The sequence below is a fragment of the Notamacropus eugenii genome, chromosome 5 (genome assembly GCF_028372415.1).
Source record: "Notamacropus eugenii isolate mMacEug1 chromosome 5, mMacEug1.pri_v2, whole genome shotgun sequence".
Taxonomy (NCBI): Eukaryota; Metazoa; Chordata; class Mammalia; order Diprotodontia; family Macropodidae; genus Notamacropus; species Notamacropus eugenii.
In genome coordinates, this window is record NC_092876.1 from 78,770,037 (window position 1) to 79,058,394 (window position 288,358).

Sequence of the window (288,358 nt, forward strand, 5' to 3'; positions counted from 1 at the left end):
AGTAACCAAATTCTTAAGGGTGAAGCTAATTGAAATGAACAAAGAATGAGCTAGTAATTCCCTGATTTTAGTTGACCCAAATGTTCTTCCATCTGAGCACAATAAATCCAAAAGGAAGATAAACAAGAAAGATATTACAAACTTGAACAACATTGGATAAAATGAATTTTATCGATTTTTGGAGATTCGAAGATTTAAAATCTTAAAGAATATATGTATATTTATTAGATTCCCATTGAATCTATGCAAAAATTGGTTTTGTGCTAGGGGAACAAAAAATCTATGAATAAATATGTAAAGGCAAAAATTCTAAACACATTCTTTACAGATCATAATGTAGCTAAGTTATAATCAGTAGAAGAAATATGAACAAAAGAAAATGACCTCAATGGAGACTAAAGTAAACATTTCAATGAGTGGGTCAAATATCATTTTTTTAAAATTTCAAATTAAAGGGAATCACAATGAGACAACATGACAAAATTTGCCAGATATTAAAGGAATCTAAAAAGGAAAAGGTATAACTGAATACTTATATTTTAAAAAGAAAGAAAAAAGAAAGGACTAATAAAATTGAGTATGCAATTAAAAAAACCCAGAAAACCAAAAAATTAATACTCTCAAAACAAATACAATAGATTTTGAAAATTTGAAAAAAAACCCCAATGATCTGTTTTTTGAAAAGACAAACAAAATTAGCCTTTTAGGCTTAAACCAATAACTTATTTGTTAAAGAATATAATCTATGTCCCAGAATATGAGCTCTGGCTTTATTCAGACCAAGCTTCATCTTGGGGATTGAGCAGAATTTATACAAACCTCCAGTTTTATATTACTACTGTAGCTCAGCTCCCACCCATGCCAGATGGGATAGGGACAGCCCTGTAGGGCAAGCTGCATATACAAAGGAAGGCATGACTCCTATTTGGCAGAGAAGATGTTGAGTATAATGCTGCATGTGTATGTAAGAGACTTACTGGATTGGTTTGAGACAGACTTTGGAGCCACACATGGAGAGAAAATGTTCTGAGAGACAGTGGTGAAAAAGATTTGGAATGGTAGGTATTCATCAGAAGCTCACCCTATCATGTCCCTGGACTTGCTTGAGATTCTAGAGAATGTTAAGAAACAGCATCCTCTGGTTGAGATTGTCCCTTCTCTCCTGAGTGAGCTATTATCTCAGTCCCAGCTGTGAAGCACTTAATTTACTTCAGTGTATCTATTGTTATATGTGAATCTGCATAACTTCTACAAATTCTATTTGCTGTTTGACTTGGATAGATGAGTTTACTACATAAAGGGCTGATTGTGATGGACTTTTGTGCTACTAGCATTTGGTGAGAAGGGACCAAGCTGGAAGGTGTAAGCTTGGAGATACCTTTCCCCTCTTGAGATCAAACATGCATCTTTTGTTCTGAACCTAATCTATCCCTAGACTAGAGATTTTAAGGGGTAGCAAATAGATAAATTGAAGTCTAAAGCCCCTGTTAGGTGATGGAGGAGAGATTGCCCACCCCTGGCTATCCTAGATCTTTCTTATCCTTCCATTCTCAGCTAGTATGATGGCATTGAAGGGATGACCCTTTTCAAATTCCTTGATGGGTGGGTGAAACCTTATATCACATCTATCTATGGGTTGTTTGAAATTGAAGATAAACTGAGGGACAAAGTTCTTTCTGAGCATGATCAATTTATTAGTTAGGCTAACAGTAACCAACAGGATACCTAGGTGGCACAGTATATAGAATGCCAGGGCTGGCGTCACAGAGATTCATCTTTGTGAGTTCAAATCTAGCCTCAGACACTTAATAACTGTGTGAAGTTGGGCAAGTTACTCAACTCTTTTGCCTCAGTTTCCTCATCTGTAAAATGAGCTGGAGAAGGAAATGGCAAACCATTCCAGTATCTCTGCCAAGAAAATTCCAAATGGGATGGCTGAAATGATTGAACAGCAACAAAGCAGTAGCCAATAAATTGGATCAATGATCTCTTGAGTAAGGGCAGACAGGGTCTGCCCTTGAGAACTTGAAATGTACCAAAGGTTTTTCGCCCATAAATATCCTTCAGGGCATCATAAAAACCCTTTGGATTGTTACTGTCAGCATAAAACTGAATCTCATTTGCCTTGTTACTGAGCTGAGAATCCTGCATCTTCTCTAAGCTTTGTTTGCATTTTATTTTGATGGAGTTAAATTCTGCCTTCTTAGAGATGGACAAACTATCCTGCTCATAAATCCTGTGGAATTCTCATTTTTGTTCATTTTCACCAGTCTAGTCTTGATGTTTGCAAGTGTTCTGGCCCAGATGAGCAAATGTAGTGCTGTAAACCAAGTTTCTGAAAGCTGCCCACCACTTTTCGGCTCCACTGTTGCTAACTGATGGAGCCACACTGATCAGTGATAAGGACATGATCCTGGAGAGATGGGCTGAACACTTTCATAGTGTTCTTTAACAGACTGTCATCAACTAATCCTGAGGCCACTGACCTCAACTTCAGGTTGAAGTCAATCCCTCTTTAGCCAAACTCCTCAACTAAAGAAGAGGTTTGAATGTCATTAAGTTCCTCTTATCTGGCAAATCTCCCAGTATGTAATTCTGTCCAAGGAGAGGGGAGGTCTACTGGTCATATAGAAGCTGACTGAAATCCTCCAGGTTGTATGGGAAGAAGAGGTTATCCCCCAGGAGTTCAAGGATGCTTCCATTATCTGTCACTATAAAGGAAAAGGAAACAGGCTGTCCTGTTGCAATCACAAGGTAGAGATGTATGTGTTTGGGGAGGGGAGTCTCTCTTAGTCATTGCTGGGAAAACTTCTTGCCAGGGTCCTTGTTATTTTTCTGATCCTTCATCTGGAAGATGGTCATCTACCTGAGAGCCAGTATGGCTTCAAAAAAGGGTCGAAGAATAGTTGACATAATGCTTGCTGTCTGACAACTCCAGAAGAAATGCCAGGAGCAGAAGAGAGCTCTGAACACAGGATTTTTTGACCTGACCAAGTCCTTTGATATTGCCAAGAAGATCACGGCATAATTTGATTGCCTGGAGAAGTTCATCAGTATTGTACACCAGTTTCATGATGGCAGGTTTGCACAGGTTCTGGATAAAAGAGGAAACTCACACACTTTCCCAGACACCAATGGAGCAAAGCAGGGCTATGTGCTTGCTCCCATGCTTTTTAGCATGATGTTTTCTGTGATGTTGTGAGACACTTTCAACAAGGACGAAAACGGCATTAAGGTTAGCTATTGAATGGATGGTAAATGATTTAATTTGAAAAGGCTACAAGCCAAGATAAAGTGGAAGGAGAGATGGTGCATGTAATTTGAATCACAAGCCACAGTTTCCCAAGCAATAGGAGGAGTCTTCAGGGATGGAAGCTGGTAAGTAATTTATGAGATCTGACCTTTAGGTTAACCAAATTTCTCTGGAGAGCTGGTGATGGATAGGATTACAAAGTTGGAGGTAATAACAAGACAAAAACTTAACTTTTAGGAAGGGATATAGATAGTGCATGAAGTTTACAAGGGGTTGTGTTTGTCCTTTGTTCTCAAAGAGGACGATGACATTAAGATGATGACGTGACTTGCAATTGACTTGGATTTGAGTGAGTGAGGGCTGTGCAAGGTCACCACTCTCACTTTCTCCTCTAGAGCTGTTTGGGTCCAGTGGCCTGATATTCATCAGAATGACTGGAGATAGCCCAGGATGCAATGTGGGACCTGGTCATTTTAGGCTAAGGAGTTATCACATTCTCACTTTCAGTGAGATACCCCCATTCAATGAATAGGCTTCTTTAAGTAGCTACTCAAGGGATGACCCCTTTTAATAAAATTTTAAAAAATCAAATTGGGAGGGGAGGACCCTCAGGGTTCCTAGGTAAAAGAGAAACAGTTACTATTTAGTTTTTACATTCACTCTGTGCTAGGTGGGCAAGGACCTGTTGTCCAATCTATGAGCTCTAAAGTGCATTGGGCTTAAGACTTGGTTTTTGAGCAAGAAATCTAGCCTATAAACCCAAAGGAAGAAAGGGGAAGGAGCTAGGAAGGGAATATTAAATCTAACTTGATTAAGTTTTAGCAAAATAGAATTAAAATGGGGGTGGGGCCAAGATGGCAGTGTAGAAGGTTGGACCTGCTCTAGCTCTACACCCATAGGCCATAAAATACCTGTAAAAAATGACTCCAAACAAATTCTAGAGCAGCAGAAGCCACAAAACGACAGAGTGAAAGAGATTTCCAGCACAAGACAGCCTGGAAAGCCAACAGGAAAGGTCTATTGCACTGGGCTCAGAGTGGAGCGCAGCCCAGCTTGGTCGCACTGCACATATGGACAGGACTTGAGCAGACTTCAGGGTGTGAAATCACAGGTGGCAGCTGTGGTTCCCAGATTTCTCAACTCATAAACGCCAAAGACAGATTCAAAGGTCAGTGACAAAGCTCTTTCACTTGGTGAGAAGGGAGCAGGGTCTGGTCCTAGCCCCAGCCCCAGGGCAACAGTTGCCACTGTGGTAGCAGCATCCACTTTTGGAACCCTCAGTCTAAAGTCTCTGGGGGGATAGAGCAGTGGATCTGGGTCTCAATTCTAAGTGGCAGTCCTGGGCTGAGGAGGAACACTGGTGTGGTGGAGTCAGTTGAAGTCCTGGAGAGAGAGAATCCTACTCGCAGATTCTGAACAGAAAAGCTTGTGGTTGCTCCCGGATCAGAGCACAAGCCAGGAGAGGAATAAACTCCTCTCCTTTGATTGTGCCACCTTGGAGGAACTGAGAACTTACAGGTCCCTAGAGTATACCCTTCTCTTGACAAAGGACTCAAAAGTCAAGTAACTAGCTGGAGAAATGCCAAAAAATGGGGGAAAAAATAAGACTATAGAAGGTTACTTTCTTGGTGAACAGGTATTTTCTTCCATCCTTTCTGATGAAGAAGAACAAAGCATACCATCAGAGGAAGACATCAAAGCCAGGCTTCTACATCCAAAACCTCCAATAAAAATATGCAGTGGTCTCAGGCCATAAAAGAGCTCAAAAATGATTTTGAAAATCAAGTAAGAGAGGTGGAGGAAAAATTGGGAAGAGAAATGAGATTGATGCAAGAAAATCATGAAAAACAAGTGAACAGCTTGCTAAAGGAGACCCAAAAAAATGCTGAAGGAAATAAAACTCTTAAAAATAGACTAACCCAAATGGAAAAAGAGGTCCAAAAAGCCAATGAGGAGAAGAATGCTTTAAAAAGCAGAATTAGCCAAATGGAAAAGGAAGTTCAAAAGCTCACTGAAGAAAATAGTTCTTTAAAAATTAAAATGGAGCAAATAGATGCTAATGATTTTATGAGAAGCCAAGAAATTACAAAACAAAACCAAAAGAATGAAAAAATAGCAGACAATGTGAAATATCTCATTGGATAAACAACTGACCTGGAAAATAGATCCAGGAGAGACAATTTTAAAATTATGGGACTACCTGAAAGCCATGATCAAAAAAAGAGCCTAGACATCATCTTGCATGAAATTATCAAGGAAAACTGCCCTGATAGTCTAGAACTGGAGGGTAAAATAAATACGGAAAAAATCCACCAATCACCTCATGAAAGAGATCCAAAAAGAAAAACTTCTAGAATATTGTAGAAAAATCCCAGAGTTCCCAGGTCAAGGAGAAAATATTGCAAGCAGCCAGAAAGAAACAATTTGAGTATTGTGGAAATACAATCAGGATAACACAAGATCTAGCAACTTTGACATTAAGGGATCAAAAGGCTTGGAATATGATATTCCAGAAGTCAAAGCAACTAGGATTAAAACAAAGAATCACCTACCCAGCAAAACTGAGTATAATACTTCAGGGGAAAAAAAAAAACAGTCATTCAATGAAATAGAGGACTTTCAAGCATTCTTGATGAAAAGACCAGAGCAGAATAGAAAATTTGACTTTCAAACACATGAATCAAGAGAAGTATGAAAAGGTAAACAGGAAAGAGAAGTCATAAGGGTTTACTAAAGTTGAACTGTTTACATTCCTACATGGAAAGATCATATTTATAACTCTTGAGACTTATCTCAGTATTGGGTAGTTGGAGGGATTTTATATATATATATATAAAAACATATATATATATATATATATATGTATATTTAACTCACCTTGTGCCCTCTGTCTATATATATATATATATATATATATATATATATATATATATATATATATATAGACAGAGGGCATAGGGTGGGTTGAATAGGAAAGGATGATAGCTAAAGAAATAAAATTAAGGGATGAGAGAGGAATATATTGGGAGGAGAAATGGAGAAATGGAATGGGGCAAATTATCTCTCATAAAAGAGGCAAGAAGAAGTCTTTTCAATTGAAGGGAAAAGGGGAGGTGAGAGGGGAAAAGCTGAAGCTTACTCTCATCACATTTGGCTTAAGGGGGGAATAACATGGACACTCAATTTGGTATGAAAATCTATGTTACACTACAAGAAAGTAGGAGAGAAGGAGATAAGTGGGGTGTGGGAGGGATGATAGGAGGGAGGGCAAATGGGAGGAGGGAGTAATTAGAAGTAAACACTTTGGGGAAGGACAAGGTCAAAAGAGAGAACAGAATAAGTGGGGGGCAGGATAGGATGGACAGAAATATAGTTGGTTTTTCATAACGTGACTATTGTAGAAGTCTTTTGAGTAACTATGCATGTATAGCATATATTGAATTTCTTGCCTCCTCAGTGGGGATGGATGGGGAGGGATTGGAATTCAAAGTTTTAGGAATGAATGCTGAGAATTGTTTTTACATGCAACTGGGAAATAAGAAATACAGGTAATGGGGTATAGAAATCTATCTTGCCCTACAAGAAAAAAGAGAAGATGGGGATAAGGGAAGGGAGGGGTGTGATAGAAGAGAGGGCAGTTCAGGGGAATGGGTAATCAGAATGCATGGTGTCTTGGGGTGGAAGGGGAGAGATGGGGAGAAAATTTGGAACTCAAAATATTGTGCAAATGAATGTTGAAAACTAAAAATAAATAAATAAATTTAAAAGAAGAAAGAAAAGGAAAATTAAAAAAAAATTTCACCCTACTAAAAAAAAAAAAAAAGCTGAGACTTGATCCTCAAATACTTTGACCATGCATTCAGCCTTGCCAAAGATTATGGGAAGACAGAAGCAAACCATCTCAAGAGTACTGGCTCTTTCAACTTGGAAGAGGATCCTGAAAAGCTTTATTTTGATGGATTCATCAGTGGCTGAAGAATGGAAGGATCAGATGAGGGAGAAGGTTAGCAAGAGGATAGACGTATTTTCATTGTGAAGAGTGGACTTCTTCCCAAAGAACTTCTGCTCTCAAAACCCACCGAACTCCTGACCTTTCTGAGAGCATGCTAGAAAGATTGTGCTATCCGTGATGACAGGTCTCAGAAACTATCTGAATGGAAGGTTGCTCAGTATTTTTCTTTCATTGAACTATAGTGAAGGCATGGAAGCATGGAAAAACACAAATATGTATAGACTGTTTGTACTTGGAACAAAAGAACTAAGGTTCAAGATGCCCTGTATTATTTGCTAGGCAACCAGGGGTCCTCAGTGTTGGGTTACCCAGTGGATATTACCAGATTTCTATGGCACATGAGAGAAAGCAGCTTTCATCTGTCTGCTCCACTGGATTTTACCAACATGTGTATGCCCTAAGCCATCTTGGAAATACTGTTTTCCAACAGCTAATGAGAAAAGCAACTGGGGACTTGAAATTCATGGAGATAATGGTGTACTTAGATGACCTCATTTTCTTTGGAAAGATACAGGAAGAGCAGAAGGAAAGACAGAAGGAAGTATTGAATTGGCTAAAGGAAGCTGGTCTGAAGCTGTCACCTGACAAGGAGTAGTTTTGCTGAGCTTCTAATCAAGTATATGGGTCCGAGTGTCTCAGCAAGGAGCGAGTACTGACCCAGAGAAAACAGAAGCATTCATAGAGTAACAGAATTTGTGGGGTAGAAGGGAACTCAGCAGTCAACTAGTCCAGCCCATATTTGAAAAGAAATTTGCCCCCCTCCATAACACACCTGACAAGTGACCATGGAGACTCTCCTTAGAGACCTTCCTATTCCAGAATTTGTGCCCCTCCTAATGCAGCCCCAAATTGCATTAACTTTTTTTTGGTTAGCACATGACACTGCTGCTGACTCCTACCGAGCTTATAATCCACTAAAACCTTACATCTTTTCCAGAGCTGTTATCTGCAGCTCCCTTATCTTATACTTTATTTCTTCTTATATTTATTTCTTATTCCAATGCAAGACTTGACATTCATCCCTATAAAATTTCATCTAGTTTCAGCCTAACGCTCTAGCCCAGGAGTGTCAAATTCAAATAGAAACAGATCCTTGCTAGCCTTATACTGGAAACCACAAATTAACATTTTCCATAATGTATTGTATTATTTATTTTGTTAAACAATTTCCAATTACATTTTCTCCTGATGATGCTAGAGAGTCCAATAGCCTCTAGTTTGACATTTCTGTTCTACTCTGACAAGATCCTTTTGGATACTGACTTGGTCCCTCACTGCATCAGCTAACCCTCCTAGCTTTGTGTAACTGCAGTCCCAAAACCTACTGTAAGCATTCTTTCCTTACTGCTATCTTCATGTGATGAGGGGCTCACATGTGGTGAGGACTGTCCTCCGAACATATAGCATGGAGCTATAGTTATGTGACTCAAAGAGGTGATAGAATAGACATCTCTATCCAGAACAGTAGGCTGGAAGTCTTTCCACCCTTCTCCAAGACAGACTTTAATTCCTGTTAGGAGGGGAAGGAAGAAATGAAGGGTAGAGGCTTGACCAATCTGGAAGCACTTATTAAGCACCTACTATGTTCCAGGCCCTGTGCTAAGCACTGGGGATACAAAGACAAAAAACAGTCCCTGCCCTCAAGCAGCTCACAATAAGCCATATCTTAGCACTGATTGACAGATATGTCCAGACTTTTTTTAAAAATTAAATTATTTTATTTGTTTTCAGTGTTCGACAATCACTTCCACATATCTTAGCTTATTTTCCCCTCCTTCCCCACTTCCTCCCTGAGATGGCGTACGATATTATATAGGTTCTACACATACATTCCTATTAAATACATATTGCATAGAAGAATTAAAATGTACGGGGAAAACCATAAAACAAAACACAACACAAAAGAAAATGGTCTCTTTCTATCTGTGATCCAATTCCATAGTTCTTTCTCTGGATGTGGAAGGCATTTTGCCTCGAGTCCATTGGAAATTTTTTAAGTCCATGCATTTCAATGAAGTTTTAAGTTTACCAGAAAAATTCCTCGCACACTGTGGTTGCTGCTGTGTACAGAGTTCTCCTGGTTCTGCTCCTTTCACTCAGTATCAGGTCATGTAAATCTTTTCAGGCTTCTCTGAAGTCTTCCTGTTCATTGTTTCTCATAGTACAACAGTATTCCATTACATTCATATACCACAACTTGTCACGTGATGGGCATCCCCTTGATTTCCAGTTTTTGACCACCATAAAGAGAGCTGTTATAAATATTTTTGTACATGTGGGACCCTTTCCCATTTCTATGATCTCTTTGGGACAGAGTCCCAGAAGCGATATTGCTGGGTCAAAGGGTATGCAAATTTTTGTAGCCCTTTGGAAATAGTTCCAAATTGCTCTCCAGAATGGTTGGATCAGCTCACAGCTCCATCAATAATGAATTAAGTGTTCTAACTCTCCCACATCTTCTCCAACATTTATCATCTTCCTGTTTTGTCATGTTAGCCAATCTGATAGGTATGATGTAGTACCTCAGAGTTGTTTTGATTTGCATCTCTCTAATCAATAGTTATTTAGAGCATTTTTTCATATGATTATAGATAGCTTTAATTTCTTCCTCTGAAAATTCCCTGTTCGTATCCTTTGAACATTTATCAATTGGCAAATAACTTGTATTCTTTTACATTTGACTCAGTTCTCTCTATATTTTAGAAATGAGGCCTTTATCATAGACACTAATTGCAAAAATTCTTTCCCAGTTTTCTGCTTCCCTCTTAATCATGGTTGCATTGGGTTTGTTTGTGCAAAACTTTTCAATTTAATGTAATCAAAATTATCCATTTTGCACTTCATAGTGTTCTCTATCTCTTGTTGGGTAATAAATTTCTCCATTCTCCATAAATTTGACAAACAGACTATTCCTTGGTCCCCTAATTTGTTTATAATATCAATCTTTATACCTAGATCATGTATCCATTTGGACTTTATTCTTGTGTACAGTGACAGGCATTGGTCTATGCCCAGTTTCCACCACACTTCTATCCAGTTTCCACCACACTTCTATCCAGTTTTCCCAGCAATCTCTGTCAGTGAGTTCTTATCCCAGAAGCTGGGGTCCTTGGGTTTATCAAACAGTAGATTGCCATATTCATTAACTACTGTGTCTTGAATACCTAACCTATTCCACTTGTCTAACCCTCTGTTTTTTAGCCAATACCAAATGGTCTTGATGATTGCTGCTTTATAATACAATTTGAGATCTGGTAGGGCTAGGCCACCTTCCCTAGCATTTCTTTTCATTAGTTCCCTTGATATTCTGGACCTTTTGTTCTTCCAGATGAATTTTGATATTATTTTTTCTAGCTCTAGAAAATAATTATTTGGTAGTTTGATTGGTATGGCACCGAATAAGTAAATTAATTTAGGTAGAATTGTCATTCTTATTATATTACGTTAGCCTACCCACGAGCAACTGATGCTTTTCCACTTACTTAGATCTGACTTTATTTATGCAAAAAGTGTTTTGTAATTGTGTTCATATAGTCCCTGGGTTTGTTTTGCCAGGTAGACTCCCAGATATTTTATATAATCCACCATAGCTTTAAATGGGATTTCTCTTTCTATCTCTTGCTGTTGGGCTTTGTCAGTAATATATATAAATGTAGATGATTTATCTGGGTTTATTTTGTATCCTGCAACTTTGCCAAAGTTGTTTATTATTTCAAGTAGTTTTTTACTTGATTCTCTGGAATTCTTTAAGTATATCATCATATCATCTGCAAAAAATGATAACTTAGTTTCTTCTTTTCCTAATTCCTTCACTTTCTTTTTCTTTTCTTATTGTTACAGCTAGCATTTCTAATACCATATTGAATAACAGTGATGATAATGGACATCCTTGTTTTACCCCTGATCTTATTAAAAATGCATCTAGCTTGTCCCCATTGCATATAATGCTTGCTGATGGTTTTAGGTAGATACTGCTTATTATTTTATAGAAAGTTCCATTTATTCTTATGCTTTCCAGTGTTTTCAATAGGAATGGGTGTTCTGTTTTGTCAAAATCTTTTTCTGCATCTATTGAGATAATCACGTGGTTTCTGTTAGTTTTGTTGTTGATATGATCAATAATGCTAATTGTTTTTCTAATATTGAACCAGTCCTGCACTCCTGGTATAAATCCTACCAGATCATAATGTATTATTCTTGTGATAAGTTGCTGTATTCTTTTTGTTAATATCTTATTTAAAATTTTTGCATCTATATTCATTAGAGAAATTAGTCTACAATTTTCTTTCTCTGTTTTGGCTTTTCCTGATTTAGGTATCAGAACCATATTTGTATCATAAGAAGAATTTGGTAGGACTCCTTCCTCAGCAATTTTCCCAAATAATCTATATAGTATTAGAATCAACTGTTCTTTAAATATTTGATAAAATTCACTTGTAAATTCATCTAACCCTGGAGACAGACCTTTTCTTAATCTGCTCCAGAAAGGCAGCAGAGGCAGGAGAGGGGTGGAGATCCTTTTCCAGATGGGATCTTGACAGGATCACTGGGGTGGTTACTTGAATGCACCACACAGTGAGAAAATTATACATTACACTCCTTTGCAGGTTAAGTAATTATAAAATGATATTATCTTCCTGGTGGTTTAAGGAAGGCAAGACAGAAGCTAGGGAAGGCTGCTAATGACCTTTTAGCCCTCAAGGGTTATTTGGGATACTCACCAAGCCTACCCACAGATCACACTATTGTCAAATTCTTCAAATAAATTGGATCTATCCACTCCATTCTGGGCCATTGCAGCAATTCAGGCTCAAGGGTTAAAATACAATAAGATACCAATGAACCAAAAAATTCAATAAAAACAATTTAATGGACATTAAAAGAATAAAGTTTCTAAGTTTAAAAAGGATACCAAATCAAACATTACTCCCCACACACACTAAAGCAGTCCCCATGGTAACTGACCATAATAGGTCAGGAAAGTCTCATAGTAGAGCCCAGTGAAAGCTCTACTAAATCACTGATTCCATCTGGCTCTCCATTGGGCCTTTATGCCTCAGGCGGCATGAATGTCAAATGGTCTCTCTGCTCCCTTACATAACCACCTAGCCTACATGCCTCTGGAGCCCCTGTATGCTATGTGGGGCATTGATTGAGGCTCCTGAGAAAGAAGTATAAGGGAGATCAAAGGGAGGAAGAGGAGGCTTCCACGGGGGTCAGTCACAGTAGCCATGTGCTAGTGCTGGCTGCTTCTCCTTGGTGATGGCCTTAACAATAGCATGATGAGAATGGCAGCAACAACAGTGGAGACCCAAAGAGGTATCACCTTTACACACACTCTCACACCCTAAACACATGCCTAGGGAACTCACCCATATTGATGTGTAGACTCATTTTAGTGTGGCAGTTGAAGTAGCATAGAATATAACAGCTCACAATTCCCAGAGCTGAGGACTACCAACAGAGCAGGCCTTGGAGTCAGGAAGATTGGATTCAAGTCCTCCTCCTGACACATACTGGCTATTTGACCCCTAAATGCACTACTACTACTACTACTACTACTACTACTACTACTACTACCATTACTACTACTATTACTATTACTAGTACTACTACTACTACTACTACTACCATTACTACTACTATTACTATTACTAGTACTACTAGTACTACTACTACTACTACTACTATGACTACTACTACTACTATTACTACTAGCTGGGCTTTATGAAGCCTTTGTAAGGTTTACAAAGTCCTTCCCATATGTCATCTCTTTTCATCTTCACAACAACCCTGTGAAGTAGGTTCTATTATTACCCCCATTTCAAAGAGGAGGAAACTGAAGTTAATGACCTGCTTAGGTCTTCTTGACCAGCTCCATCTCCCTTGAATTGTGCTATTGAGATGCCTGGACAATTTTCTTAAGTTGTTATTCATCCGTTGCTTTCAAAGAGGTCCAATGACATTCATGGGTGATGTCTTGACTTGCTCTTAAATTGGATTTAAGTGAGGCAGAGCTGCACAAAATCATCAGCCTTGCTCTCTCCTGAAGAGTCACTGGACTTCAGTGGCAAGATGAAGGTCAAGATAATCACTGAGGGCCCCTGGTGCAGGGGGTGATGGCCTTTCTAAATTAGGCTCTTTCTCAGTTCACAATATGTCTGTGGCCATACTCATTCAATAACTAAGGTCTAGGTAAAAATTGAGACAAAAGAAGGCTCAATTTACCACCCCAAAGATATTAATCTGAGCTCAGTTCAATTACTTTCTTAAGACTAAAGTTGCTGAGGAATTGCCTATTTTCCTTGGTGGAGGAAATTACCTCAACCACAAATTTGCTACACCAGCAGAATCGCAGTTCTAGACCAAACTCCACACACCAAGTAGGAAATTAGCCCCACATTCCATCTCCTTTCCCACATCCCTCTCTTCTCTCATCCAGAATGGCTCTTGCCCTTTTTTTCTCTAACTTCTATTTCCAGGGTTGGGCCTCAGTAGGTGCTTGAATGATGCTTTGAACACCATTATCTGGGGAGCCTCTTAACTTCTGTGGGTGCTGTTGCTGCCTTATATATGCTCCAACTCCTCCTATACCCCCCGTTCATGGGATTCTTCTCTCCCACTCCTAGGAAAGAGAGACAATCTAGTGGATAAACAGGTGGCCATAAAGACAGATTAGGGATATGAAGCATTTTATTTGTACTCCATATGCCACTCAAGATGTTGGATGGAGGTCTTTCTGGGGAGGGGTAGATTCCACATCCTGGCTTCATGTTTCAGATGTAGAGGAAAACCCAGATGTGGCCAGGGGGCTCTGACAATTCGAGCAGCTACAATGGGGTCTCGTGCAATTCTTCTTACCACCTTTGTAGGTTATGATCAAATCCTCCAGATCCTTCACTTTGCACTCCACCATCTGAAGCTTTTTGAGGATTTTCTCTTGCAGGCTCAGGGTGACCAACATGTTATTGTTACCTTGACCATTGTTACCAAAACAATGGTTTGTTGCTCCAATGTTGTTGGACAATATATCTTGAAAAAGATCTGTGCCCTTCTTGTAAAGCAGAAGGAACAAATTAATAAAGATGATGATTTTCTAAAGAAAAAAAACGCATAAGTTGGTTACATTTATGTACATGAAAACAAATTATTAGTCAACTAATTCTAGTGAGGCTTGACCTTGACCTAGCAGTCATTTAACCTCTGTTGACCTTAACTTTCTCATCTAAAAAATGGGGGTAAGAGTCCTAGTGCTACTTACTTGTTGTAAAGAAAGTGTTTTGTAAATCCTAGTGTTATGTAAATAGTTATTAATTGGGCAAAACTCTTATTCAGACTTACTAGGGAAGGAGGGTCCTAGCTGAGTGTTGTTGTTGTTTTTTTTTCTGAGTACATGAGAAATCTTTTTGTTTCAACCCAAGGCATTATGTTTCCATTGGAAATGCATTAGAGCGTAGCTAGGTGGTGCAGTGGATAGAGCACCAGTGCAGGAGTCAGGAGGACCTGAGTTCAAATCTCATCTCAGACACTTGACACTCACTAGCTGTGTGACCTTGGGCAAGTCACTTAACCCCAATTGCCTCATCCTGGGTCATCTCCAGTAATCCTGATGAATATCTGGTCACTGGATTCAGATGGCTCTGGAGGAGAAGTGAGGCTGGTGACCTGCACAGCTCTCCCTCACTCAAAACAAAGTCAAGTGCAAGTCATGTCATCATTTCTCTGATGGCATGGTCTTCTTTGGCAATGAAGGATGAACACACACAGAGAGCACTTCCTACCCTATTCAGCAAATGGTAGAGTAGAAATAACAATGAATTTGGAGATCTGAGGACTTCATCTCTTCAAGCCTGTTTCCCTGTCCATAAAATAGATTATAATATTTTATGTCACCTACTTCACAGGGATATCATGAACAAAGTGCTGGCTAAAGAAATCCCCAGTAGCTCCCTATTGGGTCTAGGAAAAAACTATACACCTATGTTGGCTCTAAAAACTTCTCACAATCACTGTAGCCAGATCTTCCCTGGCTCACTGCTCACTATTCCCTCCTGTGGTCTAGCTGAACTGGCCTTGTTTCTGTTCCTTAAATTCCAACCCCTCTGCAGTGGCACTGGCTGTGTCCATCATGCCTGGGAAGCTCTTCCCCCTCACCACCCTATGCTTACTCACAATAATAAGAACCGCCATTCATATACTGCTTTTGAGGTTTTCAAAGTGTTTTGCAGACATTCATTTGGTTCTCCCGACAACCCTATTCAGTTCTTCCTCTTTTGCAGAGGAGGAAACATTCAGAGATCACACAGAGTTAAATGCCTAAGGGAATATTGGAACCCATATTCCTAACTCTGGGTCCAACCTTTTATGTTCTATGCCACACTGCAGGACCAAAAGAGACCTTAAACACAGACTGTGAGAGCCAGAAGGAACTAAAGCCTGATTCTTGATCAAATTGGGGAAGAGAGCTTCCTGATTTAAGTCAGCTAGAGAGTGCAGTGGATAGAGCACTGGGCCTGGAGTCAGAAAGACCCAAGTTCAAATCCCATCTTGGATACTTGTTGACTAGGAAAACCTCCCCAGGTCACTTAACTGCTCTGTGCAGCAGTTTTTTCAGCTGCAAAGTGGCTATAATAATAGCACCTACTTACCAGGCTTTAGCTATGAGGATCAAATGAGATTATACTTGTAAGATGCTTAGCACATAGTAGGCACTTAATAAGGGTGTGTTTGTTTCTATCCTTCCTGACTCAGTCTAGGGCTCTGTCAGCCACTAGTAACACCACAGCTGCCCCTTAGAATCCCTCGCTTCCTTCATGTACCCTCTTGCCCACAGATCCTCCCTAATTCCCACAGGGATTGCAGCAGTGCTTGGGTTGAAAAGAAATGGAAGCCACCTCTAGGCACATGAAATATCACTCCATTTTTCATTGGGGACTAAGAAGCTGATCCTACAGTCGTGATTTACTTAAAGAACTCTTGGAAGCAATCCTGAAGTATAGGAGACTAAGCAGTATGTGGGCTCCAACTGTCTCAGAAGGCAGCCTTTTAAACCAATACATGAGATCAGGTTTTTTTTTTTCTTCTTTGTCTTTAATTTAGTCAGAGGGGCACAGATTTGGAATTAGAAATGACAGAGGTCATCTAGGCCAGTGGTATCAAACTGAAGTAGAAACAGATCCCTGCCAGATTGCATGCTGACTTAGAAAATCACAAATTAACATTATCTAGATGGTATTATACTTTTTGTGGGGGAGAGAGGCATCCAGGTGGCACAGTGGATAAAAAGCCAGGCTGGGAGTCAGGAAGACTCTTTTCTTGAGTTCAAATCTGGCCTCAGACACTTATTAGCTGTATGACTCTGGGCAAGTCACTTCACCCTGTTTGCCTCAGTTTCCTCATCTGTAAAATGAGCTAAATGGTAAATGGTAAACCACTCTAGTATCTTTGCTAAGAAAACCCCAAATGGGGTCATGAAGAGCTGGACACAACTGAAATGACTAAAAAACAAATTGTACTTTTACTCATTTTGTTAAACATTTCCTAATTACATTTTAATCTAGTTCAAACTTCACTGGGGAATTTTAGGGCCTTAAGAGGCCCAGGACTGGAGTCTGATACCACTGACTGATGTCTAACACCCTTTATTTTTTTTTTTAAATGAGGGTATTGAAGCCCAGATTAAGCCCAGGGTTAAGTGACTGGCTCACAGACACCACACAGTTATCATCTACTAGTCAAATATGGTGGGAAAAATGCCCCTTAACTTGGGGACACTTAGGGTGTGACTGTCCTCAGAAGGTAAAAAAAGAACCCAAACTCCTTTCCAAGTCAGCTAAGAGCAGAGCCCACAGGCCAAACCCTCATAATATAAACCTTTCCAAGATGGCACAGGAGGCTTCTCAGGAAAGCCTGTTGTGAACATTTTAGGATTACAACATCAGAGAAGTTATCCAGCCCAGAGGTTCCCCAATTGTCTCTAGAAGCAGATTAAAATATATCTGGGAAATGTTTAACAAGAGTAAAAATATAATATAGGTATCGATATATGGTCTCCCTAAGTCAATATATGTCCCACATTCATTTTTCTTTGAGTTTGACACTATTGCTGTAGCCCACACCTTCATTTTACAAATATGGAAAGAGACCTAGAGAAGCTATGGCCATGTGCCTAGTATTTGTTAAGAGTTCTAAAAATACACGGGCTGCTCAGCCCAACCTTGTGGTACCACAGAATGTCTTTCATTTAACAGATGGGGATACAGAGGCCTAGAGAGAAAGAAATGACTTGGCCATCAGCATAGTGAGAGATAGAGCCTTCACTAGAACCTTGACCTCTGGAGATAGCTAGGATTTTTCACCACACAGTGAATGCTGCCGCTTCTACTCTCAGGCATTCTTCACCTCTTTTTTTTTTTTGTCAGAGATCCCTGTGTCACTCTGGTGAAGCTGATGGACTCCTTAGGATCATATTTTTAAGTGGATAAAACACATAGGATCTCAAGGGAAACCAATTCTATTGAAATACAATGATCTGAAAAATATTGTTTGATGTAGCTCCAATATTTCAATTCTATTGAAATACAATATTTGAATATGGATCTGAATTTTAAAAGTTCACAGAGCCCCCAGGTTAAGATCCCCTGCCTATGCTCAGTCTACCAAATAAATCATTGCCTCAAACCCTTCTTCTTCCACAGGTAAGCTCCAGTCATTACCCCACTCACCCACTTATGTCTCCCACTGACTCCAGGACAGCTCTATTTGGATGAACTGAAAGCTTGGTGGTTCAGAAGACAGTGCACTAGACCTGTAGCCAAGAAGATCTAAGCTCAATCTAACCCTCTGGCAGTTACTAGCTCTGTGACACTAGGAAAGTCACTTAACCCTTCTATACCTTAATTTTTTCATCTGTAAAGAGGGATAATAATAGCATCTACTTCCCAGGGTTGTTGTGAGGATAAAATGAGATATATATAAGGCACTTTCCAAATCTTAAAGCATTATATTTGGTGTTCAGTTGTTTCATTCGTATCTGATTTTTTGTAACCCCAAAGATACTAGAGTGGTTTACTATTTCCTTTTCCAGCTCATCTTGACAAATGAAGAAACTGAGGCAAACAGGGTTAAGTAACTTGCCCAGAGTCATACAGCTAGAAAGTGTCTGAGGCCAGATTTTAACTCAGGAAAAGGAGTCTTTATCAATTCCAAATCTAGTACTCTATCGACTGTACCACTTAGCTACCCACCAGCATTATATGTACATATAAAAATGCTAGCTATTTTATGTGTATATATACATATATATTATATATACACATTTTATATGCACACATATATACACAAACACATGCTAATATAAACATGTATATATGTATGTATATTAAATATATAAATTAAATGTCAAATGTTATATATACACATATAGAACTGTATATAAATATTAGCTTGTTATTACTGATACCACCTATAATTCCCAACTAATGGGAACCCTGCCACTCTTTCTTTTGGGGTTCTCTCTTACAGAAAACTTTTATGAAACAAAACTAATGGTTAGAATCCCAAAGAACCTTCATACCCTTATCCAGGAATGTGAGATGAGAATTTGTTACCCTGCCCAGATTATGGTTCCTTTTGGACCTCACATTTTAGGGCTGATTTGGAGAACATCCAAAGGAGGGTAACCAGGATAATGAGATTAGAGACAGGCCACATGATAATGGATTATTAGCTCAGAGAAGTATATGATGAGCTGTCATGGGCAAGGGGGTTTGTTCAATTTGACATCACAGGCCAGAACTGGAAGCAAAGTTACTGAGAATCAGATTTTTCATTCAAAAGTTTCCTAACCTTCAAGCATTGTTCTAAAGTGGAGTAAGACCTAGATTGTGAAGGGCCTTACATGTCAGACTAAGGGATTTATATTTTATGGTACAATCTAGGCAATGGAGAGCCACTAAAGAGGAGTTTCATGACAGCTGTGTTAAAGCAAGGAGACCAATTAGATTACTGATGTAGTTCCAGGTGAAAAGTGACAAGGGCCTGATGTGGGACATATCTGACCTACGTGAATAGAGGGGAATCAGGAGGTGCACAAGATGATGAAGGGTTACTGATGACCTGGCTACTGTTAGGATGTCTAAGCTGAGGGCGAGGGAAGAGAGGAGGATGTCTCTTGGTTAGCTAGGTAATAGGGAATGACATGGCTGTTGGTGTCTTTGACAGAAATAGGAAAATTTGGAGGGGGGGTGTGAGGAGAGGAAGCTAATGAGTTCTATTTTAGACATACTGAATTTGAGGTTCCACAAAGAAGGAATCCTGGGGGGAAGGGGAAATAGGGTCAAGTGAGTGGGCTGTGAGCACAAAGACCCTTTTCTTGCCTGGGATTGTTTCTATACACAGTACTATCTTTTCTCTAGGAGGCCAGGCCTAAGACTAAAATATTTAGAAAGAAATGATTCTTCCTATTTGGCAAATGAAAAAAAACTGAAGGCCAAAGAGAAGTCTCTCCCAAGGTCATACACATATTAAGCCACAGAGGTAGTACTTAAATTGGGTCTTCTAATGCCAAGGCTGGAGTTGTTTCCTTTGTACAAAGACTTCCTGGTTTACTTAGATCTTGCTTCTACCACTTGTCTTCTCTTTCTGGTGATAGTACACAATCTTTCCAGTCATTCAGGATCAAAACCTTGGAATAATCTGACTGTCCCTCAACCTCCCAAGATCCAACCTGTTACCAAATCCTTATAGATTCTCCTATTTTGACATCCTTTCTTTTCTTATACTTCCATAGCCACTATCACTATCCTAGTTTAAGGTGCTTATCACCTCTCATTTGTACTATTATCTATGTCCTAGTTGGTTTCCAAAATGATGATAGCTAACATTTATATAGCACTTACTACGTTCTGGGCAGAGTGCTAAGCTTTTCACAATCATCCCACATTTGACTCTTAAAACAATACTGAAAGATAGGTGCTATTATTAGCCCCATTTTATAGATAAGAAAACAGGTTATGGGACTTGCTCAGGGTCACACAGCCAGTAAGGGGCTGAGGTTGGATTTGAACTCAGGTGTTCCTGACTCCAGCTCTGGTGCTCTATCCACTGTACCACATAGCTACCCTGTTACTTTTCCCAACGTTTTTCATCCATTCTAAATTAATGCCCTGCTTCCAAAAAATCTAATGAGCATGTCTGATTGTCACTCTGTAGACAAAGAGCCTTAAGTGGCTATGTTTTGTTAAAGGATAAAATACTACTTTTTAAAGGTACTCCACCATGTGGCCCCAGCCTACTTTTCCTCATCTTATTTAATATTATTCCTTCTTTTCTGAACACTCCACATTCTAACCAAATGACACCAAGTCCATTCATTTTGGCTACTTCATATGGTGACAATACATTCCTATATCCTTCCCTTCTGCCATGTCTAGCTCACTTAACACTCCATATGTAGGAGTCACAAATCTCTATGCTTCCCCTTCATCCTTCTCCCCCTTCTCAAATTTCCCTAAGAAACACGTGGTCTGAATCGTAATTAGCCCCTACTGTATTTTAAGACTTACATATGTGTCATGAACATCCCCTGGGGAACTTTTTTTTTTTTTTTTTGTATCTCTAACCCGCAGAAGAGGAGCGTTACCTGAACTCACAATAGGCATCTTAAGTCTGATGAATTTGAATTTTGCTCTAAGACCCAAAGGGTTAAAGGCTCCAGGGTGTGATGACATTTGGGTTCTAAACATTACACCAACTCTTAAGTTCAGATTAACTTCCATTTTAAAAAAAATCTGAACTTTATATTGAGGATTCTTTGAAATGCTGGTTTAGCTTCAACTATTCCAAGTTCCCCCTACACTCTTGTCCTAGGACCCTCATGTAGGAGGACCCTTGGACCATCTTGTATTTGGGTGATTCATCTCAACTCATCAGTTCACCTCAATTCAGAGACATGCACAATATATTGGAGATGAAATTACGTTAAACTGTAGCCTCCCTCATTTTAGAAGTAGAGAAAGGGGCAGGAGAGGGAGGTGAGCAAAGTCAACAGACAATACTCTTAATTGCTTGATCTGGAGGAAGTACAATATAGAGTACTAAGTGTAATCCCAATATGAGAAAAATCATGGTATCCAGTATTGAAAGGGATTTCAGAGGATTTTGAATACTCTCATGTGAAGCATGAATCCTCTTTTATAACCATCAGTGGTCTCACAGGCTCCTCTTGAAACCTTTCAAGGCAGGAGAGCTCACAACCACTACATAGGAAGCTCCTCCTCATAATCAGTCTAGAATATCTTTTCCTGTAATTTCTGCTCACATAGCCCCTACTTCTGTCCTTTTAAAGGGGAGCCTAGTTCAACAATTTTAGCCCCCCTTCCCAATAAATCCTTAATATATCTGAAGACAGTTGTCATGTCCCATCCTAAGAATTCTTTTCAACCAGACTAAACCTTCATTTCTTTCTACTGATTACCAGTGAGTCCCCTTCTCCATCCTGGTCATAAGACTTGGTGAGAAGACAAACTCATGCTACACGATTCTCTTACCATAAAACATTTTCGGAAATTTCAATTATTTAAGGTTCATGTCAGTTTCAGTGGCCAGAGCTCATATCTGAAAATACCAACCCAACTTAAACTCTTCAGATTGTTAATGGTAATTACATCTCTTGTGCAACTGCTTAAATTCCTCAGTAACATAAAAGAGTATAACCTTAATTGACTGAAAAGTTCGTTTCCAAAAGGCATATGTTCCTACTAGCAGGGAAAAAGCAAGGATAATCCAAAAGATGTTATGCCAGGTTGGAGCAAAGTATTCTGAAAGCCAAGAATCTGAATTCAAAGTGAGAATATTTTCTTGCAGCCAATTCCAAAGTGGGGCGGAAGAGAAGGATCCTGAAGTCTGGGCGAAGGGAGATGTTTTACCCATACTGCAACTTTTGGAACTACATGTGCAACATGCTGGAAGAACCTTCAGTCAGAGGCCTTAGGAGTCCATGTTTGTATTAGGAGCCACAGGAGTGTGCCTGTTAAATACAGGCTGACCTTCAGCTTGTGATGAATTGTCATTATGATGTCATTATCTCACAAGCCATCTGAAAGGATGACCAAGTCAGGATACTATTTGTCCTTCCCCTTTCCCTTCTCCAAATCACCCTATTGCTGTTCCTCATACTAGTTAACATTTCTACAGCACTTTTAAGGTTTGAAAAGTTGTGTAGTGGAAAACCTATCCAAGGACCTGGGTTCAAAATATGGCTCAGCTACCTACTTAACTACAGAATCTCAGGCAAGTTATTTAACCTCTCTGGGGCCCTTTCCTGTATTTACAAAACCATAGGATCAAATTAAATAATCGCTGTCATTTCCATATGGTATCTTCCAACTCTAAATCTATAGTCTTAAATTTATTTTTATTATGGCAACCCTGTAAGGTAGTGCATATTATGGCTGATTCTATTCTAGAGAAGGGGCTGCTAATTGTCACAGTGGATAGGGTGCTGGACCCAAAGACTTATCTTCCCAAGTACAAATTTGGCCTCAGACATTTATTGGCTGCATGATCCTGGGCAAGCAGCTTAACCATTTGCCTCAGTTTCCTCATCAATAAAGTGAGCTAGAGAAGTAAATGGTAAACCACTCCAGCATCTTTGCCAAGAGAACCCTGAATGGGATCACAAAGTCAGATGTGACTGAAAAATGACTATTCTACAGATGAAGAATCTGAGACTTTAAGAAGTTGAACCATATATTCAAGTCACAGCAAACTGAGATTGCCAATCAGGTTTCCTGATTTTCAGTTCAGTACTGTCATTCTCACCATCTGACCAAGAGGAGTAACCATGGAGTGAGGGGCTTCTGTTGGGTTCAGTGAGACAGCATGGCATATAGGGATGGACTGAGAATAAAGAGATATATACAAGTTGGGCCCTCAAAATTTACTACATCACCATTTTTAATACATCTCAATCTTTATACTCAGTCCTCTGTCAGTTGCTATGAAAAGAAGTCTGAAACATAATCTTTGCTCATTCAGACAACTCGACTAAAATGCATGGGGTAACAGGAAAATATGCAAGTTATGTGCTGTATTATGTTGGTGCAGACTGAGTTCAGAGATGAAGGTCGATCAGGGATGGAATAATCAAGGTAAATTCCATGTAGGCTGGATAGGGTTTCAATAGGAAGAATAGGGTTGGGAGGTCACTCAGACTAAGACAAAGCGAGGGATGAAGAACTGGGACAGGTCATTGACAGATGGTGAGGTAGATAGATGCTCTGACTAGAAAACGCATATTTGACTAAGATGGGGCCAGACTAAAAGCCTAGCAGAATTTGGAATCCATGAGGTAAAAAGTTTTTAGCTTTAGGGTATGTGTGTAACATGGTAACACTGTTGGGCGTTGTATTATATACATATAATGAATTGGAATAGGGAGAATCTAACATCAGGATGATTTTTGCCTCAAAAAAAAAAAAAAAAAAGAGCCTGCATTGGGTTAGTGTGGAAATGCTTAGGAAAAATGGTGGGTTTTTTTTTTTTTGGAAGGAAGAAAAACTCACAGGTCACTTCGTAAGCTAAATGTGGCTCCTTTCAACGTGAATGCTAGTGAAAAGTGGGAAGTTGATGTTTGAGACAAAATTAGAAGCCAGATGATTATCCTATAGGATATTATAGACCTGAAGTTATAGGCAAAGTACAGGAATGGAACAAGGGAACACTGTCAGTTAAGTGAAGTCATGCATGGGTAAGCTTTACAGGAGAGAACCTGATAACAGGACAAACATTTAATAACTCCTTGCCTATTTAAGCAAAATGGCCTGTTGAAGTTTAGATTAAGTATAATCATGCATCCTGTTAAGGGATGCAAAGTATTAACACTCTCCCCAAACAGGGATCAGTAGTTGAGTACATCATTTTTTATTTTAAAATGACTTTTAAGTATCAAAGCAAAACTGAAATTGAAGCCACGATTCACAAGTTTATTGGCACTCAGGTGTAAGCAGCATTTCTGATTCTAAACAAATAGCCTAAATAGCAACAACTGAGAACCATCAAATGAGATGCAGGATTTGTCTGTGATGAACAATTCATAACATGAATCATCAGAAGTTACTAACAGCTCTTGCTATGTGATCTATCTCTAACAATCTCAACTATTCTCTTGTACCTGGAACTTTACCTTGGCTTCCCAGACACTGTTCTCCTACTTCTCAGACCATTGCTCCTCAATTTCTTTTGCTGGCTCATCCTCTGCCTCCCCATAAAGTGTAGGTGCCCTCCAAGACTCTCTCTGTGCCTTCTTGCCCCTCTACATTTTTAGTGAACTCATTAGCTACCACAGATTCAGTTAACTCTATGAAGATGACCTTCAAATCTTTATGCTTACTACTCCAGTTCCATTCCCACATCACATTCTTTTGAATGTCCTGGAATAAATAAGCATTAAGCACTTATGTACCAAGTACTCTACCTAGTGCTTGAAATACAAAGACCAAAGTTAAACCACAGTCCCTGCCCTCAAGCTCACATTCCACCAGGGGAGAAGACACGTGTATGTAGGTAGGTGGGTGTGTGTGTATGTATAAAACAAACACTAACTGGTTTTGGGAGGGAATATACTAGCAGCTAGGAAGATCAGCAAAGGATTTATGTAGCTGTGAACTAAGGAAAATTCTAAGGGACAGAAGTGAGAAATGTGAAACTCAATTTGTTCAAAATGTAATTTCTATGTTCCAATAAATCCATCCCTACTTCAAACTTCTCTATTTCTGTAGAGGACACCATCATCCTTTTAGTCAATCCCAATCTGGGCATTTATCTTTGACTCCTGTTTTACTTCCCCAAATCCAATCAGTTGCCAAATCTTGTTTTGTCTTACATCTAATGTCCCTTTCTTTCCACTCATACCTTAGTTTAGGTATGTTATCACCTATTGCTTTAACTATTGATAGTTACATTGTTTCCTCTACTTCTTCCTTTTCCCACATACTCTCTACACCAGAGATATCAAACTTGAGCAAGAAACACCTGACAGTCACACCAGACTGAAATGTAATGGGAAATCTTCTAACAAAATAAAAAACAAAACAATGTTAATGTTTATCTAATATACAGCAACTAGTGTAGCTACAAAGTTGACCACTCTGCTCTATACAACTTACACCTTGAGCTACTTCTAAAACAGATGTGACAGCATATCACTCTTCAACTATAGTCTTTTTTGCCTTCCTATTGCCACAAGGGTGGAATACAAAATCTTTAGCCAGGTATTTAAAGTCCTGAACAATAAGGCTCCTACTTACTCTTTCTGCTGTTCTGATTTCATTAGCAGCTTACGGTCCTTGACATTCTACCTCCCACCTTTATATATTTGCATAGTCCAACCCCTAACCTCCCCCCAGCCCCAAATGCTGGACATTCTCTCCCTCCACTTCCATCTTTAAGAATCTCACCTTTCGGAATACCCGCTTCGTGTGACTCTGTTAAGTCCTTTCTCAATTCTGGTAGCTGGCCATAACCTCTTTCCTTCTTGCAAACATGGATGTTTTTAGTTTACACATATTTTCATTTACTTTTAAATATGACCTATTCCCAAAGTAATATTTTAGATTGTTTAGGAGATGACCATTTCATTCCTTTATAGCTTCACTACCTAGCACAGTGCCCACCTCCCCATCCTCCTGCCAGCCCCAGTGTAAGCACTACGCATTAATCAAAATTAATATAGCACAATCTTGCTGTACCTTGTATTCATAGAATGCCAGATTAGGTAGAAACCTCAGAGCTCATTTAGTTCAACACTTTCATTTTACAGACAAAGAAGGTAAGTTCAGAAAAGACAAATGGACTTGCTTAAAAGGTCAAGTCATGAACTAGTTATAACATGAGACTGGACTGGACTAGTTTCTAGACTCCCAGTGAAAAGGAACTAAAGATGAAATAGCTCTTAATTATCCTCATATGAGACTATCTTGAGAGGGTGAGTGATTATTACTCCCATTATAAAATCAGTCACAGACTTTTAACTTACCAAAAAAGTTATCAAAATGTCTGTGTGGAAAAGTTTGGGAAACTAAAGAATAAAGAGCCAGTTACCATTAGTAAGCACTTAGTTTGAATCACAGAAATCCTAGGTTGGAAGTCACACCAGAGGCCATATAGACCAATTTGTACCTATGGATAAGAATTACCTTTACAATATTCTAGTGAGCAGTCAGTGGGATGGTTTGGGATTAGGCTGACTGGGGATTCGAGTAACTAAGAAACTGCAGGGTGAGAGTAAGAACAGGAATATGCCTTTTGGAAAGATTAAATACAGTAACATAGAGGACACAAAGAAAGCTGGTGTTATTGTATGCAGAATGGTGAAACAAGGGTGGAGGTGAGTATCTCTCAGAGCATTAAACCCTAGAAACTTAGATGGGAAATATGATTTTTCTCATGGGTAACAGAAAATAAAAAGAGCCTGGAAATCTTAGTTCAATGATCTCTAATAGCATGTGCAGACCCCCTCAACAAAAGTATTCTCTCTACTTCCTTCTGTTAAGTCTCTCTTTGGTTGTCACTGCTAAAACTTCACAAAAGGTGTGATTTCTAAGTCACACCTGGCTGGAAGATACTTCCTTTTGTTGAAGTTACACAAGGAATTTCAGTGGACTATGTGGCAGTTCTAGAATTCATGGCTGCCTTAAGTACTGGCCCCTCCCTTTCATTTCTACATTTTAAAACAATTATTCTTCTTTAGAGAAGTCTAAATCTGGCTGTTTCAGTCAGTCATAACAGGAAAGAAACACAAGAACACATGTCCATTCCATCCTGAGTGGCATAAAACTTTTGCCAATTAAACCAGAAATGGGTGAAAAATTGTAATTTATTGAAACTCAACTCAAAAAATATAAGATGCTGTAGTGTACAATATATTACACAAAGCACCCTCAGGTGCACATTCAAGTCAAGTAAGAACTCTGCCTGTCTCCCTCCCCCCAGCCCTCCCACCCTGGGGCCTCAGTATCTGTTCCATATACAATCATGCACACTTAATTTGAAAAAGGAAGCCCCAGTATATTTGATGTATTAATTAGCACCAAACAGAGCACAGTTCCATTTTCTTAATAAAACAAAACAAAACAAACCAACCAATAAACAAACCAACTGGGGAGCTAATGAACGCTGCCAATACTGTTGACAAAGATATTATACATTCATGAAAATGCACAGCCTACCCTACCCTAAACAATGGTGTGGCTGCTGCTCAGCCTTTGTTCGAGTTGGCAATTGTCCCCATGCTGCAGTACTGGAGCCAGTCTGTTCTCTAAAACAAAATTGCTACTTAGGAACTCCCTACTACACAAAGCTCATCTGTTTTTTTTGTTGGAAACAAGTCTAAAAGAGATGTGGAAAATTTAGATCTTTCCAGGACGACCACTGGCCGCAGATAATGAAGCTGTTTTAAGGCAAGCTCTCCACAGTCTGTTAGTGCCTTATCTAATATGACCCTCAGATTTTCGAGGGAAGGAACAGTTGATGACTCTGCTACAATGATAGGCTGGATTGTGGTCAGGTTGTCATGAACTGCAGAATCACTGGAAGGAAGAGGTATATCAACTTTAGGGCTGCTTTCATTCACTAAGCCATCAACAGTCACATTCCCTGCTAAGTCATCACTGGGCTGTGGAACATCATTTGCTGTTAAGTGCTCAGCTGGCTCCCAATCATCAAAATCATCCTCTTTTTCCTTACTTTCCTGAATGAATTTTAAAAATGAAGATTCAAACCCCATGGGTTTATAAGTCTTCAAATCAAATGATCTGGCCTGTGAATGTTTCCGAAATGTGTCTTTTGGGACGTGAATTGGTGTTTTTACCACATTACTTTCCAGTCTAGAGCTATGGTGCCCAGCTTCTGGTACCCTTTTTCTTGATAAAGGCAACTGGAAATTTGTTAAATAGGGCCTGCTCTCAGTTCCATCAGTGTTCTTAGGTGCAGACTTTTCAGTTTTATAGGGAGGGGGCTCAGTGACATGACACTCTTCCAAGCTAGTGGTTTCTGAACTATGATTACATTTGGAAGTTTCTCTATACAGGAAGGTATCTGGATTAAATACCGAATTGCTTTCTACACACCCATCCTGAATCCCGTTTCCTTTATTTTCTGGATGAGGGGAACTGTTGCTTTTCTGGAGAGATGCTTCATTTTCACCTGGGGGATGGGTACGCACTGTGCTACCTGGTTCACAGTTTCTGGTTTCTTCCTTCTTTATACAAGGCTCTATCTCAGAGGCTGGCTCTTCTTTAATTTTGGTACCATACTTAACACAAACTACTAGGATTTCCATCTGCTGTTCTAAATAAGCACTGCTCATCTGGTGGGTACGTTTGTAATGTCTTAATATACTACTTTCCAATTTGACAACAGATGCACAGCCTTGAATCATGCAAGGATACTGAGTGTGTTCAGATTGCTCTGCACACATATTCAGGGCTTCCTCTTTTGTTTTAAAAATGATTGGAAGCTTTTTCTCTTTAATGAGGCTACCACATTTTCTAGTTTTAGCATTCAATGCCTTCTTATTATTCTGACTTGTTTCACTGTGGGCCCGGGTGGTTCCAAAACCTTTCTCACCTTCACCTCTCAGTACATTCTCATTTTCCACTTTTGGATTTCCAAAAAGATCATCATAATAATCCTTGTGTCGGTAATACACGTGTTGAGAGTAGTTACTTCGATGTGTGAAGATACGATCACAGCCATTAAGGTCACAATGAATTTCAAAGTCTGAGTTCATCTCTCCTTCAATACCATGCTGTTCCATCAAATGGTGCTTCAACTTGTTAAGAGTGTAGAAGACAGCTGGGCACTGTGATTGGCTACAGGGAAACCTGGCAGCAGAGTCAGTCTCAGAAAGGGTTTTCTGATCTTCAACGGGGTCTAAGTTATGGGAATCACTACAGTGTTTGGCCAGTGCTTTGGAGCATAGGAAGCGCTTATTACACTCTTTATATTTGCAAGCAAATATCTTTTTACATTTGACCAGTTCTCTTTTTGTTCGTGCTTTGTCTTTTTCTAAACACAACTGCTCTCTGTTATACTGATGCACTGTTCGATAGTGGCGAATCAACCCCTTTAGATTTGTGAATGAAGAATTGCAACTTTTATGAATACAGTGGAATGGTTTGTGGTATTTGTTCAAAATATAGCACAGATTTCCTTTGGCAACAGTTCTTCTACTTCCTCTTCCCTCTCTTGCTTCTAGTTCTTCCCTGTGGCTATCTATTGGGGATGAAATGCTGGATGATTTTCCTGTCACATTACTATCGATTTCTTCGCAAGAGGATTCCAAATCAGTTTCTGAACTACACTCTTCCTTTTTAGGATGTCGGATTTGCTTCTCAGAATTATTCGTCTGTTCATCTCCGAGTTCTGTACTGCCACAAAAAGTAGAAGTACTACTACCCATGACATTACCTTTCAAGCGGTCCCCTGTGCAGGGGCTTACATGATCACATTTTCCATTATCAAATAATTTATGAGTGACTTTTTCATTGCTAATCTGATGTTTATTTTTATAATGAATTCTAAGGTGGGTTTTTCTGGTGAATGACCTTTGGCAAATATGACACTGGAAAGGGGAGTAACGATGCTGAAACATGGATAGCTGCAGAACCTTGTCTCTGGAATAATTATGTTTTTTGACATAATGCATCAACAAAGCCTCTCTGGTCACAAATTCATATTTGCAGCCTTGAAGTTCACAGAAAAACGGCTTGGCTGCCAACTGTGCAAGATATTGACTTGACAAATTTTCTTCTTGATTTTGAAAGTGAAGGTCTGAGATAGGGCTTGATGAAACTGACTGAAGGGACTTAGCACCATTGGATGGATACACTGGCAGTGACCCTGAGAAGGATGTTATTGAGTTTTTCAAGCTTAAGTGTTTCAAGCGTAACAGAAGCTCCAACATGGCATCCTCAGAACACGACACTCTGGAAGCACAAATGGAGGCTTCTGAAGAATGGTGACAACTTCGAAGATCACTTTTACATTTAGTGTGAATATTGTGATCTAGACCTTCATCTGGGGAGTCACTGTTTGTATCTGAACCTGGCTTAGGCTCAGCACTAAAGTTCTCATTTGTTTGACTGTGTTCGTTGTCCAGAATTTGAAAGATCTCTTTATCTTTTATTCCCAATGTTTTTTTATGCTTGAAATGGTATGGATGAACCTTTCGGAGATGCTTCTGTATGCCTCTAGCATTTTTGTATGTGGAACCACAGCCTTCAAAACCACAGGTAAACTTTTTCCCATCAAAACAGAGTGCCATATTGGAACATTTCTCTTTTAAATTGGAAGGGACAAAGACTTTATCATGAGAGGATATTAAAATATCAGGCATAGTCTCAGGGGAGTCCAGTGTATCAATCAGTTCTTCATTCATTGAGGCAGATGAGCTGTGACTTAACTGATCGCTAGAGTTGCTGTCACTGTTGTCTTTTAGGTTATCAGAACCTGTTTCCTCAATATCTGGAGCTAACTGAGAACTAGTTGACTCCACAGAGAAAATCAGATCCTCAGGCAAATGTGATTTCTCAGTTGGATCAAGTAGATGAGGCTGGTCTTGACAACTGTTCTTTTCATTTGCTGCAGATTCAAGCTTTACTGTTGTCTTAACATCTCCATTTGAAATATCACCATTATGCATGGAAAGGTGATTCTGAAACTCAGTTTTAGAATAATAGAACTTTTTGCAACCAAGGAAGTTGCATGTATATGATGCATCCCGGAAATGCTGTGCTTCATGGTGATAAAGCTGTCCTAGGTCACTGAAAACAATGCTGCAGCCATTTAATTCACATTTGTATCGAAGATCCTCATGTTTTTGTTTGTGGTTAAGTAGCTCATTCACTGACCCAAATGTTGCATAACAGTCTATAGAGACACACATGTAAGGCTGAGGCCCACAGTGAACTCGTTCATGCTCCCGCAGATGAAAAGCTGTCATGAAATGTCGCCGACAATAAGAACATTTTTCTCTCCTGTTCTTCATGTCCAAGTAATGCTTTGCGTTTTCATCATTGTTTTGGTGTTCGGCTTTGAGGTGCACACTTAGGTACTTAAATTGCTTAAATACTCTGGAGCAGTCTGTCCCAGGGCAAGGGTATAAATCTCTATCTTGCAGGTGGCAATCCTCTAGTTTGCTGAATGTAACATACTCATGAGAATCTCCCTGTTCGTTGGATGCCTGATTTTGATCTGATGTTGCAGAAGGACTTGGGCCACTACCCTTTTGAGAGCGTTCTCTCTTCATCAATAATTTCTTTCTCGGTCTGTCTCTTCTGCTTGGTGGCATTTTCACATGTTCCATTACATGAGGTACAAAAAATTCTTTTTTCTTGAATTTTTTTATACAGACAGGGCAAGTATAAATTCCATCTTCCATATGCATCTTAGAATGATGGAGTATCCTTGCTTCTATACATTCTCTCTTGCAGAGCACACAAAAGAACTTATACTGAAGCCACCTCTGGTACCTTTCAGAAGAACCAATCGGCTTTTTGTCTCTTTTCTCCTTCTGTTGATCTGTTGAATCTCTTCTTTTGGAATGTTTATCATCTTTATTCTCTTCATAGTCACTGAGAAATGACTCTAAAACATCTGTCTCATTAATTGACATCTCATAGCCACTGAGGTCATCATCAGAATCAGAAGCTTCTTGGCCTAGGAGTTGGTGACAATGTCGTTTTAAGGTTTTCCAATCCCAAAATTCAGGATCAAAAGGCCAATGGGCTTTTAAAGCCAACAAAAGCTCACATCGGAGAGAGTTGGGAACTGGAGCATTTTCCTCATCAAACTTTTGATCTGGTTGCAGGTATAATTCTTCTAACATATTAAAACCAGCCCAGCTGGGCTCCAATAAGAATTCAGTAAGCTGACAGGCTCTTCTAACTTCAAGATCTTCTGGTAAAAGACAACCAATTGTCTTACACACGGATGTTTTCATTTCATCATCTTCACTTGATCGGATCTGAAGGGCTCTCACACATAGTAAAATGGACACTGCCACACCAGCATCTTCTGCCTAAGAGAAGAGGAGAAAAAAAAATGCTAATTTGATTTTGTCCTGAAACAGAGAAGAAAATTATATAAAAACATCCTCAACCAGGTCTCCAGCCCTGTACCATTCTCTGTCCCTGGGTATTTGGCCCTTCCAATAAGGGGTAGATGATTGAAAACAGAGCTGATTACCTCTGTGTAAAAATCTGCAATAATGTTACAATTCCTGAACAGTCCAAAACTTTATGATGGATTTTTTCTTCCTTTTGAAATCTAACTTTATTTCACTTGAATCTCAGTTATGTGAGATTTCTGCAACTGTGAAATTAATGACTTTAGGGACAGACTCTTCACTTTTCTTTTCTTGCTAATAATAACTCAAAAATACGTATCACTTTTGAAAAACTCATCTAAATCTGTTTTGGGCATAATCTTACTAAAAAACCTAGGATATAGCCTTGGATGTGAGGGCTTGTCAGACCCTTTTCAAGGCTGCTTTTGGTGTCCACTTTGCACTCAATTCTCACCTGCAGCTCTAAAAAACTGTAGCATGTACACTGCTCACACACCCTAATAAAATCATCTTGGCAGATGGGCTAAACCAGGTTGAGGGTAACCAATGGGCCACAACTTGTTGGTGAATTAGGGGAGGTGTCTACCTTAAGTATGTGAAGCCTTTCCCTGGTGGAATGGGTAGATGAGGACAATCTGTTTCACCAGCCATGAAGGTGGTTGAAGCAAATGCTGTGGAGTGCTTAGAGCTTGGCCAGATATCAAAGATGCCAAGGTAATTCACTTCATCCTGGGCCACTGCCAATCATCCTGACTTTTGCCTTGCCACTGGATGCTGATCACTCAGGAAAAAGAGACTAAGGCTGATGACTTTGTGTAATTCTGTCCCACTTAAATCTAACTCATGCACAAAACACCATCTTGTGATGTCACTGATCTTTTTTGAAAATGAAGGACATACAATAAAAACTAAAAAACCTAAGAGACAAATGCTTGAAATACTTCCTAAGACAACTATACAACTTGTTTGGAAAGATGCTCCAGTCTCTTGATCTTAGTAGGAAAATGGTCCTAGTCTTTAACCTGCATCCCTCCTGCTGTACATTCACGCTAGTTCTCACTTGACCTCATATAAAAAATAGTCAGAAAAATCACCACAATCAAGATTTCCTAAGCACCTCCTATGGGAGATACCAAATAGTAAAAAACTTAGTCTCTAGCCTGAAACTTATCTCCTGGTACACATACACATAAACATACACTGATACTTATCAGTGCTGTGGTCAACAGAAGGTTCAAGTGGTTATAGTTTGGACTTCAAAGAAGTGATGAGACAAACTGGACCCAGAAGGATGTAGCTTAGATAAAAACAGGGAAGAGTAAAAGGGAGAGTATGATTTTCTAGGCAGGGGCAACTGTACGAGCAGGTATGAAAGATGAAAAGTCACCTAACAGGCCAATTTAAGGTAATGTACAGTGATTAATATGGTGTGTTCATTAAAAAAAAAAAAATCTGGTTCCAAATTTTTATTCAAACTATTAGTATTAAGAACATGAATACATTGGGAGCACTTTAGGGAGGATACATTTTTGTATAATTCACACATCTGTGCCTATACGCCCACTGGGCAATGAAGGAAATTGAGGCACTACTAATTAAGTGACCTGGCACAGATATATTATATAAAAAGTTATATGATGTATTACCCATCTGATGATCTTTCTTAGAATCACAGACAGCTGGAAGGGACACTGGAGGTCATCTAGTCCAACCCCCTCACTTTATAGAGGAGGAAACTGAGGTCCAGAGAGGTTATGTGACTTGCCCAAGGTCACACAGGTAGTAGTAGTAGTAGTGGTAGTAGTAGTAGTAAGTAGCAGTCGGGCAGGATTCAAACTCAGGTCCTCTGACTCCAAATCCAGTGTTCCTTATACTATACCACCTTCCTGATTCTCCACCTCTGTTCCAGGAACAAGAATAGGTAATTATGTCTTCATTCAGAGACCCCAACCTCCTTACTGGCTGTTTCTAACATCCATTATATCGCCTCAAACTTTTTAGGGTGATTCACTCAATCCCACCCAGTCTTTGACCATAATAAAGAGTTTTACGCCAGCTTATCATTACACTCTAACATATCTTATGTATTTTATCTTCTTTGACTACTCTTAGCCCAGCTCTCCTTATTGCAGAAAAAGAGTCTACAATCATACAAGCAGATTTTTTCAGAACTCCTTTAGGCATTACATCTTTAAGCCTCAATATCCTCACTGGTAAAATGGGGATATTAAATACCTAAAGCACTCACCTCAACGGGTCAAATGAAAGATATATATATATAAAAAAGTAAAAATTTTAAATGGTTCCTTAAATGTCAGTTGTTATCCTGGAAAGTAATTTTTCTGGAATTGGAGACCTGCTCTCATGTAAAGAGGCTCAATGCTCTCTTACAATGTTTTTATTTAACCAAAGGTTCAATTCCCTGTTAATCACTTCCAGCCTTTTTGCTGGAAAAGGGGGAAGGGAAATATTTATTTCAAAGAACAATGATAGGAATGGTTACTGAAAGGGAAGACTACAAAGGAAAAAATAGCAGAAAACTCTAGGTTGCACATATCTGGATACTTGCGTTAGAGAGCTCAGTCATTAAATATGACTTTAGGCAAGCCCTTTTTCTTCTCAGGGCTTCAGTTTCCCATCTATATAATGAAAGGGTTGAACTGGCTAGATGGGCAAGTCACCTAACCTCTTAAGCATCAGTTTCCTCAGCTATAAAATAGGGATACTAACAGCATCTAATTCCTGGGGTTGCTATGTGGATAAGACAAGATAGTATACAGTATTCAGCCTAATTCCTGGGTGGTTAGGGACTTAATTGATATTACAATTCTCAGAAGGTGGTGGTTCATCATGTATAATCCTGAAATACTAAGGTATTAGAGTTGGGAATGTGATGGTTTCATGTACGATCATCGTTAGACTGGCTTTTGAATACAAATATGATGCTCAAGAGAATATGGGACCCATGTGGGAAAGGCATTATCCTTCAACAATGCCTTACATGAAGTGTGTTTTTATGCCTAGCTCCAGCATTCATTAGTTGTGCAACCTTGGGCAAGTCATCTTATTTCTCTGAGCTTCATTATCTTGAGTAGCTTAAAGCACTTACTTCTGTTTGTACCACTCTAATCAGGCAGAAGAGATGTTGCTGTGTTTTGGCGATAACACCAAACTGTCGACATCGCTCCAAAAAGATATCTAAAGAAGGATCAATTCTTCTTTGCAACTTACTCCAAAAAAGAGTCAACTCCCTAAGAAAAAACAGAAGATAGTTGGTAGCTATTTAAATACAATGAGATGTGTTTGAAGTTTTACTTCATCTTTACTTCATCTGTAAGCAAGATCACCAAATGGGAAGGAAAATCTGCAACATTACGTTTACTAAGACTTCATTGTGTTAGGAAACTCTCCATCAGCTTGTCTCAATTATTATCCTTTTTCTGTTCCTTTCTGAATTTAAAGCAAACTAAATTCCCCCACCCACAGACCATTTAGGCACATGCTGCTTTTGCAACAAACTAGGTTTCCCAAAGTGTAGAAACTATATTCTAGATTCACTTCATTTAGAATTCTAATCACAAGCATATATTTGCCAAATATTGTGAGTGTACTTTGGGCTGCTTGATTTCCAAGTGAAGCTCCTTCTAATTCTAGGATTCTGTATTGGACTGTATTGTAGAGCTGCCGAATCAATCCTCAGAGAATTAAGGTGAAATCTATGATCTGAGTCACTGAAAAGTATTTAAATCCTAAAAGTATATTATAAATTCAGTTTTGGGAGGTAATTCACCAAAAAGGCACTGAATTATGTTTTCAGAATCATACTTATTTCATACAGTGATCATCTCATTTCCCTTTTCTGGCTCCCTGGAAAGGATTTTTAAACATTACCTCAAGGAACTTGTTTACTGCAAACACAGTGCACAGCACATGGTAGATGCTAAATCAATTATTTGATTGATTTGGCAACCCAAATAATGTAAGAAATTAAAAATATTTGATATGATGTATTCATATTCTATTCTCCCTGTCCTACTTCTCCTATTTGCTTCCCACATTCTTCAATCATAGTTATAAAATTTATCTACTGCTATTCCTACTGAATTTATGCTGCAGATCTCCTAGGAAAGTATCCCTTTTTTTAGTTACCTGATCCTTTCCTCCTCCTCCGGCACGTTAACATGACATAATAACAACTAGGGACAGAAATATGACTATGAACTAAAACACTCTACTGGCTCATGAGAAAGTAATAATTACAATTAACACGGCTCAGAAGAGCCATGTTGTGAATACCATAAAATGCTTTGGGTTGTCCATTTGTTATGACTGGCTCAGAAGAAATGTGGATATTACACACTTATAGAACAACTGTCTTAGTCCTATGAATATCCTCAAATTCAATAATTAGCTAATATAGAATTAAAAAGTATTTATTAAGTGTTTACTCTGTGCTAAACATTATGTCAAGTTCTGGAACTATAAAAAGAAATGTGAGACAGTGCCTGCTTCTCAAGATCACATGCTGCATATCTATGCAAAATTGTAAAGGTCATCTTAGGTCTTTGCATTCTCTTATAAATACTTCGTATATCTGGATGCTTTATGGCTTAACAGAACACACGGTCCGGACCCACTGTTCAGGAACAAGGGAATCCTAGAATCAGAAGGGCTATGGATGGCCCTTAAATTCATCTAGTTCAATCCTCTTGTTCATTCCAAATGGATCTCAAAGTACATTTAATCTTTTTTTTTTTTTGGTCTGGAATTTTTTTCCCTAACTCATTTATTTATTTTTAGTTTTCGACATTCATTTTCACAAGATTTTGAGTTCCAAATTTTCTCCCCATCTCTCTGCTCCACCCACCCCAAGACAGTTCGCATTCCCCCCAATCTGCCCTCCCTTCTATCATACCCCTCCCTTCTCTTATCCCCATCCCCTCTATTTTCTTGGAGGGCAAAATAGATTTCTATACTCTATTGCCTGTATATCTTATTTCTCAGTTGCATGTGAAAACAATCTTTAACATTTGGTTTTAAAACTTTCAGTTCCAACTTCTCTCCCTCCCTCCCTCCCCACCCATTCCTACTGAGAAGGCAAACAATTTGACAAATGTTACACATGTGTAGTTATGCAAAAGACTTCCATAAAAGTCATGTTATGAAAGACTAACTATATTTACCTCCATCCTATTCTGCCCTCCATTTACTCTATTCTTTTGACCCAATCCTTCCTCAAAAGTATTTACTTATAATTATGCCCTCCTCCCAACTGCCCTCCTTCTATCATCCCCTCCATACTCCACTCATCCCTTTTGCCCTTACTTTCTCCCCTACTTTCCTGCAGTGTAAGACAGATTTTCATAACAAATTGACTATGCATGTTATTCCCTCCTTAAGCCAAATATGATGAGTAAGCTTCACTTTTTCTCTCTCACCTCCTTTCTCTTCCCTTACATTGAAAAAGTTTTTTCTTGCCTCTTTTATGTGAGAGATAATTGCCCCATCCTATTTTTCCTTTCTCCTCTCAATATATTCCTCTCACCCCCCTTAATTTTATTTTTTTAGATATCATCCCTTCCTATTTAACTCACCCTGTGTCCTCTGTCTATATGTATAAAATCCCTGAGAAAAATCTCAAGAGTTATATTATCTTTCCATGTAGGAATGTAAACACTTCAACTTTAGTAAGTCCTTTATTTCTCTTTCCCGTTTACCTTTTCATACTTCTCTTGATTCTTGTGTTTGTAAATCAGTTTTTCTATTCAGTTCTGATCTTTTCATCAAGAATACTTGAAAGTCCTCTATTTCATTTTTTTCCCCCCTAAAGTACTATACTCAGTTTTGCTGGGTAGCTGATTCTTGGTTTTAATCCTAGTTCCTTTGATTTCTGGAATATCATATTCCAAGTCCTTTGATCCTTTAATGTAGAAGCTGCTAGAGCTTGTGTTATCCTGATTGTATTTTCACAATACTCAAATTGTTTCTTTCTGGTTGCTTGTAATATTTTCTCCTTGACCTGGGAGCTCTGGAATTTGGCTACAAAATTCCTAGGAGTTTTCCTTTTGGGATCTCTTTCAGGGGTCCGAGCAGTGGGTCCTTTCAATGTTTATTTTACCCTCTGGTTCTAGAATATCAGGGCACTTTTCCTTCATAATTTCTTGAAAGATAAAGTCTAGCCTCTTTTTTTGATCAAGACTTTAAGGTAGTCCCATAATTTTAAAACTGTCTCTCCTGGACCTATTTTCCAGTTTAGTTGTTTTTCCAATGAGATATTTCACATTGTCTGCTATTTTTTCATTCCTTGGTTTTGTTTTATAATTTCTTGATTTTTCATAAAGTCATTAGCTTCCATCTGCTCCATTCTAATCTTTAAGGAATTATTTTCTTCAGTGAACTTTTGGACCTCCCTTTTCCATCTGGCCAATTCTGCTCTTTAGGGTATTCTTTTCTTCATTGGCTCTTTGGATCTCCTTTGTCATTTGGGTTAGTTTTTTATGATGTCATTTTATTCAGCAATGGGTCTCCTTTAGCAAGTAGTTGACTTGTTTTTTTGTAATTTTCTTGCATCACTCTCATTTCTCTTCCCAATTTTTGCTCTACTTCTCATACCTGATTTTCAAAATCCTTTTTGAGCTCTTCTATAGCCTGAGACCAATTTATATTTTTCTTGGAGAACTTGGGTGGAGGAAATTTGACTTTGTTGTCTTCTGTTTGCATGTTTTGGTCTTCCTTATCACTAAAGATTCTATATAGTCTGATTCTTTTTTCAGTTTTTTTGCTCATTTCCCCAGCCATTTACTTGACTTTTGAGCTCTTTGTCAAGGTAGATCTCTGCTTCTAGTGTGGGTGAGGGGGGGGTTGTACTGTCAGTTGCTCGATTCCCCCACAATCTGTGGGCCTAGAGCTCCAGAAACAGTTGCTGTCTCTGCCCCTGCTACTGCTGTGGGTTCCTCTGCTCCCTTCCCCCTCTGCCACCCTGGAGCTGAACCACTCCACTCTCCCACACTAGTCCCACAGGCTCTTTTCACTGATCTTCCAATTTGTCTGCGGGGTTTTGGGGTCCTGAAGTCTGGAAACTCCCACAGGTGTGAGAGATTCAGTCTCCCCAAGGCCTGCTCACGTCCTGTCTGTGTCAGTATGGCACATGCTGGACTGTACCTTGCCCTGTGTGTGGCGTGACAGACGCTTCCCGGCAATTTTCCAGGCTGTTTTGGGCTGCAGATTTGTTTCACTCTGTCATTCAGTGGGTTCTGCAGCTACAGAATTTGTTCAGAGCCATTTTTTTTCTTACATGTATTTGGCTGGCCTTGGGGGCAATGCTGTAGAAAATGCATGCTGTTACTCCACCATCTTCAGTACATTTAATCTTAACAAGTTATGTAGGGCACTGAGTTATAAGAGTATGTATATATCATATAAGGTTTACAAAATTTTACCCAGGATAATAATGAAAAATAACAATGCCAGACCCAGGAGTACATAAGATTGTTTATAGGCAAAGATTTGTAGGACTCAGTCCACAGGGTGTCTCAATTCCTTCTACATGAAGTTCTAATTCTTCTTTATGATAATCCTTTGAGAGAACAGCTAACCTGCTTAAGTGAAATAAAGTAGAGAAATAAAGTGCTTATAATATAGCAGAGTTAAATGAATTAACAGGAATAAAAATAACGAATGAGGGTCCCTGATGAGTAGAGATAAGGGGATGTTTTAAAAGTCAGGTAGGGACAGAGGAAAAAAATATAGAAGATGGAGGGTAATAAGGGGTGGGCAGAAAAATGAGCAAATAGAGAAGGAAGAATATTTAGTTATCTCTGCCATGAGAAGGGCCAACTTGTGATAAGAGTATCTTTTATAGTTATGGAGAAGGTTTTTAAGTTAACTGGAGTCATTGATCTCAAGGGTGTATTTATGTAAAGTATACAGGCCTATTAATGAAAAGGAAAACTGCATAAGGCTATATCTTAAGGAATGAATCTGTTTACTTCTATTTAACCTAGAGGAATGAGAGCCACACAAGTAGTCCCTATCATTCAAGATTGTATTTCCCTATCATCCCATATCAACCTCAAGGGTTATGAGGAAATGGGACAAAGGATATGATCCATGCCTGCAAATGGAACTTACCCAAAAGTCATTCCTACTCATGTGCCCAATAGCAATTTGCTAACTAACTAGGGGGGAAGTTCTATCTTGTTCTGCTTGGAAAGTGATTATAAGGTCCTATATCTGAGAACGTCCTTCTCCTGAAGCCTGGGAAAGGTAGCTGAGCACCATCCTCTCCAACAACAAAGTAATCATTCAGCTATCACAGAACAACTCTAGTGATGGGAACCTCACAAAGCATTTCCATTCAATTTTGGAAGTTTTCTTACATTAAACTACAATTTGTCTCCCCATAATTTTAGCACATTGCCAGCCAAGTTAAAGTAAGCTTAATTCCTTTTTCACATGCCAGCCCTTCCATTATATGACAACAGCAATGATATTCTCTACGTCTTCTTCCCTCTCCCCAACCCAAGTAATATTCTCCTAGCTAAATATCCTAAGCCTCATCAAGCAGTCTGCATATGGCACGGCTTGGAGTCCTTTAACCATCTTAGTTGCCCTCTATGGGACTCAATGAAATTTTTAAGGGTCTCCTCTAAAATACAAAAATATGTCTTATATTAAGGTAGAGGACAGCAAGATGATCCTCTCTCTTGTTCTGAGCACTGTAACTTTAAGTTTCAATTTTAAACAATAAGACCAATGATCTCACTGATGTAAGCACTCTCACCATTGGTAAAGATTGCACCTCATCCACATCTTTTCATCATGTATAATTCTTGCCTGCGTCATTCTACAAAATCTTCTTTGAAGATCTATCCATACACTAGAGGCCTTCCTCTAGTCCTTTTAATACTTTGTGAATACTTTGTGAAATACTTTTGAGGTGTCCATCAGTTACTCTTGATACATTATTGGCCCACCTCCTCTTCCAATATCCTATGTCTTAAATGATATCCTTTACAAAAAGAATAGTTGGCACCGTGCAGCTTTTATGGTATGCAACAACTGGGACCAATGAAAGCACCAAACACTTCCGAAAGCAACTTAGCCCAATCAATCTTATTTAATTCTAGGTACAACTCATTATTGGGCAGCTAGGTGGTGCAGTGGATAGAGTGTCAGACCTGGAGTTAAAAGACTCTCATCTTCCCGAGTTCAAATCTGGTCTCAGACACTTACTAGCTGGGTGACCCTGCGCGAGTCATTGAACCTTGTTTCCCTCAGTTTCCTCATTTGTAAAAGGAGTTGGAAAAGGAAATGGCGAATCACTCCAGTATCTTTGCAAAGAAAACCCCAAATGAGGTCATAGATTGAAAACAATGAATTATTAAACTTTATTAAACTGGCTTGTATTAGTAATTTGTTAAGAGTTTAACCTCCCTGCTCCCATGAGCCTAAGACCTTTGCTTTGCAAGATTTCCCCTTTTTTGTGTGAGTCGAAGCTCCAATTCCTCATTGGGACTCATGGAAAAAAAATCACACTTTCCACATGATGCTAAACTCATGATGTTGTTAAAAGCCTATTGATCAATAATCTTTTGTAATGCCTATGGATATCAGTGAAAAAAAGTGTTTACCAACAGGGCTATTGTTGGTAACTATGGATATGTTTTGTAGGACTACATGTGTATAACCTATAACAAATTGCTTGCCTTCTCAATTGGGGGGTGGGGGGTGGGTATGCATGGGGAGGGAGAGAATTTGGAACTCAAAGTTTTAAAAACAAATGTTAAAAATTGTTTTTACATGTAATTGTGGAAAAATAAAATACTAAATTAAAAAAAGAAAAAGAATGTTTACTGCTCAAAGCAGTAAACTTTTCCAGCTCCCCATTCCAAGAATAGGTTTCTTATTTCTAACTCATTTCCAACCATGATTTCCCTATTTTTGCTCTTGTTCAAGACACGCCAGGGTGTGTTGTTAGTCCACCTTGAGGAAAACTGATAGACCTTATAATGGTTAAGCACTCTCAGTACTGAACAACCAGGAATCAGTTAACACCCATGTTACTCAAAATTTTGCAATTCTGACTCTAACAAAGATCTGCAAACTTTCCACAGGGTCCTTGTTTACTAAAGAGCCTCGGGCCCCATTTACTGGCAACTGCTAGCCTTGATAATAAATGGAATATGCTTGGAACTTTATTGCCTCAGTTTATCTTTATCACAAATTTTAATTGTGACACAGGACATCCTCATTAAAACTAGTGAAAAGCTTTGACAAACATATCAAGGCATCACTTTGTTACTACTTAGAGGTCCATCAACTATAGTTAATTTTGTGGTTATAACTATCAAAGAACTGGTTTAAAAGATGCTTGGAAAGACTCTTGTCAGAGAAGCACCTTTAGTGCTGTGCTACTTTTGGGCCTTCCAAAGAGTAGGACTGGGGTCAGATTAAGAAGTATAGACTAGCACCTACTCTAGAACTTAAGAATCTCCAAAGAGTTGTCCTGGAGCACTTTCTAGGTGCTAGATCCAAGTGTTCTTGCCTCTAAGGTCAGTGCTTAACCAACTATATAGTACATTATTTCTCACACCTACTTTACTCTAAAAGCATATATACCAAGTCAAAAGTTTTTTGAAATCAATAACCACAAAGGTATTGTGTGTTCTCTTTGTCTTTTAGCCACACTGTGGTCTGCTGAACAAAATCTTTTAGGAAGGACCTATTTTCTTCTCACATTTTCACTATGGATGTCTTTACTTCATGCACAGACCATTTTCAAAGATGTACAGATGTGAAAAAGTGGACAAATGGGCCAGATGTACTGTTGCTTTTTACTGCCTCAAGATACTAGATTTCTGTTAATAGCCTAGTATTACACTGTCACCACATCACTGACTCAGACTGAGCTTTGCAGTTAAAGTGGAATGCACAGGTCTCTCAAATGACTTGTTCTCTAAGAACAACTAGGTGGTGGTGGGCCTGGAGTCAGGAAGACCTGAGTTCAAATTTGACCTCAGACATATACTAGTTGTATGACCCTGGGGCAAGACACACTTAACCCTGTTTGCCTGTTTCCTCAACTGTAAAATGAGCTGGAGAAGGAAATGGCAAACCAGTGTAGCATCTTTGCCAAGAAAATGGGATCCCAAAGAGTTGCACATGACTGAACAATAACCACTACTCTGTCTCCTCCAGTGCAGCTGGATTTAAAAAAAAAACCAAAAAACACAAATGCAAGCCTTTACATGTATCCCTACTACATCTCATCTTGGGAGATTCAACATTGTTGTTGTTGGCCTTTCATTGTCAAAGACCAATGACATCACAAGGGTGACATCTTAACTAGTGCATGAACTGGATTTAAGTGACGTACGTAGAGCTGCATGACATGTTATAAACCGTTAAGATCTTTTTCAATCCTGATTCACTCACCTAACAAATCAGCTCTCTCTCAGGTGAGTATAGAAATTTGTCAAGATCAAAACCAATTCCCAATATAGGTATCCCAAACTTGTGAAAAAGTTATGTTCCAAAAGTTCATCTGTAAACTGGTTATTAGGAATGCAGAACTCATTTTTCAACAGAATGATGTAAAAAAAGGTTCATAAGGTAGGCTCAATTACCCAGTACAAATAGAGTGCTGTGACCTCACAAGCATTTATTTGTAATGTTATTTGAAAATCAGGAAATTTAGAACAAATTTTCCCTTCAAGTACGTCTCTGGGAGTGACAAGGAGGGATTTTCCCAACAGTTGTAACAGGTCTTTGTATTTAAGGGTTACATATATAAGCAAAAGAGAGGAGATATGAAATGATATGATAAAATTATTCCCCAAAGGAACTTAGCAAATGTGATGTTAGTAGGGTAAACATTTCCAATTGTCTGAAAATGTAAGGAATGGTAGTTTTAAAAATGTGATCATGTGGCAAGGAAGCTCACTGGTGGTGTTAAAATGAGGCAAATGCATGCTGAGTAAGGAAGTGAACAGAGAGGACATACTGAAATCATAATCATGTCCCAAGGGGGTTGACTACTAAATGGGTCCCATGTGACATAGGAGCACTAGATAAGACTAAAGAAGTGAAGTCATAAAGGTAACAGGACTTCTCTAAAGATCCTATTGTTTTTCACCTCTAAGAAGAAACTTCTCCCTCTTTCCCCACATCTTTGGGCAAAAGACACTTAGGCTAAACTTTTGCAGAATCCTAGAATTTTAAATGGGGAGTGAGGTTAAAAATCCAACCTCCTCATTTTACGGAGAAGAAAACCAAAATGTTAAAGACTGTATATGCACATTCTTTATCCAGGATGAAAAAATTATGCAATGCCCTGGCATCCACCAGATATCCTTCCCATTCCACATTATGAGACCTTGAATGATAACTTGCTCCTATAAATGTAGAAAATAAACTAAGTAGAGTAGAGAGGCCTGCAATTTATGAAGGAACCAATTGCAAGAGAATTGTGAATAAACAGGCTTTAAAACTGACAGAGATATGGAAATGTTTGGAAGGCCAAATAACTAGATAGGAACAGACATGTGAAAACAAAGAACAGTTTACCCACTGCTGCCATGGGAAAGAAAAGGCACCAATATTTATACATATTGCAACATGGAAAATATAAAACAAAAGTGCAGAAGATGATGTGTTTGGCTCAGGTGGGGCTTGGAGGTACTTGCTCTCTCTCTTCCCCTCTGAAAGCTGACTTGGGAATGGGGAAAGGAAAAGAATGACGGAGGGCGCTTACATTTTGGGTTGGGGACTAGATTCTTTTCAAGACTCCTGGGCGCTCTCTCTCTCTAACTAGCATTTTCAGTGCTCCTTTCGAAAGCGATCCCAGAAAACCCTGGGAGTGCTGTTAGCACCGCTCTGCCTTAATTTCTTAGGAGGATCTTCCAGTCTGTATATATATCTTCTCTTTCTCCTAAGCTTTAGTTCTGCTCACTTCCTTTTCAAACATATGTCTTCTTTGGCAGACTGTGATATGAGTTAGTTATTTTAATGCTTCAATGGATCTAAAGTAAACTGATAGGAATTTTCCCTTCCAATACTGCAGACTGAAATCTATCCAAACTTTCACATCTAATTTGTCTTTTGTCTATGTCATCTCATAAATCCTTTATAAAGATCCATCCTTCCTCTAGGTCTTTTAATATTTTGTTTGTTCAGTTGTAGCACTTGGGCTGTCCACTTGTTATCTCTTGCTTTTGTTACATGACTAGCCAATCTTCCTCTGTGATCAGTCTTTTCTTGGATAAATCTTTGGCCTACTTCATATATTCAAGTCTTCATTGATAATGTGATATAGCTTACTCACATAGGTCTTTCAACGAGGGTTACTCAAAATTTCGATTTTTTAGAGACTGTCATATTTCATAATTTACAGTTGTACTACCAGAATAATACTGGTGTTAAAAAGAAAGGTTTTTGAGTTACTATTACTATTATTAGTTACTTAAATTTAAGTTCTCCAAAGTGGCTGATTATGTCAATTCCCATTTCTGAAAAACATCTTGCACATTTGTTTTTGAGACAAAACTTCCTAAAGTAATCCATGTATGTTTTAATAGAACTTACCTAATAAATGTCATGTCTTTTTCTCAAGGTAAGTCTAATGGAGGTATATTGGGTATAGTTTGACAAAATATATTATTGTGTTAGAATGTGAACTCCTTGAGCTTATGGATTATTTCATTCTTTGTATTTCTAACCTAAGTATTTACCACGGTGTATGTTATGTAGTATTGCTTGGTACATGCTTACTGACTGACTACTTAAAAAGACTAAACCTTTATTAAGTGTTTATGAATGCCAGGCACTATACTAACTATAAAACTATTTTTAAAAAGGAAGAGAAATCTTGTTCTCAACAAGACAGAAAACTTGGGAGGCACTGATCACTCAAGAATTTTAGGTAGATTGATATAGGATGCAAAATCTATCACAGCAAAAGCTGATGTCATGGAATATTAGGCATTCCTGCAGTACAGAGTACCCCATGGGGTCTAGGAGACTATCACATGTATTCAGAGTTTCAGGTTTATTGCTGAAGAGCTAAGGATTTTTTCAAAGGCTGTTAAGGCTATCACTCCATTCCCTAACATGGCTACAGCTACAACTGGATATACATAAAAATGTGCAATCTTCAGGACCTTTCCTCATTTTATCTTCTCACCATGATTTTGTGCTTTCTTTGTCCTTATTCCGGCATACTCCTGTGCTAGAGAAGGCAAAGAATAGAGCTAACTTGTAGAGATACATCCCTTAAGAATGTCTCTATCTCAAGAGAATTTATGGACCGGCAAATTTGTATCTGTTGACTGATTTAATGGTTCATTACCACAGGGAATAAATTTCAAGGCTTAAAGTGGTCCTTCCTTAAGAGAACAATTCTGGACACTGAACATTTCAAGAAGATTCAAAGGGTATTCATTCCGTGAAACTGTGTGGAGAATATGCTGAGACAAAAGTATCACGTAAGAAGTTCTCCCCACCACAAGAGCCAATCACGGATGATTTTAAGAATGACTTTAGATAAAATCAATGAGCTGGCCCCCAAGTTCTAAAACACAAATTACTGAGCCAAGTAAAACTCTCTACTATTCCTATTTGGCAGGGCATCCACATGATACAGAAACTTAAATAGAAGTTGAGAATGTATTTGAAAAATTCTATGATAAATGTGTTATCTTTGATTAGCTTATGAGTGTAGTAGCTACTGCTCAAAAGTTCTTACGTGTATCTTTTTTTTTTCAAACTTTTAATACTATCTACATATTTCCCTCCAATATCTTCAAATCTTTGTCTTCAGAGGGTGATTTTGCTAACCACAAATTATCAACAGAAAGAGAAGACATCCAGAATCAAATCTGATGATTAAAGTTCAAGCCAAGAAATTTCATTTTGGGTTTCCTGCAAAATATGATCACAAAGTACTGAGTTTGGTTTGTAGTCAAGCAACTCTCCAGTTGACTACTTAAGGAGGGGAGCAAAGAACAAGTAAGTACTTAGATGACTAGGTAAAGATCTAATAAACACCACAAAAATGTTAATGTTTTCCAGTTATACCTTTCAGGTTTAAAAATACCAATGCATTTGTGATCATGAATATCATATAAACCTCAACCCTCTGTTCAGTAAAGGAACATGCTCTGAATCAAAGCCTCTGATATTTTCACATGGAAAGAAATTCAATGCTTCACAGGAAAAACTGGATATCTAAGTGTCTCCCCAACATTACATAATCCTAAAATCTTATTTCAAACAGATCTGGGATTCAGTTTCTGCTTGATGAATAGTTTTTCACATGTCCTACTCTGGCTTGAACACTCCACACCCACCTTGTCTTTGTTTGAAAGCTACAAAAGGTCAACACTTAAAAGAGTTTTTCAAATCCTGAAAACTATTTCCTAGCTCAGATTGCTATTATAAAGAATCACTTATAATCTCAAATTGGGACTCTGTTTCACAAGTTCTATTCCTCTTTAGGAGCATCAAGAAAAAGGAATAAAACATTTAGAGTCTAATACCTTCCTTGTCCCCTATCAGAACTGTTCAGGAAGCAACTTACAGAAATCTCTGTTAATTCTCCACTTTTGCAGCAAAGCAGAATTGATTCTAGTTGTAGAAATGTCCCTGCAGGAATCGCTCAATGGTAGTATAGGTAAAAAGCCAGATAAATTTAATTAAAATGTTTTCTATGGAGTCCAGTAAAGTATAAAGGTTAATATTAAAGTAATGAATGAAGACTGAAAATTTGATAACAACAAACAACATCTATTAATTTACTTGCAATTTATTGACTTTAATTAGTTCTTTCAGTTGAGACTATGACTGAAAGATTATGGTCAGCCTCCTTAGCTTTCCAGGCTCATTTCATATTATTCTGACCCACACACTTTTTTGCATTCTAGTCAGCTTGGATGATGACTATCACTACAACACACCCTATGCTTTCCTATTACTCTGTCTTTTCTTTATGTTGTTCACCACCCTGGGAATACCATTTCTCTCATTCTGTGACTGCTTTCTACTCATCCTTTAAAGCCTAATGCACAGATCAGCTCCTGACAGGAACTTTTCCTAACACCCACCTCTACTCTTCTTCCCTAGACCTGTCAATGGGCATTTAAGAAAGCATCTTTCTGGTGCATTTATTATATATCATTGTGCAGTTTTCTGTTTATGTATCTTATATCTCCCTACTAAACTATTAACTTCAAGAGGGCAAGAATCAGGTTTTATCTCAAATTGGTATATTCCTTACATCAAAATAGAACCTACTCAGTCAGCATTTAATAAATGTTGAACTTATTTAGTTTAATTATCATATACATGAAAAAGAAAACCTGCTAGCCCACAAATAATGCTACCTCCTCTTAAATAAGCACTTTGGCTAGTCAACTGAAGGGGAAAGGAATAAGCATTTATATAAGTGCCTATCCCAGCCACTGTGCTAAGCTAAACATTATTTTACTTGATCCAAGAAGAGCTGACTTATCTGAAGTCACACAAGTAGGAACTATCTGATGTCAGATCTGAACTTGGGTGTTACTGACTCTAGTACCACTGTACTACCTAGCTGCCTCATTTACTTCAAAGGGACCCTCAGAGCTCGTGAGTATCCCTCTTACTGATCTTTAAGGTCCTTCTCCTGCCCAGTATGCCTAGCAGACCTCTGTCTGTTCAATCAGAAAAGATTAACATTCAACCAGCTGACCTTTCTGTCTGTTCTATTTCCTTCTGATAAGAATCTATAGACTCAGAACTTCCGGATTGAGATCCATCAGAGATCATCCAGGACAAACTTCTTAGTACAAAGAAAACTTTCCCCAAGACTGCTGTAATCCTAGTGCCTTTCTCTCTGTGATTTATCTCCTATTTCTCCTACACATAGTTTGGTCTGGATATGTTGTTTGAACGTTGTTTGGGAGCAGGGGTTCTCTTGCTGGGCATAAAGTACAGAGTGTGTGTGTCTATATATATATATATATACATATATATATATATATATATATACACATATATGTGGGAGGAGAGGGCGCGCAGCAGCACACTTACTAAATGTTTATTGATGGAGGAGGAAGAAAGAGATCTGTGCTCAAGGACATGACAAATACATGATAGTCAGCCCTTGAATTCAGTTCCTAGGACTTATGGAGCACATTCTGTCTTTCACAGTTCAACTTCCCTTCCTCTCTGCTGCCCACCACCTCCATTTCCTTTCTACTTCCCCCTTTCTTCTAAAAATCAAATCTTCCATCCCCTGCAGAACCTAATTCTCGCATAGTTGCATAGCAGCTCTCCTTGACAGATCCAAAAGACTTTCCGTCCAATCTAATGGCCAACCTGTCTGGTTTTTCTTCCCCTTAATTGATCTGTGGCACAGGATGACACCACTTAAAACCAGCTCTTTACTGGAACTAGCCCCTCTTTACTTTACATCCTTATCCTTTCAGCTCCCCAAAAGTATCCCTTTGTGTCCTTTACAAGTGTTTCCTTCTTCCACTGCCCCTGGGCATTCTCAGTCTCACTTCATGGCCCTTTGTCCTGTCTTGCCAGATACTTGCCCTCTGTATGGGTTCCATTCTCAAAATTTCATCCACTGTACTGACCATCTACAGATATCATTCTGTCCTCTCACTCCAGTGCTAATTTTTGAGATCCAAGTATCTATATGCTGGAGATTTCCATTTTGATGTTCTAGTTCAAGGTGTTAAAAATCTCTATCACCTTCCCCAAAGGACCTTTCTGATGACCCTATGTGAATGATACCATTTTCTCAGCCACTCAAGCTCAAAAATTGGCATCAACTTTGTTTCTTCTATATCTTATTTTAGTCATTTTATTTATTTAATCATTTATTCTGCTGGTTGTTCGTTCACAATGTCTCTCAAATCCCTATTTTCCTCTTTATCACTACTGTTTCTCCTTTATGTCTGGATCACTGCAACACCCTCTTACAGAATCTCCTTGCTTCTAGTCTCTGTCCTCTTTCAATCCTCCACAAAACCTACAGATTAATCATCTGAAAACATCATTTCTTTCCCTGCTCAAACCCCTTGATTGGCTCTGTACTGCTACTACAGAATGAAACCTAAACTCCTTTGCTGGGCCTGACATACTAGGCTATAAATAATCTGAGCCCTCCCCTACTTTACTTTCCACTACATGCTTCTAAACTGCCAACATCAACTCTCCAATCTATCAAGTATGTTTGGATAACTTATGATATGCTCAGGACAGTGCCCTGTAAAAACTTAGAAGAGATTGTCCCTTCCCTCAAGGCGTATATATTGTGAACAGGGAGACCAGTATCACATGCAAAGCAACAGCAAATTATTCAAGCCAGTATATAATGCTGTACTTATTTGTGAAGTATAATTTATAAGAGCTATAAAGACACTAAGATAAATGAGAGCTAGAAATGAAGGGAAATTCCGTTCATGATCCTCCAATACTATGTTTGTTTCTAACTTTAAGCCCCAAACCTAGTTTACTCCTGCTATCTGCCTCCTTTACTTTTCACTGGTTGCTGAAGGGAGCTGGAGGAAATCACTCAATTGTGCTGAGTGGGCTCACTGCAGATTTATGCAGTCTAATGTCACTTCAGCCCTCACTACAGGAGGGAATACATTTTCCTCTATTCAATTCTCTCTTCCACGCCCAAAGAAGCTATTCTGGACCTTCTCTTTTGAGGATTCCACCACCACAGAAACTCTCAGTTAAGGCCTTGGCCTCCTACTTCACCAAATAGCTGCCCTTCTCCCCTCCTCCTTTCCTCTGGTGTTAGACCAACAGGTAGGTGTTCTCTTTACCAAGGACAACCCCTTGACATATAAACTTGATCTTATTTTTTCCAGACTTATCCAGTAAACTGTCCCTACTATCTTGTCCACTCTCTATCTACTGGTTCCTTCCATGTTGCTAATAAACATGTACACATTTTCTCCCATCCTTAAAAAAAACTTATCTGAATCTAACATCCCTACTAGACACTAACCTATATCCCTTTTCCCCTCAAGGCTAAAACCCCTATATTTGGTGTCTCTACTTCTCATTCTCTGACTTCATCATTCAACTGGAACTGTCCTCTCCAAAGTTATCAATAATCTCTTCATTGTCAAACTTAAGGGCCTTTTCTCAGCCCTTGTATTTCTTGACCTCTGTGTATGTGACATTGTTGACCACCTACTCCCCCCTCTTACAGTGCCTGGCCCATAGTTAAGTATTTCCTATCTATTCAGATTTTATTGATGGTGTCTCCTGGATCTTATCCTGTCAGTCCAACTGCTCCTTCCCAAGTCTTCTTGGCTGGTTTCCTATCCAGATCAGTGGAAGTCCCTTAAAGCTTTCCACGGTCTCTTTTATTTTTGTTTACTCAGTGATCTTGTCAATTCCTATCGATACAGTTATCATGATGATTCCCAGAGATGGTCATCCAGCCTTAGTGCATCTCCTGAGTTACAGGCAACCCTGTCCAACAGCTTCTTGGATAGTTAAAACTAGGTTTCCTGTAGGCAACTCAAACTTCAAAGTTCCCAAAAGAGCACCCCCCTGCCCCAAAAAACGGCCAAAAAAACCAAAACAAAACAACAACAAAAAAATCACTGCCCCCTCCTCCAAACATCTTTATCACTGTCAAAGGCATCACTAACCCTTCCTAGTCATGCAAGTGAAATCCTCAGTCATCCCCGACTCCTCCAATTCAGTGTGACAACTTGTCTTTTCTAACTTTATAACATCACACATTTACATCCCCTTCTTTCCACTCATGATGCCATAACTTTTAGTTTGTACCCTCACCACCTCTCACCTGCACTTCTTCAGCAGTCTTTTTACTTGCCTCTGCTTGATTTGTCAGATTCTTTATAATCTGGCACCTTCTCAGACTTTACTCCCCTCTAAATGCAATCTAAAATGTAGTGACACTGGCCTGCTTCCAGCTCTTCAAACACAGCATTCTACCTTCTGTTTCCATGCTTTTGCACTGGCTGATGCCTGTATCTGGGATCTTGCGAGTCTTCACATCTCCATTTCTTGGTTCCACCAGCTTCATTCTAGACTCAAATCAAAGCCCACCTTCTGTTAAGTGTTTTCTAATCCCCTCAGCTGCTGGTGCTTTCCCTTGTCAGAGTACTGTTATCTCTTCTGTGTGTCTTGTCTGGACCTAGTTATTTACACATGGTTTCCCACATTAGAACATGAGCTCTTTGAGGGCAGGTTCTGTTTTTGACCACTCTGTATCCCCAGCACTTAGCACAATGAAAGGCACATATTAAGAGCTTAATAAATGCTGGTTGACTGATTAGACTCTTCTCTGTGGCCTGAATGGCTTTGGCCTCCCAACTTACCCAATTCAAATACAACCTACTGACCCAGTTAAAAGTTCTCCCTGAAGGCCTCTTCTGGCCACAGGAGCTCGTGATGACTCACCTTTTGTACATATCTGCACACTCTCTTGCCATTCTTGTTCCCTGTGCTATTCAGCAATCCCTGACTCACAGGTTGTTTTCATTGCTATCTAAATTTCACATGCACATGTCTTACCTCTTCCAACCAGATTATAAGCCCTGGATAAGATGAAACAAGCCTTACCTTTTTTTTTTTTTGTGCCTACACACACAACTAAGGTCTACTGTAGAGATTGGGCAATAAAAATCAAAGCTGATTAAGAGTTTTTGACAAGTAGGATGGTTGAATGCTGGACTTGGAATCAGAAAAGATCTGAATTCAACACCTGTGTCAGATACTTACTTTCCTTATCCCTCTAAATGCTAGAATCTTCCCTCCATTGATGGTCTCCAGTTTATTCTGTCTCTCTCTCGTTTGTTCATAGTTGTATGTATGTTATGCTCAACACTGGACTGCAAGTTCCTCAAAAGCAGGGACTGTCTTCTACCTTTCTTGTATCTTCCTGGCACATGGCCAGCAGTTAAAATGACAGGGTTAGACACGGTCTCAAAGGTCTCTTCCAGCTCTAAATCCATGATTCTAAAATCTACAAATGTCCAATCAACATGCACAAAGCATGAAAGAACATCCTACAGAGTTGCTTTTTTCCTTTTCCACAGTGCCCGGGACTTTAATGACTGACTTGGCTGTATAAACAAGTATCACCACAGGACTTCATTCAAGGGGTCAACTAAGCAGAAGCAACCTCCAACCTGACCTGCCATTTATAGCTCCAATTTATACAACTCTACAGTTGAGTCACACTGTACTACAGCCACATCCTATCCTCACTTCCCTCTGGGCATTCTTGCAGCCACTCTTTATGCCTGAATATATATTTTCCTCACCTTTAGCTTTTGAAATAGTTGTCTTTCACAACCGTCCAGTTGGAATGCCACTTCCTCCAAGAAGTCCTCCTCGATCCACTTCCAAGGTCTACCACCCCACTTCCCCCAGGCTTTGAGGTTTCTCTCCCTTCTCAATTCCTTCTAAATGGATGGATTTATCCCAGTTCTGATAATATTCAATTCAATCAACATTTTTAAAAATGCTTCTATTATGTGCTAGGCTCTATGCTAAGCACCAGTGGATACACGGACCAAGGAACAAACAAAAATAGTCCCTGTCTAAGAGGAGGTTAAAATCTAGGGGTTAGGGGAGAGCACAGAAGAAGAGAGATACATGTATACAAATACTTCTCTATGAAGTTATGTAAAGTGATTTAGAGAGTGAACAAAACCCTAAATCCATAGGAGCAAAATCCTAAGTTCATGCAAACCTTATACCAAATAGGAGGCTGAGGGGAGGAATTCAAGCATTATACTTACTTGTACACATATTGCACCAGTCAGCAGAATGTTAAACACTTTAAGGGCAGGGATTTTATTAGTTTTTGGTTTTGCATTTCTAGAACTTACCCTAGGGCCTTGCCTGCTATAGATACTGAGAAAATATTTCAATTGAGAACAATCTGACTCAATGTTAACATATCTCTCCCAGGTGAAAAGAAACCCAGAGTTAGTGTTAGGAGCTCTCAATAAACCAAATAGAAAAACTCACTTCATACTTTACATACCCCCTAATTCTCACTTTTACCTGGGTCCTTGAACATACGAATCCAACAGTGCTTGCCATTCAATCAGCAACCTCTGTAATGTTATTTACTATCACCCCAAGTTCCCTAGAGTTTGAATTGTAATTTAACATAATGTTCAGCTTTTGTGACCCATTAATATTATTCTACGTATTATCAAGTAAAGGGAATAAAAACTAAAGATACTCACCAAGAGTAACACACACTTGCAGTTTGCAGCTGCTGGGTCAGGTAAGTCGTACAGAGAATAAAGGCTGTGTGATCCTGACCCTCAGACTCCAGATTACATATGATGTCTAGCACTTCCTTGCAGTCCAATTTTGCAATCTATCAAAAATGAGATGGCTGAGTCAAAAAGAAAATGGTGACTTTCCTGAACAAGTTTGGCACAAAGTGAAGCTTCTTTATAACATTTACAACAAGTCCCAAATCTTTAGCTGGTTAGCAGGGCAAAATCCAACATAAGCTAATCCTTTGAGGCTTTTGGGCATGAACATGTTAGACAAGAAGGCTCCATGGGGCAGGCAGGGCACAGTTGAGACACTACAATCAAGTTCCCCTTCACCACTTCCTCCCCTTTCCCACTGACATAAAAGACTGTAAAAATAAATAAATAAATAAATAAATAAATAAATAAATTAAGTGGGGAGGGAGGGGGGAAGGGTGTTTTTAGGTTGTTTGTTTGGTTTTGGATTTTGAAACCAGACCTGTGATTTCACTGGTACAGAGAACTCCTGGTGAGAAAAATCTCTCCAACAATGCAGAGTGATTTGTCTTGTAACTGATAGCCTTAGCAAGTTGCCTGGAGTACTAACAGGTTAAGGGACTTGCCTGGGGCCACAGCCAATATGTGATCAGAGGCAGAACTTGAATCCAGGTCTTTCTGACTTCAAGGATGGCTTTCTATTCACTACACATCATAGCTGCCTCTCCAGGTAAATTGATATTAATATAGCTCTTGGATTCTTGGAACAAATCATATTATGTTTGAAGATGTATGTTTCTCATCTGAAGTTCCTTCTTTGCACTTTATTCAAAAGGTTACTGTGGTTACAAACATATGAACAAAACACCTGGTCTACTGCTATTACTGCTGGCAGCTGAGCTAGTCTGGGACCATTTAGAGGCTGTTGCTTGGAGTACAAATAACAATCAGGAAATACCTCATTTACTTGGCATCACTAGGGAATGCAGTGTTCTGGGTAAGTCAAGTTTTCAGGTTATTAAATCTTAATCTCTTTAAATACTAAACCTTTTACATTTTTAACTGTTTGTAATGAAAATCTTTCTAAAATATGTCACATCTTTCCCTAATAAAGAAAATGGTGAATGTAATTGAACTTTTCTAAATAAGTGGTGCCAACCCTTAGTAACGACACATTTTTCCTAAAATATAGCCTCATTACTATGTCTAAACTATTAATTATGCAATATAAAACTGGTGATATTGATGCTTCCATTTCTAATATAAAGCACCCTGAAGATTTCCTTGAGCTCACTTCACTTACTCATTCTTTCTCATGGCCAGGGGTGGGGTGTTATACTGTGTAATAAGAAAAGGGCCTGACTCTTTGGTAGTGAGAGATGATTTAGACAGGCAGCATAAGGTAATGTGCTATAATGGATAGAGTTTAGAGTCAGAAAAAGCTGGATTCTAGTCCCAGCTCTGACAAATACTGAGTCTAAACCAGAGGACAGTAACTAATTCCTATCCTCCATCTGACTCTTCAAGACTTTATTGGCAAGGCACAGGCAAAGGGATTTTCTTCCCCGGGGAGTTCCCTGCACAAACAAAATCACAGGCAGTATGGCATAGTGGAAAACAGCACTGGTTCTAGAGTCAGAGGACTCAGATTTGTACCCCACCTCTGCTCCTGCCTACCTATGTGATATTGGGCAATTCACTGAACCTCTCTGGGCCGCAGAGTCCTCATCTGTAAAATGAGGAGTTTGATCCTTTTCACTGTGGATCTGTAATCTATCATGTGGGTCCAAATGCCAGTTCTGTGACCTTGGGCCATCACTGACCTTGCTGGACTCTACAGGAGCTGGCCTTACTTACCTCACAAAGCTACAGGGAACTTATAGTAAGTCCCTTAATAAATACTGAATTGACTGATGAAATGGTTGATATGGTAGTATTTGGTAAACTTGAGAGGGTTATATCAATATGTCATGCTCCTAGATGTGAGCCATTTCCTCAGGCTCTGGGATTGCCATTACACTCACTCCTTCTCCACTGGTGGGACAGTCTAGTGACTACCTTCTGTCCGGCCCTCACTGGGACCCCTTAGATTTTCCACACTGCCTACTCCACAAGACTACCATGTCTGCTTCTCTTATCCTTTGTTTTTTTCTATTCTCCACTCATTTTGGTTTTTTTTTAAAAAATCTGCTCAAAGGTTATTAGTTTCTCTTAACTACAATGTAAAGTCACTAATGGTGTTGGAAAGAATCTAGGTAAGTGGCTTGGAGAGTTAAACCAAGTATGATTTCTTATCTTTTTAATTTCTGGTTTTTTCTTTTAAAAAACCCCACAACATAACTACTTCTATCCTTAAGTAACTTTTCACCTCATCTAAGGGTCCAGGTTGGAAGGTCAAGGGTAGGTAGGGTAGGATAGGGTAGGAGCTCTGACTCCAAGTGCCCATCCACACTGAGGAGGCCCAGCCTTGATTCTGCTGTCCTCATGGCCAGAGCCCAGGAGATCATGCCATGAGTCACTTGGCAAGTTCCTGAGTGTTCTGGGGATTCATGAATGGATGACTTAACTTCCCCTTACTGGCCAGGTTTTGGAAGCTCAGGATGTTAGAGGATCTCTAGAAAATCCCACAGGAGCTGCTCCTGGAAGTGGGTCCCAGACGCCTTCTGTAGTAGACATGGGCTCTTGCTACAAATAAAGAGCTACAAGGGATTGTTGCCACGTGTATGTTCTCGCTTCTTAGTGGCAGTTTCTACGCAGTCTCTGTCATGTAGCGGGCAGCAATGAATGATGTGGGGAAAACTTGATTGCACTGTTTAAAACTACTCCCACGAGGCTGAGAGACCAAATCTACTTGATGCTTAACTCAGGACACCCAGGTTATGCTGACCTCCAAAACCTTCGAAGGGATCCAAAGACAGATGCAAGGAATCTCCAATTTCCTGAGATGCAGATTTTAAATCAATCTAAGTGTCTTATCTGTAAACTGCCTCCACGCTGGACAATCGGATAGCTGTTTCCTTGGCTCCTCTGTTTGAATTCCACATAATGTGTAATTTCATAGAGATTCAGGAGGAGTAGGTCATGCCCTTTTCAGCTTTCCCTTCTGTGGGATCACTTAAACTTCTTTCTAAATTTTTTTTTTCAGTTCTGGGTTTATTCTCAACCAATAATAATTGATCACGAGTGACTTGGCTGAGAGGAATTAAGTCATTTTAAAAACTATAGTTCCATCCCCGCTCTCTGGTTAAAACAAGAAAAAAAAAGCAATGTTGTCTGGTCAAAAACAGATCCTTAATTTGAAAGGTACTTACTTTTCAAAAGTTAAATCAAATTGGTCCTGGATTTAAGTGAGAAAGTGCATGGAGCATTGTGATAACTTTCTGTTGGGCTCAGAAGTCTTACTGAAGATTTTTGGTAGTAAAAAATACAAGCACAGGATGATAAAGGTTGGGGGATGGGGGGGGACAGTGTTACAATATTTTATATTTTGAATGGTGTCTTTTACTTCCCAAAGTACAAATACAAATATTAAATCACTTCATCTTTGCAATAAACTTGCAGGGCAGCACTGTGTAGTGGACTGGTTTTGGAACCAGGAAAAGCCAGCTTCAAGTCCCACCTGATACATTCTAGCTGTGCGATCTTGGTCAAGTCCTGTAATCTCTCAGGGTCCCAGGCAACTTTCTAAAACTTAGATGTAGAGAAGCTGCTAAACTGTACTGTAAGAGTAAACTATCCTTACCTAGGAGCACCCTACATCAATAAAATTATGAATCTGGAGCAAAATATTTAAGACAAAAACTTGTAAGATGGATACCTTCCAGTTTAAAAACACTGTCTGATGAAAACACTAATAAAGCTAAAACAATCAAACTGGGTGGCACCTCAAAGGGAAAGAGCCTTTCTCAAGATCTACTGACCCAATCTGTAAAATTACCTCCATATCACAGATGAGAGAATTCGCACAGTGGGGTGGTTATTTAACTTGCCCAAAGTCACAGTGCTAGTCAGTGGCAGACCCAGGTCTTCTGACTTCTAACCAGTGCTCACTCTATATGACCTTTAAAATATGTTGCTATAATCAGCAAGATTTTAACTTAAGCAGAGAACCAAATTTAATTAACCACGTGAAGAAGTTTAAATTTATAAAGCTAACCATGAGGCAGGAGTTCAAAAATCTTTTTCAATCAAGGGCAACACATAGAAGCAGTATTTGAGTTTTGAAACCCAAAGACACAACGAATACTCAATTTAGCTGCCAGAGACAGAATATGCTACACCATGAAGATGTCATTTTAGTGAAATTCTGGCACAATCAAGTCCTATAGATCAAATCAATGGCTGGATAGACTAGGAAAATTAAAAGCAGCGCCCACCAAATACTGGCCAAAGAATGAAATGTAGACTACCATGCTAGGACAAACAGCTGTTCCACAGCAAACCCAGCCAACAATTCATGCAGGGAGAAAGCCAGAGTTCAGAAAGCTGACAGTACAACACCTCAAAGATGGTTTACTACAACATTATCAAAATGTTAGAGAACACCAAGAAAAAGAGTTGTGGATTGAAATCTGAATTAGCCCACCATATGCTGCCAAATGGTTACAAGGAACCATAACTTTCAGTGAAAGAACATCTGACAGACTAATTTCAATATTACAAATTTCACAATATGAAGGTGGGAATTTGGTCATAATGAATTAAAGACATTGCTGAGAAATGGTGTTGGTTGGGCCTGTTTTTATGCAGGGTATAACTGCATCCTATTGGTCCGAATATAGGCTGCCCCAATCCACACGCCATGGCCCTAAAATGAAATCTTTCATAAAGAAGAAAATGTGTTAGTAAAATTACTTTCCCACTACTACTCCATTTTGGAGAATAGTACTAAGATCCCAAAACTTCATCACATATTTTTGTGGCTGAGGAGGAGAACACCACAGACAGGTTGTCCTTATTTGCCCTTATCCTACTCCCAGGGCAGCCTCTTGGCCAGTTTCAAAGCTTAGAAACACCATTCCTCTATGGGATCCGTTCCCTGGTCTCCTTGACTCTCCTGTCATACTGACCTCCACACTAACACACATCAGCAACAGCTCTGGGGTCATCCATCTGCCACATTATACTGAAGGCCAGGCCAGTGGACAAAGTATATTCTGGTAGGAGAAAGGGAACACACTGCTGAGATCCCCTGTCACTGCCCAAATGGTAATCTACAGCCTCAGGAATGTACATGAGAAGGGTTGAGAATTCATGAGATCACAGACCATAGGTCATAGAGCCTGGGGTCAAACTGAGCTCTAAATATAGGGTCAATGAAGTTTACTCCAGCTGACATCTGTATAGTGCTTTTAAGGATTGCAATGCACTTCACATACATTAAGTCATCTGATGCAGTGTGTAAGCGGGAGGGAGCTGCCTCCCTTACCTTGCAGTGTCAGCAGCAGGGGCGTCTGGCACAGGCTCCTTCAGCAGGTGTGCGGGCCGGTGGGGAAGCTGTTGCTACTGCTTCTGCTGCTGCTGCTAGGGAGACCAGCGAGGCTTAAGCTGTGCCTATGGTACTAAGAGTGCAATTCTAGGGCTGCACTCACGTTTAATACAATCAGATCTGGGGAAAAAGCATGGCCTACATTCAGACCAATACGATAATAAGAACCACCACTTTACTTTTCTGTAACACCTTACACTCTTCAAAGTGCTGTCATAAACATTATTTCATTTGGGTCTTGCAACCTTGTAAGATAATTATCACCATTCTGCTGTTAAAGAAACTAAGGATCAAGTTGGATTCTAAGGAAAACTCAACTGCCTCCTGACTTACAATAATAATGATAGTTAATAACTCACATTACATAGCCCTTTAAAAGTTGACAAAGTGCTTTCCTTTCAGCAATCCTGTGTAATAGATAATGGAACCACTATCATTCTCATTTTACTGATGGGAAAACTCAGACTCAAGAGTTTAAATGGTTTAACCGTGGCCTGCTAGTTAGAAAATGGCATCCAAACGCACCTGTTCTGATTCAATTGCAGGTTTGTTTTTTTTTAGTACACTATACTGCCACTGACTTAATCACAAAAGAGATTAAAAGTAGTTATTTTGCCAAGTGATTTTCACAAGGGAACAGTTTACATCTTAAATGGGTGCATTACAAGGCTTTCTACGTAAACAGCAGGAACATTTCAGCAGATATATCCAAACAGGATGTGAAATATAAAATTGATTTAAGAATACATTTATAGTAAAGCCTAGCTAATTCATACTTGGGGGAAGGGGTGTCTAAATTATTAATTTGCTCCTAATAAATTGTTTTATTACTTCTGATTACTGTATATCTAACAGCCAGACTGGCCACTTGTGTACAGAATTTTTTTTTTCAGTCAAAAATCATGAAAACAGTGTATTCAACTATAAGTAGATCTACATCAGTAAGGGGAAAACACACATCAACAAAATCATCAATCACAAATCCTTTTAAGTTCTAAAATATATCTATCTACACTGGAAACATTTAGTTATGTATTAATAATTAAAATGTGCTAAAAATGAATAATAAAATAGATTCTTAATTGCATTTGTGTGGATTGGCTGGAGCCAACAATGAAAATTGCACAGCATCCATGATTTCTCATCCTGTGTGATTATTTCTTATGTCCTTTCATAAATCTTCCCACAGAGGAACTATACTATGTGTTGAAGGTTTCTCTCTTATAATGTTTTCTGGACACCAGTCCAACGATGGCTTGTCCATCTGTTCTCCCTTAGTCTTGGTCATGCAGAAAAAATGGGGATAAATAACAAAAACTATGTCAAACAGGGATAACAATCAAATGAGGTGACATGTTAAAGCACTTTGAAAAGTGTAAGGTTAACTCTAAAAATTCATGGTGGCACTTTTTATTATTTGCACTCCATAATTCAGATTTCAGTCCACTACTCCCATTCTGTAACAGGCCTAGAATATACCTACTTTGTGCACCTTAAAATGGTATGGAGATGTGAAATGCTGTTACTTTCACCAGTCCAAACTTGTCTACTCTTCCAGGTCCAGACTAAGTTCCTCCCTCTTTTTTGAAGGTCAGTCCCAGGTAGAAAAATGATCTCCTTCTCTAAACTCATAGGAACTGTCTGTAGTGCTACAGTATCTCTGGCAATTTCTGGCAATTAATTTTATTAGTAAGGGCTCTTGAAATGTTGACTTGTCTCACCACACACACGAGTATGTGTGCACATATATACTGTATATGTACATGTGTGTATATATGTACACACATACATATACATGAGAAGATGTAGCTTTCTACATACTGATGCCAGACCTAATCTTGTTTTACGAACTTTTCAAAACAACTGGCCCAGTCAGTGTTAATCTTTTTAGGTTAATAATGCTGAAAATATAATACTTTAAAACTCACTGACTACTTTCTCTCAATCAGCCAGTAAATTCATGCAAATAAATATTTGCCAGACTAAAGATGACAATAAAACAAAAAAAAATTTAAATATTTATAGCACTGTAATCTACATTCTTGTACTATCAATCCTACTGAAAGTCAAGTGCATGATTTTAAGGATGTGGGTAAACCATTTTAATATATGGTTTGTTAAATATATTAGATTTTTCCATGGTTGCTATTGTGTAAAATCACAATTATACTGAAGTCTTCCATTCTCAGATGGCTCTGCATTCGTCAGTCTTCTTAAATATATTTTTATATCCTGTACCAGCTACGGTTAACTGACACAACAGGACACCAAAGAAGTCCAGAAAAATGCCTTGATCAGCACACATATGACTCACTTGCCAATGGAAAGAAATGCCTGCCAAAGGCAATATTGGGTTAAAACTTGTTTGTGAAAATCTTAGCAAAAGAACTGGATTCCCTATGGATAGTAAGGCCCTCTAGATGCTCCTGTTTGTGGATTACATTGCACTGACTGCATCAAACCCCACAACACTGCTGAGACTCCTAACAGAGAGTTGTACTCACTAAAAGAAGTTTGGCCTGTGGATTCCCACAGGAAAGATGGCCAAGTGGATGAAGAATGTTATTGCCCAGATTCCAATGGGCATTTGGATGGACCCTCTATAGAGTTTTCCAAAAGTTTATGTATCTGGGACAGACAGTAAAGATGAATGAGTTTGGTCCAGAGTTTAACAGGAGGAAAAGAAGATAGGGCTGGACTGCTTTTGAGAATGCAAAGTTCTTTTACTGACCCTGGATTCCAAAGAAAATGGAGGCCCATTTAAAAAATATTACCATCTGCCAGTGTTTCTATATGGCAGAAAGATATGGAATTCAACTGCCTCCAAAGAACTAAAAATGTGTATGACACAGAAGGCAACAGAAAGATGAAGGGTCAGTGTGAGCAGGAGACATCATATGAAACAATGAGGAACTCCAAAGAGCAAGAATAAAAGATGTTAGTTATCAGGGAATGGTACGACAGGAAAAGAAGATGGGTTGATTACATGGCAAGAACCAGAGATGGCAAGGTAATTTTGAAGATGAGAAGGCACAGCATTCCAGTCATGGTGGGGAGGGAAGGGGAGAAGGAAGGCTGTTAAAAAGTAGAGATACAGTAAATGAAATTTCTTGTTAAGGAAACAGTAAGGTCACTTTGGTTGGAATGAGTTAAAAAAACAACAAACTATCAAGCTAAAAAAAAAGACTGAAGCCAAATGGTGAAGGGCTTAAAATGTCAAACAAAAGGAGTGTGTCTTTTATCCTAAGGCAATAGGGAACCACTGAAGCTTTCTGAGCAAGGGACTAACATGGTATGACCTATACTTTCAAAACAGCAATTTGACAGCAGTTTAAAAGGTTGACCAATGAAAGGGAAACCGATTAGAGTTATTGTAATTGTGGAGGTGAAAAGTTGATGAGGACTTCAACAAAAGCTGTGTCAATACAGAGAAGTGATCAGAATAGAGAGAGGTTATAAAGGTATTAAAAAGCAAGATTGGGCAACTGACTGGATATGTGGGTTGAGGGAGAGTGAGGAGCTGAGGACAGTGCATCTGTTTTAGACATGGAACGCTGGAAAAATAGTAGTGGCCCTCAAAAGAAATAAAGTTTTACAAAGTATTGGATTTGGGGAAAAGATAATGCATGACATATTTTAAACCCATGGAAGTTGCTGAGGTCGCTAAGTGAAAAAGTATAAAGAAGAGAAGAGGGCTCAGGACAGAGCTTTGGGACACAACTGTATTTAAGAGGCCTTGGCAAGGAGACTGAGAGAAACAGTCAGTCAGACAGGTCGGAAGAGAACCAGGAGATAGTGATGGAAAGAAAACTCAGAGAAGGCAGCACAAAGGAAGAGAGGAGAGGGGACAATATCAAACGCAGAGACATGAACAAAGAAGAACATTGAGAAAATATCATCAGATCCTGGATCTCCACTCCTACTTCTTCCCTCTTCTCTCCCCTCTTCCCCCCAAAAAACCCTTTCCCATTTGTACTTGAATAGTTTATATTTTTCAAAGTGCTTTTATATTATTTATTTCCTGTCTATTTGGGGGATAGGGGGAAGAAAGTAATCCCCATAAGATTGGGGAATTAATAGTCCCTGAAGCACTACTATTTTTTTGGTAACATAATTGTGAGAGTGGACTGAATTCAGAATTAGAAAGAGAAAGATAAATAATTGTACAAAAGGAAAAATGATGAATAAGTAATATGGATAGCTTAAGTTCATGATACCTGACCCCAGGCTTTATGCTAACACTAGCAAAGTATCTTCGAATACTATGCAGCATAGTGCTAGATTTGGAAGTCAGGAAGACTTAGGTTCTAATTCTACCTCTCACACTAGGCCTGTGACTATAGGTAAATGATTTAAATTTTATGAGCCTCAGTTTCCTCATCTGTAAAATGAGGATGATAAAAGCTGTAAATACCCATCTCACAGGGTAGTACATGAAGCTCAAATTATATTTAACAAGCCTCAAAACCCTGCTATAAATGCTAGTCATTTTGTTTTCCTCCTTCAAGACCCAGATCACTGGTTAGTTTCCTAAAACATCACTTTTCTTATGTTACTCACTTGATCAAAAACCTGTAAAAATTTTTACCTACCAAATTTTAACTGTGGATTTGGCCCTCTGCCAGGGGTTACAGGGGGCCAGAATGGGAGAAACCTTAAAGGAGGACAACCTTTATTAAAATGAAATTGTCTCAAGTGGATAAAGATGCATAGTAGAGTAACAAATTTATTTTCAAATTATTTTGGGCTTACTATTTGTCTATTAAAATCAGTAAGCATTATGGCCAGTGTTGATTAATGGCACAATTTCAACCCCCAAAACCCTGCCACTTCCATCAGAAGAAGAAAAAAGAGGAGACAGCAAGGTTCATATTGCTATAGACTAGCAGAATCACAAATTTGGCATGGCAAACGACTAACCCTTTCTTAAAAAGTGATACTCTTCAGAGAGGTTTAAAATGAAAAGTTCTTTTTTGGGAAGGAGGCACACAATTATGAAGAAGAGTACGCAAGAAGAGGATTAAAGGCAAATCTGACTCCAATTCACCTGGCAGACAAAATGCTCTAAATGTTTGGGTTGTAGGGACCCACAGTGAGTAGACTGCTAAGCCCAGAAGAGATACTGTGTTTTAAGAAGAGAATTTTGAAAAAGTAAGTTAACCATCAATGAATAGCTTTCATTCCAAAAAGATAAAGAACTAGGAGATTCAAACCCAGATTTCTGGACTCCAAGTCCAATGCTCTTTCCACAACATGCATTTGTGGAGAAGGTATTGTTACAACAACTAGAATATGTGGCCTTTGGTGTACCTTTCTTTCTGTTTCCAAATTGAATAAATGCCCACTGGTTCCTGCAGAGAAGTGTATTTCTGTTTATCATTTATACCTGGAGACTGTGACTCTCACTGAAAGGGGCCAAGACTAAGACTAGGTACTATTTGTCTATTTCTTTTTTGATCCAGAATATATCTCTCCCTTTGGTAGCTAGTAACTAGTCACCCAATGCAATGGTAGTAAAATCTTGCAATTAAATTTTCTCCACTTTTCGGATCCATTTTATTTTTAAAAGAAAAAAAATTCTCTACCCCCACAGAAAACATTCCCAAATATTTTATGTCATTTTCAAAATAAAATAAAAATTTTCAAAAGAAAGTTAAAGTAAAAAAATTTTTTAAAAGTAAAAAAAGTAAAAATACACTAACTATATCCTAACATCAAAGGTTCTATGCTAATAAATGTTTATCCCTAAGGCTTATTCTCAGACCACCATTTACTTCCCCCCAAATAAGCAATGTTATCTCATTTTTGCTAAGTACAAAGGAGACCTGTGCTTTGCTCCAGATGAAACTTCACTCTTCCTAGGTCAGCTTCCTACTAGTACAGTGTAAGAGAAAGATTGGGTTTAGAGTCAGGTGACCTAGGTTTGAGGATTGGCTCTGTGTCATTTACGTACGTTGGTAAATGACTTAACTTCCCTAAACCTTAATTTCCTAGTCTGTAAAATGGGAGTAATTCTTGCAGGTTCCTCCTTCACAGTGGTGTGAGGAAAGGTCTTTGTGACTAGTAAAAGCACTGCAGAACCGAAGCTGTTGTTATTCTCAGACTGCAAGGACCCACCCTTATCAGAGCAGGCTTCAGTGTTTTGGCTTCCAGCTGACTCAGTCAATTAATCTTAATTGTGTGTCTCCAGCTCAATCAACTCCCAGCAGAGGTTTCCTGTTCCATTACTGGGATACCCATAGGTGCCAAAACACACCACTTTATTCCCAGCAGCTTGCTTAACTTAACTCATCTATTGACCTCAGCTGCGGTTGCTAGTGAACACTCTCCTTAGTTGCGTCGCTCTTTTACTGTTACAGAATCACTAACTTGAAACTTCAATTAGTCTAAACCTGGTGACTCTTAATATTTCACTAAAAACTTTCCTGCTGCCTTTAAAAACTAATTTGTTATTGGCCTAATGAGCTGGAAAAAAAAAAGTTGGAGAATATTTGCTTAACAATTAGCATAAGAAATGCTACTGGAGTGATCAAGAGGGATCCAAGCAGACCAAAAAAGCTATGTGGTACTGTGGGAAAGCCCCTTACTGGAAATCAAGAGTCCTGACCCCCTCAGGGCATAACACTCCCTGCTTGGGGGTGGGAGGGACGGACTACGGATGAGGAACACTGCCAATAACATCACAGTGTGAATATGATGGCCAGTTCTGCTTAACTGCAATTTTTCCTCTTTTTTTTTTTTTTTGTCACAGAGATTAGCTTGCTGGACCGGTATGGGAATATCAATGGAAATGAAGATGATGTCAAAAAAAAGATACCGATAAAAATTAAAATAAAAGAAATTCTCAAAATTGTCCTTTTCTCTCCTCTCCATTTTAATTACCACTTCCCTAGTGCAGAGCCTCATCACAGAGGGATACATAGAGGCAAAAGCCCCTAAAACTCCAGGGTATTTCCTCTACTCCCCTAACCTATCCTACACATGCTGCCAAACTCAAAGCAATTCTACCTGAAAGATATCTGATTCTTAAAAGCCTTTCTGGGCTCCCCAATCAGTCTTCATCCTCCCTTTGAAGACCTCCACAGTTTGGATCCAACTTTAGTTCACACTGGCCCCCTAACAGACTCAGCGAGGACATGCCAACTTCATCATACCCTGCACATGTCAAAGTAATCTCCACTTTGCTTCTCTTCCCCCAGGTAGCAGTACACACCCCAGGTCTCTCAAATAACCATGTTTCCATGGGTTCTTTCAATGTCCAATTTCTGCTTTTTGATCAAAATTTTCAGCTCCTATTGTATACTCACCAATTCCAGGCATCATAGAGGCAAGTTGCATAAATGTACAACATTCTTCTCAAGTACATCCCTATTTAAACAAGTCTTAGTCATAGTAACACTACATCTCAGAGTTAGAAACAACCTTACTTATTGGTCATTCTAATCCGAACAATGCCTAAAAAGGAATCTCATCTTCAAACAGAGAATCTCCAAATAGTCATCCAACTTCTGACTGAGTATCTATTGTGAGGGGAAACCCACTTTCTGAGGATGCTCATTCCATTTTGGAACAGCTGTGTCAGGAAGTTTATCTTTTAAACTGAACCTAAATTTGTCTCTTTGCAACTTTCACCAGTGGGGCCAAGGTCTGCCCTCTGAGGCCAAGCAGAAGAACTCTAATGCTAGTGTTTTGTACAGAACAGGCACTTAACAAATGCTTATTGCACTGAAATATTTTAAGACTGCTCATTCAAACAGTTATTTATATAATAAAATCACAAGAACTTTTTAATATGAAACTTTGTCCTCACTTGATCATACTGTACTAGTACAATTCATTTTCTGAATCCAAGTACAGCCCCTAACATTTACCCTTACCAAACTTCAACTCATTATATTTGGTCCGTTGTTCTACCTGAGGTAACTAAATTTAGGGAACTTCTATATGCAAGTACCATTGCTGTTATTTTCATATAACCTGAAGTCGTCTCATCCAGGCCTTCATCCGAGTCCCTGGCAAAAATGTTAAAGAGCATGGAAGCCAAGGAAAGAGAGAAAGGCAGAGACAACACACAGAAAAGTCAAATGATGAACTATGGAGAGATTCAGAGACTCAGAGAAAAGAAACCCTGCCCTCCCAACAGTGGACAATCTGAGTCCACAGGCAGCACTCCCTTTCCCCAGATGCCAGCTCTGCTGCGCTTTCATGACTTATCTGACCTAATCACACCAAGTCAGTCTTTGGAGCTCACTCCATCGCTGCTCTCTGGAAACCTCATTATTCTCAGCAGACTTCTCTATTATTCAACATTATTTCTACTTTCTTGCAAAAACGAACTCTTCCTTTTTGCTCAGCATGTCACATTTTTTTAACCCCTTAGCCCTTTCTGAATAAAAGCAATTTTCTTTCCCTGAGAGTTCCCCCAATTATCCTCTGCAAAACACTCAACTCTGAGAAGGCAGGAATTAGGACACTTTCTGCTCTGTGCTGGTGATGTTTCCTCTTTGCAAGACCATACAACACTCTTACCCTCTCCTCATTCTTGTTATTATCTTCTACTGATTCCCTCTGCAACTTTCTCAGGGGCTTTAGCAACTGGCTATTCTTTACCTCATAAGATCAGATCTAGAACTGGAAGCTCTAGAATTCTCTTTAATTTTTAACTTTATTATTCATTTTGAACACCTTCTCTCACAATTGTCCATGTGACACCTAACATCAACATGTCCAAAATGAACTCATAAACTCTTGTCTGAGAGAAAGTTGGAGATGCCAGACTGGAGATCAGGAAAGAGGTCATAGCTGGTTAAATACATCTGATATTCATCAGCATGGAGGTGGTAACTGAATCCAGGGAGGCTGAGGAAATCACCAAGTGAAGTAGTATCGATGGAAAAGACGGCCCAGGACAGAAGCCCATTTAACACCTACATTTAGAGTGGGTGATTTGGACCAGACAGGTGGGAGACCAAGGAGAACATGGAGTCCTAAAAATCTAGAGAGAAAAGAGCAATCAGTAGTGTCAAAGGCTGAAAAGGGTAGAAGAGAATGAGAACTGAGACAAAGTCATTGGATTTGGCAATTTCTCCCTGTCCTACACTTAAACTGAACCTACTACTCTTACCAAAATCACGAGCTCTAACCATGACCTCCATTCCCCCCCACTCTAGCCTTACCACCCTCCATTCCCAGACCTGACCCCATGTCTAACATCAGCAGGGCTCTTGCCACTTGCTGCTTTGCTTCTGGCCCACTAATGCAGAATCCTGAAAAAAGCCCATCAACTGGTTTCATTACTGCTGACCCCAGACTACTTCCTATTACTACAGTGACTTTACCAGGATACATTTGTGGTGCATAACACAAACCTCCTGCTTCACAATACTTCTGTTCTACTTTTACTGACTCCCAGCTTCATTTCCTACAGCAATTGTTTCAACATTTTTTCTTTTAAGTTCTCCAGCCATACCACTATGCCCCAGACTTCCAGCTGTGGAGCACAGTTGGCCAGTTCAGAGAAGAATAAGGCCACACAATGAGAGCTCTTCTGCCAGCATAAAAAACATTTTAGTATAATCACCTACTCTCTTGTACCTCAGGAGAAGAGAATTTTCTGCCTTTTTAAGATCTTGCTTCAGCTACTATCTAATCAATAAACCTTTAATCTATCCTTATTTACTTACTTCACAGGGTTGTAAGAAAAGAGCTTTTTAAGTCTATAAAAGCACTATATAAATACAAGTCACTGTCACAATATTATCCATTTCTAATGGCTCTTTTCCATTTTCCTACAAATGTACTCATTTCTCCTAATTATAAAAAAAAAAAAGGCTGCCTAATCTCCCCACTTAGCTTGGAGTCAATTTCCTGGCTTACTGCCTATCTCCTTGTCTCTAATTCTTCACTATCCACTCTCTCATGAACTCCTTTTGACCCAATTTCTATCTTAATGATTCCATGGAAACTTTTATCTGAAAGGCCACTGGTAACCAATACCTCATCCCCTAAATGCTGCCCCCGCCCTAAGTTCTCATTCTCCGTAACCTCTCTATCTTATGGCACTTGACAGTTATGATTATTGTACTCCTTATTTCTAAGAACAGCTAGGTGTTTTGGATAGTCCTGGGACTGAAGGCTGTAAGACTCATTGTCCTGAATTCAAATGTGACCTCAGACACTCACTAGTTGTGTGACCCTAGGCAGGTCACTTAACCCTGTTTGCCTCATTGCCCTCATCTATAAAATGAGAAAACACTCCATTATCTTTACCAAGAAAACCCCAGATGGGGTCACAAGTAGGTCATGACTGAAAAGCTACTCCTTACTTCAAGAGATTCTCATTTCCAAGACTCTTGAAACATCGTACCCTCACAGTTCTTCTCCAACTTCCTTGTTTATGCCTTGTCCACCTCCGGCACCAATACAGTGTTAAAATCACAGAAATGAGACTTGAGAAACCATCCAGTTCAATTTCTCTCATTTTACAGATAAGGTTTATACTCAGTTTTGCTGAGTAGGTGATTCTTGGTTTTAATCCTAGCTCCTTTGACCTCTGGAATATCACATCCCAAACCCTTTGATCCCTTAATGTAGAAGCTGCTAGATCTTGTGTCAACCTGATTGTATTTCCACAATACTTGAACTGTTTCTTTCTGGCTGCTTGCAATGTTTTGTCCTTGACCTAGAAACTCTGGAATTTGGCTATAATATTCCTAGGAGTTTTCCTTTTGGGATCTCTTTCAGGAGGCAATCAGTGAATTCTTTCAATTTATATTTTCCCCTCTGGTTCTAGAATATCAGGGCAGTTTTCCTTGATAATTTCTTGAAAGATAATGTCTAGGCTCTTTTTTTGACCATGGTTTTCAGGTAGTCCAATCATTTTTAAATTGTCTGTCCTGGATCTATTTTCCTCATCAGTTGTTTTTCCAATGAAATGTTTAACATTGTCTTCTCTTCTTTCATTCCTTTGATTTTGTTTTATATTTCATTTTACAGATAAGGAAACTGAGACAGAGACACTAAGTGACTGACTGCCCAGGGTCACAAAGGTTTTTATAGGTGTTCAACAAACAATGTTTAAAGGAAACAATTTAACTTTTATATGAAATCAAGGTGTAGATTCAGTTTCACATATAATCCTCCTCTTCTTTTCTACTTTGTATACAGAAATGTCCTATGGTTTTCAAATGTTTTGTAAGTTTTAAATATTAAATTTTTAAAAGTGGTCTTTATTCATTCCCTACTTTTTCTTTACTCCCTTCCTTATTAAACTCCCTGTGATAAAGCATCTACGCTAATCATTCTACTGAAACTGCTCTTTCAAAAGTGACTAACCACTTTGATATCAAATCCAAAAACCACTTTCTGATCCTCATTCTCCTCAATCTTTGTTGCATTCAAGACTTATTATCCCTCCCTTCCCCTGTGTCTTGAAACACTCTTTTTCTTAGCTTTCATACCTAATACTATACTATTCCAAAGACCTAGAAGCAAAGCAGATATCCCTCAATTGGGAAATAGCTAAAAAAAAGTGTGAAACATCAATGTAGTGGAATATTTCTGTGCTGTATGAAATTATGACTATGATGAATATAAAGAAGCACGGAAAGACTGATGTGAACTGATACAAACTGAAGTAAGTGAAGCCAAGAAACATACACAACTTCAATAATACAAACAGAAAGAACCACTGCAGCACAAAGGAAAATGCATGACTTCCTGGACTTCAAAACCACGTCTCTACTTGTCTTATACCCTGGAACTTAACTCAGAGCCTTATCATCCCTCTGGTCTGTTGCTTACCATAGAAGATCCATTATGCAAGACACATATCCTTCCCTTCTCCTGGAGGCTCCATTTTATGGACAGATCCAATCTGGTCTGCCTCACTTTCCCTTCAGGCCTGTTCTTGACATTCTGGATTTCAAAATTATGTATTTCATTTTGCTTGTATCTCTATCTCCAATGCTTAGTACAGTAGTATATCTTAATTACTCTTCCGACTCAAATTTTAGATGTTCTTAAAAGTACAGCTTTAAAAAGATAACAACCAGATAAATTCTGGATGTTCTTTCACCTGATTTCCTTTCCACCTTCCTTTCCTGACAATAAAATACAGAAGTGAAATATATTTTCAAATATTTGTTGAAGAATGTTTAATGTTAATATCTGAACTGATCCTTTGGTCTTAGGATCAGATTTTGTTAAGGGCCTCTGACATTACCTATTTTAAACTTATCCAAATTATGAAGTCCATCTACAACATCAATGACAACTGGTTTATCAAGTTTCTTTTTCAAGATGTTCAGGGAAAAGGAACTCCATTTTTAGAGAGCTACAATCTAAATTCCTAGAAATCTTTACTAACTGATCTTCTGGACTCTATTTATTTTCCTCTTCTATTCTACAAAGACCACAGTTTTTTTGTTTTTTTTTTTATGACACTCACCTGCATATAAAACCATATATACTGTTACAAATGCCATCAAATTAAAATTCATCGGAATTGCTTTCTACCAAGTGTTCCAAGGTCATTAAATCATTCATTACAAATCCTTCTGATTTTAAGATTTTAAACAAAATTCAAAGCATAAGCAACATTTGAAAAAAATCATCATCAGATTGTAATATTATCCAAAAGACCTGTACAATCAGTCAGCTTTCCCCTGAAATCTCTTTTCTGTCATTAAGAGAATATCCCAGATCCCAATGAATGAGAGTTGAATCAGATGAAGTAAAATGAGCAGGAAGAAAGAAGATAATTAAACTGGTACCAGGCACTGATTGTTTTTTCAAGTGAGCTGTACAACCGTCTAACACTAATTTCATCTTGGGGCTTTCATGAGACTGCCCTCTCCTGTCTGTGACACTGCTCTCCTTTTTCTCAGGTTCCTTTGCTGGCTCATCATATGTTTCAATTTCCTAACTAGGGGTGTTGTTCCCCAAGGTTCTATTATAGGATGCCCTTTTCTCTTCTTGTATACTTTCTTTTAATAACTTCAGCAGCTCACATGGGTTTACCTGTTATCTCTGTGCAGATACAGATATCCAATCCTAGTAACTCCCCCAAGCTTCAGACTTATATCACTAAGTTACTTATTGGACATTTCACACTGAATGTCCCAGAGAAATCTTAACACTCAACATGTTTAAAAATAAACTAATTATCTTTCCCTCAAACCCTCTTCCCTTTCAAACTCCCCTGCTTCTGTTGAAGGTACCACTATCCTTTCAGTTCTTCTGGTTGATAACCTTAGAACTGTCCTGGACTCATTTCTCTTCCTCACCCCACATACATATAGGAATAGTTGCTGAATCTTGCTGCCATTTCTATCTTCCCAACATCTCACAAATCCAATTCCTTCTCAGTTCTCAAACAGCTATTACTTTTATTCAGGCCCTCATCATCTCTCAACTCAATTACTGCACAGCGTCCTAATTGATGTATTTCAAGTCCTCATATATGACACTCTCCCATCTTTGTGCTTTTGTACTGGTCATCACCTGTGCATGGAGGGTACTTTTTTACTTCAGAGTCCCTCTCTCCCAGCAGCTCAAGCCTTTCCTTATCTTGACTGCTACTACCCTCCCTGCCATACTATCTTGTATTTAACTACTGTGTATAGAATTGTACTAATTCACATTATATTTATTTTGGCCATATTTATATATATCTTTGGTGTCCCCACCATCAGAATGTAAGCTCCTTACAAGTACAAATCATTTTATTATTTTGTATTTGTAACTAGCACACAGTGAATACTTGGTTGATTAATTGACAATTTCAGGTGAGGCTAAAGGAAAAGTTTTTACACACACACTAAAAATTTTTTTTTTTTAATTTACACACACATTTACAAAAAAGTCTAAAACTATATCTGACTATGTAATGTGCTCTGTATGTTAAGAAAGCAACAGAACAACTGCATTTTTGTGCAGTCACCAAAGGTTTTGTTTTATGGAGCACTACTTTGGAGTACTGCTGGTATATGAACCCAGATCCTGATTCACACTTCAGCTTTGTTGTTTCTTTTTAATGTTGCAGTATCAAAGTACAACTACTAATTCAAGGCAAACCAAAAAATTCACTATTCTCATAATTCTTCATATTTATTTTCATCTCAATACAATTTTAATTTTTTTCAGTTAACAAAAGATAGTCTGCTATGCCTAGACTTTTGTCCTCAACTCCTTTACTATTTTCAAGTATCAACTTAATAATTACAAAGACTCATATTACACATGATCAGAATCCCTATATAAAATTACACCTCAATGTGGGAACTAAACAAGGGATTTTTTTTAACCAAATGGTAGGCAAAAAAAGGAAAAAAATGTTAAAAGACAGACTGACAGAACCAAAACTGAAAATCCCCATATTAACTTGTATTAAATTGTATGATTTAAAAATGTTAAAAGAAATATATACCCATTTCCCACAAGAAAATTACTAAATACCTTTTAAAAAATTAATTCTCTACTACTACTATTTGAAAAATAAAGAATTTTTAGGAGTATAATAAATATACCACTTGGTTTCTATGTGCCACTTATCACAGTCAAGATGCTTTTTCTGGGTTCCTAATGTAGATATGGCAGTTAAGACTATCTATCAAGTTAAACACACTGTGTAGGTTTAAAGACAAGTCACATTCTACCTCCTTTCCCCTTAAATCTGGCTTGTAGAAAACCTGAACAGGTTATTTTTCAGTTCATACCTATTTTCTCCCACCCTCCCAAGCCATCTCATTTTATGGCTGCAGTCTATATTTGCGGACCAATATGGTTATAATGCTTTGAAAATACATAAACTTAGCACCAAGTCACTCCTTATTCTTGTAATGTAATTGACCTATAAAGCTGGTGATTTAATATTCATCTCAAAGTGCCAAACAAGAAAAAATCAGCATATACAGAAAAAAAAAAAAGATTTGATCTTAAGGTTTTAATATGCAAACCAACCAAACACCTGCACATCCTAATGTGGGTCATTCTATAACCTGCTTTCAACTTGACTCATACACAGATTCAGCAAGATAGGCCAAACAGCTAAGGAAGTATTCTGTACTTTAAGGAATGTGGAAAAGTCTACTTATTTTTTTAATAATTAAAAAAAGAAAACTCTGCTACAATATCCACACTATTATCTATTAAATTTATACCAGAATTTCCTATGTGTGGATGATGACAATAAGAATTATGCTTTACTGACCTCCTTAATGGCGTCTTCACTAGGTAACATGGAGCATAAACATGTGATATAAGCTTGGCGAAAAGATGACACATTGGGAATTTCTTTAGACTCCGCACATAGTTTTGACAAAGAAGTAGCTTGAGTGATACAGTTTGACTTCAATAAGTGTTTTATTCGCATCTGCAGAAACGAAGGTCCTTCTCGTGCAATAAATCTATTGGCTAGGGAAAGAAAAGAAACATGTTTTCATAACTGAATAACAAGCTCAAACTTGTCTAATTGTAGCTTCAGCAGTTTAAGAGATCATTAGCCCAAGAAAAGGAATTTGATATCTGCTTAGTATTTGAGCAAGAATATTTAATGTGGTCTCAAAAGTCACTTCTCTGAGGTTTGCTCTAGAGAGAAAAAATTATTAACAATAAAATAAACGCATAGATGACACCTTAAATGGGCCAGAAGTTTCTTTAGTTCACCCAGACTTATGAAGAGAATTACTCAACTTTCAAAAATTCATTGTTTGACCATCTTTTCCCATGGATTATTCCTACCTTTTACCTACCAATCTCCGTCTGATGAAATTCTACCCTTCCCTTCAAGGCCAAGCACAAATGCCATTTCCTCTATGAAGATTCCCCTGTTCTCCTTTCTGAAAAACCCCCAATCTGTACAAGTCTCTCTCATGGCCCCTTATCACATTCAAACATTATGTTACAGATGTGTACACATCTTATCTCCTGTCCTGGGTTGTAAGCCCCTTGAGAACAGAGATCTGACTTTAATTTGTCTTCCACAGGAGCCTGCAGACAGCAAATGTTTATTGAATGAATATATAAAAGACAGCTGTATAAAAAATTACGGATTCCCTCCTCTAGAACTTGGTGTGCATTTCTTACCTTTAATGAGAAAACTTTAATAATTAGGGACATAGAACAATTTACTCATTTGTAAAATGAGGGATGATGGGATTAGATGATGTCTACAGTCTATTCTAACTCTGAATCCTATGATCGTATCATAACCAGAAATAATTTACCAGGAGCCCATTAAAAAAATGTGGGAATGCTTCACTAAATAAACTAATTGAAAGAAATCCTTTGGATCCAAGATCTTTTCTTAATGGGAATTTTCATAGCAAAGTCTTACTTTTCAATGCTTAAAGTGCATCTCTACCCACAGGGAGAAAATGGTAAAAGGTGCCACAAAAAACACAAAAGCTGTAAAAGTCTAAAAAATCACCAACTTAAACTACTGAGGAGTGATCAGAATTTACAGGGGCTAGTTTAACATGCAAATACTAATGAATGATATTAATATGTAAACAATAAAATCAAATTAATCATATCAAGTGCTCCGGAGAGAATCCTATGACAAACTGTACAATATTGAAATTCTGAAAATTAAGACACTCTAATTCAGTTCCAGCCACTATTCTTTCCCAAAGCAAGTACCTGATCAAATGCCAATACTTACCTTCCTCTGCCTCTACTGGTTGCTGAGAAAGGATTTTAAGAAGGACTGGATTTTTCCACACACCTTCTTTGGTAATATCAACCAAGACTTGGAGGTTATTATTTCCAAATTCCAACAAAGCATCATGTGAATCCTATGAGCCAAAAATAAATTCAGTAAATACAAAGTTAAAACATCAGAATCTGTTCTGAAAAGGAACATATATTTTACTCAATTACAACTAAGTATGTACTAACACCCATTGTGTACTCCAAGTGCCCTCTTTCTTCCAATGTAAACAAGAGGAAAAGGTTTCTGTCCCTCAAGGCTTTAAAAAGTATCTTGGTTGTTTTTGTGTAACTACAGCACCTCAGTACACAAACCTTGGGCAATTCAATGAGCTGGTCTCAGAGTTGAATAAAAGTAATACAAAAGGCTAAGACGCATTTAAAAAACTACCTCTTTTAATTGTACAAAGCTATTACCCAAAACCAATATTCTCCTATTAATGCTCCATGTATTTATGTAAACATAACTTCCAAAGAATAATCATTATGGCTAGCATTACAGCATGCTATGGTGTTTTTTTTTTTAAACAAGAAAATTGTTCATTTTATTTTTAGCAAGATCCACAACTTCCATGACTTAAATTAGAATATCTGCAGGCAGAATGAAAGAATATTAAACTTGCCATCAGCAGCCCTAGGTTCAAGTCTCAGCTGTGTAGCTCTAAGGATCCATCTCCCTTTCTTTCTTTCTTTCTTTTTTTTTTTACAGCATGTGATGGTTGACAAAGCACTGTGCCAATGTTATCTCATTTCATTCTCAAAGCAACCCTATGAGGTAAGTGCTATTACCACCCTCATTTTACAACCACAGAAACTGAAGCTAAGAGGTTCTGTGCTTTGCCTGAGGTCACAAAGCAAGTAAGCTCCAGAGGCAGAACTGGAGCATGGGTCTGTCTCCCTGACTCCTAATCCCATACTTGATGTATTGCTCTGACACTGCAGAGTATACAGAGCATACTGGAGGTTCATGGTAGGTATAACTAATACAGGTGTAACTAACCTTTGGTACATTACCAAAGCTGACAAGAGCATAAGGAGTAATGTGTTCTATCAGGGGCCAGGCATACGACAAGAACAAGACTGACACAGGGTTATTCTGCTACTCATAAATGTTAGGAAAACCTGGAGAGGTGCATCTAGCATACTGTATGTCTTCTACAGATGGTTTGCTCACAGACATGAACAAGAGCACTTTTGGAACACCAATACCAATAAGACCATGAATCCCTTCAAGTTTAAGACTATAACAGTTTAAGTAGATTTTGAATTAAAAAATGCTTTTTGCTAGTTTCATACTTTTTGTGTTGAAATTAACTAACTATTTACACATATTGAACAGAGGCCATATTTAAGGCTCTGTAATGGAGAACAGATGAAAGATTGATTGACCTGAATCCCTGAAAACTGAGTGGCTAAACCAAAATGAGCAGTGAATACTGACAATCCTCATAGCAGTGACTTATTAAGAAGCTTCCAAAGCAATTTCCAAGAGATGTTTTCTTCTGTGTAAAGGTTTTCTATGAGTATTCAGACAACTAGCTTCGGAGGCATGTTTCTCTTAATATCTCAGGCTTATGCTCATTTTCATGGTGCTATTTAAATTCCTGTATGCCACTGGGGTTAGTACATAAAAGGGGGAAAAATATTAGGGAGGCTTAATCATCAGAAGAACAATAAATTACAAGTTGGACTATGATAACATATCTTAGAATATGCATTACTTGCTTTATCCCTTACTTTATGACTCTACCAACTGATGGACATAACCTTCGATTTATAACATTATTCCAAAGGAAAACTGTTTGAAATGGTAGGCTTCAACACTTAAGCTCACCCAGCAAAGACTATGACTATTATGAGAATGCTATGCCTCAAAAGGGCTATAATAGTTCCCAATTACATAGCATGATAAAGTCTGCAGAGAAGTTTAAAGAGTAATCTATCCACTTTACAGATGAGGAAATTGAGATTTAGAAAAGTGAAGTGTGTGCCCAGTCTACATCTAGGAAATGTCAGAACTGGACCATACTCTACAAAACACTGCATCTCATAAAACAGAGTGATCAACCCCAAATTCAGGATAAATGGTCTAACAAAACTTACTTTCTGATCTGAGTGTAAGCTATGATATTTAAAATGTAGAATTTCCTGGAAAATCCAGGATGAATGGTAGCCAGTCATAATCTCCATTCAGCATAAGAATTCTTTACCTGGACATTCATGAACTTTTTTATTCATTTAAAAAATATTTTGAGAAAGAGTCCCTAAGCTTCTGACTACCAAAGGAATTGATGAGAAAAAATCTTTTAAGAATCTCGATTTAGTCCTTCATTAGTAATAACACTCACCTGAGATTGGAATTTTCCTTACAGTCTGACTATTCAGATAGCTATTTTCCCTACACTGGAGAAATGAGCAAACATTCAGATAGTGCCAACTCTCAGCCAGGTACACTGCTAAATGCTTTTTAACAAATATTATTTCATTTTATTATCATAACAACATTGTGAGGTAGATGTTAACTATGACTCCTATTTTATTACAGCTGGAGAAACTGAAGCAAATAAAGTTAAGTGACTTGCCCAGGTTCATACAGCTAGTATACATCTGAGGCCACACTTGAATTCAAGTCTTCCAGACTCCAGGTCCAGAGCTCTTATCAATGCACCACCAGTTGCCTTTGCCATTTACCTATCTGCATTGCTTTTCTTCCCTACCCATCCACCCTTCATAACTACAAGAATTCTTTTTTAATGAATAGAAATTTTCACCTTCCATATTTTGTTCCTTTTTCCTGGTTCCCCCTTTCACGATATGGCAGACACATTAGGTGATATCATCTACAACAATGAATTCTAGATGGAAAACTCCTTAAAAGTTTCATGCTTTTATTTAAACCAGTTTCCTAATTTTATTAACTGATATACTGGGTTTACTTAAAATAAGGGGTACAGCCATATTTCCTTTGGTTTTCAACAGAAGCTGAAATCCTGTCTTTAATGTACCATGAAACAAAAATATCAAACCTAATATATAAAAAGTTAATGGCAGAATCCGCACGCCATCTGGCTAGGACATACTACCTCCTCCCTAGTATCTAGTGGAATCCTTAGATTTAGATGAGATGACACAAAGTGAAGTGAGTAGAACCAGAACACTGTACACAGTAACAGCAATATTGAATGATGAAGAGCTGAATGACTTAGCTATTCTCAGTAACACAACAGTTTAAAACAATCCCAAAAGACTCATGATGAAAAATGTTATCTGCCTCCAGAGAAAGAACTGATGTCTGAATATAGACTGAAGCATAATATTTTTCACTTTTTTTTGCTTGGGTCTTCTTGCACAAAATGACTACTATGGAAATGATGATGGCACATGTATAGCCTATGTCATGATGGCTTACATCCCAGGGAAGAGGGAAAGAATTTGAAACTCAAAACTTTAAAGAATGAATATTAAAAATTGTTTTTACATGTAATTGGGGTAAAATAAAATATTCTTTTTAAAAAAAAGAATCCTTAGATTCCTCTCATGATGAGCTTAGGTGACAACTCCTTCATAAAGCCTTCTAAAATTTTTCCAGTTGTCAGGGAACACTCCCAGAATTTTTCTAGAGTACTTTATCTGATTTATCTTTTGCAGCCTTCAAGGTCATAATTATGCATATGTGCATACATATATCATCAAACAGAATATAAATCTCTTGAGGCCTTTAATTGCTTTGTTTTTGTGGCCTCTAGCATTCATTTATTTATTAAGCTAACTCCCCCCCCTTCCCCGAGAAATCAAGAAAAATAAAACATCTAGTACAAACTTGCATGATCAAGTAAAATAAATTCCCACAATGGCCATATTTTTAAAAAATATATCACAATGCACATGTGCCTACCACCTCTCTATCTAGAAGATGGTAGCAATGTTTCATTATTAGTCCACTGGAATTTTGGTTGGTCACTGAATTGATCCAAGTTCCTAGTTTTTAAAATATCACTTTTGTTAATGTATAAATTGTTCTCCTGATTCTGTTCACTTCACTCTGCATCAGTTCATACAAGTCTTCCCAGGTCTCTCTGAAACTACCTCCTTCATAATTTCTTATGGCACAATGTTATTCTATCACATTCACATACACCATACCTTGTCAAGCCATTCCCTATTGAACCAAGGAGAAAGAAGTAAGGATAGGGACTAGAGTTGAAGTTAAGAGGAAGGATAACACCAGGGACAGAAAAGCTTTAAGCAAAACAAACTTCTGATTCTGAAAAGTGGAGTTTTAGGAGAAGAAAAGCAAAAGAACTGAAGGAGTGCTTGAAATTGCCTCTTAGACAACTGAGAAACAGCCTAACTAACGGTGGCATATGGATAAAACAGAATTTAACTGCTCTGTAAGAAATGACGAGACAATTTCAGAGAATCCTGTGTAGTGTATACTGATGCATAGTGAAGTGAACAGAACCAGAACAATTTATACAAGGAAAACAACACTGCAAAGAAAAACAACTTTGAAAGGTTTAATTTTGATCTAAGCAATGACCCACTATTGATCCAAAGTAACGCCCTATGGAGAACCAATCACAGGTCCTCCTGATGACCTAAAATGAAGTGTATTACATACTTCATGACAACTGACAGCTACAAGATACAGTTAGAGACTTGCATTACTGGACATGGCTAATGCACTGAGTCAGTTTGCTTGATTATTCTTCTGTTAGTTTTTTTCCTGTGTGTGTATGTGGGAAGGGATGGGGGGGACCCCATTGGGGGAGAGGAGATTTAGCAATATCAATATCAAAAATGTAAAAGTCACTGAAACACTTTTTAAACATTCAAAAAAGGGAATAAAAGTTTAGAAAAAAGCACCCCAACCTCAGCTTTGAAAATGTATAGCATTGCTTTTCTAAAAAGTGGTATTAAATGGAAATTAAGATTTCCATAGAGAATTCTTTTTTTTCTATTCTGCTGTATGTGTGGAAATGCTTTTTTAGTATATAAGTTCAGAATTTAAAAATTTAGATGAAAAAAATGGTAAAACAATAATAACCGCACCTACCTTATAGGGCTGTTGTAGGGATCAAATAAAATACGTAAAAATTTTTTGCAAATCTAAATCTAAAGTATGGATTGAAATAGATTGCCCAAGATGTCCCTTCCAATTCTGAAATCCTTTGAGTTTACCCTGTGAAGTAATTATCTCCTATTCCACTTTGCAAAGTGCTAAGTACCCACATGGCATTTGGTAAATGAATGAGGTATAAAAGCACTTACTAAGCATTGACTTTGGGCCAGACAAAACTGTTCTAAATGTTGGGAATACAAACACAACCAGTCCAACAGCTGTGGCTGTGAAGATGATTTTTTTTTCATAATACTGGACAAAAACACATAAGGGTTTTATTAGTGGCATGAAGGTGTCCTGGAAGCAGTGAGTCAGGCAGGACTGTCAGTATCCCAGACATGAATCTGGAGTGGAAGAATGGAGGGTGAAAGCTGGAGGGCAGAAGAATGGCATAGAAAGATGACTGAGGTGTGGTGTGATGGGTGTGGATTAAGGGCACATACAATGAAGACTGGACAAGCCAAAGCCCAGAATGCAGGGTAGGAACTTGGAGTGCATAAACTAAAATGGAGGGCCTTCTGAGCAGGAAGAAGAGGAGGAATGAACGTCAAGATATTATAGGGCACAGAACTAGCAGGACTTGGCAAGAGATTGGACAGAGGGCACGAAGGAGAAGACAAAGTTAAGAATGATTTCAAGAAGACAAACTTAGGGTATGACCCTCAACAGTAACAGAGAAGTATGGAGGAGAGGCGGGTTTATAGGAGAAAGGATGATAAGTTCCATTTTAGATATATTGAATAGAGATGTCCAACAGGTAGTTAATGTTGCAGGGACAGAATTTCAGTTCTCAGTGGTAGTGCAGATAAAGGTCACAGTTAGGAATAGTGCAAAACTCAGACTCAGGCAGACTTCAATACAAATACCACCTCAGACCTTGACTACCTGTGTGACTTTTGTCAAGTCACTGAATTTCTTATAGCCTCAATTTCCTCATCTATAAAACGAGGAATGGCTGTAGTTTCTCAGAGAAAGCAACATATATACAGTGCTTTGTGAATCTTAAAAGTGCCTAAGATCAAAAGAGCAACAGATCTGGAAATTTGTACTCAGCTGCAAATCCAGCACTCTTTCCGCTACCCTATGCCACATCTGATCTTTCATTTATGTAACATGTTTTAGTCCAAAGAAGCCTCTGGATAAATGAGATGTTTACTCTATGAACATATATTCCAAACTTCTTACATTAAATAATACAATAGTCTTACTGGTTTGAGGCAACAGAACTAAGCTAATTTTTACCTTTTTTCACATACATGCCAAGGATGGCTTTGAATAGACCTCTGGTCAGAATATCTGAAGGACCCAATTCTACCCTTAAAAATCCAATTCAAATAGTTTTAAGTATGAGGTCTCTCTGATCTGCCTATGTGAGGGGAAAGCCACAAGTTACCTTTAAGACTGAATCATAAAGCACTTTTTTGAGCTGAAAAAGACTCACCTGTATGGACTGATTAAAAGGTACCCATACTTCACATGGCAGTTCAGTTTCAGGCACAGAAAGCAAGAGCTCAAAACAACTCCTATAATAAAGAAGGACAAGAACATTAAAAAGCAGTTCAAGTTGCAGTTGATATTTTGTTAGTAAAATTACAAAATATTTAGAAAATGGGTTACATGAAGGAGGAGAATCGCATCTTTCTTATACTTTTGCATCATCCTTCAGGGCCTGGCATACAGAAGAAACCTAATAAATATTTGTTGAACTTATACCTTTTGTATAAAACCATTTTTAATTCTGTTTTAAAGCATAAATTTTCCCTCAAAATGTTTTGTCCAGGTAATGGCCATGTGACCTTGGGCAAATCACTTAATCTTCTTGCTTCAGCCTCCTCAATTATAAAATAGGGATAATATGAATATTTACCTCTCATGGTTACTATGAGGCTCAAATGAGATGACATTTGTAAAGTACTCAGCATGGTGCCTGGCACATAGAAGGTAACATATAAATGTGCACTATTATTATTATTAAGAGTGACAAACCTGTTCAGAAAGCAATTCTGAGGAATTGTTTCTTTTTGCCTTTTCATCCTTAGTACCCATCATAATATCATGAGCACTGGGAAGGGGAGTGAGGGAGTAGTGCTTTTAAAAGCCTCTGACTTTACAACTCTAAGAACTACCAGCAAAGGTAATCCTACTAATATAGATCTAAAATTTTTCTCCCATTTCCAGGCTCAGAGAGCTTCCAAGTACACTGAGGGTCTAAGTAAATTGCTCTTGGTTCCAAAATCACTATTTGTACAAAGAGAGGAGAAAGACCTGAACCAAGGCCTTCCTTTGTGACTCTCAGGCTGGCTCTTTATTTACTATGATGAACGTGGTGCTCAGAACATGAATGTTTTACCAGAACTAAAAAAGGCATGAGAGGTGTAAAGAAACAAAGGAAGTCTTAGTCTATACTCTTCTAGTCCCGTAATCCTTCCCAGGGAGTATTTACATTTGTATAAAAATAAAAAGTGCCTCATTAAACCAAATGGATCTCTAAATTGGTAAAATTTCAGAGTGACATAATTCATAAAATCACAGGTCTTTTGGGATCACATAGTAAAATTGACTAATTTTACACCTGAGAACACAGACTGTGTGAAGTGAAGTGATTCACCCAGGAACACATAAAAAAGTCCAAGCTTCAAAGTTCAGGTGCTATGGAGGAAGCTATTTGGGGGCTCCAGGGTCACTAGGTAAGCATACCAGTTCTGACTGGAGGGTCAGCATCCCTAAACTACTCCTATTTTCTCAAAACTTCTACCTTGTCTGATTTCATACGCAAAGACACAATGGTAATAATCTCTTGAAATATCTTATTTTTGCAGGACACACTATTAAAAAAAAAGAGATGTGAAGAGCAGCAAAGACTTTAACTAGCCCAAGCAAGGGAAAGAGATGCATAGATGCTGCTAATTTCATCCACCTCTAAACAGCTCCATTTCCTCAGGAAGAGGTCCTGGAAAACATCAAGGAAACACAACTGGGGAAAGGAGGAGGATGAAAGAGGATTGGGGACTAAGACAGGAATGCAAAATAACAGTAAAGCAGCAGACAAACCCGTATATCAATAAATTTGCCAATGTTTATGATTCAGTTGGGAAAATAATTGGTTATATGTAAAATAAAGTCTTCCTTTTTTCCTGATTTAGGAATATTAGAAAATCAGAGATTTGGGTTAATTGCTATTAAGTAGGAATAAAGGGATTATAAAACCTGAAGGGCTAGGACATGTGCAACTTAGGCCAAAGGTCTTTAACTCTGGAGAACTAAAAGTACCACCTACAGAGGGAGAAGATTGCTAAAAGATTTTCTTAGATGTTCAGGGGTCAACTTTCCTTTTAGGTGACCCAGCCAAAACCACCAGTTTATCAAAAGACAGGAATTCAAAACAGCACATCTAATAAGAAATACATGCACTTCAAAACCCCATCTCCTTTTAATGCTCTGTATATATTCAGAAAGTATATATATTCAGAAAGTATATATATTCAGAAACGAAATGGTGTTAAAAAGAAATGATGTAAAAAAAATTATATTTCTGTACGTACACACACACACGCATGCACGCCAGGTGCAGTTGCCCATATCTGTAATCCCTACTATTAGGGGGAATGGCTGTTGGATCAAGTTTCTAAATTTTGAGATGTAATAGGGCTAAGAACTGGATATCCTCTGGAGGCATAGGGCCATCAGGATACTGCATTACATTGTATTATATTGAAAATAGGATTTGGAAGGGTTGGAAAGAGAGCTAAGTTAAAGCAATGGGACTGAGTCTATGAATGGCCACTTTACTTCCAACCTAGACAAGATACAGGGAATCTTCTATCTTTCTATACAGACACACACACCCTCTTAAAAACTTTAAAGGTTTTATTGGTAAATAAATAAGAAGCATTAACAGTCAAGATAAGTGACTGGTAATTAACAATGTTCTTCTGAAAATTCAACAAGCTGAAGGATTTTTTTCATAAGATCCTTTGAACACAAATTATTGAGTTCTCAAGTATACTAAATTTTGACCAAATTTCTCACATTTACTAATAATTGTAGAAAAAACAACACATTAATGATACTATGGATATGTTATCTATTTTTATTGAAATTCTTACTTGACCTTAAATTAAATCCTTTTTCTATTCAAACATTATGATGAATTTCTAGCATTACATTCACCAATGTTACAATGTTGTCTCTGGTCTATCATCTTCCATGAAAATCCTTTCACAATGCCTTCTTATGTCAAGAAATTAATCCTGCATTCTCCAAATCTATTCCAATAAAACAGAAGCTCTGGCAGGACCTATCAAACTGGAAATGCTTGAAGTATGGGGTCCTGAAATAGACTGTCAAGTGAGGTTCATCTAAGAGAGTAGAATCACTGAACTATAAGTGCCATTTTATATTTCATTTTTCATTTAATCAAAAGATCACAGATATAGAGCTGAAAAGGACCCAAGATCAAAGAGTCCAACCCTCTATTTTTCATATAAGGACACTGAGGCCCAGAAAGGTCAAATCATTTGGCCAAGCTCATGCAAGTAATAAGTAGCAGACAAGATCTGAACTCAAATCACCTGACTCCGAATTAAGGGTTTTTCAGTGCATGTTCTGCTTCTAAACATTTCAGTGCTCTCATCAATATTTTGCCCAACTAAATTAGTTTTCTTTTTTTTAAATGTAGTTTACTTTTCACTGGTCAGCTATGATTTTCAATAAATTAAATAACTGAAACTCTTATAACAGAGGAATTCAGTCAAAGATATGACAGCCAATGAAATTTAAACAGGAAGAACCTATCAATGATGTAAAAATTAAATCACAGAGCAGCAGAAGGTAATGAATAAAAGATTGATAAATTATAAATGTAATACACACTCAGAAAAATCAAAGAACTCATTTTATAAAAGCGTGAATTATTTTTGAAAACTTACAGTACTAGTCTGCCCAGAACAAGGAGAACATCTTCACATTCAGTAGTTAAATATGGCCGAGCACTGGCAAAGCTCTGGATTGAGAGTCGATATACTTCCAGAAGGCACGCCATGTGTTCTGATGTATTCCTGTTACCTGCATACTGTAGCAAAGTCTGTAAGACAAAGGTCATTAAATTTTAATGACACTGACATACAAGACTCATCCAAACATACCACTCCCACTTTTTATTCACATTCTTAGCTTGTTTCTTTTTGTACTTTCATCACTGCTTAAGCCTGTTTTCTACTCTAACTGAAGGAGCAGAGTATCAACCCCAGGGAAAGCACTTTTAGGCTTGACAGCATTCTAATATTAGAACCCCAGCACTGTTTACATAAGTTACAGTGAAATTATCTTCTATGTAGAGCTCTGCAATCTTTCTGACTTCCCTATTCCTTTCACGAGAGAAGTAGAATGGGATAGGGAATCAAGAACTGGCCTTGGAACTTAGGAAGATCTAAATTCAAGCCCTGTGGGAGACTTCTTACACCTTTTGGTTATGTGACCCTAGTAAGTGACTTCAGGGGTTTCCTCAAATCTGCAGCTCTCAATATTAAGGAAATGACAAGTCTAGTTCATATCCTATCCTTCTGCAAATAGCATTTAATTGTGAAATACTGTCACTCCTAATTCCATCCCTCTCTGACATTTGTCCTTTATTCCCACTGCCATTCTGGTCCAAGTTCTTATTACAATCTGCCTAAACTATTCCAATAGAGGAACTCCTACCCCATCTAATCCAGCTCTACCTCATCAGGCTACCAGACTAATATTCTTATAGTACAGATCTGATCATGTCACTCTTAGGTTCAAAGTCTTTTCAAATGGCCTGTGTCACTGAATAAAATTTAAAAATAATAATAATGACAAGCTAGCATTTGGATGGCACTTTAAGGTTTGCAAAGCACATTACACATATCATCACAACAACCCTGATGCGTAAGTGCTATTATTATCTTTATTTTACAGATGAGGAAACTGAAGGCAGACAGAGGTTAAATAACTTACCCAGAGGTCACACAACTATTAAGTGTCTGAGGCTGAAGGAGAGTCAAGCTGACTCTAAGTCCAGTGCCCAATCCTCTATACCATCTAAAATGTCTAGTTTGAATCCAGTTCTAACTCCTTAAAGTGCCATTCAAGCCCAATCACAACCTGAAACTAGCCTACCATTCTAGTTTCACACACTCTCCAATTCACAATTTATACACATTATGCTTAAGCCAAACTAGACTGCTAGTTGTCAGACCTCAATGAATTTGATGATGATGCTCCCTATACTTGTAATGCCCACTTTGCCCCATTTCTACCTACCTGATATCCTATTCATCCTTCAAAGCCTGTTTAAAATTCAACACTAGTCCCCAAAGCCTTCCCAGATTCTTATCCATCCCTCCCACAAGAGTACTGCTACCTTTATCCAAGGATCTCATGAAACAAATACTTGGTCTAAGGGGTCAATCCCTGAGTATCCATCTCTTGTCTAAGGGCCTTGTACCTTTGCAAAGGCTGTCAGCCAGGCCTGGAATGCTCTCTCTCCTCAATTCTGCCTCTTCTAACATCTAGATTTGCTTCAAAATTCAGCTCACGTACCAACTTTTCCTGATTTTCCCAGTTTGTCAGTGCTCCTCATGTCCTACTACTGACTGTGCATAATTTCTCCCCTCCCTCCAATATTTGTCTCTAAACATGCAGTGAACCATCCATCCCCTTCATAAAATGCTAGTTCCTGGAGGTCAAGGATTGTCTCATTTTGACATTTACAACCATCACACGTGGCAAAATACTTAAGCATAAAGTGTACACTTGACATATAAATAATTCCAAAAAACAATCCTAAAAAATTTACTTCTCAATAGAAAGAATTAAATATACTTTTGTAAATCATTAAAAGCTCCTCCTGGATATTTTAGATTCCTCCCTAGATTTTTATGACGAGGTTTTATCATGGTTCTCCTATGGGGACTAATTGATCCTTTTCATTGACTTTTGCAGAATATCCTATATGGATCTCATCAGTGCCCATGGATTCATAGACAACTAGCATTGATTAAATATCTACAATGTACCAGGTACTGTGCTAAAGGCTTGGGATACAAAGAAAAAAAATTAGTCCCTGCTCTCAAGAAGCTTACAGTCAAATGGGAAAAGCAACATGCAAACAGCTGCATACAAATTGGGGGACCATCTCCAGTCATCCTGATCTACATCTGACCAGTAGACCCAGATGGTCCTGGAGGAGAAAATGGGCTGATGATTTTACACAGCTGCCCTCACTGTAATACAATTCACTTGCAAGTCATGGCATCACCTTCCTGATGTCATGAACCTCTTCAAGAACAAAGGAGAAACAACAATAACAAAGAACAAATTGAGGTAGTTTCAAAGAGAAGACACTATGATTGAAGAGGACTAGGAAAGGATTCCTGCAGAAGGTGGGATTTTAGCTGAGACTTTAAAGGCAGTCTAGGAAGCCAGAGGTAGAGATGAGGAAGGAGAGAGATGCAGATATAGAGTACAGTTTGAGAAATGCTCCTAATTAGTTGTGTGGTGGAAACTCAAAATAGAGAATGAGTATAAGGTTCTAAGAACAGTCATGTCACTGGACTGTGGAATACATAGTAAAGAGTAAACTAGAAAGGGGCCACGTTATAAAGGGCTTTAAAAGTCAAACAAGATTTTATATTTGATCCAGAAGGGAATTATTAGGGAGCCAACAGAGTTAAGTGAATAGGAGAGTTCCAAGATCAGTCCTGAGTTTTCAGAAAGATCACTTTGACAGCTCAGTCAAAGAGAAACATGGTCCTCTTGGAGAATGAAGGACAAAGACAATCTGTAAGTGAAGCAGCTCCTCTCCTCTCCTCCCTTCCCTTCTACTCCCCTCCCCTCTCCTCTGGCTGTCATGTCCAGGGGAAGCTAAACTACATGGCCAAAAGCTGCCTTTTTTCCTCTGGTTTTAGTGGCTACATTTCTTGCTCAAGGATCAAGCCTTAAACCCAGTTCACTCTGGAGCTCATAGACTGGACGACAAGTCCCCACCCACCTAGCAAAGAGTGGATGTAATAACTAAATAGTAATTCTTTCACTCTTACCCAGGAACCCTGTGAGGGTCTTCCCCTCCCAGTTTGATTTTTTTTTTTTTTGATTAAAGGGGCCATCCCTTGAGTAACTTAAAGAACCCTCCCTATTCATTGAATGGGTGTTATCTTACTCAAAGTAAGATTGTGATAAGACTTAAGCCTGAAAGGGTCAGGGTCTCATACTGCTCCTGGGCCATTTCCAGTCATCCTGATGAATATCATGCCACTGGTTTCAGATGGCTCTGGAGAAGAAAATGAGGTTGGTGATGCTGCACAGCCCTCCCTCACTCAAATCAAACTTAACTGCAAGTCATCTCATTATCTTGATGGTATGGACCTGTTCTAGAATAAAGGACAAACACAAGCACATTGTTAAAACCTCTACCAGATGCCTCAAGCAAACCCCACCCCTTTCAGCATTCCATCTTCATACTATTGCCTGAAGTCTGGCGATGGCTCTACTGTGAGGCTGACTCAATGACTGTTGGGTCTCTGCCTGGAATTTCCTTATCATGAGAAGGCCAAGTCTTACTTCAAAAGCTTTTTAATTTTATTTAATCAAAAACAGTGTATTTTGCCTCCTGTGGTTCTCTCCTTTTTTGGTAGTAAAACTCTTCCCCTTCTATAGCTGCAAAATGCATTTTCATACTTGCTCCTCTAATATTTATAATGACCTTTTTAAAAAATCCAGGTCACATATCCATTTAGAAGTTACTATAATATATGGCATGAGATGTTGTTCTAAACCGAATTTCTGCCACACTACTTTCCTGTTTTCCCAGCAGTTTTTGCCAAATATTACTGACTCTATTCCAGCAAATGAGGTGCTTGGGTTCAGTGAACATTGTGTTTACATTTGTTTGCCTTATGTATGTTGCATACTTTATCTGTTCAACTGGCCAACTTTTCTAATGTTTTAGTGTGTCCCAAATACTTTTGATGATATGTTGAGATATGGTTCTCTAGTCTCCCTTCTTAAATTTCCCTTGAGATTTTAGGATTTTTGTTTTCTTATCAGATAAATTTTATCATTTTTTTCTCTAAAATAATACTTTGGTAGTTTCATTTGTATAGAACTGAATAAATTAAGTAGCACTCTCAGTTTTTATTATATATTGATATGGTGCAACCATGAGCAGCTAATGTCTCTCCATTTATTTAGGTCAGTCTTCTTTTTTTGTAAAAAGTGTTCTGATATCTAAATATTTTATACATTCTGTAGATATTCTGAATGTAATTTCCTAATCTCTTCTGCTGGATTTTGTTGGTCATATTCAGAAAGACTGATGATTTGCACGTGTTGACACTTCATCCTGATACACTGCTTAAGTTATTGTTTCAATTAACTTTAGCTTATTCCAGGACACTCAATACAGAAATCTTATCTGCAAAAGGCAACAATTTCATTTCCTATTTCCCTATGCTTATTTCCTCAATTTCCATTTGTCTTCATGCTATATCATTCCTAGGCATTCCTAGCACTAAGTCAAATAACACTGGTGATAAATGTTTTACTCCTATCATAGTGGAAAATCTCCACTTATTTTATGTAGTTTATATTGACTATACTAATTAAAAGCCTATGCTTTTAGCTTTCTCTTTCTAACGGACATGGCTATATTCATGTAAAAGCTTTTCCTGAATTTTAATGTAGCCTACTACATGCATAGTTTTCTTAACCCTGCATTCCTAGTAAAAATTCTACCAGGTCATTATGTCAAACTGTTTTTGATTACTATTCTGTTTGTTAATGTTTTATCTAAAATCTGTGTGTCAACATTCAGGATAATTTTCTTTCTCTGCTTTGTCTTCCCCTGCTTTAGATTTCAAAACTGCATCTCTATCACAGGAGGAATTTATTAGGATTATTTTCTTTAAAATTTTTGCAAATTGTTTATGTAATATTGAGTTATTCTTTGAAAATTTGATAAGACTTCACTGGAAAATCATCTGATTCTTGGGCTTTTTTCTTTGGTAGTTCATTAATGACTTGTTCAGTTTCTTTTTTTTTCTGAGACTGGGTTGTTTTAATTCTTTACTTCTTATTATGTTAATCTGGGCATTTTATATTTGTCAATATCTGTTTCATTTAAATTATCAATTTTATTACCATGTACTTAGAGAAATAGTTTCTAATGATTTTCTTTATTTTTCCTTTTTAATTTTTTTATATTGGCTTTAGTTTCAATTTTTAAAGACAATTATATCATGGAGCCAATCCCCTATGCCCTGCCCAATTTGTTGGTATTACTAACACTGTCATCGTCAATTTATTTATAAATATTTCAGGATATTATGATATTCTGACACAAGGAAAACAGGATCCATTATCCTTTGCTATTGCCCAGGATTCATCTTCTCTTAGATGAATCTAAACCCCTAAAGGAATGAACGAATTTTTTGTAATACATTATATATCTGTGGAATATGTACAAACCTGTGATTTCACTAATGTAGGGAACTCTTAGGAAGGAAACTAAGCACCAACTCCAGAACAGAATTTTCTGCAACTTGTAGTTCTCAGAAATTGCCTGAATCACTGAGAGGTTAAATAATTCATATAGGGCTGTGCAGAAAATGTGTATAAGTGAAGAGGCCAAGAGGATATAAACAAACATTTCTCCAAAGAATAATTTCAAACTATTAACATCATCATCATGTTTGTCCTTCACTGCCAAAGAAGACCATGCCATCAGAGAAATGATGACATGACTTGCACTTGACTTTGTTTTGAGTGAGGGAGGGCTATGCAGGTCACCAGCCTCACTTCTCCTCCAGAGCCATCTGAATCCAGGGACCAGATATTCATCAGGATGACTGCAGATGGCCCAGGATGCACTGGGAGACCTTGGGGCCCTTAGGCCAAGGTCTTTGCAGGTACCTATTTAGAGTGAGGCAACACTCATTCATTGCATAGGCCTGTTTAAGAAGTAGCCAGAGAATGGCCCCTTTAATGAGGTCAAGAAAAGAAAGACATCAGCTAGGTGGCAAATAGCAACAGTTACTATTGATCTAAAGCTAGGGGGGTCCAGGAGCCCTTGGCATGGGCCCGTTGGAGTCCCAGTTTCAGAGTGTAGTAGGTTTAAGGTTTTGGAAAAGGACAGGGGAAAAGGAAGGAAAGTGGAAAGGGAAAGTGAAAGGGAACAAAGCATACCATCAGAGAAAGACATCAAAGTCAAGGCTTCTACATCCAAAACCTCAAAAAAAAAAAATATGCAATGGTCTCAGGCCATAGAAGAGCTCAAAAATGATTTTGAAAATCAAGTAAGAGAGGCGGAGGAAAAATTGAGAAAAGAAATTAGATTGATGCAAGAAAATCATGAAAAATGAGTCAACAGTTTGTTAAAGGAGACCCCAAAAAAATGCTGAAGAAAATAACACTTTTAAAAATAGACTAACTCAAATGGCAAAAGAGGTCCAAAAAGTCAATGAGGAGAAGAATGCTTTAAAAAGCATAACTAGCCAAATGGAAAAGGAGGTTCAAAAGCTCACTGAAGAAAATAGTTCTTCAAAAATTAGAATGGAGCAGATGGAAAGCTAATGACTTTATGAGAAACCAAGAAATTACAAACCAAAACCAAAACCAAAAGAACGAAAAAAATAGAAGACAATGTGAAATATCTCACTGGAAAAACAACTGACCTGGAAAACAGATCCAGGAGAGACAATTTAAAGATTATGGGACCTGAAAGCCATTATCAAAAAAAGAGCCTAGACATCATCTTTCATGAAATTATCAAAGAAAACTGCCCTAATACTCTAGAATCAGAGGGCAAAATAAATATTGAAAGAGTCCACCAATCACCTCATAAAAGAGATCTGAAAAGGAAAACTGCTAGGGATATTGTAGTCAAATTCCAGAGTTCCCAGGTCAAGGAGAAAATATTGCAAGCAGCCAGAAAGAAACAATTTGAGTATTGTGGAAATACAATCAGGATAACACAAGATCTAGCAACTTCTACATTAAGGGACCAAGGGCTTGGAATATAATATTCCAGAAGTCAAAGCAACTAGGATTAAAACCAAGAATCACCTACACTTCAGCAAAACTGAGTATAATACTTCAGGGGAAAAAATGGTCATTCAATGAAATAAGAGGACTTTCAAGCATTTTTGATGAAACGACCAGAGCTGAATAGAAAATATGAATTTCAAACACAAGAATCAAGAGAAACATGAAAAGGTAAACAGGAAAGAGAAATCATAAGGGCCTTTACGAAACTAGAACTGTTTACATTCCTACATGGAAAGATCATATTTGTAACTCTTGAGACTCTTCCCAGTATTTGGGTAGTTGGAGGGATTACATACATATAGACAGAGGACACAAAGTGAGTTGAATAGGATGGGATGATATCTAAAGAAATAAAATTAAGGGATGAGAGAGGAATATATTGGGAGGAGAAATGGAGAAATGGAATGGGACAAATTATCTTATAAAAAAGGCAAGAAAAAGTGTTTTCAATGGAGGAGAAAGGGGGGGAAGTGAGAGGGAAAAAGTGAAGTTTACTCTCATCACATTTGGCTTAAGGAGGGAATAACATGCACACTCAATTTGGTATGAAAATCTATCTTACACTACAGGAAAGTAGGGGAGAAAGGGATAAGTGGGGTGTGGGGAGATGATAGAAGGGTGGGCAAATGGGAGGAGGGAGTAATCAGAAGTAAACACTTTAGGGGAAGGACAAGGTCAAAAGAGAGATTAGAATAAGTGGGGGGCAGGAGAGAATGGAAGGTAATATAGTTAGTCTTTCACAACATGACTATTATGGAAGTCTTTTGCATAACTACACACATATAGCCTATACTGAATTGCTTGCCTTCTCAGTGGGGATGAATGGGGATGGGTAGAGAGGGAGGAAGGGAGAGTTCATTCCAAATTCTAGGAACGAATGTTGAGAATTGTCTTTGCATGCAACTGGGAAATAAGAAATATAGGTAATTGAGTACAGAAATCTATCATGCCCTACAAGAAAAGAAAGAAGGTGGAGATAAGGGAAGGGAGAGGTGTGATAGAAGGGAAGGCAGACTGGGGGGAAGGGGTAATCAAAATGCATGGTGTCTTGGAGTGAGGGGAGGGGTGAGATGGGGAGAAAATATGGAACTCAAAATTTTGTGGAAATGAATGTTGAAAACAAAATTAATAAATCAATTTTTAAAATTGTGCTGATTTTTAAAAATTACCCAAGAGGCATCAATGAAAACATTTAAAACTAAAGAGATTTGCCCAAGGACACAGAAGTACAGGTATCTCTTCTACAACTTTGATTTCCTCAGCGTGATTTTGCTATATCATGAGCTGGCATAAGAAATTAAATGGGAATTTTGGGGGTTTTATGGAAGCCACAGAAAGTTTAGAAACTCAGAAATGCATAAAATGTCTAATATTATATATCTGCCCAAATTTTATAAGGTACAGTAAACACATCATAAAAGAAAATATTTAGACTTCGCTGGTACAAAGGGAGGGCCAAAGAAATTTTTACAAAGATGTTCCAGATTGCATAGGGAGGCACACTCTGAACTCCCATGATGTGGAAGGGATAACTGTAATAGAGGTCCTGTCATGTTCCTCAGAACTATGTCTAGTTTTCCATCTCAATATTTCTCTAGCTCTCCCCACTTATAGTTGTGGCATGGCGGAAAATGTCCACAAAATTTTCTGTGATTCTGTATTACCCTCACTAATCTCACCATCAGCACGGATTATTAGGAAACTATATCATGGTCTTAATTAGCTTTTCTTACTTAACATACTCATATATTTTGTTTTGGTGAAGTAGATAACTTCCCAAGAGACTAAGTAACCCACGCTACAAAGTACATTTGCTAATCATAAGAATGCAAAATTGCTTAATGATGTTGACTAATGTTATCCTCCATTATTCTCATTAAAAATTTACAAAAAATAAGGTTTTTATAACTTAGGATGGAGACGGGAATGAGAGTTAAAGAATTTTTAAAAATGATTCCAATAAGTCTGGATGACTGAGAGAATAGTGAGTTCATTAATGAAAACGTGATGGTACAGGGAAGGTTAAGTTTAGGGATAAAATTTTCTCCCATCGCTTCCTGAAGAACATCCCAAATCATTCCCTCTTTAATCTTAAACAACCCTCTAACTAACCTACTAATTCCTTCCTTACTGCCTACAAACATACTTCTCCAACCTTAAAAAATAAACCTAATTCAACAAATAGCATTCTTAGAAAAAAAACTTTCTACAATTCTTGCTTTCATTTCTCATCACTTCTTACCCCTTTGCAATCTGCTTCATTCTGACCTATCACTCAAAGCTGTTCTCTCTACAGTAATCAATATCCCTTCACTGCCTTATCTGATAAAACCTTTTCTCAATTCTTATCCTTCTGGACCCCCCTGTGCTATTTGACATTGCTGAACACCCAAACCCGCATACTCCCTCCTCTCTGGACTTTCATGACATTTTTCTCTGGAGTTTCCTCTTAATTGTTTCTTTTCAATCTTGTCTGCTGGATCATTATCCCTAAACCGTGCCTCCCTTTAACTATGGCTCTGCTGGAGGCCCTCTTCTGTCTATAAATTCTCAGTGAGCACATCAGCTCCCATGGGTTTTAATTACGATCTCTATGCTCAGATGACTCCCAAATCTACACATTGCACCCTAGCTTCTGAGCTCCAGACCTGTACTAACTGCTCACGCTCCCTTAGACATTTTGAGCTGGATGCTCTGTAAAACAGAACTTCATTATCTTTTTTTTAATTAAATTTTTTTTTTGGTTACATTTGAGTTCAAAACTGTTTCCCTCCTTCCCTTCCAATACTGTATAATATCAGTACTTTCTCTGAAGGTGAATAGTATCTTCCTTCATAAGTCCTTTGTAGTTGATTTGAACATTCATATAACTCAAAAAAGCTTAGTCCTTCATATTTACTCTTCAAAATGTATTGCTACTACTGTATACAAGATTCTCTTGGTTATGCTCATTTCACTCTTCATTATTTCATGGTACTCTTTCAGTGTTTTCCTGAAATCAACCTGCTCCTCACTTCTTCACAACACAGCCGTATTCTATTACAATAATATACCACAATTTGTTCAACAATATCTCCTCAATTTCAAGTTCCCTTCTACCACAAAGAGAGCTGCTGTAAATACTTTAAAACACATCGGTTCTTTTCCTTTTCCTCTGACCTCCCTGGGAAACAGAGTTAATAGTGGTATTCATGGGTCAAAAGGTATACACAGTTTTATAACGTTTTGGATACAATTCAAGATTGCTTTCCAAAATGTTTTGTTGAAATCACGTCAGTTTCACCAACAGCTTTAGTGTCCCAATTTTTCCACATACCCTCCAACATTTGTCATATTCCCCTTCTATTGCTTCAGCTAATCTGACAGCTGTGAGATATCTTAAAGTTGTTTTATTTGCATTTCTCTAATCAATAATGATTTATAGCTTTTTTAATATGACTATACATGGTTTTGAAATTCTTCATCATTTATCGAACTGGGGAATGACTCATATTCTTATAAAAGTTCTCTATATATTTGAGATATAAGGACTATCTAAGAAACTATCAATCCCCCCTTTCCAATTTTCTCCTTTCCTTCTAATTTTGGCAATGTTGGTTTTATTTGTATAAAACCTTTTTAATTTAATGGAATCAAAATTATTCATTTTATATCTCACAACACCAACTCATTTATTTATAAATTATCCTTTCAATAAATCTGATAGGTTATATGTTCTGGGTTCTTTCATTTTCTTTTCCCCAAAACCCAACTATTCAACTATCTTCCAAGCTTCCCTATTTCTGCTGAGGGCCCCTCCATCTTTCCAATTTGTAATCTTTATATCACTTTTGACTCACTCCTGCTCACCCCAAATATCCAATCAGTTAACAAATTGTTTTAATTCTTCACAACATTTCAAAGAAGTCAGAGTGACTACTCTGGTTCAAGCCCTCAGCAGCTCTGAATAAATAATTATAACAATTTCTTAATTGGTCTCCTTGCCTCAGATCTCTCCCTGATTAGTGTATCTTACATATACCTGCCAAAATGTTTTTCCTTCAAACACAAATCAAATCCTGTTATACCATGAGTAGGAATTTCAATTCCAGTGGCTTCTGATAATTTTTAGGTTAAATCATAAACTTTTTGTTTTGGCATTTAAATTCCCTCAAAACCTGGGACCTCTTCCCTCTGGAAGATCCATCTGTCCCTGTGGCCTTCTCTACTCCAACAACCCTCCTCCAAGTCAACTTCCTTTTCCCTTCAGTGAATTCCTCCTGGGGCCTCTATTTTGGGGAAAAGCCCAGGCCAGTCAGTCTACATTCCCCTGCTGGCTCTGCTTCTGACTTTCAGAATTTGTTACCATGCTGTAGCTGTCCTCTCATTCTGGAATTCAGGATTAGCCTTGACACCTTGAGTCTGACTTTCTGGACTTTGACACCATGCCCTCTCCCTTTTTATGGCTTATAGTTGTAACCCCAGGGCTTACATTGTGCCTGGCACCTAGCAAACACTTAATGAATGCTTGATGCTTTGCTTTGCCTTCACAATCTTGACCCCAACCTACCTTTCCAGCTTTATTTCCCATCACTCTTCTTATTGCTATGTGTGCATCCAAACTGGTCTTACCCCTCTTCATCTCAGAATCTATTCCATCACAATCCTATACTACAACTTGTTCCGCCATTCCCCAACTGATGGGTATCCCCTCAATTTCTAGTTCTTTGTCACCAAAAAGAGAGCTGCTGCAAATATTTTTGTACGTATAGGTTCTTTTCTTTTTTCCCTGATCACTTTGGGAAACAGACCTAATAGTGGCATTGCTGGGTCAAAGGGTATACCCAGTTGTATAACTCTTTGGGTATAATTCAAGATTGCTTTACCATCAACCATGTATTAATGTCCCATTTTTTCCATATCTCCTCCAATATTTGTCATTTTCCATTCTCTCATTTTAGCTAATCTGATAGATGTGAGATCTCAAAGTTATTTTAATTTGCGTTTCTCTAGTCAATAATGCTTTAAAGCTTTGTTTATATGACTACATATAGTTTTGATTTCTGCACTGAAAAACTGCCTGTTCATATCCTTTGGCCATTTATCAATTACGGAATGATTCCTATTCTTATAAATTTGACGAAGTTCTCTATATTTCTGAGATGAGACCTTATAATTGGATAAACCATCTATAAAATCCACCTCCCTCCCAATTTCCCAACCTTGGTTACACTGGTTTTATTTTTACAAAACCTTTTTTAATTTAATGTAATCAAAATTATCCATTTTACATTTTGCAATGCTTTAATCTTACATTCAGACTCCAGTTCTTCCTCTGGAGACATAGCATTTTTCATTACAAGTCCTTTGGAATTATTTTGAATCACTACATAGCTAAGAATTGCTGGGTCATATATCCTTAACACTACTGCTGTTATTGAGTACAATGTTCTGTTCTGCTCACTTCACTTTGTATCAGTTCATGTAAGTCTATCCTGGTTTTTCTAAAAGCATCCTGCTCATCATTTCTGACAGCACAACAGTATGCCATCACAATCATATACCACAACTTGTTTAGCCATTCCCCAAGAGATGAGTGTCCTCCCTCAATTTCCAATTCTTTGCCACCATGAAAAGAGCTGCTATAAATATTCTTGTATATATAGGTCCCTTTTCCTTTTTTATGTCTTTGGGATACAGACCTACTAGCTGTATTCCTGGGTCAAAGAGTAAAGCTTGACTGCCCTTTGGGCATAGTTCCAAATTGCTCTCCAGAATGTTTTAATCAGTTCATAACTCCACCAACAGTATATTAATATATCAATTTCCCCACATCCCTGTCATTTTATTTTTCTGTCATTTTCATAAATCACAAATGAAAACTATTTAGATCAACTAGAATCAAAGAGCAATACAAAGATAGAAAGAATCTAACAAGCATTTCCTGAAAGGGAGTCAAAAAAGAAATATCCCAGGAAGTAACAGTCAAAATCCAAAAAGTATCTAGAAAGAAGCAGTCCAAGTACACCAAGGAACTACGAGCAAGAGAACAGGAGACCTGGAAATTTTTACTAAAAAGTCAAGAGATCTTAGAATACATATTCTAAAAGAGAGGATTACAATCAAGAAAAACCTCTTCTGAAAATCTGAGTAAAGTCACACAGGGGAAAAAAGATCACAGTACTGTAGGTACTTCTGAAATACAAATATAAGAATCCAGAAGAACCTAGAAAGGTAAATTCATTTGGGCAACTGAAAGAAGCTGGATGATGATGTAGTATGAACATTCTAAAAGGAAAAGAAAAAAGGGTCACCTTCAGAACCTTGTCTTCGAAGAGTATTGGAGAAAATAATTTTAGAAAAAGAGAGTAAAGAGATTTTGGAATTCTTGAATGTGGAGGTGGTATATCTGTGGAACATAGCAAGATCAAGGGCATGACCATCTTTCTGTGGGGCTGAGACGCAGTGGAAGAGTGGGATAAGCTGAATACGCTGAGGAAATGAGTGTTTAGGATATCTGAGGGAGAGCCAATATATACGTTAAAGTCCTCTAGTCTGAAGGCAGAAATTGAAGTGGAGAGAAAAACTGTGAAAGATGTACCAAACTCACTGACAAAAGAAAGAGGAAATGACCTGGAAGTCTATAGTCAACAGTTATGAGAATTTGGATATGGATGGTTGGGATGAATTCCATCAACCTCAGAGGAGGAGTTACTGAGTGATGAAGGTAAGAAGAAAACCTGGAAGTGGTGATGGGCAAGGAGTATTCCAACTAATGCCTTAACCAGTGAACTGAGGGGAATAGATAAAGATACAGTCAGTAATGGAAGGAATACTGACAAAAGGTACTGAAAGGGTAATGACAAAAAGGCTTTGTCATTAGTGGGGAACCAGGTTTCATTAAGTCAGGAGATGAAAGGATTGGTAAAGGAAAAGATTTAGAATGGAGGGAAGTTTGTTGCCTATGAACAGGCATTTCAAAAAGCACAGTGGAAGGAGACAGTGGTGTCCGGTTGGAACTTTGCAATGGGAGAGTTAAGGGTGATGAGAATTGGTTAGTGGAAGATGGGGAATGGGGTTTGAATGAAAAAAGTGTAGAAGTTGCAAACTTTTCAAAATTAGGATGTCTGAGGGGAAGAGTATGTACAATACAATAAGAACAAAGGAGTGGAAGAAGACATCAGATGACTCTAACTCTTAAGTGAAACAAAGAAGAATTGAATATACACACACAGTAAGAAAATTATGTCAAACAAAATGGGGAAATGAATACGGATGGGAGGTGGAGGTAGGGTGGGGAGATGTAAGAATGGAGAATACCAGGAACAAAATAACTTTAAGCAAAGCAAACTTCTTTCTTGATCCTGAAGTGAGGAGTTATAAATGGAGAAAATAAAAAAAGGAAGAAAAGGGATCACATGAGAGACTGAGGTTGTTACATAGACAATGAGAGAATAGCCAAACAAACTGTGATATATGTATGCAATGGAATTTAATAGCTCTGAAAGAAGCAACAAAAAAGGTAATTTCAGAGAATACATTGTAGCAAGAACTGAAGCAGAGAGAGAAATGAGCAGAACCAGGAGAAAAATTTATGCAAAGAAAATGATACTGTAAAGAAAAACAACTTTGAAAAATTTTTAACCTGGATTAAAGCAATGATCAACCCAAGTCTCCAGAAGACCTAGGATGAATCATGTTACATACCTCCTAATAGCTGATAGATAGAAGATGTAGAAAGCGACAAGTATCACTGGACTTTGCTGCTGTGTTAATTCATTTTTGTTTGACAAAGCTCTTCTGTCACAAGAGTAAGGTTCCCCAGACACAATTCTTATTCAAGTTAATTGAGGGTGGGAGTGGTTAGCAAGTGATCCCCTCCCAAAGGAAGGGCACTGTAACAGTTTTTTTAAAATCCATAGAACACAAGCACAAAAAGTTCAATTTTGAAAAGAATATGTAGAATATATTATACACTTTTTCAGAAGTAGCATAAAATGGAGATTCAAGATTTCATATGAAATTCTCTTTTCATGTTCTGCTATGTGCATGGAAGTATTCCTTTTTCAATGATTTAAGTCCAGAATAAATTTCTTTAAAGAGACCATTTGTGACTTTGGAGAAAGTAGTTTCAGTTGAGTGAAGTCTGAAGAAAGCCAGATCACAAAAAATTGTAAAGTTGTTTGTCTTTCATTTTCCAAGACCAATGACACAGGGGAAGTGGGATTGGGGAGTCTTGACTCATAAATTGTATTTAAGTGAGGTGGAGTCCCACAAAGTCATCAGATGCAGTGAATAACCTTGATGTCTTCAATGTCTGACCAAGCTCTAAGAATTCCATAGTGCCTGCTTTGGCAGCCTTCATAGTCTTTGGAACAAATTGTTCTCAACCATCCATTCCATCCAGGAAAGGTGAGTGAAAGGTGAGGAAGTGGAAGCAATGTAGACAGCTATCACTACTAGTGTGGTTGAGAAAAGAAGAGTTATAGAATGATAGATACCTTGAAGGGATGGAAGAGTCTACTGAGGGTTTTTTTTAAGGATGAAGGAGACCTGGATATGTTTGTAGGGAGCAAGGAAGGAACCAATAGATAGAAAGAGGTTGAACATTAAATGGAGGGGAGGGGAGGAGAGGATGGATGATTGTAGATTTAAACTGAAGGAAGAGACAGGAAGGGATGAGACTGAGGCTAAGAATGGAGAGACTGATATCAGCTGAGGAATAGATAAAGAAATTGTTCTGCATGAATATAATGGAATATAACTACGGTATACAAAATTATGTCTATGAAGAATTCTGAAAAGCATGGGAAGCTTTATTGATGCAATGTGAAATAAGCAGAACCAGAAAAGCAATATTCATAATAACAACTATGTAATGGAAGTAACAAAAACACTAAACACAGTAATGACCAAACTTGTGCTGGAAAGAGATAAGAAAATGTACCACTTTCACTACACTGGAGGAGAGTAGAGGCCGACATTTGTAACATTGCATATATTTTCAGACACAGGTGAAACAAATGTTGATTAGTTTAATATATTCCTCCCCCCATTCTTTTTGACTTTTTGCTATTAGGGATAGCTCATCGAGAAGGCGGAAGAGAGGGGAGTCATATATTAGGAAATGTAGGAAATGAAGGTGATATAAAAATAAGAGATATTAATAAAAATTAAAAATGAATTAGAGTGGTAGGCTTTGGATAGGAAAAAGTTCAAGATCATAAAAATTAATTTTACTTTGAAAAATAATCTAGAAAATTATTTACTTATACCCAAAACATGGTTTTCAGGTTCAAACACTTGTTTTTAATATATTATCACAAATCTATTAACTTGTTTAGATGGAATAAGATCAGCTGTATCATATTTATCCATAGCAAAAGGGTTCTTTATCATTTATAATTAGAAATAACTAATTCTTTGAAATGGCAACTGCTCTGTACAGCAATCAAATAATAATAAGCAGGTTGTCTATTTCGTTTATAGGTAAGACATTTTTCTTAATGGAGAAAAGGATGAATAGTATTTTGTAAATTTATAATTAACAGCTCTACCTTTTTCATAAACACAATCGTTCTGGATTAGAGCATGAGTCGAGAGATTATGCACTGATTTATAGTACTTGTGTGTGTGTATATGTGTGTGTGTGTGTGTGTTCGTCCTTCGTAGCTGAAGAAGACCAAGCCATCACAGAAATAATGACATGACTTGCACTTGACTTTGTTTTTTGACTGAGGAAGGGCTGTACAAGTCACCAGCTTCACTTCTCCTCCAGAGCCATCCCAGGATGAGGCAACTGGGGTTAAGTGACTTGTCCAAGGTCACATAGCTAGTGAGTGTCAAGTGTCTGAGATGAGATTTGAACTCAGGTCCTCCTAACTCCTGCACTGGTGCTCTATCCACTGCATCACCTAGTTGCCCCTCTAGAGTACTTAGTTTTTTTTCAAAAATGCCCACCAAAAACATAAGATTCAGGAAATTTTTTAAAAGGTGGATTTGCTTTACCTTTACTATTTGTAGTAAAGATGACTAAGAAAAATGAGTTTTTTTCCTTTAATTCAAACACTTTGAAATACTTTGGTATGAGAAAGTTGGCATGTTTTACAATAACACAGAAGCTTTCTCTACTCACACAATTTTGCTAAAAGCCTTTTCCGATGGGACTGTTTTCAGTAAACTTTAGTATTCTTTCAACTTGAAAAACTGAACTCCTCACTAATATTTCTTAGTACAAGTTACTGGTCAAGCATATAATATATCCAGATTGCAAAAGAGGCCACATTGCAAATACTTGTAGATCCATATTCTTACAAGATGGTGCTACATCAGGGCAAAATTCAGAATGATTCTCCCACATTCTATCACTGTGATTTAAAAAAGTAATCATATCGAAAGTTTCTGTTGATGTAGCATTGTTGTAAATAGGTTTATGAAGTAACAAATCTTACCGAACAGTTTCAGCATACAAATGAGAATCTTTAACTAACGTTACTTCATGTAATTACAATATAAAATATGAAAATTTAGTTTCTCAATTGATCACAAAAGTCTTCAAACATGAACAATTCTTTCCCCATGTTTCATAAGCAAATGGAAACATCTGAAACTACTTCCCACAATTCACAAAAGATGCGTTTGACTTAGCTTTAGGATTAAAGTTTTTTCAATCAAATTATTTTTTTTTACACTTAGCGATTCTTTAAACAACATAAAGTGATAGTGCAAGCAATTCTTTTTATGTCGCAGTTTTTTTTGTTTGTTTTGCTTATTAAAAGCATTTAATTAAGATGACAGAAAATGTGGAGAGGATGTGGGACAATAGGTACAGGAAGGCCCTACTGGTAGAGTGGTGAACTACTCCAACTGTTCTGCAAAACAATTTGGAACTATGCCCAAAACTGTGCTTTTAAGGGGCTAGAAAACTCTGACCTGGCAATTACCATTACTAGGGTTATACCTAAAAAGATCAAAGAAAAAGATATGTCCTTATATTAATTTTTTTTTTGGTAGAAGCAAAGAATTGGAATCGATTACAGAACAACAAATGAACAAACTGTGTTAATATGAATGTGTCAGAATACTATCATGCTTTAAGAAATAAATAAGGGAATGGTTGCAGAAAAACTTGGGAAAACTTATGCGAACATCATGATGCAAAGTGAAATGAGCAGAACCAGAAAAAATAATCTACACAGCAACAGTAACTTGTAAAGATAATCAACTGTGAAAGACTTAGTAACAATAAAATGATCCACCACAACTCCAAAGGATGCATGATGTAAAATGCTATCCACCTCCAGACAAAGAACTGAAGGACTCAGAGTGTGAACTGAAGTACTTTTTTCCCTTTACTTTTCTTGCTCCCCACCGCTCCCATAGTATGGCTCATACAAAAATATGTTTTGGCTGACAATATATGTATAATGAATGTTGTTATTTCGTGCCTTTTCAGTGGATAGGGGAGGGGCTGAAGGGAGAGAATGTGAAACTGAAAACAAAAATAAAATTTAAATTAAAAAAGTTAAGGAAGAAAGTGTTAATAAGGCAGATTTTTTTTTTTTTAAACTGATGAGAGGGATAGTTTCAGGAAAACATGGGAAGAATTATATGAACTGATGGAAAGTGAAGTGAGCAGAACAAGGTAACAATTTATATAAATTGTATAATATGTAAAAGCAATACTGTAAAGATAACCAACTGTGAAAGACTTAGTAACTCTGATCAATACATAGACAGACAACAATTTCAAGTGACTCACAATGAAAAATGCTATCCACCTCCAGAGAGAACTGATGATGGTCTCTGTGCAGATTAAAGCATAATTTTGTTGCTCCTTATTTTTCCTGCTTTTTTTTCCAGTAATATCTTTTATTATTTTATTTATTTTCAGTATTCTACAATCACTACCATATAACTTAGATTTTTTTTTCTCCTCCCTCCCCCTCTTTCTCTCCTACCTCCCTTCTCTTTCCCTGAGATGGCATATGATCTCTGTGCAGATTAAAGCATATTTTTGTTGCTCCTTATTTTTCCTGCTTTTTCTTGCTGGAACATGGCTAATTTGGAAATGTTTTGCATGACTTCGTATTTATAATGGATATCATTTCTTGCCTTCTCAATCTGTGGAAGGGTAGAGAGAAGTAGAGAATTTGGAACTGAAAATGAAAATAAAAGTTTAAAAAAAGTAAAAAGCATCTTATTTTCTCTAGAAAAATTATTATCTTGCCAGTGTATTCTGCATGCATCCTTTGTATTTCTTCTACTTTAACTGTATCTATTGTCTTTGCATTACTTTCTGCTGTTCCAGTGGATTTTTTTTCAAGCCAGTTATGTAGTTATATGAAGGGACATTTTACTTTCTAAAAAAATCAGAAAAAAATGAAAAAATTATGGTAATTAAATTTATATTTAACTGCTGAAAATCTGAAATGCTTTTAACTACTTTAAAGTTATTTCCGTTTGCTATTTCTAAAAAAAATTGGATTTTTGAAAAACCAGATTTCTTTTTCCTTACCAAAATGAGTAAGATCGAGAACCATAACAGCGGTAACTGTACTTTTATTTCTGGACAAAATTTGTTGACCTTCAAATTTTTAAATTTCATGTTCAAATGCAGATAGTAGAGATAGCACACAACTCAACTCTAGCATAAGCCTATGCTCAATGCCAGTGACACTGGCAGATGATGATCCCAATACTGATGTATTGACTCAAATTTGACCTCATTTGCAAAAACCACATGAAATCCTTTTGCTTCATTTACTCTTACTTTGGAGTGAATTCATAGCATTAGGCCTTTGCTGACTTTAATTTGAACTTCCCATTTAAGAAGTTTATTGAAAAAATGCTGATGTATTTATGTAAGTGTTGAGAAAATATCTAATAATTTTGGCCAGCTTTCCATATATCCACCCACAAACCCAACGATGAAAAACTGCCTTAAATCAAGCTTAAATTTATTTCTTTGTAACTTATATATTCCCAGTTCTGAAATGTTGCTTGCAGGAGTGAAAACTATCTCTAAGGAAGGCTGCATTATAACCACTATCCCAACAAAATATAGCTCCTTGAGAGCAGGGTCTTCCCCGCTTTTTGTCTTTGTATCTTCAGCATCTAGCAGAATTCCTGGAACATAATAGTAACTTAATAAAACACTTATTTAACTGAACTGATTCCAACATAGGCAAAATTCCTACAGTCTCCTAAATTAGGTCCAAATTCACTTAAAAGAGTTAATTAGGCCTTCCAGTTCTCATGGGAAAAATCAAATGAACAAAAAATGCCAACTGGCTAAAACTGTATGACACGTAACTGGCCAGAAGGCCCACTGAGTTGGTCCATCAAATTCAACTCAATTAAACAATCACATACTAAATGATTACTATGAACCAGAGGCACCACACTAGGCCCTGGGAATACTGGTGAGGGACAAGATGATGTTGGCCTCAACAAATTTACATTCTATTCAAAGCGTGCAGAATGTCAGCAGATGCAGAGGCACAGGCCTCCTCAAAGGGGCTGAGTTGTAAAGCTAGAAAGTTCCAGAGATATACAAAGAGGAGAGAAAGCATTACAGGCATAAGTAGAGCTACACAAAGACGTAGAGGTGGGAAGTGGCAAGTCACCTATGGAGAACAGTAAGGAGGCCAGTTGGCTAAAGAACAAAATGCACAAGGGAAAGTAATGTGTCATTTGACTGAAAAGACAGCCTGGATCCAGATTGTGCAAGGCTTTAAATGCCAGCATTTGTACTTTATCTTAGAAGCAGCAGGGAGTCATTAAAGGTTCTTGAGCAAGGGGGAGTATCATGGTCAGACCTTAAAGTATTTAAGAATATAATTGTGGCAACTGTGGAGGACAGATTGGAGAGGGGAGAGGCTGGATGCAAAAAGAACAATTTAGAAGATTACTGTAACATTTCAAGTGAGAAGGGGTGAGGGCCTGACCTAATGTTTTTGGGGTGTGAATGGAGAAAAGAGGATAAATATGACAGATACTTAGGAGGAAAAATCTGACTGAACTAGGGAGAGGCTTGGCCAATTCGGAAACTATTGTAATAATCTAAGTGAAAAGTAATAATGAATTTAGGTCGTGGCTGTGGGAACAGAAAGAATCACATGTCAGGGATGTTGTGGACATAGAAAACAGCAAGATCTTGCAAATGATGGCAATATGTTGAGTGAGGGAGAGTGAGGTGGATTACAAAACCTTCAAAACAAAGGATACCAACATGGATCAGTCAGATTGCAGGACTGAAAAAAAGTAGTATCATAAAAATTCAGGAAGAAGGCCTAGATATCCAGTAAGTGGGAGTTGTACAGAGAAGTCCAGAAGAATAAAGACTGGAAAAAGGTTACTGGATTCATCAATAAAGAGATCATTTATTGGTGACCCTTGGAATAGACAGCTTCAGAAGTTTGGTGGAAATGGAAGCTACATTGTATGAGAGAAGTTAGGGAAATGAATGTAGATGATCAGCTTTATTGGGGGTATGAAAAAGAGAAAAGAGAAAAGGACTACAGTTTGAGGGAATGGCAAGAGGGTAAAGGTTTTTGGGTTTTTTTTTTTAAGGAGACAGATCTGAACATGTTTATAAACATGTAATCCATAAATTAAAAGGAATCCTGTGTACAAAGAGAATTTGAAAATTAGGGAGATGTCGGAAGGACTGAAGGGCTAAAGCTCCTTAGAGAGCAGGGATTGTCGTTATTAGTTGAATCCTCAGTGCTTAGTCACGGTACCCAGCACACAACAGGTGCTTAATAAATGTTTAATGGATTGGATTGCACTGATGGGAAGAGATTGGCCTAGGTTACAAACCAATGAAAGCTCTTAATGCAAAGAAGAAAATGGGGGTGGGAGGGATGTTGAAGTCACAACTGATAGAAAGATAAATATTTTTTCCATTAAGTAATTTGAGGTCTTCTGCCAAGAGGAAGGAGTGAAGAGATGGCACAGGTGGTTTGAGGATGAAAGAAAAGAATGAGATGAGACAATGTGGAGAGTAGTTTATAGCAGGATCTGAGAGGTAGGGTGCATAGTGAAGACAGCATGGCTTCAGATACTTATTAGCTAGACAAATCACTTGACCCTATTTGCCTTAGTTTCCTCATCTGTAAAATGAGCTGGAGAAGGAAATGGCAAAGCACTGTAGAATCTTTGCTGAGAAAATCCCAAATGGATGTACCAAAAGATAGATATGACTGAAAAACGACTTTAAAATGACTGAAAAAAAGGATCAGAAAAGGAAGATGCTGAGAATAATCCTGGGGTGGAGTTTGGAAAGGGTTGAGATATAATAGCACAACCGAGTAAAGAATTGTAGAGGGAAGTGTTAATTAAGATTGAAATGGTTAACTACAAGGTTAAAATTTTGAAGGGAGAAAGGTTAGGCTGTTGTGTTGTGTTTGTCCTTCGTTCTCAAAGAGGACCACAACATCCAGATAATGATATAACTTGCAGCTGACTTTGATTTGAATGAGGGAGGGCTGTGCAAGGTCACCAGCCTTTCTCCTCCAGAGCCACCTGGGTCCAGGGACCTGATATTTATCAGGAAGACTGGAGATACTCCAGGATGCAATGTAGGACTCCGGCCATTTTAGGCTAAGGTCTTATCAGATTCTCATTTTGAGGGAGATACACCCATTCAATAAATAGGCCTCTTTAAAAGATTAGGCCAGAGCAAGGGTAACCACCTGAGTAAGGAGGAGTAACAGAAAACAAGTTTAGAAAGGCTGAAAGAGGAGAAATGATTGAAAGAATCCAATTATCACCTCCTAAAAAAGATCCCCAAAGGAAAACTCCTAGGAATACTGTAGTCAAATTCTAGAGTTCCCAGGTCAAGAAGAAAATAGTACAAGCATCCAGAAAGAAACAATTTGAGTACTGTGGAAATGCAATCAGGATAACACAAGATCTAGCAGCTTCTACATTAAGGGATCAAAGGGCTTGGAATATGATATTCCAGAGATCAAAAGAGCTAGGATTAAAACCAGGAATCACCTACCCAGCAAAACTGAGTATTATACTTCAAGGGAAAAAAATGGATATTTAATAAAATACAGGATTTTCAAGCATTCTTGATGATAGAGCTTAATAGAAAACTTGACTTTCAAATACAAGATTCAAGAGAAACATGAAAAGGTAAACAGGAAAGAAAAATCATAAGGGACTTATTAAAGTTGAACTGTTTACATTCCTACACGGAAAGATGATAGTTGTAACTCATGACACCTTTCTCAGTATTAGGGTAGTTGGAGGGAACATATTGTCATGTTAATGGGATTTAAGATCTTCCTCACCCATTAACAGGCCTCACGTGGAGCCCATTAAGGAAAGCTTGCTAAGGGGAAATTTACTTGTAGGAAGGCTTTCACACCTTTTGCTAATTTCTAATTAGGCAGTGAGTCACAAGTGTATATATACTCTGAACTGGTATTTTGCTTTGGGGGTTTGCTTATGAGAAGGATCTTGTGATTCCCTGGTGGAAACTCTGAGTAGCCATATGTTCAGACCCCTGCTCAGATGTAAAAACTCTCTTGATACAGGGATGTATATAAAGTGTACAGCAATACTGCTTTAATTTGGGCAGTATAACCTTGTCTGTTCGACTTTTTTTTTCTCTGCTCATATTTTCTCTGTATTTTCTATTTGTATTTTCTCTGAAGTTCAGGATGCTGACTTTTCCCCTGAACTAGTGAATGTAATCTTTTAAAAAAAGATTGTTGATTCCTTGAACAACTCTTTCCTAGTAAAGCACATTTAAAAACCCGTGCCAGCAGTCATCCTGGGTATGCCTGTGGGGTTACCTTGTTACCTTTACACGTATGTACATGTGTGTGTGTATGTGTGTGTGTGTGTGTGTGTGTGGTGTGTTGGAGAGGAAGAGGGGGAAGCTGAGAAGGAATGAGTGAACTTTACTCCTATCAGATTTGGCTGAAGGAGGGAGTAACATGAACACACAACTGGGTATTGTGAGGCCACGCAAAGTAGGATCTTTTGCTGTTTTTGTTTTATTATAATGCCCCTATTTGAATGTGATTAAAGAAGATCTTCCCCACCCATTGATGGGCCTGCCCATTGAGGGAAGCTTGATTAGGGTCCCAAGTACCTTACATTTTTTCCACTGAGGCACTGTGTCAGGGGGTTATGCCCTCCAGTTCTGAAAATGTATAAATACTCTGAGGGTGAAGTTTTACCTTGGGGCTTACTGACTGTGCTTATTTGGCCAGAGGAGGACTCTGGGAAGCTGCTAAGGAGTCCCCCCTAGCTTTGAAAACCCAGATGGTGGTGCTTCCCTCTCTAGTAACTATGGTCAGACAGCTGGACCCATCTGTTGAATTGTGATGTACGTACTGATTATGGTCAGACAGAGAAAGCCCTATCTGCTGATCTTTGATTTCTCTGTATTTTTTTCTCTTAAGTTCAGGATGCTGATTTTTTTACCCTGAACATGTGAATGATACATGTGCTTGATTACAGCAACTGTTAACCCCTCAAAAGTTGCCTTTCCTTTTAGAGAAGCAGATCAAAGAACCTGTGATAGCAGGCCTCCCTGTGTATGTTGGAGTGCTTACTGTTACAGGTATGGAAATCTATCTTACCCTACAGAAAAGTAGGAGGGAAAGGGATAAGAGAGGGGGTATGACAGAAGGGAGGGCAAACAGGGGCAGAGGTAATCAAAAGTAAACACTTTTGAGGTGGAACAGGATCAAAGGAGAGAATAGGATAAATGGTGGGGAATAGGATAGAGGAAAATTTCATTAAGTCTTTTACAACATGACTATTATGGAAGTGTTTTGCATGACTATACAAGTATAACCTACCTCAAATTGCTTGCCTTCTCAATGACGGTGGATGAGGAAGGAGAAGGGAGAGAATGTGGAACTCAAAAGTTTTAAAAATGAATATTAAAAATTTTTTTTACATGCAACTAGGAAATAAGATACACAGGCAATGGGGTATAGAAATCTATCTTGACCTACAGGAAAATAGAAGGGAAGGAGATAAGGAGGGGAAGGTTATAGGAGGGGAGGGTAGATTGTGGGAAGAAGTAATCAGAATGCAAGCTCTTTTGGGGTGGGGGGAGGAAAGATATGGAGAGAAAATTTGGAACTCGAAATCTTGTGGAAGTGAATGTTGAAAACTAAAAATAAATTAATTAAAAAAAGAAATAGGAGAAATGGAAGGATTGGAGGTTCTGATCAGATAGAGGAATTTCAGCATTAATAGGATTAATGATGATAATAATAACAGATTAATAATAATCGTTACATTTGAAAATTAAGGTAAGCCTAGAGACCACGTTCCCAGTCTGTCTAACTTATTAGACTAGCAGTAACCAATGAATTGGATGAATGGTCTCTCTCAATGACACAAGACTCCGAGGGAGGGTGGACAGTGTCTTTTACAACAATTAGCAAGATGACAAGGGAAAATCTTGAGCAAGACTGATGTCTTTTTCTGATTACTTACTAATGACAATGAGAACTGAGATTACAACATTTAGATTTAGAAATGATAAAATGGCAATGAAAGTAGTCTTCAAGGAAGGGTGTTATTACAAAAGTTTAAATTGATGAGATTTGATCTTAAGGTTAACCAAGTGATTGGTGGGGTAACAGAAGAGGAGGTAATTACAAAACCAAAGCCTGAAAATTAGGGAAGTTTCTCTGTTGTGTGCACTGTGGGTTTACAAGAAGGAATCTCAAAAAGGAGTATTAAATCTAGCTTGAATAAGTTTCAATTTTTAATTTTACATAATAAAATCAGATAAAGGAATCTGTATGTATATAGGTGGGGTAAACTAAAGGAATAAATCAATCACCTGAAAAGCAATGATGAATGGTAGCATTTGAGGGGACATTGACATTTAAACTGAATTTCTGAAGTGTGAGCATAAGTGTTAGGATGGAGAGGAATCAATCTACTTTTAATAAAATAGACTTAAACTTTATAGGAATACTACCTACTTTATAAAGCAGGCCCATATATCAAAGTACTAATGTGCAGTTGTAACTCATTAGAAAAAGCAGTCCTGAATTCAAATTTGTATTTCTTTAGGAAGTTTTATAAAGTAGGTTAAGAAAAAGATCATATGATACATTGAAAATGTAAAATATTACATAATTAATTTAAGGTGCTATCTTATCACATGGTACTCAGGTTAAGGTACAGGTTAAAAGAGCAATGGATATATAAAACTAGGAGGTGGCTTTATGGAAAGGAAAAACCAAACACAATAAAATAAATCAATGATTAATTTGATTTTTTACGTAAATATTTTTAAAATGTTGTATCCAACATTTACTCCCAATTACTTGTAAAAACAATTTTTAACATTCTTTTTTAAGTTCTGAGTTGCAAATTTTATCCCTCCCCCTTCAGTGGGATGGTCAACAATTTGATATGCTATGCATGTGCAATCATGTAAAATATTTTTACTTTAGTCATTTTGTTGAAGAAGACAGGAGGGAAGGAAAGAAAGATGGAAAGAAAGACAGAAAGAAAAGAAGGAAAGAAGGAAGGAAGAAAAAGAAAGAAAGAAGGAAAGAAAAGGAAGGAAGAAAGAAAGAAAAAGAAAGCAAGCCTTAGTCTATTCAGATAACATCAGTCCTTTCTCTGGATGTAGATACGATTTTTCATCATGAATCCTTTGGGATGTCTTGGATCATGCTGCTGAGAATAGCCAAGTCATTTACACTTCTTCATTGTACAATATAGCTGTTACATGTCCAATTTTCTTTTAGTTCTGGCTCACTTCACTTCGCATCAGTTCATGTATGCCTTTCCAGGTTTTTCTGAAATCATTCTGCTTCTCATTTATTATACAGCACAATAATATTCCATTACAGTCCTATACCACAATTTATTTAGCCATTCCCCAATTAATGCATATCCACTCAATTTCCAATTCCTAGCTACTACAAAAAGAACTGCTATAAATATTTTTATACACATATGCCCCTCCCCCTCTTTTTATCTCTTTGGGATACAGCTGCAGCAGTGGTATTGTTGAATCAAAGCGTATGCACAGCTTGATTGCCCTCTGGGCATAGTTCCAAACTGTTCTCCAGAATGGTTGGATCAACTCTACCAACAATGCATTAGTGTGCTGGTTTTCCCACATCCCCTCCAACATTTATTATTTTCCTTTTCTGTCATATTAGCCAGTCTGACAGATCAGATGGTTGGGGCAGCTAAGTGCTACAGTGGATAGAGCACCAGTGAAGGAGTTAGGAGGACCTGAGTTCAAATCTCACCTCAGACACTTGACACTCACTAGCTCTGTGACCTTGGACAAGTCACTTAACCCCAACTGCCTCATCCTGGGTCATCTCCAGTCATCCTGATGAATATCTGGTCACTGGATTCAGATGGCTCTGGAGAAGTGAGGCTGGTGACCTGCACAACCCTCCCTCACTTATAAACAAAGTCAAGGGCAAGTCATGTCATCATTTCTATGATGGCATGGTCTTCTTTGGCAACAAAGGAAGAGAACACACACACACACACACACAGAGGAGATGATATCTCAAAGTTGTTTTAATTTGCATTTCTCTAATCAATAGTGATTTAGAGGATTTTTTCATATGACCCTAGATAGCTTTGACTTTTTTATTCTGAAAATTGTCTGTTCATACCTTTTGACCATTTATTGACTGGGGAATTCCTATTTTTTCCTTATAAATCTGACTCAGTACTCTATTAATTAGAGAAAGGAGGCCTTTGCCAGAGATATCTGCTATTTTTCTTCCATTTTCTACATTCCTTCTAATTTTGGTTGCATTGGTTTTGTGTAAAAACTTTTTAATTTTATATAATGAAAATTACCCACTGTACATTTTGTAATGCTCTATATTTCTTATTTAGGCCTAAAGTTTTTCATTATCCATAGATCTGACAGGTAAACTATTCCATGCTCCCCTAATTTATGACATTACTCTTTTTGAGTAAATCATGTACCCATTTTCACCATCTCTTGCTATACAATGTGAGATGTCAAGACTTAGTTTCTGCCATAATGTTTTCCAGTTTTAGTGGCAGCTTTTGTCAAATAGTAGAATTTTTATACAAAAAGCTTGGATCTCTAGGTTTATCAAACATTAGATTACTAAGATCATTTACTATAAGGTACTGCGCACCAAATTAGGTAAATTGACCTATCACTCTGTTTCTTAGCCAGTACCAAACGGTTTTGATAAACTACTGCTTTACAACACAGTTTGAGATCTGGTACAACTAGGCCACCTTCCTTTACATTTTTTTCCCCATTTATGGATATTCTTGATCTTTGTCCTTCCAGGTAAATTTTGTTATTTTTTCTAGCTCTATTGTCATTTTTATTATATAGCTTGGCCTACCCATGAGCAATTAATGTTTCTTCAACTGTTTAGTCTCCTTGTTTAGAGCTGGCTTCATTTGTATGAAAAGTGTTTTGTAAATATGTTTATCATACAGTTCCTGAATTTGTCTTGGCAAGCAGACAACTAAGTATTTTATACTGCCCAGTTATTTTAAATGGAATTTCTCTGTCTCTTCCTACTGGAATTTGTAGGTAGTATGTAGAAATACTGACGATTTATGTGGATTTGTTTTGTATCCTGTAACTTGCTAACATCATTAATTATTTCAACTAGTTTTTTTTTTACTTGATTCACTAAATATACTATCATATCTACAAAGAGTAATCATTTTGTTTCCTTATTGCCTATTCTAATTCCTTCAATTTCTTTTTCTTTTCATTGTTATAGTTAACATTTCTAGTGCAATACTGAATAAACAGTGGTGATAATGGGCATCTTTGCTTTACCCCTGATATTACTGGGAAGGCTTCTAGGTTATCCTCATTGTAGATAATGCTTTCTGATGGTTTGGGATAAATATTAATTACAACTTTAAGGAAAGCTCCATTTATTCCTATGCTCTATAGTGTTTTTAATAGGATTAAGTTGTAATTTTGTCAAAGGATTTTTATGCATCTTTTGAGATAATCACATGGTCTATGCTGGATTTCTTAGTGATATGGTCAATTATGCTGTTAGTGTTCTTAATACTGAACCAATCCTGTATTCCTGGTATAAATCCAACTGGTCATAGTGTACGATTTATGCGACATATTGTTGTAATCTCTTTGCTAGTATTTTAATTAAAATTTTTATATCAATATTCATTAGGGAATTTGGTCTTCCTTTTTCTGTTTTCCCTCTTCCTACTTTAGGTACGCACACCATATCTGTGTCATAAAAGGAATTTAGTAGGTCTCCGCCTAATTTTTCCAAATAGTTTATACGGTATTGAGATTAACGATTCTTTAAAGTTTGTTAGAATTTGCATATGAATCCATTTTTCCCTGGGGATTTTTTCCTAGGGAGTTCAATGATGTTCAATTTCTTTTTCTAAGATGGGGTTAAGTATTCTACTTCCTCTTCTGTTAATAAGAGCAATTTATATTTTTGTAAACATAAATCCATTTCATCTAGATTGTCAGATTTATTGGCGTAACTGGTCAAAACAGTTCCTAATAACTGCTATCAAATTAACCAATACTTAATCAATTTTATTGGGTTCTTTGTCCACAAAACCAGCTCCAAGATTTATTTCCTAGCTCAGTGGCTTCTCTGTTTTCAATTTTATTTACTTTTCCTTTGATTTTCAGGATTTCCAATTTGGTGCTTAATTGGGGATTTTAAATTTGTTCTTTTTCTAGTTTTAGTTGTATACACAATTCATTGACCTGCTCTTTCTCTATTTTATTTATGTAAGCATTTTAAGATATAAAATTTTCGCCAAAGCTCTGCTTTGACTCTATCCCATAAATTTTGGTATGTTGTCTCATTGCTGTCATTCTCTTTAATGAAACTGCTGATAGTTTCTAGGATTTGTTCTATGACCCATTCGTTCTTCAGGATTAGATTATTTAGTTTCCAATTAATTTTTAATCTATCTTTCCATGGCCCTTTGTTACATATAATTTTTACTGCATCATGATCTGAAAAGAATGCATTCAATATTTCTGCTTTTCTGCATTTTGTTATGAGGTTTTTCTGTCCTAATACAAAGTCAATTTTTGTATAGATGCCACCATTACCACTGGATAAAAAGGCATATTACTTTCTAATCCCATTCAATTTCTTTCAGAGATCTAGCATATCTAACTTTTCTAAAACTGTATTCATCTCCTTAACTTCTTTCTTGTTAGCTGTTTTTGGCTAGATTTATCTTATCTAGCTCTGAAAGGGAAAAAGTGAGGGCCCCACCAGCTTAGTTTTATTATCTATTTCCTCTTGTAACTCATTTTAAAAATTCTACAGAAATCTAGATGTTATACTGTTTGGTAGATATGTTTAGTTTATGTTTTATAGCAAGATACAGTTTCTTTCCTCATCTCTTTTAATTAGTTCTATCTTTGCTTTTTCTTTGTCTAAGATCATGATTATTGATTGCCCTCTCCACCTTTTTTTTACTTCAGCTGAATCACAACAGATTCTGCTCCAACCCCCTTAACTTGTCTCTGTGTTTCAAATGTATTTCTTGTAAAGAGCACACTGCAGAATTCTGGTTTTCAATCCATTCTGCTATCCACTTCCATTTTACTGGTGAATTCAGTCCATTCACATTTACAGTTACAATAACTGTGTCTCCTTCATTCTATTTTTCTGTTATTTATTCTTCTCTCTCTCACCTTTCACTCTGTACCTTCTTACAAGTATTCTACTTCTGATCACCTCCAATCTGCTTTCCAATCAGTCCCATTCCCCGATCCCCCATTCTTTTTTACTTCCCAATAAGATAGATTACTTTATCCAACTGAGTGTGTATGTTTTTCCTTTTTTGAACCAGTTCTGATGAGGATAAGGTTTAAGCACTACCCAAAATTTCCTTTTCACTGTAATTGCTTTTTCTCAGCTCTTTTATGAGATAATGTGCCCCATTTTATCTCCCCATTCCCAATTCTCCCAATATAACCTCCTTTCTCATCTCTTAATTTTGTTTGTTTTTTGACTGTCATCCAACACAGTCATCTCATACCCACATCTTCTATGCATATACTCCTTCTAATTGTTCTTACAGTGATAAAAATTCTTAAGAGTTACAAATATCATCTTGCCATATAGGCATATAAGCAGTTTAACCTTAATGGATTCCTTAGGTTTCCTCTACTTTTTTTAACCCTTTTATGTTTCTCTCGAATCTTGTATTTAAAGATAAATTTTTTTATTCAATTCATCTTTTAATTAGAAATGACTGAAAATTTCGTATTTCATCGCACATCCACTTCCCTACTCCTAAATTGGTTCTGACGCAGTGTTTCTTCAAGGCTTGTTTGGAAGGGAATTTGGTAGGACTTCAAAGAATTCGTTCCTCACACCACAATCTTGGCACCATGCTATAGTTAATTTGATTAAAAAAAAACAAAACAAAATTGCCAAAATCAAAAATTAAAAGAGTGAATGCATAACCAATTAGGATGAAACTAAAGCAGTTATTACAATCTATTTTGCCCAATTACATGCCAATATCTAAATGAAATAAATATTTGAAAAAAAAAAGCCCAGATTAACAGAGGAAGAAATAAAATACTTAAATAACCTTATCTTAGAAAAAGAAAGTAAGCAAGCCATAAACAAGCTCCCTAAGGAAAAAAAGAAACCTAGGATCGGAGAGAGATTTGCAAATAAATTCTACCAAATGTTTAAAGAACAATAAATTCTAATATTATATAAACGGTATGGGGGGGAAAAACAGGTAAAGAAGAAGTCCTACCAAATTCTTTCTATGATGCAAAGAAGATTCTGATACCTAATCCAGGGAGAGCAAAAACAGAGAGAAAAGCTAAAGAACAACTTCTCTCTAATTAATATTGATGCAAAAAATTTAAGTATTAGCAAACAGATTACATCAATGTATCACAAAGATCACACTGTTGTTTCAATACTAAAATATTAATATTAAATATAATATTAAAAATATTTTTAAAGTATACATATAATCAGGGCAAGCACATGGCCCAGAGGCTAGAGTCCCAAGTCTGGGATAAGACTCATCTCTCCTGTAGTTCAAATCTGTCCTCAGACACTTATTAGCTCTATGAACCTAGGTAAGTCATTTGACCCTGTTTCCTCATCTGTAAAATGAAATGAAAAACCACTCCAGTATCTCTGCCAAGAAAACCACAAACAGGGGCATGAAGAGTCAGGCAAGACTGAAAGGACTGAATAGTTCTTTCACATATGTATGATTAGCTATATCAATAACTAAGACAACAAAAACAATATGATTATATAAAATAGATGCAGAAAAAGTCTGTGATGAAATACAACACCCATTCTTATTAACTACTGTATAAAGCATAGGAATGGAGCCTTTCTTAAAATGATAAATATGATCTATCTAAAACCAAGAACAACCATTCTCTGTAATGGGGATAAATTAGAATCTTTCTGATAAGATCAGGGTTGATGTCTACTAATCACATTATTATTCAATATGGTACTAGGAATGCTAGTTGTAGCAATAAGACAAGAAATTAAAGGCATAAGCATGAGCAACAAGGTAAACAAAATTATCACTTCTTACAGATGATATGATGATTTACCTAGAGAATCAACTAAAAAACTAGTTAAAACTATAAACTACTTTAGCAAAGTTGAAGGGCATAAAACAAATTCACAAAAATCAGCATATCTATATATTACCAACAAAACCCAAGTACAAAAGACATAGAAAGAGAAATTTCATTTAAAATAACTATAGAGAGTGTAAAATACTTGGGCATCTACTTGCCAGAACACACATAAGAACTATGTGAAAACAATCATAAAACACTTCACACAAATAAAGACAGATCTAAATAAATGGAAAAATACTAATTGCTCTCAGGTAAGCAAACCAACGTAATAAACATAACAAAACTACCTAAATTAACTTATTCAGTGCCACAGCAAACTGTCAAAGAATTACTTTACAGAAGTAGAAAAAACTGTAACAAAATTCAGCTGTAGGAACAAAAGGATAAGGTCAATTAAGGGAATCAATTAAAAAATATAAAGGCTGTCCAAAGCAGCAAATCATCAAAACTATCTGGTACTGGCTAAGAAACAGAGTGGTAGGTGAGTGGAACAGGTCAGGTACACAAGACATAGTAGTAGATGACTATTGTAATCTACCATGTGATAAACTCAAAGACTCCAGATTGTAGGATAAGAACTCATTATTTGACAAAAACTGCTGGGAAATAAAATATACAGAGAACTGAGTCAAATTTATAAGACTACAAGTCATTCTCCAATTGATAAATGGTCAAAGGATAAGAACACAGGTAGTTTTCAGAGGAAGAAATTAAAGCTATCCATAGTCATATGAAAAAATGCTCTAAATCCCTATTGATTACAGAGATGCAAATCAAAACATCTCTGAGGTACTACATCACACCTATCAGATTAGTTAATATGACAAAACAGGAAAATAATAAATGTTGGAGAAGATGTGGGAGAGTTGGAACACTAATTCATTGTTGGTGGAGCTGTGAGCTGATTCAACCACTCTGGAGAGCAATTTGGAACTATGCCCAAAGAGCTACAAAAATGTACCCAGCAATATTGCTTCTAGAACTGTATCCCCAAGACATTATAAAAATGGGAAAGGATCCCACACGTACAAAAATATTTATATCAGCTCTCTTGGTGGTGGCCAAGAACTGGAAATCAAGGGGATGCCCACTAATTGGAGAATGGCTGAACAAGCTGTGGTATACAAATGTAATGAAATACTACTGTGCTATAAGAAATGATGAACAGGAAAACTTCATAGAGGCTTGGAAGGACTTATATGAACTTATGCTGAGTGAAAGGAGCAAAACCAGGAGAACTTTGTACACAGCAACAACTACAGTGTACAATGAATTTTTGTGGTAGACTAAGTTCATCACAGCAATGCAAGGACATAAAGAATTTCCAATGGACTTGAGGTAAAATGCCTTCCACATCCAGAGAAAGAACTATGAAACTGGATCACAGAATGATGCAGGCCATTTTCTCTTGTGTTATGTTTCATTTTGTTTTATGGTTTCTCCCATTCATTTTAATTCTTCTATGCAACATGACTAAAGTGAAAATGTATTTAATAAGAATGTACGTGTAGAACGTATATAAGATTGCATGCTGTCTTGGGGAGGGAGAGGAAAAAAATTTAACATATATGGAAGTGATAGCAGAAAACTGAAAACAAATAAAATAATGATAAAAAAAGAGGGACTGACCCAAAGGTATTAAAATTCAGTACATGTCTGAACTTCAGTACAGCTAGAAATTACAAAGCATAGGAGTGGGGGCTTTAATCAATGCAGTGATCAGTTATGAATATAATGACCTTGATACTTGATAGTAAAGCAAATAGTAAATGAAAGATGTACTGTTCAAACGTGTTCATTTGTTTTACTTAACAATACTTTTTTTTTTTTCCTTTACAAGGGAAGGTTCTTTGGGGGGAGTCACTGGGAAAACTGGAAAACAGTATGGCAGAAAGTAGGCATAGATCAGTATCTTACACTTTATACCAAGATAAGGTTGAAAAGGGTGATATCACACGCAAATTAGGAGACCTAGCAATAGTTTACCTATCAGATTTATGGATAAAGGAAGAGTTTATGACCAAATATGAGACAGAATATTATGAAATGCAAAATGGATAACTTTGATTATATTAAATTAAAAAGGTTTTGGACAAACAAAACCATGTAACCAAGATTAGAAGGAAAGCAGGAAACAAGGAAAACATTATAGCAAGTTTCTTTGATAAAAGGTTTCATTTTTTAAGTATAAAGAAAACTGGGCCAAATGTAGAAAAATAGCAGTCATTTCCTAATTGATAAATGGTCAAAAGTTATGAATGAGGCAGTTTTCAGAAGAATTCAGTTACCCAGTCACATGAAAAAATGCTCTAAAATCACTACTGTTGAGAGAAATAAAAAAATCAAAACTCTAAAATACCATCTCACATATATCAGATTGGCAAACATGACAGAAAGGGAAAATGACAAATGCTGGAAATGTGGAAAAAGCAGGACACCAATGCACTCACTATTGGTGAGGTTATGAACTTTTCCAACCACTCTGGAGAACAATTTGGAACTCTCGGCCCACAGACAATAAGGGGATTGAATAACTGGTCAGAAGGAGATTATAGGGGTCCCTTTGCTGGCACCGGGGCAGGACTCTGTTGTTTTGCCCATACTTGAATCTGAGTTGCAGTTCTTGGAGGAAGGAGGAGTACTAGCATAGCAGAGCTTGTGGCAGCAGTAGAGAGGGAACCCTTCTCATAGTTCCAGGACAGAAAGGAGTGCTTGTGGTCACTCAAAGTCCGGAGCAGAGGCCAGGAGAAGAGTAAACACTTCTCCTTAGAATCTCTGAAAACAGCTGCACAAAACCCCTGAAGCTTGGGACAATGCACCCTACACCCTGAAAGCAGAGCTCTACTTTAACAAACAGTTAAAAGTCAACTAACAGGTTGGGGAAATGAACAGACGATGGAAAAAACTCTAACTACTGAATATGGTGACAAGGAAGATCAAAACATACACTCAGAAGACAATGAAGTCAAAGCTCCCACAACCAAAGCCTCCAAGAAAAATATGAATTGGTCATGGGCCATGGAGGAGCTCCAAAAGGATTCTGAAAATCAAGTAAGAGAAATAGAGGAAAAATGAGAGGAGAAATGAGAATGAAGAAAATAATGAAAAATGAGACAACAGACTGACAAAGGTGACCCAAAAAATTACTGAAATAACACTTTAAAACACAGACAAAACCAAATGTCAAAAGAGGTCCAAAAAGCCAATGAGGAGGAAAATGCCTTAAAAAGCAGAATGGGCCAAATGGAAAAGGAGGTTCAAAAGCTCACTGAAGAAAATAATTCCTTAAAAATTAGAATGGAGCAAATGGAAGCTAATGACTCTGTGAGAAACTAAGAAATTATAAAATAAAAGCAAAAAAATTTAAAAATAGAAGACAACATGAAATATCTCACTGGAAAGACAACTGACCTGTAAAATGGATCCAGGAGAGATAATTTTACAATTATTGGCCATGATCAAAAGAAGAGCCTAAATATTATCTTTCAATAAATTAAAAAAGGAAAACTGCCCTGATATTCTAGAGTCAGAGGGGAAAATAGAAATTAAAAGAATCCACCAATCACCTCCTGAAAGAGGTCTCAAAATGTGCAAAGTCCCAGGAATATTATAGTCAAATTCCAGAGTTCCCAGTTCAAGGAGAAAATATTGCAAGCATCCAGAAAGAAACAATTCAAATACTGTGGAACCATCATCAGAATAACACAAGATTTAGAAGCTTCTACATTAAGGGATCAGATGGCTTGGAATATGATATTCCAGAGGTCAAAGGGGCTAGGATTAAAACCAAGAATCACCTACCCAGCAAAAATGAGTGTGATCCATGAGGGGAAAAAAATTACATTCAATGAGGTAGAGGAATCTAATGCATTCTTGAGAAAAGACCAGAGCTAAATAGAAAAACTTTCAAATTGACTTTCAAATACAAGACTCAAGAGAAATATAAAAAGGAAAACAGGAAAGAGAAATCATAAGGGACTTATTAAAGTTGAATTGTTTACATTCCTACAGGGAAAGATGATATTTGTAACTCATGACAGCTTTCTCATTATTAGGGCAGTTGGAAGGAATATTTAAAGACAGAGGGCACAAGGTGAATTGAATAAAAAATAAAATTAAGGGGTGAGAGAGAGAGCAATGTACTCGGAGAAGGAGAAAAGGAGAGGCAGAATGGGGTAAATTATCTCGCATAAAAAAGAGACAAGGAAAGGTTTTTACAGGGGGATGAGAAGGAAAGTGAGAAAGAATGAGTGAATCTTACTCTCATCAGAACTAGCTTAAGGAGGGAGTAACATACACACTCAAATGGGTATGAAAATCATATCTTACCCTAGAGGAAAGGGGTGGGGAAGAGATGAGAGGGGGAAGGTAATAAAAGGAAGGACAGATTGGGGGAGGGGGTAATCAGAAGCAAACACTTTTGAGGAGGGACAAGGTAAAAGGAGAGAATAGCATAAATGGGGGGGACAGCATAGGATGGAGGGAAATACAATTAATCTTTCACAACATGACTACTATGGAAGTATTTTGCATGGCTACACATGTATAACCTATATTGAATCACTTGCCTTCTCAATGAGGGTGGGTGGAGAAGGAGGAAAGGAAAAAATTTGGAACTCAAAATTTTAAAAAATGAATATTTTCATCTAACTGGGAAATAAGATACACAGGCAAAGGGGTATAAAAATCTCTTACCTGACAGGAAAATAGAAGGGAGTGGGGGGAGGTATGATACAAGGAAAGGTAGATAAGGGGAAGGTGTAATCAGAGGGAAAACACTTTTGAGGAAGGACAGAGTGAAAAGAGAGAGAGAGAACAGGATAAATGGGGGTAGGTGGAATAGGATGGAGGGAAATACAGTTGGCAATAGTAACTGTGAAAAAAATTTTTGGAATCAAGTTTCTCTGATACAGGCCTCATTTCTCTAACATATAGAGAACTGTAACAAATTTATAAAAATAAGAGTCATTCCCCAATTGATAAATGATCAAAAGATATCAGTTTTTAGATGAAGTAATAAAGCTATCTATATCTATATGAAAAAATAGTCTAACTCACTACTGATTGGAGAAATGCCAAGTTAAAACAATTCTGAGGTACCACCTCATACTTATTGGATTAGATAATAGGACAAAAAAGGTAAATGGCAAATATTGGAGGGGATCTGAATGTACCCTTGTCAGAGTTGTGAATTGATTAAACCATTCTATAGAGCAATTTGGAACTATGCCCAAAGGGTTATAAAACCATGCATACCTTTTGACATAACAATACCACTATTAGGTCTGTACCCCAAAAGAGATAAAAAGGAAAAAGACCTATATATACAAAAGTATTTATAGCAGCTCTTTTCTAGGGGTAAAGAAGTATGTTCATCTTTCGCTGCAGAAGACGACCATGCCATTAGAGAAATGATGACATGACTTGTATTTGACTTTGTTTTGAGGGAGGGAGGGCTGTGCAGGTCACCAGCCTCACTTCTCCTCCAGAGCCATCTGAATCCAGTGACCAGATATTCATCAGGATGACTGGAGATGACCCAGGATAAGGCAATTGGGGTTAAGTGACTTGCCCAAGGTCACACAGCTAGTAAGTGTCAAGTGTCTGAGGTGAGATCTGAACTCAGGTCCTCCTGACTCCTGCACTGGTGCTCTATCCACTGCACCACCTAACTGCCCAGAGAGGTAAAGAAGTAGAAATTGAAGGGATGTACATCAACTGGGGAATGGCTGAGTAAGTTGTGGCATGTAATTACAATGGAATATACTATTGTACTATAAGAAATGATGGAACAAAATGATCTCAAAAAAACCAAAAAAGACTTACATGGGTTGATGCAAAGTGAAATGTACTGGGTACAAAGTAACAGCAATATTGTAGGATGATGAACTGTGAATGACTTAGTTATTCTCAGCAATACAACAATCCATGACCACTCTGAAGGATTTAGGATGAAAAATGTCATCCTTTAGTCTGGATATAGACTAAAGCAACTTTTGTTCTGACCTCCCCCCACTTTCTTCAGTTTTGAGGGTTTTCTGTCTGTTTTCTTTCACAACATCCATATTATGGATATGTTTTGTATGACTACACATATATAACCTATATGGAATTACTTGACTTCTCAATGATGGGGTGGGGGCAGGGGGAATGTGGAAGGGAGAAATTGGAACTCCAAATTTTGAAAACAAATGTTAGTAATTGTTTTTACATGTAACTGGGGAAAAAATTAAATACTAAATAAATACCAAAAAAAATACTGGATATGAAATCAAAAGACTAAAGTATACAATCCAGGTATGAGATGCTGGAGAAATACCTTCCTGAGCCTCATTTTTCTCATCTATAAATAGGGACAACAGCAATACTTGCATTGTAGAAATTCAATAAAATAATGTATTTCTCATCAGATAAACGTGAACCATAACTAGTGTTATTCATTATCTAAATTTGGTAAACAAGTAGATCTTTAAAAGAATGTTTTAAGTAGTTACTTCATTGATGGTGAGGTTTATTTAAGCAGAAGCTGTCAGGAAAAATAGAAAAGAAGCTTCCTATCCCAAGGGTGGGAGAATAGGGAAAGAAGGTAAGATTTCTGAAAGCCATTTCAAAATAAATTCTATGAAAACATAGCTAATTTTTTTAAAGGCTTCAAAATATGGCTGTGCTCAAAATCAAGTTCTAACATACCATATAGCTGACTAAAGCAAATTTCATTATCAACTAAATATAACCCAAAACATCATAAAAGAACTAATAAATGAACCAAATAAACAGAAATTAAAATAAATCAGTGTTCTCCCCCAAAATCAGATCCTCTGCTGATTTCACTTTTTCTGGGTGATGGTACCACCATTTTCCCAGTGATTTAAATTTGAAACTTCAGTGCTTCAGGATGGGGAAGGGAAGAATTTCTTGGGGAAAGAAGGGAGAAGAGGAAAGATGAAGAAAATGAAGCAATCAGTTCACTAAACTTGCTCAATTCTACTTCCAAAAAGAGAAATTCTTTTATTCCCATTACCAACCTAAACACAGTCTAGGGTTTTCATTTACCTCCCCAACCTGGACTATTTATGTGTTCATACAACTCTTCAGTCTAGCATTTAAATTTTGCTGCAACCAATTTTTCCATCCATTATGTACAACTACTATACTTGACAGTTGCAGTGAAATTAAACTACTCATTCTAATTCTTCTACTTTGAGTGATCTACCCAGAATGCTCACCTTCTCTTCTATAGCTCACCAAATCCTACATTATCATCACTGTATCCTTCAAGGGTCAACTCAGATATTGTCTCCTCCATGAAGTGCTCCCTGAACCCCCAAACGGCTATTTCTCACTCATTTAAACGTACATGCTTTTATACTTCTTTCTTAACAAGAATATTGTTTTCTATGCTTTTCTTCTCTCCTTCACAAGATTCTAAGGTAGAAGAGGCAGCTGACGGAAGGCTGGCCGAGTAATCAAGTCAACCTAGGCTGAACCCCTTCTCAGATAATTACCATCTCCGTATAACTTCTGGGCAGGTTACTTAATCTAAGTCTCAGTTTCCTCATCTATAAAATGGAGGGAATCATAGCAACTACCTAACTGGTTTGTTGTGAGGAAAAAAGTAAGATAATGTGTATGACTTTTGTATACCTCAAAGCACTTTTGTGAGCTATTTTTCATTTTTATAATCCCTTCCAGTCCTAGTTTTGAGAAGTTCACACTCAATTATTTCTTCAGTGAATGAATACAAACTCTCAGATACTACATTAAAAATAAATGCTATTTCCTGCCTAATTTTGGACAAATTACCTTCCGTCTCTGGGCCTCAGGATCCTTATGGATAAAAGCAAGGGGTTGGATGAGAGGATCCTAAATTCATCTAAGTCTAAATCTATGATCTTCTCCTTCTCATTTCAACACAGAACAAGTCTGTCAGCAAGATCACTCTGTTGGAACTTTTTTTTTCCAGTCTCAGATGGGATCTTTCTGAATGGGAATTATTCTTCAAGCAGAAAATTTCTTGATGTTTCTGGTAATAAAAACACAACATAGTAAAGTATTTTACCCTGGAGAGCAATTCTAAAGGGGCAGGTTCTAATGCCCTTTGGCTGGCTTTGAGACTATTGCCTAGCCCCCTCACTTCTTTAAACCTCATTGTACTAAGCTCTAAAAGAGGATGAACAGACTTGTATTACCTCCCTCACAAGGTAATCCTAAGTAAACCTCAAAGCACAGCAGGAATGTTTCATTAAGTCTGCCTGAGCTCAGTGGAGATATCTAGTATAAAAGCAGTTGTGTCAAACTCAAATAGAAATGTCTATTGACTTAGAAAGCCACAAATTCACATCATCTGTGTTCTATTATATTTTTATTTACTTTGTTCAACAATTCCCTGATGGTGAATTTGACACCTCTCTGAAATAGTGGCTAGCATGATAGAGTTCTAGTCAGGAAGACCTATGGTTCAACTCTCATCTCTGACACTTAAGAGAATATTACAGGACCATAAGCAAGTCACTCAACTTCCATTTGCTCATCTGTTAACTGAGAATATTGATTGCTTCTACCACAGAAAGTTACTTTAAGACTAAAATGAGAAGATACTTTGTAAATTCTGTGGATTGTTTTTGTTCTCAAGTAATTTATTTGCTATAAAATGCAGTCAGGGACTCTAAACTCTCCCTTAACACAGCACATTAAACACAATTGAGGTTTACTATTATTAACAATAATAATAATAGCTCCAATTTATGTTGTGCTTTTAGACGGGCAAAGCCCTTTACATATACTATCTCATTTGATATAACAATCATTGTTATTATCAATTGTTAAAAGGAAAAAACTGGGAATCAGAAGGCAGAGGTTCTGGCCCTGTCATTACCTCACTCTGTGACCTTAGGCAAGTGGCCCTTGCCAAGGTCAACCCTGCTACTTCTATGCTTTCTGTTTCCTTCAGGAGTTTGCTTGTCCCACCCTCCTCCTTGGATATCAAACTTCTCTCTGATGTCTGATTTCTCTGTATCTACTTACTGTCTCTCTTTGTTGACCATTAATGTGTCCCCAGCCTCCATCATTTAAGAACAAAAAAATTTGTCCCTGCTATTCACAGCCAAGTTCCCAGCCTTCCACATTCTTTACCTCCACTTCCTTACCTTCCTCACAATCTCTACTACCATCCTACCATTCTTTTTCCCAAATTACCAATGATCTAAAAATTGCTAAATCTCAAGTCTTCTTTTTAGTCTTTATCCTTCTTGAGCCTCTCTAGTTGTTGATACTACTAGCCATCTTGCATATTCTTTGCTCCTTCAGCTTTAGAAACACCGTGTCTTGGTTTTCCTCTCAACAGCTCCTTCTCAGTATCTTTTGCTAAATCATCATCTATTAGTCCCCACTCTCTAACTGTGCGTATCCCTCCAATGTTCTGTTCTGGGGCCTCTTCTCAACACTCTCCCTCTTGGTAATTTCATGAGTTCCCATGAGTTCAATTACCATCTCTAGGCACATGACTCCCACATTCATATATCCAGCATAATCTCCCTGTTTAGCTCCAATTCCTACAAACTACTGTCTAAAGAAAAATCTTCCTTCTGAACATTCCGAAGACATTTCAAATTCAACATGTCCAAAATGAAAATAGTGGACAAAATGCAGGATTAGGGAATCAAGAAGATCCAGTCAATCAACAAGCATTTATTAAGGGCTTACCATGTGCCAGGCACCCTGCTAAGCACTGGAAATACAAAGAAAGGCAAAATATAGTCCCAGCCTTTAAGGAGCTCACAGCCTAATGGTGGAAAACAACATGCAAACTATATAAAAACAAGGATAAGGAGAAGATAAATTGGGGAAAGCCTCAGAGAGAACACACTAAGATTAAGGTGGACTGAGAAAAGCTTACAGAATGGGTAGCTAAAGGAGACCAGAGGTGAGGAAGGAGTATTCCTACGTCACTGAAAATGAAAGATGGCAGATGGACACAGTGTGGCAGCCAGTATCACTGGATCATAAGAGTATATGGAGGGGAGTAAGAGGTAAGAAAGCTGCAAAGACTCCAAGGCATGAAGGACTCTGAAAGCCAGAGGATTTTATATTTGATCCTGGAAGTAACCCTGAGCCACTGGAGTCAAGTAGGGGTATGTTAAGTGTGAAACGTTAAGAACTATGTTTTAAGAATATCAATTTAAGAGCTGGGAATAAGCTAGACTGGAGTGGGAGCTATCAGACAGGGAGACATAACCAGCAGACTATTATTACAACAGTCCAAGTATTCAAATCAGCTCCCAAAGGTTCAATTAACATCTCTATACAGATGATCTCCAGATCTATAGCTAGTCCTAACCTCCATCACTGATTGCCTTTTAGACATCTTGAATTGGGAGTTCTATAGACCTCTCAAACTTCTCATGTCTAAAAAGTGAACTCATGAACTTCCCTATTACTCTGGAGGACACTACTTCCTTTCTCAGTCACCTAGGCTTGTTGTCATCCTTGACTCCTCTAGGCTTCCAGGATCAAATCCTGATTAGCATGTAAAGTCCTTTACTTTCCCCCTTTCTACATTTCCAATCTTTTTACACTTTACTGTTTTCCATGTAAAAAACTCCCATCTCCTAACTCAATGCCTTTTCACTGACTCTCTCAGGTCCTGGAACACTCTATCCTCACCTCTCCCTCCCTGGCTTCCTCTAAAATGTAACTCAAATTCCACCTTCTGCAAAAGGCCTCTTCCACAATCTCCCCATTGCCAATGCCTTCCCTCTAAGATTTCCTTCACTTACAGTTTATAAATGTACAATTTTTTTGTATGTTGTCTCTCCCCTAAGAATATGTGGTCTTTGAAGGCAGGTGTTTTTGCCTTTTTTTATAGCCTCAACCCAAATAGCAGTACCTGGAACATAGTAAGAACTTAATAAACACTTCCTGACTTACTCAAATCCAGTCAAATAGTATATGCCTGCTACTTGTGAGACCCTTGAACAAGTTACAACCTCTCAGCCTCCATTGCTTCACGTTCCTGTAAAATCAAGATAAAAGCCACTACCTCACAGGACTACTATGAGGATGAAGTGAGACAATACATGTAAAACATGTTGCAAATTTTTATAACTGTGAATGATTAATTTCACCCCATTCACATCAGAATTATCCCAATGTCTTTTTATTCAAAAGCATTTAATAAATGCCTACAAATATGCCAGGTACTGTGGATACAAAAACAAAAAACGTCCCCCTCAAGGAGTTTACCTTCTAGTAGGGATGATATTCCTAATCTGTAAAATGGAGACAACAGCACTACTTCCTAGGGTGTTGTGAGAATCAAATGAGATCATATTTCTAAAGCTTTTGACACAGTATCTGATGCTACTGTAATAATAATGGTTATTACTGTAAACAACATGTGCCCAGAGAAGTAAATGTGACATGTACAAAGTAACTAGGAAGAGGAAAGACACTAGCAAATGGAGGTGGGAGAGTATTCATGAAAGGACTTCCCATAAGAGACGTGACCCTGGGCTGAGTGAGATGCTAAGAATGAAGTGTCCACCCAGCCTGAAGAGCTACCTATTTAGAAACTGAGATGTTAGAAGATGGGTCTACTGGGTGGCTAGTGAATAAAGTACACCAAGGCAGTCAGTGACTACTGTGGGTTAGACAGACCCTAGTGCCATGCATTTTACAGATATCACATTGGATGCTCACAATAACCTTGGGACATAGGTCCTATTCTCCCTGTTTTACAATTAAGGAAACGAAGGCAGAGAGAGTGAAGTGGCTTCTTCACACTCAACAGCCAGTAGATGTCTGAAGCTGAAAGTGAATTCAGGTCCATCATTCCATCCGCTGTACCACTTGTGAATTACCTCAGGCTTTTTTTAGGTATATACTTTACAGGGAGCAGATAGGGGAGTGACAGTAAAGCATTAAATCTGATCAACAAAGGACCTTTAAATATGTGCACGTGGGGATTTTTTTTGGGGGGGGCTTGACTAAGAATATGTGTTACAATGATTTGGTTTGGTTTCTAATGGAAGAAGGGTGAGAGAGAGAGAAAATGTTTGCTAATAAAGAAAGGATTTTAAACAGAAAAAGAGAAGTTAAAAAGAAGGGAGTGTTAAGGGGTAGGGGTGAAGTGTGGACACATTTTGCACATCCTGAGCTTAAAATGCCTATGGGACACCCAGATGGAAATATCCAATAGATAGCAAATAAGAGTTCAGGAATACTAGGGCTAGATACAGAGACCTAGGGAACATTGCAGAAAGATAATAATAATTCCAATCATTGGCTTAATCTTGTGGATTCTACTTTCTTAATATTTCTCACAATCAATTAATAAGCATTTAATTAGCACCTACTAATGCCAGGCACTGTGCTAAGCATTGGGGTGTAATGCTAATGAGATTAAAGATTTTCCCCACCAATTAAAGGGCCTGCCCATTAAGGGGAGTTTGATTATGGGAGATTTGTAGGAAGGTCCACACCTTTTGTTAACGAGGCACTGGTTCTCAAGGGATGTGATGCTCTCTGGCTCTGAAAAGTGTATATATATACTCTGAGGTGAAGTTTTGTTTTGGGGCTTACTCAGTAGAAGTGTTGGTTTGGCCAGACCAGAACTCTGGGTAGCCACTAAGCAGCCTCCCCCCCACACTTTGAAAACCCAGATGTTGGCGCTTCTCTCTCTGGTAACCATGTATGTATGGTCCGACAGTTATCTGTCTGTTGATCTGTCAGACAACTGGAAGCCCTGTCTGTTGGCTGATCTTTGTTTCTCTGTATTTTCTCTCAAGTTCAGGGTACTGACATTTTCCCTTGAACTAGGTGAAATGATATATGTGGTCTGATTAAAGTGACTGTTGATCCCTCAAAAGGTGCCTTTCCTTTTAGAAAAGCAGATCAAAGAACCTGTAATAGCAGGCCATCCTGGATGTGTCAGGGTGCTTGCTTTTCTGTGGGGACACAAAAAGAAGCAAAAGACAGTCTCTGCCCTCAAAAAGCTCACAATCTGAAAGGCTAGAAAGCATGTAAACAAATATATACAACAAGCTTTATACAGGACAAATAGGAAATAATGGGGGAAAGGCACTGAATTCTTTCCTCTATAAACAATGCCATCAATCTAGTTCAGACCCTTTTCTACCTCTTACCCAAACTAGGAAAGCAGCCTCCTAATCGACCTTTATGCTTTTAGTATCTTCTCTACAATCCATCTTCCACATAGATGCCAAAATAATCTTCCTAAACCACAAATCTAACCAAGATACTGCCAAGCTCAAGAATGATCAGCTGATGGCCCTCTAGGATAAAATAAAAACTCCTGGGAGGTTTGCATTTTAAAAAATCAAAATCTGGATCCAGATCACCTTTCCAGTTTACTTCACATTCTCTTACTTTCCAGTCAAAATGGCCTACCTTTTGTTAGTCCCTCAAACTCAGCATGGCCTCTTTTCTCTGTACAGGCTTTCCATCGTGCCCCTATACCTGTAATATACTCCCTGTCTTTTCACCCCCCACAGCTGTCTGGCATCACAGTGAAGACTGCTGGATTTGGAGTCATTAAGACTTATGTTTGAACCTGGTCTCACACACTCACACTAGTTGTGTGATGCTGGCCAAGTTACTCAACCTCTCTTGGCTTCCTGATCTGTAAAATGGGGATAATAACAGCACATACCTCACAGGGTTGTTGGGAGGATCAAATGAAAAAACATTTGTAAAATGCTTTGTAAACCTCAAAGCACTATATAAATGCTAGCTATTGTTATCTCTTAGAATCCTTAGCTTTCCCACAAGCCTAAGCCTCAGGAGCTACCTCTTAGAAGGCACTTTTCCCATTCTTCCCATTACTAGCTTTTTCCCCTCTTTAAAACCTAGTAGCTGGTTTGCTTTATTTCCCCCTGAATACAGCACAGTGCCTTATGTATGGTAGATGATAAATGTTCACTAAGTTGAAGCGACTAAGTGATGTAGATTTTGGCCTCCAAAAAGTCTATTTTCTGCTTCCTGATCATTCTCTTTCCCTCTTTTTTTTTTAAATCTCTAAAAAAATGAAATCAAGATTTTTGCAGTATGGGAAAACACCAAGTTAAAACAGAGAAAGAAGGGAGGCAAAATTTAAAACATCACTAGTGTGAACAAATGTTGCAGTTCTATTTCGTAGAAAATCCAGTAACAATCAATTTCTAGTAGACGCGTAAGTCCCTATGATTTTAGGCCCTTAAAGAATCTTAAGGATCATATCTAGATCCCTATTTTGCTGATGAGAAAACTGATGCTCAGTGTCCCAGAAGTGAGGAACGCACTTAGTGTTTTGGAAGGAGTTACAAAAATTTTAATCTAGGAAAAGGATATAACTCAAAAGAAGTACTTATATAATTACTCCAAATGATTTAGCTGTGTGGCCCACAGTTATAAAATACCATACATTTCACAAATTTCTTACAGTCATAACCAATCACTAAATTGTGTGACACATATTCTGTTCACTTTCAGTTCAGGTGGCAACCACAATCAATGAAGTTGCTTATCTTTTGAAATAGCACACCATTTCCTGAGGGCCTCAAGCCTGCCCGGATTTAAAGATTATACGATAATATTGTAGAAAAATGTACTTTTCAGAAATTTTATACCATTGAAAATTCATTAATTGTGGGAGGAAAAGAAGACAACCAAATTACTGAAAAACACATCTTGTGGGTTTCAGGCAATAGTCATATTTTAATAATTGGCAAATAAGCTGGATTAAGTTAATGAAAAGTTAACATTCATAACAGGCTCCCTTTACACAACAAGGTTCCAAACTATGTCCCAAGTGCCACTAACTCCTTATTAGAGCTGTCCAAATTAATGAGGTTTTATTGTACCAATTAATTTGACATTCAAGCAATTGCCTCATAAGTATGAAAGCTATGAAATCTAATATCAACATTATACAGTAAGCTCCTACAGTAGAATAATGCTGAAAAAAGCCTCGGGGTGACAAGTGAGCACAACAGGAAACAAGAGGTGGCAGGGAGCAAAGCAAGACATCCCTAAGGTTGCCCTGTAGAAATAAAGGTAAACGAGTAAACTGAGAACTAAACCTAGGCCACCAAGTTTCAAACTCTTAGCTCCAGAAAAATAACAAACTTTTAGGAAGGCTAAAAACCATAATTAAAATTCAGATGAGGCACATAAGGAGAAAAGCACAGCTATTACATCAAACTCAGTCAGGCTTTAGGGTTGTAATGCTAAATGAAAATTCACTCATGTATGAATCATAAAAAGAGCACAAGTTAGAGTGCTTTGAAAGCAACTACCCATCTTCAACTACCGATAAATATTAAGGAAAAAGCAGCACGTGTTAGGTGAGTGGCCCAATCTCCACATTTAATACAGCTATCTTTTTCCTTCACTTTATGCCATCAACAATTTGACAAATATTTATTAAGCACCTACCACGTGCAAAACAACAAGAAACTTAGGAACCCAATCCTTTGCTTTCAAAACCCACTTTTCTCCTTTCCTTACTGAGAATAACAACAACTTCCAAAAGTTTTAATATGTCTAAATGTACCCAATGCATAAAGTCTGAAAGAATCACTGCCACCAATAGCCTGTAAAGGATGGAGGAAAGCTAATGGAACAACTGTATATGCAGTATGATTTTGCAAGTCAGAACTAACTCCTCAAACAATTTTGACAGCATCTTGCAAGAATTTTAACTCCACAGTCCTACTTTCTCTATCAACATCAACTTTAAAACAACTTCCCTTAATATAGATGCCAATACAAATATCTGCTAGACATTTTAAAGATAGATGAGGGAAAAAAAGTGGTGTTTTTTTTTTAAAGGAAAAGTCTTATTTTAGAAAAAACTGAAATAAACATAAGCAAAAAATTTTAAAGTACTTTACTACTTAGTATGAACAAAGAGTTCTCAAAAAAACAGCATACTAACAATCATGATAATGAAATATTGCTTGAATTATTAACAAATGTAAACTAAAACTTCTGAGATTTTACCTCAGTAAAACGCAAATTTGAAAAAAGACAAAAGATGAAAATAAGATAATGTTGGGGGGAGAGGACTGCAAAAAGACAAGCGCATTAATATACTATTGGTGGAACTGTGGATTTGTCCCACCAGCCATTATGGAAAGCAATTTCTAAATATGTTAAAAACTTTTGACCCAAAGATTTCATTGCTAGAAACACATTAACACCACTCTTTGTGAAGGAAAGACAGAGTAAGTGACAGGTGACTGGGGAACAATTAATTTGGAGTACAGAACAAAACATTACTCTGTAAAAAGACAAATTTAGAATTCAGAAAAGCATGGGGATATATATGTGAACTGAAGTAGAATGAATTAAGCAGAAATAGAAAAATGGTAAATCCAATAATGGAGAGAAACAAAAAATGAAACAGTATGCTGAGTAATTAGAATGACCAAGCTTGACCCTAGAGAAGTTGAAAAAGGCATCTTTTCCTCAGTTGCTGAAGCTATGGATATCGAATACTGAGTTATCATGGTGTTGGTTGGATGAGCTATCCCCTTCTTTTCTCATTTTAAATCTCTGTTACAAAAGATAGTTCACTGGGTAGAAAGGATGCATTTGAAAATGAATGTGATATAAAAAACAAAAGGTACTAAATAAAAACCAGAAAACTGTCTTTCAAGTCAACTCTTCAGCCTAACATTCAAGGTTCTTTAAAGTCTGGTTCCTCTTTACTTTTCTTGTCATATTTTATTACACTTTTCCCTTTCACATTATACATTCCTGCCAAACTAATGCAAGTTGTTGCCTAACTTCTTCATACATTCCTCTCAACTTCTGCAGATGACTCCTCTCACCTCAAACTTCATTTTCAACTCAAGAGTAAGAAAAGCCTTCCTTTTCTTCAAATTTCAACCCCTTCAAGTATTAGTTGCTTTGCCTCAATGTGAAGGCTTCCCTAATTTACCCAATTCAAAGTATTTGCTCTTAAACATGCACAGATGAAAAAAGACTAGGCTTCATAACAAAAGAGGCCTGGGTTTGAATCCCATCTCTGACGCTAGGGATCTCTGGGCAAGTCACCTAACTTCTCTGAGTCTCAGTTTCCTCATCAACAAAACAGGGATAATGTCAGCAGTGTTTACTTCACAGGTTTGTTGGTGTAGATCAAGCCTGAAGTCTTACAGAAACATCAGGCATCATTTGTGATAATAATAATAATGATGATGATGTTTTCAACTCTCAGTATAAATTCCTCAAGGTCTAGAAATGTAGCATTTATTCATCTCTGAATGTCCAGGGTGCATTTAATAACACTAATAGCTAAATTAAAGTTGCTTTCCTTGGCCAGGATTCAAAAGTATATTAGACATAATTTGCTCATTAATTTATATTTAGTACATTAAAGAACAGTTTACTCAAGCAATAACTATTTATTAATTAAATTTATTCTTAATTTTTTCATTTTAACAAATATGGCAATAAGTTGCTGAACTTTTAAGACATATAGGTAATATCTTAATTTTTATCAGTCTGCACAGAAACTTTGAAAACAGAATGTAAAAACTATTCCTACTATAGTAAAAAAAAAAAGAATAGGTTACTATGTTTCTAGATATGGTAACATGATTCTCTGAATTTGGAGTCACAAAAATTCAGATTTTGAGTCACAACTCTGTCACTTTCTGCTTATGTCACCTTAGGGCAGTCCCCTAACTTGTGTTGCTTCAGAGCAAGTATTATTTTCTCCCTTTAACATAAAAAGTATCATACTGGCTTGCTGTAAACATTAGATGAGATAACATATCCAATAAGATAATGTATGATGAGATGCAAGTAGTGGATAGAGACCCTGACACAATCCAGCTTATCCCCCACACCTGGAATGCTGCTCTCCTTCCTTACCTCTACCTCTTAGTTTTCACCAAGAAACAGCAGCAGCATGGAGCCCACTTTCTAAAGAGGGCTTTCCCTAGTGTTTCCACCCAAGGGCCATCTCTTTGGGATTACCTGCCATTTATGGTGGTGTTTGTTTGCTTGTTATCCCCTCAATTAGAATGTGAGCTCCAGAGCTCAGGAACCAGGTTCTTTTTGTGCTCAGCATATACGGTAGTTAGGGTTTAACAAATTCCAACTGATTAATCTGTGACCCTGGACAAATCACAATATAGGCAACTCTCAACAGCCAAAAAAGATGCAGCACCTCCAAACTCACTAATTACAACTCTTTGTTTGCCACATGGAATTTCGTCTAAATGAGATTCTCAGCTGATTTTTGCTGTTCCTGAGGCTTTCACCTCCATGGACTCCTTGAAAACTGAAGCTTTGCCCATGAAGAGCTTCAATACCCTTCTACGAGCTCATTTGTTTCTCAATGGATTACAGTGGTTCCAAAGGAACTTGTTCTTTTCACAAGCTGCAAAAGAGAAAGCAATCTGAGCAATGGGAGAGAAATCAAGCATCAGAATCTGGGGTACAGAAGGCCTCTGTTTCTATCTAATAAGAGATGTGCTTGTCGGGACCAAAGATGGCATTACTAGATCAAACATCTAAAGATGTTTGATGATACACAGCTTGAAAAGGACTTCCCAACAAATCCTGAATCTACGAAATAGTTTGTAATACATTTGCAAGGCAGGGAGGGCACTCTCATATGACCCTTATGTTTCTGCATGCAGACAATCTAGAATCCAAAAGACCTCCAGCACCACAAAACTGACAATAAAGCTCTTCCTGTTTTTTTTTCATAGCCTATTTCATTTTGTTTTCTTCTGTACCTGAAAGCAAAAAAATACTTTGCTTCTGAAAAAAAAATGGCTCATCTTACTTGGATCTCTAATAAGAAATGTCTAAGACATAAAAACCTGTCTTGTTGCATGATTTATATAATTCTGGGGTAGTAAAAACTGAATGAGGCGTTATCATAAATATGTTAGTTGTCACTCTAAATATAATCCAATATAATTCATGAAAGGGGACCCCTGAATAAAGTGAAAAAAAAAACTGAGTTATATCCTTACATATCTAAATTCAAGGATAAGAATATATTCACCAAGCATCTAGGTACTGAGAAGCAAAAGAAGTAAATCCACTGTCCCAATCCTCTGGAAGCTTATTGCCTAACGTGCACTTATTCTAAATAAGTGCATATCATATAAATAGAGAATAATTAAAGACCAATATTTAAAAGTACATGACAGTAACTATTAAAAATACAGTGGAAGCATGAGAAAACATAAGAAGATACAAAGTGAAATATTCAGAAAGGAAAATAACTAGTACTTCAACAACGTAGATGGAAAGAAAAATGGAAACTGTAATTTTAACTACCAAGCTTGGCCCCAAAGAGATATGAGAATGCATTTCAGACACTTCTTTGCCAAGGTAGGAGGTCAATAGGTGTTATGTAGTCTGGACTGATGTAATGGTTAGTTATGCTGAACTGCTTTTTTCTCCCCTTTATTCTTTGTCAATATGGATGGCTTTCTGGTTGAGAAGGTAGGAGAGTATACTTTGGAAAATGAAGGTGATGTAAAAACAAAAGATATCTGAAAAACTCTTAAATGCATGAGAATATGCTACATGCCCTCCTTAGATAAATTATCCAGAAGCCCAATCATTTGAAGATATTTTTAAGGGACATGTAGGTGGTGTGCGGTGTAGAGATCCCACCTGAACTCGGTAAATCTCATCTTCCTGAGTTCAAATCTGACCTCAGCCACTTCTTAGCAGTGTGACCCTGGGCAAGTCGCTTCACCCTGTTTGCCTCAGTTCCTCATCTGTAAAATGAGCTGGAGAAGGAAATGGTAAACCACTACAGTATCTTTTGCCAAGAAAACCCCAAATGGGGTCATGAAGAGGCCACATCACTCAATAACAATTTTTAAGGAGGTGAGTAGATCTCTGCCTTGGGGGACAGGATTTGAATTCAGCAAAATGGAACTGTGAAGAAATTCTAATTAAGTCAACATAAGAATAAGTGACACTTTTAAAACATTTTAAATGTAAAGGACTTTACATACACATTATCTCATTTCAGCCTCACAATCAACTCTTAGACTCACAATCAACTCAGTGAGGTTGGCACTTCAAGTATCTGACATTTCCCCATTTTACAGTAAAGGATACCAAAGCTGGGAGGGGTTACTGTGAACTGCCAATGACCACAAAGAACTATAAAGTGTCAAGAGTCTGGATCTGAACTCGGGATTTCATGATTACAATTCCAGCATTCTATCCAAAAGGTCACACTGCCTTCTCTACCGTAAATCATTTGTGCTAATAGAGAAAAACCACAAAGAGATTAACCAAAAATGATTTATGTAAATGTGGGGGGAAATTACTTTTAAAATTCAGATTATTCAGTTAAATCCTCAGCAGTCTGAGAAAAACAAAGTAGTATTACGTTTGCGATCCAAGAACACGCACAGGCTGAATAGCAGAGGTAGCTCCTAGTTGTGCTAGAGTGACGGGGAGGAAATCAGCAGGGATTAAATAGTAACAATAACTTAGACTTGCATAGCTCTTCAATTTTCAAGAGGCTTTCAGACACAACAAAAAGAAAAGCTTCCTGACCATGTGCAAAGCAGTTTATCCATCCACCACCGTCAAGAGATCGTCAAGATTTGACAAAGATTCAGAAATGAGCCCATTTAGTCAACTTAAATACAAACCTTTTCAGAACCACTAACGAACTCAGACCCAGGCTGACTACTAAACTGGTTTACATTCCTCCACCCCACACAGTTTCAAACCACAAGCGAACAGGGGACTAAATTAACATCTTAAACTGAAAATATAACTACACGCAAACAAATTATCTCATTCCAAAATCGCTTAGCGAGGGAGTTAAAGACTGGATGTCACCTGAGGAGTGAAGAAGGTAGAGATTTATTTCAGACACCAGACACCTCGAACCGAGCGCAATCGCTCGGGAAGGCGCTGCCCTGGCGGGGCAGAGATCTGCAGCGATCTCCTCCAAGAGTGGCAGCATCCCCCACAGGGAGAAGAAAGTGTCGGCTTCGGGCAAACCGGGGCGGGCGGGGGCACTGCCCACTGTGGGCGGTGAGGGTCGGAGGAGAGTTGGGAGACGGAAGGACCGTCCCTCCCTCGCCCCGTGGGATGCTACGGCATCGCGGGGCGGGGAACACGCGTGGGGAGGCTCCCCTAATCGCCGAGATCGGACACCAACAATAGGGCCCCAGCGGCCTCCCGCGGCCGACACCAAGCGAGGTCCCCCCCCCGCCCTGGGGGCTCCCGGGCCAGCCTCTCCTCCTCTCCTGGGGCAGGCCTCCCCTCGCCACGGCCTGGGGCCCCGCAGACCTGCCCCGGCCTGGCCTCGCCCACCCCACGCAGAGAGGCGGTCCAGCGCCGGCCTCGAGCCCGCCCGCCAGCCCGCGCCCCCGCGGCCCAGCCTCACAGGGGTGCGGGCCCGTCAGCCCCTCACCTGGCAGAAGCTCCGGCAGTAGACGCGCGACGAGCCCTCCGACACTTCCTGCTCGCGAAGCTCCGTCTCCAGCTGCCACAGGCGCGACCAGAGGCCCGGGGGCCCCAGCGCGGGGGATGCCGGGCGGCGGCTGCGGGCTCCGGCTCCCGACCCGGCCCCGGCCGGGGCTCCAGAGGCAGCGGCGTCTCCCTTCCCGTCCGCCATCTTCCCACGGCCCAGCGGCGCGTAGGCAACCGAGACACGTGACGTGCTCCTCAGCGGCACCGCCCCCCTCCCGCTCCCTTCACGGCCCCCGCCCCGCCCCGGAATAGCGTTTAGGCCCTGCGACCAAGGGCGCGGGTTCGATGACGTCACTCAGGCGCCTAGGGAAGCCCCGACCTACCAAGATAGGGTGCTCTCCGTTTCCCCTCCCAACCAAGCCCACGCGGCGCCATGGCAACAAGCGTGGCCACACCCCTCTTGCTCTCCCCCTCCTCTCCCTTCCGTAGGAGCTCCGCCCTCCCTTTCCCCCCACAGTCCTCTCTACTCTTTCTTCCCCTCTAGCAACACCTGGGCCAGACTCTCCCCTCCTCAGCACTACCCTCAGCCAAGAGCCAGCCCTGGCCCCCAGAGGGAAAGCCGAAGAAGTGACCCCGCCCATAAGCGCAAAGAGGAACCTTGGAAAGGCCTTCATTTGACCCGACTTGGCAACGATCCCCCCTGCTCCCCTAAGAAACCCCCGTAACAATATCTGCATCCTAACCCCTTCTTCCCCCTGCAGCGAATTGAGAGCGACTTTCCCCAGTAACGGCGGCGACACCTGAAGAACCACCCCGCTCCCTATCCCCCGGCAGCAGCGCCCTAGTAACGGCCGCCCCCCTCCCCCCACGGCGTCCCCTTAGTAACGGCCTAGGCCCCGCCCCCTTCCCCATCATGGCGGCACCCAGCAATGACTCCGCCCCCTGTCCCTATCCCGCTTCCAGTTCCTCTTGTCAGCCCCGCCCCTTGCCCCCCATGACGAAGCCCGAATAACGACCCCGCCCCCTTCCTCCATCCCGGAGACGTCCCTTAACCGCTGCGCTCCCTTTCCCTCCTGGCGGTTCTGGTTACCTGCCCTGTCACTCGCCCTCTCACGGCGACGCCCTAGTAACAGTCTGGTCCCCCAGTAACAGCCCCGCCTCCGGCCCCATCCCAGCCCCTCTCCCCCAACGATACATTAATGGTAGCGAAACCGTAGCCACGGCTCCGCCCCTTTCCCCCAAGGCGACGTCCTTAGGGACGGGTCCGCCCCCTGCCTCCCCGCCTCGCTCCCCCACATCTAACAACGACTCCGCCCCTGGCCCCCTCCCCCCTTCCGTAGCGACGCGCTAGTATCGGCCCCGCCCCCTCCCCTTAGAGCAGCGCGTGAACTGACTCCGCCTTTATCCTGCTCGGCCCACCTCCTGCCTCGTGGCCCGGCCCCTGCCTCCTGGGTGCCCTAGTAACGGCCCTGCCTCCAGTCCCACCAGGCGCTGTCCTACTAACGGCCCCGCCTCCTCACCAGACCGGCCCCCTACCCCGAGGGGCTGCCCTAGTAACGGCCCCGCCCCTTGCCCCTACCCGCTGCGGCTCCCAGGTCCCCTTATCTACCACCCCCTACCGCGGCGACTCTGGGTAATGACCAGTCCCGGATCTCCCGCCTCCCCGTCACCCTGGCAACGTCCCTGCCCTCCTCTGCCCTCCAGTGCTGCTGGGAGGGGGCCCACCGCCACCTCCTAATCCTGGCAGGCCCTCCCCCTCCTGCCCAGGACCGGAATCCTCCAAATCCCGTGGTGGGCATTGTCCGCAGAGGAAGCCCCTACCCTTCTTCTCATAAGGCTCTTTGAGGCCCCCTCCTCACCATCCTCTTCCATCCAGTCACACTAATGACTCCTACCCCAGCTTTCTGAGCTCTCTGTACCCACAGATCTCAGAGCTGGCGAGGTGCTTAGAGATTACCACGGCCTGTCTGTTTTACAGCTGAGGAAACTGAGGCACAGAGAGGTAAAGAGCCTCAAAGTCAATTCAGTCCAACAACCACTTCTTTGTCCGAAAAGCTCTGTATTTTATCAGAAACGATTTCCGCGCCCTGGTCTCGTGGAACTCAGAGTCTAGGAAATCACAGAAAATAGAATACGGGGCTGAAAGGAAGCTTAGATAATACACTAGAGGGTGAGCTCCATGGAGCCGAAGATTTTGCCCTATCTAAACATTGTAAATAGCCCCCACCCACCCCACCCACACATACGTGCATTGCTTCACACAGTAGAAGCTAATAAATGGTTATTAAAGTATTGAATCTAATTCAACTCCATTATTATAAGGACAAGAAAACTGAGACCTAGAGAAGGGAAGAGATTTCTCCAAGATTATAGAACATCAGGCATAAAAGATACCAGTCCCACCCCTCTCATTTTTACAGCACAGTGAAAATGGAGGCTCAGTGGGGGAAATGACTTATCAAAGGATCCTCAGCTGAGGTTTGCTGAGGTCCGGGCTCTGGTCTACTTTCCCGAACTGTGTTTACAGGGTCAGGCAACAGGCAAGTGAGGGAGGCTGGGATCAACATGGCTCTGGACAGTAGTAAGGAGGCGACCAATAAACCAAAATGGCCAGCTAACCCATTAAGCAGTGTGAACTCAGACTTGCTCATGACAGAACCATGGAGAGCTCCAGTTTCAGGTACTAGTCTGATCTTGAGGGCTTTTTGGTAAGACATACACCAGCCATCCTAGCTGGCTACATAACTTCACCCCAGGGCAACTTTTCTGAATATTTAAAGGAGCCTCACACAATTCTGGAATTGTGCTGGAAGAAGCCACACAATCTCAAATTTTTATGTAATACAGTCTCAAATGAGCCCTCACTGCTGCCAGGCAAAACTAACTCCTTAAATGATTTCGGTCTCACTCCCCACAGTAACTGTTGTTGTCTTCCCAAGCCTGGACATAAAGCCAGTGCCCATCAGTTGGAAAATGACTGAATAAACTGTGGTAAATGAATAGAATATTATTGTCCTAGAAGCAAAAAGGACTTCATAAAAATGTGGGAAGACTTGTATGATCTTGTGGTACACAGGGAAGAAAGCAGAATCAGGAGAATGATATGCACAAGGATAACAATAATGCAAATGAAAACAGTCCCCAAAGGTGGCTTGACTCAATTTAAAGGCAATAATGAATGCTGGTTCTAGAAGTCTCATCTGTACCCAGCCCTCTTCTTAGGAGGGAGACAAGGAACCATGGATGACGAAAGTTGCAGAGGTCTGACAGACACAGTCAGCATGGGTGCTGGTTTTGTTTAACTGGTTTTCTTTGTTATAAGGGAAAACTCTAATGGAGAATGGAAATTAATTGGAAATCACTAGTGGAAAAATCAAAACTTCAACATAAGCTAAAAAAGTTTGTAGTCCAGATAGGTAGTAGAAAAATAAGGAGGAAAAGGAAGGATTGGAGAGTATTTATAAAGGTGAAATTGACAGGATCTAGTTCAATACTATTTGAGACAGGAAACCACTGTTGCAGTTTTTAAAAGGGGGAAGAAGGAGGAGTCTGAAGACTAAAGGTTTGTGTGAACATCACTTCAGCTTCTGATAAAATCTTAGAATATATGATTACGGGATGGTTTTATTAGCTTTTAGAAAGAGAAGTGATGATTATTTCTAAGAGCCAGACCTGGTTGCATCAAGAACAGGTCATGCCAGATTAGCTTCTTTTTTTTGGTAGCATTGCTAGACTGGTTGGTTGATCAGGGGAATGATGTAAACAGTATTCTGGATTTTGGCAGTCTTTCATAATGTTCTTGTAAACAAGATGGAGAAGTGGTTTATACAATAATCTAGTTGTGTGAACTGAGAACTGGTTGAATGACCAGCCTTAAAGGATGAGAATGAATAGATGAATGAAAGAAAGAGGGGGGGAAAGCATTTCTCCAGTGCTTACTATTTTTCAAGTAACCTGGTAAGCTCAGAGTAGACAAAAAAGCAAGACAGCCCCTGCTCTCAAGGAGCTCACATTGTAAAAAAGGTGAAACAATGCATATAATCTCCAGGATTGATAATGAGGTACAGTGACATGAAATATACTTGTTATTGACCTATGCACCTACCTGCCATGGTCAGTCAGGTGCAACACCAGAGCAGATAGTAGGTAGTGTAAATTCTTTAATGTGGTGTTAATAAAACAATACCCATTTTTGATGAGCTATTTGCCTGTGTTAAGGATTTTGGTGGGAAGAATGTTTTTTTCTAGGTCTACAGTGTCTTTAGTGACTGTGTGTGTCATTGGGGAGGGGGCAGGTGCAATATCTCCTGGGATATTTGTCTAGTTGGATCTCTACATGAGGTTACTCCCCTGAAAAGTGGTGGCAGGGGCTGGGCTTGAGGCTGTGACTATTCTGAAAGTTCTCAGACAAAGAGTCATAGGCTACCTCCACTTAAGTCTGAGAGAAAGTGGCAGAAAAGTGGTAGTAATGATCTGACCTCTTTTCTGCCCTCCCCCTACCCCATGTCTCCTCCCTTAGTTTAGAGATTTCCAGTATGGTATCTCAGTACTAAAGCTCTGAGTTTTTAACAGTGTTTTGGATACAGACTGATAGAGCATACAAATAATGATCACTGATGATAGAGCATACAAATAATGATCACTGATAATGATATAATATTTTAAGGTTAACAAAATAGAGGATTAAATCCTCCCATTTGATCCTCACAGCAGGTAAGAAAACTGAGATTAAGAGAAATTTAAATGCCTTTCCTCTGTTCAGGTAGATAGTGTTGGAAGCAGGAATCCCACCTAGGTCTTTCTGACTGTCCACTCTGCCACTCAGATGACACAAGATGGTGCTTTGAATGAAAACTGATAAAGATTCAGGCAGTTAAATTTGAGTCAATCAAATTCATTAGCAAAGCTAGCAGCTGCATAACAAATATTGTCCAAGATCTCCATAGTAGGTACAAGGATACCAGTTGACAGTTAACAACTTTCTTAAAATCGGTAATGAGGAACCAATCAACTTACATAGCCTTGAGTAACATAAGCATTCTCTCTTCTGATTGGCTAGAGTTATACACGTTTTGTAGTTGCTGCAAGATATCCTGGAACATACTATGATTATTATAAAAATATCCTGTAACATTCTGTGGAACACTTGATGGTCAGCATCCATTAACCAAATTCCCAGAATCATAATCCCTCAATTGTCCTATAATAATATCTTTTATATCAAAGCAAAGACTAGCTTGAAGAATGGAGGATAATTACAGAAGAGAATCAAACAAAATGTAGTAAGTTTGCTTTTACAATTCCCTCCTTTGATTTTTAAAGGAACTGTTACCCATGAATCACTTAAGATTCATTGTGTCATATTCAAGATTGATATTTTTAAGAATCATCAAATTTTTAAGAAATTAATTTTGAACAGGCTTTGATACAACAAACAATACAATATCTAACACAAAGTAAAAAAAAAGAACCATGAGGACTAGAATAATAAGAGCTCATTTAGTTATCTTCCCCACAATTTACCTCCTTTGGGACTTTCCGAAATTCAATATTCTTAGAGTAGTGAAAGCAGAAAAGCTAGTTTTTTATCAAAAAGAGTTTAAGGTATCAAAGGAAGCTCATGAAAACAGTCAGAATCAATAGAATTATCCTTCTTATTGTGTATTCCATCAAAAGCCTGACACAAATGAATTGCTTGCAACTTTAAACAACAGAGATAACGAGAAGGATAGGTGGTCAGATTGCTCGTTTCATCCTTTGTTGCCAAAGAAGACCACGCCATCAGAGAAATGATGACATGACTTGCACTTGACTTTGTTTTGAGTGAGGGAGGGTTGTGCAGGTCACCAGTCTCATTTCTCCTCCAGAGCCATCTTGTAAGGGGGCTAGGAACTCTCAGACGCCATTGTAGGACTGCACCTAAAGTGCCTGGAATTAATGGCGTCTGAGGCAGGACCACTGCCCTTGTTTTTCTCCTGGAGTTTAGGAGAAGTGGGTGATCATGAGCTGGACATGAGGTAAATGCGGAGCAGGGGTTGGAGGATTAGATTTGATGTTCAAAGGGGTTGGCTGAAGGGTATAATTCACGAGGAACTTCACACCATCTGAATCCAGTGACCTGATATTTCTCAGGATGACTGGAGATGGCCCAGGATGCACTGGGAGACCTTAGGCCCTTTAGGTCAAGGTCTTTGCAGGTACACTTAGGGTGAGGCAACACCCACTCGTTGAATAGGCCTGTTTAAGAAGTAGTCAGGGCATGGCCCCTTTAATGAGGTCAAGAAAAACAAAGACATCAGGCTAGGTGGGAAACAGCAATAGCTACTACTGATAATCATTCTAAAGCTAGGGGAGGTCCAGATTGGTGATAATGGGATAAATTCCTTAAGAAGACAAACATCATTAAGCAGGCTCTATAGGCACATGTTACAAATTAAACTATATTTAGAATACAAAGAGACTTTAAGTGTTATAATATCAATTAACACCAGTCCTCCCCTTAGTTCCAACATCCATTGTATCTCAAGCAAGCATTTTTGTATCTCAAATACTGAATGTCCCATATAATCATCTGGTATTTGAAAACATCTCTCCTTAGAAGTTCTGGAATAGATCTCATTCTCAGGGCAGCTCTGAAAGGGTCTCTTTTAGATCAGCTTCTTTGGTAAGAAAATTTAATACAATTTAATACAATTTTTTAAATTTGACAACATTAAAATAACCTTCAAAATAGGGAAATAATTTCACATTCTTTACAATTATCTGTGTAATTTTATGTGTATATCCTTCATTAAAAAAAATTTAGAAAGCCTTTTTTGTATGTGTGTATCCTAATTCTTAAAAAAAAAAAGGATCTTGTTGCTTTTTCAAAATTTAATACTCTAATTAGAAAACTTTTACATTTTTGTCTAATTTACAACTTATGAGTTTATTATCCCCATATTAACTCTGAAAGAAAGATTAAAATGTTTTACACTTTGATTATTTTTTTGTCTCATACCATTTTCTTTTATACTGATATATCTTCAGGGCCCTTGGAGCACAAAATCTGATTTTTATAAATATTAATTTAATTGGATAAAATTAACTAGTACTCCCTGTAGATGCTCTTGTTTTCTAACTGCTTTCTTTAGGTGGAAAGTCATTTAAAGCAGGAAAACAAAATACCTGCATTTTATTAAAATGTCTAGTTTTATTGTGAAGAAACCTAAATTATTATGTTTTATATTATAACTATTAGGAAGTGGATGATGGCCCCAAGACCTTCTTTACTTAATAACTCAGATGTTTCAGTATTAATCTATTATCTAATAGATATAATATTACAAAATTTTTGTAATTCACCTGCCCTATTATAGAAATTTGCTATAAAAGGAAAAAGAGGGACATGATTATGATTATGACCAAGATTGTTTCCTCAAGGATACAGACTGGCCTGACTAACTCCCTAAGCTCTGTTAGATTCCAGGCAAGAATCTTAGATAACAACTAACCATACAGCAAAGTTCCACATGATTCACAGGTTATCATAGCCATGCTCAGAATTAACCAGGTGGGAAATTTTCATAATGGGGAAACTAAATCAAGAGGATCTCACCTTTGGTCTTGCAAGGTCCTCCTCTCAATTTTCCCCAGTCACAGGCATCTACCTATATCAGTTCTCAGACTGCGCTCCTTTGGGCAGACACTTGGCATTTCCCTTGATTGGTGGATTATTGGCTCTATAACAATTCAGAAAAATATACCTGAAATAAAAATTCAAAACAATATCCAGTTGCAGTTCCACCAAGTTTTTACCTCAAATAGAAAAATTTCACTAATCACAGTTTAGATCTAAGTTGTTATTTTTTCCTGAAACTTCAATAATAGTTAGCAATGAGCTATTATAAGGACATTTCACTTATAAATGTTAGATCAAAGTTGTAATTTCAATACAGATTGTTTATTAACAGGTATAAGTCTCATAATTTTTGTAAGTGATACTCAAATAACCTTTCAGAGACAACTCACTCTTTACTGTTTCCTCATTTTGGTTGGGAGTTGGTTTTAGTTCCTCAAACTTCAGTGCTCTAGAATGTTACAACACAGGATTGGCAGGGTTGCTAAAGTTTTATGACTTCACTCTAGCAGAAGATCTTCAAGGAACTTCACAAATAAAGATATCTTAGGGGATTTATGCTGCTTTTCTCCAAACAGTAAATCCTTATTAATTTTAGAGTTAAATATTGAGCAGTTTTCAAATATTTTTATCACAATTTTTAACAACTCAGTTCATAATCTAATAGCAACTGGATTAAAAGAGAAGTTGCTAGCAATTGCAGAATTTCTTGCAGATACCTCAACTTCTCTTTTTAATCTAACAATGGTGCACATTATAAGAAAACTTTTTTTAGAAACAAACTTATTACCATTCAGATGACATTAATTCAGTCTCACTGCATTTCCAAATTACCTTTTGGCTAAAACCTAACATAGAGTAATCCAATATGGAGTAATGACATTGAATTCACAATAATTAACATTTATATTTATATATATATATATTGATAATGTTTAATATAAAATTTTAGAATAATCTCTTTGTTCTCTCTGAAGCAAACTCAGAGAGTGCCTCTTCCTATGTCAGCAAAAGCCAGCCAAGGCCGACTCTACACTCCTTAAGGAGACCTTTAACCTAAGACACTATATCTTGAATAATGAGGCTTTCCTTTGTATCTTATTATCTATAGACATATACTATGTTTGTTTTTTTTTTTATTTTTTTTATTTTTTTAATGTTTAACATACAATTGCGATTTTATCCCTCCCCACCCACCCCCCACTACCTCCCTCCCTCCCCACGACTGCATACAATTCTGTATAGATTCTACATATACTTTCCTATTGAGTATATTTTCACTATAGTCATGCTATGTAGTCAGACTAAGATAAATGAAAGAATCCGTATAACAAATCAGAACATGATACACAAACAGGTACACATACACAAACATGATCTGCTACATTATGTGAATGACTTCCATATTTCTCTTTCTGAGTGTGGAAGGCATTTTGCCTTGAGGTCCACCATTGGGATTTTTTTTTTTTCAGAAGTTCTTGTGTTATTACAAAAATCTAAGTCTACCAGAAAAAACTCTCACACACTGTGGTTGTTGCTGTGCATAAAGTTCTCCTGGTTCTGCTCCTTTCACTCAGCATCAGGTCATATAAGTCCTTCCAGGCCTCTCTGAAGTCTTCTTGTTCATCATTTCTTATGGCACAATAGTACTCCATTACATTCATATACCATAATTTATTCAGCCATTCCCCAATTGATGGACATCCCCCTGACTTCCAGTTTTTGGCAACTACATAGAGTGCTGCTATAAATATTTTTGTACATGTGGGACCCTTTCCCATTTTTATGATCTCTTGGGGATATAGTCCTAGTAGCGATATTGCTGGGTCAAAGGGTATGCACATTTTTGTAGCCCTTTGGGCATAGTTCCAAATTGCTCTCCAGAATGGTTGGATGCGCTCACAGCTCCAGCAACAATGAATTAGTGTTCCAACTCTCCCACATCCTCTCCAGCATTTATCATTTTCTTGTTCTGTCATGTTTGCCAATCTTATAGGTGTGATGTGGTACCTCAGAGTTGTTTTGATTTGCATCTCTCTAACCAATAGTGATTTAGAGCATTTTTTCATATGATTATAGATAGCTTTAATTTCTTCCTCTGAAAATTGCCTGTTCATATCCTTTGACCATTTATCAATTGGGGAATGACTTGTATGATTATACATTTGGGTCAGTTCTCTATATATTCTAGAAATGAGGCCTTTATCCCCGAGCTTAGCTGTAAAAATTTTTTCCCAATTTACTACATCCCTCCGGATTTTGGTTGCATTGGGTTTGGTTGTGCAAAAACTTCTCAGTTTAATGTAATCAAAGTTATCCATTTTGCATTTCATAATGCATTCTATCTCTCCTTTGGTAAAGAATTCTTCCCTTCTCCATAGATCTGATAAATACACTATTCCTTGCTTCTCCAGTTTATTCATGGTATCAATCTTTATACCTAAATCATGTACCCATTTGGACTTTATTCTTGTGTACGGTGTCAGGTATGGGTCTATGCCTAATTTCCGCCACACTGTTATCCAGTTTTCCCAGCAATTTTTATCAAACAATGAGTTCTTATCCCAGAAACTGGGGTCCTTGGGTTTATCAAACAGAAGGTTGCTATATTCCTTGCCTACTGCATCTTGAGTGCCAAGTCTATTCCACTTGTCTACCTCTCTGTTTCTTAGCCAATACCAAGTGGTTTTGATAATTGCTGCTTTATAGTACAGTTTAAGGTCTGGTAGCGCTAGGCCACCTTCCCAGGCATTTCTTTTCATTAGTCCCTTTGATATTCTGGACCTTTTGTTTTTCCAAATGAATTTTGATATTATTTTATCCAGCTCTAGAAAGTAATTGTCTGATAGTTTAATTGGTATGGCACTAAATAAGTATATTAATTTGGGTAGAATTGTCATTTTTATTATATTAGCATGGCCTACCCATGAGCAACTAATGTTTTTCCACTTACTTAAATCTGTCTTTATTTGTGCAAAAAGTGTCTTGTAATTGTGTTCATATAGTCCCTGGGTTTGTTTTGGCAGGTAGACTCCTAAGTATTTTATACTGTCTACCCTAACTTTAAATGGGATTTCTCTTTCTATCTCTTGCTGTTGAACTTTGTTGCTAATATATAGGAATGCAGAAGATTTGTGTGGGTTTATTTTGTACCCTGCAACTTTGCCAAAGTTGTTTATTAATTCAAGTAGTTTTTTACTTGAATCTCTGGGATTCTCTAGGTAAATCATCATATCATCTGCAAAGAGTGATAACTTAGTTTCTTCTTTGGCTATTCTAATTCCTTGAATATCTTTATCTTGTCTAATTGCTACAGCTAACATTTCTAGTACCATATTGAATAATAGTGGTGATAATGGACAACCTTGTTTCACCCCTGATCTTATTGGGAATGCATCTAGCTTATCCCCATTGCATATAATGCTTGCTGAAGGTTTTAGATAGATACTGCTTATTATTTTATGGAAAGTTCCCTTTATTCCTACGTTCTCCAATGTTTTTAGTAGGAATGGATGTTGTATTTTGTCAAAAGCTTTTTCTGCATCTATTGAGATAATCATGTGGTTTTTGTTAGCTTTGTTGTTGATGTGATCGATAATGCTAATAGTTTTCCTAATATTGAACCAGCCCTGTAGTCCTGGTATGAATCCTACCTGATCATAATGTATTAGACATATACTATGTTATGGCATATTAATGGTAAAGAAAAATAGACATCTTAGGTCGTAATTTCTATTGAACTTTGTTTAGCCTTTTCCTATGTCAGTTATCTGTTTAGGGCAGGAAGCCTGCCACTCACTAGTGGTGGGATTTCCTTTCTCATCACCGAGACATATGTTTACCCAGATGGAATTGCAAGGCCTGACCAACATTACTTTGTTAATTGTCTTGTCTTACTAAATTTATGATTTGTTCAACTAGGAGAGTTCCTTTCTCACGGCAAAATGTATATAAGCCAGAAGATTTCTGCACTGGGTAGCCAGAACATTTCTGGCTCCATAATGCATTATGTTACCGTTGTCTTTAATAGGGAATTGATTAATTAATTAATTAAATCATAAAATGTATGCATTTAGCCTGCTGCCTTTCTTTAACCAAGTTTTCAGGTCAACAATATACACATATATATGTATATATACCACATTCCATACTTCCCCCTCCCCAGTTTTTAAAGCTCAATTTAAAGAGATTCAGATCCCTGTCTTTTGATTTCTCAGTTATTATTTGAATTTCTTAAATGTATCAACATAACAATTTGCTAACTTACATCACAAGGCATTTATAAGATGGAATTTTTTTTTCTTTTTTATGAGGAATAGAGTCAATGACAATTTAGAGAAGCTCTCTTTAGTAGTGGAGCATTATCAAAGAAATATTTTGTCCAATTAAATTCCTATAAGTTCTGAATATTACTCTGTTCACCTTGGACAAGCCAGGCACTGTGTTACACCCTTCACAATTATATGACCCTCTTAACAATCCTGGGAGGTCAGTGTTATTATTATCCCCTTCACAGATTAGGAAATTGAGGTAAACAGGGGTGAAGTAAATTGCCTAGAGTCACACAAGTAATAAATTTCTGAGACTGAATTTTTAACTCAAGTTTACTTGATGCTTGCAATTTTCATCATAGTACGAAATAGCAAATATATTTTGCATTCGTTTCTTATTTATTCCTAATTTCAAATAAGACCACATAATTTAGTTTAAGAACAGAATGTCAATCAGATCAAGTTTGTGTTTACAATTTCAAATGGTAGTACTTAAAACCTTGATGGAATCAAAATCTCTTTTCAAAAATTTCAAAACCCTCCATTTTCAAATGCTCCATTTACACTGTATATAAACAGATTCCCCACTCACTTTACCTTCACTACTTTCTTTAGTCTATCTCAACTTATTTCCCAATCATATTTTTAGTCTATCACTTCACCTTATAGTCTATTTCAATTTACTAATTTACTCAAAGAACTGAATTTTTAAAAATTATTTTACACTAGCTTCAGTTCTGCTCATTCTTGTGCTTCAGGAAGGGGAGTGATGTCAGCAGCACTGAATCTGAATCCTAGCTGCATCCTTCTAAAAATTCACTAAGACTTTTTTTTAGTAGTTACAAAAGCATTCAGATCATAATTTGGACATTTACATTAGAGAAATTATATCTCAGTCACAAATTTAATCTCCAATTTGTTTACAATGCCATAAATTTTTACACACTGGGAACAAAGATCCCCTTCCTTCTTATCTGTGTCTATTGTCTCTTTTCTCAACTTGATAAGAGTTGGGAATGCAGAGAGAGACTGTCTTTCTGAAGACTTTCAGAGAAGTTTAAACTTTTATATTCTTTTTTCCTTTGGCTGATCAAGCCACAGGATAAATTAGTTTACACAGAACACAGACCATGTGACAAAAATGACACATCAAAAAGGACAGTGGGCATAATTTTCCAAATATTTTTAACTTAATTGAAAGTCCTTTCAGGCCAAATTTGGGAATCATCAAGATTCTTATATATCTTAGACCAGTCTCTGAGCTCTTTTCTTAGTTATTTTTGGTGAAAATGTATAATTTGTTGCCACATATGACTACTCTAGCAAAAGTCATTTATAGCAACAGATTAAGTACTCTGGCCAGAGTATTGGATGATAATAAAATGAACTGAAGGAAAAGGCAATTTGGTGGTTTAAAGTTATGCTAATCTTTCTGATAAAGTGATTGTATCCATGGGTTCCTTTTTATTATTATCCCTAAAATTCCTTTTTTTTCTTTCTACAAATTTAGATGATGGGACCCCTTTTTGTAACAATAAAATCACTCACATTGGGTGAGCAGAATAGATTAGGTACACAAGAAACAGTAGTCAACAACTATAGTAATCTATTGTTTGATAAACCCAAAGACTCCAGCTTCTGGATAAGAACTCACTATTTGACAAAATCTGCTGAGAAAATTGGAAAATAGTATGGCAGAAACTAAGCATAGACCAAAATCTTCTACCTCATACAAAAATAAAATCAAAATGTGTCCATGATTTGCTGATACTATAAGCAAACCAGGAAAGCAAGAAATAGTTTGCCTGTCAGGTTTATAGAGAATGGAAGAATTTATGACAAAACACGAGATAAAGAACACTATGAAATGCAAAATGGATCATTTTGATTACATTAAATTGAAAAGGTATTGCACAAACAAAGCTAATGAAACCAAGATTAGGAGGGAAGCAGAAAACGGAGAAAGAATTTTTACAATGTTTCTGATAAAGCTCTCATTCCTAAAATATATAGGGAACTAGGTCAAATTTGGAAGAATACAAGCCATTCCCCAATTGATAAATGGCCAAAGGATATGAATAGGCAGTTTTCAGAAAAAGAAATTAAAGCTCTTTATAGTCATGTGAAAAAATGCTCAAAATCACTATTGATTAGAGAAATGCAAATCAAAACAATTTTGAGATACCACATCAGACCTATCAGACTGGCAAAAATGACAAAACAGAAAAATTATAAGTGCTGGAGAAGATGTGGAAAAATTGGACCACTAATGCATTGTTGGTGAAGTTGTGAACTGATCCAACCATTCTGGAGAGCAATTTGGACCTATTACCAAAGGGCTATAAAAATGTGCACACTCTTTGACCCAACAATAAGTGGGAAAAGGACCCACATTTACAAAAATATTTATAGCAACTCTTTTTGTGGTGGTAAACAACTGCAGATTGAGAGGATGCCCATCAGTTGGGGAATAGTTGAACAAATTGTGGCGTAAGAATATAATGCAATACTACCGTGCTATAAGAAATAATAAGCAGGTGGACTTTAGAAAAACCTGAAGAGAGATATATGAACTGACGCTGAGTGAAGTGAGCAGAACCAGGAGAACATTGCACATGGTAATAGTCACATTGTATGATGACTAATCTCTTCTTAGCAATGCAAAGATCTAACACAACTCCAAAGGACTCATGATGGAAAATGTTGTCCATATTCAGAAAAAGAACTATGAAGTCTGAATGTAGAGTGAAGCATATTATTTACTCTCTCTTTCTTTTTCTCTCTTTTTTTGTTTGTTTCTTCTTTCTTGTGGTTTTTCCCACTGGTTCCAATTTTTTTATACAACATGACTAATGTGAAAATGGGTTTGACATGAATGTATATGTAGAACCTACATCAAATTGCATATCATCTTGTGATGGGGGAGGGGAGAAATGGGGAGAAAATTTGAAACTCAAAATCATATGGAAGTGAATGGTGAAAACTAAAATTAAATAAATTTTTAAGAAATAAAATAAAGGAAAGGAAAAATCCCTTCACTTACTAAAAAAAATATCACATATTCCTGAAGATTGACAGTAACAAAAATAGTCTTCATTTTTTGTTTTTGTTTAGCCTGTTCTTTTTTTCTTCCTTCATGAACATTTTGGGCAATGTTTTTAAGCTTGCCTATGCTCTTTTCATGCCATCTATGATAACTTTTATAGATACAATTGCGTGTTTCTGGCATGAATTGGATAATGAAGGCTGAATTAATTATTCTAGCATCTCCTAGATTGATTCTAAACATTCATAGTGCTTAGCATTTTTACATAATTTGTCATAAAAGTGGCTAGGGGTTTCAGTTTTCTCTTAAAAAGTTTCTTGAAATTTGAATACCCTAACACAATTTACTGGGTTGTTAGAATATTGTGAAGGGCAATTAGGACTACTCTATGGGCCAGCTAATATAATAGCCACAGGGTGTTTATTAATTTCAGGAGTATCTTTCCTCCAAGTGGCAAGATCAAAGAGACTAAAAATTTGGTAGAGTCTTAAAGGTACTATATTTCTTATCTGATTACATTATATAAGACCCTTTCTTGGAGAGGAAAGACACCTACATCTGGTCTCTCATGTTCAAAAGAAATGAAATCTCCTATTATCGTAGAAGGAGAGTAAAATGGAACAGAAGGTGTGAAAGGAGGAATCAAAGAGGTAGAAGACAAAAAAGGACAAAGAGGAGTGGATCTTTGAAGGAGCGGTGGGCATGACTCTTTTGTAAAAGCAAACACCCTAACATATGGAGGAGTGCTGGCTATTACAGTTACTTAGATCTGCTTTACTAAAAGGAAAGGTAACTTTTGAGGGGTCAATAATCACTTTAATCAAGCACATACATTCACTTAGTTCAGGGAGAAAAGTCAGCACCTTGAACTTCAGAGAAATACAGATCAATGGAGTGCTTCCAGCTGCTTGACATAAGCAATACATACATCACAGATCAACAGACAGATAACTATCTGACCATACATACATAGTTACCAGAGAGAAAAGTACTAACATCTGGATTTTTAAAGCCAGGGGGTTGCTTAGTGGCTTCCCAGAGTCTTATCTGGCACACAAACCTTCTTCCAAAAATTAAGCCCCAAAGTAAAATTTCACCTCAGAGTCTTTATACACTTTTTGTAACAAGAGAGCATCACAACCCTTGAGAACCAGTACCTCACTAGAAAACTAACAAAAGGTATGGCTCTCCCCTACACATCTCCCCTAATCAAACCCCCCCTTAATGGGCAGTCCCATTAATGGATGAGGAAGATATTCTTTAATCACATTAAAATAATTAACAATACAAATACATAAGGCAAGACTCAATCAGAGGCACTTGATTCTACTAAAACAAAAACAGCAAAAGATCCTACTTTGCTTGCCATTACACCTTTCAGCAGGGTATCCCAGGTAGGGGTAAGATTGTTCAATGGCCAATCACAATTAACAAAATTAATAACCAAAAAAATGTCAAAAGTAGGACAGTTTAAATTTAGGCCACAATAATTCATCAGCTGAATCTTGTGTAGTTTACTCTTCTGTCATCCCAAGGGTGGCCACATGGTGATGATTTTTTTTTTTTTTACTTTTTTTATTTTTATTTTTTTAATGTTTAACAATCACTGCCATACAATTGAGATTTTATCCCCCCCACACCTAGTCCCCACTACCCCCCTCCCTCCCCACGACTGCATACAATTCTGTATAGGTTCTACATATACTTTCCTATTGAGTACATTTTCACTATAGTCATGCTATGTAGTCGGACTAAAATAAATGGAAGAAATCATATAACAAATCAAAACATGATTCACAAAAACATACACATACACAAACATGATCTGCTACATTCTGCGAATGACTTCCATATTTCTTTCTCTGAGTGTGGAAGGCATTTTTGCCTTAGAGAACCACCATTGGGATTTTTTTTTTTAAGAAGTTCTTGTGTTATTACGAAATTCCAAGTCTACCAGAAAAAACTCTCGCACACTGTGGTCATTGCTGTGCACAAGGTTCTCCTGGTTCTGCTCCTTTCACTCAGCATCAGGTCATATAAGTCCTTCCAGGCCTCTCTGAAGTCTTCTTGTTCATCATTTCTTATGGCACAATAGTACTCCATTACATTCATATACCATAATTTATTCAGCCATTCCCCAATTGATGGACATCCCCTTGACTTCCAGTTTTTGACAACTACAAAGAGTGCTGCTATAAATATTTTTGTACATGTGGGACCCTTTCCCATTTTTATGATCTCTTGGGGATACAGTCCTAGTAGCGATGTTGCTGGGTCAAAGGGTATGCACATTTTTGTAGACCTTTGGGCATAGTTCCAAATTGCTCTCCAGAATGGTTGGATGCGCTCACAGCTCCACCAACAATGAATTAGTGTTCCAACTCTCCCACATCCTCTCCAGCATTTATCATTTTCTTGTTCTGTCATGTTTGCCAATCTTATGGGTGTGATGTGGTACCTCAGAGTTGTTTTGATTTGCATCTCTCTAATCAATAGTGATTTAGAGCATTTTTTCATATGATTATAGATATCTTTAATTTCTTCTTCCGAAAATTGTCTGTTCATATCCTTTGACCATTTATCAATTGGGGAATGACTTGTATGATTATACATTTGAGTCAGTTCTCTATATATTCTAGAAATGAGGCCTTTATCCCCGAGCTTAGCTGTAAAAATTCTTTCCCAATTTACTACATCCCTCCGGATTTTGGTTGCATTGGGTTTGGTTGTGCAAAAACTTCTCAGTTTAATGTAATCAAAGTTATCCATTTTGCATTTCATAATGCTTTCTATCTCTTCTTTAGTAAAAAATTCTTCCCTTCTCCATAAATCTGATAAATACACTATTCCTTGCTTCTCCAGTTTATTCATGGTATCAATCTTTATACCTAAATCATGTACCCATTTGGACTTTATTCTTGTGTACGGTGTCAGGTATGGGTCTATGCCTAATTTCCGCCACACTGTTATCCAGTTTTCCCAGCAATTTTTGTCAAACAGTGAGTTCTTATCCCAGAAGCTGGGGTCCTTGGGTTTATCAAACAGAAGGTTGCTATATTCCTTGCCTACTGCATCTTGAGTGCCAAGTCTATTCCACTTGTCTACCTCTCTGTTTCTTAGCCAATACCAAGTGGTTTTGATAATTGCTGCTTTATAGTACAGTTTGAGGTCTGGTAGCGCTAGGCCACCTTCCCAAGCATTTCTTTTCATTAGTCCCTTTGATATTCTGGACCTTTTGTTTTTCCAAATGAATTTTGATATTATTTTATCCAGCTCTAGAAAATAATTGTCTGATAGTTTAATTGGTATGGCACTAAATAAGTAAATTAATTTGGGTAGAATTGTCATTTTTATTATATTAGCATGGCCTACCCATGAGCAACTAATGTTTTTCCACTTACTTAAATCTGTCTTTATTTGTGCAAAAAGTGTCTTGTAATTGTGTTCATATAATCCCTGGGTTTATTTTGACAGGTAAACTCCTAAGTATTTTGTACTGTCTACCCTAACTTTAAATGGGATTTCTCTTTCTATCTCTTGCTGTTGGACTTTGTTCCTAATATATAGGAATGCAGAAGATTTGTGTGGGTTTATTTTGTAACCTGCAACTTTGCCAAAGTTGTTTATTATTTCAAGTAATTTTTTACTTGAATCTCTGGGATTCTCTAAGTAGATCATCATATCATCTGCAAAGAGTGATAACTTAGTTTCTTCTTTGGCTGATTTTTTTTTTTTTGATGGAAGTGGAGAAGGAAGTGGAGAAGGAGTCATCCCTCAATCAAGAGGGCTTGCTATGGGCAGTAATGGAGGGAGGTGGCCCTCACATGGATGAAATCATAGAAATATTAAGTATATGACTTATTAACACAGATGTTCATATGATTCAGGGTCTCAGTCCTTCTACTTTGAAAATATGAGTAGAAATTATTTCACATGTAGCTGTTAACTGTCACAAAGATGCTTTGCTTTGATGTTTCCATAACTGAAATCAATTTTGGGATGATATTTCATGACATCATGTTTTGAAATCTATTCCAGCATTTTATGATTTATAAGCCATAGGATCCTACCCTTAGAGCTGGAAGGGACATTTGTGTTCATCTAGTTATTCTGTAGGGGTCCATGAACTTATTTTTAAGAATATTTTGATAATATTTCAATGTAATTGGTTTCCTTTGTAATGCTATATATTTTGTTTTATGCATTTAAAAATTCTATTCTGAGGAAGGGTCCATAAGAAGCACTACACTGCTAGAAGGATCTATGACACAAAAAATGTTAAGAACCTCTGAATTTTAACCAATACTTTCATTCTATAGAGGAAGAAATTGAGACTAGAGAAGAGAAGCATCCTAAATTATGCAGGTATTTTTAAGCAAGAGACAAAATTCAAACTTAAATCCACTGACTCTAAATCCAGAGCCTTTTCTACTTATCTCTAGTTTTCTTTGGACAATGGCCATTTTCCCAAGTCATTAAGGATTTCACTTGACATTACAAAACATTGAAAGATTCTGTGATCTTTCCCATTGAGAAACCAGAGTTGCACAGAACAGAGATTCTGAAGTTGAGACATGTCCAGAATGTCATTGCAGTTTCAAGGAATTGAGACCCTTGGTGTACCATCCAAGCCTTTGGCTCAGATGGGCTGGATTCAACCTGGAGGCTTCTCCAAATATCATAGTTTTTTTCCTCTCTTTTTTGCTCCCACTCAATTTCCTTTGGAAATCCCAGAATATGGTTCCCACTTGAAGCTCTCTCCAGTAAGCACTCTAGGTTACAATGCATATCAAGTATAGTGTTTTAAAGATATAAAGGCAAGGCCTTTATTTCACCTCACAGAAAATAGAAAACAACATTCTCTTTCTCTCTCTGTTTTTTTTTTTTGGGGGGGGGGGTCCCTGTTTGTGATTTCTTTGGTATGGGGAACTCCACAGGGAGGAAACTCCACAGGGAGGGAACAACTGCTCAGCAAGTGAGAGTCTTGGAGAGACATTGCCTTAGAACGAAATGAGACAGAGGATAAAAGCCTTGATAGGATCACACAACCAACATGTAGTTGTCCTGACTCAGAGACTGGCTTTCTAGCCACTAAAAAACTAATAGTAGTTCCTAAAGAGTCAATACAATAGTCTTCCTTGTTCAGTGAGTCCCAACTTTTCCTCAGGGATGTATTCAATCCTCTAGACTCATAATAGCATCCTGTGTTTTGAAACCCCTTCATAAAGAAAATAAATTTAGGGTAGAGAGACAACCTCCTTTTTCATCCGAGCAAATCCAACCTTTGTTCTGGGAACCTTCAAACTTTAGATACACCCTGAAGTCTTGGACGTCCCCCCAGAAGGAAGTGAGCCTACAGCTGGTAGAGAGGTAACAATGTGATTTTCTAAAGGATCTCTTCTTTACCCCAGTTATCCATACAGGTTTCTAGCTTTACTGTACTACCCTAAGGGTTTGAAATCCCTTTAGAAGAGAAACAAACTTTGAGTTGAGGACTGGGTTCTTTAAAGAAGAGGAAATCCCCTTCACATAACATTGATTTCTCCCTGGAAAAAAATGAACTTGGGTATGTGAGAAGTAGGCCCTTTCTCATGGCAAAGTCCAGGCTTTTGTTTCTCTGCATAATGGCCCTATCTCTTGCAGTTTCTGTGACTGTGAGGCCACATGTACTATTCTCTTCTCCAGAAGAGTCTGACACATCCCAGGAATATTCCTGTCTTTCTCTTGAAAACTGGATTCCTGCTGTAGTGCCTTATTTCTTTTTCTAAATATATCAGGGCTTATTCTTGAAGTTCACAGAAAATAATCAAAGTTGATTTATTAGATTCACTTATTCACACAGTGCTTCCTACATTTAGCAGCAACTGTCCTCTAAATGATTTTTATCATTGATGAAGACTAATACTACTTAGTCTAGGAAAGAAAGAAACAAGGCACAGGCATAAAATTCATAGATCTTAACATGAGATTTATTTAAGGATATTATTTGTGTCCAGTGGAGGTATCAGGATGGGTGGTGATACGATGAAGTCTTCAGGTCTATGTCTTCAATTGGTTCTCCATCAGTGTTCTAAGACCACAGGGATATGCAGATTCAGGCCAATGGGGAAAAAAGGAGTGAGACTTGAAGGGAAGGGGTAGTAGATTTCCAAACTGTAGTGGGGAAAAGGCAAATGGTTACTCCAAGGGATTTCAAGAATGGTTGTAGCAGCAGAGATGGTATTTTAAAGCTATCAGGGTAGAACAAAGGACCACTATCTCAGCTTAACTCATAGAAGTAAGAGGAAGTAACAGCTCAAAACTCTTAAGACAGCTAAAAAGTTTTCCCTTTTATAGAAAGAAAGAAGGAGAAAGAAAGAAAAGAAAGAAGGAAGGAAGAGAAAGAAAGGAAAGAAGGAAGGAAGGAAAGATCTCATCTCTGACACACATTAGAAATATTTCTATTTTCTAGTTCCCATGGATTACAGAATATCAGCTGGTTAAATCAGGGGTGGAGAATCTGCAGCCTTGAGGCCACATGTGGCCCTCTAGGTTATCAAGTGTGGACCTTTGACTAAACCCAAACTCCACAGAACAAATCCCATTTAAAAAGGATTTGTTCAATAAAACTTGAACTCAGTCAAAAGGCTGCACTCAAGGACCCAGAAATCCATACATGGCCTCAAGGCCACAGATTCCCCATCCCTGAGCTAAATGATGCAATGAAAGTAGAACTGTAGGGGATCAGTCTTCTAGAAATCTATTATGAAAAGAACAAGGATCTCATAAAAAAAACTTCACCAAGCTGAACATTGTCATGATCTTGGAAAGAGGGAAAGGTCTTCTCAACAGATTAGGTTTGTAGGGCAAAATAGCGAATTGCAGGCAAGATGGAAAACAATCAAAGTGTCCTAAGGAGTTTTTGTTGTCCCTAACAGCTCAACCAAAGCCAAATGAATATCCTTGCCCTATCAAGTTGAGAAATAGAGCCTTGACCTTAAGGAGCAACAGGCTTCCCTTTGGATTCTACATATGTATACTAACCTAGAAAGGGATGGGAGAGAGAAAATTCATAAGGATTCTAATGTCCAGGAGAAAAAGGACCCAATTTACCAATTTTGCTAGCTACATATGAATGCATATATTCTCTAGCAAGCTCTTATCAATTCATTTACATTCACGAAGAAAGGTTGGCATTTCCAATTATAAAAATACTAAATAAAGATGACAAAGACATTTGCATATGCTTTTTTTTTTTTTTTGCAACTATCTTCCTTCTCTCCCAGGCTGAGTGTAGTGGCCACTCATGGCCAGATCCCACTACAATCAGCACAGTTCCAACCTAGATTGGTTTGCCCATCCTTAGATAGCCTGACGCTCCCCCACCACTATCCCTCTGCTCCCTGAGGTTCTCTTTCTTGTTACTGGACTTTGTGTGCCCATCAAAGTTCAGAACTTCAAGGGATTCACCAACCTCTGCCTAGCAGGGATTTCAAGTCTGGGCCTCCAAGCCCAGTTATATATACTTTATCAACAGAATAGAACCACAGAGACCAGATATTATGAGATCATTGCCATAGTTAAAGTTCCTCCCATAATTCCCAAACTTCTTGGGAACTCTGTATTATCTAAGAACTACACCCTCCTCTATACAAGGAAACTGGATCCTATAAGTTCATGAATTAATGAAAAAAGTATTTATTAATCCCTTACTTTGTGCCAGGCACTAGGCATACAAAGAAAAGTAAGACAGTCTCTGCTCTCAAAGCTATCACATTCAAAATAGTGGAAGACCAGATATATAGGGTGGCTTTAGGGTGCAATCATAAGGACAGGTGGTAAGGTCTGGTGTTCCAAATGGCAAGTAATCTCATTTGATAGGAGCACAGAGGGATGATAAGGATGATGTACAAATACATCTTTAGTGTCATTTTGACTGGTGCATCTCTTTCTGATATTTCACTACGTATTGGTGCCAAGAATTTGGGGGATGAGAAGTCTCTTCTTCAGTAAAGCTGGGACTTGCACCCTTTCATTTCTAAGTACCTGAAGTTACACAAGGAATTCCACTTTCCACTTTCAATAGCTGTGGCAGTTGAAGTGGCAGGGACTGCAGTATGGACAAGGCCCTAGGCATTCTTCCTCTGGATGATGGCAGCAGGGGCCAAGTTGGGAGTGGGGCAGGTGACTCAGGAGCTCTGCTCCTGATGGCAGTCTTGGGACATCAGGTCCTAGGCTGTTTCTGAAGTCTGAGAGGAAGGGGTGCTTATGCTTTCACACACCTCTCACATGCTACTTCCTATTTCTCCAGTACCTTGATGCTTCCTCACAGGATTATAGATTTGGAGTTGGAAAGCTTGTGAGGAGTTATCTTTTCCAACCCACTCATTTTACAGAGGAAGAAAATGTGTTTCAGAGGGAGTAAGTGATTTACACAAGGTTGTCCAGGTAGGAAGTAGCAAAGCAAGGATTTGAAAACCTGGTCCTCCAATTTCCAATTCTAATACTCTTTCTCCTACAAAGCTCTCTGTGGATGGGAAAGTTATTAAGGCCATTAATATGCACAGACTTTTTCTGGCACACATCCTAGGTCTACTCTTAGTTCTGCTTTTCTTTGGACTGTTGTGTGGGCCTGTAAAGAGACCTGAATGGGTTGCATCCTACAGTGTTATATTAACATCACTTGTTCGGTGATTTTTAAAAAATTTTTAAATGGTTCAATGAAATATTGAAGTTTAAGATGAATCTTTCCCTGAACAATCTCCCTTGAGCATGGTGGAGGTGGAAATATCCCAGAAAAGTTCAGCAGCCAGCTTCATTTTTCTAACCAAATAAACTCTCTACTATAACTTTCTAGATAAAGCTTATGAATTAAAATCTTTTTATTATTTTTAATATTTTTGAATTGACTTCTTAAAAGGATTTTTATGCCATCATGGATTGTCTCTTTCAGTGCAATCCACTGAGTACCAAACTCCTCTCAATATCTTCCTTTAAAGAGAGCAGAAACTGGATTCAACTTACTCTACTCTGGGTCTGCTGCTTGGCCTGGTTTCAAATCCATAGAACAAAATGCCCTCAAGCTGGGTACCCTTTGGTGTCCTAGGTCCCACACACCTATCCCACTTGCCTGCCTCCTTTTGTGTCTTGTCTGCCCCTTTAGATTATAAGTTCCTTGAGGACAGGGACAGGCTTTCTTTTTATTATTTGTATCCTCAGCATTTAGCACAATGCCTGGCATGTAGTAGGCACTTCACAAGTATTTATTATATTGGAGCAGATATGGGTGCCATTTCTTCACTGGAATAAGTTTTCATTATGTAGTTAGTACTTCATATTTTAGTGCCTCCTATTTATCTTATCTAAGTCCTGAGAGACCTTGAGAGTTTGCAGGAAGAATAACCTCTAAAAGATTACTAGAACATTGTAACATTTGGAAATTAAGCAGGCAGTTGCATGGTTTCTGTGACTCTAAGTTAGAGTAAAACTTCTGATAGAAATGGTGTCCTTGGTGACCAGGAAATACAGATTTAAAAAAAAACCAGACTTGAACCTTAAGACACTAGTTAACTGGAATGTCAAGAAGATCCATGTTACAAAAAAAGCTTGGCTTAAGGAGATTTCCTTCAAGGAAAAGAAAAGCATATTCCCACCAAAGCTTAAAGAAACAGAACCCTTATGAGAGAAAAGCTGGAAAGGATTTTCCCTAATTCCAGTGGCTGTCTTAGGGCTTTTGACTTTCAGAAAGAACTGTAGGAAAAAAGAGACCTGAACCTTAAAACTCAAAGAGCAACAATGGAATCCATTTATCCTCCTAAGAAGAAAAATTGAAGACTCCAGCTGAAGCCAGAAGCTGAAAGCCGAGAGAACCTGGGCCTGGCAGCAAATTAGCAGCAGCCAAAATATGACTGGACCAACACCTGGTAGCACCTACATACTTCACAGAGACTAGGTACCATGAGAAATGAACAGGGAGCAGCGGCTGGAAGGGTAGTACAATGACAGTAGCGTAAAATGCAGCAGTCTTGCAGCATAGAAGGCATGAAGGAGTGTGTGCTCCCTAGACACTCATAAAAACTAGCATTTTATTTAGCACTTTGAAGTCTCCTTATCGGATCCTTACAATATCTCTGTGATTTGAATGCTATTATTACCCCCATTTGTCAGATGAAGAAACTGAGGCTGAGAGAGGTTAAGTGAGTTGCCCAGGGTCATGCAAGTAGTAAGCATCTGGGGCTAGATCTGAACACTGAGTCTTCCTGCCTCCATATCCACTATTCGCTGTACCACCTCACTGTCGTCTAAGTGTGCGCCTCATTACACATGTGTACCCCACTATATCTGTTCCCAGGCCACAGGTCTTCTCTATGTACGTCCTCCTTCTTCATATGTGTTCTCCAAGTGTGCATACTCCTTGCTGATGGTAGGCATATTTGTGGAAATATGTCCCCTGGGTCTATAGAAGAAATCTATTATTTCTACTTTTCCTATTATGCTGTTTCATTAAATGTTTTTATTTGAATTCGTTGTGTCCTTTGGGTTGACTAGTGAACGTAGACACTGTGGTGAGGGCTCATGACCTGTGGTTCTGAGTGTCTGCAGGGCCACTAAATACCTTCAGCTGGGAGTAGCCTTGCCTGAGGGATCCACTATCAATGCTGGGAAGTAACCCAGGGTGGTACATTTTTTTACTCTGAACATTTCATCATATCTGGCACATGGCTGGTTAAGCTCTACATATGTATAATACTCCTCAGGAATAAGCAGGAATATATCAATATATATTTTATTTGCTTCACTATGAATATTTGTTATAAGAATTTAGTTATTTTCTTTTTCAATGGGGGAGGCAGAGAGAGTTGGGAGGGAGAAAAATTAGATTTTTGTCAATTGAAAAAAATTTAATTTAATTTAAAAATAAAATTGGGACTTGGTAAGCACCAAAAGCATCATAGATCATATTTATTATGTTTAAAAATACAGGAAATGACTGGTTAATAATGGAGAAGTCATTTCTGAATCAGCCGTCTGTATATAGTTAGACGACTGCCTTATTAGTGCAAAGGACAAAAATCACCAAATTAGGAGAAACAATAAAAATGAGAAGAAAAGATATGGTGTGCTATTAAAGCAAATGACCTAGTTAAACTAGTGGTTGATGCTGAAAAATGGGAAGTGGACTTTCAAGCAACCAGATATTGAGAAATGGATTTTAAAAAGCCAGACAGTCACCATTTTCTAAATAAGTTTAAGTCACATAAAGCATATGAGAAGTCCAAAAGAGCCAAGGAATGTCCTCAGCCAGCCAACTCTTGATTCCTTTGCCAAGTGGAGAGATAATGGCAAGCAACTGTAATACTGGTTTAGAATATAAACTCATTTGTCGAATATTATAGAGAAGGATGGTGGAAGAATCTAAGCAGTCTTACCTCACAGAACAGTGAGACGTAGTAGAGGAAAAATCAGCTTAAAGAAAGCTTGGTGGGAGATCCAAGGCATTTAAAGGGGAAATTGATTGGATGATAATGGATGAGAAATGGGACAAATCTGTAAAGATTTTTTAGAGCAAACATTTTTTTCTCTGTAAATGGCAGTTGAGTCACCATTCTAATAATACCATAGATCTTGTCATGAGGAAATGAAAAAAGCACTGAACAAAGCCAACATTGGAAAAACAGCTGGACTAGGCAAAAGTATACACAAAAGAGATCTGTGCTGGTGGTAACACAGTTTTAAGAGCATTGAGAGATACCAAAGGTTTCAAATAACTTCAGTTTATTGCAGGAAGAAAGAAAGAAAAAGAAAGGAAAAGGTAAAGAAAGAAAGAAAAAGAGAGAGAAAGGAGGAAAAAAAGGTTAATTAAAAGAATGCTCAATAACCATGAACCTATGGTGCCCACTTTTCATCTCTAAAAAATTGGAAAGCAAGCATACATACCCTTAAATCAAGATTTCAGAGGGAACAGGTAAGCTTTTATAATTAATATTCTATAGAAGACCATACTTCTACAGTCACACAATTAAATAAAATGTTTAGAGAATACAAAGTAAAAGTGTGCTATTATTTGTTAACTACAAAAGAACATTTAATTTGGTAGAGCACAATTCCAGCTTAAAGATGCTTCTCAAAAAAAAAAGATGTCTGCCATGAATGTCTTGAAATTACCCAAAATTCCCTGGAAAGTATAAGAACAAAGATAATTGTATTCAATTAATCTCTGACTATTAATATCAAATAAAGCATAAGATAGGGAGACCTATGCTAGTCAAAGATGTTTACTATCACTAGATAAAGGATCCAGTGCAAGTTCTGAATCAAAGAAGAATTTTCTATGAGTAGAGAAACTTTCCAGATATTCTTCTTTGAAGACAAGCTTGGGTTTGGTGCAGCAGTCCCTGGAATGTTGCAGAACCAGCTAAATGAGATCAATAATAAATCAAAGAAGTTTGGCTTAGCCATCCACAAAGGGAAAACAAGTAGATGAAATTAGATCTGGCTTATTGGCCAGATTATGATAGACAACAGCAGAAACAATCCATGAAACATGTCCATTAGTGTGTATACATTAGATAGGCACTGTGGATTGTCAATGAGCTAGGTTTAGAGTCTGATGAAAGAAGAAAGTGGGCTGAATTGCCTTTGAGAAATTCCAGAGTGGAAACTGTGAATTGATCTAATTGATCTGGAAAACAATTTGAAATCATATCCCCAAAGTTACTATAGGGCAGATCTGACCCAGCAATACTCTCCTCAGACATTTACCCAAAGGAAGTCATACACAGAAGGAAAGGTCTTTCACCCCCCAAACACATACACATAAACACAAGTATTAGTAACACTTTTTGGAGTAGCAAAAAAGCTGGGAGAAAAGTGGGCACCTATCAATTGGAAATTGGTTGATGAAATCACGGGATATGGATGGAATAGACTATTATTGAACTATAAAAGGTAACCATTAAGAATGCAGTACTCATCTGCAATTCTGCCTGCCATAGACTTCAGTTTGCATTTGTAATTAGGTCTCCACAGAGTGACTACTAGTCCTAGGTTCTAAAGTATACTATGAGTTTAGATCCCTAAAACTGTAGCTCTTGAGCTCCCACCAGTGAGCTTTTCCTTAACATTCATCTAGTAGACATAATTAGCTAAAAATAATGAAATTCACTAAAATGATATAGTAAGAAATGTAGCTACAAAACATTCCCTCCATAAACCTAGGACACAGAATAAGAATACAGTGTCCCACAAATACATGGGAAAAGTGGGTACACATTTGGAGTATCATGTTATTGAGGCACACATATGGGCAATATTATGTGGCCAGGGCAATTTATAGGACTTTGATGTCCTTTCTTCATGACGTCCTTATCCAGCTGCCCCTGGGACCAACATCACCTCTGAGAGATTTGTTCTGGTGGGCTTCCAAGAACTGCTCCTCTTTGCAGCTTGATTCTTGATTGGTTAGGGCTGGTTCTTCCTTGAATCTATGCTTGGCCCTCTCCTTTCCTCCTAGGAGTCACACTCCTTGAAGCTGCTTCCTGACTCTCTGTCCATGTTAGTTTAGAGTGTGTGTTCATGCCCCTTCCCTTGCTGAATGTGAAATCTCCTATAAGTCTAGTAGTTCCAAACAATGTACAATATCTGATAGTAATGCCAAGTGTAGAAAGAAGGGCTTCATCCTTCCTATTAGTTGGGGGAGGAGGAGAAGCCCTTTTGCCTACCTCACCGCCCTTTGGGATAGGCACAGAGTTCACATTCCACAGATCTCCCAGCCTGGGCTGATAGCACAGCCCTCATCCTGTCTGGTGAATGCCTCACAGGACATGTGCATCTAAATACGCCCCATTCATGCTTCACTTCACTCCCCAGTTATCTTTCTACTTGCCACACAGTCCAGACATTATGTCCTGCACAAGTTAACCCTTTCCAAACACGTTTCTCCTTTGCTGCTTTTGTTTTAAGCTAATTGTACTGATTGTAACAGATTGACTAGTAAGGTAGACACATCAATGGGGGTCCATGAAGTAGAGGTTAGGGGTATGGACCCACAAAGTACCATATAACTGGGGTAACTACTTATATGATGCTTTTCCTAATGTGGAATCATCCTTACATTTTTAACACAAATCTTACTTGATCATAAAGAACAGTTTTAAATCTATTGCTGTCTTTGCCAATAGTTTGTTAATTGTTTGGTTTTGTATGAATATTCATTAGTCATTTTGGCTTGCAGGTCTTATTTTCTGCCTTTTAATTTCTAGAAATATGGATGAAAACCATGCTTGCTTCATATAAAGAATTAAGTAGAGAGCAGGTTTTCTTTGTTTTTAAAAAGTTTATAGACTATTTGGTCTTTGAATGTGTATTAGAATTCATTTGGTCCCTGTGTCTTTTTCTGTGGCAGCTTCATAGTGACTTTTTAATTTTCCTTTTGGGGTTTCTTTATTTAGGTTTGCTATTTCATGTTTTGTCAGTTTGGATATTTAGTATATTTTTAAAATTTTTCTTTTTTTATCGTGAATTTAATAAACATCAATAAATGGGAATATATCAATATATAAACCAAAAGAGTGTTATACTTGAAACTGTGACCTCATGTTATGTATAATTTTTTCAATTATGCCCAGTCTTTTAAAAAAGTAATTCATATTTAACATAGTAGTTCCACCTCTGTCCTATTTATCTGTAATCCCTTCTAAACTTTCTTCTGCTTTCTTCTATTTGTAAATGATTCATTGATGTTCTTTCTTTTTCTTACTTCTTTTTTAAATATCTCTTGGTATCCTTGCAATCTTTCCCAACTTTACCTTCCTCTCGAAAGTGATAAAAATGAAATATAGTCCCACAAGACAAATCCACACATTGGCTGTGTCTGAAAGTAATTGTTTTGTGCACCTATAGTCCATTACCTATGTGACAAGAAGTGGAAAGCAGGATTAATCTCCAGTCTTAATCTGACCTTAATCACTGATCTTAATCATCAGTCTTAATCTCTGGAGTTGGAATTAGTCATTGCAATGATCATTTTTCTTAGGTCTTTCAAAGTTGTTTTTATGATAGTCATGATACAATTGCTATTCTGGTTCTGCTCACTTTACTCTGCCTCAGTTCATATAGGTCTTCTCAGGTTTTCTTGAAACTGTTTCTTTCATTATTTCTTTTAGCATACCTTCCTATGCCATAAGCTTTTCAACGATTTCCTAATGGATGCACACCCCTTTTGTTTCCAGTTCTTTGTCACAACAAAAGGTGTTGCTCTAAATATTTTTGTACATATTAATCCTTTCCCTCTTTTAGGTTCTAACATTAGTAGTGGAATCAATGGGACAAAGGGTATGCATAATTTAATGATTCTTTGGGTAGAGATGCAAATTCTTTTCTAGAATGTTTGAATCTACCAACAGGGCATTACTGTGCCTGTTTTCCCCAACCCCTCCAACATATCATTTCCCTTTCTTTTGACATCTTTGCCAGTTTGATGGATATATGATATAAGAACCTAAAGTTGTCTTCATTTACATTTCCCTTTTTTGAAACATTTTTGCAAGGTTGTCAATAGTTTTCCTTTGTTTGTCTGAGAAATGTCAGTTCACATTCTTTGACTATCTACTGGGAAACTAGTGCTTAACTGAAGCAATACCAAATGGGATAGGCTGGGGAACCTACTTCTGAAAGACATGATGACATGTAATGGAAGGGTGCTGGTCCCCAATTAGGAGCATGCATAGACATTCTATAACAAATTCCAGTCTACTAATTATGTGATAGAGCTAGACTTTTGATTGGCTGCATAGCCAGAACTGGGATACGTTCAAAAGGCAATAATTTGGTCAAATCCCAGGGCAAATGGATATTAAAGATGGCTTAGAAAGGTTAGGAGAGCAAGTAACCAGAAATCTTGGAGAGGGAGTCCATGCCAGGATTTCTTGGAAGTCAGATGATAAGAAATGAAATAGTGAGCCCACTGTTTGACCTGCCCAACAGTAGCTGAGTCACAGGTTCATCTAGTGTCTATGCCACAATTAGAAGTGAACTTGGTGGCCCTAATGCTATGTAGAAACTGATTTAAGTTTGCGTGAACTCTTCTTGGGGTCCAAGGTGGCACAAGTGTTTAGGGAGGGGAATTTATACTTCTCTTTTCACTATATCTTTACAGTAAAAATCCATTTGTAAAAGCTAATTGATACGAATTGGTTAAATAGAATGTAAGTGCTAATCACTGGTGCTTAAGAGAGGGCATAACATATAGGAAAGGAGGCTCAAACTGATAGCATTTGAGGAGAATCATCCCACCGTTGCACTCTCTAGAGCTCTGAGGGGGAGATGATAATGATGATGATGATAACTAACCTTTATATAGTACTCTAAAGTTTGCAACCACTTTACAAATATTGACTTATTTTATCCTTGTTAACAACCTTGGGAAGTAGTTGCTATTATTATCTCCCTTTTACAAATGAGGAAAGTGAGGCAGACAGAGGTTAAATGGCTTGCTCACAGTCACCTAGCTAGTGTCTGAGTTTGGATTTGAACTCAGATTTTCCTGACTTCAACTATAACATCTGATGGGGTTCAGACTCTGGGAGCCTCCTTGAGCTCCCCTTGAATCTTCCCACTTAATTTGGTCTTTCTTACTCAAATCTAATCTTCCCATTTGTTACACCAGTCTCAGGAACCCCAGGCTTTTCCTTTTCATCCCTGTGCTCGGGTCTGTGTTTCACTCCCCACCCTTGATCCCATCAAAACCCCATTCTCCAGGGTGCTGACCACTCCCATCAAGATCTTCCCTAAAGTCTATCTGTATTCACCCCAGGATACCAGTCATTCCCATACCAGCCCTATCAAGATCTCTGGATTACCCCACCTGCTTCCCACCCAAACCCTCCATTGTCTGATATCTCCTGATTATATCTCCTGATTGCCTCTAGCTGTTTATGAGTTAACCTAGTCCCACTGAGGTCCTCCTTGGACTTCTCCTCAAGACCCTCCCTAAACCCCTCCTCCCATCACCCTAGACTACCAGACCACCCCCAGATCCCTCCTATAGTCTTTCCTGTATTTAAGTTCCATCTTGCCTGCACGAAGGCACTCAGATTCAATTCAGCTCAGACTCTGTCTAGCTGAGATTGCATCTGGCCCACTTGTGAACACAAGCTTTACAAATGCTAAAACTCCTTAAGAGCCAACCCAACATGGCAAATCTTTAATAAACTTTGTTTTCTTTGGCTTTAAAAAGGCTTGAGTCAAATTCATTTGAACAGGACCCAGTGTATCGGTATTTTGGGGTCCCCAGCACCCCTTAACCTTGTCACATCTACCTACTGTACCACCTACCCAGTTTTGATCTGTGGGAATAAGGTCAGAATACTGCTTCACATATTTGTATCAATTCTCTGTATAACTTGAATATATAAGGAAATTTGTTGCAAAGATTTTTTCCTGTAAACTATTTTCCTTTTAATTTTAACTACATTGATTTTGTTTGTCCAGTTGCTTCTGAACTTGATGTCATTAAAATTGTTGATTTTTGTGCTTTATGATCCTATCTATCCCTTGTTTGGTCAAAAACTCTTTCTGTAATGATATATTGCTGTGGAAGCTGTCACCTTCTCTGCTCCTGAATTTGCATATGATGTCTCTTCTAAAATAGGAATATTTGCACAGTGGAAAGAGAATTGGCCTTCAAGCCAGGAAGACCATGGTTCAAGGGAGGGAGTTCTCCCTCCAACCTATACTGGCTATGGGACCCTGGGCAGCTCCCACTGCTCTTGGCAGTGTATGTGTGTGTTCATCCTTCGTTGCCAAAGAAGACCATGCCATAACGACATGACTTGCACTTGACTTTGTTTTTTTGAGTGAGGCAGGGCTGAGCATGTCACCAGCCTCACTTCTCCAGAGCCATCTGAATCCAGTGAACAGATATTCCTCAAGATGACTGGAGATGACCCAGGATGAGACAACTGGGGTTGTGACTTGCCCAAGGTCACACAGCTAGTGAGTGTCAAGTGTCAGTATTTTAACGCTAAAAATGATAGAAAAGGTGCTGACCTGCATTGTTAGGGGGGTTTTCCTCACTGAGAATTCTTTATACCAATGTAATCAAAAGCATAGCACCCAACATCTGACCTTTCATATCTGTCTTGTACCCCTTTGGGGCTTTTTATGGCCTATGGAATGAGGTTGGACTAACCTTAACTTCTGCTACATATTTTTCAGATTTCCTAGTTTTTCTTTTTGAAAAGTGAGCTTTATCCTGATAATTAGAGTTCTATAAGTTCGTTTAACCTTTGTAGATCACATGTATACATTTGTTCCACTAATCAATTTTCCTTTTATTGAGCCAGCACAAAGTGTTTTTGCTGATGACTTCTTTACGCTGTGATTTGAAATCTGGTAGGTAGTGAATGGGAACAGATTTAGTGAAGACTTCTCAGGAATGTGGAGTCTTCTCCCTGGAGTGGAGGGGAAGTTGGGCCCAGGTTTCCATTCCTCCAGGATCAATGATTGGATATGACTCACTAACTCCTCAATACCTCAATACCATATGCACACGCAGTCTGCAGTCCTCACACAGGTCCACCTGATTTGCATAAGTTCTCAATGCCCAATTTCCATGAGTCGTTAATGCTTCATTTGCATATATTTTCAATGCTTAATTTGCATATAATGTCATGTATTTTCGAGGGCTTTGTAATGTCTGGGGAAGCGGAAAATTTGAACCAGCTTTCAAAAGGGATTGGTTAGGTTTCCAGCCTAGAATGTAAGACCTTGCTTCTCGGCCAATGAGAATAATGGTCAGTGGTGGGAGGGGGATTTTCGCGTCAGGGTCTATACAAATTACCATTCTGCTTCTCTAAGGTGCCTCCCTACTCCAGCTTTACTTGTGAAGGGACTGCCTGGTTTCTCCCAAGAACCAGATAACAGAGATTTTCTGTTTTTACCTTGAGATGCCTCTGAGCAGTCAATTTGAGTAAGGGGGTTCGTGCTCTCCCCCACACAGCAGTCTATATATTTTTAGTAAATATTCACCCATTCCTTTCATTATCTGGTTGGAATAAGCGGTATGCCAATATCTCTAACAATTTTCTTTATATCTCTTGCATCCACTGTGATCTTCACTTTCTTCTTTCTGATTTTGGCAAATTGTTAGTCAATAAACAAATTATAAAGCAGCAGTCATCCAAACCATTGGTTTTGATAAAAAAAAAAAACTAGAGAAAAACGATGGGACACATTTGACAAGGGAGAATCAGAAACAATGGAACTCATGTTTGATAATACTGAAAATATTAATTACTTAGGAAAGATATCCTGTGACAAAAACTGTTCAGAAAACTGGGAAGCAGTTTGGTGGAAATTAAGCACAGACCAACATCTTATGCCATATTCCATAATAAATTCAAATGGATAAATGACCTTAATATTAAGTGTTTGTTGTTATTGAAAGAATACCATAAAAGAAATTAGAATGCCTCAGAGCATTTCTCCACCCTGTAACAGACACAATAATCTTCTTAATGCAAAGATCCCAAGTTACTCTCCTGCTCAAAAAACTCTCTTGGTTCCCTGTTGCCTTTAGGATAGAATATAAATGACTACTGTCTGGCCTCAATAACTTCCCAAACTGGCTCTCTTTGTTTCACGTTATTTCCTTTCATATATTCAGTTTGTATTCCATACAAACTCGACTACTCGCTGATCCTCACACTCAACATTCCTTCTCAATAAAAACAATTTTAAAAAGAATAAAGTCCTTCCCCATTGCAACCCAGCAGCAGCAACAAAAAGAAATTGATGAGAGTGGAGACTGTGAGTGGAAAGAAAGGTACGCATGCAAAAGGTGCTGGGACAACTAATTGATATGGGGAGTGTGTGGGAGAGAGAGGGAAGAATCAAGGATGACTCCAAGGTTATGAACTTGAGTGATTGGGAAGGATAGAGATGCCCTCAACAGAAATAGGGAAATTTGGAGGAGGGAAGGGTTTCGAGAAAAGGATGATAGGTTCTCTTTTAGACACAATAAAATAGTAAAAGCATCATGGGAAGGAAACCAATACCCTTAGATAGGACCTAAGGGTATAAGGATATGGATTAGTTACTCCATCATGCCAGTGGGTCAAATGTTCTTTTCTTCTGGGTGAATAATAATATGTATATATATATATATATATATATATATATATATATATATATATATATATATATATATATGTATATATATATTGGTCTATATATCATTCCAAAAATACTCCATTTAGGATCCATCAAATATACTCTAGAGGTCTTCCTCTGATTCTTTTATTGTGGAGATCAATGATGCCTTTAAGTACTAACATTTTAAGAAGACACCTCTAATATTTCCTTTTATTAATTCTTTTTCCCCTCCCAATTTTGGGGAGAGAAAGATAAGCTTTACCTTGTGATTAAGAGTAAATGGAGGTAGGAGACTCCAAACCACTAGCAAACATGAAGTATTCATATTGGCATACAGCAAGCTTTTTGCCTACCTTAAAAAATATTTCCCACTTTTTTTTTAAAAAGAATCTTTCCCTTTTTAAGATACTCTGAAAAATCAATCCCTGACTGTCTTTATAATTGAGTCCCATCCAGCACAACTTTGTCCTGTCTGTATTTAATCCGGTCCAGCTGTTCCTCCTGGCTTCATCTTCATAATTACCATTTACCCTTGCTTCTGCAGGGGTGTCAGTGTCCACTGCTGAGGGTGATGAAGATGGATCACTTTGGAAATGCTGGCAAGTCCATTATATCGAGTCTATTTGTTGTTCTCCTTCCAGCTCTATCTATAAAAGCTCTTGGGGATGATCTGGCTTGGCTGTATCTCCTGCCAAGTTTTCTGTAGACTCAGATCATCCTCTTCTAGTTTTTTTGCTATTTTGTTCTTCACCTTCATCTTCACCTTCTTTCTTCACCAGTATCGCCTCGACTGCCATATCTCTGTTCTTAGCAAGGAGATCAAGTGATTGCTGGTTGAAGAGGTTTCTGGACTCTTGAACCACCTTGCTGTGATAGTTGTTTAGTATCAGTGACATTTCTCTAGTGAATAATGAGAATCAGAGGATTACCTCTTTTCTTTTTTTAATGTTTCTCACTTTTTCAGAGTCAGCAAATTTTTAAATGAGTAAGGATGAAGTGGTTTTAATTGCATGCATCATCCTCATCTCATCTGTATCCTTTCCTCTAACTTGGCATGAGTAATCACGCATTGCATGAAAGTGATGAGGGCTGGAAGGTGGAGGGAGGGAGTTTTCTTATTGCCTTGGGCACAAGACAAAACCAATTCTGCCAACACTTTTATTCACATATGTGAAAAGAAAACATGATCATTCTGCCTTTTAAGCTAGGATTTCTTTATAGGGTTTATAATTAAATATAAAGCAAGGATGTCAATATGGATGTGTTTCTATTTCCCCATCTTTCCCCTGAGAAAATCAAATATTGATTTTATATTTTATACGTGATTCCATTCTGTAATTAATTCTATTTTGTAATTCCCTGAGCCATGTTTCCTTGTCTCTGAATTAAGTTCAGAAGTTCACAAGTTCAGAAGTTCAGTTTTCCTCTCTCAATTAAGTTGAAGTGTAAAATTTTCCTATAAATCACTTTAATTAAAAGAAAACAGTTATTTCTGTTCCACTGTCTTTGCACAATTAGAAGAAATCTGTCCTCCTTGAAGGTGCAGGTCGACACCCGGGAGTCTGGTCTGTTATCACTGCAACACTAACTGTGCTTCAAAAAGTCTGGTCTGTTATCACTCTGGCACTCTCTAGTCATGCAGGTGGACACCCCCAGATAGCTTTCCCTAGCAACAAAGTAGAAGTAGGGGTTGTTGCTAGTCCTGCTTTCCCGCTTTCCATCAAGACATATTATTTTTCATCATCTCTGACCCTTCAGACTTTGTATCCAATCATATTGTTTTCTACCTGTGATGTTTTCTGTTCTTTGTTCTTTTATACTTCCCAAAAGTTGTGAAGCCATTCCCATTGTGAAGGCTAGCAACCTTGTGGGCTTACAGAGGAGTTGAGAGGCCCATTTTATTGGTAATCACTAGTCTTACCTATAAGTTGAACATACTTGCAAGTTTGTGCCTCAGTTTACCTTAATTTCAATGAAGACGCCTTTTACTTTGTATCAACTCATTGGACATTGGAGAAACATTACATGTTGAACGATAATAGTTAAATTAATGATTGTAGACTACCTAACAGCTGTTAGAGCCCTTTCTACCCCTTCTCACCCCTACGTCTTTCTGCACTTTTTCTTTGGAAGTAGCTCTCAAAAGGTAGAGGGTTATTTTGTACTTTTATCTGGTTCATGACCTGGTGATTAGCCTTTCCAGACTTAGCTAGACTGACACTTGAAGAGTAAACAGTGTCTATTATTGAGTTCATACTTGAAGGTAGCAGTCAGATGGTGCCACAGTACACAGAGTATTAGACCTGGAGTCAGGAAGATCTGAGTTCAAATTCTCCCCCAGACCCTAATTAGCTATATGACACTGGGCTAGTCACTTAATCTTTGTCTGCTTTTGTTTCCTCATCTGAAAAAAAATAATAGCTGACAATTATATAGTGCTCGGCACTGTTGTAAGCATTTTATGATTATTATCTCATTTGATCTTCACAACAACCCTGGGAGGTAGGTATTTCCATTTTACAGATGAGGAAACTGAGGCAAACAGAGGTTAAGAGGTTTGCCCAGGGTCTGAGAATAATAATAACACCTTCCTCACCAGGTTGCTGTGAGGATCAAATGAGATAATATTTATAAAATGATTTGCAAACCTAAAAGCAGAATATAAATAGTAGCAGCAGAAGTAATGATAGTAGTAGTAGTAGTGATAGTAGTAGTAGTAGTAATATAGTGATAGCAATAGTAATAGTAGTAGTAGCAGTGATAGTAATAGTTGTAGTATAGTGTTGGCAATAGTAGTTGTAGTAGTAATGATAGTAATAGTAGTAGTAGTATGGGGGTAGTAGTAGTGATAGCAACAGTAGTAGTAGTGATAGTAGTAGTAGTAGTGGTAGTGATAGCAATAGTAGTAGTGATAGTAGTAGGTAGTAGTGATAGCAATAATAGTAGTAGTAGTAGTGATAGCAATAGTAGCACTAGAAGCAGCAGCAGCAGAAGTAGTAGCAATTATTATTATTATTGTTACAACTACCTCTACGATCCTCTCAGCTTGGCAGGAACTGCCTGAGCTTGTGCTCAGCTAAGAAAACCCACCTCTATAACACAACTTGGCTTCAGAGTATGACTTCTGTGGAGCTGCACAAAGTAGAGAATCAAACATTTGAATGAAAACTATGAAGAAAAAACTGACAGGAACTTATGATTGATTGGAATGTGTAGACCAAGGAAAACTGGGGAATCAGTCAATCAACAAGCAATGTGCCAGGCACTGAGCACATTTAGTAAGAACTTTGGATACAAAGAAATGCAACAAACAGTCCTTGCTCTCAAGGAGCTCACAATCTAGTGGGAAGACAACATGCAAACAACTATATACTAATAAGATATAGACAGGATCAATTGTAGTTAATCAATACAGGGAAGGCAGTTTGCCTCAATTCCTCATCTGTAAAATGAACTGGAGAAGGACATGGCAAATCTCTCCAGTATCTTTCCCAAGAAAACCTCAACTGGGGTCACAAAGAGTCGGATACAACTGAAAAATGACCAAACTAATTTGCACTAAGGGTGAATCAAAGAGAAGATTCTTGTAGGAGATGGAATTTTAGCTGGGACTTGAAGGAAGTCAAGTAATTTGGGAGGCACAGAGGAGGAGAGAGAGCATTCCATGCATAGGAAACAGGCAGTGAAAATGCCCAGAGGAAGAGCAAGGAGGCCAGCGTCACTTGATCACAGGGTGTAAGAAGACTGAACAGGTAGGAGGGGGCCAGGAAAAGATAACTTACAAGTTTTCAAGCATTAATAACCACAAAAATAAAGGTCCCTCAAACAGAAAAAGGGGAGTAAGAAAGGGAAACCAGTGTATGGGGAAAAGATAATGTGCTCAGTTTGGAATGTGCTGAGCTTGAGGAAAAGGCAGAACTGATTTCCATTAGGCATTTAATCCACTGGGCTATACATTTGTAATGGTGACCGATCAATGAGTACTGGCACGATGAGCATGTGAGGAGCATGCTGAAGACATGGTGTGAAAGGTCCAACTGTCTGCTTCAGAGTATGTGCACAAGGTCGTATGACCCTTTTCGACCCACTCTGAATGCCTTTTAGTTGGCTACTGAATCAGAATGGGGCATGTATATAAAAGATTCCCAGCTCTAGGCCCCTTTCTGGGCTTGGATTGAAATCAGATATGCCGTAGACCTCTGGGTTCTGGAAGAGGTCTTAAGCTTTTCCTAACCCAGACAGTATGTGGCCTCTGACGGCTGAGTGTCTCTGCATTTTACTTCTTGGCATGTGTTTTCTTTTACTCTTAAATGGAGTTTTGGAGATGCTTCAAAAGTAGTAGGAGCCAAAGTCCAGTCCCAAGAGTTCATGCTAAATTTGTGAGCTGCCTCAAAAGGAGTAACTGGATCTTAGCTCAGCAGGAGATTAATCCCATAGCCAAGGCTCTGGATTGCTCATTCAGAAATGAATTTGGTGGGGAGATGAAAAACTTGTAAAAGCTTTTGGTTTGAGCTCATTCTCCCTAGGAATTGAGGTGGTATAGGTGAGAATATGTCCACAGGATTAAGAGAATGGTTGGTACTTGTATTCTTGCTTTATTTGAGCAGTATGTATCCCTTTGTAAAAGCTAATTGATATTAATTGGTTAAAGGAAACTGGGCTGCTAATCACCAGTGACCCATATTGGGGAGAATACACCCAAATGAAGACTTGGGCCAATAGCATTGAGAAGTATCCCCTAACTCCTCAGAGGTATCCCTAGAATCCTGAGGGGAAGATGTAGTCTTGCTTTGGGGCAGTCAATTCTTCAGCATAAGTGAAAGTCAGGATGAGGACTCTCAGTTTAAATGGGTCACATGCATATTCTTCAGGTACACAGCTAGGACTAGACATGGGATGGAGCTTTTGGTGTTACAGGTGGATGATAAAGGCCTGGAAAGTGATTCTATTTTCTGAGGAAGTGAACATTAAAAAGCATAAGAGGTCTGAGGTCTAAATCTGAGGTAATGCTCATATTTAGGGTCACATGGGAGAGAGAAGGGAATAAAGGACAAGCAACTGGATGGGAAGAGACACAATATATTGACTTCTTTAGGAAATCTTTCTTGAATATTCCAGTTGTTCTATCTCTCCCTCTTCTGAACTCCTATATCATACCTGATTATCCCAAACAGCTGCATGAGGACAGAGGCTTTTTCTTATTTAAACATTTTTTTCTTATTTTTGATCTTATTAAAAAAAAAAAAATCCTCCCAGCCCCAGCACAGGGCTCTCTTAACACACATTAGGAGTTAAATAAGTGTTTGTTGAATTAAAACTGATAGGGATAGGGACTAGATTTATGATTTCACTGGTGTGCAGAGCTCCCATTTCCCATTGAGTAATAAAATGAAACCATTCATTAATTAGCACAGGGTTTTACACAAAACTGGAGTTAAATATTTGTGGAATTGAATGAAGTAATTTTTTTTTTTTTGGTGAGGCAATTAGGTTTAAGTAACTTGCCCAGGGCCAAACAGCTAGTAAATGTCAAATATCTGAGTTTGAATTAGAACTCAGGTCCTCCTGACTCTGTGATGTGTTCTGGCCACTCATCTGCTTTAAAAAATAGAAAACTGGGAAAGCTAGGTGGTACAGTGGATAGAACACCTGCCCTGGAGTTAAGAGGACCCGAGCCAGACAACTAGTAGCTGTGGGACCATAGATAAGTCATGTAATCTGATTGCCTAAAAACAAAATTGCCACTTACAGGAGAGTTTCAAAGAGATTCAGGGTGGTATTGGATGCAGAGATACATTTGGATACAGAGATTCAGGCTGGTATTGAGAGATTCATGGTGGTATTGGATACAGAGATTCAGAGTGCTATTGAGAAATTCATGGTGGTATTGGATACAAAGATTCAGGGTAGTATTGGACACAGATTCAGGGTGGCATTGGATACAGAGACTCAGGGTGGTACTGGATACAGAGGTTCAGGGTGGTATTGGACACAGATTCATGGTGGTATTGGACACAGATTCAGGGTGGTATTGGATACAAAGATTCAGGATGGTATTGAGAGATTTTGGGTGGTATTGGAAACAAAGATTCAGGGTAGTATTGGATACAGATTCAAGGTGGTATTGGACACAGATTCAGGGTGGCATTGATACAGAGACTCAGGGTGGTACTGGATACAGAGACTCAGCGTGGTATTGGACACAGATTCAGGGTGGTATTGGACACAGATTCAGGGTGGCATTGGACACAGCCTCAGGGTGGCATTAGATACAGAGACTCAGTGTGGTATTGGACACAGATTCAGGGTGGCATTGGACACAGACTCAGGATGGTACTGGATACAGAGATTCAGGGTGGTATTGAGAGATTTTGGGTGGTATTGGATACAAAGATTCAGGGTAGTATTGGATACAGACAGATTCAAGGTGGTATTGGACACAGCCTCAGGGTGGCATTAGATACAGACTCAGCATGGTATTGGACACAGATTCAGGGTGGTATTGGATACAGATATTCAGGGTGGTATTGGATAAAGAGACTCAGGGTGGCATTAGATACAGAGACTCAGAGTGGTATTGGACACAGATTCAGGGTGGCATTGGACACAGAGATTCAGGGTGGTATTGGACATAGAGATTCAGGGTGGCATTGGACACAGACTCAGGGTGGTACTGGATACACAGATTCAGGGTGGCACTGGACACAGACTCAGGGTGGCATTAGATACAGAGACTCAGGGTGGTATTGGACACAGATTCAGGGTGGCATTGGACACAGATTCAGGGTGGCATTGGACACAGACTCAGGGTGGTACTGGATACACAGACTCAGGGTGGCATTGGACACAGACTCAGGGTGGTACTGGATATACAGATTCAGGGTGGCATTGAACACAGACTCAGGGTGGCATTAGATACAGAGACTCAGGGTGGTATTGGACACAGATTCAGGGTGGCATTGGACACAGATTCAGGGTGGCATTGGACACAGACTCAGGGTGGTACTGGATACACAGATTCAGGGTGGCATTGGACACAGACTCAGGGTGGTACTGGATACACAGACTCAGGGTGGTACTGGATACAAAGATTTAGGGTGGCATTGGACACAGATTCAGGGTGGCATTGGACACAGACTCAGGGTGGTACTGGATACACAGACTCAGGGTGGTATTGGATACAAAGATTCAGGGTGGCATTGGACACAGACTCAGGGTGGTACTGGATACACAGACTCAGGGTGGTACTGGATACACAGATTCAGGGTGGCATTGGACACAGATTCAGGGTGGTATTGGACACAGACTCAGGGTGGTACTGGATACAAAGATTCAGGGTGGCATTGGACACAGACTCAGGGTGGTACTGGATACACAGATTCAGGGTGGCATTGGACACAGATTCAGGGTGGCATTGGACACAGACTCAGGGTGGTACTGGATACACAGACTCAGGGTGGTACTGGATACAAAGATTTAGGGTGGCATTGGACACAGATTCAGGGTGGCATTGGACACAGACTCAGGGTGGTACTGGATACACAGACTCAGGGTGGTATTGGATACAAAGATTCAGGGTGGCATTGGACACAGATTCAGGGTGGTACTGGATACACAGACTCAGGGTGGTATTGGATACAAAGATTCAGGGTGGCATTGGACACAGACTCAGGGTGGTACTGGATACACAGACTCAGGGTGGTACTGGATACACAGATTCAGGGTGGCATTGGACACAGATTCAGGGTGGCATTGGACACAGACTCAGGGTGGTACTGGATACACAGATTCAGGGTGGCATTGGACACAGACTCAGGGTGGTACTGGATACACAGACTCAGGGTGGTACTGGATACACAGACTCAGGGTGGTATTGGATACAAAGATTCAGGGTAGCTCAGTAGCGAAGGGTGGGAGAGCGCTAAAGTGAGGGAAGGCATCGAAGCCGGACCGAGGCGGCTGCGTGCGGTCCGGACAAATCAGTCACCCTGGGCTCAGTGTCCGGGGCTCACACGGTTACGCACGTGCGGCGCTCTCGGTTCCAGGGCTTTCTCCACGGCCGCGCCCCCAGCAAGGGCAGGGGGCTGTACCTGACACTGGCCTTTGAAGAATTCCAAATCCCGCGCTCTTTCTACCACCCACCGACTGGGGCAGAGAAAGACCGGCCAGGGCAGGCGCACGCGCAGTCGCACCGGCCCCCCGGCCCGGCCGGGCTTTGAACCTCCTCGTGCTTCCTGGGGGCTCACTGGCAACCGCAGCCGCCCGCCCCCGAAACCCGCCGGGACCGCTGAAGGGAGGAAGAAGGGGAAGGAAGAGCGCAGAGAGGAGAGCGAGAGGCGGGACGCAGCAGCGGGGAGGGGCAGGAGCGGAAGGAGCGAGAGACACTTTCTACTCTGTGATTGGGTGATCGGAGGCACGAGGGGCGGGGCTTCAGCGACCGCAGGCTCCTTAAGGGCGCGGTCATGTGATTGGGCCAAGATGGCTTTCCCCACGCTGTTCCTGCTGCTGCTGAGCGCGGCCCTCATCCGACGGCCCCCGCCAGCCTCAGCCTCCCCGCGGACCGAGCCTCCTCAGGAGCCGCTGCCGCTGGTCATCTGGCACGGGATGGGTGAGCCGGGCCGGGCCGGGCGGGGAACGCCAGTCGCGGGGGTGCTAAAAGGTTGTGCCGGCTCTCTTCCTTTGTGGAGGAAACGGGCACCCGGGCGAAGGCCCCCGGCCGGGAGTCAGGCATCCCGGGTGCCTGAACTGGCTCTGCCCCGGCCAGGCACTGCCCCTCTGGGGACCCCAACCCCTCCCGCCTCGGCAGCTCCGTAAGATTTCCTGGGCGCCTACCTGTCAGCAGCCTGGTCTTTGCCAGCCAGAGGCAGCTGCGCAAAGCGGGTGGAGTGATGGGACGTGGGTTCGAATCTAGCCTCTGACACTTTGGGCACTTGGCCGGTGTGCCCCTAGGCACACACGGGTGATCTTGGACTTAGACGTTGGTGGTGGTGGAAGGTGTCCAGCTCCCCACTCTGATCCGCAGACGATCGCAGAGGCTGAAATCTCAGAGCTGGGAAGGAGCATGGGGTCAAAGGTTTAGAACGGGTGGGGATCTTAGGGGCTGTCTGGTCCCACAGAATTCAGACTGGCTTCCTGATTCTAAGTCCAGGGTTCTCTGCAGCCTGCCAGGGGTCACTTAGTCCAGCATGTACCTTCAAGAGAATGGGCTCTGTAACGCCTGATCCTAAGACAAGCATTTCTTCTATAACACCTGTTGACCTTGGAGTCCTTTGTAGCCCCGATATACTGGGATCATAGAGTTAGAGGTCAGGAGCCAGAAGGGTCATGCAGTCCAACCCCTTCATTTTGCAGATGAAGAAACTGAGTCCCCGAAAGGTTAAGAGAGTTAACTAACAGAATGTTAGCTCTTTGAAGAAGGAAATGTATCTTTTCTTTATTTCTCAGTTTCATCACTTTGCATGGTGCTGGGCACATAGTTGGTGTTTAATAAATGTCTCTTGATTGGTTGATTAATGTACTATGCAGATTGCAAAGCTGAAATTTGAAAACCAGGTTTGGTGATTTCACATCCACAGTTCTATCTCCATACTTGTCCTTTCTGGGTTGACAGTCATTTTGGGGGGATGGAAAGGGGAAGTGAGAGCTGCCAATATACCTATAAATCTGTCAGAATTATGGATGTGAAAGAACTTTCCAGTCTCTAAATTGCTGTGCAAACATGAACTGGGATAGAATTATAATTTTATTGCTATATATCACAATTCTTCTAGATCTTTGGATGGGAAAAAATCCATTCCCTAGGGCTAATTTTCTGGTTAGGATCCTCTCTGGGGTTAACTAGGACAGAGTTCCCACCTAAAGTCTTTGCAGTTTTTCAGGACTACCAGAGAAGTCAGGGCCACTTCTGTACTGTAAGGAGAATATCAGTGGAGGAAGAGATGATTATCATTATTACCACCCCAGAAGCTCTAGATAGGAAAAGAATGTGCAGCTTAAGTGTCACATCTAACATGAAGCCTTTCCTGGTCTCAGTTCTAGGTGAATTTTCCTTTTCCCATCTCTCTTCCTTTTCTGACCTTTATACTCATCACATTCTAACTTATGGCTATTGATAAATGCCATATTTTCCTGCTAATTTGTAAGTCCATAGAACTTAGAGCTAGAAACAGCCTTAAAGCAGATGTTGGAAAGGACCATAGAAATCATTTAACCCAACAGACTCAGTTGTTAATGATATTAATAATAGTTACATTCATGTATCATGTTATGGTTTGCAAAATATAAGTACTTTGAATACTAAGTATAAAATACTAAGGTATGTCATCTTCATAATCAATTTATTAGTTTGTCTGTTTCTTCATTCTAGAGATGAGGAAACAGACTCAGAGCTTCTGTGATTTGCCCGAGCTAAAACAGGTGGTCGTAAGCAGAGCCGAGACGTGAATCAACATTCTCTACCTCCGAATGTCATTCTTGTTCCACTGCATCTCACTGAGGACAAGGACTAATGACATTTTTCATCCATAGTGCCTTGCACATAATTGTAATGATAAAATAATGTTTACATAGGGCTGTGAAGTCTACAAAGTTCTTTCTTCCAGTTATCTTGTGAAATAGGTGGTATAGTGCCACTAGGTAATGAGGAATAGTGGCTAGAGTGCTGGACATGGAGTCAGGAAGACTTGGTTTCAAATCCTGCCACAGATAATTGCTAACTATGTGACCCTGCTCCGTGCCTCAGTTTTCTGATCTGTAAAAAACAAGGGTAAGACTTGATGGCTTCCAAGGTCCCTTCTGTAATTTTATGACAATCCTTGTGAAGCAAGTCAATATTATACCCATTTTACAGATGAACCAACAGGCCTGCAGGAGAGAGGTGACTTGCTCCAAATTATAGGTAGAAAGTGGCAGGGCTGGGACTTGAACCCACATCTCCCTATCCCAAGGCTATTGTTCTGTCTGTTGTATATCTATAATGATTGTGTGGCTACATCATTGTTTCCCTGTTAAAGTGTTGTGGCTTCTGAAGCTCACAGATGATTCTATTTGTAACACCTAAAACTTCCCTTGTTTTCTTTCTTCTCCTGTCTAGGAGACAGCTGCTGTAACCCCCTGAGCATGGGGGCCATTAAAAAAATGGTTGAGCACAAAATACCAGGAATTTATGTTTTGTCTTTGGAGATTGGGAAGACTCTGATTGAGGTAATACATCCACAAAGCTAAGTCACTGAGGGACTTCTGTTAGACCAAGGAGCTCATGATAAATGTTCAGTTGAAAAGTGATTCATGTGGTTTCATTTTTTCTTATAGCACTCTTCCTGAGAAGATAATTTTATTGGGTCTTTCAATGGAACTTTCACTCTTAGTGACCTGAAGGAGGGACTCCTGGGTGTCTGCCAGGCTTTTGGAAGTATCTCTGTTCTCTTAATGTAGAAGGAAAGTGGTATTTATCTAGAATAAGAGAATCCCAGCCTGGCAGAGGCCATCTCTTGTCTACACTCCCCTCCCCCTTACTTTATAGATGAAGAAACTAAGCTTAAAGGGACCCAGGGACGTGTCTAAAGTCATATAACTAGTTAATAGCAAAGCATAACTTCAAAACTGAGGCTTAGAGAGGCTTTTAATAGTGCTATGACTGTGGAAACTTGGTTTTCATAAGCTCTTCCCTTTCCTCCTCCTCCCCCTTCCCTTTTCCTCCTCCTTCCTCTTCTGCTCTCCCTCCCCTCTCCTCTCTTACATCCCCTCCTCCTCCTTTCCTCTCCTCCCTTCTTCCTTTCTTCTTCTCTTCCTCTTCCTCTTTCTTTTTTTCTCCCTTCTCTCCTTTTCTTCCCTTCTATTTCCTCCTCTTCTCTTCTTTTCTCTGCTTTTTCCCTTCACCCTTTCCTTCCTACTTACCTACCCCTCTCCTCTTCTCTCCTATCCTCTCTTGTCTGTTTTTTCCTCTCCCCTCCCCTCCCCTCCCTTCTCTTCCTCTTCCTTGCCTCCCTTTTCCCCCCTCCCTTGTCTCTACCCCTTCCCTTCTTTCCTCCCCTCTCTTCTGTCCCTTTCTCTTCTTTTCTCTCCTCTCCCTCCTCTTCTATCCCCTTCCTTTCATTCCTCTCTCCTCTTCCCCTACCCCTTTCCTTTTTCCTTCCCTTCTCTTCCCCTCTCTTCTTCAGGATATGGAGAACAGCTTCTTCTTAAACGTGAATCACCAGGTGACTCTAGTGTGTGAGATGCTGGCCAAGAACCCCAAGCTGCAGCAAGGCTACAACGCCATGGGATTCTCCCAAGGTGGCCAGTTCCTGTAAGTCCCTTTCTCTCACCTCATGGGTAAAGGACTTTTTGGTATTTTTACAAAAATGGTAGCCTGTGTTCATTGTGACCAGGAATTGCAGGGTCCTTTACACGTGTGTTCTCATTTGAGCCTCACAGCAACCCAATGGCCCAGATACTACAGGTATAATTAGGCCCATTGTACAGATGAGGAAACCAAGGCTCCACAAGGTTAAGTGTCTTGCCCAGGGTCTCATAGCTGGTAAGTGTCTGAGGCGGGGTTCAGACTTAGGACTTCAGAGCTGTCTGTGCTGTATGTCACTGCGCCTCTAGTATCTGTTTTTATGTATTTATTTATTTGTTTTTATTTTTTATTTTTAATGTTCTACAATCACTACCATAAACCTTAGATTTTTTCCCCCTACCTGCCCCCCCCACCCTCCTCTCTCCCCAAGACAGCATATAATTCTATATAGGATCTACACATACATTCCTATTGAATACATCTTCACCATAGTCATGCTGTGTAGACGAACTAAAATAAATGGGAGAAATCATATAACAAACCAAAACATAACACACACACACACACACACACACACACACACACACACACACACACACACACACACACACACACATGATCTGCTACATTCTGCGATTGAATTCCATAGTTCTTTCTCTGATTGTGGAAGACAGTTTGCCTTAGAAGATGATTGGGAATTTTTTTTTTATGTCCTTGCATTGCTATGAAGATCCAAGTTTACCAGAAAAACTCTCACACGCTGTGGTCATTGCTGTGCACAAAGTTCTCCTAGTTCTGCTCCTTTCACTTAGTGTCAGATCATATAAGACTTTCCAGGCCTCTCCGAAGTCACAGTATCTGTTTTCAGTCATTCAGTCAAAAAGGTTTCTCTTGAGCACCTACTCCACGCACAGCCCTGTGCTGAGGATGCAGAGAAGGGCAAGACAGTCCCTGCCCTCAGGAGCTCACCCTGTAGCAGGGAAGGAGATGATCATGTGCTTAAATAGGATGCATACAAGGCAGATTGGAGATGATCGGCAGACGGAGGGCCCTGGCCTCCAAAGGGACCAGGAAGGCTTCCTGAGGAGGTGGGGTTTTAGCTGGGATTTGTCACTGGGAAGTCGAGGTGAGGAGGGAGAGTGTTCTGCCTGAGACAAGGCCAGAGAGAATGCCTGCCGTGAGGAGCAGCAAAGAAGGGCTCCTTGACTCTGCAACACCCATCCTCTTGTAGAGCCTCAGTTTCCTGATCTGTAAAATGAGCACAGTATCTATAGTACCTAGCTCCTTGGATTGAAGAATGCATGCTGAGGAGGAAGGTGTAAGATTAGAGAAGTAGGAGGCAGCCAAACAGAGTCTCTTGTATTGGCTCCTGGAGGTATTAGGGAGCCCCTGGAGTTTATTGAATTTGGGGGGGGGGGTTAGGGGTGGGCTGTGTGTGTGTGTGTGTGTGTGTGTATGTGTGTATCACTTAGGAGCTGAATGGAGGTTGGACTGAGACAAGAGTAAATCCAGATAAGAGGAGGTGAAGGCCTGAACCACATGGTGGCAAGGAGAGAAAGGAGTATATACCAGAAATGTTACAAAGGTGAATTCAATAGATGACTCTTGGGTTGTGAGCCCAGGAAGCTGAGAGGATGGTGGTATCCTCATGGGTAATTGGGAAGCTAAGAAGAGGGGAGGATTCCAGGTTGGGGGTGGGGGATGGCAATATCAAGTTCAGCTTGGGATGTGTTGAGTTTAAGATGTCTCAGGCCATCCAGTTCCCGTGTCTACAAGGTGGTTGGAGATTCAGGTTTGGAGGCTGGGGGAGGTTAGGACTGGATAAGTAGATCTGAGAAACCTGAGCCTAAAGGCCATTGAAACCATGGGAGCTGATGAGATCACCAGGTGAAATAGCAGAGAGATAGAGAAGAGGGCTCAGGGACACCCCCAGCTGACGGGGGTGACCTGCATGAGGATAGAGTGAAGGAAAATGAACAGTCTGAGAGGGAGGAGAACCAGGAGAGAGGGGTTCCCAGAAACCTAGAGAGAAGGTATTGAGGAGAGAGGGCTCTGCCGCATCCGAGGCCAGGGAGAGGGAGGATTGAGAAAGGTCCACTAGACTCAGCAATTAAGAGGTCATCAGTAACTTTGGAGGAAACACCTTCAGTGGAGTGACGAGGCCAGAAGCCAGACTACAGAGAATTCTCTGTAAAAAAGAATGAGAATATAGAAAATAGAGGCCTCCATCCATTCTTCTCTAGGAGTTTAATCACCAGAGGAAAAAGAGTGATGGGGTGGAGTTACTGAAGACAGAAGGATTGAGAGGATTTTTTGAGGATGAGGGAGACCTGGGCATGTTGGCAGTGGGAGAGAAATAGCCAGTAGACAGGGAGAGGTGGAAGGTGAATGAGAGAGTGGGGACAAGGTGCTGGAGGAGGGGGGATGGATGGGGTCACTTGTGCATGAAGGAGAAGGGCCACTTCTTTGTGTGAGATGGGATGAAGGAGGAGACAGTGGCCAAAGACATCTGAGTGTCATGAGATGGGAAAGGGGTGGGGGAGAGGGAGCTCCATGAATGGCCTTAATTGTTTTTGGTAAAATGCTAGGCAGAGTTCTCAGCTGACATATGTTTGCATTAATGTGGGCTCAGTAGTTCCTAGTGGTTGCTCTGGTCCACTGTCTGGAGGTGAGGGTCTCTCTCTGTCACTGGTCATATACCTGAAACCTCCCCAGCTAGGTAGGACCTCCAGAGTTTGGACCTGGCTGATTTCTCTTTCCCCTAGACCTCAAAAAACACTTTACTTTGCTACTCTCTGCATTTACAAATTATTATTTGTTTCAGCTGTGGTCTGAAATCCCCTTCTTACTTCCCCCAAACATGAACAATCACTAGTTGTTTTCAGTTATATCCAACTCTTTGCAACTCCATTTGGGATTTTCTTGGCAAGGCCGTTAAGAGTGGTTTGCCATTTCCTTCTCCAGCTTATTTTATAGATGAGGAAACTGAGGCAAAGAGGGTTAAGTGACTTGCCCAGTACTCAAGTAAGTGTCTGAGGCCAGATCTGAATTTAGGAAGATGAGTCTTCCTGATTCCGAGCCCAGTGCTCTGTGGTGCTGCCTAGCAGTCCAATGTTATTAGACTGTGGGCTACATGAAGGCACTTTTTCCCTATGTAAAAGTTATATTTCCTCCCTTTATCGTCTTCCCCTGTTCTCAGCATGGGTCCTGCGCACAGGACCTAGGTACCTAATTAAAAAAAAATTATTTGTTGTATGATTGCCTTTTAGATCTCAGGGTTGCTTTCATGCCTTGAAGAGGGATTAGAGGAAGACTTTAGTGGAGGGTTCTAACCATTTGTAAATAAAATTGATTTTCTTTCCTTGATTTATTTGGCCAGGTCAAAGAAATAAACTCAGACAAAAAGTATTCCAGTCATGAAGTCTGTTGTTCCCCAGACTAGGCTGCCCTGGGTTTGTTCCTCAGGTGATTCCTGATAGGTCTGCCAAGCTGGTGTTGCCTTCTGTCTCAGGGGAGCTGAGTGTTCAGTAGACCTAGACCTGTAGACTTTGGAGGGAAGCATCTGAGAGTTTGCTTCAAAGAATGGTAGCCACAAGAGAGACCCACCCAAGGCCCCCAGCCTAGCATCTCCTGGGGCTGTGGGGACCTTTTGAAACAGCATGGTATAGTAGGAAATTAGCTTCCTTTGGACTCTAGAAACCCGGGTTCAAATTCTGGCTCTGCTTTACCTTTGACAAGTTACTAAGCTTTTCTCTGGCCCCGAATTTCCTCATCTATAAGACAAAGAGATCCCTGACGTCCCTTGTGGCTCTGGGCAATGCTTCTCTCTGCTTGGGTCTTTTCTAACAATTTTGGTAGAAAAAACTTGGAGCCTGATTTCTCTTACTTGGAGGGCTGAAAACTTGACACCTTCTTGGACTCTAGGGCTTAAGGGATTGCCACCTGTATGCCCGGAGAATTCTCATTGCCTTTTTGACCCACTGCCTCACTTCTGGCTTTCACCAGTGACTGATCAGAGGAGTGAAACAGACATGAGTTTGAACCCAGTTCTGCCTCTTGCCACCTCTGGGACCTAGGTCACTTAGCCTGACTGAGTCTCAGTTTTCTCAACTGTAAATCAGGGAGAGAGAAGCATTTGTGTGGTCTAGCAGGGGTGAGGAACCTGTGGCCTTGAGGCCACATGTGGCCCTCTAGGTCCTCAAGTGTGGCCCTTTGGCTTGAATCCAAGCTTCATAGAGCAAATCCCCTTAATAAATGGATTTGTTCTGTAAAACTTGGACTTAGTCAAAAGGAAGCTTGATTCAAATCCTGCCTCCAGTCCTGACTAGCTGTGTGACCCTGACCTAGGCTTTCTCCCACCCCACCCCACACTTAATCTCTGTTAAGGTCCCTTCTAGCTCTGAATCTCGGACCCTGGCATCTTGGTACCACCTACTTCCCAGGGCTGTTGTAGGGCTCTGATGAGACCCAAAGGAGCCTAGTCCACACCGACTGTTGCCAGCTGTTACTAACACTAATGATTCTGTAGGGTCAGCAGTTTGAAAAACCTGTGTCACCAAGTGAAAATCTGCCAAATTTAACAAACGCTTCCTTATATATTTACTATGGTTGGGAGTGAGGATTTAAGGAGTGAGAGAAGAAGAGGGGGAAGGGAGAGAGAAGAGATCCCATAGACCCTGCTGTCCACGAGCTTCTGTTCTAGATCCTGGTTCCATACACTTGTTCTGTGAGCTGGTTTTCCTACTGTTCTGATCACTGTACTTCAGTACCCTTGCTCTCCGTTGTAATTCCCTGCGTTTTCTGAGAGGGGGTGTGCAGGCTTTACCAGGCTGTTTAGGATGAAAAGAAGGTGCCAAAGCCATGGCTTTAAGGACCAGAGGACACCAGACACAGATCACTGTGGTATAAGAAAGAGTGACACAAAGGGGTGGGGGTGGAGAGGGGCTGGACAAGTAAAGTGCTAGGAGAAAGGGGAGGCCAGAAATATTCCTTTGGCCTTGGGGGCTTAGGGTGCTGGGCCTTGGAGGAAAGAGGTCTCTAAAGGCAGGTGGGGTGGGGGGCGGGTGGTTGAATCCCCTCCAGCATGGCAAATGTCTGGAGCAGATTCTACAGCCAGAAGGGGAAGGGTAGGAATGGGGGATGGAGAGAAGTCCAGAATCTTCGTTCTCTGGACACTGGGGCCTAATCATATGAGATAAACCTGCTCTGGTAAAGTGGATTGTTCTTTTAATCTGCTCCATGGTAAAAATAGTAGGGAAGCATTCTTCTTAGAGGATTAAGCAGGGATTAGGCATGTTCTGTTTGGTTCCAGAGAGCAGAACTGGGAGGGAGAGAGGTAGATTTAGACTTGATGTGAGGGGAGAACTTTAACCTTGGGTTTAAAAAAATTCTATCTAATTTTATTCTGAACCTAAGAAATACCATATAGAGAGTGTTTCTGTATCCATTGTGGAACGGGAAAAGATCATTGGAGAAGGTGCGAATCTCTGCTCTGTAGAGCTCACTTTTCCTTTCAGCTCCCCTCCCTCTGAAGGCTGAAGGAGAAAGGCTTCCCAGTGCTCAGGATGATCCCAGAGTAGATGAGGTGCTCTGAGATGTAGCAGGGCCCCTTTTGCTGATGATCTTCAAGCTGAGGCTGGATAGCTCCTCCTCAGAGATGTCATAGAAGGGATTCTTCAGTCACTTGGTCAGTCAACAGAACTAGTACCTACTATGTTCTAGCCAATGTGCAGAGCTTTGGCGATGCAAAGAAAGGCAGAAACACAGTTTCTGCCTTCAAGGGCCTCCCATTCTAACGGGAGAGATCATGTGCAAACAAGTGGGTACATACAAGATAGGATACGGAATAAATGGGAGCCAGTCTCAGAAGGTAGGACTGGTAATGGGCCTCTGCAGAAGGCAGACTTTGAGCAGAACTTGGCTCCCAGGGTCCCTTCCAGCTCCAAGATTCTGTGATGTGGGCCGAAGATAGGGGAATGCCTGTTTACACTTCCTCCTTTCCACACGCAAATACTCATTTGTTTCTTCCCACAGGAGGGCGGTGGCCCAGAGATGTCCATCACCTCCCATGATCAATCTGATTTCTGTGGGTGGACAGCATCAAGGTAATTTTCATTTGCTTGATGGCTTCTTCAGGACTCTGGGCCTGGGGAGGGCTTCCCATCCTCAGGCCAGAATAGAAATCCAGGAACCCTAATAGGGTCAGCAGCCAATATGTTTTACAAAACTACTTCCAGAGACTGTGATGGAACTAGGGGAACCTGAGTTAACTCAGCTCTTAATTCCCATGGGGCTAACTGATGAGTCACTTGACTGTTGACTGATGATCTTCTGACCTTTGACCCAATGGAGGGCTGGGAAGGGAGAGAACAGAAAGCTTTTGAGACTGCCTGGCACCATGTTATTCATTTAGAGAACCTTGCCATTCTTTTCATTTCAGTTTGTCTAAGTCACCTTTGTTCTTTCTTGACATTGGGTCACAGACTTGGACTGTTGGGTTTGGTGTGTGATAACGACTGGCACTTGGTCTGTGCTGCCTTAAAAGTATTTGGGGGGGTTTAATGACAAGATGACTGTGGAGGTTGTAGAATCTTTTTAAGGAGGAATGCTCCTGCAAGACCTGGCCAGCAAAAGTGGGTTCTCCTGACAATTGGCAAAATGACTAGAGAGCTGACCTTGGAGCCAGGAGGACCTCTGTTTAAGTCTTACTTATGACAGATTCAAGTTACTTGACCTCAGGGTGTTCTAGGCCAGTGATGTCAAACTCAGGTAGAAATTGGGACCACTAATCATACTCAAGGAGGCAACTAGGTGGCTCAGTGAATAATTCAAGTCTGGCATCAGATACTCATTAGTTTTGTGACCCTGGGCAAGTCACTTAACCTCTGTTTGCCCTAATCCATGGAGAAGGAAATGCTGAATGACTCCAGTATCTGTTGGCATGCTGCAGTCCATGAGGTCACAAAGAGTCAGGACTAAACACCAACAACAGTCCCTCTGTAATAATTCCTGGGGGCCCTCATATGGATTTAGAGAAATCACCTATAAGGACTAGCTACATTCTCTTGTACTTTTATTTACTTGGTTCAGTATTTTCTGATCCCATTTGCATCTGGTACAGCTTTGACACCTGTGACCCAGACAGCTCCCCAAACACATCTGTTTGTTTCCCGGGGATTCCAGGAGGAGTCTGGTCATGAGTGCATGTGTATTTTGTCTTCCTGCAGGTGTTTATGGGCTTCCTCGATGTCCAGGGGAGAGCTCTCATCTTTGTGACTGGCTCAGGAAAACACTGAACATGGGTGCCTACAGCAAGGGCGTTCAGGAACGGTAAGTCCTGTCAGAACCATGCCATTGAGGCTACCTTGAGGCTCTTGGGGCTCCCCAGGCAGATGCTGCTGGGATTACAGGAAGAAAATAGGAAAAATACCCCTGATTGACAGATGTCAGGCATTGTTCCTGTTATCACCCAGAGGAAGGGGCAGCTGATCCAGACTGCTATATGCTTGAGAATGGGCATCAGCCTCCAAAATTGAGTCAAGACAGATACACCCACTCCTTAATTAGGCAAAGCCTGTTCCCCTAGTTGGGCAGCCAGGTGAAGCAGTGAAAAGCACCAGAGCTGGAGTCAGGAAGACTCATCTTCCTGACTTCAAATCTGTCCTCAAGACACTAGCTGTATGAACCTGGGCAAGTCACTTAACTCTGTTTACCTCAGTTTTCACTTCTGTAAAATGGGCTGGAGAAGGAAATGGCAAACCATTCCAGTATCTTTGCCAAGAGAACATCCAATGGGGTAACAAAGAGTTAGATATAACTGAACAACAACATGCTTGTAGCACTCACTGGGCCTTCCCTGGCAAACCCCACCCAGCTCCATTTGACTCTTAGGGGACATCGAGTCAGAGATGGGAGGTCCCCTGGAAGTCCTCTAACCCAACCCTTCTTTTTGAAGATGAAGAAACTGAGGCATGGGAGCCTCCATGACTTGTTCAAGCCTGGGCAGGTGTGCAGTGTGCCTTGGGGTCCCAGAGCCGCAGCCAAGGTTCTTTCCAACATCTCTCGGACACCTTAAACCATAAGAGGCTTCAGTTAGTGGAGACGAAACCTCAATAGAAAAGGTGTCATCATGTAAACAAACAGAAGAATAGAAGGAGGGACCTGGAAGAATTATGGTGAAAAGGGGAAAGAGATTGCAAAAGACTTTCGCTAATTTGTCCCAGCCAGGCTCAGATCACCTGGAAATTTGTTCCATGTTTTCTTTGGTGTTTGTTTCTTCATCTGAGCTGTCGTGACAAAAACTGAAGAGGAATGGAATGAAGACAGAATCCTGGCTTTGCCAGGATTCTGTGGGGCCTGCAATAAGAGAGACTGAGGCAGAGCTCTGAGCCAATGACACTTTACTGAAAGGGCCGGGTCACAATCTGAGATGCCCCCTCCTTCTAGGGCCCTATTTTTATAGGCTTAGCTATCCAGACATTCAAGAACAGCTATACCAAATACAGAAAGATTCCATCGGTTGACACATTGTATAGGCTAAGAAAAGCAGAAGTGATCTCTCAGCAGATTGTTCACAAGTTGGGAGAAGCAAGGAACATCTCCACTGACCAGGTGGTCGCAAGGTGGATGGGCTTTTCCTGAGGTTAGGCAGGAGCTATACGTGTGCTCCAAGAATATATTGAGGTGAATTTGCCTACCATGCCACCACCCATGCTTGGTTTGGTCATGGTATTTGAGCAAAACAGGATGGAGATATCTTTGTCGACATTCTTATGGTTGTGCAAGTGAGCTCTACAGCTGATAAACAAGTAATGAACATTCCATTAAATTGGACCCTTCTATCAGAACTTGTATCCCTATGTGATTTACACAAAGTATGGATCTATACATTGATTGTTCTTTACCCAAATATGCAAAAGAAGCAGGGCAAAATCCAGAATCTCATTGGTTAATAGACCTTGCTCTTGAGGGCCAAAAATGACATATGGGTTGGGGTCACAGATTGAATAGAGCATGGGGCATCTCCACTAAGTGGTCATAAGATGATCACCCACCTGTATTGGACAAGAGAGAATGGTCCAGAGACACAAAAATAAAATTGGGGGACTTTCCATGTAGTTGAGTCACCTCTGTCACACTGGACTTGTCACCATGACAAGGAAAAACAGAGGTGTAGGACTCTAGTCAACTTCTCATGATGGAAGCAAGTAAATTTACAATCTGTCGTTCACAGCTCTGTGCTTAAATATACAGAACTTTAATCACTACCCTTATAGAATTCTATTAGATTGATTCATACTGATTAGAATAGAGGACAGGTCCTCAATGAATCAACCTTCTCAATTCCATTACTGCACTAATCACTGGCTGCCATCGTTCAACCAGCTCCACATCCCTCAAATTGTCCTGTCATTCAGCTCACATTTCTACAGTTGTAGAAGAGACTTTGTCAGTGACAACCAGGATATTCTACTTGGGGCCTGTCTCTTCTGTGCTAGTCTGGCAAGCCTTTCAAAGAAGGAGTTCAGTTTAGCTCAGCATAGCTCATGACTCCCAGTGATCACTACTTCCCTTTCTGAATGCCCACAAACCATCCATCTAATAATCATTGTAGGGATTTGGCTAAGTGAGCATCAGTGTTGGGTTGTAATTTCAGAAATGATCCTTCCCCTCTTTTTGAAAATCCCACTGCCCATATCCAGTTCCCTGACCCTTTCCTAGTGACTGCCAATCCCCAGAGATTGATGACAAGGTCCTCTAAGTTCCTTAAGTAGCTAATAGGGTTGTTCTTTTGGGTGGGACTAGAAGCCATGTAAAGAGCAGCTCACTGCCCTTCATTATTTTGGGCATTCCATTTTCCTGGGTTTTTGTCTTTGTTCAGGCCTCTCTGGTAGTAAGATCATTCTAATGGAATAATAAGACATTGGCTGATTAGCAATGAAAGCTCTTCCCTTTCTTTAGAAGGATGGTGGGATTGAGTCGGGGGAGACTATTGTACTTGGGACCAGAAGCTCAGGATTCAAGTTCTGATTCAGTTACTTATGGGCTGTGCAGTCTGGGAAAGTGAGTCTTGGGACTTGTGAGTCAGCCAGCAGCTAGGGATGCAGTGGCAGGAGTCCTGGACCTGGAAACTTCCATTTCCTCATCTGTACAGTGGGGGAAGTGAGAGAACCTACTTCCCTGGGTTGTGGTGAGACTCCATTATGAGGCCAACACTCCACCCCTTCTGGGAAGGCAGCCCTTTGGGACTTGGAGCCGAACCTTCCCAGATGGGCTGCCTCTTTCTAGTTCCTTGGGAGTGGGGACTGGCCATCTTTTCCGTTTTCATTTCCCAGTAGTTGGTACAAAGTGAGCCTTACTAAGTTCTTTTCCTTTCATCCCAACATTGTGCTAGGACTGTGCTATTTCTTGTGGACTGACATCATGCCCCTTTGTTGGTCGCCTCTTTGGCCTGGAGGTGGCCCTTACATTCATACCAGGGAAACACACGTCCTTGCAGGTCCTTTTCTGGCTGAAAAGGCTTTGGAGTATTTCTTGTCCATTCACTGTTTTTGACCAGTGAAATTCATGAAGTCCATCTGCTGGGGATGTGGAAGGCTGGGCTGCAGCATGTGTCAGTCCAAGGGAGGGAATACCCGCGCTGAGGCAGCCGCAGAGAGTGGAAGCTCTGTATGGGACCCTGTCTGCCCTAAGTGGTGGGCTCTTTGCATCCTTCTTTCTTATTTGTTGTCCTTAGCCTTTGCCATGAGCCACAGCTAATTTTAGGTGCCATCCTTCCTGATTCCCACGTGGGACCTTCATCTTTTGTACACGTCCTTTGTTTCATTAGGATCTTTCATAAGCCCAACATCAGCATTTTATTCGTGAGTCTTCATTGAGCCTCCTTCCCCTTCAGAGTTCTCTGGCCATGATGGCTCAAGAGGAGAAAGTGAGACTGGTGACCTCGCACAGCCCTCCTTTACTCAAAACAAAGTCAAGTGCAAGTCATGTCATCATTTCTCTGATGTCATGGTCTTCGAAAACGAAGGACGAACACAATCTCTGGCCATAGGGGTCATCTCTAGCTTTTCTCTGAACTTTTCCTGAAATACACATTTGACCAACAAGTTCTGGCTTTCATGTGGAAGAGAGATTGGTCCTGTCTACCCCCAGAAGGCAGAACGTGGAGCCAGTGAGAGAGGTCGAAGACTTTGACCAAGTATGACGTGGACAAGATGTAGAGATGGGAGCCAGGTGATAGTACCATTTAGCAGACTTGAAACTGATTGAGTGACTGAACACAAAAAGTAATCGTTACAATTCAATGCCAGCTTGAAGGGAGGTCTCTAGTGGAGTATCCTGGGGATCTGCACAAGGCTTGTTTTTATCAATGACTTTGATAAAGGCCTAGATGACATGCTCATCAGATCTACAGAGGGCCCCAAGCACAGAGGGATTGGATGACAGAATTAGAATCTAAAAAGACCTTGACAGTCTAGATATTGGACATTGGACTGGATTGAAAAAGATGTTCTGTAAAATTTGGATTCAGTCAAAGACCGCACTTAAGGATCTAGAAGGCCACATGTGGTCTCCAGGCCGCAGGTTCCCAGCCCCTGCCTTAGACTGCCTTGTAATATCCCTAGCAAGTGGTCCTAAGCCCCCACTTGTAGCCATTGGTCTATCCTCCCTTTCCTTCCATTGCTGGGCTCATTACGAGGTACTCACCCTCCACTTCTCCACTGTCTCTCCTCCCTAGCCTGTGTTCTGGCTTCCACACCCACCATTATGCTAAGATCACATCAGAAATCATCCTTGACTTTCTTTAAGGAAGAAAAGATTTGCACTGATCTTTTGTTTTCACATTACCTAGCTATTCTCCTCTATCATTCCTCCCCCATCCCCTTCCAGAGCCATCTGCTATAACCAAGAAAAGAAACAAAATGAGCAAAAGCGCTCCCTGCTGATATTCCTGCAGCAGCATTCGCACCTGCGGGGGCCGGGGCCGTTCTTCTATTGGATGATGCTTGTCTTCAGTTGTTAGTGGTGATGGGTGTAGTCCTTGTGTATATTTAGCTGTCTTCACTTTGCCTCAGTTCTCCATCCTGCTCTTCTCTCTCTAGACACACTTGGTCATCTTGCTCTTAGTCATTGGGAGCATTCTTTTGTATGGTTGATAATAGTTTGCGATTCTTTTTTGGAGAACTGTTTGTTCTTACCTTTTGACCCCTTCTCAGTGGGGAATACCACTATTTTCTGGTCATATCCAAAGATGAAAGCTTCTCAGCCCTCGTTTTTCTTGACCTCTGTGTAATATTTAACAAGTGTCGATTACTTTCTCCTTGGAACTCTTTCACCTTGATTGTGCTCTTGTTAGCAGAATGGGAACCCACCTCTTACCCCTCCAGCCAAATCCTCCCTGTCCTTCACGACCCAGCTCAGCCTTGGCCTTCAGCATCCTCCTGGACTCATCCATGCACACCATCAAGCCTTCCATTCCTTCTTGTGCACTGATCATCCGATCTGCAATTGTGCCCTTACTTTATGCTGCCTCCTCTAATTACTTTCCATGGAAGGCTTGTCTTTCCAAAAGAAGAGGCAGGGAAATAGAATCAGAGAAAGGTTCTTAGTGCAATGCATGGCACAGAGTAGTGCTGTATAAATGCTCGCTGTTGTTGTTGGGTTGTAGTAACGTGGAAAGAACACAGAAGCCATGGGTGTGCATCCTGGCCAGGATACTTTCTTGTTTGGTTTGTGGGCAAGTCATAACTTTCATTTTTATCACTTGTCAAGTGAAGATATTTGGCCTCTAGGCTTCTGAGGGTTGTTGTGAAAAGTCCTTCGTGTGTGTGTGTGTGTGTGTGTGTGTGTGTGTGTGTGTGTGTGTGTTTAATAATAAAAGTTAGCCAAGGGACATGGAAATCTACTGTTCATATTTACTCAGGGCTTCCTGAAGGAGGCTGAAGAGTATTAAAGTAAAAATGTGGCAAAGGGAAATGAAAGTGTATTATATGCCCAATTAATAGAGGCAGCAGCACATACAATAGACAGCAAGGTGGTTTAGTGGGTAGAACTCTGGGCCTGGAGTCAGAAAGACCTGGATTCCAATTTGAATTCAGACGCTTATCTGTATGATGCTGGGGAAGTCACAATCTCTGTCTGCCTCAGTTTCCTCATCTATAAAATGGGGATAATGGTAGCACCTACCTCCCAGGATAGTTGTGAGGATCAGTTGAGATAATGTTTGTAAAGCACTTAGCAAACTCAGTACACTGTGTAAATGCTGTCTGTGACTACAATTATATGATATGATGGAAAGAACACTAGATGTGCAATTAGAGGACCCAGGTTTGAGTCCTGGCCCCACCACTTACCACCTCTGTGCCCCTCCGTCTTCCTGTCTGGGCCTCTCTCTTTTGTCACCTATAAAATAGGGAGGTTGGTGGGTAATTCTTAAGGTCTCTTTCAGCTCCAGCCCTTACCATAGTAGATTTTTTTGAGCATGCAACATCTCATATATCTTTGTGGCCCATTGTTTCCAACCCAGTAGATGCTCAGAACTTCCTGTATCTAGCCCTCTCTTCCCCAGCCCTCAGTCCGAAAAGTTGTCATGGGGTCCTTAAGGGCTGGGGCCATGTGCCCCTGCTTCCCTGCCTGAGCCCCCTGCACCTGGATGCATGTTCATCAGGCTGTCTGACTGACTGCCTTGCCATCTGTCTTCCTATCTCCTGTAGCTTGGTACAGGCGGAATACTGGCACGACCCCATAAAGGAAGATCTCTACCGTAATAATAGCATCTTCTTGGCTGATATCAACCAGGAAAGGGTAAGTATCACGGCCGCTACCAGAAGCCTTAGCAGTGTGAATTCACCAGATGGGACTCTTTGCCCCAAACTTCTGGCCCATGTGAATCGTGGTCCTGCTGTGAAGGAGGTGACCTTTACAAGGCTGGGAGAGAGAGGTGGGGTGTGGGTCTGGGCTCAGAAGTCCTGGCTGATGGCCTCGGCTAAGCTGCTTTACCTCTTGGGGTCAGTTCTAGGTGGCTCTAGAATCCCGCATTCTACAACATGGCTTTTGTTTGTCCATCAGTTTCCCTTTTGTTCTTTCTGGGGACAAAGACGGGGCAGGGTTTTGCCAGCCAGGACAACTCGTGCCTCTTCAGTGAAGCTTCCTGGAGAAAGCAGGATTTTAAATGGTTCTGAGAAAAAGAGAGCATTGTTGATGTCCTGGTTTGATGAGTTCAGAACTACAAGCTGGGCCTAAGGGAGGCAGAGATGGAGCCGGGTCATCCAACAAGAGTGGGAAGGAAGAGGTATCGTACACACAGATAGGGAAGGGACCCCTGTTGTGCTGGACAGTGACTCAGGTTGGGACAAGAGTCCCGTCCCCTCCCACAAAGGCTATGGCCCTGATCTGTTACCCAAGGGGTTGCCAGTCATGTGACTTGATTCTCTCTTCCAGGGCATTAATGAGACCTACAGGAAGAATCTGATGACCCTGAAGAACTTTGTGATGGTGAAGTTCCTCAATGACTCTGTTGTTGACCCTGTGGACTCAGAGGTGAGATGCCAAGTGTCCCAGAAACTTGAAAGGTGCTGAACGGTGCTGGTCAGAGTGGGAAAGAGCAGCCTCAGAAGAATTCTAGTTGATGCCCTAAAATGCACATTTAGAAGTAGCTTCCTGAACCCTCTGTTTTCTTGGCAGGGCGGGGCTCTCTTGCCCCCCATGTAGGGCAATGAATCCAGCACTGGGAGTCAGGAAACCTGGCTTTGCATTTCGATTTCGATACCTATGGGCTGTGTGGCCATGGCAAGTCATGTCCCCCTCTGAGCCACCTTTCTCTTATCTCTAAAATAGGGAAGATAATATGACTTGCACCACAGTTGGTAGTGTTTGTAAACAGGCCTCCCCTCTGTCCCACCCTCCCCATGTTCTTCCAAGACCCCATTGTGGTACAGAAAATGCCCTGGGCTCTTGAAGGCAAGGCCAGCACAGTACAAAGCCCTGACAGGCTTTGGGAAGGCTTTAGAGACAGACTGGTTATCTGTTGCCCCCAGGTCCAGCTTAGCTAAGTGTGGAAAAGCTCCCTAGAAGGCTGCTTGCCAAGAAGACCTGAGTTCAAATTTTGCCTCAGACTTACTAGCCATGTGACGCTGAGCAAGTCACTCAGCTTTTCTCACCTTCAGCTTCCCTATCTGTTAAGTGGGGACAATAATAGTGTTTACTTCCCAGGATTGTTGTGAGGATTAAACCAGATAAGATACATAAAGTGGCTTGCAAAACCTTAAGGGTCTGTATAAATGCTAGTTATTATTGTATCATCATAATATTATTAATTATGATAATATTGTTATAGCAGTTCATAAAGCTCTCTGCTGAGGTATCAAGGTATCTAGCTTTCAAGTTGGGATCTGCATTGGAACCCCCTCATGAAACCAGGAATATTTGAAATAAAGGTAGATTAATGAAAAGAGTGCTGATTGGGAAATCAGAAGATTGAATTTGAATCCTGCCTCAGTAGAGTACTAGCAGTGTGACCCTGGGCAAGTCGCTTAACCTCTTCCTCAGCCTTAGTTTCCTCATCCATAAAATACTGTATAGCACCAGCCTTGTGGGGCTCTTGGGAGAACATCTATGCAGAGTGCTTTAGAAACCTTCAGCATCCTGTGAATTCTGGCTATCAAGATTAATGACAGCTGACAGCATTAGCATTTGAAGAAATGTGATACACTGGCCTCTATTACCTGGGAACCTCCTGTAGGTCAGATGGAGTGCTGGATTTGGAGTCCAAAGACCTGGGTTCAGATCTGAGACTTTACTCTTTGCTCCCAGATCATCTTTGGGTGAGTCCCTGTTTCCCCAGGTGTAGAATGAGAGGGTTGGACAAGTAAGTCTTGAGACATTCTTCCATCCTCAGGCAGTCTGGCAGCCAGAGCTAGGCCCCTGACCTGACCGTGTCTTCTCTGTCTCTCTACCCCCACTGCTCTTTCCCACAGTGGTTTGGATTCTACCGAAGTGGCCAAGCCAAGGAGACCATCCCCTTACAGGAAACTTCCCTGTACACGCAGGTATTTCTCAGGTGGTGGGAAGATGGGGGAGGGAGTCAAAGCTAGTGAAATATAAACCCCAAGCCCCTTGGGCAAAGAGAGGCCTGCATTATGCCATCTGGGCACTTTCTTCTCTGGAAATGTCTATCTCAGTCCTGACGTGGGTTTGTGGACTTTTCAGTAATAATCTTGTGGATCTGCTCTAGCCCCCCTCACTCCCCTCAGTCTTCTTCAGCACTCATCAGATAGGCAGCAAACATTTTTGGAATGCTTACTTTGTGCTGGGTACTACACCAGAATACAGCACCTGTCCTCAAGGAACTTACACTCCCAGCAGCAGGAGGGCAGTGAAGGATGGTTATCCTGGGCCACTGCTCCACATGTAGGCCCCAGGAGAAATTCCCCTGCTGCAGGCAGAGGCTGAGAGAAGAAAAAGCAGTGGGCTTGGAGTCAGAGGAAAGCTGGTTGTGAATGTTGGCTTCCACTCCTGCTAACCACATAATACTAGGCAAGTCACATCTTTTCAAGCTCTGGTTTCCTCCTATGTAAAATGGAGATTTTGCAAAGCCTACCTCACAGCATTTTGGGGGAAGTACTTTGCATCTTTAATGCACTGTCTAAATGTCAGGCTATCATTAGTCCCCCAAGCCTCAAACTGTAGGAAAGAAAACAAACCCACATCCCCTCTTGCTCTATCAGTTATTTTTACTGAAGGATTTTGGGCTTACGTAGTGTTTGCTGTGGGCTGGCTCCCTCTGGCAGGGCTGCAGAGCCAATACCAGGCCATCTGGGAGATGGAGCATTAGAAACCACTTCTCTTAAAACCCCAAGTGCATAAGTTATGGCCAGGGAAGAAGGGGAGTTGCCTTCAAATACACATCAGGGTTTGAGCAAGTGTGTATGGATTTTGGTGAGGGAAGCAGTGCGGGGGGAAGCTGGTTCCTTTGGCACATGCTACAGAGTCTGGCAGCCTTTTTGCCCACTGCTTTTACCATGGAATTCAGTTTGTCAGTTTTTGGGCCCCACAGCACTTGCGCCTGCCACTGGGGAATCTATCCCAGTTCAAGCTGGCCACAGTGAGCACCAGCCAGATATTCAAACTTCTGACTCGTTTCATAGGCAGGCCAGGCCAGACCATTGCTTGAGGCCTCTCTCTCTCTGATTTTGGAAGGCACAGCCCACGTGCAATAAAACCCAAGGGAAGTGGGGCAGTGTTGCTGCTAGTATATTTGAAAATGAACTTAGAGCACTGAGTGTCAGCATGTGGCCCCTTTGGATGCCGTTTCTTCCCAGGATGATTTATCATAGGGCCTGCTATGGCAGGTTTTTAATAACTGATTTTCCTCCTAACAAGAGGTCTTAATTTGATAGTTACCAGGTGCACAGTTGGTTTCTCCAATAATCTCGGGCTGTACTGCCTTTCTGCCATTTTGGGCTGAAATTGTAAAAATTTAGTCTCCTGACATGGTAATTCAAACTTAGCATTAGATGGGTGCTGAGCAGTTTTCATCACCTGGTCCCGGGCTTTGCCCCTGGGTTTAGGCCTCAGGAGCCAGCTGCCATGTTTACAAGGCTGCAGGGTGGAGTGGGAAGAACTTTGAACTCCAAGCCCTCTGATGAGATGGGAATCCCAGGTCTGCCTCTCCCACTGTATCAGGGCAGTTTGGTGGAGCCTATGAACCACTTTTTGGAATAGTACTTTTAAAATGAACAAAATAAAATAGAGGATTACACAGGAAACTAATTATATTGAAATAAAGATTAAATTTTTTTCCCCATCCACCTTCATGGTCCTCTCTCAGATTTCTTTAGAACCCTCAGGAGGGGATGGGGTCTGTGGAATCCAGGGTAAGAACCTCTGTCCTGCATTTACATAGGAGAATTTCACTTTCCAAGAAATGAGTGGATATGTATAGGGTGGGAGTGGAGGTGTTAGGTGGAAGATTTCAGAGACTCCTCTTAGCCTATAGGTTGAACACATGGCCAAGGTGCTTATTGGGCCATTTATAGGGTGGGAGGTTACCCCACCCCCTGGAGGCACACAGAGAGCACAAGTACAGACCAATTCTTTTTGCAAGGTCATGAGAGTAAAACTTGAATGAACTGGGGCAGAAAGTCAAATTGTGCCAAAACCAGGCACCATAGTGGGCTAGGGTTTATGCCCTCACCTATTCCATGCCTGTGGCATACCTTCCTGCCCAGGCCAGTGCCTCATCTTTTTAAGTGAAGTTTCAGAAACCTCTTGCTAGGGAGCTTTTCTAGCAATCTGGTTTTCTCTAGGTTTAATTAATAAAATGAATGCTGCTTTTCTCCCTCTAGGACCGCTTGGGGCTTAAGGAAATGGACAAAGCAGGCAAACTAGTCTTCCTGGCTGCTGAGGGGGACCACCTTCAGTTCTCTGAGGAATGGTTTTATGCAAATCTGCTTCCATTCTTGGTGTGACATTCTTGCTTCATTGAGGTTACTAAGTGCAGCAAGAACTCTATAGGCACTCCAGCATTTACATGGCAATTTGGGGGGGGGGGGGGAGGGTCAGTCAAGACTGTAGATGCAACTAACACTTCCTTCCTTTCCTCATCTGACACTGTCTGAGGACACAGAAGATCCTCATCTTATCTGCTCAGTACTCAGGCCTAATCCCACTGCCATATGGTAGACATTCCAAGTTTCATTAGCTAATGAATATGAGGATTGTTTTACATGTCCTTGACTTGTGGTTAAACCCAGTTCTGTTATAGACTGCTGTGCAGAAAAATGGAACCAAACAGTAACTGCTAGAACATGGCCCATCCCACCCCCAAATGGGGTACAAGGGGCCAGCCTGAACTATAACTACAAGGTTATAGAACAGAAATGCACTTGGAAATAACTTCTTTCTCTGGCTAAATGTTATGCCAAGCAAAATGAGGTGATTAAGTGATCTGACTTGTCAGGGGTTTTCCGTTCTGCCAGTGGAGTCTTGAGCAAAGAAATAAAGGAGCCCTCAGAGAGTCTGGTTGGAACACCAATGTGGTGGTCCCTGGGGGAGGAAAACTCTGCATGAGATTCTGCTGTTCTGGTTCTCTGTGGGAGGATACAAAACATGCCTTTTGGCATAAAAGGTTCATGTGTCCTGGGCACAAGAGCAGAGAGGGGGAGGAGACAGAAGGGTCCTACTCCCAGAGGATTAGACTGTTTCCAAATTGGTCCAGCTCTTGTAACATGCTCGGAATGACTGCTAAAGCCTGTCTTCTCGCTGTGCTTCTAATCGTCGGAGCAATGAAAAGTATTATCTCCCTTCTGATTGCTTTGTGCCAAGGAGGCACATGTGTATTGCACCCTGGAGGTGAAACAAACATCTTGTCCCATACCCATCCCTAGATTCCTGTTCTTTAGGTGGAAAAGTTAATATATATTAAGTTTTTAATTTTATCAGATTTTCTGAAAAATAAAAATATTGGTTTCTTACTTGGTATCAGTCTTTGAACAGTTTCATTTTTCTAAGCAACATACACTGTAGCCAACAAATGGGCAAGTTGGCATTAACTTTATTCTAGTTTCTGTATAATTTTAAGTACATAAAGGTTTATTCCCACAAGCCTCAGGAATGGGCAGAAGTCACAGGACAGTCTCCCCCCCCCTCCCCGCCCAAAATTTAAAAAAAATTGCATATTTTAGTAAATATTCTAAAGGGAAAATAAAAACCATTTATACATAGGAAAAGCTATTCAAGGCCTGAAACCATCAAGTTCAAGCCCATGCAACAGCCTATATTGGAGGCTTCATGCTTCTGTTCAGGATATAAACAAAAGCCATGAGCCTCCCAGCCAAGAAAAAAGGTCAAACCGTTTAGGGATAAGGGGAAGGTGGGCGCCAAGAAATGTGGCATGAGCCAAGACAATTCTGAAAGAATAGATGACAGGCACCTGTCAAGATTCATAATAGTTAATGGAAGGGAAGAAGGAATGCCAGATTCCTTGGAATGAGTTTTAAAAAACTTTTCTGAAGGGAGGTGCTTGGCCGACACCCCCAAAGGCTCACATGAAGAGGACCCAGCTTTCACCTAACTGCCGTAGGGTGGACTGTCTGTTGTAGACCCGACTTCCTCTGGCAGCTGGTACAAGGGAACCTCCTGGCATGGCACAGACAGAATGAGAGAACGTGGATAAAAGGAATGCTAACAGGGAAACAAGTTGGCTTGGAATGCTGTGTGCCCGAGTGTCGGCCTTTGGTCCAGGGCAGCCACATCACCGGGCCCAGGAACATCAGTTGGTGCTAGTGAATTAGTTTGGTTAGAACATCTAGCTGGGGTTACACGTCAGCTTCCACTACCTTCCTGAAAAGCATTACCAAAAGGCCTGACCCTTGCAGGAACAACCTGGTCCATTCATCCAGAGGAAGCCATGTGCGTCTCCCTTCCCAAAGCTGAAGCCCATCTGAAAGGGTCTCGAGTTCACCAAGGAGAGATTGGTGATGTGGTTCAAGCTGACATGGAGAAGATGCACCTTCCTGCAGATCACATGCAGATGCCCAATTGACCTGCTGCCCCACCCCACATCTCAGCCTGAGGTATATTCAGTGAAGGCAGGTAGCTGTACTTCTCCGAGGAAAGAGAAGCCTTTAAGAGCAGAAAGGTAGAGGAAATCTAGAGAAGAATCATCTGAATGCAGGTGTATCCCATGGTTTGGGGGGGAGGGCACAGGACCCAGTGGCACACTCCTTATCCAGCAATTTCAGTCACTGTGGTAACCAACTTCTGCCCATTCCACAGTGTCTTGAACTGCTCAGGGACAGGGAACTCATTCTGCAAAGAAGGAGAAAAAGACTGTCAGTGATAGGGCTCAAACAGGCAGTCACTAGACATGAAGTCAAGAGACTGAGCCAGGCTCTGTGATGCTGGGGAAGTAACTGGACGTCTGCAAGGCTCAGTTCCCTACCTGCCATTCTTGGAAGGCAAAAACCTTTAGGTTGATAAGGCACTAAAGAATATGGTCAGATTCTGGACTTGTGCTATTTCTGTTCCTGAGGGGAGGAGCCCAGGGAGTGGGCATTGGTAATGGTAACTGGAACAAGAAGAACCCTTCCCTAAAAAGGACTTTGCAGGCTGCAATGCCATAGCGTGCTTGCTGTCCTTGCCAAACCACAGGTTCCGAACCACACTACTGATTGTGCCCCAGGGACTGGCCTCACCCTAGCTCTCAGGGTAGTCCCTGACCTAGGTCTAGTAATGACTCCTTGTGACTCAGTGCCCCGCTACTGAGAGGTTCTGTCCTTAATGCAGGAGAGAAGAGAGATGGAGGCCCGATCCCTCTCAGGGAGTCATGGGAGAAGAAATGGCTTCTTAGAAGTTCTACCGCATTGCTCCAGCTCAGCTCCCTTCCTCTGATCTCATCCAGATTGCAGAGATAAATGGATTCGATTAACAAGCACATCTCAGTACCTCTGTGCCAGGCTGTGCTGAATTACTTGGTTTTATCTGCTCTTGTGAAGAATCCCCACTGGCTAGTTAGTTCTCTACTCCAACCAGAGAGGCCTGGTCATCCCCTCCAAAAGTCCTTACACTCCTCCTCCCCCTACTTCCAAGAACCCCAGGAGCAAGGGCACTTACAAAGTCGCCACTTTCTGTGGGAATGAGGACATTCATCTCAGAAGACTTGGCACTGACTATCTCACAGTCCAGAGAATTCTTGCTCAGGTACACATGGCAGCCATCTGTCTTATTGATGGAAATAGTTGGCACTTTACCCATCACCTGAAGAGAAAGGAAACAGACGACTCTAAGTCCAGCACTTGGGGTCAGACATTAAGTGGCAGAGCCAAGATTTACACCCAGGTTCTGCCTGTGACAGCTGTGTAACCTTGGACATCACATGCTCCTCTGGGCCTCTTTCCCCGACCACAAAACAGAGTTGAACTGGAGGGCCTCTAAGGTCCCTTCCAGGCCATGAGACTACGCAGGCCCCCACCAGTGGAGACTTGCAGAGGTTATCTAAGGGGGTTCACTCCTCTACCCTTACCACCCAAGTGATCAGCTTTCAGCCCTGTGTTGAATCTGACTCGCCATCAAGGAAGAGAAGGCAAAGTAACATGTGGAGCTCCCATGTCTGTCTCCAGGGTTCCTCTGGGACCAAGAGAAGGAGCCAAGAGATCAGTTACCTGAACTTTGATGTCTTTGCTGTTTATGATCTCCACAATCCCCACAACGTCATCAAACACCAGGCCAAGCTTCTTACAGTTGTCTAGAGAGAGGAGGTGTTGTTACTGCACCACCAACAAAGTCTCCTAGCTTAGACTAGGTTCTGACACACTTTGGCACTCAGACACCCCATGTGGGAGGGTCCCTCACACTCACCTAATGTGATGGAATTGATTTTGCCCTTGATATGGAGTGTAGAACTCACACACTTGTATACGTAAGCCACCTGCTTCAGCTCGGTGTCATTTATCACTAGGTTGGAAACATTCTCCTGGTTTTCCTGTTAAAGATGGAGCACCTCCATTAGCTTCCTTTTTAAATAATCTACTAAAGAAAAACATTTTTGCTGCCGCTTCTAAGCCTGCGTGCTCTCTGAGCCGTGCTCAGAGGCCGTGCTGTCTGCAGTGTCCCCACAAGGTCCCAGCTCCTCACCTGAGCCTCTGTGCTCTGCTGCCCTTTGTGTGTGCTTTGTGTTCTAGCTAAAGCCAAGTCACTGTGGCTCTCTACGCTCAGCTGGCCTCTCCAAGCCTTTCTGTTCAGGCAAACCAGCCCGTGCTTGGGAGTGTGCCCTCCAGCACTCTACCTCCTCATTGAAATCCTTTCTTTTCTCCAAGGCCTCACCGGCATGCCGGCGCTTCCATAACATCATTCCAGACAAAAGGTATTCTTTCCTCAAGGGGCTCCTCACTCTGTTTAAACATCATCACTTGTATCACAGTGATTGTGTCTCCAGTCTTAGTTCCCCAATGGATTATAAGTTTCTTTAGGGTAAGGATTCAATTTAATCTTTCTGTTCCCCATATCAAACACCAAAGGGCCTTGCCAAACCAACAAAATGTGTTAAAAGGAAGGCTGATTCATTACACAATTTTTTCATTCCCCCAACTCCTGTGCTTGCACCCAGGCCCTGAGACTCACCACTCTCCACTTTTTACCCTCCAGTTCCAGCACTGGGGGTTCCTTCTTGGCAGCTGGTTTGGGAGTGGCTCCGCCAGCCGGCTTGGGAGCTGTGAAAGGCTTGGGGCCACTGCGCACAGGTCCACTCTGGCTCTTTAAGGCTGGATTCTTATGAGTCTTCATGTCATCTGATACATGTTTCAGAGCTGCAAAGAGCAAGACATTTTTCAGTTTGTTAGCGATGAAGTGGATCGGGACAAACATGACCAGTGCCAGTGCTTGCACTCCAGGTCACAGAACTGGCAGCCCAAGTGGAGAACACTCAAGGTTTCTCTCTGGAGATGCCTCTGTGGATGCTGGGGAAAGTTACCAGTCAGACTTCTAAGAATGTGGTTTTGTAGAGGACCAGGACCAAACTCCCTCTCTCAAGATAAGAGCCCATTTTCACACCCAGTTTAAGCACTAGTCAGTGCAGTCCTTTTGAAAAGGACAAGTAGGGAAGTCTCCTTCACCCTGTTCCAGAGTCAAATATCCATTTGAGATTTTGGAGAATGTGCCACATACCTTCTGGCTAATCTTGGCCCACCTTTCCTGTTGTCCCAACCACAAGTGGCAATGCATTACATGGCCACTGTATCCAAGGCACTAGGGACATGAAGACAGAAACCAAATCCTACCTGCAAGCCTATACCCTCTCAGGGGAGATATGTATATATATGAGCGTGTGCACACGCACACACATGCACGTATGTGCATGTGTGACAATTTCAAGTGCAAGGACACTGGTTGTTGAGGGATCAGGAAAGGCTTCATTTGGAAAATAGCACTTAGCTTAAGCTGAGCCTGGAAGGAAATTGGGAATGCTCAGAAGCAGAGGTGATGAAGGAATGTATTCCAGGCATGGGGGATGGACAGCGCAATGGAAGATGGGATGTTGTACAAGGACAGTTTAACTAGATGGCAAAACTACATTCCTCAGCCACTTACCATGTGTGATGCCCTCTCCCTGATTAATCTGAGCAAAGAGTGCCGACCGAGAAGCAGACTCATCAGAGCCAGAACTCGTGGGGATGGGGGGAGGAGGAGGTCCAGGTGGTGGGGGAGGAGGGGCTGAGCCAGCTGAGGGGCCTGACAATGTGCCACTCAGTTCTTTTGCTGTGGGTCCCTAGGATAGCAAAGAGGAGATTGGTTAGCAAAGGCCAAGATAATCAGCTATGTCAATCACGGTACTGGTCCCGAAGATGGCAGCCATACCCCACCACCATTCTGTTCTCGCTAACCAGCCCAGCACTCTTGTCCCTTTTTTTCTCCTGTCTACATTATTTAGTTCTCAGGTCCTTCTGGGTAGTACTCTGCCCTGCTGATGCTACCTCAGTCTAAGAAGGCAGCTGGGCCCTTTTCTGGATGAAGGGATAAAGGGGGAAGCACTGACCGTTTTGCTCCAGGCTAGGCCAGTGGTATGGTACTCCTTAATGTATGCCTGCAACTCAGTCCAGATAGTCAGGTAAGCTTTTACCCACTCCACATGCTTCTTATCCCTACAAAGAAAAAGGAAGGACAGTCACAGTCAGGCAAGTGTGGCCTCAGATGCAGCATCCCCAGAAACAAACACCATAAATCCTTAAATTCAGGGTGGGTCCTACTGTACAACACACATCTCATTAACTCCTATCTTGGGAGCTCTCTTTGATATTTGACTATTAAAACACTTAATCAAATGCCAGAAGAATGCAGGCTTTGTCAGGGCTCACCAAGTTCTAAGTGCTTTGAGAGTATAAGCTCAGTGACTTCCTACTGTGCATCATCCAGTGAGGTTCCTCACTACAAAATTGGCCACCAGTGGATGAATTTTCTAGCCACTACAGAATTCAGAAATCACTTTATTCAATAAACATATTTGAGCACTTCCTGTGTGCAGAGAATTGGGCTCTGAACTAGTTGTGGGAGCACCCACATTGACATAATCCCAAACCTCCCAAAGAATACTACTCCAGAACGGCTAATATGGGAATGTTTGGTATGATTCACATGTATAATAAGTATCACATGGCTTGCCTTCTCAATGGACAGAGGAGAGGCTGGAGGGAAGAGAATTTGAAACTAAAAATTCTGAAAATGAATGTTAAAAAAATACTGCTATAAACTTGCCATATCTTGCCTCTATCAGGATCATGAACTCCTTCAAAGTACTGACCCTGGCCTACCTAGCTTTGCAATCTCCCAGGGTCCAGTAGATGCTGCTTAGTAAGTAAAAGAACACAGAAAGATGGGCTTAGAAAAGCTATGCAAGAAAGCAGCCCCTGCCTAAACCACCTGCCATCCTTACTTCCAAAGCAGCACCAGAAAGGGAAGTGGTCAGGGCTGATAAGCTTTGGAGGGAGACAGAGGGCAGCATCAGACAACACCAGCTTGTCATCTAGCTTCTAGAAAATATCTAACACAGGGCCATGAATAGCAGTGGGTAGTCAGTGAAGGTTTACAGAACTGAAAAACTCAACTGAAATAGTATCTGCCTCAAGTAATTTCAGATAGCCAGCTAGGTGACTCAGCAGATTTCTGGGATAAAAAAAAGGCAAACCCAAGGCCATCACGCCAGCTAAAAAGTCCTCAAAGAAACCCATGCCTAAGATGGTGAAGTAATGAACACCTGTCAGCCCTACCTGCTGCTGCCTAAAGGGGAGGGCGAGACAGGGGCAAAGGGAAGAAGAAATGGGAACATTGTAGAAATACATAGAAGGTAGGAAGAGGGGGAAGAAAACAGAAATATTGTCTTTAACTCTTCTTAAAAGAAGACATCTGGGATAATGAAAACCATAGAAAACCACTGAATCTGGAGCTAGAACTTTGGGTGCATCCAAACTCTGCCACTCACTAGCTGCAGGGTCTTGGGCAAGTCACTGCCCTTTTCTGAGCCTCTCAGTTTCTCCATCTGTGAAATGGGGTAGTAATCTCTGCACTCCCTACCTCACATGGCTTTTATAGGGCAAACACTTTACCAACACCTAAAACTCTACAGAAATGGGAATCGCTAATGCATCAGGTACATCAGCAAGATGGCTAAAAGTGTAATGAATTTTTCAGCCACTTAAATTCCTGAAGACCATCTGCTGAGCTGCAGAAGAGTTGCAATCTGTATCAGTGAAGGGAATGCCCTCACCAAAGAAATCAGTCTATTGAAGTATTAATTGTCTATTAATACAAGTGCTCACCCATTATTACCATGCACTAAAAACCAACACCTAAGCAGTTTTTACAGGCCAGCCACATAAGTGCTCATGAGAAAGGGGCCCAGCCACGTGAAGGAAAAACACAGTTGTAAAAAGTACAGGATACAACTGTTTGTGCTAGTGCTGCCAATACCAAGGCACAATCTCCCATGGGGGGAGCAAGCCAAAAGGATGGTACTCACACATCTTTGAACTCCTTGAGCACCCGGTTTGTATAAAACATGGCAGCATCATTCATTTCCTTCACATAAGGGCCAGGCTTTGGTGCCTAAAGACAGAAAAGCCATTAGATATCTAGTCCTTGGGCCAGCCTCCTCCCAAAGGCTCCCAAATGCACCCAGCTCACCATGGCCACCCAGCCCAAAGCGGGGATGCTCTCGCTGACAGCCGAGAGATGATTGAACAATTTGCTGCCTCGGTTCTTCTCCCTAAAGGCCTGGACCTCCTGGATCTGCTCGGAGATAGGTGCCAGGAAGGACGAAAGCTTATTCTGGGGAGAAAAAAGATTTGAGAGACAGTCAGACTCTGGTTTCTGTAAAAGACTGGATCCTGAAGCTTAGTACACACAGGAATGAGCTGAAAGGCTGATCCCAGCTGGTGTCCTCGAATCTTGTCTCTTCCTCACTCCCATCCATGACTGCAAAACTACATACAGCTTGTTAAAATCCCCTGTTATCATGTGTCTCTCCCACTGCTTTATCAATTCAAAGACTACCTGGTACCCTCAGGACAAAGTTTAAACTCTTACACCTAGCACTCAAAGTCTCCTACAGCCCTCCTTTTTCTAGCTCTATCTCCTGTTACTAACCTCTTTACAAATGCTACACATAAGTCAAATTGGAACAAGCATCCTTCCCCCTGAATTACTACCCAGCCTTTAAAAACCAAAAGCAAGAGCTAGTTCCTTCAGGAAACCTTCCCTGATCCTCCTACTGGCAGCCACCTTTCCCTGGGATCTCACATAGTACTTTGTTTTGGAACTCTCAAAAGCTTTCATATAAAATTATATATTATAGTTCTGGATCTGTATCTTTCACCTTACTAGACTGCAAAATGAAGGCAAGGGCTGTGTCTTTACTTTTCCCTCTCCATGGGCCCAGCACAAATCACAAACCTTGCCCCTGATTGGGCTGGGTTCCTGGCATTTGGGAGATGACTGCTGCAGTCAACCAGCCTTTGCTCCTCACCTTTCTCAGGTAATCCCATACTACTGTGGTCATTTCATTCCCAAACTTCTGTAAGCATTTATTGCTTGTACAACAGGCGATCTCCCCCTTTATTCATGCCAACAGCCAGGCTACTCCATTTTCATGTGTCCCTCTTATCTTCCTTCCTCCCTCCCTTCCTCCCATCCTTCCTTCCCTTTCCAAAACTGACCTGCCCGAGGGTGCTTGCTCCACCTAACGAACAACACTGGGAGCTCTACATAAATAAGCAGTGTTCAGATGAGCAAACATGACACAATACTCTCCCCCCAAGTCCTGATGACAGGGCAGTGCCCTTGGAAAGTATGGAGAATCAGCAAATATCCCAATGAGACACTGTATCACGTCAGCAAAATTGCAGACTACAAAATAAACCCTCAAAAGTCAACTGCATTTCCACAGAACAATACCAAAATCTGAGATGCACAAAGAGAAATTCTAAATAACTATAAAATGCATAAAATACCCGGGGATCAACTACCAGAGCACAGAAAAGATGTGTAACAAATTCAATTACAAAATGTTTCTTAAAGAAATAAAGAATAACTTAAAAAGATGGAAGAATAGCCAGTGCACATTGCTAGGCTGTGCCAATATAATAAAAATAACAATACTATGAAAGCTAATTTACACTTTTAATCCTATATAAATCAAATTATCCAAGGAATACTTTATAAAACTTAATAAAATTGTAAGAAAATTCATAGGAACAAAAGACCTAAAATATCAAAGAAATTATGAAAAAAGTAGGGATGAAAAGCTAACAGCACTTCCAGACCTTAAATTATATTTTAAAGCTGCAGCCATCAAAACCATCTGATGAAATCAGATCAATGGCATAGACAGACAAAGAAGAATCAGAAATAATAGAACTCAATAACCCAGTGTTGAATAAAGAGGAAAATAAGTATTACTTAGGAAAGAACTCCCTATCTGATAAAAACTACTAGGAAAACTGGAAAGCAATGTGGAAGAAATTAAGGCTTAAACCAACATCACAAGCCATATTCCCAGTATACTCTAACTAGATATGGGACTGTAATTTTAAAGATTATAATTTAAAAAAAAAAATCAGAAAAAAAGCATACCTTCCATAACTAGGGGTCAGAGATGCATTCTTAACAAAACAAAGGAATAAAGGAAATTAGAAAAGATAAAAATATGTAACTTTGATTACATTTAACCTAAAAGCTTCTACACAGACAAAATTAATGTACCTAGGATAAGATAGGAAGCAGATAAATGGAAAAAAATTTTTTTTTCAAATGTCTCTAATAATAGGTGTAGGGTGTGTGTGTGTGTGTGTGTGTGTGTGTGTGTGTCTGTGTGTGTGTGTGTACACACACCCATCTAACTAAAAGCCATTCTAAGAGATAAGTGAACAAAGAATTCTCTTTTTTAAAATTAATTTTAGTTTTCAATATTCACTTTTATATTATTTTGAGGACTAAATTTTCCCCCCTTACTCCCCTCCCTTGTCCCCAATATGGCTTGCAATCTGATACAGGCTATATATGTACAATCATGTTAAACATGTTTCCACAGTAGTCATGCTGTAAAGAAGAATCAGAACCAAAAGAAAAAACTACAAGAAAGAAGAGAAAACAGTATGCTTCAATCTGTACTCAGACTCCGAAAGTTCTTTCTCTAGATGTGCATTTGCTATCATGAGTCTTCTGGAACTGTCTTAGGTCACTGCATGGCTGAGAAAAGTTAAGTCCATCAAAGGTGGTCACTGTACAATGCTGCGGCTACCGTGCACAACTGAACAAACCATTCTCAAAAGAAATGTAAAGCATTAACCACATGAAAGCTCAAATGTTCCAAATCACCAATTATAGGAGAACTGCAAATCAAAATAACCCTGAAGTTTCATCTTACACCCTGCAAACTGGCAGAGATGACAAAAAACAACAATGTTGAAGGAGTTGTAAGAAAATAGGCAGACTTGTTCGTTGTTGGTGGAGTTGTAAACAGATACAACCATTTTGAAAAATAATTTGGAATTACACAAATAAAGTGACTAAAATGTCCATATCCTTTTATCAGAGATACTATTACTGGGTAAGACCATTAATAAGAACAAAGTCCCTATATATGCCAAAATATTTGATAGCAGCATTTTTTGTGACAGCAAAGAAATAAAATAGATGCCTTTCAACTGGGGAATGGCTAAACAAACTGTGGTATATGAATATAATGGATTATTACTGTGTATGAAACGATGAATTTGATGAATAAAGAGAAGCATGGAAAAATCTATATGAACTGATGCAGAATGAAGAATGACTAAAACAATGTAAATCAAAAGAATCCCATGCACCCCCTCTACATGCTTTCAAGCAAATGGAGCAAAGTTATAAACAATAAATCTTTCTTGGCCTCATTTATAAAATATAGAGAGACCTGAGTCAGATTTACAAGAACACAAATCATTCCCCAATTGATAAATGGTCAAAGGGTATGAACAGGCAGTTTTCAGAAAAAGAAATTAAAGTTATCTATAGTCATATGAAAAAAATGCTCTAAAGAACTACTGATCAGAGAGATGCAAATCAAAACAACTCTGAGGCACCACATCACATCTATCAGATTGGTTAATATGAAAAAAATGTTGGAGAAGATGTGGGAGAGTTGGAACACTCATTCATTGTTGGTGGAGCTGTGAGCTGATCCAACCATTCTGGAGGGCAGTTTGGAACTATGCCCAAAGGGCACAGATTTGACCCAGCAACACTGCTTCAAGGGTTGTATCCCAAAGAGATCATAAAAATGGGAAAAGGACCCACACATACAAAAATATTATAGCAGTTCTTTTCGTGGTGGCCAAGAACTGGAAATTGAGGGCATGCCCATCAACTGGGGAATGGCTGAATATGTTGTAGTACATGAATGTAATGGGATACTATTATGTTATAAGAAATGACAAAGAGGCGGACTTCAGAAAAACCTGGAAAGCTTTAAATGAACTAATGCTGAGTGAAGTGAGCAGATCCAGAACATTATACACAGTAATAGACACAGAATGCGAGGACTGTTTTTGATAGTTAGCCCTTCACAGTAATGCAAAGACCTAAAACACTTGCAAAGGACTCACAATGCAAAATGCCATTCACATCCAGAGAAAGAACTATTGGGTCAGAATGCGGAATGAAGCAGACTTTTTTCTCCTTTGTTATGTTTTGTTTTTCTCATGGTTTCTCCCATTCATTTTAATTCTTCTATGAAACATGACTAATGTGAAAATGTGTTTAATAGGAATGTATGTGTAGAACCCATATAAGATTGCATGCTGCCTTGGGAAGGGAGGAGGAGAAAATCTGGAACTTATTGAAGTGATTGTTGAAAAGTGAAAACAAATAAATTAATAAATTTAGAAGAAAAAAAGAATCTAAAAAAATTTTAATGCTTAAAAAAATTAGCCTTTCTTAAAAGAAGAGATATGAATAAAATAATCCCATCCCACCCCCTTCGCAGAGCAATAGGTCCACTGTCACACACTACACATGTTTTCAGAATTTTTTGATGTACTGATAAGCTGATTTTTCTCAGTTTTTCCCCATCTTTAAAAAAATAGTATTTGTTATATGGAATGGCTCCCTGGGAAGGAAAAGGGGAGGAAAACTGGTGAAAACTATGGCAATATAAAAACCAAGATATTAACTAAAATTTACTTTAAAAAAAAAAAAAAAGGAACAGGTAATAATTCTTGGATCATATATAGTCCATACAAGGCCCAGAACAGCAGGCATTCAAATATGACTGAACCAAATCCAACTGTGGACCTTGGCAATCAGGCAGAAACCTTGGCTAAGCTCATGAAGTGGGTGGGTCATGTTTCTGTGCTCTAAGGAAATATGTTTCCATCCTTCTACTGCTAAACCTTCTTCTGGAAGCTTCTCTACTCCAGGCAGGACAGTAAGCTGAAGCTATGGACCTGCGCCAGGGTCTCAGCTGCCTGACTTGCTACAGAAAACATAGTCTCTAAGACAATGTTAAGACAAGGCACTTCAACCAAACAAGTCCAGAAGAGAAACTGGAGTCAAATGTATTGAATGTTTGCTAGTGCAGTGAAGTCAGCTACAAGTTTCAATGCTGAGATTTACCAAGATGAATTCTCTCTGTGGAGGAATGTCTGAATATCATTCCCAGGAAAAGGAAGACAAAGCATTTTCACTTTAAGAAAACATTCTTTCTCTAACTTGGAATCTTTTGCGTTTCAGCTGCACGATGGAAAGAAATGACACCAAAACCTAGACGGGAAGAAGCAACATTGACATGTGGCACCAGCAGGACCAACATGTATACACACACGCCCACCAAGAAGCCATGGAATCTTTCCCTGACCCACCCAGCATAGGAACCACCACAGTTTAAGGAAGTTCAGCTGAGAGTCAAATTGAAAGTGAGGTCCTGGTGCCTGCCGTGAGGCCAAGCTCATCTCCAGGTGCAGGTAGGGCCTATGTGGACAAACCACGCTTAGGGCAAAGAGCTTCCAAGACCCCCAAATAGTCTCAGCAGCTCATTCCCATCGCTCTAATAAACGTGGGTCTGCCATGGCTTCATAAGCTTCCTAGCTCAACCTTCTGAACTTTCCTCCAGACCCAAAGGAAATTAGGCAAAACCAGCACAGTCCAACTGGACCTGTTACAAGTAGAACTCACCCCATCTGGCTGCTGGCACTGAGAGGCTGTCACCAGAAGAGAGCGTTCAATCTTCAGACCTGTGTGGACCATCTCAGCCTAAGGGAACAAGACAGTCAGGTGTATGTCTGCAACACACCACAGGGGGTGGAGGAGAGACACATTGTGTTCTACCTCCAGACACTTCTATGTCTCCAGCCTAAAGTCTCTCTGTTTCTGAGAGTCCAAGACTTTATAGTCCACAATACAAATGCTCTCAGACTCTGGTCAGAGGCAGCTGGTGGTGCAATGAAGGCAGTGCTTGGACCTGGAGGTAGGAAGACCGGAGTTCAGATCCAGCCTCTAGCACTTACTAGATACATCTCTTCACCTGTGTGCCCCAGTTCCTTCAGTGACAAATTGGAAACAATAACAGCATCTACCTCGCCGTGCTGTTCTGAGTATCAATAAGGTATCTGTCAATAGCTCAGCAAAGCGCCTGGCACAAAGTACTCACTTAACAAATGATAATTCCTTTCCCCTTCCCTGATCAGTTTACTAGCAGGGACCTGAGAATTTGGGACACAGGTGAAAGAAGTTGGTTAGCTGAAGAGTAATGGCAGGGGAAGGAAATAAAGAACAAGGACCACTGTCCCAGGGAGATGGAACAACGGGTGGCTCCTGCTGAGGTAAGAGAAGCACAGAGAAAAAGGCACCTCACAAAGAAAATGGAGGGATACCAGGTTTTTGCCTACTTTACAGTGGTGCCTGGGACAAACCTGAAAATACTTCAGGAACATAATTACTGATGTAAAAGTACAGCTCTATACATTCCAAACCATGATAATGAATCCTGTTACATAACATATTGAGATCAGGTTTGCAACAGTTCCCTAGCACAGAAATGAACCAAATGGAATTTCATGCGTTAGTGGAGCCTGATCTGTGGAAAAACCCACACAACGCATTCAGACACATGTGATACATCTCTCACTAGCAAGGCTACTTATAGCACAGTAGAATGTCAGCAGGAAGAAACCTTTCATAGGAGAAACTGAGGCCAAGAAAATGTGGCTGGCTCAACATCACCCAGTGAGTCACTGGAGAAGACAAAACTCTAACATAGCAAGAAAAACAGAAGTGCAAATGATTCTTACACTAAAGATAATGGGATCTGGAGGTCTGGGGGGAAGTCAATCAGTTCTTATTAGAAAGAACGGAAAAGTCATCCTTACATGTTTCTGAACATCTCCTCCAATTTCTCTGCTGATCTTTAAATAGTCTGCTACTGGGCCAGCAAGCAGAGAGTCAAAAGCTTCCACGTACGGAGCTACTCCTCCTAAAGGAAGAAAGACCACAAAGAAAAGTTAGAAGGCAAGCCAGAGAGAGAGAAATCACTTCTCCAAATACAGTTCTAGCACCCCTTCACATGTGAAATCGACCTCCCCAGCAGTTAGCAATCACAACCTGTACGCCTGAAACAAGCCAGTTGGGAGAAGGGTGGGGTGTGGGGGAGTTCTACAATAAATACCCATCTGACAAAAATGGAGTCATTTTACTGAAGGAAGAACAGGAAACATTACACTAGCAGGAAGCTCTTGTGTTAAAATAGTTTAACCACAGGCCTTCCTACACAAGTCATTTCCTCTCTCCCTACTTATGTACTCACAGGCAACATCAATTTCAGGAGTCAGTTCAACTAGTTTTAGTACTTTAGGAGTTTACGGTCATACAGACAAGATTCAGGTTAGTAATGCAGTATCAAGACCAGAACATGGGTTTTTTCCTGCAACAAGAAAAACCCCTATTGGGCCCCCAAATCACTTACCTTTTGGAGAACTGTCTCCACACCCTCCGTGCATGCCAGAGGAGTGGGATACTGCTTCTAGTCGGCCCACTGCTTTCTCCAGCCTCTCCACCAGAGTTTGCATATCGGCCATAGCTCAGCACCTGTTAAGACAGATCAGATGTCAGCTATTGTGGGAAAATATGACACTGTCTACTAAAAAATCATTTTTTTTTTAAGTTGGTGAGATGGTGAAGAAATATTCATTCTGAGAAGCATTTGATAATAAAATTAGGTATCAATGAATCCAGCTGGTTTTGCAAAAGTTCTCACTGTATGAGGAACTCCCACTGGTTCCTAACTAGAACCACCCAGTAAAAAGATATATGAAACAAGTGGATTCTTATCTCTCTCACCTATTTCACAAGCAGTGAGACATCTGAACTTGCCCCATCCGATTATCTAACAATATCCTCAAGTACAGCAGTGTGCAATATAAAAGAACTGAAAAGAACACTAGAGAATATCTTGGTCTACACACTCTTGTTTTAGAGATGGAAACTGAGGCTCACAGGGTTTAAATATTTGTTCAAGAAGACACAGAAAGTTAGTGGAAGAGTTGAGACCAGAATCCAGCTTTCCCAACAGCCAATCTCATGCGCTGTCCACTTATCATCCTGCTCCACTCAAGAATCTCCATTGCATTTGTGGTTCAACTAGGTCAAGAGAAGAAACCGAGTGATCTCAACTCACATTAAACTGCTTGAGACTCCCACATCAAATGAAATTCATCCAAAGAAAGACAACATCTAGAATACCAGAACACCTGGGCTTGGCACATTTGTATCGCCAAAATGAAAGATAAGGAGCTGGCCAAAAAAGAGCAAAGAATATAAAACTTTCCATGTTCATTTTTCTTTATATACCAGCTCAGGTCTCCAGCTGTCTCACTGATATGCAAAAAGGAGTTGAGCCTTGCAACTATTCTATTCTAATTCTATTAGAATTCTAATTAGAATAGAATTAAAATTCTAATTAGAAAAGAATACAACTATTCTATCTATCTTTAGGATAGAGCAGAAAATCAGAAACCAAACCAAATAATTCTTTCAATTCCCCTGATTTTAGAATTAACATGAAAGTCTCCAAACGCTTATTCTGAATAGAAATGCAAGAAAAAAAAAACCAGATACACTCTCACCTAGTTACCTCAGCAAATGTGTGATACTAACATCTGAATGCAAGAGTTACCTTGATAGCCCTTCTAGTCCAACCCCCTCATTTTAGAGATTTGACGTGACTTGCTAAAAAGTCAAGCAAGCAGCAGCAGAAACAGGTATTTAACCTAGATTCTCTGACAAAATGCAGTGTTGTTTCTACTCTACTTGTGTGTCCTTGGGCAGATCGCTTGAAGTGCTCCAAGACTCACTTTCCCCACCTTTAAAATGAGGAAGTTAGGCAACACGTCCTCTGAGGTCCTTTGGATCTTATGATCCTCTTTTGTCTCTGGTACCTGTCTTAGAAACACACAGAAGGTGAAAACAGCCCAAGCATGGAGTCCAGAGACCTTGGATTCTTGTATTCTCTATACTATGACCTTCACTAATTCCCTTCCCTCAAAAAGTCTTCATTTCATTTATAAAAAATCAATTCAACAACCATTTATTAAAATAAGAGGACTGGTAACAGTCTCCGGGGTTCCTTCCAGCCCTATCTATAATTTTTCAAAGACCATAATCCACCACACCCTATGGATCACCGGGAAAAGATTACTAACAGAAAGCATCAAATCAATCCAGTAAACTTTTTTCCCCAGACACTACCCCAAGTTTCTGCTACAGAAATGTGTGGCTTCAGCAGATGGAAGTCAAGCCAAGGCCAGCATTAGTCAGCTCAAAGATAACCGCTGAAGTCATAGGAAAAAGCAGGCCATTTCCCCCTCTCTGGAGACATAAAAGTGCCAATGTTCTAAATGGTGTACAGGTCTGTCTGCTGGGGTGTACTTACCCAATTTAGTTGAGGAAGACAGTTTCTTCTCAGAACAATTTGGCTTTATTTTGGTTCCTTTTTCCCATAATTCATTTTGTAGCAAAGAACTTGAACAGCCAAACAAGCTGTTCTTCTATCTAGCTAAAGTCAGAACTTAAAAAAAGGAGAAACCCAAACGATCACTTGCAGCTATCCTCTGTCTACAGCTAATGACACAGACTGTGGGTGTCTGGTGTTTGGTAGCCAGGAATGAAGGGTGAATTGAGGTTTTCTGTCTGAATCAAAATTTGATGAAAGCAACAACTGGATTCAGGAGGGTTTCCTCCAGGAGTCTTCTCTCCACTCAACACAGGACATTCCCCTCTCTAGTTGTGTGATGCCTTAACTTCCACAACACTAATGCCTTCCATGGTCTCAAACTAGAAAATACACTAATGAGACAAAACTCAAATAAAACAAAGTGGGGATTTTCTAGAGCCTGCAAAACACAGGCATCTTAGGAAGTTAATGTGATACAAGTAAAAAGAGCTCTCTGATCCTGGAATAAAAAGACTTGGGTTTCAGGTCCATCTTGACACCAGCTAGCTACACGACTTCCCTTCTTTCAGCTGTAGTTTCTTTATCCATAAAATGGAGATAGACAGTATTTCTATCCCATAGATGGTTGTGATATATCCCATAGAGGCTGTGATATATATATATCCTAAGGTGGTTGTGATAAGTGTTTTGTAAACCATATAGCGCTAAAGAAATGAAAGTTAACATTTATCATATAAAAAAGGCAACATGTCATAATAATAAAAATAAATTAATAAAATAATAAGAAGTTGCATTCTAGTCTGTGTTCTCAAGTATTATATGTAGGAAATTCCACAAGGGAAAATAGTTCTAGACAAAAAGACAATTATAGTCATCAGAAAAGGAATGACTAGAGGATCTATCCCATTAAATGCATTAATTCTATATAGTGCCAAGCACTATATAGTATATATATATGTACCTTGTATGTACAAGGTGTGTGTGTGTTCGTCCTTCGCTGCCAAAGAAGACCATGCCATCAGAGAAATAATGACATGACTTGCACTTGACTTTGTTTGGAGTGAGGGAGGGCTATGCAGGTCACCAGCCTCACTTCTCCTCCAGAGCCATCTGAATCCAGTGACCAGATATTCACCAGGATGACTGGAGATGACCCAGGATGAGACAACTGGGGGTAAATGACTTGACCAAGATCACACAGCTAGTGTGTCAAGTGTCTGAGGTGAGATTTGAACTCAGGTCCTCCTGAGTCCTTCACTGGTTCTCTATCCATTGTACCATCTAGCTGCCCCATGTACAAGATAGAGTAGTGACAAAACGGACCATTAGAGTACTTTTTTCTTAAAAAGGAACAAAATGTAGACCAGAAAGAAACAAGGATAGTTTTGGAAATTACATGCTGAATTTATTACATATTTAAAAAGAAAAGCTGGCTATATATGTAAAATATATACTTGTATTCTCATACACAGTCTTCCTTTCCTGCTCTAATGTATATAGAAATATCAATTTTGCTTAATATTTGTCAAATTCAGAAATTTAAAAAAGAACAGTAGACTGAAATAATTAGAAAATCCAAGAAGCAGAATATGCCTAGCAGGAGAAAGTGGTCCACAGGTGAAATGCTGCAGAGTTCAAGATAAAGTAAATGGTAAAAAAGAGTAAATAAGATTTCAGTAACTAAATAAAAGGCCACTGAATTTACCAATTAATAAATCATTGGTAACACTTAGCCAAACTGGATGACTGGTTATTCCTGAATATTATCCTTCATTCCCTTCCCTCAAATCCAGATCCATCTTTCATTCTGAGGCCCAGATATAATCCAACTCCGGTGCCATCTCCTCTAGGACACTCTTCTTTGATCCTCCAATCAGAAGTAATCACTACTTCTTCAAATTTCTAAAAGCATATTTTCTGGATCTTCCATCCGTTACTGTCAGAATCCACCCTGTATCTGATTTGTGTATATATAGCAACCCCTATAGATAGCAATCTCTCCTTGAGGTTAGGAACATTGTTGCTTTTTATTTTTAATATGCCCAACACTAAGCATGGCATGTCACACACAACAGGGCTTTAAAATAAATGTTTGCTAAATTGAACTGTAAGGCAGCTAACCACATAGGGGTCTTCCCAAAGGGGGTGGAATTATTAAAGCAAAGAGCTGTAATTCTATGCCACCAATTCATTTTACTTGAATCTCTAACTTAATGTTTTTGACTGCAATTTCTAACAACCTATATAAGAGGACTGGCCAGCCTCCCCAAATAAGCATTCAGTTCCTCAGACCCCAAGTCAGGACAGGTATGTTCTAGAAGGGATAGCTGCCCCATGGAGTTTGGAACATTTTCAAATTATGGGATCCCTCTTAACTAAACAACAAATATTTACTTGTAATATATTATGGGCTTTGTTTTATGTGGTACCTACCTCATTCAAAGTATCGCCTAGTGGCCAACATGGTGGTGACAAGTCTCTCTAAAGCTAAACTGCTCCTCAAAGATGTAGCTTGCTCCTTGCTTCCAGAAAGAGACTCAAGATACAGAATGTCCATCCAGTGGGTGATGGACTCAAGATGTGTGATGGCACACGTATTTTTGGGCGCGGTCAGCATGAGAATTTACTTTGCTTCACTCCGCATATTTGTTGAGGGCTTTTCATTTTCATTCATCTTATTTTCAATGGGAGGGGAGTTGAATCAAGAAAATAAAAACTTAATTAAAACAAAACAAACAACAACATCTGATTCTCAAACAGCAGGAAGGACCAAACCTGTCATAGCTTGCTTCTTCATAGTCACAGGTCTTGAGAACTCAAGACCTTCTTCACAATGAGGTAAAATGGTCAAAAATCTATAAGCAGGCTATAACACCTTAGCAATGACATGAGCACAAGATCTGGTATAATAGATGTTGTTTAGTTCGATTAGAGTCCAAGGGGTTTTCTTGGCAAAGCTACTGGAGTGTTTTGCCATTTCCTTCTCTAGTGTATCCCCATTTTACAGAGGAGGAATTGAGACAAATAGGGGTTGTGACTTGCAAAGGTCACACTTAGTAAGTGTCTGAAACCAGATTTAAACTCAGATCTTTCTGACTGCACTTCTGGGTACTCTACTGACTGTGCCATCTAGCTACCCCAAGATAGCACACAGGTCAATATAAAAGATAGCACCCAGAAAATGTAAGATGTGAAAAGAGGATGGGCCCATCATGTAACAGATGAGCAGTCCATGGGCTACAAATGGTTCCCACAAAATATGAAAAGATGAAAGGAAGGCCTCAGCACAATGGGCAGATCCTTCATGGGGTATTTACAGGAGGCAGGGTGAGGCAGTAGACAGAGCACTGGTTCTGGAGGCTGAGTACTTGGGTCAAACTTCATCTCTGAGGCTATCTGAGTCTTAACCTAGATCTATTTCCTCATCTATAAAATAAGGAGGTTGTATAAGATGGCCTCCGAAGTCTTGTCCGGTTCTTTATTTATGGGAAGATGTGGACAAGCATTGCCCAGGATGAGGACTGTGATCAGCACTGCTCGGAGAGGGGGAGATCACATATTCACTGAAATATACTATGTGCTTAGCCCTGTGAAGGTAGAGTGGAGGGGCAGGCAGTGGTGGAAGAGACTTGTATCTGCTCCTTTTTCTGAACTGTATACTGGGAGAGTGGCTGGTTTAGGAAGGAAAGTAGCAAGGTCAATCACAGACATTTTGAGTTTCAGTTGACAACAAGGTATCCAAATGGAGTTTGGGACAGAAGTTGTAGGAGGACGCAGAGCTTGGAAGGAAGTCTCAGAGCTTTAACAAAAATATTGTTATGACAAGACCAAGGTCAATCTCCTCTGGGGGCTCATTGGCCTTCTCCTGGGAGTCTCCTCTAAAGTTCTGTCTCAGTCTCCCTGGGTGATTAAGTCACTACTGGAATAGGAAACTCGTGCTTAGTATATTTTCAAACATTCCTCGGTGCTTCAAAGGTACAACTAACCAAGTTGATAGGATGGAGAATCTACAAGACAAACTGTTCCACAGGAACTAGACAGCTGTTTCAAATGTTCTCCTTGGAGGCTCTGAATCTAGGACAGAATGCCACTCCTTAGCCACCATCAGACTACCTAGCATCAATTTTTTCCACTCCCAAAAGCACATGAATTTTCATCACCAGTCTCTTACATGTCACAAAGCAAAAAATAGACATTTTAACAGGAGACGTGAACCAACAAGTTGGGCCAGAGAGCAGAAGGGCAGACAAACCACCCTTTAAAGCCTGAGGTTTAACCAATAAAACCAAAGAACAGAGACAGCTTTACATCAGTTAAACTACCATCTAAACTCAGCACAATAAAAGAGCTACTTACTGTCTTTCTCACAGGGTTTGATTTCAGTGATTAAACCAGTGACATTTCACTGCTTGTGCCACTACCACCTGAGTTTAAGATGTTTTTTTTTAAAAGAGAAAATATTGTCTTTCAAGAATAGCTAGGATCCAATCTGATATAAATGTCTAAGTCCTGTTTCCTCCTTCAAGACAGGCCTTTACAGAAAGAAGTCTCCAAAAGAATAAGTAGGACAAGTGAAAAATACTGCAAAAGACTTACGATTTCACCAATGTGGTGAATTCTCTCCACCAAACACAAACAAATTCCCTCTGCGCCGATCACAATCTCTCCAATCTTAGTAGAAAGCTTCCGAAGTTTTGTGTCCAAAAAAAAAAAAGTAATCACCTGGCGAAAGCCTCTTTGTACTTAGCTAGCCTGGTCCTTAGACCACAAGACAACTTGCCCCTTGGCACAGACTTCAAGAATGCTGGGCATGTCACACTGAGGCACTAGAGTGAAAATTTTGTGAAGAAAAAAACATATTCTTGAATCAGATCCACAAGCCCAATACTGGTATTCCTAAATAGTACCACTGTGACTCTTCAGCAAGGTTTGTTTTTTTAAAATATGCTTCTGTTGTCTCCTGAATAAAACTAAGTTATATTTTTGTCTTTTGACATTAGTTTAAGCCAAAGAAGTAATTTAAGCTCAACAGGCACTTTGTAAACCTGGGATATGCTATATAAGCAGAGACTGTGATGATATATTAGCTCTAACCAAAAACTAGCTAGTTGCAACTCTACTCTCAACAAATTCAGCCACATTCCCTAAAGAAAAGGCATTTGTATCCAGCCAAATCAACCCACCAGGAGCTCTGGAAGGCTACAGAGGCAACAACTGCTCGGATTAACTTCAAATAAAGGCGTTAACTGGCTCTGAAGACCACAAATGCTGGCACCCCTCTTCTCCCCCTCCCCACATTAGACATTTCTGCTGCCACACGTATTAGAAAGAATAAAGATCTCATTTACATAATGGCTTATGGTTGCAAGGTGTTTTGCCTGAGTTAGGTATATAGAGAAGCTACTCTTACTTCCATTTTATACATAAATAAACTAAGGCTTAGAAAAGTGATATGACTCACAGCACTGCTAGTTAAATGATAAAGGCATGACTTGAACCCAGTTCTTCTGGTTCTCAGTCCAGTACTTTTTTCCCCTCTCTCCCTAGGAGACTCTGAGTCTGATTATGCATGGCAAACAAAGCTGTACTGTGATGAGGAATGTTTCTGGAGCACTCATTAATTATGTTGACATGGTGTAAATCAAAAAGGAATAGCTTTTTGATGAATGCTAGTTGTGTTAATCTAGGGACAATGGAATTCTGTATCAACTGGGTCAGTTACCAGACATGTGAAATTTAAAACAAAAATGGTTATCATTCATTAACTGCACATAATCTAAAACCAGGCAACACACACAGATAACAAAGCACCATCATACATCTTCTCTTTGGTTTGCTTTTGTCTTAACAGAAGGAGAAAGGGAACAAAATCTGTAGAATTGGGTCCTACCTATGCCACTGCTCACCACTGGAGTACTGTGATACAGTGGAAAGGGTCCTGGCCTGGAAGTCAGAAGCCCCTGAGTTCTAGTTCCAACTCTGACATTAACTCTCTGTTCAACTTTGAACAAATGATTTCCCCATACGAGTGCAAAATGAGACGGCTACACTAGATGATCCCTCAGGTTTTTCCAAACCTCAAAGTCCACACGTAATTTCCTGCAATCTGTCATTATTTATTACCTAGTAGGTAAAAAAAAAAAAAAGCCTCTGATTATAATAAAGTGAGTTGCTGATCTCAAATGGCAAAAGAATCTGACCCTATCCCTCAAGTAGTATGAGCAAGTCAAAGAAGAGAACAAGGCAATCCCGAGTCTCCTTGATGGAGACGTTAGTTACCTTTTCATGCTTAAAGAAAGAGTAGTAGTTTAGGAATGGCTATTACGTTTTAAAAAGTGCAAATCAGAAACACTGCTTGGAACATTCCCCAAAAAGCTTAAAATCTGAGCCAAACTGCTGAGACACCTTTGTGACTTTTGGGGACCACAAAGTTGCATCAGAAATTTTTCAAACAGGAAGGAACCTAGACCCTTAAAGGGGCACCAACAACAGACATACTAGGTTCAGCCCCATGCACAAGGTCTTTAGTACACTTACCTCTTGAAATAAAAGAGAATCATCATCAAGCCAAGAAAGAAAATTCTTTTGTAGACCATACACTTTACTCCAACTACTTGGCCCTTTGTCCCTCATATCTCAGAAGGTGAAATCAGATATAATGCTTCTCCTATCCACCTTATGGTCCAAATGAGTAATCCAAGCAAAGGCAGCCCAGATCAGCTATACTTCTGCCTCATAACTTTTTAATTCAATTCAGCAAGTCTTAATTAAGCACCCATCAGAAACCCCAGATCCATGACAGATACTAGGGTGTGAAGGATGTACAAAAGAAACCTATGCCCTCAAAGTGGGAACAAAATAAAATTCGGGATATTGAACTTTACATGCATAAAACCATTGGAGAGCAAGAAATACTATAACTGGCAGAATCTGTGGTGCTATTGGAGGGAGATCAGGAAAGGGAGAAGTCCCAATGTGAGTAAGCCCTGTCCCAGAAGGCTTCTAGGAGAAAGTGCAACATATATTGAGCCTTCACAAGAAGGGGCTGTGCTTAAAGGAGCAGAAAGAAAAAAAGGAGGGCTAGCAGCAAAGACAGGAATGGGATAAGAATGAGCTAGTCTGGGGAATAAGAAGATCAACCTGACTGGGGTAGGATATGTGGGAGCCATGATAGAAAGAACTTAAAAAATAAGGCCAAGTAGTTTAGACTAGTTAGAACTATTATATTGTTTTGAGCAGGGTAGTACATAGATTAAAGAGCAGTCTGGCAGCAGCAAAAGAAATTGTAGTTAGGGAGCCCAATAATCTAGGTATAAAGCCAGGAGGGGCCTCAGACTAAAGTAGTAGTAGTGGTGGCAGACTGAATGTGTAAGCATTAAGTCAAAGACAAGGTCTCAAGATTCAGCACTCAGCTTTACACCTCTCACTTTATACACATTCAGCAGAAACAGAGAGCTCACTCAGAAGGCTCCAGCGGGCTCCCTCGGTGGGCCTGTCTGGCTGTCTCTGTCTCTTTCAAATTGAAGTCAGTAAGTGGTTTTTTAAAAGCACATCCTGTCGTCCAATCTACAAAATATAATGTAATTTAAAGGCAGATTCCTAAACAAGCAAAGTGGAAAAAGAGAGCTTTATTCCTCAAATTAGAAATAGTACTTTTACACTGCACACTATAACAATGAAGGTGCTACTTCAAATTTGCATAGAATTTTCCACCTAGGGTAACGTTTGGTTCTCATAAGAGTCACTCAGGGATAGGAAAGACACCTGCGTTCACCATTTGCCAGTTAAGGAATTTCTGGGGAGAAATGGGGTGGAGGGAGAATAATTTACTGGCAGCTCAGGTTAATCATTTATCCTAATGAAGGTAAAACAAGTTGAGGAAGTGTTAGTTTATCTTACGTTGTTAACCAAACAGCACTGGCTACATGGGAGCAAGAATGCAAGAAACAAGACTGTGACCTTAAGCGCCAGAAGACAGAACTGGAAGTCCGGGTCTTTAAATGCCTGTTCAGACATCAGCGGTAGGACCCTGGATAAGTCACAACCCAAGTCTCGATTTTCTCATCAGAAAAACTAAGATGAAAAAACCTGCATTTCCAACTTCACAGATCTGTCCCTGGGAAAGCCTTTGTAATCCTGAAAGTAGGAGAGGTGAGTCACTGCAGCAACAGTCATATCAGGGCAGAAGGGTTTTGAAAGAACATCTTATCATTTGTTGCACATCTCATCTAAGTCTCCCTTATTTTTTTTTTATTAAATACAAAGCAGTACTTTATCTGGACCTATTCTTTATTTTTATCACATTCTTCCTTTTGGATTCCACGTCTCCCTTCCCTGAGCAACAGCAGTAGAATTAGTATTGAGAAAATGGTGGGGACAGCATGGTGGTGGGAAAGAACCTTGTCTGGGAAGCGAGGGAACCTGGCTTCAAATGCTGCTTCTGTCACATATTACTTGACTGTGTGGCCCTGGGTAAGTCCCTGAATTTCTCAATGCTCTAAACAACTCTCTAAACTCTAAGTTTCTCAAGAATTCTCTACACCAGCCCTTGGGACAGAGCTGGCACTATTGCTTACTGTGGCATGAAGTCACAGATCTGATTAAAAAACAAAAATTTGGCCCATTGCCTTCATGGGTAGCTTGGGGTCCATAAAAGAACTATTCAATTTCCCTGACTTCCATATAGCCCTCTCCTCCTCTAGTTCAACTCTGGGCCCAACAGTCTATCTCAAACATCCAAACTGATGTAAGGGTTTCATGCAGTGTTCATACACAAGCAAGCTGATATCTAATTCTCCCACTTTTCTTATTTCATATTTCCTCCATTTCAATGAGACTGGCCTACTAGTCTATCAACAAGGAGAACACCAGAAGAGCCTCTTGCAAGAGGCAGGACTGAGTCTTGAAGGAACTAGTCTAAATGAACTTTGGAGGCCAGAGAACATCACAAGCATGAGGAATAGTCAGTGCTAAAGCAGGTGACAGGAGAATGTCCTGTGCAAGGACTAGCAAGTACACCATAGAAGGGAAGGTGGACAACAGAGTGGGTGGCACAGAAGGGAGCAAAGTATAAGGCTGTAAAGACAGGAAAGGGCCAAGTTTTAAATAGCTTTAAACGCTAAGACAAGCACCCTTGATCTTAGAGATAATAGGGAGCCATTGGACTCTACGGAGAAGGGAAGTGACATGGTCAGGGCAATCACTCTGGCAGCTGAGTGGAGGATGAACTGCAGAGGAGAGTAATAGTCCAGGTGAAAGAGGAGAGCCCAGATTCATGTAAGATGTAATGGTAGCAAAGAGATTTGGCAAGAAAGTAGATATGTGGGATGAATGAGAGTAAAGAGTCAAAGATGCCACAGAGGTTAGGAGGCCTTGGCAGTACTGGTCCCTATAGCCAACATTACATCCCAGTCTTCAAGCCTTTGCACAAGGGCCCCCCCACGTCTGGAAAGCAGTCCTTTCTCACTGACCCTTTTAGAATCTTTCCTCAGATGCAACCTCCTACAGACCTTTTCCTGACTTCCCCTCCCCACCCGTCTTCCCTCTAATAAAATTACTTTGTGTTTACTTCTCGGGATACAGGCTGTATTGCCTCCTGTAGATTTTAAGTTCATTGAGGCAGTAACTACTTCATTTTTCTCTTTATATCATCAGTTCCTTGCATATATCAACACTCAATGCTTTCACAAGTGACTTATGCACAGTCAATGGGAGCTCTTTCAAAATCTAAAAAAGACTACAATAGAGATCTTCCTAGTCTTAAGTTTTTTGAGAGCTGGGTCTGGTTCTTCTCTGTCTTATCCCTAGCACTTAGCACAGTGACTTATACACAGCAGACAAGGGAGCCCAATAAATGCTGACTGAATAAATATTTGTTTAATGAAAAACCCTCCACTCCCCTTTTTTTAAAAGATGTGAAGCCTCCCCCATCTCCAAAAGGTGGGTGGTTCCCAGAGTTCAAAAAGCTGGCCCCGAGATCTTTTAACAAAGGAAATAGGTAGACTATTTGCATCCAAGCAGGTCTTTTCTCCCTCCCCTCCTTCCTCCCCTTTTAACCAACACTATCAAAAGCAGAAGCACCCCGACCTCACAGAGGGAAGAGAAAATGCTCCCCCCGGCAGGAGGTCCGGCAGACTTTAACCAGAAGACAGTTTCCTGCGGCTACTGCCTCGGGGCTGGGATGGTCCTGAGACCAGGCTCCCGGGGTCCCAGCAGAAGTAACAGGAACCAACCCAAATTTTGCACATAGCGAGGCCCGGGAAGCGGACAGGGATCACCGGGGATCGGCTCAGCCCCGGGCTTACCCGGCCCCCCAGGCATTATTCCGAGGTGGGACCCAGGCACCACAGCCCCCGGCCCTCCTCGGACACCCCGCCCCACGGACCCGAGCCCAGCCCCCAACTTCTCAGCTCGAGACCCGCGAGGGGCCACGACCAACCCCCCAGCTCCTCTGCCTCTCCTCTGTGTCCCCTCGAAGACCTCGGCCCGGACAGCCCAGGCATGGAGCCCGGACCCGCCGGAGCGCAGTCGCCGACCCGCGAGCCCGGGCTCGAAAGGAGCAGCCCAGACTCCGGTCCCTACAGGCCGAGCCGGGGAAAGAGAGCCAAGAGCCCCGGTGCCCCTCAGAGAGCCCTGGCCACCCTGACCGACCCTGGCCCGGGGAGAGGCTCCGATGGGCAAGCCCCGATCGCTGGAAGCAGCCGCATTCTCTCACCGATCCTAGTCCCCACCCAAGCCGTGCCCGGCCCGGCCCCGCCGCTTCACCTCAGTCCTCCGTCCGCCTCAGCTGCTGCCTGCGCTTAGCCGCCCTTCACTTCCGGCAGGAACCGCCCAGCAAGCTCCGCGCGACCCACTTCCGGACCCTCTCCAGGGCGGTGCCGGCGTCAGCGACGGTGATAGGAAGTACGTCATCACGGGGCGGAGCTTGTCAGACACCCCCACCCCCCCCCACCCCCCCCAGCCCTTCCCAGCTCCCCAGCGCCGGTTAAACCGCGACTAAGCCCTGGTGCTCAGCCCCGCCCCTAGAGGACTACGCAACGCGGATGGGCGGAGACAACTACGGGCCACGCCCCCTCCCCATCGGGCTGGGGAGGACCCAGTCCCCTGGCGACTAGGAGAGGCTTCCATGAGTGGATGAGGATCTGATTAGGGCCTGCCTCCAGAAGAGAGAAGAAGCTCTGAATGGCTGAGATGCTGTCCATCATTCCTCAGTTTAAAAAAAATTATCACTCTTATTACTGACTTTTATATACCGCTTTCAGGTTCAAAGCGCTTTACGTCCGTGAGCTCTTCTCTTTACAACCCCCCTGGACAGTAGACACACTCCTTATCTGCATTTTACAGATTAGGAAACTGAGGCTCAAAGACAGTGTATTGATTTGCCTTTGGTCCCACAGCTACAAGTGTTACAGAGGGCATTTTAACGCCTGATTCTCTCTCCATTGCAAATCTAGCGTTTTTTCCCCTTACCTATACTGTCCTTCTTTTACATCATTTCTTTAGTTGGGTGACCCTGGGCAAGTCACTCCACTTCTGTATGCCTCAGTTTCCTTCTCTGTGAAATGGGAACGATAATAGCACCTGGATCCTCATATGATCCTCATATATGATATCTCATATTATATATTATATCTATCTCATATACAAACATCGGTAAACACTTTGCGAACCTTGAAGTGCTCTAAGAAATGCTATTACTGTTATTATTTCAGGTAGGGAACTCCAGGTAGTGTGATCTCCTTTTTTTAAAAACTTTTAATCTAAAACTTTAATTTTGTGTCTGTAGGGAATGACCAGTAAGGAAACTGTCCAGGGTCACACTCAGAGATTTGAACTTAAGTCTTCTTGACAGCAGGGACAGCCCTCTGTCTACTCCTCTTTGCTATCTCTACCTATTTTATTGCAGGGGAAACTGAGACTTGGAGATAGAGTGATTGATTTGCTCAGTCATACAATGTTAGAGGTGGAATTTAAACGGAAATCTCTCTGGGCTAAAACCGGAACTCTCCTTTCCCTTCCTCTCACACGCTCTCCTTAGATTCCAATTCTTTTGGGGGAGTATTTGTCTGCAAGGAGCCCTAAATGGAGTTTCAGGGGCCTGACTGAGGGGGCCAGATGGCATTTGGTCTCTTTTCTTGAATGTTGATCATTTCTTAACCCACTCATTTCACAAACATTAACGGTTTCCTTAATTTAACTACAAAGGTTGACTAAGGCAGGGGCCCTGCCCTCTAGGAGCTCACATCCGGTACAATGATTAGACACAAATACAGGTAAATGAACATTGTGTGAGGTCTGAGGAAGGTTGCCATTAAACAAGGAGATAGGGAAAGCTTCCTGGAGTAGGTAGCATTGAGTTAGACTGAGTAGGAGTTATAGCAAAGCAGGGAGGCAGAACATTCTGCTCATAGGGAACAAAATTAGCTAGATCGTGAGAAAGAAAAGAGAAAGTACGTGAGAGAGAAAAATGTGTGGGAGAGAAAGAGAAAGGGTAACTGAAGGGGAGTGAGAGAGAACAGAACAGAAGAGAGAAGAAAGGATAGACGGAGGAGAGAGAGAGAGAGAGACAGAAAGAGAGAGGAAATAAAAGAAAAAAAGAAGATAGGACAGACAGAGAAAGAGGAAATTCCACCAGGGTAAGAACAGAAGCAGGGTAATGCTTTCAGGAATTTGAAGTGTAGAGGGAGAAAGTGTTCAATTATGCTGGAAAGATAAGGTGACATAGACTGTGGAGAGCTTTGAATGCCAGGCACAGGGTGGGAGTTGGGGAAACACTGAAGATCTATGAGCAGAAAAGTGATATGACAAGATTTATTCACAAAGGAGATTAGTGGCAGTGATGGATGAACTGGTAGAAAGAGAGTAGAGGTGGGAAACTTCTAAGGAGGCTATTCCAGGTAGGTGGTGTCCTAGGCATGTCCTAGTATCTTTGTCATGGGAACAGAGAAGAAAGGATGAATCCAAAAAATGTTCCTTCCAGAGGTGAAATCAACAGGATGTCATTGCTGACTCATTGTCAGAGGTGAGGGACAGGGAGGAGCTCCTGGAACAGAGAGGAAATATGAGATTAGGCAAAACTGCCAGGTCTCCCTACCCCAAAGCAAAGGTGTGCCAGCTAGAATTCCCCTCCCTCCTCCCCTCCCCCCCACCCCAGGAAAGTTAGCTAAGTGTAGGGACCTCCCTTCTACTTTGGTTAGCTCTCCGGAGAATGGGTGTTGGCCACACCCCTCCTCATCTCCTTTTTCCCCTCTCCCCTGACAACAAAGGGAAATAGTTTAGGATATTGGCTCAGGAAGTCTGAAAAGTTGCCAACTATTATCTAAGAACCTGTGATGCACTCACCATGGGATCCTGTACAATCTAGTTGTTTGTATTTGTCTAGTGTTCCTTTCAGACTGTGAGTTCTAAGAGTGCCCAGAGCAAGGCTTATCCAAGCTTTGTAAGATACAAACTTTATTGCATGAATGAATGAACTTAAATTCAGAAGCTCTTGAAATGAGAGGTAAGGTTCCCCATCTACAGAAGTCTTCATGTAGAGGCTAGGTGACCCCTTGTTAGGGACGTTGGAAAGGGGAATTCCTGCTGTAGTCTGACTTAGTCCAGATGATCTCTGAAGTCCTTTCTAGTTTGAGAGTTGGAGATCTGTGACTTGGGTTTAAATCTTGCCTGTTATATTTACTCAGTGCGTACTTAAACCATTCACTGCTCCCTCTGGTCCTCAGTTTCCTCCCCTGTAAGATAAGATTGGATTAGACTAGATGATCTTTCTTAGCTCTGAATCTTCCATCCTATAATGCTCCCACCTGAGCCAGGATGTCCCTAACCTGCACAGCTCAGCTAGCCAGTCCATGTGCACAGGAGCAGAGCCTTGCAGACAGGCTCAGCAGCCCCAGGATGTGCTTCTGGGAAGGGGAAGAGAACTGGGGCAGGCATCTTTGACTTTCTCACCACTTCCTGTTTTCTCTTCATGCTTTCTTACCATAGATGGTAATGTTTCTGGGGCCGTAGGAGAAACACCAGTCAAATTTGGTGTTGAGCAGCCGGCTATGACAGGATCTCTGGAGGCTGTTGCAAGAGCTTCAGCATTGGGTGGGGCCAACCCCTTCTCTGGTTACACAGATGGAGAAAATGAATGGAATTAAAGCACATTCCTCCTCTGATTCTAAAATTACCCTGACATCCCGACTTGCCTCACTCTCTGCCAGACCTTGCAAACCAAAACCTCTGTCCTTCCTTCCAACTCAGGAAACCCCCAGCCTGAGACAGAGCTCAGCTGTGATGTGACCTCCCTTCACTGAAGACTTATCCTTGTCTCACCTCTCCCACTAAAAATTAGTGCATTGTGCCCTCAAGACTCACACTTCCCCACCTGAAGTTCCATCTCTCTGAAAAAATTGCTTTAAAAAACTGATTAGTTGAGCATTGCCAAAATGATGGAGCTAAGTGACATTCTATGTCTTGAATTTACTTTTTTAAAATAGTATTTTATTTTTTCTAATTATATATAAAAACAATTTTTAACACTCATTTTTTTAAAATGTTGACTTCCAAATTTTTCTCCCTCCTTCCTTCCTCTCCCTCCCTAAAACAGCAAACAATTTGATACAGGTTATATAAGTGCAATCATGTAAAATATATTTCCACATGAGTCATTTGTGAAAGAGGAAACAGAAAGGAAAAAAATACACACACACAAAAAAAAGTGAAAAAAGTATGCTTCAATCTGCATTCAGATTCCATCAATTCTTTCTCTAGATGTAGATAGCATTTTTCACCATAAGTCCTTTGGAACTGTCTTGGATCACTGTACTGCTAAGTTGTTCATAGCTGATCAGTGCAAAATGTTGCTATTACTCTATTATAGTGTTCTGGTTCTGCTCACTTCACTCAGCATCAATTCATGTATATCTTCAGATTTTTCTGAAGTTCACCTGCTCATCATTTCTTCTAGCATGATAGTATTCAATTACATTCATATATGACAGCTTATTAAGTTATTCCGCAGTTGATGGGCATCCCCTTCATTTCCAATTTTTTGCCACCACAAAAAAGAGCATCTGTAAATATTTTTGTACATATAAGTCCTTTTCTCTAGGCCTTGAATTTAGAGACAAATGCAGGCATTGGATGTTGAGTTACAGTCTCATAGAATCAGAGAGCTGGAGAGGAATTCAGCGTGCATCCAAGCCAAGCCACTACAGAGGAATCTAACCTCTAACCTCCCTGACAAGAAATCACCCAGCCTCTGTTTAAAGACCTCAAAGGAAAGGAACCCACCATCTCTTGAGGCAATTCACTCTACTTTTGACCAAGTAGAATTACCAGGAAATTTTCCTCAAAATCCATCCTAAATTGACCCTGAAAATCTGCAATTTTCTGGGGTCAAGTAGAACAACCTGAATCCCTCCTCCACTGGATGGTTCCTCCAATACTTTAAAATAACTATCCTGTTGTTGAGTTCTCTCTCCTAACTGATCCTTATATGACATGGACTCAAGAATGGATTTTACCATCTTTATTGCCCTTCTCTGGACACTATTAAGCTAATAAATATCCTTCTTAAACTGTGGTGCCCAGATGGAACACAGTACTTCAGGTCTGGCCAGGGCAGAGGATAGTGGTTCTATTAGCACCCTATTCCTGGAAGCCCAAGATCACATTAGCTTTTTTTGGTACCACAACCTACTACTGATTCCTGTGATGCTTGTAGTCTACTAAAACCTCCAGATCTTTTTCATTTAACCACCATCTTGTATTTGTGAAATCGATCAAGTGTAAGGCTTTCCATTTATCCCTATTGAATTTCACTTTCTTACATTCAACCTGGTACTCCAGCCTGTCAAGTTCTTTCTGGATCCTGACTTTATCATCCAATATGTTAGCTATTCCTTCCAGGTTTGTATCAACTGCAAATTTGAAGAATTTGCCATCTATATCCAAGTCATTGATAAAAATGTTAAAAAGCACAGGGTCAAGCACAGATCCCTGGGGTACTTCACTGAAGACCTCCTGCCCTGTTATCTGAGCCACTGACAGCTATTCTTTGAGTCTAGCCCAGGGGTGGGGAACCTTCGGCCTCAAGGTCATATGTGGCCTTTGACTGAATTCAAACTTCACAGTTCAGTTTGGATTCAGTCAAAGGGCTGCACTTGAAGACCTAGAGGGCCACATGTGGCCATGAGGCTGCTGCAGGTTCCCCACCCCTGCCCTCTTGGTGGTCCTGAATCCAACTACTTGCATAGTTGTTTATTTTTCCATCTTCTCCAAAAGAATAGTTTGAAATGTTTATTCTAGCAATAGCTAACATTCTTATAGCACTTCAAGGTTTGTGAAATTCTTTACAGATGCTACCTCATTTGAACCTCACAATAACCCTGGAAAGTAGGGGCTACATTTGTTGTAGTTGTTCAGTTGTGCCCAAATTTTTGTTGTCCCATTTAAGGGTTTTTTTGGGCAAAGGTACTGGAGTAGTTTACCATTTCCTTCTCCAGCTAATTTTACAGATGAGAAAACTGAGGCAATCAAGATTAAGCAACTTGCCCAAGGTTACACCGCTATTTTCTAAGGCCAGATTTGAACTCAAGATGAGTCTTCCAGATTCCAGGCCCAGCACTTTATCCACTGTATCACTTGTAGGGGCTACTATCATCCCCATTTTACAGCTGAGGAAATGAAAGCAGAGAGATGTTACCTGCCCAGGGTCACACAGCAAGTAAGTGTTAGAAACCAAATTTGAACTTAGGTCTTTCTGACTCCAGGTCCAGCACTTAATCCACTGTGCCAACCTAGCTACCTCGAAATATGTTAGTAAAAGCTTTGCTAAAGCGCTGGTCAACTCCCACAACATCCTCCTCATTTGCTAGTCTAGTAATCCTGTCAAAAAAGGGAAATAATGTTAAACTGGCATGACCTGATCTTTGTAATCACTACTTTCCTTTCTAGATATTTGACATTCATTTCTTTAATGATCCATCCTAGAATTCTCCCCAATATCAAAGTCAAAATCGCTGGCCTTTGATTTGCAGATTCTGTTCTCTTTCTGTATTTTTGAAAATCAGGACAACATTTACCATTCTCAGTCTTGTGGCACCTCTCCTATTTCCTATGATCTTTCTTTTTTTCTTTAAATAGTATTCATGGATATCTTTTATTTTACATTACTCATGCTTCCCAATGTGTTCCTTTCCCCACCCCCTCCAAAAGGAGGCATATGTAATCTCTGGACTTACTCTCCCAACTTCTACTCGAATTGGCAAATTAGGTTCCCAGGGAACAGCTACTGCTCCTGACCTTTGGATCTCTAGGAGTAGTCCTAAAGGACAGTGGGGTTTTCTCTAATGCTATCACTCACGTTTTCCTATTGGTGTATTGCTCTGATATCAACTACCAGTTATGATCTTTGCGATATCAGTTAATCCACTGATATCTCCTCAAAATGAGCTAACCAATTAACCCTAAATAGCTTTTACAAAGTGATATTTACTGAGGGAATATATCAAGGACAGAATTACAAAAACTCTCTGAAACCTAACATACACTTTACCATGTTGATCCCTGGGGAGAGTACACTTAACATTTCCTCCACCAAATTCATTTCTAGGTATGACATAGCCAATGGACAAGATGTTCTCATGCTTTTAGGACATGGTGTTCAAGCTATCAGATCAATTCTTTTCTGAGCTAGATCACTCTTTAGCGCTGGCTGAGCTTCTGTGATAAGCAGCAGACTCTACTATGGATGCCAGTTGTGGGACTTCTGACCTTGCAAAACTCCCAAGCTTGTGACCTGGCCTTTTCCATCCTAGGTACCCATTCACTTAAGATGAGGAAAAAGGAAACACGGCAGAAGTAGAAGAAACAAGACTCTTCCTTGTTCATGGCCACATATTATAGCAGTACCACCTTCTCTCTGTCTCTGTCTGGGTCTGTGTCTGTCTCTGTCCCTCTCTTTCTTCTCCCACTCAGTCAGAGGCTTCCAACAGTTCTCCCTCTCTCCAAAGCCACTGGGGAGAGAGAGAACACTCATCTGTTCCTGCCTTTTGTATACATGTTCTTTCCGTTCTGATTCAGCACCCGATTAAAACATTTCTGCGACAAGGCAGTAAAACCAACAGAAAACAATCAAAGGACACTTGTGTATGTAAGTGATTTGGGGGTAGAACCCCTCTGTTACATGACAGCAAACATTTCCAGAAGCAGGCTCGCTAAACCAGACTATGCATGTAGGCACTTAACAAATGTTTATTGATTGATCGATGGTTAGACAACAGGCAGCAAATACTAGGAATGCTCCAAAAACTGGGCCCCTTTAGCCAGTCCCCTTGCTACACTTATAGTAAAGAATTTTTTAAAAGAGGGAAAAAAGTCATAGTTAGGCAAAACTAACTATGGGGGATGCTTATTGCAGTGGTCTATATCCATGGTCCTGCTCCCCTGCGAGAGGCAGGCAGACGCTTTTTCCCATCTGTTCTGAGGGCCAAAATCAGGCATGATTATTTCCCAGCGCTGTGTCGATTTTATTGTTGTCACTTCTTTCCTGCCTGTTTACAGTGCCATGGCATTTGCTTTCCTGCTGGTGGCTCAGCTGTCACCTAGGTGATCAAGACACCTGCTGGCCCTTTCAGAGACGGAGGACTGAGTTCCTCTAGGCTAGGTTGACTTGATTTCAGCCAAGACAACTAGGTACCTTCCTCCTTCTAATTCCCTTCCTTATCTTCATTATTAGCTCCATGTTAGTCATGGATTGTCATTTCTAATTCAAAGATCATCCCCCTTGGCAGAGAAAGCGGAAGCAAAATAAAAACTGACCAGCTGGACCCTTTCTCTCAGCTCAGTTATCCTCACCCCATCCACCCCCGAACAAAGTCCTAGCCTTTCTTTTCTCCCAACATAGAGAAACAAGCAAACAAACAAACACAAAACCTTGCTATTGGTTTTCCTCCCCAGCCTGGGCTCCTTCTGGGCTTCAATGTTCCTCATGCTGTTTTTAAAACAGAATGACACTCTGATGCCGGCTTTGCACTGTTCTTACATACATTTCCAATGTTTTCCCTTCATCATTCTCTTCAGACATATCCCTTTTTGTTCCTTCCCCATTGGAATGACTGTCCTTTGTGGCATGAGGATTTTATTCTTGACCCCATCCCTCCATCTCAGACTGACTTCTCTTAGAATAGATTAGTCCATGGGATCTTATCTTTCCTCTGGATCCTTCAAAATGTGCTTTCCCAAAATCTAGGGGGCTTGTCAGACTGTACTTTCATTCCCTTCAAGGAGGGAGTAGTCACTTTCCCCTAGAGTTTCCATTCTTTCCACCTCTGAAGTTAATTTCTCCCACCTCTGAAATTAATTTCTCCCTTTAAAAGGTAGCTAAGGGACATCTAGGTGGTACAGTGGATAGAGCACCCTCCCTGGAGTTAGGTGGACCTGAGTTCAAATCTGGCCTCAGATACTTACTAACTGTGTGACCCTGGGCAAGTCAATTAACCCTGATTGCCTCTCAAAAACAAAACAAAACAAAAAGGTAGGTAAGTGGTATAGTAGATAAGCATGCTCGCTCTGGCATCATGAAGACCTAAGTTTAAATCTAGTCTCAGACACTTACTAGTTGTCTGTTTCTGTTTCTCCAACTGTGAGATAGGTATAATAGTAGCCTCTACCTCCCAGGGTTATTGTAAGGATCAGATGAAATAATATTTATAAAGTGTTTAGCACAGTGCCAGGCATAGAGTGGGCACATACTAATACTTTCCCCTTTCTTTGTTAGTGAGAATCAGAGCCAAAATAGAATTTCCACTTCTTGGCTCCTCCACCTTTAAAAGACTGAAATTATTACTAAGAATTTATTAGTCACTATACTTCTGGAAGGGAGTGGGTCAGGAGTAGAGAGGGAGAGAGAAGAAGAAGGAGAGGAGAAAAGAGGTAGACAGAGCAAGGGTAAGGAAGAGGAAAGGAGAGAGATAGAGAAGGGCAGAAAGGGAGAAGGAGGGAGAGTGAAAGAGTAGGAAAGTGAAAGAGAGGGAGAGGGAAGAAGAGAGAGAGGGGGTGGAGAGGGAGGGAGAGAGGAAGAGGGGAAGAAGAAAGGAGAGGGAGAAAGACAGTTACCGTACATGCTTGGATAAGTGAAATTCCCCATCGCGCTATCATACCTCTGTGCCAGGTTTGTAATCCATTTCCTAAACTCCTCATCTCTTTCCTCTTTCTGTTCAGGTGGTCTATAGTATACTCTGCAACAAAATCCACCTCGGTTTCTTTCTGCATTGAATAACATCCAGACACCCTCCATTAAACGTCCCCATCTTGCTGTGGTCTTTGGATTTCCTTACTGTTTCCTTCTTAGTATGCAAAATGAGCTCCTCAATATGTATACATTGTATACATTTAGTATACAATGTTTCTTTGCGCCTTTCCCGTCCTGTTGTACCATCCACAACCATGGTCCAGGCATTGTTTAATGCCACCAAATCTCAGTGATACCTGTGAGGTGAAATTTGACTCTTTGCAATAGGAACTTTAATATCCTTTTATTTGTTGCCTAATTTATCGAGAGATTTTTTGAGGTCATGAGTTTTACTAGTATTTCCTTTCTTGGATTTTGTCTCCTCTGAAATTCTAGTTGTCTCAAATGCTATATTTCTCCCTTTTATATAGCTATGATCTATGGAATATAACTCAGGAGTTAGACATAGTCTTCTCTCTTCCTTATCAAGTCCTTTTGATGAGATTTCAAGACACCCAGAAAATTTTTATTGATATCTTTTGTTCTCATTTCACCTTCATTCATTTCACATTCATTCATTCATTCATTCACTTTCACTGTATTCTTCTCTCTTCCCCCTTCCAGAGGACTATCCCACAAAACAAAGACATTTTCAGAAAACACTTTTTTATTGGCCTTTGTTAGGTTTATTTCATCTCTGACCAGGAATCTGCCATCTCTGTATTTTAAGCCTGATCCGGAAGCCCAAATTCTGTTCTTGGATATCACCTTCTTAACTACCTGTTCATTTTTCAAATTAATTTCTATCTTTCATATCACCTGCCTTCAATGGGCAATAGGGAAGAAAACACAGTCTGTGCCTCCAGAGTAGTCAGTTTCTTGCCCAAGTCCTGGCAATAATTTTCAGTTTCTTTAGCAGTAGCCTTTGTGTCAGAAGACTTGGGTTTGAGTACTGGACCTGTCACTTTCTAACTGGATGACCTTAGGCAAATCATTTCATTTCTTTCAGGTTTCCCTTTGCTTTCTAAGGATCCCACAAGATTTAAAAGTCTATGATTCTACTTGCCAAAGATATATCCATTTAACACATTCACAAAATCACACAATTACAGGATTGGAAGGAAGCTCATCAAGTCAAACATATACTAATTCCTTGCAATAATATCAACAAGTGGCCTAGCCTCTACTTGAAAACCTCCAATGAGGTGATACTCACCACCCCTTGACCTGTACCATTTCACTTTGTGTAGTTTACATTTTTAAGAAGTTTGGTTTCTCCGCCTTGACATTAGACCTAATTTTGCTATTTTGCAACTTTCACACATTTCTGGTGGTCCACTAATATTCTCAGATCTTCTTCAGGCAAATCATTACATAGCTATGCCTACTTAGAATGCCTACTATATGCAAGATGTTACAATAAAACAGCATTAGTGACTCCATTTTGTCCTTATCCACCATTTTGGGAAGTTAAATTTTGACTTCTTGGAAATCATCTGATTTTGGAGATCACAAGATTACTCCCCATCTCAACTGTCACTCCACTTAAGGAATGTCACAAAACTACCCCTTTCCTTTTCCCTTCAGTGTCTCCCAATTCTCTCCACCAACAAAAATCCAGGTATCTCAATCCCTTTTAATTCTGTTTTTTTAACTTTCTCCAAATTGCATGTAACTGTATAGAAACCATTGATTAGTGTCCTTGGTTACTGAGAGCCTTGGACCGGGTTTGTTTCTGTAACTGCATGCATTGCCAAATAAATCATTGTCTGGATGTGACTATTCATTTCTCTATTCCACTTGCCATATTACTTGTAGGATTAAAGTTCCCTAGGGGTTCAGAAGACTCATAGAATGACAGAACTGGAAGGAACTCTAGTTCAATTCCATTTTATAGAACAAGAAATTTTGGCACATAGAGATCTGCAAGCTGTCATAGAGGAAATGGAATCATATATGTGTACATTCATTTGTAAAGGACAGGTGCTCCCCTTCACAGAAGCACCTTCTTTGCTTAGGACTGCCTCTAAGAAGTGGAAAGACAGATATGCAAAGGGGACGGAAATATGTCCACACATGGTAGTGCCCGTTACCTCATTTGCCTCTTCTGTACCAGAGCTGGAATACAACTTGGGATGTTCTCTCTGGATAAGCCACCAGATAGACCTTTTAATGCAAGACTCTCCAGCTGTCTCCCTGGCAAATGCCAGAGCTAGATCTTGGAGCTCAATGTCCCAAGTCCACTTCAGTCCCTCTGCATATATACAGGTGTGACTTGCATGGCATCCCCTATGATTCCCAGCTTCCCTTTTAGTCCCCTAACCCAGGGTTGGTCTGGTCTAATCTAAAGGTGGCCCAATAGATCAAGTACTGGTCTCACAGTCAGGAAGACTCACTTCCTGAGTTTAAATCTGGCCTCAGACATTTACTAGCTGTGTGATCCTGGACAAGTCACTTAACTTTATTTACCTCAATTTACTCATCTGTAAAATGACCTGGAGAAGGAAATGGCATACCTCTCCAGTATCTCTGACAAGAAAACCCCAAATGGGATTGTCAAGAATCAGACATAACTGAACAAAATGCTAATATTTATCTAGAAATATAAATATATTCCTGAAATAATCCATAATTTATAGGGCTCATTATTGTTCCTATCCCATATCCTAATCTCCTTCCCAGCTTTATGTGACCTAAAAGGATTATTTGAAAGCTTTTCCATGTCAATCAAGTGGACTTTTTTTAAAGAAGAAAATGAAACTAACTATAAAAGTTTTAAAACTGCAAAGCAGCTAGTAACTCTCCTCTGCTAATGAGATCTGAAACCTTAACTCCGCCTCCTCAGTCTTCCATGCCCGGGAGGCCTGCTCAAAGACCAGATTACAGCTATCATCCAGGGCTAAATGTTTAACCACTGACTCCGTGGAGGAGAAAGTGAATACCAGACACACAGCATTATTAACTTGTTCTCTATCACTTTCTTAAGTCTAAACAATCAACAAAATAATAAACCAAGCCCAGATTGTACCATTTGTGATTTTTGAAGGAGTAAATGTTTACACTGAAAACTTAACAATCGACTCTTGGGAGACTGATATCATCTCTCAAGCATTTTTTTAATCTCCAAGGTAAAGACTCAAAGTGGTCACATTTGCTTCTACCTTCCAATTGGATGCAGCTGCCTGAATGGGGACCCAGCTAAACTCAGCTCCTCCTCTCCTATCTGCCTCTCCCTCCCCTTCCTTCTCTTCTCCAAAGGAAGGTAAATTTGGATGGCCAAAAGATGAATGAGTGAATGAGTTCAATGTTCAATATGCTGAGTTTAAGAAGTCTACTGAGCATCCAGTTTGAGATGTCTCACAGGCGGAGAGAAGATATGAGACTAGAGGGCTGCAGCAAGATTAGGCTGGATGAGAATCACCAACAGAGAGACTGACCATGGGAGCTGATGAGATGATCAAGTGAAATCGTATGGAGGAAGAATAGGAACACCTATGGTTAGAGGGCATGACCCAGATGAAGATTCAGCAAATGAGACAGTGAAGGAACATTCAGATAGGTAGAAGGAGAATTAGGAGAGGATAGTGTCATGGAAACCTGGAGAGGAGAGAGTATCAAGGAGAAGAGAATGATTGACTAGGTCAAAGGCTGCAGAGAGGTCAATAAGGATGAATATTAAGAAAAGGCCATTGAATTTGCCAGTTAAGAGATCATTGGTAAATTTGGAGGGAGCAGTTTCAGTTGAATGATGAGGTCAGAAGCCAAACTATAGAGAGTCAAGAAGAGAGTGGAAAGAAAGGAAATGGAGGCATCTATTGTAGACAGCCTTCTCAAGGAGTTTAACCACAAAAGGGAGGAGAAATATGGGGTGATAGTTAATGGGAATGGATGGATAGATCAAGTGGGGTTTTTTTGAGGATGAGGAGACATGGGTACAATTGTAGACAATAGGGAAGCAGACATTGAAGAGATGAAAAGGAGGGCAATCTGCTAAAAAAGGTGGAATGGAAGGGGGTCCCTTGTGCAAATAGAAAGAAGGGTTTTCCTCAGCAAGGAAAAGGGCCACCTCATCACATGAGCCATGAGAGAAGGAGGAAATGGTGGCAGAAGGCATCTGAGTGATATGCTATGAGAGAAGAGGGAGCTCATGGTGAATGGCCTCCATTTTTTCAATAAAATGTGAAGCAAGATTCTTATGTGAGAGGGTAGGGGTAGGGAGAGCAGAGAACTAACACTGTTCTTTTCCATATCCTCATGAGAGGTCTCCATATGTGAGCTGCCTGATGTCCTGGAGGTCTTCTTCTGGGTTGTTGGACATTCTGTGGGATGTAACTTCACCTGAAGAATGCTTTAATGATTTTATGTGATGTCATGGGTGTGTGTAATTCCTCCACTGATATAGATTCTAACCTCCCTATCACTCAACATAAATCTGTTATAGTTGCTACATTTAAAAATTTGATTACCCTTAAAATTAAAGCATATATGCGTTAGTCTATCTGACAGTGAGCCTCTCTGGTCTTTACCAGGCCTGTTTTCTGACAATAGAGAGATGGTCCATCACTAGGCTCAAGCTCTAGGTTGGTGGGACCTGCCAACACTTATACTCTGGCACCAGGAGAACATCTTTGATGGGCGTCATTCTCTGATTTCCTTCCAATAGAAGGAAATAAGCATTTATGTGGCAGACATTGTGTTAAGCACTTTACTAATATTATCTCATTTAATCTTTGCAATAAACCTGAGAGGTGGATTCTACTTTTATCCCCATTTTATCGTTGAAGACACTGAGGCAGATGGGGGTTAAGAAACTTGTTGAGGGTCACACAATTGGTAAGTATTTGCAAGTGAATTTGAATTCGGATCTTCCCAGCACCCTAACCACTGGACCGTCTAGCCAGTAGGAAAAGAATTTATCTTTAAATGATGGCATGGAACAGCTTGATATCATTGGACATGCTGTACAGTTTCTCAGATTCAATCTAGCCCACTCTCTTCCTCCCATTCAGTTCTGATCTCAAATCCTTTTATATCTTTGGTACCCATCCAAGATATTGTACTTTGGATGAACTCAATAGATTGTCCATCCAACTGCATGTCATAACTTGGATATTTATTATTCTTCGTCTCTCTTGAGTGGTCTTGGCTCATATGAAGAATGCTCTGTCATATTTAGGGGCTTAATGCAATCAGAATAATATCATCTGTCAGCAGGAGTATCTGGATTTTCCCACTGTCTTTCAGTAATCCACTCTTTCATTTGGACTCTTCCCAAGACCATCCTCCAATGCAGTGGTGAACACTTTACGAAGGCTATGTTTCCTCTTTCAAGCTTTGCCTGATCCTAATTATCAGAGGATGACTGGATAAACTTACCTTGGTGGTCCCATCTATCCAGGAATCTTGTAGGACCTTAACATATACATGAGACATGCCTTATTGGAGGACAGATTTTAAGGCTAAGATCTGCTCTACCAAGTCAAATACTTTTTGCTTACAATTAATAAACAAAATGGAACCCTGTATTTTCTACACTTTCTAGTTTATTATGTGACTGTGAAGACATGGTCGGATGTAGAAAGCTGTCTGCCAAAGCCACCTGCTGTCTTCTTATCTTTTCACCATAGATATCTCAATACATTTGTTTCCAAGTGTTTGAGATCTTCTCCTCTTAGATGTATTTTAGAAAATGAAATGTTACTTCCAGGTCAGGTTTCTTTTGTGTATGCTTGATCCGGTCCAGTAATTCCTTACATCTTCATCTTCTTTAGTGTCCATTTCTGAAACTTCATAGAGCACATATAGTACTTGAGTCCAAATATGGTGGGGTCATTGAATTTATGATGAAAAGAGATTGAGAAGAAAATTCTAGCAAATGTGTCCCATTTTTCATATACTTATAATTTAATATTTAAATGGTCTTGAGATAATCTACTCTAGTCGGATCTCACAACTAAGCCTACTTTAATTTAAATTTTTTTAATGAACAAAAACATATTTTCTCTCAGATTTTCCCTCCCCGCTGCCACCATTGGAGAAAAAAAAAAAACCTTTCTGGAAAATATGCATTGTCAAGCAAAGTTAATTTCAGCATTGGCCACGTCCAAAAAATATGTCTCAGTCTGTACCCTGAGTCTCTTGCCTTGCTCTCAGGACGTGGGTAGTATGTTTTATCCTGGGCTCTTTGGAATTGCTGTTGGATATTGTGTTGATCAGAGTTGATCCACTTCAGACTAAATGTCCCATGGACATCTTAAACTCAACTTAAACTTCCCCTCTTCTGAACTTCCCCATTGTTACAGAAGGCACCACCATCCTCTCAGTCACCCAGTCTCACAACCTAGGTGTCATCCTCAGCTCACCATCCATAACCAGTCTGTTGACATGTCCTGTCAATTCTTCCTTCATAGCATTTTTCCTACATGTACTGATCTCTTTGACACTGCTACCAAGCTGTGGCAAGCCCAGCTCATGTCTGGACTCTTACAATAGTCTTCTGGTTGTTCTTCCTTCCTTCATTCTCCACTCAGCTGTCAAATGAATCTTCATATCTGACTGTCACCCCCATTCCATTCAATAAATTCCAGTTGCTCCCAATTATCTCCAGGATCAAATATAAAATCCTCTTTTTAGTATTCAAAGCTCTTCATAACCTGATCCCTTCCTGCCTCCCCAGTCTTCTTGCACTTTGCTCTCCCTTCCACGTACTCTGGGATCCAGCAAAACTGACCTTCATGCTGTTCCTCAAGAGAGACACTCCACCTCCAAACTCTGTCCCTTGTTTCTCCCAGCTGGCTTCCCTGGCTTCCTCATGTTATTGTTTGGCCCATGTTTCGCTAAAATCTTATTTAAAATTTTTTTGCATCTATATTCATTAGGGAAATTGGTCTATAATTTTCTTTCTCTGTTTTGTCTCTTCCTGGTTTGGGTATCAAAACCATATTTGTATCATAGAAAGAATTTGGGAGGACTCCTTCTTCCCCAATTTTCAAGAATAGTGTATGTAGTATTGGAATTAACTGTTCTTTAAATGTTTGATAGAATTCACTTGTGAATCCATCTGGCCCTGGAGATTTTTTCCTAGGGAGTTCATTGATGGCTTGTTCAATTTCTTTTTCTGAGATGGGGTTGTTTAAGTATTCAACTTCCTCTTCTGTTAATCTGGGCAATTTGTATTTTTTAAAATATTCATCCATCTCATTTAGATTGTCGAATTTGTGGGCATAAAGTTGGGCAAAGTAGTTTCTAATTATTGTTTTAATTTCCTCCTCATTGGAGGTGAGTTCACCCCTTTCATTTTTAATGTTAGTAATTTGGTTTTCTTCTTTCTTTTTTTTGATCAGATTAACCAAAGGTTTATCAATTTTATTAGTTTTTTCATAAAACCAACTATTGGTTTTATTTATTAATTCAATAGTTTTCTTTATTTCAATTTTATTAATCTCTCCTTTGGTTTTCAGTATTTCTAATTTGGTATTTACTTGGGGATTTTCAATTTGTTCTTTTTCTAGCTTTTTCAACTGCAAGCCTAAGTCATTGATCTCCTCTTTCTCTATTTTATTTATGTAAGCATTCAGAGATATAAAACTTCCCCTAATAACTGCTTTTGCAGTGTCCCATAAGTTTTGGTATGTTGTCTCACTATTGTCATTCTCTTGAATGAAGTTGTTGATTGTTTCTATGATTTCTTCTTTAACCCAATCCTTCTTTAGAATTAGATTATTTAGTTTCCAATTGATTTTTGGTTTCTCTTTCCATGTTGGCCCATGTTTCAAAGAGGGCCAATGACATCATGGGGTGATGCCTCGACTTGTGAACTGGATTTTGTGAGGCAGCATTGCACAAAGTCGTGAGCCTCACCTCTCTTCCTGAGTCATCGAAGTCCGCTGGCAGAACAAAAGACAAGACTATTGGCCCAGGATGCAGTGGATGACCTCGGAGTCTTCGATGGCTGAGTCTCAGCTGAAACTCCACCTTCTAACAGAACACTTTCTCTGTCTTCCTTAATCTTGGTGCCTTACCTCTGAAACTACGCTCAATTTTTCCTGTCTGTGTTTTGTTTGTACATAGTTGTTAACATGTTGCCTCCTAGAACTCCTTGAGACTATTTTTTTTTTCTTTATGTCTCCAGTGATTAGCACAGTGCCCGGAACATAGTAGGCACTTATTAAATGCTAACTGACTCACAGGAGGACTTTTGAAAAACCTGGAAAGACTTATATGAACTGATGCTGAGTGAAATGAACAGAATGAGGAGAACATTATACACAGTAACAGCCACGGTGTGTGAGGACTATTTCGAATACACTTAGCCCTTCACGGCAATGCAAGAACCTAAAACATTCCCAGAGGACTCGATGCAAAATACCATCCACCACCAGAGAAAGAACTATGGAATCAGAACGCAGAATGAAGCAGACTATTTTCTCTTGTGTTATGTTTTGTTTTGTTTTGTTTTTTTCTCATGGTTTCTCCCATTTATTTTAATTTTTCTATGCAACATGGCTAATATGAAAATGTTTTTAATAGGAATGTATTTGCAGAACCCATGTAAGATTGCACTCTGCCTCATGGGGGGGGGTGGAGCAGAGAGGAGAGAAAAGGAAAACTTATGGAAGTGATTGTTGAAAACTGAAAACAAAAAAACGAATTTAAAAAAATGAATTTCTTTCACATGCAATTGGAAAAAACTTTTTAACTAAAAAAGTTTCTTTTCTTGATTCTACTCACTTTACTCTGAATCAGTGCATATAAGTTTTCCCCAGTTTTTCTAAAGCCATCCTTTTTATCATTTCTTAGGGTAGGATAGTATTCCATCATATTCCTAAATCACAACTTGTTCAGTCATTTCCCAGTTGATAGGCATCCCCTTAGTTTCCAGTTTTTTCCATCACAAAAGTTGCTGGTACAAATATGCTTGGACATATGGGTCTTTTTCTTCTTCTTTTTGATCCTCTACAGAGCATAGATCTGGTCATCACATTAAACTTCCTACAGATCTGCTTTTCCCTTTACTACTTATTGTAGGGGGTGATGCTGTTTAAAATTATCCAATTTTCCTCTCTGTTGTTCAGTTATCTCAACCATGTCTGACTCTTTGTGACCCACTTTTGAGGTTTCTCCAGCTCATTTTACAGATGAGGAAACTGAGGCAAACGGGGTAAGTAACTTGCTCAGAGGTCATCCAGCTAATAAGTGTCTGATGCCAGATTTGAATCTGGGAAGATGAATTCCTGGCTTTAGGCCCTGCACTCTATCCATTGTGCCACCTAACTGCCTGCTTCCTCTCTGTAACATTTTGCAAATTAACTTACATTCTGAATAGGAGTTGCCTTTGGTTTTCCATACGTAAAGGAGATCAAGTATTTATTGGATGAAATGTTTTCTGGATTCCTGGTGTAAGGAGCTACAGGTGATGACCTTTCTCTACTAATCCATCCAGGTCCCTTTCTCTGCAACTTCTACTCTTAGGAAAATGCCTGGGCACCCTGAGAGCTGCAGTGACTTACCCAAGGTCTCACAGCTAGGGAGCACTTGAACCCAAATCTTCCTGAATCAGAGGCCAACTCTGTATCCATCATGCCATTCCGCCTCTCAGCAACTGCTTTCTATTAGTCAAATTTCTGTACAAAATGGTGGTGATGAAGGTTGTTATTCAGTGCCCTCTCCATCAAGAGCCTTCCAATTCTTTTTCTAAAGAGAGTATCAATTGGCCACAAATGAAAAGTTTCTGAGTGGTTAATAGCTCTTTGGCCTCTTTCATTTCTTATACTTTCCCATTATGCTTTTCTAAAAATCTCCCTTCTGGGCATTTTCTGTGCTGCACGTAAGTCCCAGAATCTCAGGCACGGAAGGGACCTAAGTAGGGTTTCTTCCAAAAGCATTCCCAACAAGTGGTCACCCAGCCTTCATTTAAAGACCTCTAGGGATGGAGAGTACACACCTAGTGAGGCAGCTAGGTGGTACAGTGCATAGAGCTCCGGACCTGGAGTCAAGAAGTCCTGAGTTCAAGTGTGACCCCAGACATTTCCTGAACAAGTAAACCCTGGACAAGTCACATGATCTGTCTCAGTTTCATAAACTGTCAAATGGGGGTGATAATAATATCATGGGTAATAATAGGATGTTGTGAAGATCAAATGAGATAACATTTGTAAAGTACTTAGCATAGTGCCTGACATAGTAGGCACTTAATAAATGTTTCTTCCCGTCCCCACCTTGTTCTCTATATTACCTTCTGAGACAGTTAGTGCTACTTTTTAACAGCTCTATCTGCTCATTAGTTTTCCCTTATGTCAAGTCTAAATGTGTCTTTTTCCAACTTATACCCATCACTCTAGTTTCTGCTTAGAGACACTTTTCTACATGACAGACTTTCAAGTACCTGATGGTTATCATGTGTTATGCCTGATATTTCCTTATTATCAGGGATTTGAATAATTTTTTCATGGGGTTGATGATAGTGTAGTGCATATAAAGATCACAGCAGGGAAGGTGGGTGAAGCTTATGGGAGGGTCTTCTCACAGTTCCTACACAGAACAATAATTTAGGTCCCTTTTGCTGAGTATATGTCCCTTTAGGATCCTAGTACTTACAATTCTGTCTCCTGAGCCCCCATCAGTGCAGTTCCCATTTTATAGATCAGCCAAGATGACACCATTAAATCAGAAACAGTGACTAAGCAGAAGGCAAAGAAGGAACAGTTTAAAAATATAACATTCCATCCATAAACATAGGACACACTCTCTCACCAATGCATAATGTCCATGGGGAATAAAGGGCACAAACTTGTATAACCACAATATAGAGACACATGAATAGAGAGTACATGTGGACAAGACAATTCACAACTCTGGACTATTGGCTTTGATGTCCAATGTCCCTCTCAGGAAGAGTCTACATTATTGTGTTCATTGGTAGGTAAGATAACTCCTTTTCTGGGCCTCTCTGCTCTCTTGTTGAGCAGAATCACTTCTTGGCTGGATACTACCTCTCCTCTGGTCTTCCAAGGTAGTATGAAGCTTTTTAATTAAAAGAGAATCTCTACGCCTGAGATCTGGAGAACTATTCCAGGTCTTCTCCCTTGTTTGAGCTCTGAGGCAGCACTATGTTTTTTAAGCCAAAAGCATTTCCTACAAGCTTGGGGTCTGCTTTCAGTTGGGCTCTAGAGGTTTCCATATCTCAGGCAGTTCAGGAAAAGGAAAGATAGAATCTTTCCCCTCAAATTGTGCAGCTCTTCCTTGAATTGGCTGTGAATCAGCAAAGCTTTGCCTCCAATCTCCTCCAAGGAGCAAAGTTTTTCTTCCAAAAAACTTTTCCCAGCAGGAGGTAGCAGTGCAGGCTCTGAGATCTTGTTGTGACCCAGCTCTGAAGTTGATTCTTGGACCCAACTCTGAGGACTCTTCTCAGAACCACTTGGATGTCTAATCTTATCCCTTAGAGAGCTGTTCTTAATAAATCCTTCTCCAAAGCAAGTAGGATTCCACGTAAAATGAATCACCTCTACTTGATGATAAGAAACCAAAATCCATCTTTCTGTCTGTCAGACCACAAGTAGGCAATATATTATTAAGTTCCTCAACAGTTCTAAGTATTAGAGTTTCCCAGATATCAGCACTAAGGTCCTCATATTAATCACATGTAAACTAGATGCTTGGAACCTGAGTGTCTTTGAGGGGTTGCCTTTTTTTTTTTTAGTGTTTCTTTCACAACTTTCCTTGATTTTTCCCTTTTCCTCAGCAAAATTGTCCACATCTAAAAGGCGTGCCATTTTACAATAAAGTCATAGATCAAGAGCTGGTAGGGATCTTAGAGGCCATCTAGATCTCCTCATTTTGTAGATGAAACAGCTGAGACTCAGGAAAGAATAATTACTTGTCCAAGGTCATCCACAGAAGTGAGTAGAACCAGGAGAACTTTGCATGCGGTAACAGCAGTATTTCATGATAATCAACTGTGAAAGACTTAGCTACTATGATCCATACAATGATCCACAATTCCAAAGGACACGTGATGAAAAATGCTATTGACTTCCTGAGAGAGAACTGCTGAAGTGTAAGTACAGATGGAAGCATAATTTTTTGCTTTATTTTTCTTGGTTTTTTTGCAACACGTCTAATATAGAAATGTTTTACATGACTTGACCTGTGTAATAATGTCATATTGTTTATCTTTCCAATGGATGGGGGAGGATCTAGAGGGAGAGAGAGAATTTGGAATTCAAAATAAAAAAGAATATAAAAAAGGATATGCAACAGTTTTGAAAGAAATGTGTGGAATTATTATATACTTACCTTTTTTTAGAAAAATCAAATGGTATGAAATGGAGATGCACAGTTTTATATGTGATCCTCTTCTGTGTTCTCCTGTGTTTATAGGAAGAAATGTTCTTGTTTTGTGTTGAAATTCAGAATTTTTAAAAGGTAAGAAAACAAAAGAATAAAAAATAGATGTAAATTTTTAAAAAGAATAAACTCAAAGTCACACAGGTAGTGAGCATCAGAGAGAGAATTTGAATCTGAATCCAGGTCCTCTGATTCTTGAGTTAATGCTTTTTGAATTTTGGTGCATTGCTTCCCATACATCCTTGATGTCTGTCTGATTTGGAAGACTCTGCTAAAATGTGTTCTCTGTTATTGTAGCCTTGTATGACCAGATTCATCTCCATACCATAGGAAGTAAGAAAAGAGGTCTCAAGTCAAGGCATTTAGACAAAGATTTTGTAGTCCCAAATAACTTCAGTATTGTGGATTGCCCATGCTTCTATGTTGATCTATGAAGGACTGTGTTTTCATGGGAGTAGCTTTCCTTTTCATTTCTCTAGTTTCTGCCTGTACCTTTGTACTCCAGGGAAAATAAACAAGAATGAAATGAAATACTCAGAAGTGAAAGTAACAGAAATGTCATGAATTGTCAAACTGAACAGGGCTTTTTAAAAACACAGTTAATTTCTTGAAGACATCCACAACAAAGTCATAGCAAGCTACCAGGTGGGGACAAACCACTCTGTGGTGTGCTTTGAGAGAGAAACCACTGAATGGGGTTTGTTACCTTGCCTGGTAGAGGACTACCTATCTCTTTCTTGGGCAACTGGGAATCTGAGGCCATGGCCATCCATCTGAAATGCTAGAGACATGGGAGAGACCTGATGAAGCCTAGCCAGAAGGGAAACAGAGATGGTAGAGATGGTATGGCTGGTTGCTGAGTAGGAATTCAAGAGAAATGATCCTGATGACTCCTGACCCTGACTCAGTTAATGGATTTGCTTAACTAGTCAGACAGGGTACCAGGAGATGGTATTTTCCACTACTCTGTGACTGTAACATTGACAGGAAATGAATGCTACCTCTCCCCCATTGATGTCTTTAGCAAATGCTTTAAAAGGTTTTTAAAAGCCATTTCTTGGGGAGCTGCTGGGTTTGCAGATGCCAGATCCTATAACTGAACAGGACAAGATACTCTTTGGAATTTTCCTACCACATCTTTTTAAAGCTATTTTATATACCTATTGTTTCTTCCAGGAGAATATAAGTTCCCTGAGGATAGAGACTACTTCACTTTTGTTTTTGTTACTTTGTTATCTGACACAAAGTAGGTGTTTAAAAAATAACTGTTGACCAAAAGGATTGATTTTACTGCAGCAAGCCAGAATGTGTGTGTTTCTTTGTGAGTTAAACAGAAGGAGATGCTAATGAAATGAGACACTACCTATACCTAACCTACATTTAGATATTTTCCAAGAATAAATTCTAGGTGGAGGCAAAATTATGATACGTTTATGAAATATAATATGGGAATGATCATTTTACATACTTAAATTCTGGATCAAGTTTGGAGGAACTTGAACTAAGATAATACTAATAACACTGCACCCAATAGAGATTGTGTGCTTAATAAGTGGCCAGTGATTAATCACATAGCCCTTAAATGTTTCCAATGTTTTGCATGAATTGTCTCATGTGATCCTCACAACAACCCTATGAGATGGCTGCTATTATTGTTACTTTCATTTTACAGATGAGGAAACTGAGATTCAGAGAGGTTAGCACACAGGGGATGAATATGTGAGACAGGGTTTGAACCCAGGTCTTCCTGACTCTCTGGCCAGGGCTTTTACATACTTTACCAGGTTGCTTCACCTAGCCCACCCTAGCTAGCCCACCTAGCTCCATTAGGACAATTTCTGCTGTCCTTTTCCCTGTGCAGGGTATATAAGCACCCCACCTGCCAGAGAGGTGAGGTAGACTCTCTCCTCATTCTACCTACCTTTACCCAAAATCCTTATCGCACGTCGTTGCTTGCTTTCTTTACTCACTGAAGTGCCTGTCTTCTGTCTTTTTCTCACAAAATCATGTAGTCAAAAGTCGTCTCAAAGTTTAACTTAATGCAAACTGGAGCATACATCTCCCGTTTCATTACATTTGACAAATGGCCAGTAGCTTCTGCTTGAAGACTTCCAGGCTTAGGGAACTCACTACTTATTGGATGGTTCTAATTTTTAGGGGCTGAGCTAAAAGTTTACCTTCCTATACCTTTCCCTGCATTGTTCCTGGATCTGCTTTCTGAGATCAAGAAAGAGAATCCCACTGTACCCACTCCCATGATAGCCCAGCTCACTAAATAAATAGGTATGTGATTTATCCACTCATTAGTTAGATGATACAAGGGATAGAAAACACCAGACCTGAGGTTAGGAAGATCTGAGCTCAAATTCTGCCTCAGACACTAACTATGTGACCCCCAGCAAGTCACTTAACCTCTGTTTGCCTCAGTTTCCTTATGTGTAAAACAGGGAAAATAATAGCACATATCTCCCAGGATTATAGTGAGGATCAAATAAGAGAGTATTTGTAAAGTGCTTTGCATACCTTAAAGTACTTTATAAATACTAGCTATTATGATTGTTGTTGGTATTATCTTTGAATTTGGCCAGGGCAAGTCAGTCCCCCAAAGACTGATCTCCTCTAGATGAACTGATAAGATCAAATTTCTGAGCCTTCAACACTCAGGACCAGACTGAGGTAGTGGTGGTGGGGGTGGGGGGTGGGTAACAATGGATTTTATGTCTTTTCCCTCACTACTCTGAGACCCAGGGAGAAAAGAGACCTTTCAGAAATCTGGCATGTTGAATAGGAAGCATTTGTCCTCACTGAAGGTGTCTGCAGAGTTTCTAGTTCCTGGTTAAGAAAGCCATAATGAAACTTCTCAGAGCCGGGAAGGCCATATAGCCCAGAGAAGAACAAAAGGTGATGCTATCCTCACTCTATTTATAAGCTTGAAAGTTCCATGTTGTATTACCACTCCCCGCCCCAGCCCAGTAGAATGGGGACCCCATGAGGGGAAGGTCTGTCTCACTTTTCTATTTTTAATCCCAGCACCCAGATCAATACTGGTCATATGAAGAATTTTTGGTTAATGTTTATTGAATAATTGGGGAGAAAAAAGAAAATTTTTTAAAAATCTTGAGAACACTCAGATTTGTGAATCATTTCACATTTTTTTTTTTACAGCTTTCCTCCTCAGATTCCAAATTTGCTTCTGCCTACATAATATTTATGTATTGGAATTAACTGTATCTGGTCTTATTGCCCTATTAGACTGTACACTCCATGTACATTGCCTCTCAAAATCTTTATTTTTCTTCAGGTTTCATTAGGCAAGCCTCTGACACACGATCTCCAGTTCAACCCCTCACTAGCTTTGTTTACAATTGTGTTCCCTCAGTTACTGCCTTTTCCTTTGCCAGATGATTGGAGGCTTGGAATTGTTCCATTCGTCACTACAATTCCCAAAATATGAATATTGTTCTTTGGGGATGAGCACCAGGACTCAATGTGCATTCAATCCCAGGGTACAAAGTACCAAGGTAATGTACCAGCCTCTTTCTCCCCCTCACTGCTCACTTTCTCCACATTCCCAGACCCTCCAGCAATTGACACCTGAAACCTGGAAAACCTCATTCAAATTGCCGAGGGATGTGTACCCGAACACATTCCCACTGACTCACGCATTAAATCATAACTCGTTGACAAACACTCACCCCAAGCAACATTCCCTCACCTTCTACACAGTCACATTATCTAATCTCCCTCAAACACTCAAACCAAACACCAGCTTTCCATCCTCAACATGTTCAAGCTGTGTTCTCAACACACACCATCATGAAAAACCATGGGCCAGCTTCCAGATACTCCTACTCCACCTATTACTAGCAGCAGGAAAATGTTCTGATATTCTCTTCTCTCTGGAGGTGAGGGGTGGGGCTGTTCGCTCCATTACAGGAAAACATGAACTTTTTTTTTTTTTGACTTGTCAAAGAAAGCTGCCACTCCTTTCAGTTCATGAGTCTTCTCTGGGAAGCCTTCCCTGATTTTTTCCAGATGAAATTCAATTTAATAAGCAGTTACTAAATGCTTACTATGTGCCAAGATCTGTGGTAGGTAGGCACTGTACTATATAGATAAAATTGAAATAGTCCCTACCCTAAAAAAAAGCTTATTTTCTACTGGGAGGAAGCAACCCATACTCAGGTAAATAAATACAGAATATATGTGGCACTCCCTCAGGACTTACTCTCCCAACTCCCACTCTTCGACAGGTTGGATACTGATCAGGATCTAAGGGATAACCCTCAGGGAATGGGGTTTCTAGTACTATTGCTAATGAGCCCCTGTCTGGTGTGCTCCTTATTATCAGTCAGCTGGTAGAACTCTATTACCTTTTAGAAAAGGGCATGTATTTGCTAAGAAGGCATTTCCCCAGGATGTAGTTTTTTGCTAGGTCTCCAAAATGGGTGCCTTTCTATAATCTATAACCAACATTTCTTTCTGTCATGAGCTATCATAAAGCCTGAAGCTGCCTCATCCTCAGGGGACTATCTTTCTCCGCTGCAGATGTTTTCTGTGTCATCAGTCATTACATGTGCAGCAGACTCTACTACTGATTCTCTTTGACTTATGATCACTCTGATGAATATCCTGGGCCCCTGGGCACTCCCTTCCACAAAGATCCATTTACCTAAAATTAGGAAACAACAAACTCAAAAGAGATAGAGATGTCATATGCTCATAGAGACATGTCAACCAACTGGAAGAGAAAACAGCTGCCGTTCCCCTTACCCAGCAGCTCACAGTAGCACTACCACACTCACCTTCAGGAAGGAAAAGAAGCAAAAAGACAGAGAAGCAAATCATGCCTTCATATGCACATTCAGTTCTGTTTTGTAATTCCAGGAGTCATCACTCCTTCCAGCTCCTTAGCCAGCCAGAAGACTCTTTGTCAACACACAATACCAGTCCCTCAATCATTTGTGGCTAGAAGTAGTCTCGCCAAGTCTCTGTGTATTAGATTAGAATGAGATAGGGAATATCTGAACATGTTCCATATAGCCCACCAGGAAGAAGGCATCTGAGCACGCTCTAAAGATTAGATCCTTATTCACCAGTTTCCTCTTCCCACTAACCCTCCAATCCTTTCCTCCCCTGCTTCTCACTGATTACACGAACAAAATAAATTCAATGTTATTTTTATAGGGGAGGACTATGAATTAAGGGAATCAGGAAAGTCCTATTAGAGAAAGTAGCTCTTTAACTGCGTTTTGCAGGAAGCTTGAGATTCCAAGAGATGGAAGTGAGCAGTGAAAACATTACAAGCATGGGAATAGCCTGTGTAAAGGCATGGGGCTATAGAAAACATCATTGTTGCATAGTTTGGTTAAAAAACTAAACTAGACTATAATTATGGTAACTGCTCCCATAACTTCCCAGCAAACCAAGGGAGAAGACATAGGAGCAGTGTCAGATGCTATATTCCTGGGCTCAAAGATCTCTCCAGACAATGACTGCAGCCATGAAATTAAAAGATGCTTGCTGCTTGGAAGGAAAGCTATGGAGAATTTGAACAATATACTAAAAAGCAGAGACATCACCTTGCTGACAAAGGTCCATATAGTCAAAGCTATGGTTTTACCAGTAGCAATATGTGGCTGTGAGAATGGGACTATAAGGAAAGTTGAGTGCTACAGAGTCAATGCTTTCAAATTGTGGTGCTGGAGAAAATTTTTGAGATTCCCTTGGATAGCAAGGAGATCAAATCAATCAGTACTTAAAGAAATTAATTCAGACTGCTTGTTGGAAGGACAAATACTGAAGCTGAAAATTAAATACTTTGGCCACACAATGAAAAGATAGGATTCACTGGAAAACACCCTGATGTTGGGAAAGATTGAAGTCAAAAGGATAAGATGGATAGTTATTATAATGGAAACAATGAACATGAGCTCACACAGACTTCAGGAGATAGTGGAGGATAGAAGGGGTATGGTTCATGGAGTCACAAAGAGTCAGACATGAATGAACGAATGAACAACAAATTGTCACAAAGCCGGAGACTGGAAAGTTCAGACCTGTGAAGAAAATGAATTTGAGAGGGGAGGAACTGGAGGCTGGGAGATCAATTACAAAGCTCTTGCAATAATCTTGGTGAGTGGTGATGTGGGCCTGATATAGTCATGTGAAAAGAGATATGGGGACAGATACAAGAGATGCTGAGAATGTAGAAATGGCAATACATTTTTAAAAAATCAATATTTGCTTGGAATAATGGCAAGCCTGAATAAGTGCTTGTTGATTGATTAATCAAGTGATTGGTTGAATGATTATTGTAGAGGTTATATCTTCACTGGGAAGAAAGTTGCACTAGGTGATCTCCAAGGTGGATGTGAAGTCAGATGACCCAGTCACAAAATCACAGAATCTCTGAACTGGAGGGGGCCTGAAGCGTCACCTAGTTTGAGCCATATTGAAGCAGGAATTTTCTCTACAGTATGCTAGTCTCTGCTTGAAAACCTTTAAGGATAATGGAATCACAGATTCTCAGTGTGGGCTGGCCAGAGTATAATGGGACAATTACCTACAAATTTCTGGAAGCTATGACCCTATAAATACCCAAGATTATTACACCATCAACTCCCATGGAGCTTGTAGTCTATTAAAACCCATAGATCTTTCTTAGATAAAGTTCAGTCTAGTGACATGTTCCCCATCTTGTAGTTAGGAAGTTGCTTTGGTGGTCAAAGTATTCTATTTTATATTTATGCCTTATTAAGTTTGGCCCAATGTTTCAGGCTGTTAGTGTGGAGGTGAAGTGCCAACATCAGTATCCTCTTGACTGAAGTTGGATTTGGGGACAAAAAGTCACTGAACATTTAACAAAGGAGGTTTACCTTGCCCTAAGGCAATGAAAACGTACAAGATTACAGTGGCACTTGGATTCTTTGGACACACCCCCTCACCTCTCACATAGCTATGCATGCTCCCAATATCTCCACTTCTGTTCTGGGAGTAAGTTCTCCAGGATCATTACTGTTGCTTGTTCTTTGCTCTCCAAGAAGATCGTGACATCAGGAAGATGATGCCATGACTTGCAAGTGAATTGGATATAAGTGAGGCAGGACTGTGCAAAGTCACCAGCCTCACTTTTTCCTCTGGAGCCATCTGGCTCCAGTGGCGAGATATAGATCAGGATGACTGGAGATGACCTCGGACCATTATAACCTAACCTCCAAAGAAGAACTTGAATGTCCTACTGACAAAATATTCCCAGCCTTCAGTGATAGTCCCTGCCTCATCTCCCCCAGATCACCTTATGACTTCACCAGGTGCCCCTTGGAAGGTTCTGCAACCCAAGGCAAAGGACATTGAGTAAGAGCCCCTATGAGTCACTCATGATGAATTGATCTTTATGACATATCTCCTTGCATTCTTTTCACTCCTCTCCCTTTCTTGCCCTTCTTTTAATCTTTCCTTTCTCTGGAGTAGGGTGTGTTTCATGCAGTGAGCTACCTAGCTGCCAAAGAGTAGTCATTAATGGTTTCATGTCAACTTGGAAGGATGTCTTTTGTTAAAAGGCTCCACAACTTTCTTGGCTCATGGTGGTGGTGCCCTTATTGTCTCAATAATTTTTTTTCATGGCATCCCTAAGCCAAAAGAAATAATTCCATTTATTGAGTAGTGAGGTCAAAGAATATAAATATACCATCATGCCTCAGTAAGTTTACCGTGGCTCTGTGGTTCATAATTTAGGAACTAAGTTTCCAGTGGATTATTCCAGCGTTTTGTATCTGATCCTGTCACATTTTTTAAAAAATCAGTGATTTGGATAAAGGCCTAAATGATGTGCTTATCAAATTTAAAGATGACACAAAGCTGTGGCTAACTGGGACAGGACATGAGTTTCTCTCATACAACCTAAAGGCTTTAATTAAAAGAAGACAAATTATTCCCAGAACCTAATTGGCCTCAGTTACCCTGACTCAGCTTCCTTCTCTGCCCCCTAATCTTCTACTTGGTCATCAGGGAGCTGGCCCAAGACAAAACTGACCCTGGGACCTGATTGGCCCTGACTTCCTTGATGCAACTTCCTCATCATCTAAAGGTATTAAAAAGTCCCAACCACACTAAATCTGTGCCTCTGAGGCCTGATGAATTTCTAAGGCCAAGTGACTCTCCATATCCTGATGACCTACTGGCCAGATGGATTTCCAGATGAAGACAAAGGGCCTAGTAAGAGAGTGACTGGTTGCTCTAGGGAATTGCTAGGTCACTTTAGAAGTCAAGGACAGGGCTGTATAACCTTGTGGTGACCCATCCTCCCACCCCCAATCTATCACTCCTTGAGGGTCTGTGCCAGCACACTTGGGGTGCAGGGCCCCCACTTTGGAGATGTCTGCTCTAGGATGTAGTTCAACTAGTTTTGAAGACATCAAATCACCTAGAGCAACCAGTCACTCTCTTACTACTTCTCTCTTGGTCTTGGGTTTCAAGTTCTTGGAGCCATTTTTACTCTGCCCTCTCCAATCAGAGAATATTCTCCCAGTCAGAGAAGCAGCTTTCAGCCTTCTTGTTCTCAATGATCATCATTCCATCTACACTGAAGGTCCCTATCATCTTCTTCATCCAATGCAGCTTCTAAAGATGAACCTTTTCGTTTTCCCATTGTCCTTGGTTTCCTAGGTGGTCTCAGCAGATTCTGAAGTTTAATTCTCCTGACACTACTCTCACAAGACCCACTGGACCTTTGTACTCATCAGTCAGTCAGTCAATAAATGCTTACCAAGCAGCCTACTACGTGTCAGGCACTGTGCTAAGCTCTGGACATACAAAAAGAGGCAAAAACAGACCTGCCCTAAAGGAGCTTACACTCTAATAGGGAAGACCACAAACAAATATACACAAAGCAATTTATGTACTAGGCAAATGGGAAATAATTAACAGAGGGGAAGCCGCTGGAGTTCTGAGGGTAGGGAAGTCTTTCTAGAAGATGGGAATTGAGTTGGTTCTTAGAGGAAGCTAGCTCAGTGGTCAGTACAGAGGAGAGAGAGCATTCCAGGCATGGGGGACAACCAGAGAAAATGCCCAGAGTCATGCCTGGATGGACTGTCTTATTTATGGGACAGCCCACAGTGTCACTGGATGGAGATTATGTGTTGGGGCATAAGGTAGGAAGGGATTGAGTTCAGGGGTGGGAAACCTAAGGCTTCAAGGCTACATGTGGCCTTCTAGGGCCTCAGTTGTGATGTTTTGGGCCTTTTAACTAAGTCCAAGTTTTAGAACAAATTCTTTTATTAAGAGGATTTGTTCTGTGAAGAAGTTTGGATTCAATCAAAGGGCTGCACTTGAGAGCCTAGAGGGCCACCTATGGCCTCAGGGCCTCAGGTTCTCCATCTCTGCCAGTTAGGTCTTGAAGAGCTTTGATCATCTACTGTTACCTAACCTTGTTTATAGGTTATTTTATTCACCTTTCTAAAAATCCAAGTTGGTCAGTAAGTTCCCTGTAAATCTACATTGGTCTCTAAACATTTCTTTCTTTTTCTCCTCATTGGAATTATGATGGGGAATTGTCATGGCTAAGTGTTTCAGTTTTGTATAGCTCAGACTGTTAGGAAGTTTTTCTTTCCATGCCTCTTTATAACTTCCATCTGTCCCTCTTAGCTCTGCTGTCTGGGGCCAAGCAGACCAAATCAAATTCCTTCTTCACAGGAAAGCCCTTTAAATGTTTGAAGACAGTGATCGTACTCTTCCCAACTCTCAAGTCTTCTCTTCTCCAGGTGAAACATTCCAGTGCTTAGCAAAGTGACTAGAACATATTAGGCATTTAGTAAATGTTGATTGAGGGCAGCTAAGTGGCTCAGTTCCAGACTCAGAAACAGAAAGACCTGAGTTCAAATCTCATCTCAGACAAGTTGTAGTTGTATGACCCTGGGCAAGTCACTTAACCCTGTTGACCTCAGTTTCCTCATTTGTAAAATGAACTGGAGAAGGAAATGACAACCCGCTCCAGTATCTTTGCCAAGACAACCCCAAATGGGGTTACAAAGAGTCAGAAATGACCGAACAACAACAGAAATGTTTATTGATGAACTGGATTCTTTCAAACCCAGATTTGAATCCTGAGTCTGTGATCTCATTCTTGTGGGTAGTCTCTCCAGCAAAGAAGATCCATGCCTGTCCATTCTGTCTGGACGCTTGGCCACATGCTTCTGCAAAAACAAAACACCATGGTGGGCCCATCTATTGTTCTGGGATCTTTTTAGCAATCAATCAGGCAATAAGCATTTATTAAGTACCTAATATGTGCTGAACACTGAACTAGGTGTTAGTGATGTAAATTTAAAGAAAGAAACAATTTCTACTCTCAAGTAGCTTGTATTCTATCAGGAGATACAACTTGTGCATGCATCTATATGTTCAAAATTAATATACCGTTGTTCAGTTGTTTCAGTCATGTTTGACTATTCATAACACATTTGGGGTTTTCTTGACAGAGATGCTGAGGTTGTTTGCCATTTCCTTCTCCAGGTCTTTTTACAGATAAGGAAACTGAAACAAATAGGATTAAGTGATTTGCCCAAGGTCACATAGCTAGGAAGTATCTGAAGCTAGCTTTGAACTCAGTCTTCCTGACTCCAGACCCTGCACTCTATCCATTGGGCCACCTAACTTCCAGCTAAATAAAGGTAGTTTGGGGGGCTCTAACAGTTGGGGGATCAGGAAAGTCTCCCTGTGGAAGGTGGTTTTTGAGCTGTCTTGAAGAAAGAATTCTATGAGGTAGAGGTATATGGAGAAGCATTCCAAGCACAGAGGCAGCCAGGACAAGAGCATGGAGATGGGAGACAGAGTCTTGCATATGAGGAACAGAAAAAAGGCCTGTTTGGCTGGAGGACAGAGTGAGGGATACAGACTAAAATATAGTGAGATTAAAAAAAATAGGGTGGGGCTGGGCCAGCTTTAATTACCAAACAGAGGAATTTTGATTTGATTCTAGAATTTATCTAGTAGAAGAATGGCATGATTAGAGTTATATGTTAGAAGAATCACTTTGGCAGGAATGCAGAGGTTGGCCTGACATGGGAAGAGACTTGAGGAAGGGAGAGCAACTACCGGCCCAGTGCAGTCCTCTGTAGTGGGGGTGATGAGGGCTTGAACCACAGTGGCGGCTATCTATGAGAAGAAAGGAGGTCTGGATGCAACAGATGTCATCCAAGTAAAGACAACAGGTTGTGAGGTGATGAAAAGTAGGGACAACACTCAGGTTATGAACTAGGGGACAAAGAGAATGGCAGTACCTTCAACAGAAATACAAACGTTTGAATGAAGGGTGGGCTTGAGGGGGAAAGATCATTAATTAGTTCTGTCTTGGACATATTGTCTGTGAGATGTTTCTAGGATAATCGGTTTGAAACGTGCAGTGTCCAATATGAAACTGGTCATGAAGAACTGAAGTTTGAGGGAGAGTCTGGGCTAGGAAACTAAAGATTGTATATACACACATACATGTATACACATATGTATAAATCTATTCTTGAAAGCTATATACATACACATATGGAAATCCGCACACATATCTTCACATGCTTATATACACACGTGGGAATCAACACATCTATATGTGTATACAGACGTGTGTAAGTCTTCGCACACACCTATACATGTGTGTATGCATACATGTGTGTATGTTTGTGTATACATATACACATGTACATGCATGCACACATATTTATAAGTAACTTTGCAACATTGTCTATTATTTTATGGTTGTCCTTTCTATCACCATTATTATCATTATGTATATGGTTTTCCTGGTTCTTCTTGTTTTGCTTTGCCTCAGTTCAAGCAAGTCATTTCAGGCTTCTCTATTTATCAGCTGCATCATTTCTTACAACACAACCATGTTCCATTATACCCACGTGGCGGTGGTGAGATCCAGGGAGTGGTCTTGTCCACATGTGGCTGAGGTAGAGTCTCAGAGAAGCAGGTCATGGGATTCCAGGAATCTGAGGAATTGGGAAGTTAGAGAGTTTGTTTATCTAGACATTACTTGGACACTAGGGCAGTCCACAAGCTTTTCATTGTCTATCCCTTAATTTAGCTGCAGGTCTGGCCCATTTTTTTTCCTAGTCAGACATTTCTCTGATGCCATCCTTGATAACAGTTAATAATCAAGTAGTCAGCTAGCACTTCTTAAACACCTACTATGTGCTGGGCACTGTGTTGAGCAATGGAGATATGAGAAATAGCAAAAACCATCTCTAAGGTCACTCTCTAATGGGGGACACTATGTGAACCATGATATGCCAACAAGATACAGACAGGATTGATTGGAAATAATCTCAAAGGGAAGGCACTAAGATAAAGGAAGACTGGGAGAGGCTTCTTGCAGAAGGTAAGACTTTAGCTGAGACTTCCTTGGAGTCCTTGGAAGCCAGGAGGTGGAGATGGAGAAGAACATTCCAGGCATAGGGGAACAGACGGTGAAATCACTTGTAGTCAGGAGATGGAGGGTCACTGGACAGAGAGGGGGGTAAGGTGTAATGTGGGAATTGTGGGTATTGAGTGAACCAAACTAACTCTATCTTGTGACTCAATTCTGGAGCTAGCTCAGTTCCCCTCTATTCAATTATTCTGTCTTTTGAAAAAACTTTAACAACCATAGTGTGCGAAAGTTTTTTCTGGTAGACTTGGAATTTCGTAATAACGCAAGAACTTCTCAAAAAAAAAAAAATCCCAATGGTGGTTTTCTAAGGCAAAATGCCTTCCACACTCAGAGAAAGAAATATGGAAGTCATTCGCAGAATGTAGCAGATCATGTTTGTGTATGTGTATGTTTTTGTGTATCATGTTTTGATTTGTTATATGATTTCTTCCATTTATTTTAGTCCGACTACATAGCATGACTATAGTGAAAATGTACTCAGTAGGAAAGTGTATGTAGAACCTATACAGAATTGTATGCAATCATGGGGAGGGAGGGGGGTAGTGGGGGGTAGGTGCGGGGGGGATAAAATCTCAATTGTATGGCAGTGATTGTTAAACATTAAAAAATTAAAAAAAATTAAAAAAAAGAAAAAAAAAAGAAAAAACTTTATTCAGTTATGGGAGTTGAGACAAAACTTTATTGCATTGAGTGAATCTAACCCTGCATGGACTGGGAAGCTAGACCACCTCTACTTGCTGCTAAGGAACCGTTAACTAAGAACCTAGGTACAGGGGTGAGGAACCTTCAGCCTCAAGGTCACACATGGCCTTCTAGGTTGTTGGGTGCAGCCTTTTGACTGAGTCCAAGTTTTATAGAACAAATCCTTTTATTAATAAATAATAAATCAATATGCTCAGAAGCTTGAACCTTTGTTTCCTCAGTCATTTCAAATTTTTCCTGCCACAGTAAGAAGATTGGAAAGGTAGGAAGGGATCAGGTTATGGAGGACTTTAAAAGCCAAACAGGATTCTGCATTTGATCCTGAAGGTGATAAGGAGCCTCTGGAGTTTATTGGATGGCAGTGAAAGGACAGATGATAGAGACAGACTTGCGCTTTAGGAAGATCACTTTGACAGCTGATTGGAGATGGCCTGGAATAGGAAAAGACTTGAAGCAGAAAGAATATCCCAGACACGAGGTGATGAGGGTCTACACCAGGCCACTGAGTCAGAGGAGAGAAGGAGATGTACAGGAAGCTTTCTGTGAAGGTAGAATGGATAGGAATTGGCAAAAACGAATGAAGAGTCAAGGGTGACACCATGCTGTCACATGAGAGATTACGGGTTTAGGCCATGGACTATGATGCTCCGCAGCCCTCTACAAAGTTTTTATAAATTTCTCTTCTCTACTGACTGTTAACCTTAACCTCAAAGATATGTGTATTAATTTTATTTAAAAATGAATTCATTGCCATCTTTTTTTTAACATCACCTTTTTCCCCCCAACATACCACCTTCGGTAAGCTATTCCTTTCAATGAAGAATAAAAATAAAAAAGAATTAAAAAATAAATAAAATAAAAATAAAAAAGAATAAAAAATTTTTAAAAAGCTTCACCCAAACTAACCAACATACTGATGTTATATACAGTGCCCTGCCCCCATAATCCCCCACCTCTGCGTTCTCCTATCTCTTTTTGGGGCCATGGATACTGACTTTAACCAGGTAGTGCCCTCATTATTCCTGTTTCCGTAATCTTCTTTGGTCTCACTCTCTGTCTCCACAAAGTTAAGTGGCAGGTTAATGACACAAGGAAGGAAGCCTGGAGAGAAGCAAATGTCATCATCTTCTAAAAAGTGGATTCAAGAAACTGCAAACCAGCTAGCAGAACCTTGATATTTATTCTTCAGTGCAGTGAAAAGAGGACCAGGTTTAGGGTTAGAGAAACTGGTGGCACATTCGTGCTCTCCCTCTCACTCCCATGTGACCATTTTTTGTTTCTGAGTCCAAGATTCCTCATTTGTACAACGAAGAGGTTATACAAGATGTCCCCAGTGGTCCCTTCTATGGTCTTCTAATCCTAGGAGGATTCATAGTTTCATTGATGTGTATTGCTTCTTTTTTTATTTATTTAAATTTTTTTTTGGCAAGGCAATTGGAATGAAGTGACTTGCCCACGATCACACATCTAGCAAATGTCAAGTATCTTAGGTCTCATTTGAAATGGGGTCCTCCTGACTTCAGATCTGGTGCTCTATCCCCTGCTCCATCTAGCTGTCCAATATCAATCATTTCTTGTGGGGTTTGGGGGGTTGTTTTGGTTTTTTTGGGTGAGGGTAGTTGTTGGGTCTAAAAAATCCATCACTCTTCAAAGGATGAGAACAGGCAATTTTCAAAAGAAAAAAGTGTAAGCCACCAACAGCTATATGAAAGAATGTTCTATCATTGATTAGATGATACAAATTAAAAAATAACTGTCACACCCAACAGATGAGCAAAGATGAAAAAGAGATGAAAGGAAGGAAATAAGCATTTATATAGCACCTACTATGTGCCAGGTCCTTTACAAATATCTCAGCTGATCTTCACAACAGCTCTTGGAGATGGGCACTATTATTATCCCCATTTTACAGATGAGGAAACTTAGGCAGACAGAGGTGAAATTACTTGCCCAAGGTCATATAGCTAGTGAGCATCTGAGGCTGGATTTGAACTCAGGTCTATTCTGGCTTAGCTGCCACCTCACTTAAAAGTGAGGAAGGGGAAGAGATGGAGAGCTCATCCAATCTGAACTTTTTGTACGCATATTTACTTTCAGCTCAACAACTCTTGAGTCATTGTCTCCTGAGTTCTGCAGTCAACCACAAGATTATTTATCACCCTACAGCAAAGCCTCCAGGTGTTTGTGGTCAGAAATAGGAGCACCAAGCCTCCATACATGGCTGCACTGAAAACAGGCTAAGAAATATCTGCATTGGTATATTCTGGAGTAACGGAGCCCTCACAGAGTCGCCACCTCCCCTGTTATTCTCTATCAAGTCTATTTCTCAAACCTCCTTCCACATGCCCAAGACTGCTTTTTGAGCACCACTCCTCATAATCACCAGTCAAGAGAAGATCTCAATGCTTCTTAGTCTGTGGATCTATTTAATCTGGGGCACATGTATGTGCCCACGGCTTGAACCCCCTTTGTCGATAGCCTTAGAATTTAATATAGAAAGACTGATTTGTAGAATAGTATAGAATAGTAATAGAATAGTAATTTCTTAATTTACAGTGGAACAAAGTGTAAATGACATATTCTAGTGACCAGAATGTTTTTCATCAGAAATGTAAGAAGGAATTCCAGTGCTGGGGGCAAATTAATTTGTGGGAGTCAGTAGAGGACAATTCTCTGACCTCTCTGATACTTTTAGCTTGGACTTGTAGACCGAGTGGGAACCTGGAAAAAGGAAAGTTGGAAGAAAATAGGTATCTGCCCTACAGACCCTGTGTGAACAAATGCATGTCCTCGAGGAACATTTTTTTTTTTTTTTACAGAATCAAATAAAGATTTTACTCTTAAAACACACACACATACACACACGGGAGAGAGGTCAAGCCACTCTTGAGCTATATACCCTGCACAGAGTGATACCAAATCTTTGATGCGCTCCCATATCCCAAGCTTTGAAAAGAGATTGCTGGGAAAGCACACTGCTAGGAAAAGGTGGGATTCACCTTCATTGGGTGGCAGCCCAGGGCTAAGTGCAAGACCATAGGAGGTCAAAGTACATAGTACAGCACTGCAATGAATGCCAGAGCCCAGCACATGGGCTTCATCTTGGCTTGCCCCTGGGAACGAGGCAGGAGCCTAGACTCTTCTCCCTTGTTCTTCACTAGAGGCTCTCTCCCTGCTTTGGCCCTCTGTCCTGAGAGATGCTAAAGGAGGTCTCCAGATTTCTCATCTCTTCCCAGACCAGAACCTTGGAATCCCAGTCCCTGAGACCAGAGAGGAAAGGGACCAGGAGAGTTTCCAGGCTTCTGCTCCCTTCTCAGGGGCAAATTTTGCATGCCGGAGCTTAAATTTGCCTATAATGTCCTCACCACCAATGTTTGCCGGTTGAATTATTCATCCTATAAACCTCAGTTCAAATACTATGCCCCCTTGGGGGCTTTCCTTTTTTACCCTAGTCAGAAATAACACTATTCCTTCAGACTTCACATAGCACCTTATTTTATAACTCTCCAGTGCAACTATGACATAGTGTTTTGCTGTCTTCTCCAAACAGTGCTGTACTCAAAGTCAGCCTAATAAATTTTTGTTGCATTGTGTGTATATATAGCCCCACAGTGCCATCCTGCCTTTCCAGTCAAGCACTATGGTAATTTGCATGGCCTTGGTTATAGTGTCGCATACTTGTTGAGATCTGAAAGGAATTTACTAACCCCAACCTAGATAACAAGCAAATCTTCTCAGTGAGGAGCAGAGAGGTTTTCAAAAAGAAAAACCTTGATCCAAGAGACTACTGTTTTTGTTGGCTCTCTGAGCCCTGGGCCTGACTAACAAAAGAGCTGAAAAAGCCCCTAGGCGTTGCTCCCATCTAAGAAAGTGATAAACATTCCTTTTGAAGATCAAAACGTTTTAGGAGCTAAGGACAACTCCGGTAGATGGCAGCAGCTCATTGGAAAAGAAACCCAGCATCAGACAGTGGATCAGGTCTGAGCTTAAGCAGTCAGCAGCAACAAAGCAGTAAGCTTTGTTGGAGCAAGAGAAAGATATGGTGGGTTGCTAAGAGCCCAGATGGAGAGAACTGTGGGGAGTCTTCCAGCTGTGATGTAATCCTAGCATCATGAGTTGTCTAAGAAGCAGCCCGACTCCCACTGGCAGCATCAGACTCAGTGAACAACTCGGCTCCGTTGACTATGGAAGGATTCTTCAATACTCATTACCTTTGTTTTCTGTTTAATCAAGTGTCTCTTGCTTTGAACAGGGTGAAATGTGTTATCTGGCTCAGTCATGTATCAGGGGACACCTGGGAAGGGGAAGGAAAAAGACAGTTGTGATTGGAAGTGTTCTGGTAAATGAGAGGGAGAAGTGTGCATGATGTTCTTCTAAACTTAACCCACAAATTTTAGCATTTTCTCCATTACTTTCTTAAGTCTACACAATCAACAAAACATTTGTAGTATTTGCCAATTTCCAAGATATAATTAATCATAATAAAAATTTAACAATCAGCTTTAATCTAGCAACCCCCTGAAACTACCCCAATGGTACTATAAACATAGGTGTAGCTAAGAGAGAAACCACACTGAGAAAAGTCCTAGGTTACAAACTGTATTATTGTATTATCTGTGTTGGTAGTTTCTTGTTATTCGGTTGTATTTCATGTTTCATGTCCAACTCTTTGTGACCCCATTTGGAGTTTTCTTAGCAAAGATATGGAGTGCTTTACCATTTCCTTCTCCAGATCATTTTACAAATGAGGAAAATGAGGCCAACAGGGTTAAGTGACTTGCCCAGGGTCACACAGCTAATAAAGGTCTGAGACTGGGTTTGAATTTAGGAAGATGAGTCTTCCTGACTCCAGGCCCAGTGTTCTATCCACTGCACCACCTCACTGTCCATTGTGGTATCTTATCCCTCTACTAAACTATGATCTCTACAAGGACAGGACAGTGTCTCATCTCAACTTCATATTCCTTTCAGTGGACAACACAATGCTCTGCATGCATTAAATACTTAATAGATACCTACTCTATGCAAATATTATCAGTCCACCCAGAGAGGATCAGGCTCTGAGCGATCAGTTTACCTGGAAAACTAGTCTTTAGTCTGTGATTCAACATTGAGAAATACAGGTAGGACAACTCTTTCCCTTCAATCATCCAAGTCTATGCAAGGGCCTGAAGCAGGTGATTTTCTTCTGGAAACTGGATCAACTCCTTCAACAAACATTTATTAGGGACTTACTATGTGCAATGTGTGTGTGTGTTTGTCCTTTGTTGCCGAAGAAGACCACGTCATCAGAGAAATAATGACATGACTTTGTTTTTGAGTGAGGGAGGGCTGTGCAGGTCACCAGCCTCACTTCTCCTCCAGGGCCTTCTGAATCCAGTGAGCAGATATTCATCAGGATGACTAGAGTTGACTTAGGATGAGGCAATTGGTGTCAAGTGACTTGCCCAAGGTCACACAGTTAGTGAGTGTCAAGTGTCTGAGGTGAGATTTGAACTCAGGTTCTCCTGACTCCTGCACTGGTGCTCTATCCACTGCACCACCTAGCTGCCCCATTATGTGCAATACATTCTTCTGGAAAGAAAAAAACGACCAGTTAATTGAGTGTCAATAATTTTTGGACATGACTGAATGAATGAACAATTTTCAAGGCAGAAGTCTTGCCAACTGGTGTCACCAACTGGTGATTACCAGCTAGGCTAGCATTTTATCATAGAAACCTGTTGGGTTTTTTGTTTGTTTATTTGTTTGGTTTTTTTTTACTGATATGTCATGCTAAGGCCAGCTACTTTGTACTGTTGTGTGGATTTTGGTAACCTTAGAAGACACCTGTCTGTCCCTGCTAACCTGGAAAAAACAAGAAGGGTGGGGACTGTCCACCTGAATTCAAAGGAAACTGAGACAGGTCACAAATAACCAAGCTCATAAATACATTAGCCTAGCAATTCTTAAAGAGTGGTTGGAGGATTCCTGGAGTTCTCCATAGTCAAATCTATTTTCATAATAATACTAAAAAATATTTGCCTATTAAAATATTTCTCCCTTTTCCAACTATATATGTGTGTGAAGCCAGATTTTCTTCACATATTTCCACCACAGTAACATATTGTAACAGATTGAATGTAGAAGCAGATATGAGATATCAGCTGTCTTCTATTGATCTAGGCATTAAAAAGATTTGCAAAAATATGTAAGACAACACCACTGCTCAATAGGTTTTTTGGTTTTGTGTTTTTTTGGAAAATAGTTATTTTTCATAAGAATGTATCATTGTTAACATGTAATTGAGTTTATTCTATTACTTTAAAATTTATACATTTAAAAATTGTATCAGCTTTAATTTCTAGTATGATAACATTGATAGATAGATTGATAATATTGATACATATAAGGCACATAAACAAAAGTTCTTCGAAGTCTTCAACAATTTTTAAGAGTGTAAAAAAAGTTTAAGAAGCACAGCATTAGAAAACAGAACTTATTGCCAAACTCAATCACCTTATGTCAGTCTTGTTAACAAACCCCTGAAGCTTTGTTCTGGGGGTTGGCTCTGGCCAGTTCCCAGATTTTGACCCAGCCTCTAGTAAAGGCACAGCTGTCTGCTACTGGCCCTTTAATTCCTTAGGCCATGTTCCCATTATCAACTTGGGTTCTCTCAACAACTGAGCAGAAATTTCCCGGTGATACCTTTTCTCTACTTCCCTAAATTGTAAAGGCTTCATTTATTGCCATGGAACTCATTCTGTTGTAGCTATGATGGTCATATTTCAAGTTAAAGCTATGGTGATAACAGCTTCTTTTTTCTACTTGTGTTTATTATTTTTTTGGTCTCAGGCGAATGAATATCAGAGGTGGAAAGAAACAAGTTACATCCTTTTGAGCTTCAAAAGGTGAGAAGAAACATCAGATGTCTCTTCAGCAACCAGAGGCCGCATCAGCAATAGCCAAGTATGTATGGTAAAGAGCAGTCCAGTGGAGACATCTGTTTGTCCCAGTCCAGCAGTGAATCAACTCAGCAGAGAAGACTTTGTATTTTGAGAGTAAGCCATCTTTTGGCTATGGCTCAGTCAGAAATGAACTTGGAAGATGTCCAAAAAAGGAAAAAAGTGCTCTCATAACCAGGAAGTATCCCCCCTCCATGCCAGGGTGGTGGTGGTGTTTTATACTAACCACTTTAAGTTGGAATATATTCTCTTTAGGGACTAAGTAGATGTGTAGAGTGACGATGTCTTTGGTATTTCTTAGTAAATATTCCTTTGTAAAAGCTAATTGATGTTAGTCATTCATTAATATTAGAGAGACATTAAATGGTCAGTTAATACTGGAGAGAACACATCAGATGGGGTCTTATCAGAAAAAATACTAAAAACCCCTCAGGATTATCCCTAGAGCCATAAAGGGAAAAGAAGCAGCTAACCCACTAGAGGAAAGTGGGGTTGATAAGATACACTAGAGTCTACATTACATGTGTTTTTTTTTGGGGGGGGGAATCACCTCTCTTTTCAGAGGAGGTAATGTCTGTGTTCAATACTTCAGTGGAAACATGGAGATGTTTCAATTTATTATAGTGTCAGCAATATCTCATTGTACCTTCAAAGATTTCAAGTGGAGCTCAGATGCTCAGATGCTTGTTAAGGTTATCATAGAAGGGATTCCTGCCCTCCTATGGACTGAATCAGATGGCTCCTGAGGCCTCAACACCAAGAATGGTTGCTTCTGAAATTCCATAAATTCAAATCTAGGGAGGGAAGGGGGAGGGAGAGGAGAGAAGAGAAGTGTAGAGAAGAGGAAAGGAAAGGAAAGGAAAGGAAAGGAAAGGAAAGGAAAGGAAAGGAAAGGAAAGGAAAGGAAAGGAAAGGAAAGGAAAGGAAAGGAAAGGAAAGGAAAGGAAAAGAAAGGAAAGGAAAGGAAACGAAAGGAACAATGTTTGCTCTCAAGGAACTTAGATTTTACAGGGGCAACATAACATATAGTCCTATGTTTTGTTGTCCATAATTGGATTTACTTTAATTATTCAGTGGGTCCATGATCTTATTGTTGGATATCTTCTCTTTAATACTGCAGACTGCAACTGACTTCTCCTTTTCATCCGACATCACTCTTGTATTTGTCCTTCATTCTCAAAGAGGACCATGACATCAAGATGATGATATGACTTGCAGTTGACTTTGATTTGAGTGAGGGAGAATTATGCAAGGTCACCAACCTCACTTACTTCTCCTGAGCCATCTGGGTCCAATGGCCTGATATTCAGCAGGATGACTGGAAATGGCCCAGGATACAATGTGAGACCCTGGCCCTTTCAGGCTAAGGTCTTATCACATTTTCACTTTGAGTGAGATACACCCATTCGATGAATAGGCTTTTTAAGTTACTCAAGGGATGACCTCTTTAACCAAGAAGACCAAATGTCCAGTTTCAAAAATGAAAGACTGAATGCATAACTAATGAAAATGCAATAAAAGCATGCTTAGGAGTTATTTCTTCCAATCATATGCCAGCGAAACTGACAATCTAAATGAAATGTGTGAATACTTAAAAAATATAAACCACCCATGTTAACAGAAGAAGAAGTAGAATAATAGTCTTAACTTAAAAGAAGGCATTAAGACATAAATATGTTCTCTAGGAAAAAAGTCCCTAGGAGCTGATGGATTTAAAAGTGGATTTTACTAAACATTAAAAAAATTCATCACTCTAATCCATATTTTTTTCATAAAATTTTCAGATAGTGTCCAGACAATGCACTGGAGAGGAGCTTCTTGAGAGGGAACGGCATTCACTAAGCCTACTATGTGCCACGCACTGTGCTAAGTGCTTAACAAATATTATACCATTTTGTTCTCACAGCCACCTTGTAAGGGAGGTGTTAATATTATCCCCATTTTACAGATGAGGAAAATGAGACAAAGGTTAAGTGGACTTGCCCAGAATCATACAACTAGTAAATGTTGGAGGTTGAATTTACACTCGTGTCTTCCTGACACAAGGCCAGCTGGCCCCAACACTATCCACCACACCATCTAATAGCCACATAGAGAACAAGGACTATCTTTTCTCTTTCTTTGTATTCCTAGTACTTAGCACAGTGCCAGATACACAGTAGACATTTAATAAATACTTATTGATACAATAGTTTTGTTACTATTGTGTTAAACTCAACTATATATTTTTTAAAAGATGCTCACATTATCATTTACAATCCTTTCTGTTCTTTGTATATTAAAATGCTCACGTTTGATGTTTAAGTTCATAATAAAAATTAATTTTAAAATTAGATAGGCTCCAATGTAGCACTCTGGATTGGGCTTCCAGTTCGTTATCCCTCTTTTCCAGTAAAACACCAGCCCATGACCTTTCTGATGGCACCTCTTCCTTCACCTTTTACCCCAATTTCTGGGGACAAGCGCATTTAGACCTGCAATCATATATACACAGATTTAGAGCTGAAAAGGACCTAAGAGATCATTAAGTCCAACCCTTTCATTTTACAGAGAAGAAAACTTAGACCCAGAGACATTGTGATTTATCCATGGTCACACAGTGACCTTGCAGGTAGGAGGTCCTGACTTCCACTACAGCATGCCATCTCCCCTCCCGGAGGCTTTTCATTAATACTTCCTTTGAGAAAAGGATTAGAAGGCACTGGAGATGGCAAGCACCGAACAAAAATTTTTTTGAATGAAATTGATTATATTTGAACAGGCAGGAAATGATTTAGTGCTGGAGCTGGAGTCATTCCTCCATCAGCTGTATGTGAACAGTCAGACTTGTGAGAGCGAAGAGAAATATTAGCACGATGTAGTCTATTTATGCCCACCATAACAGAATCATTTCGCAAATGATTTCTTTCAATGGAGCCAAGCTGTTCCCTTAAAGAAAAGCTCATCTGAGAAAAAAAGCCACCCAAGACTATCTTGTAAAAGCATGTGATTGTGAATCATTAAATTCCATAATTTCCAAAGATGACTCAAAAGCCAGTGGAGAGATATGTGGTGGGTATAATTTCATTCATCAGTAATAAACAAGTTGTTCAGTTGTTTTCAGTTGTCTGAGTCTCTGTGATCCCATCTGGGGTTTTCTTGGTAAAGATACTAAAGCAATTTGCTACTTCCTTCTCCAGCTCATTTTACAGATGAGAAAACTGAGGCAAAAAGGGTTAAGTGACTTGCCCAGGATCACACAGCTAGTAAATGTCTGAGGCCAGGTTTGAACTCAGAAAGGGAAGTGTTCTTGTCTCCAGACCTGTTACTCCATCTGCTGTGCCACCTATCTGCCCTAATGATAAACAAATAAACGAACGCAATAATAAACAAATGAAGCAAAAACAAATAAATAAATGTCCAAATAAACAAAGAAGTGTGTTAATTAATTGATAAATCAATGTGACATTATAATTCCTAATACAATATCGGTGAGTATATTCTCCAAATCAATTTAAAAACAATAATTTAGAATCATTCTCAAGGTTTAGATCTTTGTAGGTTGGTTGTATATGGAAAAATCCAGAGGAAGTGTTTGGAGCATATTCTCTCCACATCTTGGTCTGGGGGAATCCTTTGAATCCCAGTTCTGTAATGTAGCATGTTAACTTTCCCCTGACAGCTCTGTGTCATTCTTGGATTTGAAGAGCTAGCATTTATGTCTTTATCCAAGTCACTCGTAAAAACCTTGCGGATGTCATGTAAGCTCCTTGAAGGCAGGGACCCTAGTTTATTATCTTTTTATGGTATCCTCCTCCATTTAGAGGGTTCAGGGTCTTCTTAAATATTTGATGAATAAATGACAAAAATAAAATGTTTATTCCATAAATGATTGAAATCAGATTAAATTTCATGAACATGCAGAAACATCCATTTTCATCTAGATTTTGGTATTTTCAACCCTATGCTGTCTATAGATATCTCTGAAAATCAAGATGGATCCAACTGGCCACAAATGAAAGACAAAAAAAGTGTTGGGGTGATTATGCTGAGTTCAGTGGAGAAGAAAGGAAGATTATGGTTCACTAAGATAGGTCTCCAGATAAGCGTAAGATAGACTAAGAGGTACAATGGTGAGATCTAGATACAGTGTTCTAGAAAACTTTGAGGAACGAGAACTTCTTAATCTTAAATCCAAAGGTCCTTTCCTTTGACCTCCGCAGCATAGAATCCAGTGGACAACTACCTTCTTCTGGATGCCTTCTCCTCCCTTGGCTTATGTGACACTGAACTTGGGTGGTTTCCCCCTTATGACTGACTCATTCTGTCCCCTTTGATGACTCAGTCAGCATTCTCCTCTTGCCCCTTAAATGTGGGCATCCCCCAATGTTCTTTCCCTAGCCCATTTTTTCTGCTCTATACTCTATTCCTTGGCTATGTCATCAATTGTCTCATCCTCAATGATTATCTCTATGAAGATGATCTGTATAACTTCAGTGTCAAAAGAGGTAGATCTCAGACCCCTAGACACCTGGATGCTTATACCACTTGCCTTCTGAACCTTTGGAAACTTACATGATCATGTAAAGAGCCTGAACTAGGCTGTGGCTGTATGAGTGAAGAGAAAGGAAAGATATGAGAGATAGTAGACATAGAACAAGGGTTAAGTGTTTATCAAGAGACTCTGGAGGGGAAAAATGCATACAGGACACAATTTAAAGTTTAATCATCATTATTAAAACATTTTTTCTATTACATTCTTAAGTCAAGACAATAAAAAAAAAATCAAGCTCAGTTTTGTAGCATTTGCTGATCTCCAAGGTCTAAATGCTCAAACTGAAAATTGAACAATTGACTCTTTCTCTTAAGAGTCCCTATTGGAATTCAAGTACACCCCTGGAGAGCAATGAAAATCAAACTCAGTAATTGATTGGATGTGGGGAATGATGGAGAAGAAAGAGGAAAGGATGCCTCCACAATGATGAATCTGGGTGAATGGAAGGATGGTGGTCCCATCCATGGAAGTAAGAAAGTATAATAGAAGGATGAATTTTGGGAAAACTACAAGGAATTCAATTTTGATTATGTTGAACTTGAGATCTCTAGCACTATCAATTCTACATCTACAATATCTCCTCATCCACCTCATTCCCTTCATTCGCCCTCCAACCCCCCTGATTTAGATCCTTATTGCGTCTCACCTAAACTGTGGAAATAGCTTCTTGATTGGATCCACTGCCTCCAGTCTCTCTCCTCTCCCACTCCATTTTCTGCACAGTTGCCTAATTGATATTCTAAAAGTATAGGCATGACCACTTCACTCTCTTACTCAAGAAACTTTGAGGTCTCTCTATTACCTCTCAGGTAATATGCAAATTTCTTTGTTTTTCATTTAAAGTCCTACACTCCCTGGTTCCAGTCTACCTTTACGGACTGATTACACATTTCTTCCTTTTGTTCTTATTCACCTGCTTCAGAAGGAAGATGGAAAAAATCATGAAACTATGCTGACCAGATCCACTAAAAGTGATGTGACATAATCTCAGCTGGGCCCTCACTGTGGCAAGGCTATCCTTTTACATCTCCCTAATCAATTCAATATTCCACTCACTACAGCAGCTCTTCCAAACCTTTTCATCTCTCCTCAAATTTCCTAAGGCTCCCCTCCCCCAGTTGAGAACCTTGCCTCATATTTCACTGAAACACCGAAGCCATTTGCCAGGAGCTCCCTCTTCTCCCCCACTGCTCATCTCATACTACTCTGGTGCTTTCCATTTATATCTCCCCTTTCATCACCTCACCTGAAGAGGTGGCCCTTCTCCCAGCCAAGGCAAACCCCTCTTTACACAAGAGTGATTCCATTCCATCCCATCTTCTCTAACAGATTGCCCCCTATATTATGCCCCCGTCACTTATCTTCAATCTTCCTCTGTCTAGCGGCTGCTTCGCTGCTGCCTACAGACCCACTCAAGTCTCCTTCATCTTCAAAAAACCCTCACCTGATGCGTCCCTCTCTGCTAGTTACCATCCTGGATCTTTCCTTTCTTTTGTGACTGATGTCCTTGAGAAAGTTGTCTACCCTCAGTGCCTCTGCTTCCTCTCCTTTCACTCTCTTAACTCTGCAGTCTGGTTTCTAACCTTACCATTCAACTGAAAATGCTCTTTCTGAAGTTTCCAAAGATCTTTTAAATGATCAAATCCTTCTTGACTTCCCAGCAGCCTTGGACATTTTGGATTACCCTATTTTTCTAGACGCTATCTTCTCTTTAGGTTTTTGTGTCACTTTTGTCTCCTGGTCCTCCTCCTACCTGTCTGATGGATCTTTTTCAGGCTCTTGTGTTGGATTATCATATAGATTATGCCCATAGGCTCTGTTCCAGTCCCTCTCCTTCTCTTCCTCTATTCTATTTCACTTGCTAATGTCAGCTCCCAGGAATTCATTGATCATCTCTATACTGATGATTCTCAGATTTATTCATCCAGCCCCAGCCTCTTTCATATTTCCAACTGCCTACTGGATATCTGAAACTGGATGTCCTGAGAACATCTTAGACTTAACATGTCCAAAAGGGAATTCATTTTCTTTCCTGAAAAAAGCTCCCCTTGCAACCAAAATTCGGAGGGATGTAGTAAATTGGGAAAGAATTTTTACAGCTATTCTTGGGAATAAAGGCCTCATTTCTAGAATATATAGAGAACTGACTCAAATGTATAACTATACAGGCCATTCGCCAATTGATAAATGGTCAAAGGATATGAACAGGCAATTTTCAGAGGAAGAAATTAAAGATATCTATAATCATATGAAAAAAATGTTCTAAATCACTTTTGATTAGAGAGATGCAAAACAAAACAACTCTGAGGTACCACATCACACCTATAAGATTGGCAAACATGACAGAACAAGAAAATGATAAATGCTGGAGAGGATGTGGGAGAGTTGGAACACTAATTCATTGCTGGTGGAGCTGTGAGCTCATCCAACCATTCTGTAGAGCGGTTTGGAACTATGCCCAAAGGGCTACAAAAATGTGCATACCCTTTGACCCAGCAATATTGCTACTAGGACTGCATCCCCAAGAGATCATAAAAATGGGAAAGGGTCCCACATGCACAAAAATATTTATAGCAGCACTCTTTGTAGTTGCCAAAAACTGGAAGTCAAGGGAATGTCCATCAATTGGGGAATGGCTGAATAAATTATGGTATATGAATGTAAAGGGGTACTATTGTGCCATAAGAAATGCTGAACAAGAAGACTTCAGGGAGGCCTGGAAGGACTTATATGATCTGATGCCGAGTGAAAGGAGCAGAACCAGGAGAACTTTATGCACAGCAACAACCACAGTGTGTGAGAGTTTTTTCTGGTAGACTTGGAACTTCATAATAACTCAAGAACTTAAAAAAAAAAAATTCCCAATGGTTTTCTAAGGCAAAATGCCTTCCACACTCAGAGAAAGAACTATGGAATTCATTCGCAGAATGTAGCAGATCGTGTTTGTGTGTGTGTGTTTGTGTATTATGTTTTGATTTGTTATACAATTTCTTCCATTCATTTTAGTTCGTCTACATAGCATGACTATAGTGAAAACACTTTCAATAGGAAAGTATATGTAGATCCTATATAGAATTGTATGCTGTCTTGGGGAGGGAGTGGGGTCGAGGGGTAGGTGTGTGTGGGGGGTTAAAATCTAAATTTTATGGTAGTGATTGTAGAACATTAAAAAAATAAATAAAATTAAATAAAAAAAAAAGCTCCCCTCTTTCTAACTTCCCTTTTACTGTTGAGGGTATTGCCATCCTCCCAGTCACTCCAGTTTAAAACCAAGGAGTCATTTTAGACCCCTCACCTTCTCTTACCCCCCACATCCAGTCAATTGTCAAGTCCTATCATTTCTACTTTTAGAACATCTCTTGTAAATACTCCCTTCTCTCCTCTGACAGTATTACCATGCAGGTGGGGACCCTCATCCTTTGGATGATTGAAATAGGTTGCTGGTTGGTCTCGCTGACTTACGTCTCTCTCTGCTCCTGTCTATTTCCCACTCAGCTGTCAAACTAATCTTCCTTAAGTCTTAAGAAAGTCTGACCATTTCATTCCCCTACTCAATAAAGTCCAGTAGCACCCTATTATCTCCAGGTTCAAATATAAAATCCTGTTTGGCTTTTAAAACCCTTCATAACTTGCTCCCTTCCTGTCTTTCCAATCTTCTTATACCCTACTCTCTTCCATGTACTCTACTACACAATTACAATGGCCTTTTGGCTATTGCTTAAGCACAAAACTACATCTCCTTACTCTGTGTTTTTTCGCTGATTGTCCTCCATGCCTGGAATATTCTCCCTTCTTGTCTATGCTTCTTGGATTATTTCACGTCTCAGTTAAAATTCCAGATCTAGCCATACCAGATCTAAAACTGTATTATAAAGCAGTAATCATCAAAACTACTTGGTATTGGCTAAGAAATAGAGAGGTAGATCAGTGGAATATGCTAGGTACACAAGACATGGTAGTCAATGACTATAGTAATCTGCTGTTTGATAAACCCAAACACTCCGGCTTTTGGGATAAGAGCTCACAATTTGACAAAAACTGCTGGGAAAATTGGAAAATAGTATGACAGAAACTAGGCATAAATCAATGTCTTATACCATATACTAAGATAAGGTTAAAGTGGGTATACAATTTAGACATAAAGGGTGAAACTATAAGCAAATTAGGAGAGCAAGAAATAGTTTACCTGTCAGATCTATGGTGAAGGGAAGAATTTATGAACAAAAAAGAGATAAACAACATTACGAAATGCAAAATGAACAATTTTGATTATATTATATTAAAAAGTTTTTGCACAAACAAAGCCAATGCAATCAAGATTAGAAGGGAAGCAGAAAACTGGGAAACAATTTTTGCAGTTTGTTGCTCTGATAAAAGCCTCATTTCTAAAATATGTAGAGAACTGAGTCAAATCTCTAAGAATTCAAGTCATTCCCCAATTCGTAAATGGTCAAAGGATATGATTAAGCAGTTTTCAGATGAAGAAATTAAAGTTATCTCTAGCCATATGAAAAAATGCTGTAAATGATTATTGATTAGAGCAATGCAAATCAAAACAACTCTGAGGTACCACATCACAACAATCAGATTGGCTAACATGACAAAGCAAGAAATGGTAAATGTTGGAGATGTGGGAAAATTGAAACACTAATGCATTGTTGATGGAGTTGTGAACTGATCTAGCCATTCTGGAGAGCAATTTGGAACTACATCCAAAGGGCTATAAAATTGTGCATACCCTTTGACCCAGCAATATCACTTCTAGCGCTGTATCCCAAAGAGATCATAAATATGGGAAAAGGATCCATTTGTACAAAAATATTTATAGCAGCTCTTTTTGTGATGGCAAAGAATTGGAAATTAAAGGGATGCCCATCTATTGAGGAATGGCTGAACAAGCTGTGGTATATAAATGTAATGGGATACTATTGTTTGGTAAGAAATGGTAAGCAGGCAGATTTAAAAAAAACCTGGGAACAGTTACATGAACTAATGCTGAACCAGGAGGACAGTGTGCATAGACGAGCAATGCTGTGTGATGACTGACTTTATTAGACTTAGTTCTTGTGAGCAATGCAATGATCTAAGACAATCCCAAAAGATTCATGATGAAAAATGCTATCCTCATCCAGAGAAAGAACTATGGAGTCTGAATGCAGATGAAAGCAGACTATTGGCTCCCCTTTTGTTCTTTCTTGTGGTTTTTCCCTTTTGTTCTGATTCTTCTTTCACAACATGATTAATGAGGATACATGTTTAATATAATCATACATGTATAGCCTATATCAGATTGCATGCCATCTTTGAGAGGGGGGAGCATAGGGAAAGGGGGGAAATTTAGAACTCAAAATCTTATAAAAGCAAATATTGAAAACTAAAAATTAATTAATTTTTTAAAAAGGAAGATGAAGTTTAGCTGTCATTTGTCAAAGAGATTGAGTCTGTTGTCTATGAAGAGAAAGGTAGTTTAGTTTTCATTCTGAAAAGACTGTTACCTGTCATGCCTGGAGAGAGATTGAGAGGAAGACACAAAGAAACAGTATCCTGAGAGAACTGAATTTAACTCATATCGTAATGAGCTAGAAAGAGGATTCTTGAGGGACTTTGACTGCAGTCTCAGGAGCTGAATGATGAGACTGTGTTCCAGAACTGAGAAGTCAAGAGTAACATTGATGGTTGAAGGTGACTGGATGTGATCTTTTTCAGAGCTAAAGTGTCATAAATAATAATTTATGTCTTTGTGCTATTATTGATTATATAATGAATAAATTGTATAGACAATAACTTTGGGGCTTTGATATATAGAAATATAAGCAACTGCTTATGGGAAAAGAGATTTCTCCAGCACAAAATTAAAATGATTGAATTTAATAAAATAATTATTTATTGAACACCTATGATATGTTCAGAATTGTTCCAGGAACTACAGGGCTAAAAGAGGAGTATAAAATGTGATGCATCTCCTTATATTATTTATGGTTTCATTGAAGAGATAAGAACTACATATATTTAATGGGTACAGTACAGAATTATAGAGTATAGAATCAGGGTCATTCACTTGCTAGTGTATATAGGAAAGGGAGGGATCATTGTGTGTGAGAGAGTCACAAAAATACTTAATTAATGTTTGTTGACTGACTGATTTGGGCTGCTGTACCAAGTGTCAAATACAAAGAGGATGACCTACCCTATTATCATTCTGTTTCTTTAGAAACTTTTGGAGAGGAGGACTACTTTGTGCTGGTCCCAGGATTAGACTGGGGGAGGGGAACCCCTCTCTCCTTCTGACTGTGGCTGTCTCTATATATTCTTGCCTAGTTTTAGGCATATGAGTATTCTGGAACGAAAGAGTCCAAACACCTTGTGAGGTAAGAAATGCAAAGACCTCATCAAAAAATCACACAGACAATGTGAGAAAGTGCCAATGGCCAATGCAATAATGGCCAAGGGTAGTAGAAGGATCTACAGATAGATGGAAAAGATAATCATCCAAAGAAGGTAGGAGCTTTAGTGGTGACAGCCCTTCCTGCAGGAGGTTGTGGCAGCTTCGGGATTTAGAAAAGCACCAATTCTGGGCACCTAGCAGAGTGCCAAGGGTGACTCCATATATATATATATATATAAGGGTGACTCCATGAAGACCCCATGAATGATAAAAAAGTTAGTTACCTCTTTGCCACATATATTCTCCATAAATGTACCTCACTATCATTTTAAGTGTTCCCCTGGTGTGGATAGAATATTTTTATACAAATTCTTGTGAGTCCTTCTTATTAAATTCCTTTTTATGATGACATTAGTGTA

The 288,358-nt window shown here is 39.8% G+C and overlaps 4 protein-coding genes and 2 long non-coding RNA genes across 12 annotated transcripts; 2 read left to right on the top strand and 4 right to left on the bottom strand.

Moving 5' to 3' along the window:
* Nucleotides 1-13,940: 13,940 nt before the first annotated feature.
* On the bottom strand, nucleotides 13,941-22,309 carry TMCO2 (transmembrane and coiled-coil domains 2). Its single transcript, XM_072609933.1, has 2 exons — nucleotides 21,981-22,309; nucleotides 13,941-14,361 (listed from the first exon to the last, which is right to left on the bottom strand). Exons 1-2 carry the CDS (start codon nucleotides 22,194-22,196, stop codon nucleotides 14,035-14,037), a joined length of 543 nt encoding a protein of 180 aa, XP_072466034.1. The 5' UTR covers nucleotides 22,197-22,309; the 3' UTR covers nucleotides 13,941-14,034.
* Nucleotides 22,310-22,342: 33 nt separating this feature from the next.
* Nucleotides 22,343-66,994, top strand: LOC140504666 (uncharacterized). The gene is made up of 4 exons (XR_011967185.1): nucleotides 22,343-22,556; nucleotides 47,213-47,400; nucleotides 55,489-55,650; nucleotides 66,893-66,994. It is a non-coding gene; the product is annotated as an uncharacterized lncRNA (long non-coding RNA).
* RLF (RLF zinc finger) lies at nucleotides 27,124-141,371 on the bottom strand. 7 transcript variants are annotated; one of them, XM_072609923.1, is made up of 9 exons: nucleotides 141,073-141,343; nucleotides 86,902-87,056; nucleotides 83,415-83,496; nucleotides 76,805-76,937; nucleotides 75,353-75,555; nucleotides 54,639-54,775; nucleotides 35,504-35,645; nucleotides 34,041-34,294; nucleotides 32,249-32,346 (listed from the first exon to the last, which is right to left on the bottom strand). In XM_072609923.1, the coding sequence occupies exons 1-8, from the start codon at nucleotides 141,274-141,276 to the stop codon at nucleotides 34,268-34,270; spliced, it is 1,083 nt and encodes a 360-aa protein (XP_072466024.1). In that variant the 5' UTR covers nucleotides 141,277-141,343; the 3' UTR covers nucleotides 32,249-32,346; nucleotides 34,041-34,267. The 7 variants fall into 7 exon arrangements, with proteins under 7 accessions (XP_072466023.1, XP_072466025.1, XP_072466028.1 ...); XM_072609922.1 differs by lacking the exon at nucleotides 34,041-34,294 and having other exon boundaries at nucleotides 27,124-32,346; nucleotides 141,073-141,371; XM_072609924.1 differs by lacking the exons at nucleotides 34,041-34,294; nucleotides 35,504-35,645 and having other exon boundaries at nucleotides 32,105-32,346.
* A 20,582-nt stretch (nucleotides 141,372-161,953) lies between these two features.
* On the bottom strand, nucleotides 161,954-170,030 carry LOC140508616 (uncharacterized). The gene is made up of 2 exons (XR_011968481.1): nucleotides 169,707-170,030; nucleotides 161,954-162,159 (listed from the first exon to the last, which is right to left on the bottom strand). It is a non-coding gene; the product is annotated as an uncharacterized lncRNA (long non-coding RNA).
* Nucleotides 170,031-184,559: 14,529 nt separating this feature from the next.
* PPT1 (palmitoyl-protein thioesterase 1) lies at nucleotides 184,560-207,896 on the top strand. Its single transcript, XM_072609935.1, has 9 exons — nucleotides 184,560-184,747; nucleotides 187,232-187,341; nucleotides 188,298-188,425; nucleotides 194,453-194,523; nucleotides 195,646-195,748; nucleotides 202,132-202,222; nucleotides 202,859-202,957; nucleotides 204,394-204,465; nucleotides 206,764-207,896. Exons 1-9 carry the CDS (start codon nucleotides 184,618-184,620, stop codon nucleotides 206,884-206,886), a joined length of 927 nt encoding a protein of 308 aa, XP_072466036.1. The 5' UTR covers nucleotides 184,560-184,617; the 3' UTR covers nucleotides 206,887-207,896.
* A 55-nt stretch (nucleotides 207,897-207,951) lies between these two features.
* On the bottom strand, nucleotides 207,952-235,275 carry CAP1 (cyclase associated actin cytoskeleton regulatory protein 1). Its single transcript, XM_072609934.1, has 13 exons — nucleotides 235,149-235,275; nucleotides 222,399-222,520; nucleotides 221,806-221,909; nucleotides 220,613-220,690; nucleotides 215,090-215,233; nucleotides 214,926-215,011; nucleotides 212,949-213,054; nucleotides 212,504-212,681; nucleotides 211,538-211,722; nucleotides 210,776-210,899; nucleotides 210,580-210,662; nucleotides 210,032-210,175; nucleotides 207,952-209,227 (listed from the first exon to the last, which is right to left on the bottom strand). The coding sequence occupies exons 2-13, from the start codon at nucleotides 222,508-222,510 to the stop codon at nucleotides 209,144-209,146; spliced, it is 1,428 nt and encodes a 475-aa protein (XP_072466035.1). The 5' UTR covers nucleotides 222,511-222,520; nucleotides 235,149-235,275; the 3' UTR covers nucleotides 207,952-209,143.
* Between the last annotated feature and the right edge of the window lie 53,083 nt (nucleotides 235,276-288,358).

Coding starts and splice junctions, on each gene's coding strand:
- TMCO2 (XM_072609933.1), bottom strand. CDS start 22,196: ATGGGTAAAACATCTCCCTTCGCCCAGACTTCAGGATCCTTCTCTTCC. Junction 14,362..21,980: donor GAACTTTTCAGTCAATTAAG/GTTATACTCTTT, acceptor TTTTTTCTTTAG/AAAATCATCATCTTTATTAA.
- RLF (XM_072609922.1), bottom strand. CDS start 141,276: ATGGCGGACGGGAAGGGAGACGCCGCTGCCTCTGGAGCCCCGGCCGGG. Junction 76,938..83,414: donor CTTTTAATCAGTCCATACAG/GTGAGTCTTTTT, acceptor TTTGGCTCATAG/GATTCACATGATGCTTTGTT. Junction 35,646..54,638: donor GCAAGTGTGTGTTACTCTTG/GTGAGTATCTTT, acceptor GTTTTTTCTTAG/GGAGTTGACTCTTTTTTGGA.
- PPT1 (XM_072609935.1), top strand. CDS start 184,618: ATGGCTTTCCCCACGCTGTTCCTGCTGCTGCTGAGCGCGGCCCTCATC. Junction 194,524..195,645: donor TGTGGGTGGACAGCATCAAG/GTAATTTTCATT, acceptor GTCTTCCTGCAG/GTGTTTATGGGCTTCCTCGA. Junction 195,749..202,131: donor AGCAAGGGCGTTCAGGAACG/GTAAGTCCTGTC, acceptor TATCTCCTGTAG/CTTGGTACAGGCGGAATACT.
- CAP1 (XM_072609934.1), bottom strand. CDS start 222,510: ATGGCCGATATGCAAACTCTGGTGGAGAGGCTGGAGAAAGCAGTGGGC. Junction 215,012..215,089: donor CTTTGGGCTGGGTGGCCATG/GTGAGCTGGGTG, acceptor TTCTGTCTTTAG/GCACCAAAGCCTGGCCCTTA. Junction 210,900..211,537: donor AGGGTAAAAAGTGGAGAGTG/GTGAGTCTCAGG, acceptor CATCTTTAACAG/GAAAACCAGGAGAATGTTTC.